General features: G+C 40.1%; 1 protein-coding gene across 3 annotated transcripts; it reads left to right on the plus strand.

Moving 5' to 3' along the window:
- Positions 1–273: 273 nt before the first annotated feature.
- On the plus strand, positions 274–220,784 carry pam (peptidylglycine alpha-amidating monooxygenase). 3 transcript variants are annotated; one of them, XM_052116273.1, is made up of 26 exons: positions 274–402; positions 24,598–24,939; positions 31,466–31,586; positions 35,806–35,863; positions 67,883–67,970; positions 80,507–80,598; positions 80,856–80,939; positions 82,654–82,702; positions 84,204–84,271; positions 93,601–93,681; positions 94,155–94,231; positions 102,010–102,113; positions 108,181–108,374; positions 126,911–126,973; positions 142,893–143,195; positions 148,131–148,260; positions 156,232–156,348; positions 156,667–156,739; positions 165,999–166,209; positions 166,443–166,646; positions 167,888–168,006; positions 170,576–170,675; positions 186,351–186,404; positions 186,913–187,197; positions 187,304–187,366; positions 219,959–220,784. In XM_052116273.1, exons 2-26 carry the CDS (start codon positions 24,848–24,850, stop codon positions 220,135–220,137), a joined length of 3,009 nt encoding a protein of 1,002 aa, XP_051972233.1. In that variant the 5' UTR covers positions 274–402; positions 24,598–24,847; the 3' UTR covers positions 220,138–220,784. The 3 variants fall into 3 exon arrangements, with proteins under 3 accessions (XP_051972233.1, XP_051972235.1, XP_051972234.1); XM_052116274.1 differs by lacking the exon at positions 274–402 and adding an exon at positions 6,464–6,584; XM_052116275.1 differs by lacking the exon at positions 142,893–143,195.
- The last annotated feature ends 52,244 nt before the right edge of the window (positions 220,785–273,028 follow it).

The raw sequence follows: 273,028 nt of genomic DNA on the forward strand, positions 1-273,028 counted from the left end.
TATATATATATAACATAATTATATATAACAATAAACTGATTATTACCTTGAGACTGTCTGCATCTCATGAACGTTCCTGGGAGTAAACCTGATGTGTCTTGCTATTGACTTTTATTGGGTGTTATAAATCTGTATTGAATAGAACAGTTTTTTTTTTTATTTCATGTCGGAAACATCTATATCTATCTGAGCCAATGTTTATCAGTGTATCGTGTTATTGAGTTATGTTTATGCCAATTATTTATAGTTAAAACCGTCTTATACAGTCAATCTCATTACAGTTTCTAGAATAGACTGGAACGTGCCTGCAGTCACATTGCAGTTTAACTCATGAGCTCATGTATCGATTACACTGGCCTGACTGAACACTCAACGTGAACAAAACAAGCGTCGCAATTTAAGGTAAATAGCCGTAATTTACTGAACGTAGTATATGAGTTTCGCTGTTCAGTCTAACTGAACACTGTCGGTGGAGTGTAAGAGTGTTTTAACTCCAAATATTTTCAGATTTTATACTGTGTCAGTAAAGTTCACTCAACTTTACGCTTGACGTCATGAGTTAGCGCATCAGGCTTTGTACACATACTGGAGATGTAATATTAAAAGCGTATTCATGTAAACAGTTTCGAATGCTTAATTTATATGAAACAAATATGAAAACTAACTTAATTCTAAAGCAAAATTTCAAAAAATTATAAAGCGAATTTAATGGTATTTAACGCGTAGGTGCGGCTAAGCTAACTGACAGCTGTTGCTGTTGTTTAAGGTTGAAGCTTCAAATACGCTTTTAAATGTAAGAAATGTGATTAATTTATAGTGAATAATGCAAATATAATCTGTATTTTTGCACGACGACTTTGACGTTGAAACGTCATTTAGGGCCTTGGTTGTTTCTTTATTTAAAGCCGTTTATAATTACGTAATGATTAGGCTATTCGTATTATTAATGTCAGAATGCAATTTACAGTGTTGTTTGTAGATTATAAAGTGTGAATGATCATTCTTGGGACGGCAGCTTTTTATAATTATTTTATGGCAACCGTATATAGTTAATCACAAGGAGTTTATCACATCTGTCTGTGTACAATTTTCAAATTAATTGAACTTTTAGATTACCAATTTTGGAAACGTTTATTTTATTAGTGTCTCTTATCCTTAATCTTTTATTTTCTTTTGTTCGCAGTATTCATAATTCATCATTACTTTTTAATAGGGCTGGGCGATATTGCAAAAAATATTATCACAATATTCTTTTTCATATCTATCGATGTTTATCACGATATTCAATCACATTTGCACATTGCACATTTTTTTTAATTACCAAAAAAAGAAGAGAAAACAAAATCCTAAACCGTCTTAATAGTCTTTACAAAACTGCATTGGGGGCCCAGACACAACCAATGCAGTGGTGTCTGAAGGATCTTTTATGAAATTATTACAATATTTTAGTTTATCAATTGAGTGCAGTTGGTTATGAATGTTATAAGATATTCTATTTATTTTGAATCATAATGAAGGTATATATATATATATATACACTCACCTAAAGGATTATTAGGAACACCATACTAATACTGTGTTTGACCCCCTTTCGCCTTCAGTACTGCCTTAATTCTACGTGGCATTGATTCAACAAGGTGCTGAAAGCATTCTTTAGAAATGTTGGCCCATATTGATAGGATAGCATCTTGCAGTTGATGGAGATTTGTGGGATGCACATCCAGGGCACGAAGCTCCCGTTCCACCACATCCCAAAGATGCTCTATTGGGTTGAGATCTAGTGACTGTGGGGGACATTTTAGTACAGTGAACTCATTGTCATGTTCAAGAAACCAATTTGAAATGATTCGAGCTTTGTGACATGGTGCATTATCCTGCTGGAAGTAGCCATCAGAGGATGGGTACATGGTGGCCATAAAGGGATGGACATGGTCAGAAACAATGCTCAGGTAGGCCGTGGCATTTAAACGATGCCCAATTGGCACTAAGGGGCCTAAAGTGTGCCAAGAAAACATCCCCCATACCATTACACCACCACCACCAGCCTGCACAGTGGTAACAAGGCATGATGAATCCATGTTCTCATTCTGTTTACGCCAAATTCTGACTCTACCATCTGAATGTCTCAACAGAAATCGAGACTCATCAGACCAGGCAACATTTTTCCAGTCTTCAACTGTCCAATTTTGGTGAGCTTTTTCAAATTGTAGCCTCTTTTTCCTATTTGTAGTGGAGATGAGTGGTACCCGGTGGGGTCTTCTGCTGTTGTAGCCCATCCGCCTCAAGGTTGTGCGTGTTGTGGCTTCACAAATGCTTTGCTGCATACCTCGGTTGTAACGAGTGGTTATTTCAGGCAAAGTTGCTCTTCTATCAGCTTGAATCAGTCGGCCCATTCTCCTCTGACCTCTAGCATCAACAAGGCATTTTTAGCCCACAGGACTGCCGCATACTGGATGTTTTTCCCTTTTCACACCATTCTTTGTAAACCCTAGAAATGGTTGTGCGTGAAAATCCCAGTAACTGAGCAGATTGTGAAATACTCAGACCGGCCCGCCTGGCACCAACAACCATGCCACGCTCAAAATTGCTTAAATCACCTTTCTTTCCCATTCTGACATTCAGTTTGGCGTTCGGGAGATTGTCTTGTCCATGTCCACACCCCTAAATGCATTGAAACAACTGCCATGTGATTGGTTGATTAGATAATTGCATTAATGAGAAATTGAACAGGTGTTCCTAATAATCCTTTAGGTGAGGGTGTGTATATATATATATATATATATATATATATATATATATATATATATATATATATATATTCAGATAATTAAAATGCATTACATTCTTGTGGCAGAAGTTAATCTTTGATAAGACAATACAAAAATGGCTTTAGAATACAATGTTTTGTTAATACCATATTATTGAACATAACCATATTATTGAACGTAACCATATTATTGAACATAAGCATAATCATTGGCATACAGTTCACAGCAATCCATTTCACAAGTGAATTTGTCAATCAGTAGGACCTGTCAATTTCAACAAGCGTCAGACATGCTTGAGTAGGGTCTCGGGTGTGTTGCGTCATAAACATAAATTGTTTAGTTTACTGTGTCAAGTTAAATATAGTTTAATACTTGGAACACATCTTGAGATCCCTTAGTTCGAATTTGCGTTCCATCAATTGTAACGCATGTTTGTGTTGTTCTGTCTGCTGGATGGTTGTTTTCTTCACTGTATAAACTGCGCGTTGCCACACAGCTGAAATTTAAATAACTGCACTCTGGAGTAAACAGGTGGTACTACAAGCTTGCATTTCTCAGGAATCTTCCTTATTAAAATCCGGGGGCATTGCGGTTAATTGCGTTAATTTTTTCAACGCATTATTTTTAATAAGATTAATTGCACTGAATTAACGTGTTAAATCGACAGCCCTAATACATATATATATATATATCGTGAAGGAGGGATCAAAACAAATGTATTCACACTCATGATGTATTTTTCCGGACAACTAAATACTCGTCCGGTAGAAAATGCACAGATGAAGTGTTGGTTCTTTGTCAGAGAGCTGTTTCTCTTCACAACCGTTGTAAATCCATCTTTCAAAATGCTGACAACACATTTTAATTGCACTTAATTTTTCCAGTTTCATTTGAATTTTTTGTTAAAATGAAAAAAAGTTCAAAGTTTGAAATCAAGGTGTTTTGCTTTACTGTGTAGGCTTAACTCTAACCCTGCTTAATGTAAATTACCCCATAGTACCACCAAGCGTCCAACCAGCAGTAATACCGGTGTTCATCAGTTTGAACGATCATATCGGATATTGGTAGCCACACAGGCTGACGATAGGACGATCTGACTATGGAGATGATCGCCCAACTCTATTCAGGACATTACTGATGTAAAAAAAACAGCACCATCACTATTAGAACATAAAGAGGTGTATGCCCAGATGTACAACTAAACAAGAGGATAAGTACATCATAGTCTCTAGTTTGAGAAAAAGATGCCTCAGATGTCTTCCGCTGACAGCTTAATTGAATTCTGTTTCATGTGCAACAGTAAAGATAAGACTCAGGGGTGCATGCCTTATTGGATGAATTGCAATGAAAAGGCCTCTTTTGAAACAGAAAATCAAAAAGAAAAGGTTTGAGTGGGCAACGAAACACAGACATTTGACAACAGATAATTAGAAAAGAGTGTTATGGATCTTAACCCCATTGAGCTTTTGTGGGAATAGCTAGACTGTAAGGTGCGTGAGAATTGCCCGACAAGACTTGCCACATCTATGGCAAGTGCTACAGGAAGCGTGCGGTGAAATATCAACTGAGTATCTGGACAAACTGAGAGTTAGAAAGCTAAGTATCTGCAAAGCTGTCATTGCTGCACCTGAAGAATTTTTTGGAGAAATCTTTGAAGTAGTTTAAATAAGTTAGTTCAAATTGTAATAGTCATTTTTCACTTTATTAATTTCCTGAATATACATTGTGATCAGTTGAATGCCACTTTGGTGAATAAAAGTACAAATTACTTTCCATAAGAGCAAAATCTGTTCATTATTCCAAACTTTTGGCCGCCAGTGTGTGTGTTTATATATAAATATATATATACAGTGCATCCGGAAATTATTCACAGCGCTTCACTTTTTCCACATTTTGTTGTTACAGCCTTATTCCAAAATGGATTACGTTAATTATTTTCCTCAAAATTCTTAAAAAAATATGCCACATTGACAGTGTGAAAGAAGTTTGTTTGAAATCTTTACAAAATTATTATAAAAAAAAAAAAAAAATAGATAAATAAATCACATGTACATAAGTATTCACAGCCTTTGCCATTGACACTCAAATATGAGCTCAGGTGCATCCTGTTTCCATTGATCATCCTTGAGATGTTTCTACAACTTGATTGGAGTCCACCTGAGGTAAATTCATTAGAATGGACATGATTTGGAAAGGCACACACATGTCTATATAATGTGAGAGCACAAACCAAGCCATAAAGTCCAATTAATTGACTGTAGACCTCCTAGACAGGATTGTATTGAGGCACAGATCTGGGGTAGGTTACAGAAACATTTCTGCAGCATTGAAGGTCCCAATGAGCACAGTGGCATCCATAAATGGAAGAAGTTTGGAACCACCAAGACTCTTCCTAGAGCTGGCTGCCCGGCCAAACTGAGTGATAGGGGGAGAATGGCCTTAGTCAGGGAGGTGACCAAGAACCTGATTTTCACTCTGACCGAGCTCCAGCATTTCTCTGTGGAGAGAGGAGAACCTTCCAGAACAACAACAATCTCTGCACTACTCCACCAATCAGGCCTGTATGGTAGAGTGGCGAGACGGAAGGCACTCCTCAATAAAAGGCACACGACAGCCCACCTGGAGTTTGCCAAATAGGCACATGAAGACTCTCAGACCATGAGAAACTAAATTCTCTGGTCTGATGAAACAAATATTGAACTCTTTGGCCTGAATGGCAAATGTCATGTCTGGAGGAAACCAGGCACCGCTCATCACCTGGCCAATACCATCCCTACAGTGAAGCATGGTGGTGGCAGCATCATGCTATGGGGGATGTTTTTCAGCGGCAGGAACTGGGAGACTAGTCAGGATCGAGGGAAAGATGAATGTATCAATGTACAGAGACATCCTTGATGAAAACCTGCTCCAGAGCACTCTGGACCTCAGACTGGGGTGAAGGTTCATCTTCCAACAGGACAAGTACCCTAAGCACACAGCCAATATAACAAAGGTGTGGCTACGGGACAACTCTGTGAATGTCCTTGAGTGGCCCAGCCAGAGCCCAGACTTGAACCTGATTGAACAGCTCTGGAGAGATCTGAAAATGGCTGTGCACCGACGCTCCCCATCCAACCTGATGGAGCTTGTGAAGTCCTGCAAAGAAGAATGGTAGTAACTGCCCAAAAATAGGTGTGCCAAGCATGTAGTATCATACACAAAAAGACTTGAGGCTGTAATTGGTGCCAAAGGTGCTTCAACAAAGTACTGAACAAAGGCAGTGCATACTTATGTACATGTGATTGTCGTTTTTTATTTTTAATACATTTGCAAAGATTTCAAACAAACTTCTTTCACATTGTCGTTATGGGGTATTGTTTGTAGAATTTTGAGGAAAATAATGAATTTAATCAATTTTGGAATAAGGCTGTAACATAACAAAATGTGGAAAAAGTGAAGCGCTTTGAATACTTTCCGGATGCACTGTATGTATATATATATATATATATATATATATATATATATATATATATATATATATCCAAAAGCACATTTCAGCTGCTTAACCATACTGATGCATCAATGTGCTGGGGAGAGAAATGAGAAAGGTTACTATGGTAACTGCTGATGACTGCCTGTGGGTGTGTGCAGCAGTTACCATAGTTACCATCTCCTCCTGTGTGTAATGCTGGGCTGCCCCTCACTCCCCCTCTGCCTCTCTCATGGTTTTTCTCTCTCAGTGAGTCACAGGCTGCAGTAAAGCAGCAGTCTTTCTGTATTCTTGGCATTATCTCTTGGTTTCTGCCTTTCTTCAGATCTCAGTGTGATGAGCATCAGGTATGGAATCATTTATCAATCCCAGGAATCTCTGCTTTTGGGAATTTCTAGGTTTTCTCCTTTCTGACTCTGTTGTTCTATTTTACCAGTGGCAGTTCAATGCAGAGAATTTAGGTATTTACACTAATGCTGTCTTTAGAGTGGGCTTTGTGAACAGAGCAGCTGTGTGGTTGTTAAAATTTTCATATAAAACCGTGTTAAATAAACAGAGCATTGGAAACCGTCAAGGTTTTATATTGTTTGCTTGTTTGAGCAGATTCAGTGCAATTGTGTTTTGAGAGATGATCAGAAGCTAAATAATTTTTGCAGATATTATTTATTTACAGCTATTTCAGATATTATATTATTCAAATTAGCAATTTTGTATGTTTTGGAGAGTGTGGCTGATCAATACCTATTTATTTTGTTATGATTCCCTGAATGGTCTCTCGTATGTGTGTCTCCCACCATCTGTGAGAGCGTTAGTGCATGCAAAGATAATGGATGTTTGAGATGGGTTTCTTTAAAACTGCTGGAAAGTGAGATGTTACGCTGGTTTAAAAATTGTGATTTGAGATGCAAGTTTTACATTATGACAGTGACATAAGTGCTAAGTCGTGCGTGTGAGAATATTCATGCTGATGACATGCTCATCTGGAGACCGCACAATAGATACAGTTTCTACCCCAGTACACTTTCAGGTTATATACATAGAGACATTGGTTTATACTCATACAGTGGATATTTTATATTAGATTTCAGCCTTCATATCTATTAACTTGACATAATTTCTGTAACACAGTAGTTCTCCACTGTGGGCCTCATATAAATTGTCTTACTTATAATGTTGTTTAGAAGAAAGCAAAGCAAAACATCCCATGCTATGATTATGAGACAATCATGTCATATATATTGCAGCATATATATACTGTAGAGTTACATGCATTAGTAATTGTTAGATGGACTATCTGACGCTGGAGTATGTATAAAGGACAGTGGCCAGTTCTCATCGTCAATGAGATGATTTTCCTACCCGTTGGACTGAAACATGAAATATGTATTGCACTGCATTTGCTAAATTTGACATAAATTTCTTGACTGGTGTGTGAGACTTGGCATGTTCAGAAAATGATAAATTTACCTCTCATGATGAAAGCAGTCCCTGTTTTTGTTTCTCTCCTTTTCAGGCAGTGCATGTGGGTGTTCAAGCAGAGCGTGTGAAAACTGGGACAGATAGTTTTTAAACTGCTGATCATTAATTATAAATCAGTAGTTTAAAGGAATAGTTCACCCAAAAATGAAAATTCTCTCATCATTTACTTTTTCTTCTGCTGAGTGTTGGGAGTAACACATCACATATAATCTAATTACATTTTGTGTTAAAGCAGTAATGTCACAGATTAGGTTTAACATGTATATTATCGGATTACAGTTGCTGACATGAATAAAGTCACGTTACTTTTAACACGTCACATTATATTTATTGTTAATACAATAATTAGGAATGCACCGATAACCGATCCATTTAAACGCTTCAGTATCGGTCCAACGAGCCCAATCCAAATCCGATATTGTGTGTTAGCTCCAAAAATGACAAAAAGAACCATTAAAACACCATTAAAGCAGTTCATATGACTCATACATTTTATTCAAAGCCACTTGAAGATGTGTGATAGCTCTGCGAATCACAAAAGGCTGTTTTTAATTAGTAAATGTATAGTATGTGCAGTGCCAGAGCATTATTGAATGCTGCCGTTTACACACACACACACACACACAAACTATATATTGCCTTCACGCGTTGTGCAACATTTAAGCGCTACTCACGAACAACATCTCAGATGTAGTTGCTCAATAGTTTGGTTCACTTATAATATGCATTTAGAACGGCACCGGAGCTGCATTTTACCAGAATTTGAATAAGAAGCGAATTAAACTACTGTGAACTTGCTTACAAATAGACACATACAGGACTTCCTGGAGAGTTTAGAATGTCAAAATAAAAGCGTGAGGGTTTAAATAAATATAAATACTTAAATGTATTACTGTTTTATTTAAAATTAAAAGTAAATAATAATATTAACAACAATTTATTATTATTATTATTATTGTCATAATTAATATTTGTTTACAATTTATAACAATATTTAAGTTGAATGTGTGAATGAAAAGTGGACTGATGTCTTACAACTAAATTGATCAAAAAAGAGATCTGAATCCTTAAAAGTCCAGATGTAAGTTTTCAGAAGATTTCTGGAATCGGATCGGAAAAGGAAAAAGTGGTATTGGTGCATCCCTAACAATAATGCAAGCAGAATGCATTTTAAAATGAATTACATTCTTACGTTAGTGCTTCCATTTGCGTTGCTCTGTCAGCTAATGAGCAAGCGCTCTAACACATTTAGGTGACGGCATGGCAGATGAGTGAACGGCGTGATACAGTGGACACAGCTGTCACATTTGTGATTGTTTCTTCAAATTGAAAATGAAAGCAAGCATAGAGTGAAGTGTTTTGAGTTTTCATGCATTCTTCATGCAATCATTCTCAGTGAGTACTGTGCCAGTGTGGGTTTAGCCCAGGCTGTAGGTGAGGATACGCGCAAGGCTGGGCCAGTGACAAATGCTCCTCAAATTGTTTATTTTTTATTGCTTTATGCCCCATCCTCACTCACCTCCCTCGTGTGGTCCCTCAGGACCTGCAGAAGGAGTACAGCGGGAGGCAAGGCCGAGGACACATGGCCAGAGCCAGAACAGGTCCACTCTGATTGACGGCTGGTCCACCCAATCAAAACTGCTGAAATAAGAAAAAACATTAATAAAAAAAAATGCATTTTGTTCCACTCAAAAGAGCTCATATGCAAGATAATCAATACATTTCTGTTATAAACAGAGGTGGGAGTAGCCAAAAACTGTACTCAAGTAAAAGTACTAGGGCTGCAACAACTAATTGAACAAATTGATAATTATCGATAATGAAAATCATCTACAACAAATTTAATTATCGATTAGTTGGATATAGGGCTGAAAAGAATAGTTGACACTGTCGACAATAAAACATTTTCTACAAAAATTTTCCGTTGTCGAATAGTCGTCTGATTTCATTCAACATAACATGAGATCTTTTGAAATGCTAATGATGATGCGGGAGAGCAGCTCTTCAGCTCGCACTTGATTGAGGTGTGGAAGAAAGAACAGATCGCAGTCCAGACACACTCCAAACTTTCCAAACAGATTAAGGTGATGTAGATCACGGAGTATTATAATACAAAAATGCAAAATAAGTAAATACAGAAGCAGTGGCTTCGTGAAATGAAGTACCTGGTGTTCCGCTTGAGCAAAAATGTCCTATCAGAGCATCTTAAAAGGAAACACTGCGTCATTATATACTGTACTTAATGCATAATTTATTAAAGTTAAAATGATAAGCAAGGGGGCTGTATAAATAAGCACAAACTCCGAAACTGGCATTTGTCTGTGCAGTCAGAGTATTGTGAAAAACTGCGTGAGAGAGTTTCAAACTTCTCCTGGATGATACACTGTCTTGCGCAGAGACGCTCATCGCTGGCGAATGCTTGCTGCTGCTAGATTTTGTTTATAGTGATTGCTCACGAATTATAATATAAGTGTCATGGTGTGTATCTTATGTTGAAGAAAATCGGCGAAACGCAACTGTATAAGGAAGAAAGAGTTTGTTTTTGTGAGTTAAAGATGGATCGAAATCAAGTGAACAAAAAGGTGAGAGGGTGCATTCTTAGCCCATTATATAATGGAAAAAAAATATATATATATTTTTTACTAATATAAATATCTAAAACTCCTTATGTACATTTACTTTAGCAGCTATACTGCAGAAATTGTTATCTGAGAATTTTGAATATAATATTTAATAAATTTAAATATTTAAATATTGAAAAATCCTTCAAACAAGATACATTTACCCGAGAAGCAACATATAAGTTAATTAGAGGAAAGGCTAGTCTTAAATAATAGTAATAATAACAAATTATAATATTTATGAAAAACAAATACTAGCTGATACACATCTTGAAAAATGCCACTGTTGCTATAAAATGAGGTCTAATAGATTCTACCTTTAGATTATTTGTTATGAAACTATAAAATTTTGTCAAAATATAAAAGTTACTTTTACTCCTGTAAAATCGTGAAACAATTTTGTAAAGGTGATGATGTGTAATGAAAACAAAATTAGTGCATAACACAGTGTTGCTCTTTTTCTCCTCAGTGCTGTTTGGCATGTCAGGGCTCCTACTGTTTGAGAGGTTTGACTTGACTTCCTCCATAATGCTTTAAACTAGAAAAGTCTCACCAAAATTGAAATTGGTTACATTAGTTTTGAGGTCTGTGCTCCGCAATATCGAGGGAAGCCCGGTTGTTGCACGCGTGTGCCAGAGAGCAGAGTATTTCGTAATCGTGAGCTGGGTACTTTACACTCCTGCGAAAGTGCATATAACTGCCTTTAGCTGATTGTGAGATTATCATTAAATCTGCCTCTGCAGTCCTAAATAGGCTATCACTTGGGCGGCCACCAAAATATCTTTATTGGGAGAACCATGGCATTATTCTTTCCCTGCTGGCCAGTACCCAGTCTTGAGAAACACTGCTCTAACTCACACACACACTCACTTAGGTCAGACCCCATAGCCTCACTTCTCTTTTACATTTTCTCCGCTCTCTCTCTTTCTCTCTGTCTGCGTCTGTGTGTGTGTGTGTGTGTGTGTGTGTGTGTGTGTGTGTGTGTGTGTGTGTGTGTAAAAGCAAATGTACATGGTATGATAACTCAATTTTCCGTGAAACCCTTTAGTAACAGCATGTAATGCAATGAGCAATGAGGCAACTTTTCAGCACAAGAGTGAATCTGTACTGCATTTACAGATTATGTACTGTAATTTCCGGACTATTGAGCGCACCTGAATATAAGCCGCACCCACTGATTTTTACAAAAAATATGATTTTGAACATAAATAAGCCGCACCTGTCTATAAGCCGCAGGTGCCTACCGGTACATTGAAACAAATGAACTTTACACAGGCTTTAACGAAACACGGTGTGGCAGCGGGGCCGTGGTCAAGCGCCCGGGTGCTTACACCTGAGTTAATTATGTCTTATCACCGGTGTCTAATTTCAGTAAGTATGGGGAGAGCGGCATAAAAAGGCAGCAGCCACAGAGCTGAGAGAGTGACACACGTCAGTCTAGTGTTGGCGCATAGAAGAATTGAGAAACTTTATAAAATTGATTAAACATTGCTGTGGCCATTAAAAGCCTTACCTGGAACGTCAAGTGCCCTGCTGAAAACTGTCACACTGGTGCCCGTGTGACAGTTTTCCCAAGAAGGACACGTGAAGCAGGGCACTTGAAATTAGACACCGGTGTTAGACATAATTTAAGCGCAGGTGTAAGCGCCCTTACAGCTTTTCTCTCCCGGACGGTAGCTTGACCACGCCCCGCTGCCACACACGGCTTGTAGTAAAACATTTGCAGTAAACAGTAGCCTACCAAGAAAGTCATTGGTCACTATCTTCCTCGTCCTGTGCAATGAAACCACTGAAGTCATCTCCTTCGATTGTCGGAGTTGAATAGCCTCAGAATAGCCTCAGCTTTAGTTTAGAGTCAATTCCTCACGCTGCTGTTTCCAGCGTCTTATCATCGACTCATTAAGACCAAGCTCCCGTGCAGCAGCTCTATTTCCTTCTCCAACAGCCAGATCAATCGCCTTCAACTTGAAAGCAGCATCATATGCGTTTCTCCATGTCTTTGCCATGGTGAGGGTGACAAAATTACTACCGTAATCAGAATGATGGGAAGTTTGAGCCTTCGATTTAATCTAAACAGTAGGCTAAACAAAAAAGTTGTTTGACCTTAACCCGTTCGGCAATTTCATTGGTCTAATGAAAGCTTCACGCCGCCAAAAAACTGAGCACGTCACAGAATGTTTTTTTTTTTTTATAAAATTTGAAAGCGGGAAAAATCCATATATTAGCCGCGTCATTGTATAAGCCGCGAGGTTCAAAGCGTGGGAAAAAAGTTGCGGCTTATAGTCCGGAAATTACGGTATGTGGAAATTGCATGTGGATCGTTGATAGTGATGTCTGATTTGTGAAAGAATAATTTCAGTTGAATCTTTTAAATTGGATTCCTTTGAATATTTCAAAAAGATCAAAAAGTGGCCTGAATGATTCATTTAACAAATCAGAAATCTGAATCAAAATCACAAGGATGCTTGTGTCGAACATCTTGTGTTGCATCGTCTCCACTGAGGAAGAGAAGAAAACGCTCATGGAAATTTTTATCTGTTTTTTGACTGAATTAATTTGAAGTGTTTTGGCTTAGAAACATTACGAACGTTGTGAAATTATGGTTAAGTTATATGCGATCCGTCTCCTGCCTTTCCAGGAGACCTCTTCATTTCAAGTTTCAAGTAAATCAATGCGGTTACTTTTTACATATAACCAAGGTATGCTGTGTATATAATGACCATGTGCTCATGAAAATGTCTAACAATAATATTTGCAAAACTCTTTTAAACTGAAACTGATAGTAACAGGATAATTATTTTTATTTATTTATCCCCTTTTCTCTCCAATTTGGAATTCCCAATTAGCTCTAGGTCCTCGTGGTGGCGTAGTGACTCACCTCAATCCGGGTGGTGGAGTACGACTCTTAGTTGCCTCCGTGTCTGAGACCGTCAATCCGTGCATCTTATCACCTGGCTTGTTGAGCACATTACTGCGGAGACATGGCGCATGTGGAGGCTTCACACTATTCTCTGCAGCATCCACGCACAACTCGCCACGCGTCCCACCGAGAGCGAGAACAACATTATAGTGACCACGAGGAGGTTACCCCATGTGACTCTACCCTCCCTAGCAACCGGAAACAATTTGGTTGCTTAGGAGGCCTGGCTGGTGTCACTCAGCATGGCCTGGATCCAGTGTCTTTACTCGCTGAGCTACCCAGGCCCCCTAACAGGATAATTATTGATTATTTTCTGAAGAAGGTACTTGACTAAGCAAATCTAGGGTGTTCTGGGTGGTTGCCAAGGTGTTCTCGGTGCTTTTTGCTAATGCGTTATTACTAGGGATGTAACAGTTCTCGGTTAAAAAAACTAACTGTACGGTTTGCCACCCACAATTCGGGAAGCATTGGCACAGCGGTTCACCAAGTTTAATGACGCATCTGGAGCACAAGGTTTTGTGAAGAAAATAAAGCATCAAATAGATATGCAAAGTTACAACCTGTGCTAATGCACCTGAGTGGATCTGTAAATGGATATGCTCCGCCTGTGTTTCACGTGGGTCAACTTGATGACATCTCTGTGTTGTGTAGTTGAAAATGGCAAGTGAAAAACGAGAAGTGAGAAAATGAGCCACTGGTAGGGAAGCCTCCTGCATTATTTAGGTCTCCTGTCTGGAATAATTTTCTTTTTGCAATCAATTACAACAGCGATGGTCAAAAAACGTTACCAAAACAGACACTGTTGCAGACATCACTCGACACGAGTGCTATATACTGGTAATTAAGGATGACACGGTTACCGTTTTCACAGTAAACCATGATAAAATTCCCCGATGGTTAGTATCACCGTGTCACATTTGATTATCATTAAAACCGTGCGCGATTATCATGATTTGTAAAACTTGCGGTAAATGCTGTCCACACACACCCAGCATGAGTCTGACGCATGGCCGCAGCGGCAGCATGCAACGTTGTTGTTGTTGTTTTTTTAGCGTGAAAGCATGGCGGAAGGCAATGACCGCACTTGGGAGAATTTCCAACCTTCCAAGACCAAATCAGAAGTGTGGTCATTTTTTGGATTTTATAAGAATGCTGAGGGGAAATTAGTAGAATATGGTAACCCAGTCTGCAGAGCTTGTCAGAGGAAAGTCGCTGCGAGTGCATCGTTTTGAGCAAAGACAAACGAACAAAAAAACAAGACAGTAACAAATAACAAAAAACGTGCAACATTTTATTGATGTACATTCATACCACTAATACACAGCTTTTTAAATAATTACGGAGACATGAAATTTTGATTTTAGATTAATGTTTTAAAATGTTACCTGTTCTTTAATTATTTAATTTACAGTCTACAAAACAATCGTCCAATACAAGTAGTACTCCAATTTCATTTTCAGTACAATCGAAACCATAACAGAGACGCATGGTGTCACCAGTTGTTTCAGGAGTTTCAGATGAGCGTCCAGAATCAAGATGATTACCGTGATAGTTTTGGTCACGATAATCGAGATATGAAATGTTCATACCATTACACCTCTACTGGTAATAGATTGACATATGATCATTTACGCTGAAAGACTAGCCCAGCTCAGCCTCAGATGAGCTGAAATGGCACACACTCCGTTTTTAAGCAAGCACTCAGTGCTGATTCGGACCGACATGAAACTAAAGCGATTGGGGTGTTCATTGCCAACGGTATGTTTCCCTACTCTGCTGATGAAGATATGTGATTTCCACATATGTTTAAAATGCTCAAGCCGCTTCACAACATCCCTCGTATCCATTTTAATAGCAGATTACCTTCTATAGTGATGTTTAGTACACCTTCCGAATATTGAATATATGTGCAGTCGAGTTTGAAATGCATTTTATGTCGATGCATGTAGTATAATAGTGAAGGTATTAAGTTAAAATGTTGATTTATTAATTAGAGAAAAGGTTTTTTTTGTTGAAGACCCAGTGTTAAAGACCAAAATTTACTATAGTAATATTGTAGTAACCATGAATGTTGTCACCATGGTTTTCTTTGCAGAAAGCATGGTTTTGTTACAATTAACCATGGTTTTACAACCGTAATACTGTAGTTTCCATATAGTAACCATGATTATACAATATATTGTAAACATGACAGTAACCATGTTGATTTTGTGGTTACTATGTTTTTATTACAGATACTATAGTTAAACTCTGGTTACTGTAAAACATAGAATTTATTCAGGGCAAAATTGTTGAAGTGTTTGTTACCAAATAGAGTATTCTTACTAGTAATATATATATTTTTTCTGTACATTGCAAATACCAAACCATACCAAAACCGTGATACAAACCAAACTCTGAACCGTTACACCCCTAGTGGATACTAGGGTGTTCTGTGTGGTTTCAAGTTGCTCTGCTCTGTGTTTTATTGCATTGCTACAATAGGCTATCTGTGTTTGGGTGGTTGCCAGGTTGTTGCCATGTTGTTCTCTGTGTTTGTAGCACATTGCTATGCAGTTGCTTGGGTGGGTGGTTGCTTACTGGCCCAAATGAAATTAAGTTCGTACTTAGGTGGTCAGAAGTCGTTATTACGATGTAACGTGCGTTCAAGTGATTTTAGTAGAAAAGAATAGGCCCGTTTTCCAATTTCCAATTTTTTCACTTTTTTTAAAAGATTCACCGTTTAATGTTTTTAATTGATGCTTTATCTGTCTTATTTGATCATTCTTGTGCCACCCGCAAAATATACGCCTACTGGTGGTGTATGTTGTTTTGTTGCTCAAACCTGATAAAATGGCTAAATGCATCTTATATTCTGGCAAGCTTTATTCTTCATCATTGGTACAAAAATGCCTACTAAACTATACAGTCAAAATCCACAAGTAAAAATATTTGTGTTTTGAATATGTGTTATATATTTGTTGATTCTTTCCATGATTCTTTAATTGACACGCCCCCAACTTGATGAGTACCAGATGAGTAGTACATTTTCTCACTGACTTAATTGGTCAGAGCAGTTCTTGAGTTAACAACTCCTAATATAAATTCAAGCAGGGCACTGCCACTCAACTAATTTGCCATGGTTATAATTAGCTGTGCCGTAATTGATGTGGTTTAATTATGCTTTTGATAATTAAAGGAATATTCCAGGTCCAATACAAGTTAAGGTCAATCTACAGCATTTGTGGCATAATATTAATTACCACAAAAATATATTTTGACATGTCCTTCCTTTTCTTTAAAAAAGCAAAAATCTGGGTTACAGTGAGGCACTTACAATGGAAGTGAATTTGGGCCAATTTCTTTTAATCTTAAATAGGGGAGAGCGGGGCACAAACTAACACTTTATGGTTTTCATTAGTTTAAGCAATATCACACAAGTGTGATATGGCCCTACATCAGCACTTCTGTGATTACCTACGGCAATCGGCCTGCGGCCAAATCATAGCAGTGCAGATTCAGGGCCATATAGCACGATTGTGAGTGTGATATTGATTATATACAACAGTTCAATGAACAACAGCAGGGGTAATTCTACCTATTTCGCAGTAGTGCGCAAGAGTCATTCACTATAGAAACCGTAATGTCCTCCATTTTAAACAGTGTATCCACTATTTTAAACAGTGTATCCACTCCATTGTGGAAAGTTCGATAAGAGGTAAGTGCCTTCAGTTTGTGTAATTAATCAGTCTGTTGTGTCTCTCACCTGTGATGAGCCGTAATGCTGAAGTTGTTCGTTTAAAGCCGTTTACAGAGAAGTAAGTTTGGAGCAGAAGAAATAGAAATAAACGTGTAAATTGTCAGCTTTAAGCTAAGCTAAAATGCTATTTCTAGGCATTTTACATGCACACGTTACCAGGCACGATCATGAATTTTTTTATCAAGAAAATTCACTTTAGATCATAATTTCTTTTTTCTAGTAAGAAAATCATATTCTTGATAATAATTAGAAAAAAAATAATTTATACCACAAATAAATAGAAAGTATCAACTTATTTCTGTTTGAGTGAAATACAACTTTGGTTACCTCTAAAACATTGTGGATGATTAGTGTTAATATTATTGTTAATATAAAGTAGAAACTTCCAGTTTCTCCTGTCGTGGAATATCACGATGAATCTCTCTAAGTTGTAAGAAAACTCTCAGAGTCTTGAGTTCCAGATGCCAAAGTTGTAGTTTATTGAACACCAACAAACATGAGACCGGCCAGCTGTCCGTTCTGACTGTCTTAGTCCAAAACCTCCTCTTCTATACAGTTTATTATCTGGCATTACCTCATTTCTGTGCCCCTTTGTTATTTTTGTAACCAATGGATACTATTTGCCACCATTATCTCACAGAGCCTTTTGATATCTTTTTACTGGTAGAAACTTGGCTTTAGTCTATCTTCAAGGTCCTTAGTCTCATTATTTTGTTACAGCTGGGTGCTCTTTGTGGCCTCTGCAGCATCAACACTTTCAGTAACCTCATATGCTCTCTCCTGGGTCACACAAAGGCCAGGAAACTCATATAAGTATTTTGATATATAAGAAACATACTAGAATATTGAAAAATATACTATACTCCCTGTCTGGATTTTTTTCTCTGCCATTTGTTTATCTTTCCTTCGGTCTCATATAGGGCTGGGATAAACGCTTATTTTTTAAACGATTAATCTTGCGATTATTTTTCCGATGCATCGATTAATCTAACGATTCATTTTTCCAGTCCGATTCGATTTCGATTCGATTATCTCCCCATTAATTGACTAATGGCAATTTATACATGTTGATTTACATATCTGCATGAAAAAAACATGAATTCCTTAACATTGCAATATATGTTTATTGCTCTTAAAATTCCAAAATAAAAGACTATACAAGTGCAAAGTAATGCATTCTTAGTCAGAGGTAGCATTCAATAAAACCTTGACACCTTGAAAACACATGGCCTATGTTTAGCTTACTGAAAAAAAGTGCATCTTGTAATTCTTCTTTCAGATTAAAATAACAACAACTTGATGTCTAGCATTCAATAAAAAAATTAAAAGGTCACTTGAGGGCTTTAAGCTAATACAGGGAGTGCTTTTCCAACAAAAAATAAATAAAAATGAACAGCGACAGTGGGAGCCAGCAGCCTGTCATGGCGTCCTTCCTGAACCAACAGAATTGAACATTTATGTTGAAAACACATAGGCCTAGCTTACTGAAAAAAGTGCATCTTTTAATTCTTCATTCACATAAAAATAACAACAACATAGTAATACACTCTGCCACTCACCTTTTTCATAAACTCAAAATTCTAAGATAAAATTCAAGTAAAAGTGTACAAGAGCAAAATAATGCATTCTGATGTCTAGCATTCAATAAAAAAATAAAAAGGTCACCCAGCCACCGTTTCTTAGAGCTATTGAAAGAATACAATAACTATTGTAAACTTGGGGGCTTTAAGCTAATACAGAGTTATTTTCCAACCCAAAATAAATAATAAAAATAAACATTGAGAATTCAACATTTATGTTGAACATAGGCCTAGCTTACTGAAAAAAAGCATCTTCATTCACATGCAAATAACAACTTACACTCTGACACTTTCCTTTCACCTTAAGAATACTGTGTGTGTGTGTGTGTGTGTGTGTGTGTGTGTGTGTGCGCCCGCCGGGTGGCGCCTCTTCAGGTGCTGGTGCATTGCCGTGGTGCTATAATGGAAGGCCATCTCCATTTTGCAAAGATGACATATCATGGAATTGTTTCCTTTTAAATTAAAGAATTCCCATACTTTAGAGGAACGAGTGCGTGCCGCCGTGCACTTCTGATAGTCTGAGGAGCCACTCGTGTTGCTACTACTCTCCGGCGCCGCCATCTTTATTTTGGGTCTGACGAATTGACGTGCATATTTTGCGTCAACGTATTTTTTGCGCGTTGTCCCAGCCCTAGTCTCATAGATTTGTTTTATGTTTCTTTTCACTGGCACTGAATGTGGATATGTTGTGATAATGCTGTCAGGCTAAACACATTGAAATGCACTCAATATCCCAGAATTCCCAGTATTTCAATCCTGATCAGTCACATCCATACATGTCTATTGACGTCTCCAAGAGAAGGCGCTTGTTTAAATGAATAATTCCTCCAAAATGGAAAAAAAATGTATGCTGTTCCAAACCTGTATCCAGAGTTAGTTTTTACAGTTATTTATGAGTCTTTTGACAAATATATCTTTAAAATGTTGTTAATATTTTGTCATATCATATTCATTCATTTTATTTCCTGGCATATAATTGTTATGATGTACAGTCACCTAGTTGTTATCGCCAGAATAAACCCTGACAGATTATCCCCCTGATGGGGTTTATTTTTAGATAACTGGTTTACTGTACATTATCCCGTTTATTACATGGCTACTAACCAAATAAATACATGGACATAAAACATAGTTTTGCATTGAAATTATGTAATTCTGAAATAAATCGCTGTTTACTTTGTAAAAATGTCCATCTGCCGCCTCATTATTCAGCCTGTTACAAGACTACTTGACAAATAAATGCACATGAAACATTTATTTGAGTTGAAATTATTGAATGAGTTTACTTGTAGAGATCGCACAGTGATCCGAGAAGCAGGAGAGACGGCTTGCAGAACCCGGCTGAGCATTCAGATATGTCTAAATCCCCTGATGCGGTTGATACAGTGCAATATCTGACTGATGGACATTTTAGTTGATGATAATGTGCAAAATGACAAAATTGTGTCAATTATACAGACCAGATTTTAATAAAATATTTAAACATTAAGAAAATGTATCAGGCATGTAAGCATACACACAAATAAAACTGTCCTTGTTGTGAAAACTGGAGCTCCTGTAATAATGGCATACAATGAATATACTGAAGCATTTGCTATTTTTCAAGTTACTGTATTTTGAATTATTTATGGTTTAGTAATCTATTAATTTCCCTTGATTTTGCACATTCTTAAAGAAACCGCTCATTCGCAATGCAAGTTACGTGGTCTGACTAGCATGTAACTTCGTTCAAGTTCACCTGTTCATTTGCTTCATTGTATGTGCAGATATAGTTTTAAAATTACCAACCTGGTCTCACAGAATGAACATTACTCAAATGTTACTCAAAATGTAAAATTTTGTAAACTGACTTTTTTGTGCAGCTTTCTACATTTTGCTTGGTTTTGGCACCCCTGCTGGACATTTCACTTGGAAACTGCAGCCAAACGTGAAGAAGCACGTAATTACAGTTTTGCTAAAAAGTTGCAGTGCTCATATAAATTTTATGAGATCAGTCGGAATATTACATATATTTATAGATATTGTAATTAATCTCATGTGGCTCATTTTGTTGGTATTCACACAGCTCAAGCGAGAAAACCCAACACACTGGATTAGAGAAATAAGTGTTTCTGGATGTTTCTTCTTCGGAAACAACTTAAAATACTCCATCATTTTGCGGCATACAGATAAGTGTAAGACATCATTAGAGACTATAAAGTGTCTACTTTTATTTGTGTACCCTCACAATACATTTACATTTATGCATTTGGCAGATGCTTTTATCCAAAGCGACTTACAGTGCACTTATTACAGGGACAATCCCCCCGGAGCAACCTAGAGTTAAGTGACTTGCTCAAGGACACAATGGTGGTGGCTGTGGGGCTCAAACCAGTGACCTTCTGATTAACTGATATGTGCTTTAGCCCACTACACCACCACCACTCCACAATAACAACAAAACCTTGTGCTTTTGTAAAATAAAGAAAATAAAAAGGGTGAGCTTACAGCAGTCTCTTATGTTCACAAGCATATTTCTGAAACACATCACAAAAATGAACTGAAACTCTGTGAATACTTCACACAAGAAACATGTCTAAAGACAGCTTAAAATGTCTACTTTTAAATAAAACAATTCAAATTTAAAACAAATATTCTCCTGCAATGTAATCTGTATGAAACAAAGCCATGTACAGTTTCTCCTGGCTCAGCTAATTATCCTTAATGTGATCACACCGACAGGCAGATGCCGATATTCATACGGTAATGTGCTGAGACGATCAGTGCAAATGGTATACACCCCCGACTGTGCCTTGAAACATCTAATTCATTCACTTTTCTGCGCTTTTGAAAGATCGCAAGATACACAGGCGAGGAAACTCCTGTGTAATGACGAAGAGTTTCCTCAGAAGAAGAGCAGGATTACGATGAACATTTGTATTTTGAAGAGAGATTTGATCCAGCCGAGGATACAATTTTGGACGAGTAAGTCATTTAGTTTTAATTAGTTGTCATGCTGTTTTATAAAAAATTTACATATTTTACTAGTGGGACTGTTTCCAGACTTGCCAGCCAGGATTCAGAGTATTGAAATTTGAAATATGTTCTAATATGCAAGTTTTAGTTACATTTAAATGCTGTTTCGGCTAAAGCAGGTATTTAAATTGTATGCTGTATGATATAAATATGATATGTATTATGATATAAAAAATAATATGAATGTGTAGATTATATTTTAACTAGTGTTTATGCTGCCTCATTATCATCAACAAAGCTTGTGCTTGCAAATATATATTCAGGTTAAATGAGTAAAATGCACTTTAAATATGCCCACTCTGCTAATTTCGGCAATTGTGAAATCTCATCAGGTTTTGAAGAAATATAAAATTGTGTATCCTCGGCATAGCAGTGGAAACTTATTTCATGATTCCTGATAATATCTCCCAGGGGAAGCATATACATGGAGAAAAGCAGAGGCCCTAAAACTGATCCCTGTGGCACTCCATATTTTACTTTTGTTTGGTTTGACAATTCCTCATTTACATATACAAAGTGGTAGCGGTCTGCTAAATATGACCTAACCCATGCTAATGCAACTCCACAGATGCCAACATAATTCTCTAGCCTATTCAAGAGAATGTCGTGATCTATCGTGTCGAATGCAGCACTAAGATCTAAAAGAGAAATGCAACCGCGATCAGTTGATAAGAGCCAGTAATTTGGAACTCTGATAAGTGCAGTCTCTGTACTGTGATGAGGCCTAAATCCTGACTGAAATTCTCTGTATATACTATTTCTCTGTAGAAATGAACATATTTGGGAGGATACTACCTTTTGTAGTATTTTTGACATAAAGGGAGATTTGAAATCAGTCTATAATTAGCCAGTTCTCCAGGATCAATTTGTGGCTTTTTAATAAGCGGTTTGATAACTGCCATTTTAAAGTTTCTTGGAACATGTCCTAAGCATAGCAAGGAGTTAATAATATTAAGAAGAGGTTCTGAGATTACAGGAGATACCTCTTTTAAGAGCTTATTTGGTATAGGATCTAACAAACAAGTTGTGGCTTTTGATGTTTCGACAAGTTTTGTTAGCTCTTCATGACTAACTCCAAGAGAGTTGAGAATATCAATAAATGCTAATCCCAATGTATCATTTTCATTATCTATGTGAATGTTGAAGTCACCAACAAGTAAAACTCTATCTACAGTAACTACAAGATCTGATCAAAAATGTGCAAATTCACCAAGGAAATCAGAATAAGGCCCAGGTGATCTATACATTGTAGCAAGGACAAAAGACGACAGATTTTTTATTTATATCTGACGGTGTCACATTAATCATTATTAGTTCAAAAGACTTACCTTTATATCCTGTCCTCTGAGTAACACCAAAAACTTCACTGTAAATTATAGCAACACCTCCTCCTCGACCCATCAGACGAGGCTCATGTTTATAACAATAACCTGGTTGAGTAGATTCATTTAAACTAATATATTCATCCAGTTTAAGCCAGGATTCAGTCAACCAGAGTGCATCCAATCTATGAAATGTAATCATTTCATTAACAATTAGTGCCTTGGTAGAAAGAGGTCTAATGATTAGTAGCTCTATTTTTATATGATGTGTATTTTTAATTTGTTTTCTTTGTTCAAGTTTGACCTTAATCAATTTTTTTCTAAATTATTTAGTGAGGGTATTGTGTTTGGTAGTTCGGGGAACAGACACAGTCTCTGAGATATCTAGGTTATACAGTCTCTATGTGTTGTAGTTTATGTGACCCGTGTGACGTCTCAAGACAGCTAGCAGACGTTCAGATTAACCAGTTTGTCTGCTTCCTGACCTGGGCCCCAGTTAGTCAATTACTATCATTATTAAGACTATGAGCCAAATTACTAGAGAGGAGAGTGGCACCTTCCCTGGAGGGATGGAGTCCATCTCTCTTTAGCAGGTCAGGTCTACCCCCAAAACTCTTCCAATTGTCTATAAATCCTATTTTATTCTTCAGACATTGTTTTTACTGTATTTTGGATCAAATAAATGCAGCCTTGTTGAGCAGAAGAGACTTCTTTTAAATGGTAGTGTAGGTCTAAAATTAAGTAAAGACTTTATGTAAAGAAAATGCATAGTCATTATTACTTTTAACTTGATTTTGATCATTAAGTCTTTGTCACATTCCTCATTGATAGGCCCAGGGGAGGGTCTTTGTCTCCTCAGGTGTGAAACACATCAATATTCATGCCTCCTCGCATATGACCTTTCTAACACTAAAAATGTTTTACAAAAGTTAAATTACTATATTGTTTTGTATGAATGAGTGATCAAGATAGTTTTCACATAATTTTGTTGCAAAATCTCTAGGCTACAAGATCCAGTTCTCAAAAGTCTTGTTGAGTATGTGTTATATGGCTTTATTTCAATGACTTAAAATTTTTGTTTTTTCAAAAACCACGCATAAATGTTATTTTCTCAATAATACAAACATGTACACACATTTTCAGTAAATAACAACTTAAATGTCGGTTTGGTCCTTACACAAATGAACTTTGAATATACAGTATAAAGGTTTGGAATGACCCATGGTAAAATAATGACAGAATTTTAATTTTGGAGTGAACTATTTCTTTAAAAGGACAGCCTATTTAAATGGAAAAGGCTTGCCGAGGTAATCAGTATAGTGCTGCCCCACTAAGCCAAGCAGAAGCCTCTATACTTCCTGTGCCTCTTAGGCAGCAAGCAGCCAGTGTTGTGAATGGAATATTGTTTGATTAGATTACCATACTCCTGCAAAGTCCTTTCTCCTCCTCTCTCCCCTCACGTTCATTCTCTCTTCAGAGACTCAGTGCATGCATATTTCATGAATGTTGCGAGGGGATTGACGAATTGATCTCTCTCATACTGACACAGATTATTCTGGAAGTGGGACCTGGTTTACGGCAGTTGAAGCGGAATTTTGTTTTTCTCTGTCTAATTATATATATATATATATATATATATATATATATATATATATATATTATTTTTTTTACCTCTCTTTTCCAGGTTGTGACAGAAGCCTGATTTGTGATATGCGACAGTCGACGAGAGGTGCAAGAAGCTTTTCTCTTCCTCCACATCCTTCGATTTATTCAGCACGACAACTGCAGTGACTTGAAAACTTTTGGAAGCGCTTTTGAACAGATCGAGTGAATGAGCACTTGAGAGGAGGAGGGAGATTAGGAGGAAAGAGAGAATCGAGGAGCAGAAGTACTAGAGCAGACTGCAGTCTCTGAGTGTTAAAGTGGTGTATGGCATGGACATGGGTGTGCTGGGGAGCAGTGTGCTAGTGTTGGCACTCTTCTGTCAAAGCCATAGTATCCCAAACCCTCTAGACAGGTCTAAGAGGTGAGTCTTTTCACTTTCTCAATGGACAGTAGGGCTGGGCAATATGAGGATATATATTGTGGCGATGATATAAAGTGTCAGTCAATATAGATTTTGCTTTATCGTGTATATCGCATTATGTAAATATCCATGTGAGAAAATTGAAACATGGTCAGGGTTTTTCCAGCATTGAAAATTTTTCTGCAGCCACCAAAGCAAATTTAATTACCTTATCTCACGTTTAGCGCTAAAAGGGCTAAATATTCTTCTCATCTGACATGCAAATGTTTCACGTAACTGTGACACACGCTGTCTCTGGAGACAGGAGAGCTCAGAGCGGGGTCACTCGTGCTACTAAATCATTTTTGACCGAGGAAAACCCAAATGGAGAACAAAATATCCACAGAAAAGGACAACCAACAAACAGGTCAAGAAAATGAAGAGGAGCTTGTTATTAAAATAGGTGCCACATCTGTGGTTCGCACAATGATAATCACTCGTAATACAAGCAATCTGTTTCACTGCCTCAAAATGAAGCACACAAATGAATATTAAGAAAGCCAAAAGATGAACTCCGCATTAGTTCTGTAATTGTATTTATTTATTTATTTATTTATTTATTTAAGCGGAAGTGATGTTTATTTGATAGATATGAAATATCTTCTCTCATCCAACACCTTAACAACACAGATCCACAGCACCACCAAGTGGACTCAGTTGTAACTGTGAGATTTGGCGAGAAATTCAGAGTCAAAACAGTGCAATTCTGTGCTGCTCACGGCAAGAAAATGCGGAAAGGAAAATTAGTTTGCGAAATTCGAGTGGTGTTTCTTCGGTCAATGGCTGATGTCATTAACGATAACTAGAGAGCAGTGATACAGGCTAATATAAATAAATACATACAAAATTTATAATCATTTAATTGTCTCCACAACAAATCATTGGAAATTAGCAAGAATTAAACAAATGCACTCCTGCTGCACTTCTTTGACACCATTTGCTCATTAACATTTGCTGCAATTAACTGCTTGGGAAAAGCTGTAAACAGGGAAATTCACTTAGTATGCAAAGATAAAATCATGATAATGATTAAATGTTTGATATAAAATTCATACTAACATGTCTGGGTGTACAAAATGTTCCAAACGTATCTTCTGGGATGTTTTTTTTTCTCTCTCTTGTAATTAAAATTTTTAATTGTTTCATAATGTAAACAAAGAAAAGCAAAACATACTTAAACAGAATCAACATTTAAAAACCACAATTACCCCTCCCTAGCTCCAATCCCGCCCGACCCTCTACAAACATCACTGTGGTCACATATGAGCATACCAAAAACCCCATTACCCAACAAAAAAATCTAAGTTACCCAGTCTTCTAAATTACATTTCCTCAAAAGCCACTACACTCCCTATCTCTGTGCACCACTACTGAAATGAGGGCACCCAAGCTAACCTCCGTCCCCTTAAAATAATTTGCCTGACGATCATTACACTGGTCAGAACCCAATTTTCTTATGTGTTTATTCCCCACATTGATGACCTCCCATCGCCCAAAACACAGAGTCTAGGGCAAAACTAAACCCGAGTGCCCAACACGCCACATACAAAACTCCTAACCTTCAACCAAAATTCCTGGATCTCAACACACCACCAAAAAACATGGGCTGTGTCTCCATACTCCGATTGCCATCACCAGCAGGTGAGCGCATCTTTAAGACCTAGCCTATACTATCTAGAGGGGGTCCAATGTAAAATCTTGAATTGCATAAGGACCCTTGCATCTCTAGATGCAGACTTGACATTTTTTAGAATCCTAGCCCACACTCCCTCCTCCAATATCAAATTTAAATCTTTTCTCCCATAATCACTTGAGAGATGTTGAAGCTCCATCCCACATACTCTGAATTATCAGGGAGTAATACACTGATGCCTCATGACCTTTTCCAAAAGCGGTAATCACCTATCCCAGAGTATCTGCCGCTTTAGGGGGGTGTGCGCTACTCCCAAAATATACAATACAAAGCAGGTGACACAGCTGTAAATACCTATTGAACTTAGATCTGGGAATCCCAATATGAAGAATCAGACTGATCTGGGCTTGTGTCATGGTTAGCGGAAGCTTTCCATACTTTAGTGATTCTGTATTAACTTCTAAACTTATAAAATTGGAGCCAATTCTGTAGCATAAGATCTAAAAAATTAATCGGCAAAACCATCTGGCCGTAATATCAATGGCTGAGGTAAATATATCACCACCAGCAGATTTCACTGAGGGAATGGTAGAAAAAGACTCTCCCTGCTTTGTCCCCCATCTCAAAATATGACTGTCATGCCCTGAATAGCCAAAAATCCACCCTCCGTGACAAAATAGTATTATATCTGTATTTCAATCGGGACAATTCTCTGAGGCCAGCAGAAGATATTCGGTGCTTCAGCTCTGCCTTGGCACTTTTAATATTCCCTTCCAACTCCATGATTTCCCCTGCTTTGGATTTTCTGGTGAATGAGGCATACTGTATGATTCGACCCCTAAGTACTGCCTGAAGTTCCTCCCAAGCCACACCCAAGAAGGATACCGAGGACCAGTTAATCTCCATATAGACATTGATTTCAGCCTTTAGCATTTGTCCAAATTCATTTTTGCCAAAGGGATACATTAAAGTGCTAGCTATATTTACAGTGCATCCGAAAAGTATTCACAACGCTTTCACATTTTGTTATGTTACAGCCTTATTCCAAAACTGTTTAAATTCATTATTTTCCTCAAAATTCTACAAACAATACCCCCATAATGACAATGTGAAAGAAGTTTGTTTGAAATCTTTGCAAATTTATTAAAAATAAAAAATAAAAAAAATGTACATAAGTATTCACAGCCTTTGCCATGACACTCAAAATTGAGCTCAGGTGCATCCTGTTTCCAGTGATCATCCTTGAGATGTTTCTACAACTTGATTGGATTCCACCTATGGTAAATTCAGTTGATTGGACATGATTTGGAAAGGCACACACCTGTCTATATAAGGTACCACAGTTAACAGTGCATGTGAGAGCACAAAACAAGCCATGAAGTCCAAGGAATTATCTGTATACCTCCGAGACAGGATTGTATCGAGGCACAGATCTGGGGAAGGATACAGAAACATTTCTGCAGCATTGAAGGTCCCAATGAGCTCAGTGGCCTCCATTATCTGTAAATGGAAGAAGTTTGGAACCATCAGGACTCTTCCTAGGGCATGCCGCCCGGCCAAACTGAGCAATTGGGGGAGAAGGGCCTTAGTCAGGGTGGTGACCAAGAACCTGGTGGTCACTCTGACAGAGCTCCAGCATTTCTCTGTGGAGAGAGGAGAACCTTCCAGAAGAACAACCATCTCTGCAGCACTCCACCAATCAGGCCTGTATGGTAGAGTGGCCAGACGGAAGCCACTCCTCAGTAAAAGGCACATGACAGCCACCTGGAGTTTTCCAAAAGGCACCTGAAGGACTCTCAGACCATGAGAAACTAAATTCTCTGGTCTGATGAAACAAATATTGTACTCTTTGGCCTGAATGGCACGCATCATGTTTGGAGGAAACCAGGCACCGCTCATCACCTGGCCAATCACCCTAGAGTCAAGCATGGTGGTGGCAGCATCAGGCAATCATTTGCTTGAGAGGTTCTGCAAAGAAAAATGGGAGAAACTGCCCAAAAATAGACGTGCCAAGCTTGTAGCATCATACTCAAAAAGACTTGAGGCTGTAATTGGTGCCAAAGGTGCTTCAACAAAGTATTGATCAAAGGCTGTGAATAGTTATGTACATGTGATTTTGTTTTGTTTTTTATTATTAATACATTTGCAAAGATTTCAAACAAACTTTAATCATGTTGTTATTATGGGGTATTGTTTGTAGAATTTTGAGGAAAATAATGAATTTAATCAATTTTGGAATAAGGCTGTAACATAACAAAATGTGGAAAAAGTGAAGCGCTGTGATTGCTTTCCGGATGCACTGTATCTTTTTATCCATATGTGGCAACACCTCTAAACTCACCAGGACATGATCTGATACTAAAATGTTTCCAATTGAGCAATCAATAACTGATGAAATGAGGGACTTGGAAATACAAAAAAATCTATTCTAGAGTCCCTACCAGATGGGTTCAAAAGTCTCCAAATATCTGTATGACCAAGGTTTTTACACATCCTGTGAAGCGTCAATGCTGCTCTAGGGGGCTTACACCCTTTTGCTTCACTATAATCAAGGACTGAGTCCATCAATAAATTATAATCTCCTCTCAATATTATATCATGATGGGTGCCAGCAGCTTGCAACATCCCTTCAAGATCTATAAAAAAAAGCCCTGATCATCAGTGTTAGGTGTGTAAATATTAGCCAAAATCAATTTGTCTGAAAAACAATTAGCCTGAATTTTTCTAAAACAACGATGACTCTTCTTAATTTATCTTTAATCTGTTTGAGACATTTGAATTGTAGATGTTTACTTCTCAATGTAATGACTCCCCTGCTCTTACTTGAGCCAGCACTAAAGAAAACATGTCCAACCCATATCTTCCCAATATTTTCAGCTTGCTGCGGGGAAATATGTGTTTCTTAAAGAAACACTATATCATATTGTTTACGTTTTAGGAAATAAATAACCTTCCTTCTTTTTATGGGGTGCCCCAACCCATTCACATTCCACGTGGAGAGAGACAATCCTCTCATATTCACTTTTGACATATTAAAAAAATGTATTGTGTAAAAAATAAAATTGTAAAAAATAAAATTGTAAAAAGCACATTACAACATTGGTGCAACAATCAACCCTTGAACTTTCCCAAGGAAACATGCACATTAACCCTGTGCTCGACAGCGACAACAGTCCCATGCATGCCTACAAGAGCCCCTGCAACAATTTGCCGTCGGATTGCTCAAGGCCGGTGTTTCTATACAAAATATTGTAAGACAGAGTTACACGACAGAAGATAATCTATATAACAAACTCCATCCAATAGGAGGCATAAGTACAAAGAACGTGCAGATACATCCACAAACTGTCCCGAAGGAGTATTATTCCAGAAAATAAACTCCAGCCGCTAGGTGGAACCAACACAAAAAGAAACAAAGAAGGCACCCAGTTTCCTCGGATGGTCAAGTGAATGTTTAGTGAGTCAGGTCCATCAGGCTGTATCAAACGCATCACACAATAACTTAGTCATTGACTTTATGAAGGACAATGCTTGCTGTGGGCATCTACATATTTTGCGGCCATCCTTAGGATCTGTTCTCAATTTTGTTGGGAACATCAGTGCAAAAGCCCCCTTCCGTTGATGTAAGAGTTTTTTGCATTCCTTGTATCTATCACGTTACTCTCGTCGAATTCACAAAGTCTGGAAACAAGTAAATGTGGTTCTTCCAAGAAATCCTTCCTTTATCTTTATCAGATGATCTCAGAAATTTGGCCAGAATTGATCAGGGCCTGTCTCCTTCCGTGGATCTCCGAGCTGGAACCCTGTGAGCTCGCTCGATTTCCAGTTTATGGGCTGTTATGTGGAGCAGACTCGGGAAGAGCCCGTCTAGGAATTTCACCATATCTCTGCCTTCTTCGTTCCAACAATTCCAACAATTCGGAGGAACAATTCTCCTTATCTTCCAACTTTTCCCAAACACACTCCAAGTCCGTCTTGGTCGTCCGTCTTGGTCGCTAGCAGATTAGCAGCCAATTCCCTCTCTGATGACTCCAGATAATCAATTTTTCTCGATGTTTCCCATTCTTGTAACCAACTCAGAGAATTTAGTCTCCATGGCAGTAATCGATTGACATATTACAGCAAGTACCTCCAAATCAGCAATGACCTTCACCAGCATTACCGACATGCTTGACAGTTGATTCTGAATCTCCTCTGCACTGTTCAAACTGAGTGCCCTGTCTGCGGCCCTATCAGGGGTGTCAGCTTGAGTACGTAAGTGTCTTAATGTCTCCAGAGCCCAAGGATTTTGAATTCTTTGACATATTGTCTTCATAGTAGAGGTATGGATCAGGGTGTATCGAATCTCACCATTTATGACATAAAAAGTATTAATAACTTGCAAAGTTCGCAGAGCTCACCCTTGACAAGTCCAACCCTCGCATGGCACCACGCAACTCCCTCTTCAGCTCCCAATGACAGCCCCTTTATAACCACTATCAATGAACTTTGAATTCAGTCCTCTGTCCAAACAGTTCATCACCTCACCTGGTGTGAGTTCTGTGGAGAGTCATGTCACTCACTATCCCGCAGTCTTCCCCACTCAGGTGTGGAGAATTTGTATTATATGTAAGAAAAGGGACATTATAACTGAAATATGCCCATTTGAGTTGATATAGAATTGAAATCGGAATCGAAAGCATGCAAATAGTAATCATATCAGGAAATATGTATTGACACTCAGCCCTAATCATTATTAAATACTGACATTATATCTGCCCTCATCCACCCTGCTCTCTAGACACCAGTAATGTCATCCACTCCTTATATCATTATCTTATGAGATCTATTTAAGCTTGTTTTTTCTGTTAACAGGTTTCAGGACAGTGCCTGGTCAGACCCAAATGACTGCTCCAGGATCAGACAGCCATTCGACTTGTCTAATCCTTTTAATTTCTCCCTGAATATCCACATGCCAGGAGTGATTCCAACAGAAGTAAGACCTCTTTACATATACAGTAAAAATATATATAAAAAAGACACTTTCTTGAAAAGCAGAGAAGGACCTCTTTACGTATACAGTAAAAATCTATTAAAAAAAGACACTTTCTTGGAAACATGCTAAAAACGTGCTAGCACATGCTATCATCACCTAGCGAAGTGGTGAGACTGTGTATAATTGATGTCTTTCAATTTGTTACTTGGCAAAAATGAATAAAAAACGAAATGGCTGAAAGGGGTGTATTTATGTAAATGTCCACATTGCCTCAATATATATGTGTCAATAAATCAAATGTCATTTTGACTGATGGTTTTTCAAACCTAACGTTCTTCAAGATGACATCACCCTGAAGTACTATGCAAAGAATGGCCCACATTTGCCTTTAGGGGGTGCTACAGGCCATGCCCAAATGCCCCATTTTTGGGTCAAAAATTTTCTAATTTGATACATTAATACTACAGGCCAATGGTAACCCCTAAACCAATAATGGCCAACATTTGCCCTTAGGGGGCGCTACAGGCCACGCCGAAAAGAGCCATTTTCTGGTCAAAAATGTTCTAATTGTGTGCATTGATACTACAGGCCAACAGGAAACCCCACACCAAGAATGGCCCACATTCGCCCTTAGGGGGCACTACAAGCCATGCCCAAATGTCCTATTTTCAAAGTGATGGCATTCCACCCCATTTATTCAATTCTTCTGAAACTTAATGTACATACCTCAATTCTCATTGGGAACAAAAAAGCCTCAAGGATCCATTCAGAATATAATTGACAATTGGGGATTGGCACTTCTGAGTCAGGTTAGTAAGCATAAGAATTACTCTGTTCACTGGCTAGCCTTGCCCTGGCAACCATTTAGAGCACCCTAGCAGCCATTTCTATTAATTTCAATTACAGTGTGATGTCTTTGTCCTAGAGACATGATAGTTGGTTTGTTTTAATTGGGTGAGCAATTGGTCTTCAAGTATCATCATGGGAACTACTTAGCCATGCCCTAGCAACCATTTAGAGCACCATAACAACCAAACACCATTGATTTCCATTCAGCATCACTAAGATGGGATCAAAAATTTGTATTTGACTTATTTCACTCAGGATAGCAAGGAGCCATGTTAAGTATCACCTTGGTAATTGCCTAGCAACCACATGGGCTTACCCTAGCAACTAAGTAACAAAACACATATCTCTACACCAGAAAATCGTAGAGACAGCCTGGTTGACTTATTTCATAATGCATTTTATACATGTCTATTACAAATATGTGGTCTTGTTTCATGAATACAGCACATACATTTTTCACCATCTAACTGGACAGAAGAAAAGTAAATGTTGCAACGTGCCCCATAGGGGGGACATGTTGTAACAGGTGAGGAGCATATTGTTACATGACATATGACAATGTAAAATCCCCCTCTAACAACTGTCGCTGATCTACCAGTATTTAAATAGAAGATAAGTTTAACCCTCTTGGGTCTGAGGGTGTTTTGGGCCCTGGAGAAGTTTTGACATGCCTTGACATTTGTGCTTTTTTCAGTTGCTTAAAAACATATCAATGGCTAATGTCTGATAATACTGTATTCAGCACAATCTGGGCTACAATAATATGTGAGCAACATGTTTGTGCATGTTTGTATTTTTGAGAAAAAAAAGTTTATGCATGGTTTTTGAAAAAGAAATTTTTTTAAGTCATTGAAATAAGGCCATATAACACATATTAAACATTTGTCCAGAAGACTTTTGATTACCGGATCTTGTAGCTCAGAGTTTTGCTACAAAATGATGTGAAAACCATCCTGATCACTCATTCATACAAAACAATATAGTGATTTTTCTTTTGTAAGACACTTTTAGTGTTAGAAAGGTCATATGCGAGGTGGCATGAATAATCATGAATATTGATGTGATTCATACCTGAGGAGACAAAGACCCCTCCCCTGGGCCTATCAATGAGGAATGTGACAGAAAGAAACAATTTAAAAGAATAGTTTTCTATTATATTACATATATTGTAAAATGCAATTTGTGAACAAAGCTGAATTTTCAGCATTATTACTGAAGTCTTCAGTGTCACATGATCCTTCAGAAATCATTATAATATGCAGATTTTCCAATATGGGCATATTTAAAGTGCATTTTACCAATTTACACCTGAACAGATATTTGCAAGCGCAAGCTTTGTTGATGATAATCCGAAATTGTATCCTCGTCTGGATCAAGTCACTCTTCAAAATGCAAACGTTCATCTGAGTTCCGCTCTTCTTCTGAGGAAAATGTTATATATTCGTCACTATTCAGGAGCTTCCTCACCTGTGTATCATGCCATCTTCCAAATGCGCAGAAAAGTGAATGATCTTGAAGTTTTTTAAGGCACATTACTGTATGAATAGCGCTCTCTGCCCATGGGTGTGATCACATTAGGGATAATTAGCTGAGCCAGGACAAATTGTACATTGCGTTGTTTCATACAGATTAAATTGCTGGAGAATATTTGTTTTACATTTGAATTGTTATATTTAAAAGTAGACATTTTAAGCTTTCTTTAGACATATGTTTCATGTTTGTGTGATAATTATTCGCGGAGTATCAGTTGTGACATTTTTCAGAAATATGCTAGCAGACAAGGAGATTGCTGAAAGCGCACCCTTTTTATTTTCTTTATTTTACAAAAGCACAAGGTTTTGTTGTTATTGTGAGTGTACACAAATAAATGTAGACCCTTTATAGTCTCTAATGGTGTAATGGTTTAATCCCTAAAATTTGTATTTTAAGCTGTTTCCGCTGTAATGATGAAAAAATCCAGCAGGAAGCACCGGCGTGTCCGTCGACCCCAGAGGGTTAAAGGGAAATTATGTAATTACATATCTGACTGCATAGAATTAAATAGTTTGTTCTAACAGATTTTGAGTTTGCCTCATTTTAAATAAACAATGAAAACCGAGATTAAATACTTTTTTGTGAGAATTTTGACATTTGCTTCTATAAAATTACATTTTGGTGCAATTTTTTGTCTACAGAGTGTTGATATGTCAACATGTAAACAAATTAAGTTTCATCTAACCAGTTTTTGTGGAAATGTTTGAACCATGTGTGCTACAACTAGCCCCACATTAGCTTGTGACCTGCTCTCCTCTACTCTTTGCAAACTTTCACACAACACATTTGCAACCAATAGGTTTGGATAAAAACAGACTTTTTATCATTTCTGGGACACCATCTCACTCATCCAAAACCACAAGAGTCTTATTGACTTGTGTCTGACATTCAAGTTTCTTAAAACGATATACTGCTGATCGCAGTAGGTTGCTGATGTTTGCATGTCATATGCTTGAGCTTTGCTGATTATATACACCATACAAAGAGTGCAAATATTTTTTTTAATGACCACAAAGAGTCAGAACATCAGTTTAATGTCTCATCCAAAGGACGGTGGCCTTTTTTACAGTACAGTGTCCCATCACTATACTGGGGTATTAGGACCCACAAAGACCACAGGATGAGTACCCCTTGCTGGCATCTCTAATACCTCTTCCAGTAGCAACCTAAGTTTTCCCCCATCGGTATTACACAAGGCAATGGGGGGTAGGAATAAGATGCAGGCATAAAGTGAAGCATGAACCCAGTCTGTGTTTTTATTGGAAATAGCGGTTAAAAGTGAAGAACACTTATTTTTTTAACCTCCCAACTCATGGTCTTAATTGAATGACAAAAACTTTGCTGTGGAAAAATATTCATACTGTATATATATTATGTTTATACTACATTTAATGGTCCTAATTTTGAATTTGGACGTGTTGCGGTAATGAGAAGTTAACCTGAAAATTCTATCCATAATCTAACAAAGCATGAAATCTGTTGTAATCTCTGTGCACAATGTGAATCATTTTTGTTAAAAATGTTTTAAATTGAATTTCAAAATGATTTTAAATAGAAATCAAGCTTAGTTTTGTGAGAATCAACCAATAACATAAAAAACAAGATATCAATTTATGATTTAATTCTGTTAATTGCTGTGGTATTGATGCGAGTTGAATTGGTCTATCATTGGCCCAGAACCACACACATCAAAGCCTAGGCTGATTCATAGTACAGTTTCCCAAAGTACTGTAACTATATTTAGATCTCGACCTTGTTTGCATTATCAGAGCAGCAATAAATGTTGTTGGAAAATGTATGGGAAAACTGCCTAATATATGTGTTTGTTTCTTAACAGTCTGACAGCTACTTCTGTATGGCTGTTCCTGTCCCCACATCACGGGAGGCCTATATAGGTGAGTAGACATACCAAATATAACAATAGAGAGTCTCATAAATAAATGTTAATAAATGTGAAAATTGTTTCTGGTTCTGGCAGACCTGAATAATCAATGCAGTATAACTATGAGTTAATGGATAAATTAGGTGTATGCCTGGCTGAATAGATTAATCTTTTGTCTAGAACTAAACTGAAAGAGTGTGTCTGAGTCCCCAAACACTGCTGGGAAAGCTATTCCATAGTTAATGATAGAAGGTCACTTAAGTATTGAGGAGTCAAATAAGAAAATAATTTTGCGATCATAGTGAGCGTGATGGATTATAGCATGATAGAAGGTCACTTAAGTATTGAGGAGCTAGACCATTCAAATCTTTAAGTAATGAGCATAATTTTTTAATTTATGTGAAACTTAACATGTAGGCAATGTACCGGCAATTAAAATGGGGCTGAAATGAACTTATTTCTTGGTTCTAGACAGCACTCTAAATCAACTGAAGCGTATTTATTGAACCTGCAGGACAATCCTCCCTGTAAATCATTACAATAATCTAGTCTTGAGGTCATGAACGCATGATTTAGCTTTTCGGAATCAGAAATATGCCAGAGCATATGTCGTAACTTAGCAATATTTAGTGAAAGAATGCTGTTCTACAGACATTGAAAGTGTGATTTTTCAAAATACAGATTGCTATCAAACATAACACCCAAGTACTTAATGGTAGAAGACGATGTAACAGTACATCCATCGAGAGTCAAATTATATTCTCATATCATATTTGTAGAGGTTTTTGTTACAATAATTTATACCTCTGCTTTGTCAGAATAGAGCAGGAAATGTCTAGCAATACAGATATCATTGATACACTCTGCTAACTTGGAAAATTGAGAAATTTCATCAGATCTCAAGGAAATATAAAGCAGAGTATCGTCGGCATAACAGTGAAAATGAATTCCATGGTTCCTGATAATGTCTCTGTGGCAGGGAGAAGGGAGGGGCCAGGCCATAAGGCTGCACACCTGGCCCCTAATCAGGCTAATCAAGCCCTCGAGAGGTGACTGGAGGCAGCAGTTAGAGAGAGAGAGAGAGTGAGAGTGTTACGGGCAGCTACCCTGCATGCTTTTATGTTTGAGCCTTTTTGTTTTATTGAAAGATTATTTATATTGTCAAGACGGTTCTCGCCTCCTCCTTTCCATTGAACTTTGTTACAGTCTGTCAGGAGAAAAGCAGGGGACCTAAGACTGAGCCATGTGGCTCTCCATATTTGACGACTTCTTGATCTGAAAACTCCTCATTTACACAAACAAAGTGGAAGTGGTCAGATAAATAGTACCTAAACCATGCTAATGCCTGTCCACAAATGCCAACATAATTCTCAAGCCTATCCAAGAGAATGTTGAGTACTAAGATCTGAAAGTTCTTGTAGAGATGCGGCCAGGATCATATGATAAGAGCAAGTCATTAGCAACTCTGATAAGTGCATTCTCTGTACTATAATGGGGCCTAAATCCTGACTGAAATTCTTCACAGATACCATTTCTCTGTTAAAAAGAACATAAGTGGGAGGACACTACCAAAAAAGTATTTATTTCAATTTCTGAAGTATTTTAGATATTACTGGGAGATTTTAGATTGGTCTATAATTAGCCAACTCTCGAGGATCAAGCTGTAGTTTCTTGATAAGCAATTTAATAACTGCCTGCTTGAAAGTTCTGGGTACATGTCCTAAATAATATAAGGAATTAGTTATTAATGATTTTGAGACACACATCTGAACGCAAGTGGAGAAATTATGCAACTGACTGTAACAAGCCAGAAGACTGTTTCTCATAGTATTCCCTATGCACAACTTCAGTCCTTCCCTATTATAGTTCAAGAAATCTAACAAAACTTATAAAAGCATCAAAACCAACTACATGTATGCTAGGCTACTGAAAGAGGTGTTTCCTGTAATCTCAGAATGTCTTCACAATATTAAATCCTCATTGCTGAATTCTCCATCATGTTGGTTGGTCAGGCAGATCTTTACACAAGTCACCCAGGCCATTGAAATACCATAATATTGAGATGCTAACAGCAGCTGTGACTGATTGATTATAGACATACTTTGTCAGGCTTAAGCAGTGGTAGATTTACTGCCCAGCCAACAGTCCTCCATCAACACTCACTGCAATATAAAATAGGCATTGTGTTCAGCTATATTGGAACAATCACACAAACCAATTTAAATCTGTTTGATATCCATCAGTGTTCAATGTTTCCTGTAACCTTCATGTATAGTACATCTTGTACTATTTTTGAACATAAAGGAATTATCAAGATGGGTTTTCTAGAAGCTATTTAAACAATTTATCCTTTGCTAAGTGGATGCACTTTAATCCATAGCATGCTCTTCTCATCATTTATTGTAATATTTTCTTAAAAAGAAAGAAAAACAGTGCATGTATCCTCTCTAGGTACCTCGTGTCACTATTACAAGTGACCCAGAAACAACGTTTACATTTTTTGGATCATTTAGATAAAATCCTGCTTAAAAATACTTAAACACACATTACTCCCATAGGCTCTCATTGTAAAAAGGCAAACGCTTGTCAGAGTAATGGTGACGGGGCAACAGTTGCCAATAAATGGTTGGTCAGAAACGCTTTTATGGTGGGGTTAAGCGAAGGGTCAATTGCGTGGTGGGAGGTATGGCGCATAAACTTTTGCAGATTATATTTTATTATTTGTCTTTGACCCTACTAGATCTATGCCTTGCCTCCACAGAATTATTAATTCCTTTTTTGAGTTTTCAGGATATAGAGTCAGTTGGTCTAGATCCGAGGCTTTGGCTCTGACAGTATGCTGCCCGATGATGGCTTTTCGATCGGGCGCTTTCCAGTGGCCCAGACAGGGCATTAAGTATTTGGGCATTTTTGGTTTGAGTTCATTTTGATCCCTTAATGGGGCGGTATTCGAGCGATGTGGACAGGTGGGCTTCACTACATTTATCTATGATTGGGAAAGTTAATGTTATTAAAATTAAACTACTTGCTACAGTCTCTCCCTGTCGATGTCCTGTTATTTCAAGCAATTTGATAGCATAGCGCAGTACTTCATTTGGAATGTTACATTCATAGATTATATAGCAATAAGTTACATAGGCCGATTGACAAAGGTGGGCCAGGCTTACCCAAGATTTTGTTTATTATTTTACATTCGGTCTCAGACATTTGACTCATTTGGCGGTATTCGAGCGATGTGGACAGGTGGGCTTCACTACATTTATCTATGATTGGGAAAGTTAATGTTATTAAAATTAAACTACTTGCTACAGTCTCTCCCTGTCGATGTCCTGTTATTTCAAGCAATTTGATAGCATAGCGCAGTACTTCATTTGGAATGTTACATTCATAGATTATATAGCAATAAGTTACATAGGCCGATTGACAAAGGTGGGCCAGGCTTACCCAAGATTTTGTTTATTATTTTACATTCGGTCTCAGACATTTGACTCATTTGTTGCTTCCACCTGAGAGAGCCCTTCCATGGTTCTGTATAGAACAGGAAGTTCTTGCCCCTATTTCGCCATTGCAAAGCCTTTCTATCAACGGAATCAGAATTAAAATTAAATCACACACTGTTATCTCACATTTTCACTCGGTAAGGACAAAATTGTCCAGGCGGAGGAAGGGCTGTAAATAAAATAATGTGATTCCAAATATTCGGTTATTTTTTTTATTAATTTTTTAATATATGTTATATGGAATCAATAAAATTGTTAATAAAAAAAGAAAAAGAAAAGTTAATCCCATTCTACCATATCAAATGCCTTTTCGGCGTCAAGTGAGATGGCAGCGATCGGAGTCTGATCATTTGCCGCTGACCACATTATATTGATGAAACGCCTAATGTTATCAGAAGAGCTGCATCCCCAAATAAACCCCACCTGATCTATATGTATAAGAGATGTCATAACTTTACTGTGGCAAGGAGGATGTAGCAGTTCGGGAGAGAGAGCTACAGGCAGCTTCCCAGTATGTGTTTGTGTGCAGAGGTGTAGTGGTAAAAAAAGAGGTGGGTAAACTATAAATTCTGGTGGACCACGACGTGGTCACCCGGTAAGGTGGGCCACTGCCTACCGGTGTATGTGTATCCTGATGACATCGCTATAGGCTATCATTTGATGGTACTACCAAGGGTATCACTGGTTGCTCCCTCATCATAGGTCACACAATCACTATTCAATTCATACATTAATCTAAGTTCTTGTTAAAGAGACCCAAGAAGGAATAATATGGTTGAAATCTATAAAGTTTACTAAATGACAAAACAGAGAGAACAAAAATATTTAAGAGAGATAGAGAGGGAGGCTTATATCCAGGGCTTCCAATGCAATGCTCTTGTACATAATGATTAGGGATTTGGGATTATTTTCATAGTAGATTAATCTGTTGAATATTTTCTCGATTAATCAATTAGTTGTTTGGTCTATAATATGTCAGAACAATGTGGATCAGTGTTTCCCAAAAGCCCAGGAGGATGACGTCCTCAAATGTCTCGTTTTGTCCACAACTCAAAGATATTCAGTTTACTGTCACAGAGGAGAGAACACACTAGAACATATTCACATTTAACAAGCTGGAATCAAAGAATTTTTGCCCGCCACAATATCAACGCTGACCGCCACACATTGATTTTCGATTTATTTTTTATTTTTTACTAAGCCTATTTAAAATCGTATTTGATTGCAGAGAGCCGTAGGCATTCAAGCAGCACTAGGCTACCTCTCGCTCGTCCTCTCTCTCTCTCTCTCTCTCTCTCTCTCTCACCCGTACCTCTCGCTCTCTCTCGTCATGGAACACCGCTGCATAAATATGTCCAACACAGCACTGTCAGTTATTACTTATTAGCCAGCATGCAAGGAGCCTAGCTAATAAGGAGAGCTAAGTTATTGTTAGAATACAGCTGGATTTTTGAGGTCAGCGCGCTGTATATATCTGGTAGTAGTCAATATCGATGCACGCGCATGGGAAACACTGGCGGCAGCGCATTATGAAAGACTTCGTCTTAGGTTTACAACCTATGAAACTAATAATGAACAATATGAAACTAAAACGAAATAAGCTTAATTTAAAATGGCTTAGGAACTATCTATTTAGAGGTGGATAAACCCACTTTGGAGGTGGGTAAACGCTATTTCCGAATTTTGGGAGGTGCGTAAACGGCGTTTACGTGCGTTTAGCCTCCACTACATCCCTGTTTGTGTGTCCTAGAAAAGTTATGGATCAGGGTGTGTCAAATCTCACGGTATATATAATTAAAAGTAGCAAAAGTAGCAAAGTGCGCAGAGCTCGCTGTTCACATGTCCGACCTTTGCATGGTGTAACGTAAATCCTATTCTGATGAAAAAAGAAGGTCATATACATCTTGGATGGCCTGATTGTGAGTAAATTATCAGCAAATATTCATTTTTAGGTGAATGATTCCTTTAATGGAGGAGGGGTAAATTCACACCAATAGAGTTGAAAGAGCGAGAGTCTTCTGAGCTATGGATCGTGCCTCATGTAAACATTACGCTAAAGAGTTTCTTTAAACAAAGCCAGGTATTTCTGTCAAATATAGCTATTCGTTAAAGGTTTCACTGGTGACTGAAATGTTAGTGTAGCCCCCCCCCATCTCCCCCAAATTGGGGTGTGTGACATACTTTGACTGTGCGGAGTGCTTGTACGCTGCTTGTAAATGCTCATTGCCAACCTGAATATGAAAAACGAATATTCTAATCAAGAGCGTTTTCTTACTCTTAATGATTTTTGTTTTATTAACAGCAATTATTAAATAATTGATAAATACCTATATATTTTTTTAAAGAATGTTGTTTCTAGAGTAGCAACAGTAATGTTTACAACAGCAATCAATACCCATCCCTAGATATTCATATAAAAAATGTAGACTTCTCAGCATTGGTAACATGTCCCACATTAACATAGCTACTCTTTGTCCCACATTTGGTTTGTTGGGATCTGGTCACCCCTAGTGTGTGTGTTTGTGTGTGTGGGGGGCACAGCTCCGAAACAGAGTAGAGAGGCTGCAGCAGCATGAATATAAATTACACCAAAACGTTAAAAAGAACCGATTGGCCAGGTGTTTCGACCGAACCATTTTCACAATAACAGCAGGGGGATGGGGTATCAGAATCAGATGACAAGTTGAAATGTGTTTTAATGATAAAAATGAATGTATCATGTAAATACATATGCATTCTATTTTCGGTGATATAAGTCATTAAGTAAATTGTTGTACTTGATCCCATTAAGGGTCAACTATAGACCTTTGCATGGCCCCCCTGACGGTGGGCCTGCCTTTAAAGTTGTTATGGTTTTCAGTGTGAAGCGTAATTAAAAAAAAAAAATAATCTCATACAATTGGTGGTGTAGTGAGCTAAAACACATAACTGTTAATCAGAAGGTCGCTGGTTTGATCCCCACAGCCACCACCATTGAGCAAGGCACATAACTCCAGGGATTGTCCCTGTAATAAGTGCACTGTAAGTCAAGCCATGATGAGTTCAAAACGGCAAGACACAGTGCAGCTGAATGAAACAGAATCGAGGTCTCTTTTTTAGCGATATAACTGACATTGCATCTTTAAAAGCAGTGAGAGTTGCATGATATCAGTCAAATCACTTCATCTAGTGCATGTTTATGTAGAAATATTTAAATCCATATAGGGACATGAATGTTTCCTGTGTAAGTCCTTTTTGGTTTAGATCTCCCATGACAGGCCTATCTCTCTCCTCTTCACCTATTTGACCAGTGGGCGGGCCCAAGTGTGCAATGAATGTCTTGATGTAGAGGCAGTCATATGCAGATTTATTAAGTCCTTGTGAAGTCACAAGTTCCACAAATTCCAAACTTGCCATTTTGGCTGCTTGGTTTAAATACATGCAATTTTTCTATTAAGGAGGATGTTTTCAGAAACTTAAAGAATGTTTTTGTCAGGTTTGGCGAGTAATGGAATACAAGTAACAGGATTACGTATTTAAAATACAAAATATAAGTAACTATTCCACAACAATTACAATTTAAATAATTGGTAATTAGAATACAGCTACATTCAAAAAGTATTTTGATTACTGAAGAGATTACTTTGCATTTTATTGTCATTTGTTTCAATTAATATTTAGTCCTTTCAGATGGAAACATTTATACATATAAATGATGCGATACAAACTGCAGTTGAACAGCAGTGAAACACTTTCTTATGAAGTTTTACATTCATACGAGCGGACAGATAAGTACGTTTGGAGCAGAAGAAATAGAAATAAACCTTGTGTAAATTGTCAGCTTTACGCTAAGCTAAAATGCTATTTCTAGCCATTTTAAATGCACGTTATGAGACATGATCATATTTTATCAAGATAATTCATGTTGGATCATAATAAAAAAAAATTCTGTTAAGTCTTTTGATATAAGGGCATAAATTGTATTCTTGATAATAATTTTTGCATTGTTTTCTTGTTGAAATATCTAAAAATCCTTAAAACAAGATCAATTTGGCAAACCAGCTAATTATTATTATTATCCCAGACCTGGGAAGGAAAAAGGGAATAATTGGACAGTGCCAACTCAAAGAAATGAATAAAACAAAAATAATCTTTCTAACCCATTTTCAACTAATCTAACTAATACCAAAAGGAAAATGTAGACGTTGTACACTTCTCTACCTTACCTATCAAAACAAAAATTACAACGAATGGCACATGCCCCCTAAACCTGGTGTGTTTAAACAAAAGATAAACCTAAATGTGTGCGATGTACGTCACGTGATATCTTACCTGTCCCTCTTTCCTTTCCATCTCAAAACACAGCGTTGCCGCTCTCAAAATATTCAAATAAGGAAAAATGGGACGGCAAAATAACGTGTTCTCACATGACTAATTAAGCATTAACAGAGCTTAATAAATTATCAACCAAAATTGAAATCGAGCAAAACCAAATCAAGCATAACAGAAAATACCAAACGCACAAGTTCCAAGTGCGTTCGTGTCCTTTTATAGTTCCCGGATTTCCGGTAGCCAAATGACTGGATCTCACTTTCAGACGTCAGCACGTCCTCTTCTCAGATGATTGACAGCAGAGACAAACCAGTCAGCACGTCACCTGCGAAGAAGAAAGTAAAAACGTACAGCGGCAGAAACAATACAAAAGAAACTACAAAGAACACCAAAGTCGCACATCTTGGGGTCACATAATATCGTAACAATAAGACAATATAAAAAGTGCCTTTAGAATACAATGTATTGTTTACTACCATATTATTGATCATAAGTCGGCATACAGTTCACAGCAATCCATTTCACAAGTAAATTTGTCAATCAGTTGGAGATTTATTGTGAGGGTTTGTTTAGGGCCCCGTCAATTTACACCTGCGTTAGACTTTTTTTTTTAGAAACAAGCCAGGGGTACACATAGTACACAATACTACAGATATATTTTACAATAATGCCAAGACGTTATATTCATTACATAGTGTAATGGTTTTCAATGCTTTGGAGTTGTTGGAGGTACAAAGAGTATTTAAATAATATTTCAGGTCTTTACAAAAAAGTGCAAATAGGGGCTTTATAGACATAAATTTACACTTATGTATTAAAAACTTGGCAAGAAAAATAAACAGATCAGAAAATATTAACTTCAGTTATCAAAACTGTGAAAACCAAATAAAACGTCTTTATAAAGCAAAGAAAAACTAGTTAAAATAGAGGTACGTACAAACAAACAAACTTTTCATCTACAGCATTACAGAAGGAGCAAAGTGGATCTATTTCAGGGAGCATGTATCTTAAATAAAGATTGACTGGGTATAAAAAGTGTAACAGTTTAAAGGACACCTCCTTAACCTCGTTGGTAATTATGAGGTAAAGACCGTACGACCTGCGTCAGACATGCTTGTGTCGCGTCTCGGGTGTGTTGCTTCATAAAAATTAAATGTTTAGGTCACTGTGTCAAGTCAAATATAGTTTAATACTCAAACTTTAACCACATCTTAAGATCCCTTAAAGATCGCATTTGCGCTCCATCAAGTGTTTTGAACGCAAGAAATTGTTTTCTTCACTCTATAAACTGTGTGTTGCTCACACAGCTGAAATTTCAATTACTGCCATCTGGAGTAAACAGTTGTTACTACAAGCTTGAATTTCTCAGTTAAGCATTGCGATTAAAGATTTTTTTAAAATCGACAGCTCTAGTTTTAACCTGTGTATTTTGTCTTTTTTATAGTCAAAACAAGTGAAAAAATCTACCAGTGCTGAAGAAGTAATCCAAAGTATTTAGAATACATTACTTACCTTGAGTAATCTAATGGAATATGTTACAAATTACATTTTACAGCATGTATTATGTAATCTGTTGTGGAATACATTTCAAAATAACACTCCCAACCCCGGTTTTTATAGCACAATGACCTCCTATATGTCAAAAGATCAAGGAAAATTTGATCCCTCAGTCATGACCCCTGTTACAAAGTTACAAAGATTTACATTCTGATCACTTTCTTTAATACATGTTGGTTTATCTTAAGAAAATATAGGCCTAACTTCCCCCAATTCCAAATTTAATCTCACAAAGTGGAGATGAGTTAGACGCATGAAACAGAAGAATCATGAATGGGCCACTTTGAAGTTAATGTTTTTAACACTTTTAAACCTCAGCAAAGTAAAAAAAGAGACCCTCTGTTTCTTTTCAGGAAAAAAGGGGCACTCTACATTTCGTTACACCACAAATGCTATTTCAGATTTAAATAATCAATTTGTTGCAGTGGACAACCGCTATAAAAAGTAACATGTTTTTGTTTTGTACTTTTTCTTTAATACAGTTTTATAAATCTCTGAACACCATGTTTTAAAGTTCAAATTGATAAACGGTTTACTGTTCTTAAGTTTGACAGTTTTCATGAGTTATCATCCTTAGTTTTATAATAGATTTGATTGTGAAATGGTAGGTGGAAGAGAAACGGGAATGTTTGATATGTAGATGTTTGAACCAATTGCTGAACTAGTTACTTGCTATATCAATCAAATATCAGAATCTCAGCTTGTGAGTAGTGACCATCTTTCTGAGATGCGGATCTCTGTGAACTAATGTGCTAATGAAGGGTCTGGTGTAAATCTCTCCAATGACTGCCGGTTGAGAGCAGATTGGAGCACATATATACCATATTGCCATATCACCCTGCAGCCTCCCTTCTGGTTGCCCACTAAAGCCAAGCAGGGTTGAGCCTGGCCAGTACCTAGATGGGAGACCTCCTGGGGAAAAACTAAGGTTGCTGCTGGAAGTGGTATTAGGGAGGCCAGCAAGGGGTGCTTATTTTGCGGTCTTTGTGGGTACTAATGCCCCAGTATAGTGACGGGGACACTATACTGTAAAAAGGCACCGTCTTTCGGATGAGATGTTAAACCGAGGTCCTGACTCTCTGTGGTCATTAAAATCTCAGGGCACTTACACTAACCCTGGTGTCCTGGCCAAAATTCCCCCATTGGCCCTTATCTATAATGGCCCCCTAATAATCACCCTGAATTGGCTACATCACTCTACTCGCCTCTCCACCAGTGGCTGGTGTGTGGTGGACATTCTGGCACACTATGGCTGCTGTCGCATGCTGTGAAGCGCTTTGAGTGCCTAGAAAAGAGTTATATAAATGTAAGGAATTATTATTATTATTATTATTATTATACATTCATACATACACAGCTGTGGCTAAGGTGGTAGAGTGGTTTGTCCACTATTCGCAGGGTAGGTGGCTCGATTCCCGGTCCACACGACTCCACATGCTGAAGTGTCCTTGGGCAAAACACTGAACCCCAAGTTGCTCCCAATGGCAGGCTAACGCCTTGCATGGCAGCTCTGCTGTCATTGGTGTGTGTGAATGGGTTAATGAGACGCAGTGTAAAGCGCTTTGAATACCGCTACGGTTAAAAAGGCACTATATAAGTGTAGACCATTTACCATTTAACATTCAAGCATCACCCAAGTGTCCACGACCTGATGGTGAATGGTCTTCTTGGGAATGTTTACAGCAAGGACAGAATTGTGTGGATACAAAACAACAATAAATTTGCCCTACATAATGCAATTTTAATATAGCCTTATACAGTTTTTAATGAACTTGGGGCCTCCCTTTGTAAAGCACACACTTTGAAAGTGAGACTAATTTTAATAAATGTGTTTCCAATCACCTTTGCAGTCCATCGTTTTTCATCAGTGTGAATTGTAGCCTACATATAATATTTTTAGTTTATTTCTTACAAGGTTTTAAATTAAATTGTGCTTCTGTGATATGATATAATGTAAGATGCACCACAAAAGATGTAACAGGCTACCTGTAACTGTATTGACCTCATGTAAAAAGTAGCGCACAGCCATCTTGAAAATGAACTTCTGGTCTATTCTGTTGATATCAAAGTGTAATTAACTAGTGAAGTGGATTTACAGGATGTAGAGTTGCCAAAAGTTATAATGAGTATTTTAAAGAGTTCAGGGGATGTCATAAAAACTGGAAGCAGACATTCGAGATTTTAAAACAAGAACGCTTCATTTATAAATACATCAGGTCCTACCTTCATGCTGTGGATCGTACTGATATGCCTCTGTGTTCATGAAGCTGTAAGAGACAACTCAAAGTCATTAAAAATATCTCTGTACGACACCTCTGACTCATGTCATTCACCCATCGTGTTATGGTTAATGAGAGCAGGTTTTAAACCAGGGGAGATTTTAAACAGGGAAAGGAGTGTGTTTCACTATATTCTTACACAAACACATACACACAACTATGTATGTGAAAGTGTACGTTTTATTCTATATTCCATTTACAACTATTTAAATCATATTTAAGCCTTAAAAATATGGGTGACAAATAAATTTTAAAAAGTACATGTTATTTCCATTAATGTTTATGAAATTGCATGTGAAATAATACGAGTTGTCACTGTTTTTCATGTCAGCTACACATTTTAACATATTATTAACAAGTTGAGGCTTAAAAAATAAGCAGACTTGCGTGTATAACAATTAAACGCTTGTATCGTGTAAAAGTGCAGTGTGTCATAGGTGTCTGAATGTGATCTGAATGTGTGCCAGGTCCAATTTACCTCCTTGAGTGTCGGAAAGTGACAGCAAAAATATCTCACACACATTTTCACATGGTAAAGGTGTAGTACAGACTCACACCATTAACTATTGCTGAGAAATACTTTCTACATTCTCACACGTAATCCATTTGATCGACACTTCTCAGTAGCTTCAGTGCAAACCATAAGGTAAGAGACAAAATACAGAAGCCCACAGCACTGAAAAGGGGCGAGGCTGAATAAGGTTGATACGCCACATGAAAATCACGAGACGCGTGTGTACAGTGCACCGTTGCGCTTCCATTATATGACATTACAGACAACTAGTTTTCCAGTGAGGTTCTGTTTTCATAGCACAGTTTGTCGAAAATGCAGTTGCAATTCCTGAAAATGTGCAGGTGTCAGTTTGGTTATGGAATGCAGTTGTCACTCTTGTAAATAACCTACTTGTGTGTGAAAGTAACTGTATTAGATACTCAAATACAGAACTGACAACCGTATTCTGCTGCTGTGTAAAAGTGCCATTGTAACCCTCCGATCCATTCAGAAAAGTGAATGAAATTCAGCTCTCAGCTATTCATTGCTTCAATGTATTCAGTAAGAGAAAAAGTTAAAATAAACACAATTAAAATAAAACAGACTGTAATTTGCAATATGCTCACAATTTAGATTAAACTGGCTGTGTATTTTCACCAATAAAATGTAGGATTTGATATTTAAAAAATTTGTTTAAGAATCTTGGCCACGTTCAACCACCAAAATAATGTAGGGAAATATAAGAAAGATAAATGACAAATGAATAGATAAAAAATCTGATAAAAGTGATCCACCATTAAATATGTAATACAACAGGCTTGTTGTATTTTCTTATAATTTATATGCAAGGAATTTAGCTCAAGAAGGTAATTATGCTTAATTCTGGTAATATTGGAAGAATGAATGTTTACATGTGATCAACCTGTGGCCAGTGCAGAGTTGGGACATCTGTGAGGGACGGTCATTTTCTTCCCAGCAAAGGTCCGGACAACAGCATGGTGTCGGTAGCTGTGAAATGACATAAGGAAATCATTATGAAATAGTTATTATAAATTTCCAAGTTGGCAGCAATAGTACTTTAAAAGAAAAAAAATCATGAAGTCAAAACAGTCTCTTCAAAATTTGGCAAGGATTAGGACATTGCAGCCTTAGAGACAAAGCCAAAGTAGTGGGTATAATTTCCTACCAAAAGATACAATATTTCAATTAGTTCATCAATCGAGTGCACTTTGATATGAATATTAAAAGATAAAATCGCTTTGTTTTGAAGCTGAATGACAACAGTCAAGTATATATGTTTGAATATATTTAGAAACCTAAGGGGCATAGGAGGCCTTGTGACTAAGGAAAGATACTGTATGGGGGTTCAGGGTTTCTCCTGAGAGAACCTTTGTAAAATATAAAAGTTTGAATGGACTGTTTTTATATTTTCCTTAAAGTGAAAATCTACCAACAACAAACAGTGTGCATCACAATAGTAAAGCTTAATATACTGTTAGCTAAAGTGAAGTAGGACTATAAATACCAAATAATGGAATTATTATACTAGTAGTAATTAAAACATTTTGGTTGTTTTTCCTTGCCATATATGCCATAAATGATGACATCTTTGATTAATTTTCACAAAAAGAATCTGTTTGTGAATTACTTGAAACATGCGTTTAACATTTTAGACGGGAAAAAAAACTATATTGTAAAGGCACTCTGGAAGTCACAAACCTGGTTTAGCTGAATGGTCAGATTCATTTCAGACACATGAAGTTGAATTCACTTTGCTTAACTTTATTCATTCTTGTTTTCTTCAGTGTGTTTTAGCGAAAGCTGCCAGTATCTATAGTGCTCCATATTTCTGCTACATCCTACTGCCGTTAAAATAACTCTGTCTGCAAATCTGCATGCATCGCCATGTCTAGGAAAGTATGAAAGGGTATGAATGAAACGCTTTAATAGAGAAAAATATTCACGGATACAAGGATACAGCTCTAAAAGATCTATCTACACTGCTCCGTTGTTTTGTCATGTTGATCATTTGAAGTGCAGAAACAGTGAGATAGGTCAGCCGATGTCATGATGTCTCGTGATCCGGATGGAACCAAGCTAATTGGTGACTGCTGCTTTAGAGTAATACTATTCTCATAGCCATTGAAAATAATATCACAAATATGTTAAAATATGGTTTGAGCATGTAGCGTTTAGATCTTAAAATTCATGTGACAATTTTGTCAAAATATACCACAGTCAACTTCTCTTTGAATACAAACTTTATTGACTAATCTACAACAAACTAACACACAGAGACAAAACATGAACACAGATTAATGAATGAGCTTTGACAGAGAATGAATCAATGAAATGATAAGTAATGGGAAAATTAACTTTTTGGAATCCTTACACCGTACATTCAGAACCCTCAATACTAATTTAGTATGCCATGACTTGAGATTGGGTCACTCAAATTATATTAAAGAAACACCAGCACTTTCAGTGGAAGTCTGCACTTGCGATACGTTGTTTGGCGTTGAAGTTCTTTACATCTTTTGGCTTGTCATGTGGAAGTATTGTTTAGTTCGATAATCTTGAAGTGAAGTGTCAATTATGCATGCTGTATTGATGATGGAAATACCCATGGAGCCTGGTGGCTGCAAAAGTGTGCAACTTGCGACTACATTATAGATATTTTGTTGACTGAACGAGGACATGTGAACTTGTTTGCTGGAACATGAGAAATAAATGATGTGGTCTGGCATAGACTTTTAATCCATTCGGGTTGCTTCAGCCCTGAAAGGCTCTAAAACAATCAGAAATGCTCAACCCTCTGTCCTCTCTCAAAGTTATTTATGGTTCTTTGTTCTGTTTCCCACTTGAAAAGGTACATGTTTTAATCATAAATTTCATAACAGAACTATAGCTGCAAATAATCCAGAAGTACTTAACACCATCATTCTGGAATTTAGGAGACAATAAATTACATAACAAATACTAGTACTTTCTTATTAAATTACCATTATAATTCAGTTATAATCCTTGATAAAGAGTCCAAATATTTTGTTTGTTTGTTTTAAACATGGTTAATACAAGAATAAAATCAACTTGTCAGATATGAAAGTGATTGCAAGTCATAACCCATTTTTTAAAGTTTACAATCAGGCTAAACTTTGTGAGTTTCCCACATTTTGGCCTGTTAGTACACATGGTTGTGTATTTGTGCTGTGTAAAATGATCATAACACAAGTCTTACGATTGTGTCTACGTTTGTCATATATGTATATGCATTGTAAAACATGAGAAAAATGTGTTTTATGCATTTGGAGAGAAAAAAAAAACATTAGTTTTGTGTCTGGCTAAAGAGTTTACAAAGGGATCATTCCAAAGAAGGTTTAAGTTTTTTAAAATTTTCACGCTTCTCTTGTCTAATACAGAGATTTTTAGCATGCGATGGTCATAACGGCTGACTGTCATTAGATTATTAGTACAGTATTAGATTATTTTAGAAATAAATTCCTAAAACTTCATGAAAAGTTTCTCACAATTAAAAGGCTGTAATAAGTTCCCAGTGGGTAGACAATTAAACAGATACAGTATTCAATTATTAAAAATGAATAAATAAAACATCAAAATTAATTTAAATTACATTTGCACATTTCAAGGATGTAGGCTTAGCTGCGCAAGATCCCTTTTGAATAAGGGTTGAGTTTAATATTTGTACACACAGTATAATGTTTGTTAGTGCTTGTTATTTGGAACAACACTTATATGGTTGGAGTGTTTTTCTAACAAAGAAAGAGATAACAGTCTAACCCTAATTCAACCCTAACCTCCCTGGGCATGGTCCTCTATGAGACAGGTTAATATTCCAGGTTCAATACAAGTTAAATTCATGACTCTCGACAGCATTTGTGGCATAATGTTGATTACCATAAAAATAAATGTCCTTCCTTTTCTTTAAAGAAAAAAAAAAGAGGTTATAATGAGGCGCTTACAATGGAATTGAATGTGTATACTTTTGAAAAAGTAAGTATTTTAACATAAAAAAATTGGCCCCGGGGCGCTCGCGAGCAAAGCATGCCGTAAGTCGCATTTTCGAGAGCTCCGGCAGAAATGTAATTATTTCATGCATAATTACTGTCATAACATATTCCATTGGCTGGCTGAGTTATTGGTACTGTTAACATTTCAACATGGACGTCGAGAGGTTTAATCATGGCAGCATAACTCCGAAAATTCAAGTACGATGGATCGGGTAATTCACGGCCTAGTGATTCGACTGGGAAGGAATCCGCTAACCAATCCAGTCAAAATCAACTCTCCCCTCAGTGAAGACATGATGAAATGGATAAGAGGCGCTAAAATCCGAAATCTTGGCCTCCGTGAGATCAGATATTGGCTCAATAATACGATCCGAAATGAGAGCGGTGCTAATGGAGGACTTTGACTTTCTTAAAAATTTGTTACAGAAAATAAGGTCCGAATAATAGCACATTAGCTATGCGCACCGAACTTGACAAAGTGAAGGTCAGTATCAGAGACATGGAGGAAGGGTTGTCGACATGGTCAGACGAAGTTGTAACGATGCGAACAAAGGTGACCAATCTAGAAAGTCAAGTAAAATATTTGGAAGAGAAGTGTGAAGATATGGAGGGAAGGATGAGGAGAAATAATGTGCGGATTGTGGGAGTTGCTGAAACACCGGGTTCGAGTAGCATGACAGCGGTCTCCAAATTACTCCGAGAGGTGCTTAAAATTGAAAGAGAGCTGCGAGTTGATCGCTCACATCGAAGTCTGGCACCAAGACAACCCAGGGGGAATCCGAGAGCTATCATTGTCCGCATGCATTATTATCAAGATCGGGAGGAGATCCTGAAGAAAGCGCAGTTGCTGGCACCACTACAGTTCAACGGCCAACCGATAACCATCTTCTCTGACTTCACAGCAAGTGTTGCAAAAGCAAGAGCGGCGTTCACAACAGAAGTGAAAAAGCAAACTCACAACCGTCCAAATGTCCGTTTTGGCTTAATTTATCCTGCCAAACTACGGATTACTTTTAATGGAAGTGAAAGAGAATTCATCGACCCATACAAAGCCATGGACTTTTGTAACAATTGTAACTAATTTGCAGAGTCATACAAGTGAGTAATAATTGTTTCATGGACTAGTGGTCTGCAATTGTGTGGATAAAAGATTCAGATACTAGAGGTGTGTAAATAAATGAATAACCATCTCTTGGACTAGATAAGTGACAAGCGAGTGAATAACTGACTCATTTACTATAGAATTGCAATTGTTTGAAGAACTAATGGACGAAAATTGTTAATATTATGGTCAGATATCACATTGGATGTTGGTTAAATCAGCTAAACCAAGGAAAATGTTAATGACCACGACTAAACAGTAAGGCTCTGCTTAAACTAAATTTTGTGAAATATATTGGAGAGGGGGTAGGTGGAGAGAGAGCTCTCCCTGCCATGGAAAGATTTTACCCCTACTGAATATGCTTCTGCTGGAGCTTAAGGGTACTTCGATCTAACCCTTTTGGTAGACTGGGCTAGTAACATTGGTAGTAGAAATATAACCATCAGGAGAGTAGCCTAGATACAGGCTCATTCAAGTCAGTGTTCAGACTTCTTTTTTTGTTAAGGGACATTCTTCCCCTCTTGTTAAATCCCATGTTCCCTCTGGGATTTGTTCATGTTTTGTTGTTTGGTAGCTTTTATGTGGCTCTAAAACTAATATCTGCAGTTAATTATTATTATTTTTTTCCTCCAAATTATGTGTTTTTGTATTGTTTTTTCTCAGTGGACATATGCGCAGGAACACATGCTGGTACCCTTCTTAGTCATCCCATGCTCCCAAACCCCTCTTTAATACCTTAAAGAAGACATTGGACTCACTTAATATAGTAAGTTATAATGTAAATGACCTCCAGAATCCTATTAAAAGAAAGAAGATTTTAAATCAAGTTAAACAACTTAAACAAGAAAAGGAGTCTGCACTTTAATTCATAGAAATGTTAACTTTACATCTACTGCAGTTCATAAAGTTACAGAAGGTAGATTTATCCTGGTAAATGGAGTTATTGATGGATTGGACGTTTCATTTATGAATGTTTATGCTCCAAATGAAGATGATCCAAAAAACATTTAAACTGTTTTTGGTGTTTTACTGCAATATAGTAAAGGGACCCTTTTGATGGGTGGAGATTTCAGTTGCATTATGTCACAGTATTTGGATAAGCAGCTGACTCCAAAATCCCCTCTCCCTAGAATGAGCAAGATGTTAGCAGGACAACTAAAGGAAATAGGTTTAGTGGATGTGTGGAGACAGAGATTCCCAAATAGGAGAGATTTTTACCTTTTTTTTCTGTTAGGCATTCATCATATTCGCTAATAGATTATTTATTCACCCCATATCAGAACTATACAGCGTAACAGATATCAAAATATTGCCAATAACACTTTCAGGCCATGCTCCTGTGATGCTGTCATGGGATCTAGGTCAAAAACCAATATCGAGGCAGTGAAGACTCAACACATCTTTGTTTAACGATAGCACATTTCTGATGAATTCCAGATCTACCTGGAAATCAATGCTACTCCTGAGATATCACCATTAATATTATGGGATTGTGCTAAATCTTTTCTGAGAGGGTGCATAATCGTATTTGCAAGTGCAAAAAAAAAAGGAACGAGAATATAGACAGCAACATTTAGAAAATACCATTATGAAATTAGAACAACAACAAAAAAAATTCCCAAATATAGCATTATTAAAGGAACTGACTGTGGTACGTAGAGAGCTATTGCTTTCTGGTAAGATTGAAGGGAGGCTGAGGTTTGCCAAGCAAAAATATTATGAATATGGTAACAGAGCGAGTAGATTATTAGCACTCTGTTTAAAAAAACAACAATCCACGAACATCGTACTAAAGCTCAAATCTAAGAATTAATCTACTCCCCTTACAAAACCCGACGAGATTTCTGAAATGTTTGCTGACTTTTATAAGTCCCTTTATAAAAATACTGATACATGCACAAATGATGAAGAATTAAAACGATTCATAGGAAATATACAATTACCCCAATTAACTGAATTTATGAGAGCTGAATTAGATAAACCCATCACAGAAGAAGAGATTTGGGAGGCTATTTCAAAACATAAAAATAACAAAAGCCCAGGTCCGGATGGCTAGTCAAATGAATTTTACTAAATATTTAGAGAAGTTATCTCCCCATTATTATTAAATTCATATCATGCGGCCCTGGAGTCATGTATCTTAATGAAGGCTGACAGAAGAGTGAGTCTTCCAAGTTTTAAGTATTATTACTGGGCAGCTCAGCTAAAGCAGTCGAAACATGGTTGAAGGATAACACTGATACACGCTGGCTAAACATAGAGAAAAGTCTCGGTCAGCAGCCCCTGACTGCACTTCTCTTTGCAAATACCCTTGGGGACAACATTGTAATAGGCAAATGGACTAAAATTACTTTAAAAATATGGAAGATGGTACAATCATCACTGAAACTTACTCATTCCATTTCCCCTTTATCCAGAATAATTACAATAAACACATTTTTACCTTTAGAATTAGGCATGAGTTTTAAAAAATGGGTATATCACGGACTACATTTTGTACATCAGCTCGTTAGTAAAGCCCATTTTAAGTCATTCGAACAACAGCAAAGTGAATTTAAGTTATCGAAAACAGATTTTTTTCAGGAACTTACAAATAAGAGACTTCCTTACAAAACATAAAGAGTGGGAGCGGATTGTTAATCCAAATGAAATAGAGAACTTACTGATGAATATACAAATGGGTAATACAGATATTAAGTTAATTTCCAAATTATACCAGAGACTGCTGACATTACACTCAAGCAACTCCTTTGCATATAATGAAAGATGGAAGTTAGAAAAAAGGAGATTTCTCAGGAGGATTGGGCAGATATATGTTTCGAGGCTAATAGGGTGACTAACTCAAACACGTGGAGAGAATTTAAATGGAAAATTATTACGGTGGATCCAAAAAGTACGTGAAATGTATGTAATGGAACAAATAACTTACTCCCTTAGACTTTAGATGAATATCTTTGGGGTCAGATGGAGCCCAATCTCAAAATTACTACATAACAATGAATAACAAACCAAGTAGGAAAGGGTGCACGGTACATGACAATCATAAAAATATCTATAATTTTTTGAGTTAGTGGTTCACTTCGGTGCCTGATTTATGGACTTTGCTTAAAATGTCCTGTATTTGCCCTCCTGTTAACTATTCTGGATGTTTATCTGTTAAAATATACTGTTATTAATGAAGAATAAGTAAAAATAAGGACTTCCCTTATAAGTGCCTCACTGGAACACTAGAACTGCTTTTTTTTTTTTTTTAAAGAAAAGGTGGGACAAGTCAAAATGTATTTTTGTGGTAATTAACATTATGCCACAAATGCTGTCGATTGAGCTTAACTTGTATTGAACCCGGAATATTCTTTGAAGTGATTTTTTTCTAAACAATTGAATACTGTACTCATACAATTTGACACACTGTAAAAATCTCACCTGTAGTAAGTCAGTGTATTCACTGAGAACTTAATACACCCCTTTTTTTTTTTTTTAAATAATCAAATACTGTACTCGTATAATTTTATTTAAGCACTATTCGGACATATGTCTGTAAACTCTGTAGAAATTACCATCACGACAACTGTAAAAATCACAGAGATGGGTGTGTCTACATGCTGCTGTAACGCAATAACTGACATATTAGAAAATTGTTCAGCAGGAATGCAGGAAATATTAAACATGAGCACATACTGCACCTGTGATTATTAGAAGAAACTGATTGGAATATCTGGCTAAATACAACAGAATTGGTGACATTAGCAAGCATGCAATCATATATTACATTCTTGAATTAAAAATATGGACTCATTTCAGATTATATAATTTAATGTTCTGAAACGTGGGGCTCAACACAATTTCTGCTGCTCTTTTATGTGGGTAAATAAACACAACAGCAATGCAATGCAATGAAAAACATGCAATGATCCAAATGCAACAGCCAGCGGTATCTGAAGATATGAAGTGCTTCTTACAATTTCTGCCATCTTCTCTTGACCAATATCCACTTCAGAAACAGACTCAAGGGCTGGAAAGGGCAGATTTACAAGCTTTTTACCAACATGACAATTCGTACTGGATTAATATTACCTGGTTTTATTTTTACAGGCTATTTTATAGTAGGTAAAACACGCTGTAATTTTTATTGGCGCAGGAGCACGCACTCCATAAAAAGTCTTGGAAAACTACTGATATGACCGATTCACTCAGGATTAAAATGACTGAGAAGCTCTGATAATTATTACAAGGGCTGGTTATTGATACAGACTTCCCAATTCAATATGATTCCAATTCACAAGATTTTGATTCGAATTAGATTCAATATCGATTCATATGGGTTTATTTCAGTTTTAATGTCCCTTATGCTTACGTATAAAAACAATTATCGCAGCTAATGCTGTTAATTATATAGGGGACCTTGTAACTAGGTACATTAGGAAAATATATATTTTACAAATTCTTTATTTTTCATCATTTTGGTCACATTTTGGCTTTTTAAAAAAGATCAAATTAATGTATTCAATCAATAAATAAGATGTTTCTAATATTATTTTTGTTACATATTTATTGTAAAATTGCATAATTTGTACTATTGACAGGTATTTACATTGATTTGTTGAACAAGTGCTAAATCCGGTACTGTTTATTTAACAAAAACAGCATTTCTGTAAACAGCGCCTTTAAATGAGTGCATGTTAACTAGAGAGGACTCTAATGGCTTTACCTCATCTTTGCGATGCATAATTAGAATTCAATGTTTTTTTGTTGGTTTTTAAATCAACAACTGACTGACTCACTGCTGAACAATTCACGACAGAACTACACAATTACTGGTGAGTGAAATGTGAACATTTACCAGCCAGTTGCCAAATATATTCACTTAAGTCACATAACGTGAAATTTGATTGCAAATGCAAGTAATTCTCTCATTGTAGAAGAGGGTTGCGCTATTGTTCAAATGAAGACGATTAATCGTAATATTATTTCTACTCACCCCTAATTATTACATAATTAGGGGTGAGTAGATCTTTAATGTAAAAATCTCACCTATAGTAAGTAAGTATTCACTGGGAACTTACTACAACCTTTGTAAATAAATATATATAAATAAATAAATATAAACATTTTGTTGAATTTTAGTGATTTGTTTTTCTAAAATAATTGAATACTGTACTCATAATTGGACTCACTGTAAAAAACCTCACATGTAATAAGTTAATCTATCGACAACTTTTGTAATGTGAAAATAGTATGTAGCATATACGTGACTTTCTAAAATATTTGAATACTGTACTCATTTAATTTACTGTAAACATCTTGCATGTACTAAGCCAGTATAGCCACTTGGGGCGTACTACAACCTTTGGAATATATATGTATATATATATTTTTTCTAAATGAATTGAATACTGTACTCATAGAAGTTGATGTACTGTAAAAATCTCACCTGTTGTAAGTCAGTCTATCCACTGTTAACGTACTACAGAATTTAGAATGTGAAAAATTATATTTTGGTAAATTGTGGATTTATTTCAAAATAATTGAATCCTGTATTTCTATATTTGGCCTAGTGGTCGACCGATGTATCGCAGAGGCTGATAAATCAGCAGATATTCTGACTTTTATGAATTATTGTCATCAGCTGATAAATTTACCCTTTGGCCGATTTGTTTCTTGAGGGCTTTGAGAATCGGTCTGCATTTCAGAGCCGTGGCAGATGCGTTTGAGATCAGTGTTAAAGTGCTCGCCTGTTTCATTCTCTCTCCCTCTCTCCTCAACTTGTTTAATGATAAAAAGGAAAATATCAATCAAACTAATATCATATACCATATGCAGATGTTTAATTCGCAAACCTCACGAAAATACAGTGTTTCTCCTGTCGATCTATCTAATATATTCCTCTGAAGCACGTAATCTGTCAGCCAGAATCAAAACTTCAGGATCAAAAGTTCCTTTTCACAAATCATGTTCAAACAACACAACAATCCATGCTGGCAATCCAGGATGTTTAAACTGTCATGAGATTGAGCTTGTGCTGGATCTGCAGCAGCACGTGAGTGCGAACAAAGTCTTTCTAGCAAGTCAGTCCACTGTCGGCCATGTTTGGAATGCTCTCGGGAGACTATTTCCAGTCATGAAAGTGCAGCACCTATCTACTAGAATGGAGAAAGAAAATCTCCAAAACGGTTGGTCATGATTACAATCAATGAACATATTTCAAATCAGCAGTAAAATCTGACAACACGGGTATCATAAAGGTTGTGTCTTTGCCTCAGATTACACTAAAAAAGCAATTTTCCTAGATTTTATAGCTAATTTGGTAGCTTATTCCATTGTGAAAAAGGCTTCACTAGTTGAGGAAGTTCAACCTGCCACAGGCGCTGTTGATACAGTTCTACTCAGCAGTCATGGAGTCTGTCCTCTGCACTTCAATAACTGTCTGGTTTGGTGCAGCTATGAAATCAGACATCAGAAGACTATAGAGGACAGTTTGGACTGCTGAGAGGATTATTGGTTGTCCCCTGCCCCCCTTCAAGAACTATATACTTCCAGAGTGAGGAAAAAGGCTGTAAAAATCACTCTAGACCCCACTCACCCTGCCCACTACCTTTTTGAACTGTTGCCTTCTGGCGGACGCTTCAGAGCTCTGAGCACCAGAACCGTCAGGCACAGGAACAGTTTTTTCCCTCAGGCTATCCATCTCATAAAAAGTTAAAGCCGCCTCATTGAGCAATAATTATGTGCAATACACAGTTTATTCTATTTATATTATCCAACATATCCTCTTCTGCCATTACATACAAAGAAAAAAAATATATATATATATATATATATATCATACTGTATTTTTGTTCTTTATATAACAGATTTTTATTAGATTTGTACTACGTATGTGTATGTGTGTGTATGTACGTATATGTATAATAATTTTTTTATTATTATCTATGTCCTGCTGCTCTTTTTGTATTGTTTTTTTGTATTGTTGTGCTCTGGAACCTCCTTTCACCAAGACAAATTCCTTGTATGTGTAAGCATACTTGGCAATAAAGCTGATTCTGATTCTAATGTGCATGCGTGTTCTAGAGTTGTTTGACAGGCGATGTCTGTATTTAAAAGGTGATTGGCTCTTTTACCAGTAAGGTGGGACTTCCTATGTACATCCATGGACCGTTGGCTGCAGTTGGGCATTCTAATTTGTCCCATTTATTTGAATAGAATTGGCCCGTCTCTGCTAAATATTCGCTGGTGCAACTTCAAGGTAAAAGCGCTTCACGTGTGCTATGAGTAAGTGTCATATTTACTATGTACTGTATGTACAGTTGGTTTGAATCAGTATTTTTTACTAACGATTACTAACGTGGACATGCCATCTATGGTTGCTGGACTACTGCGTGTATGGTTATGTCCTTCCTAATATATTAACAATTTCTTGTTCAAAAAAATGAATACAATTTGATGACTGAACAGAAATCAGAAGAAACTGCTATCTACCATTTAAAATGTAATATAATTATATAAATATAATACAATATATAATACAATATATAATAAATATAATACAATATAAATATAATAAATATAGTTTGTAATTTACTATATTTTATATATATATATATATATATATATATATATATATATATATATATATATATATATATATATATATATATGCATGCATTTTTTCGTCTGCCCTGCTCTCTGGAGATCAGCCATTAAAAAAAACCTGTATCGGTCGACCACTAATTTGGACATTATGAAATAATTTGAAATGTAGCAAATCAGTGTATTCACTGGGAATTTACTACAACCTTTGGAATGTTAAAATGACCTTTTCTGGTGAATTCTAGAGATATTTTTTGGTCACACTTTTCAATAAGGTTGCATTTGTTAACATTAGTTAATGCATTAGTTAACATGTACAATGAACAACACAGCATTTAGTAATCTAGGTTAATGTTAATTTATACATATACAAAAAATTTTTTTTAATGTTAGTAATATATGTTAAATTAAGGGGAACAACTACATTACCCACAATGCTGAAGAGCATTACCACGGGATCGGGGGCCGGTTGCACCATCTATACACAAGTTACAACTTAGCCTAGTTGTGGGGTAAATGGGCACTAAGTCCAAATTTGTGCACTTCTAAATATTTGAGGGTTGCACCATTAAACTTAGGTAGGACATAACCTTGCGTATAAACTAAATATTTACGGAAGCCTCCGACCAGGAGTAATGGTTGGAATAAAAAAGCAGACCGATAATTAAGACTTCAATGAGCTCATCTTTTGCGTGGTAGGCTCCAATCCTTATGATGTTGACATTATAAGCGGCTCTTCAGCATGAAACCGTTGTAAAGGTGCGATTTTCAGGGTGTGTCACCCAGTGTCATGATTCAACACATTCAAAATATGTATACAGGATATTAAAATGAATAAATGTCTATTTTTCCAGCCTGTTGTATTAGTATTTATTTATCCACCCCTTATTTATTTTAGATACAGTTCCAATATATTGTTATTTACACAGGGCAAATATACCCAGTGGCGGGTTTATGATTTCTGAGGCCTCAAGCATCCGAGCCGGGCCCACATTTAAAAAATGTTTGCTTAAATTTCATAAAATGTATTTTAAATCGTAATTTTTAATTCATCATATCAACCATTGCAGCAAAGTACATTCAAAATGATCTTGAAATCTTGTTAAAGATAATTTATGCATGCTTTCCAGTTTTTCCACAATACATTAAAAACAAAAAACACTATTTACCTACATATATTTTTTAAAAACAATTTTGTTTTATGTTTGTCTGTGTGTGTGTGTGCGTGCGTGCGTGCGTGCAAAACCTACTACTTCACCCAGTAACATTTTGGAATTCAGTTGTTATTTATTAATATTTTAACCCAACAATTACTTATTGTTGTCCAGTTTGTCATTATAATATGATACAGTATTATTATTACTTTGAGGATTTGTTGTATACAAAATTTATATATTCCTGTCTTATTTTCATTCACCTATATTCTGATGCTGAGGCTGTATTTTATGTCAGCATTGTAGGCAACGTTCGTATTGTAACAATAAACATACAAAGCACAGCAGCCCCTCAGCACACTAGAACAGAAGGGAAAAAACCATTGCCGTTTATAAAGCGCTGAATCTTTGTTTGTTGCAGAACAATCTGGAATAATGTTAGACATAGTAACAGTCCCCTCTTTGCAACCTGAACTTGTTCGGAACATTAAATCGTTGTGACACCTGCGCTGAAAAAACCCCAACAATTTAGACAGTGCAACGATTGAAACAGAACACAGGTGTCTCAGCATGCATTTTTTGAAACCTGAAGTTCTTATTAACTTGACACAGTGTCTAAAAATGTGCTAGTCCTCCATGAGACACTGAAGAAACAGCGAGACACAGTGCAGCATGTATGGACTTTCATCCAGCCTGTTTACACAGGAAAACAAACAGAGCAGGTGCAGGCAAAAACACCTTTGGTGTGAACGGCCCCTAACTCATCCATTCATCCGTATCTGTGAGTGAGAGCGCATGTGTGTAATATGTTCGAATGGCCTATATACAGTGGATATAAAAATTCTACACACCCCTGTTAAAATGCCAGGTTCTTGTGATGTAAAAGAAAGAAAAATCATGTCAGAACTTGTTCCACCTTTTAATATGACCTATAACGTGAACAATTCAATTGAAAAACAAACTGAAATTTTTGAGGGGGGAAAATAAAAAAACACAATAACCTGGTTGCATAAGTGTGCACACCCTTAAACTAATACTTTGTTGAAGCACCTTTTGATTTTATTACAGCACTCAGTCTTTTTGGGTAGGAGTCTATTAGCATGGCACATCTTTGCAAAAACGCTCCAAATCAAGCCAACTGTCATATCTCTAGGACATTCTGATCCAAAGATATCACTCTCAGCCTTTTTGAATGGAAATCAATGGGGTTTGGTTGCTTGGGTGCTCTAAATGGATGCTAGGGCATGGCTAAATAGTTTCCATGATGATACTCGAAGAATGATTGCTCACCCAAGTAAAACAAGCCAATTGTCATTTCTCTAAGACATTCTGATCCAAAGATATCACTCTCAGCCTTTTTTAATGGAAATCAATGCGGTTTGGTTGCTTGGGTGCTCTAAATGGTTGCTAGGGCATGGCTAAGTAGTTTCCATGATGATACCTGAAGTCTAATTGCTCACCCAAGTAAAACAAGCCAACTGTCATTTATATAGTATATTTGGATCCAAAGATATCACTCTCAGCCAGTTTGAATGGAAGTAAAGGGGGTTTGCTTGCTAGGGAACTCTAAGTGGTTGCAAGGGCGTGGCTAAGTAGTTTTTCAAGTGGATACATGAAGACTGATTGCTCACCCAACTGTCATGTCTGTAGTTCATTCTGTTCCATAGATATCCCTCTCAGCCATTTTTAATGGAAGTCAATAGGGCTGGTTACTAGGGTGCTCTAAATGGTTGCCTGGTTGTGGCTAGCTAGTGACCAGAGTGATTCTTATTGGCTGATTACTAACCTGACTCAAAAGATCCAATTGTCAAGTGTCTACAAAATTCTGTTCTGAAGATACCATTCTGAACCATTTTGAATGGAAGTCTAAGGGGTGGCTGCTAGGGTGTTGTAAATGGTTGCTAGGGTGTGGCTACGCCCGAGTGAAATGAGCCTGCCCCTATGTCTCTATGACATTCTGATTGGGAGATATGATCCCACAAAATTAATTGTCTTGTCATAGTAGGAAACAATTGTTTTCATGTGCAAGAGCCTTGCCATAGTATCCTATGGGGCATTTTTGGGCTGGTTTTAAGGCAGCATTTTACAGTTTTCGGACGCAGCCATATAGAAGTGACACGAGACAGAAACTAATATACCATAAAATTGGGATATTGGAAAAATAAACACAATGTAATTCCAGACATATGTAAACATATCTGTGTATGAATATCTCAAGTTTCGTACTGGCCGGCCATTCAGGTTTGATGTTATTAGCTGCTTAAATTTCATTAGCTGCTGCTGGCAATATTTTTAAAGATATGCATCTGTGCTCATAGACCTTGATGGCACCTTCAACAAAGTAGGTGTAAGTATGAGTGTGTTTGGGCCGCACCTACATACTGTTAGCCATTCAAAACAGACTGAATGCCATAAGTGTATTTTTTTATGAAATTAATATACTATATTTATTTTGCATAATGTTTATTTAAAAAATATTAAGAAAATACATTCAATATTATTTTTTTAAATCAATACTGTATTTAGGTTAAAAATAGAGCAAAGGCATTTAAAATCCAATGAAGGAAAGCAGATTAGTGCCATCTGGTGGAAAGAAATGAATAAAATCATATGTAATACTATGGTGTGGCCACTAGATGCCTGTAAAGCTCTATATAAATAATAACAGATTTGTGCAAACCTTGCTTATTAAAGTGTTTTCAGGCATAGTTATTTACTTTTATTAGGTTGGATACCTTTAGACATTATTAAACTACTTTTTGTTAAAGATTTTTCTTTGGTTGTTAAAATGTTGTTTTTAAACATAACTTTTTGGATTATGATTACAGTTAAGCATGAACACAGTCTTGATGTTTTAAACCCCTTCATTGCTGCATTCTTTTTATCTGCAGTTTGTAAATGCTTTGTATTAGGGCTGCGACTAACGATTATTTTTATATTCGATTAATCAAACGATTTTTAGAATGATTATTCTACTATTCGACGATTATTGGAAAGATTAATCATTAGCTCTATTCAGGTTGTGGCCTGATTTAAAAGGCTGGATTAAACGTGCTTACTAACAATAAAGAGGACAAAATCATCTTTTAAAAATACCTCTAAAAGACATTCACTGAATTATCAGGAAAAACATACTTTTTATTAAGTTTAATTCTGTAAAGAAATTCACTGCAAAAAATCCTATTGTTATCAAGTGTTTTTCTATTGTTTTCCATTTAAAATGGTCTAAAAACAAAATACATTTACTTAAGAAGCAACATATAAGATATTTAGACTTGCTTTAAGAGAATGTCTCTTAAATATAAGTATACTTTGTATATAAGTGTATTTTTTCACTTGGTTATAATTCTGCAAGTGCAGTAAAGACAAAATATACTTATATTCAAGATCTATTCTCTAATAGCAAGTATAATATCTTATATGCTGCTTCTCAGGTGAATGCATCTTTTTTAAGGGATTTTTAGATATTAAAAAATATTAGCATTTTTAATATTACATTCAACATTCTCAAAAAAAACCATTTCTTCTGCAGTATAACTGATAAAGAAAATGTACGTCATGCGCTCGAGGGACGAATGTCCCCGCGACAGAGTGCACCTCAGCCGGGTGCAGTTTCAATCTCTCTCCCTTAGATCAGGACATTTGTGCTATATTATTTGAACTTTAATAAAGCTATAACACATTAAAATAACTGCATTTAAGATGTAACACCTGTGTGTTTCCTTTAAAGAGCTCCGGCTCCGCTTATTCCACAACAAGTGTGCTTCTGAATTTACTTATTTATTTATTTTTTGTATAATTCCCTCATACTTTGGGATCTACATCACCTGAAGCTGTTTAGAAAGTTTAGAGTGCATCTGGGCTGTAAGCTGTGTAATTCTTCCTCTCCTCAGTCTTGCACGAACTGCAGTGCTGCTCTCGTGTGCCATCATTACAGTTTAATGTGATTCCATGTTACGGTAAATGAGATAAAACGACTAATTTTTGTCAACAATTTTTTATTGTCGATGTCGTCGATAATGTCGACTTATCGTTTCAGCCCTACTTTCCAATTCATTAGTTATGGTTGTCATTTTTATTAACTTTTTAACTGTTATAAAGCCACAAAGCACCCAATCTCCAAAAAGGTTTTAGAAGTTTGAATATTTATTTTAGAAATTATAGGCTTTTGGATACACTTGGTCAAACCCACATGATAAATGCAATCCCTAAATAAATAAAGTTCAGCTTTTCTTTGATAATTATTGACCTAGGGAGTCCTAGATGTAGTTCACAATAATAAACAATAATTTACAACCCATTTATACAGCCATGTTGTTTGTCAATACATTATACAATGTTTTTTTTATTTGTCCAACTGATATTTTAGGATATGTTGTTCTTTGGCCCCTACAAGATGCATACCAATTTTTTAACTTTTTTTTGCTGTACACCCCTAATAATCAGCACTAGATTACAATTTGGAACTAATCTACCCAACACTGCAAAATACATACTCCTCTCCATCCTTATGTAGGCCTACCACGTGCAAGTGAGTGATTATTATGAGTGTCATTTACACACCCTTTATACAGCCATTTTGCTGAAATTTGATTGGCTGCTGGCGGCTATGTTTTTTTATTTTATTTGTCCAACTGATATTTTAGGATATGTTATTCTTTGGCCCCTACAAGATGCATACCAATTTTTTTACTTCATTGATCATACGGTTGTGGAGTTATGAGTTTTGTTTTAGTTGTAGCGCCCACTATTGGCTAAATTATTCATGACTTTGCGTGCATACTCATAATGTCTTGTTGTCTATGTGTATCAAGCCTTTTTGTTTGGTAGATTTGGTCAAAACGTACAAAACGCCTGACCAATTCGTTGGCTTATATCTTCGTAACACTTTGATGAATCAAAATTATTTTGATAACTTATTGTCAGGAGGGTCCATTGAAGACAAACACAGATTTTCATGTGAATTGGACATACGGCCTGAGGAGTTTGAAAAAGTAGTTTTTTTTATTTATGCAAATTAGCGCAACAATTTTCATGACTGAAATTAAATCGTATATATACGTTTTGTTCATCTTGAGCCAAGGAATCCAACTATGTAAGACACTTCAGTGTGCGACAAAAGGTGTTGGTAAAACGTAAAAATTATCGCTAAAGGCCGACCGGGCCCAAATCTTCGGTGAAGTGCATCTTCGGCGTTTAGATCCCTAATAATGATTATTATTATGCTATTATTATGAAAAGGCATATACAAGGCATATTTTATTAATAGAAACTATAAATGTATAAATATCCGTTTCTATCCGAATACAGAGACAGATACTGATAATTTTGTCAAATGAACAGATGCTATTGCAGATAAGAGCTTTGCTCTACACCCCTAATAATCAGCACTAGATTACAATTTGGAAGTAATCTACCCAACACTGCAAAATACATACTCCTCTCCATCCTTATGTACCAAGTGAGTGATTATTATGAGTGTCAATGATGTACGTACCCTGTTGAAGAACAATTGTTGAATTATCATTTAATGTTTTAATGTTATAAAATAACATAAATAGGTGTGTGTATGTTAGGTGTTATATAAAGTGTTATATACCAAATGTGAAGCAGCTGTTTTTTTATATTTTAGTTTTTTTCACTGATGTCAGACACATGTTTTGGTTTGCTACATTTAATTCCAAATACAAAAAGAAAAGAATCTAATGAGATTAAGTAGCCTTTTCTTCTGTAAAGCATTTAATGCACTGGATTATTAACAAATAGACATTATTACATGATTCTGAAATAAGTATTTTTTTGTTGGGGGGTAGAATTGCTAGCAAAAATTTACTGTTACTGTGAAACAAAATTATTCATACCTTAATGTTGTTCATAGTGCGCACCTGCTCCACTTTTCTATCTGTGCTGCAATGATGTGACAGTGAATTGTCGAGAAAATTTGTCTCACTATACTTATCTGTGTAATTTTGGTTTTAACAATTTATACTAATGTTTAAAACTTTTTCTCTCTCTTCTCAGTGGATTTTGTGCCCCATGCCAGTATGGACACTGCCCACCACATGGTCTTATATGGCTGCAGAACCCCTTATGTCATCAAAGGATACTGGTGAGTCTAGGGATGGACAATATCGGTAGCTGATATATTATTGGCTGAGAACCACATTTTTTTTATTTATTGATAATTTTGCATGTAATTTGTTTTGGTTTATTTGCTTGCAGCTGAGAATCTTGCTGCTTCTCTACTCTCAGACAGGCACTCTCAAGCAGAAGTGCGCACACACTAGTGGTGGGAATTTTAATTTAATGAATCAAGTCATTTTTGAATCTGGTCACCAAAAAGATTAATTCAGATACATTCATTGATTCATTAATTGACCATTTCTGCAAACTACGCCTTATGCGCCAGTTGATGATGACAAATAACCGTCTTTTATGTTTTTAACAAGCACGTTGAACTAAAAGTTAATTACACATTCACAACCAGAACTAGTCTACTTATCCTTTATTAAAATTATTAGCATGTCCTCTGAGTCACGTGATGCCATGCGAGGATCAGATGTGTGAACAGCGAACTCTGTGCACTTTGCTAGTTTTAACACTTTTAATTATATAAACCGGTGAGATTCGATACACTGTTCCAAAACTGTCAAATAATTGAATATCCTCAGACTCTGGAGACATTAAAAGACACTTATGTGCTCAAGCTGACACACCAGAGACGTCTGCGAGTCAGGGAGCTGATTTGGTCTTTGACGAATGCGAATTCGACAAGAGGGAAAAGTAATATATATATCTATATATATATATATATATATAAATATATATATATTTCCGGCCTAATTGAGAATAGATGCTAAGGATGGCCATAAAACAAACACATGTCCACAGCAGGCTATGTCCTTCAATGGAGTGAGTAAGTAATATTGTGGTACTCACATTGCAGCCAAGTGGACCAGCTCACTGAACATTCACGTGACTGTTTGAGGAAACTGAGCGTTTTTTTTTTTTTGTGCTGGTTTCACCTAGCGGCTGGAGTTTGTTTTGCAAAGTGGCACACTTTTGGGACAGTTTTGTGGATGAATCTACATGCTTTTTGAATTTATTCTGCCTGTTGTCTGGAGTTTGTTTAATAGATTATCTTTTGCTGTGTAATTCTGTTCACAAAATGTGCATAGAAGCACCATACTTGAGCAATCTGATGAGCGGTCTTCCTAGGCATACATGGACTGTTTGAGTTTGGAGGGATGGATACCAGTTGGCTCTATCGTGCAAGGGGTTAATGCACATGCTTTTCTTTTTTCTGTTTTTTTTTTGTTTCTGGGGGAAGTTCAGGTTTTAATGTTCACACCAATGTTGGATTTTGGTCTTTATACTCTTGTTTTTGACACACAATACATTTTTTCTTATATTTCAAAATGTAAAATGTTAATATGAGTGGATTATCTATATCCACATTGAATATGAATGCGTTGGGTCAGTTCATAAAAAGAAGGAAGGTTATTTCTCATCTTAAGCGTCAAGAAGCTTCAAGAAACGAACCTTTCACCACAGGAAGAAGGAAATTTTGGAAAGATATGGGGTGGGCATTTTTTTTTTTTGTGCTCACTCGAGTAAGCGCAGGGGAGTCTTTACACTGATAAGTAAGCATCTACAATTCAAATGTCTCAAACAGAGTTAAGATAAATAAGGAAGATTCATTATTGTTTTAGCTGAAATTCAGGGGCAAAGTCTTGATTTGGCTAATATTTATGCACCTAACGTTGATGATCAGGGCTTTATTATTGATCTTTAAGGGATGTTGCAAGCCATTGGCACCACTCATGATATAATATTGAGATGAGACTTTAATCTTTTGATGGACTGATTCATTGATCATAGTGAAGCAAATGTGTGCAAGCCCCCTAGTGCAACATTGATGCTTCACAGGATGTGTGAAAATATTGGTCTTAATGATATTTGGAGACTTTTGAACCCATCTGGTAGGGACTATAATTTCTTTCTAATTGGTCCTTAAGATTTACACTAGAATATTTTATTTTTATATTAAGTCCCTCATTTCATTTGTTGTTGATTGCTCAAATGGAAACATTTTAGTCTCCGATCACGCCCTGGTGTGTTTAGAGGTGTTGCCACGTACAGAGAAAAATAAATCATATAGTTGGCATTTTAATGTATCCCTTTTGTCTCTGTTGGGGCGTATGCTGAGACTATGTATACTTTTGGATTGCCCTTGATATTATGCTCCGATTTGACCGTGATTGAGGTGGTTAACTGAGCAATCTTGCTGTTGTACAAAATGGTTACTCCATGTTAGATGGATGATGAGTCTGAGTGTGCCAGAGTCCAATTGCTGCGTTGTTTATGTTGACTATAGCCCATCGTATCGGATGTTTTATGCCGGTGCTCTTGGATTGCTATGATGTCGATGTCGTATTTCTTGCAGTCGGCTATAATACAATCGATTTTGTGCGTGATGGTTCGCCTGTTTCGGTGCTGATGGTATCGTTCAGTGTTCTCACATTGTAGGTGGCCACAGAGAAGTGCTTGTTTTTTGTCTTTGTTTTTCCAATCTATGCATATTTTTCAGTGGCTGGCAGATTGGTTGAATAGCCACCGCGGACCTTGATAACCTGGGCGACGGCCGAGCCAGTATGTTTAGAATTTAGTTGTGTTTTCATATTGTTCATACTACGTAGATTTTCCTTATTCCAGGTAAGACCATGATGGGATACGAGCCCTCATGCATGGTCTCCTTGTACTTGCCTAGCCCAACCCTCAAAAAGCTTTTCTAGGGTTAAACCCTGTACTTGCCTTAATGAGGTTTAGGTATTACCGCTGCGTCCCAGTAGTACTCATGATAGTTTCTCTAGCTATCAGTCCCCATAACCATATTGATCAGAGATCTTCTGGTAGGGCTACCCAACTAGACCCTATCGGATCAGTTTAACGTCATAATCATTAGACAATAATTGCCTAATAATTGTGCGCACTTATATATTCCACTGAGAAGGACAAAACTTGTTTTTTCTTTGTTAAATATTTAGGTTTGAGGTTCAATAACATTTTGGATTGAATGAGAGCATTGTGTTTGTTCAACAATAAAATTAATCCTTAGGAATACAATTTGCCTAATAATTGGGCATACAGTGTCAAATTTACTGAAACAAAAAAAACAGGGTAAGGTTGACTAAATATGATAGAAACTAACAAGGACATTTGACACAGGACTAAGACTAAATTAAAAAATAGCTGACAAAATTAACACTATTTTAAATCTGTGTGTGCGTTCTTATTGTTTTTTGAAAGTATACTTTTTATGGTTTTCTTTTTTATGTTCAAAATAATTATTACCACTGTAAAAATGCATGTTTGTGTTGTCGGGGGGAGGGGTATAATTATTAGCATGGCTACAATTCTACTTGACTCGACTTCTACGAGTCAATCGTTTTCCAAAAAATGGCAGCAAATCTTGTCTATTATTTTGTCCCAAGTTTAATTTTCTTTGGTATATCTGTCATTGCAATTGAGGTTGCATATTCTGTTATTGCCTCCTGGCTCACTGGCCAGAAACCCAGAATGTTGATTATTATTCTGTTATTGCCTCTTTCTTGTGGCGTGAGACCAGAATGGAGAAGTGTTATGGGACTTCTCTGAGCTTGCATTTCCATTGCAGTTTAGTGCCTCTCTACATGGGTGGGAATATAGTTATAGTCGCGCCTCCTCTACTGCCGTGACATCATTTTAAACACAACACAAACTGACCAAAACAATAACATGACCGCTAGCTGTTAGCTACTAGCTCATTGTGCTGCATAAAGCAGTTGTTGCATGGTGATTTTACACAAGTAAAATTACAGTTAAATTGGCCTGGTTGTTTTAGAAGCAAAGCTTCCAGTAGCTGGTCAACTAAATAAAGCGAAGCTTAGAGTATAGAGTTAAACATAACATCCTCCATCGTGGATCATCATGGATCAACGCCAGTCCAGGGCACTCTCCATCCCATTTGGTCGAACCACTTCCACTTTTCCTTGATGGTTCTGTAGTCACTATTAAGTGTTTTTAACTTTTCCCTACACTGTTTGTAGGTCCGCTGAGACACTTCCTGAGAGACTTTTTCATTTCGCTCATCGCTAACGAGTGGACCGTCTGCACCTCGTTTATTGAACATGACATGGTTTTGCGCACAGCCATTTATTTTTCACAATTTGAAAGGCACGTGAACAAATGATACTTTTATCGCTGTTGCTAACTTTAAAACTTGCGGGTTGATGTCACGTGTCGGAAATCCAGTGATGCGGGTAGTGACGATTCTTCCTGACCAATCAGTGATCAGCATGATTTTGATGTCACATTTAGTATCGCTCGGATCCCTTGGAACCTCGACCGTCAGGTACAAGGTACTATCCACAGTGGAAAACCCCCAAAAAACGAGCAGATTTGAGTCGAGTTGTACCGTGCAGTGGAAAAGCCCCATTATAGGTGTTAAGATCAGAGGTGCAATACAAAGTGTGGCCCATCCTTCCTTCTCTGTATGGAGCATTTGCACATTTTAAAGTACATAGTTAGAGTACAGAGTTCTATCATGCATTGTTCCCTTTCCAAGCATCTTCATAAATACTCTTGGCATTTTTCTGAAGTTATAGATAACAAACATGATAAAGAAAGATTAATATATATATATATATATATATATATATATATATATATATATATATATATATATATATATACATATATTAACATATATACCTTTTAATAGTTCGATTTCTGTGAACTATTATTTTAATGAAATAATTGCAATTTACATAACCAGTTCTGTGAACAAACATGGAGTGGATGTGTTGCAGCTGGTGACCATGTTAGGAGTACAAGTCTGTACATTTCGGTTTTTCTTTGTGGCTTCTTTGTTAAGCTTTTTCCACATGGCAAGTTAATGCTGCTTCAAGAGGTTTGAAGAATTTGTATGTAATATTAGTATTTGGTCCTTCTCACCTCTAGTCTTACCAGTCTTACTTACCAGTGAGGTTCACTACGCAGGTTTGCACTCGAGCAGTAATTTCTGATTACCTTGTGAGCCTAACATGCATACGATCAAAGCTTTTGATTGGCTAAGTGGTAAAGACAAACATGCCCCTCGGGCAATCATTGAACACTCATTGGACATGCGCATGACATTCTCCAAATCTCTCTTGGTTATCATGAAGGACGATGGGCTAGCCCCATGTATAGCAAATGGGAATGATTAAATGGCTTTAACACATAAAGTAGAACTTAATAATGATTTTAATTAATTTATCAAAATAATATATAAACTGTTGTCTATTATAATTTATATAAAACTAGTTTAATATGTAGAAATTATATTATTCCTTAAAATAATTATATGATTATGCCACTCATTTTGCACAATAGTGCTACATCAGATGGGGCTCAGCCCTACCTGCCCCTAATGTAGAGATGCCACTGCTCGTCACGTTTAGTCAGTCAGGAGATCCTCGTTCACCAATGAAATGACTGAGTGATTAATTTATTTATTTTGCAAACAAGTATACCAGTAAATTCAGTGCATTCATGAACGAGAACTCATCTCTTTCTCTCAAAAATGACCTGCTCGACTAGTTTACTGAAGGGCTGTATTCGTTCAGCAGGTGAAACCAAATGATATGCTTCTTCAAAGTCGGCACTCGAAAGCTGTTGGCTCATGCTGTAGTCAGAATTTAAAGGCAAGAAAAGCAACCGGGGCAGGCTCGTGCTTCAAACTCCCTGTCCCAAATGGCACTCTACACCCTTGCAGTCCTCCTCCGTGTCAAGACTTTTATAACGTAAGCTAGTGCAGACCGATGGGTCGCTAATCAGTTGGCTAGTCACTGTATGTCCTAAAATCACGGGTGTTTGTGGATTCCTTGTGTCATGAGGATTTCAACTATATTAGTTTTTCTCATATCGGCCATGCTGCAATGTTGAATTCTATTAAAAAGTTATATATTTAAATGCATTGTCGAATTTAAGAGGTCATGACATATTCTTTAATTTATAATTTCATTATCTTCCCTGAGGTTCACTTAAAATGTCAGTTTTTGCACATAAACATCAAAAAGTCATAATTTAATAATATATAATAATTTCTCACCCTGTCTCTGGCTCTCTGTCTGACACACTCAGTTTTAAGCTTTCTGGGCCTTTAAGACTTAAATGTAAACACCCACTGTTCTGATTGGATAATATCATGCAGCCCCTCAAATACAGCTATATTTGAAACCCAATCGGAAGTAATTTAACAATCTTCACAATTTATAATTTATAAAACTACATTTCAGGGTTAACAACGTACACCCAACACATTTCATCTGAATGTTTCAAAATCAAAATCACTCAAGAAGAGCAACTTTCAAACAGTCATGACATTTGAAACATTCTTGAATTAAACTGTTTACTCATGGGTCTGGTAGTGTTTAACTGCCTCATCTTTCAGTAACAGTTCCTTTGCAAAACTTGAATCATATTGTGACTGGTTCACAAACAATCCTCGCTGTTATGAGGTGAAAACATACAATCCATGCTGAAATGTTCTGAAAACACAAACATAATATAATCCATGGTGATGCCTGGTGTGTCAACAGGCCAAAGCAGAGATGCTGGTCTTCAATGGTGCGACATCTCACACACCTTCTGTGTTTGATTACACACTGACGTAACTTGTTTCTCCCAGTCCATGGCAGTAGCAGAATGAGACACATTTTTAAAAGCTGCGCTTGTACCACTCTTAAAATGCATTGCACATCGCTGGAAACGCATCAAAACAATCAAAGACGTCCATATAGTGCATGTTTACAAAAGTATTGGGTCCGATACCACTCTTATGTACCGGTATTCGTAAAAATGCTCTGATAGAAAAAACGGATACATCTGATGTACGAATGTCATTACTTAAACATTCAGCCTACAAATAAAAATCACATTATGTCCTAGTGAGATTATTTAACTGCAAAAGCTGCAATTTAATGAGATAAATATATAGTTTGCATGTAATTCAAATGTGAGCATATGTGAATGTGTGGAGACAGTGTTGTGCTGACACCAGCTGCTCATACCTTTTAATGCTGCTCCTGCTTGTCGCATACAGGGGAAAAACATTTCATGAGCATTGCGCATATCTGTAGCAGATGACCGTAAACAGAGTGCAAATCCACGTTGTAGCACGAGGCACATTCAGAGCATATACTTATTTAATTAAACAGCAGCCTTTTGCTGTTTAATAATTACTTTGAGTCATATAGTAACCGACTTTTCCAGAATGGGAAGCTGCCGACGTCAGAGCTCCTTGGTCAAAACAACACAAACACTTCAAAATAAAAGCTCTGTCCAAATAAAAGCCAAACTTATTGGAAAAAAGTATGACAGAAATATATCACTTCTGTAAAGTTATGTAATATTCACTGTAATACTGCTACTAGAAGTAACAATAATAATAACTAGATAGGTACATTTCCTGAAGAAAATGTGAGTGGTGCTTGCCATGGCAAAACTCGTCAAATAACATTTTCTAACTTGTTGCTAAGCACTAAAATATTGGTCATAGAATTTTTCATGTGTTAGCACTTCACTAGAGGATTCTAGCATGTGTTAGCATGATGTTAGCACAGTTTTAGCATGTCTTAGCACTTCGCTAGGCGATGTTAGCATGTGCTAGCATGATGCTAACACGTTTTTAGCATGTTTTAGCACTTCGCTAGGCGATGCTAGCATGTGTTAGCATGATGGTAGCACATTTTTAACATGTTTTAGCACTTACCTATGCGATGCTAGCATGTGTTAACACATTTTTAGCATGTTTTAACACTTCGCTAGGCGATGCTAGCATGTGTTAACATGATGCAAGCACATTTTTAGCATGTTTTAACACTTCGTTAGGCGATGCTAGCATGTGTTAGCATGATGCTAGCATGTTTTTAGCATGTTTTTGCACTTCCCTAGGCGATGCTAACATGTGTTAGCATGATGTTAGCACGTTTTAGCATGTTTTAGCACTTCGCTAGGTGATGCTAGCATGTGTTAGCATGATGCTAGCACGTTTTTAGCATGTTTTAGGGTGTGGCTATGAAGATTTTAGGTCATTTCTTATTGGCTGCTTGATAATATAAATCCTCTGAGGGAGAGAGAGAGAGAGGGAGAGATGCAGGGTTGACAGGCCCTTTTTGTCTGTGTGTGTGAAAATGTCAGTTGGGATTTGAATTTCTGATCATTCCGCAATGTTAAGTCAATGGGACTTTTTTGGCCACTTTTTTGTCCGCTGTGCGAACATCGTACACCTGATCGCTTAGAAAAGATATAGCACACCTCTCCTCAATGAGCCGCACGATTTTGCCTTTGGCAAGCACCACTAATAATAGTAATAAATCAGCAGTAATTGCATTAGACTTAAGCAGTAACTTACATCTGTGATGCTCTTTCATGTAGCACTATATTTGACAAAATAGAACTCCAAAGTTATATTTTGGATTGTGCTGTGAGGTTCTGTATATAAGCAATTAATTTGATAAAAAAATAATACAATATTATGTTGAAAATAAATGTTTATATTTTCAGTGAGCCGGCTGTTTCATGAGTGCATTAGATGATGTAATCAATTCATGTCCTGCAAAAATCATCATGTCATCCACAACTGTCCTGAGTGTTATTCCACAAAACAAACTCCAGCAGCTAGGCAGAACTTGCACAAAAAGAAACAAAAAAGGTGCCAAGCTTCCTCGGACGGTCAAGTGTATGTTCATCGAGACTGATCAAACTTGGAGGCACATGATAAACATATTATGACTTCCTCAGTCCATTGATTTTATGAAAAACATCGCTTGTTGTGGGCATGTTAATATTTTGCGGCCATCCTTAGTATCTATTCTCAATTTGGCTGGAACCTTCAGTGTAAAAGTGACTCTTCATCGATGCAAAAGCCTCTTGAAGGAGTGTTACTACACAAAACAAACCAACCGCTTGGCAGAACCAACACAAAAAGAAACAAAAATGGTGCCCAGCTTCCTCAGACAGTCAAATGTATGTACAGCGAGACATATGAAATCTGAAGACAACTGCATTAAAAGTTGACTCGCGTGGACTGTGAAACCGGCTCCTGTGTCCTTCCTACTCGAACTTTCTACACTGGTGCCGAAACCCGGTATAAGGAAGAAGACTGGTCGCCATGGACACCTTACCGCTGGACGAAGTCATCCGTGCCCTGGCCAGCATCCAGAAGACCCACCACCAAGCTCTCCTCGTGAAAGAACGGCGTCTCCAGGAGCTCCTCCAAGCCCAAGCTGAGGATCGGCAGGCCTTGTAGAGATGGTTAGCTCCAGGTGGTTCCTCCACCACGGCCCCGGAAGCAGCGATGAAGCCACAGCTGCTGCTCCCAAAGTTTCTTTGAGCAGTTGGCCACAGCCTGCTGGCCGCGTGCCCAACACCTGCTGAAGCTGCTTTCCAGGGAGGCCCTGCTCGCGGTATAGCAACTTCCAGCTGAGGACCGCCTGGACTAAATCTAGCTGAAGACAAAGTCACTGGTCTCTTTCCCCTGTTCTGTCACTCTGGTGGCCTTTTATAGCCCGTCTCCATCATCTTTGAAGGAGACATAAGTGTTTAGTATTAACAATCACCAGATGATGGCCCTTACCGCTTCCGCTCTCCCTATTGACACACGACCACGTCCCGCTCAACACTACTAAGCCACTTCCACTAGGCTACGAGAGAGCAGCACTGTTGCAAAATAATCACGTTCAGTGTTTGAACCACTGATATACTGTATATACACTCACCTAAAGGATTATTAGGAACACCATACTAATACTGTTTTTGACCCCCTTTCGCCTTCAGAACTGCCTTAATTCTAAGTGGCATTGATTCAACAGGGTGCTGAAAGCATTCTTTAGAAATGTTAGCCCATATTAATAGGATAGCATCTTGCAGTTGATGGAGAATTGTGGGATGCACATCCAGGGCACGAAGCTCCCGTTCAACCAGATCTGGTGACTGTGGGGGCCATTTTAGTACAGTGAACTCATTGTCATGTTCAAGAAACCAATTTGAAATGATTCAAGCTTTGTGACATGGTGCATTATCCTGCTGGAAGTAGCCATCAGAGGATGGGTACATGGTGGCCATAAAGGGATGGACATGGTCAGAAACAATGCTCAGGTAGGCCGTGGCATTTAAACGATGCCCAATTGGCACTAAGGGGCCTAAAGTGTGCCAAGAAAACATCCCCCACACCATTACACCACCACCAGCAGCCTGCACAGTGGTAACAAGGCATGATGGATCCATGTTCTCATTCTGTTTACACCAAATTCTGACTCTACCATCTGAATGTCTCAACAGAAATCGAGACTCATCAGACCAGGCAACATTTTTCCAGTCTTCAACTGTCCAATTTTGGTGAGCTCTTGCAAACTGTAGCCTCTTTTTCCTATTTGTAGTGGAGATGAGTGGTACCCGGTGGGGTCTTCTGCTGTTGTAGCCCATCCGTAGGTTGTGCGTGTTGTGGCTTCACAAATGCTTTGCTGCATACCTCGGTTGTAACGAGTGGTTATTTCAGGCAAAGTTGCTCTTCTATCAGCTTGAATCAGTCGGCCCATTCTCCTCTGACCTCTAGCATCAACAAGGCATTTTCGCCCACAGGACTGCCGCATACTGGATGTTTTTCCCTTTTCACACCATTCTTTGTAAGCCCTAGAAATGGTTGTGCGTGAAAATCCCAGTAACTGAGCAGATTGTGAAATACTCAGACCGGCCCGTCTGGCACCAACAACCATGCCACGCTCAAAATTGCTTAAATCACCTTTCTTTCCCATTCTGACATTCAGTTTGGAGTTCAGGAGATTGTCTTGACCAGGACCACACCCCTAAATGCATTGAAGCAACTGCCATGTGATTGGTTGATTAGATAATTGCATTAATGAGAAATTGAACAGGTGTTCCTAATAATCCTTTAGGTGAGTGTATGTACACTACCGAAACACTGGAAACACTTGACTGAAATGTTTCTCATGATCTTAAAAATCTTTTGATCTGAAGGCGTATTCTTAAATATTTGAAATTAATTTTGTAGACAAAAAAATTATTGTGCCACCATATTAATCTATTTCATTATAAAACGAAACTTTTATTTAAAAAAAAAAAAAAAACTTTTTGAAATTGATGACTTGGAACAAATATTAAAGAAAAGCAGTCAATAAATGCCCAAATAGATGGGAACTCCTTCAATACTATTTAAAAAGCATCCCAGGGTGATAACTCAAGAAGTTGGTTGAGAAAATGTCAAGAGTACACGTCTGCAAATTCTATGCAAAGGGTAACTACATTGATTTATTTTGTATTTTGTTTAGCCACAACATAATTCCCATTTATGTTGTTCCATAGTTTTGTTGACTTTACTATTATTCTAAAATGTGAAAAAATTTAAATAAAGAATGAGTGTTTCAAAACTTTTGACCGGTAGTGTAACCGATAGGACTGGATTGCTGACGCAATGGTAAACTGCCAGCAGGAGGTGAAGCCACTGGAAGTGTTCAAGCAGCCATCTTTGTATGCCCAAACTGTCAGAACATCAATGACTGACAGCCCCCGTTTCACCATCTCTGACCTCCGAGTATGACAGTTGCATTTCGGCCTCTAGTGACAATCATGTTTAATGTTTAATTTGCTGTTTAAATGTTTAAATCGATGTCAGAGCATTCACCTGTTCAGCTTATCAATGCAGCACAACAATCACCAAAGGAAGTGGCAAAACTGTCCACAAGTTTTAATTTAAGTAGGAAAAGCTGTAATAATTGCTTGTTTTGGGGTGACAAAACGTCCTTTCGCCTTTAAGGAGGGTCCTTAAAAAAGTAAAACTGGGATTTTTAATTCACCAAAACTGCCTGTTATTTGCTTGTTTTCATATTGAATCGCTCTCGGTAGTCATACATGGATAGTTGTCATACATATTCATTTGCCATTTAAACCTAGCGTATCAGTTTAATTTTAACCAGTTTCGCTTGTCTTCCTGCAATTATCATGTGCATTTGCTTGCATGTGATAGAGGGACAGAAGGCACGCTCTTATTCAAGTGATCATGAGAAAAAGGCACTTTTTGATGAAAACATAAAATAAGTAACTTAACTCTGAATAAACACACAATAAATATGTCTGTTTGTATCTTACCTCAGTTTCAGTGATCTTTTTTATTTCAGCTAAACTGTTCGCCACTGAAGTGGTGGTATAGATACACATAATAACTCGCTCAAGCTTTTAAGAAACAGGAAAAGTTCCAGACTTTAAATAAATAAATAAATCTACATACGTGGGATGTTTGCATTGTAGGGCTGTATAGACAAATTTCAGATATAAAATAGGGGATTGAATGACTAATGTTTACTCGTTGAATTTAGATGATTTTCTATGAAATCAATGGGCACAATGGAATGTTTGTGCATTGCAATATGGCGGCGCAGTGGCTTCGCTGTTTTGACATCATCAGCGATCCAGTTATATATTATAAATCAGTGATTTGAGCTTTGAAGTCAAAAGAAAAGGCAGTCCATTTCAAACAGGTGTGTTACTTATGATACTCATTTCTGATTTAGTTTTGTTTGTTTGTTTATTTGTTGAATCTCTCAGGAATTGTGGGACAGAGCTGGGGACCTGTCATGATCAGGCCAAGATCATGTACGCCTGGGCCAGGAATGCTCCTCCTACAAAACTACCCAAAGGTGCATATCTTCCCCCAAATCATCTTTCTTTGTCTCTCTCTCTCTCTCTCTTTCTCTCTTTCATCGCACTCTCACTTTTTCATTCAGTCTATCTTTAATTGCTTAAAGCTTACAGCTATATCATTAACATTTTTAGTTTAACCTGTGATGTTATATTCAGTAAAGAATAAATCTCTCATCATCTGCAAAATAAGAGTATCAAAATGTTTCCAGTTCTCTCTGTTTTCTGGTAAACACTATTTTCAACCCTTTTTCAGATGTTGGCTTTAAAGTTGGAGGTGACACCAAAATTACGTACTTTGTGCTCCAAATTCACTATGGTGATGTCAGTAATTTTAAAGGTAAGCACCAATATACGCAACAGGACAGCAGATTTAGAACTAAAGTAACAGTGCTATAATTTCTTAATAATTTTTTATTTAAATTTCTTTGTATTTACAGGGTTCCCATTGTCAAATTTGAAAATATCAGGCAATTAAAACATTTCTGGAAAACTCATGGACATTTCTATAGTGAAAATGTCTTTGAGAATGTTGTTGTATTTCTTATGAATTGTGAAATATGACATATGAAATCTTTTGAAATATGACATATGGAGGTACAATATAGCTGCAGATATCTCTAGATAACTTTTTCAATAATGTTTTATTGTGTAGAATGAATACACTTGACTGCCTCATATAAAGAGTTAATTAATGTAAATGATCATTCTTGAAGCTGTATCAGTCTATTGATGTGAGCTCAAAGTGTATTGTTGTAATATCCCCATCATCATTCCTTCCATTTACTCAGGGCCTACCATGCTCGCTTAAATGCCGTTCTGGGGCAAAACTGTGTACTCACTAATTATTGGCCCACCCAATCTTTCTAAGTAGGTTTTGTGCCTTTAAAATGTTTAAATGTTATTTACCACCTTTTGGGGTTGTCAATCGTATTTTTTGTGACAAAATGATCACACAGAAATTTGGTATGTTGTTACCAAGAGTTCCGGTACCCTAGGATTGGCCACATTATGCCGACTCACTGACAAGCACCGTCTCCTATCAGGATTGCATCTGCTCCAGTGTGTTTACCTTCCCCTATGGTGCAACCAGAAATGTATCTAAGCAGTGTGGAACATCTGGGTTCAGACACCACTCTGAAACCAGGAAGTAATCGCGTTCGCATAATCAGTGACAAATGTGATTCGGAGGTTAAATTTTTTCCTCAAATATAATTTAATATAAAACAATTTTACTCCACTGATGGTTAGGTTTTGGTTTGTAGTTTGGGGTACAGTTTATGAGATATGCATTCCTCTTCACTGAATTATAGCCTGTACAACTGAAAACAACTCTCTTCACAACTCGCTTTTGGCACCCCTTTGTGGACAATTCACCCAGTAAATGGAACACACTTGTGCCAGTACGCCCAAAAACACTTACTGCTTTGGCCACTGGGGGCAAAGTTTGCACTTCAGAAAGTACAGACCAATTAAAGCTAAATAACAGCAGCGACAAGTTATTTATGAGAGAAGGGCCACTTCTATTAAAATGAATGAGAGAAATTGGAACAGCCAACCAAGGAGCTCTAGTGCCCAACGGTCAATGGATGTAGAAAGGTAGTCCCACCTTACAGGTAAAAGAGCCAATCACCTTTTAGATACAGGCTTCGCCCATCAGTCAACTCCAAAATGGCATGTGCATTAGCTATACAAGCCGGGAAAATTGTACTTTATTAACCTAATGTGAGGTAAAGAAGCACCATTTATGAGACCAGTGCTGTCAGATTTTACTGCTGATTTGAAATATGTAGATTAATAGTAAGCTTGGCAAGTAGTTTTTGAGATTTCAGTGTTCCCACAATCAAGTAGGTAGAAGCTGCACTGTCATGACTGGAAATAGCCTTCTGGGAGCATTCCAAAGATGGCCAACAGTGGACAGATTTGCTAGAAAGACTTTGATAACAGTCAACTTACTATTTCTGATTTCACTTTGAGATCAGTGTGGGCTGTAAAAAGAATGTTCATGAGTGTTTGGTGTCTTGACTAATGTGTTTGTCTTGTGTTGGTTGTAGATCATCATAGAGATTGCTCAGGACTCTCTTTAAGAATGACTTCCAAACCGTAAGTTTTTCCCTTCTGATCTGAAATGGTCTGTTACTTACTTGTAAAAATATTTCAATAAAAATGTAAGTAATAGATTACACAAAAAATTCATGTTTTTCTGGCATCTCATCTGATTTGCGGTTGAGGAAGATTTTTAGTTAATAATTTTGTGAGTAACATATCAGTGTGCTCCTCACACAAAGTGCACAGTTCACGTTTACTACTTTTATGATTATGCTTATATGGAAAACTTATATTTCAAATTTGGAAAAGAGCAGGTCAGACATTTTGCTTCTCAGTTAATTACACAGGCTTAAAATGACATGAGGGTTAGTAAATTATGACAAAATATATATTTTTTTTACTATTCATGTGAACCACTTGAATGTGTCAGCAAATAGTTTAATTGTATTTATATTTGGCCAGCTGTTTCATTCTCCAATCAACTCAGTGATGTTGAGCATTAGTGTCGATTAGAGCTGTCAGATAGAGTCTGTGTTAATTATAACTTACCAATGGGGGCTGGTGCTGCAACATTACCACTGGAGAGCTGTGTTAAATGAACTCTGACTGCCAAATCAGAGCAGGTATCTTTAAACTTTAAACTGAATGACTCAGCAGCTCAATGATTCACACCGCTGGAGCTCCAGGAATTAGGATACAGACTGCAGCAGTCACACCCTAGTGCCACACATGTGTGTTATTATTAATAATGATCATTATTAAGGGGTTGGGAAAATAATATTCAAAGGGATTTTTACCTTTATGAGAGCATTTTTTTCTCTCTCTAACCATATTAACTCTACTGTCATCCTTTTATGACTCCTTGTATGTCCTTTTATATTTTAACACATATGTTGTGCCATATTATGTACAACAAAGCCTAAAATAGAATACAGTTTATTACAATTTAGAAATAGAGGAATTCATTATGGGAGAATTTTTTACATTTCTGGGGAATGTTTGTCACTCTTTCATCAAGCATAACCCTGATATGATTCTCAATAGATAATTTTTTTTTAATGATGTCTCATTTCTACCTCATGTAGCTGAGAATATCTAAAATGTTCTTCTTCTTTTTTTATCAATGGGGTTTTTAATACAGCTCCTGAAGGAGTAAATTTGGCATCTTCTCTCTTCTGACTGCTGTAATCCACCACTATTTATTATTTTTCCCTCTTGTGGAAAGTCATGTAAAAAGTGGATTTTATTTTATTTTGCTGCTGGATCAAATGGATATAAAAAAATTAGATTAGCTATGATCTCTCATTCACCGCTATAGAAGTTCATCCTGCAATGGTTTACTTCCATGTTCCGAAACTCGGACATGTGAAAAGGGTAGCACAGTCTCTTGTACCTTATTACTTAAATACTTCTATCAATTTTATGAAAACAATGGCCTATCAAAATTATGAATGTGTGATGTAATGTGTAAGAAGTATGAATTAAGGCATGGTGTTTTATTCATTTTAAACAATTAACTAATTTTTTAGAGTTGGATATTGTGTCTTCTCTGCAGACAGCCCTTCATTGCTGGCATGTATCTTATGATGTCTGTGGACACTGTCATCCCTCCAGGAAAGAAAGGTACAACAATCACCATTACATCTCAACAGTTTCAACCAGCATCCAAAATTAACTTCTTGCTAAACTTGCCGAAGGGTGAATAGAGAAAAAGGACCTTCCATACTGGCCAAAGAATGCAGAATAAGCACAAGGTGCACAGAACTGCTTTTTAACCCTGTGGTCGAAGTGGGTAATCAGGAGAATTCTCTCTGGGCTGTTTAGAAATTGGGCTGACAGGGACTCATTTTGGTTATTAACCCTCTGGGGTCTGAGGGTGTTTTGGGCCCTGGAGAAGTTTTGACATGCCTTGACATTTGTGCTTTTTTCAGTTGCTTAAAAACACATTAATAGCTAAAGTCTGATAACACTGTATTCAGCACAAACTGGGCTACAATAATATGTGAGCAACATGTGTGTACATGTTTGTATTTTTGAGAAAATAACGTTTATGCATGGTTTTTGAAAAAACTTAATTTTTAAGTCATTGAAATAAGGCCATATAACACATACTAAAGATTTATCCACAAGACTTTTGAAAACTGGATCTTGTAGCCTAGAGTTTTTGCTACAGAATTATGTGAAAACCATCCTGATCGTTCATTCATACAAAACAATAGAGTAATTTAACTTTTGTAAGGCACTTCTAGTGTTGGAAAGGTCATATGCGAGGAGGCGTGAACTATAATGAATATTGATTGTAATTCACACCTGAGGAGACCCCTCCCCTGGGCCTATCAATGAGGAATGTGACAGAAAGAGAACGAATGTGAGGAGACTTAATGATCAAAATCAAGTTTTAAGTTAAAAGAAGTAATCTGACTGAACATTTTCTTTACATAAAGACTTAATTTTAGACCTACTCTACTATTTAAAAGAAAACTCTTCTGCTCACCAAGGCTGCATTTATTTCATCCAAAAAAACTGTAAAACGGTGATATTTTTAACTATTTTTACAATTTAAAAGAACAGTTTTCTATTTGAATATATTGTAAAATGCAATTTGTGATCAAAGCTGAATTTTCAGCATCCTTACTGCAGTCTTCAGTGTCACATGATCCTTCAGAAATCATTATAATATGCAGATTTTCTAATATGGGCATATTTTAAAGTGCATTTTACTCATTTACACATTAACCCATATTTGCAAGCACAAGCTTTGTTGATGATAATGAGGCAGTATAAACACTAGTTAAAATATAATCTAAACATTCATATTATTTTTATATTACTTATCATATTTATATCATACAGCATACAATTTAAATACCTGCTTTAGCCGAAACAGCATTTAAATGTAACTAAATCTTGCCTATTAGGACATATTTCAAATTTCAATACTCTGAATCCTGGTTGGCAAGTCTGGAAACAGTCCCACTAGTAAAATATGTACATGTTTATATAAAATAGCATGTCAACTAATTAAAACTAAATGACTTACTCATCCGAAATTGTATCCTCAGCTGGATCAAGTCTCTCCTCAAAATACAAACAGTCCTTGGAGTCCCGCTCTTCTTCTGAGGAAAATTGTAATTCTTCATCACTATCCAGGAGTTTTCTCACTTGTGTATTGTGCTGTCTTTCAAACATGCAGAAAAGTGAATGATTTTGTTTTTAAGGCACAGTCGGGGGCATTACATTTTATGCTTTCTTTAGACATATGTTTCATGTCTCTCTGCTTATACATCCAAAAGCTTCCCTGCTTTGTCCCCCAACTCAAAATATGACTGTCTTGCCCTAAATAACCAAAACTCCACTTTCCGCAACAAAATAGTATTATGTCTGTATTTCAATTGGGTCAATTCTCAGAGGCCATCAGATGACCTTCGTCGCTTCAGCTCTGTCTCTGTACTTTTAATATTCTCTTCCAACTCCTCGAGTTCTCATGCTTTGGATTTTTTGATGAATGAGACATTTTGTATGATCCGACCCCTAAGAACTGCCTTAAGTGCCTACCAAGCCATGCCCACAGAGGATACTGAGGACCAGTTGGTCTCCATATAAACATTGGTGGCGGTTATTGTGGGCGGCTGTGGCTCAGGTGGTAGAGTGGGTCGGCTGCTAATCGCAGGGTTGGTGGTTCGATTCCTGGCCCACACGACTCCACATGCCGAAGTGTCCTTGGGCAAGACACTGAACTCCAAGTTGCTCCCAGTGGCAGTCTAGCGCCTTTGGCCATTGCAGCTCTGCAGCCATTGGTGTGTGTGTGTGAGTGAATGGGTGATTGGGACACAGTGTAAAGCGCTTTGGTAACCTCTAAGGTTAGAAAAAGCACTATATAAGTGCAGACCATTTACCCTTTACCATTGATTTCAGCCTTTAACATTTGTTGGAAATCAGGATTTTGCAAAAGGGATACATTAACCCTCTGGGGTCGGCAAACGCGCCGGCGCGTTTTGCTGGATATTTTCGTCATTACAGCAGAAACAACTTAAAATACTCCGTCATTTTTGGGTATACAGATAAGTGTAAGACATCATTAGAGACTATAAAGGGTCTACTTTTATTTGTGTACACTCACAATAACAACAAAATCGTGTGCTTTTGTAAAATAAAGAAAATTAAAAGGGTGAGCTTTCAGCAGTCTCTTGTCTCCACGAGCATATTTCAGAAACACGTCACAAAAATGAACTGAAACTCTGCTAATTATTTTCACTCAAATATGAAACATATGTCTAAAGAAAGCTTAAAATGTCTACTTTTAAATAAAACTATTCCAATTTAAAACAAATATTCTCCTGCAATGCAATCTGTTTGAAACAAAGCGATGTACAGTTTTTACCGGTCCATCTCATTATCTGTAATGTGATCCCACCCACCAGCAGAGCGCCATTCATACGCTAATGTGCCGAGACGATCAATGCAAATGTACACGCCCCTACTCTGAGGTAAACACTTTTCATTCATTTTTCTGTGCGTTTGCAATGACACGGCCAGAAAGCTCCAGGATATTATGGAAGATTTAACATTTTCCTCAGAAGAAGAGCAGGACTCGTAGAGCAGCAACGTTTGTATTTTGAAGAGAGACTTGATCCAGCTGAGGTTACAATTTCAGATGAGTAAGACATTTAGTTTTCATTAGTTGACATGCTATATTATATATACATGTACATGTAAATTGTATGCTGTATGATATAAATATGATGTGTAATATGATATAAAAATAATATGAATGTTTAGATTATATTTTATCTAGTGTTTAAAATGCCTCATTATCATCAACAAAGCTACTTGCAAATATGTGTTCAGGTTAAATTAGTAAAATACACTTTAAATATTCCCATATTAGAAAATCAGAATGATTATAAATCAACTTTGATCACAAATTGCATTTTACAATATATTTAAATAGAAAACTGTTCTTTTAAATTGTAAAAAGAGTTCAGAATAGCAATATTGTTTCAGTATTTTGCATCAAATAAATCCAGTCTTTGTGAGCAGAAGAGACTTCTGTTAACGGTAGTGTAGGTGTAAAATTAAGTAAAGTTTTATGTAAAGAAAATATATAGTCAGTTACTTCTTTTAACTTAAAACTTGATTTTGATCATTAAGTCTCCTCACATTAATTCTCTCTCTGTCACATTCCTCATTGATAGGCCCAGAGGAGTGGTCTTTGTGTCACATCAATGTGAATCTCATCAATATTCATGATAGTTCACGCCTCCACGCATATTGCCATTCAACACTAAAATTGTCACACAAAAGTTAAATTACTATATTGTTTTGTATGAATGAGTGATCAGGATGATTTTCACATCATTTTGTAGCAAAAACTCTAGGCTACAAGATCCAGTTCTCAAAGTATTTGAGAAATGTCTAGTATGTGTTATATGGCCTTATTTCAGTGACTTAAAATTTTTGTTTTTTCAAAAACCACACATAAACATTATTTTCTCAAAAATACAAACATGTACACACATGTTGCTCACATATTATTGTAGCCCAGTTTGTGCTGAATACAGTGTTATCAGACTTTAGCCATTAATATGTTTTTAAGCAACTGAAAAAAGCACAAATGTCAAGGCATGTCAAAACTTCTCCAGGGCCCAAAACACCCTCAGACCCCAGAGGGTTAAAGCACCAACCATATGATTTTTTTTTTCTCAATATGTGGCAACATCTCTAAACTCACGAGGGCATGATCTGAGACTAAAATGTTTCCAATTAAGCAATCGACAACAGATGAAATGAGGGAAAAAAAATATTCTAGAATAAATCTTATGGACTGATGAAAAAAAATGCATAGTCCCTACCAGAACGGGTTTTAAAGTCTCCAAATATCCATAAGACCAAGATTTTTACATATCCTGAGAATTGTCAATGGTTCAAGGTCTATAAAAAAGCCCTGATCATCAGCGTTAAGTGCGTAAATATTAGCCAAAATTAGTGCTGAACGATTAATCATATTGCAATCACGATGTCAGCCTGTGCGATTATATGACGGCAAAATGCTGCGATTATATTAAATTAATAAGTGCACGTGTGGACGTGACAGCCCATTCTCTCTGAGAGCTGTTTGTCCATTTTCTACACCGCTAATAAAAAGATGACCAGTCAGTCTCAGTTTAGGGAGTGGCACGTGTGGTCATGTCATGTGAGTTTCCGGTGTGCAGCATGGAAATCAGGTGAAGATGGACGCTGAGCGGACCGACACTGAACTGGTGGCCAGAAAAAATAACACAGTCATAGCTTGGCAATATATCTTTATTTCATCCTTAATAAAAGTGCATATAATACGGGAGCGTGCGATGTAAATAAACACAAACTCCAAAACTGTCATTCTCGGTGCGGTCAGAGCCGCTTCAACCAGTCGTGGAAGAGACACAATCTGAGCGGGAGTCGAGACCGGGAGGGATATAAAGTTCTGCCGGGTGATGCGCACTCTAACACAATGCCGCTCATCTCACCCCCGCTGTCTGCAGCTTGCAACGTGAAGAATTGTGGTGGTAGCTTCATGCTGTGGGGATGTTTTTCAGCGGCAGGAACTGGGAGTCAAGTCAAGTCAAGTCAATTTTATTTGTATAGCGCCTTTCACAACACACATCGTTTCAAAGCAGCTTTACAGAATATCAGCATTAACAGATGATAAAACTGTAATGTCTATAAAGTCGATTAATCATCATTGTGTAATTTAGATAAAATACGATTTTTAATAGTGTTTAAAAATAATTAAATGATAATTGTATTAATAACCCAAGTGAGCAAGCTGTAGGCGACTGTGGCAAGGAACACAAAACTCCATAAGATGTAGATTAATGGAGAAAAATAACCTTGGGAGAAACCAGACTCTTTGTGGGGGCCAGTTCCCCTGGCTAACATTATGAATGTAATATAAATATTAATTAGGGAGACTAGTCAGGATCAAGGAAAGATGAATGCAGCAATGTACAGAAACATCCTTGATGAAAACCTGTTCCAGAGCACTCTGGACCTCATACTGGGGCGAAGGTTCATCTTCCAACAGGACAGCAACCCTAAGCACACAGCCAAGATAACAAAGGAGTGGCTACGGGACAACTCTGTGAATGTCCTAGAGTGGCCCAGCCAGAGCCCAGACTTGAACCCGATTGAACATCTCTGGAGAGATCTGAAAATGTCATTGAGAGGTCCTGCAAAGAAGAAATAGATGTGCCAAGATTGTAGCATCATACTCAAAAATACCTGAGGCTGTAATTGGTGCCAAAAGTTTTGAGCAAAGGCTGTGAATACTTATGTACATGTGATTTACTTTCGTTTTTTATTTTTAATAAATTTGCAAAGATTTCAAACAAAATTCTTTCACATTGTTATTATGGGGTATTGTTTGTAGAATTTTGAGGAAAATAATGAATTAAATCCATTTGGAATAAGGCTATAACATAACAAAATGTGGAAAAAGTGAAGCGCTGTGAATACTTTCCAGATGCACTGTATGTGTCAAAACTATTATGGTAAAGACAACATTCCTCATTAGTGCAACAAACAAAACCCAAACTTTCTTCAGAACAGAAAAAAGAAAAATGTGCGCATTAACGGCAATGACGACTGTGTCCATCCCTCTAAACTCAGACAGTCCATGTACGCATACGAGAGCCCCTGCCACAACTTTGACATCGGATTGGTCAAGCCCAGAGCTTCTATACAAAAAGTTGTAATACAGAATTACACAATAGAAAATAATCTATAAAACAAGCTCCAGCCCATAAGCGGAATAAACAAAAAAAAACAGCGTAGATTCATCCAATTAATTGTCTCAAATGTGTGCCTCCACAAAACAAACTCCAGCCGCAGCGGAACCAGCAGAAAGAGAAAAAAAGAGGGCCATTCAGTTCTTCAGGCAGACAAAATTGATCATTGTCCTGCAAGAAATTATGCACAAAACCAACTTCAGCCAACAGGAGGCATAAGCACCCAAAACGAGCAGATTCATCCATAAGCTGTCCCAAAGAAATTATATTAAACAAAACAAACTCCAGGCGCTTGGTGGAACCAGCACAAAAAGAAACGAAATAGACTTCCTGTATCCTTGGACAGTCAAGTGTATTTTCAGAGACACAGGTCCACAAGGTGGTAAGATGAAAATCACCAAATGGCTTACTCACTCCAATGTCTTTTATGAAAGGCAATGCTTGCTGTGGGCATGTAAACATTTTACAGCCGTCCTTAGTATCTATTCTCAGTTTGGATGGAAACATTAGTGCAAAAGCAACCTTTCATTGATATAAGAGATTCTTGCATTCCTTGAATTGATCACGTTTCTCTCTTGTCGAATTCACAAAGTCTGGGAACAAGAAAATACTGTTTTTTCCAAGAGAGAACGCCTCGCGTAACACAAAATCTTTATAGGATAATCTCAAGAATCTGGCCAGAATTGATTGGGGCCTGTCTCCCTCCACGGAGCTCTGAGCCGGTACCCTGTGAGCTCGCTCGATTTCCAGCTTATTGCCTGTTATGTCAAGCAGATTCTGGAGGAGCCCGTCTAAGAATTTCACCATATCTCTGCCCTCTTCATGCTCAGGAATTCCAACAATTCAGACGTTGTTTCGCCGGCTACGATTTTCAAGGTCTTTCAATTTTCCCCAAATGCATTCCAAGACTGCCTTGGTCGCTAGCGGGTCAGCAGCTAATTCCCTCTCTGATGACTCCAGATAATAGATCTGTCTCTCGACATCTTACAGTTTTGTAACCAACTCAGAGAATTTAGTCTCTATGGAAGTGATTGTTCAACATATTACAGCAAGATCCTCCAAGTCTGCAACAAACTTCGTCTGCATTGCCAAGATTTCTTTCAGTTCACCGTCCGAATTGAGTCCGGGGCTTTCGGCCTGCTGTTGAGGGGAATCAGCTTGAGCATGTAAGTGTCTTTTACATCTCCAAAGCCCGAAAATGTTGTATTCTTTGACATATTGTCTTCTTCTAACTGTTAAGAGTCAGGGTGCATCCAATCTCACCAGTTTATGACACAAATATTATTAAAACTAGTAATACAAGTATTTTATCTCCTGGTGCAAATCCCTGTTGCCGAGCTACCCTGTTATACAGCCGGGTGAGAGCAAAACTCCACACGCTGGGGTGACTATCACAGGAGAATTTAAAATAGTCTCAAGAACGTCTATCATGGCTGTATAACGGGGAGATCGGCTACGGGAATTTGTACCAGGAGATAACATTTTTGTATTACTGAGCTCTAAATTACTCGCAAATTTTGAAGTCACACGGCAAGTTGGTGAAGTTGATTATGAGCTAGTGCGTTCAGATAGAGGCGGGGCTTGTCAAATTTACCACCTCAACTTACTAAAACCATGGAGAGAGGTGGTCCCATATCCTTGTCAACAGTAGTTCTGGAGAGGGAGGAACTCGGCCCGGAGGTGAGTTTAAAAGTCAATCAGTTCACCCTGGTCCCTTGCTGAGACCACCTTTCGCCATCACAATGTACAGCGTTTTCCAGGTTGCGAAATAATTTCTCTGACATGTTCTCAAACTCTCCCCATCTCATAAAACACCACATCGAGACAACCCCATGGGTAGTGGTACATAGTCGTCCCTGCCGCTTTCCCAAACACAAGAAACAAGTAGTGCGGGAAGAATTAAAGTCAATGCTCAATATGGGCGTAATGGAAGAATCCCACAGCAATTGGGCCAGCCCAGTGGTTCTGGTGCCTAAGCTGGTGCGATGGCTCGGTCTTGTTCTGTGTGGATTATAGAAAGGTCAACACGGTGTCAAAATCTGATGCTTATCCAATTCCTCGTACAACTTTGACAAACTGCTTGATCGGTTGGGCTCAGCTCGCTTTTATTCGATACTTGCTGTGACAAAGGCATATTGGCAGATTCCCTTAATGCTGATGTCACATGAAAAAACGGCCTTCTCCACACCGTTTGGATTACACCAATTTGTGACCCTTCCATTCTCTCTCCCTTTTACAGACTGATGCATCAGACAGAGGGCTGGGTGCTGTTCTGTCCCAAGTGGTGGAGGGGAGGAGCACCCGGTGCTGTACATTAGTCGGATGCTCTCTATGAGAGAGACGAAGTACAGCACCATAGAGAAAGGAGTATCTGGCCATCATGTGGGTGGTCCTCATTCTCCACTACTATTTGTTGGGATGAGCATTCACCCTCTGTTTGGACCACACCCCGCTCCATTGGCTCCACCGCATGAAGGATGTCAATGCCTGGATCACACGTTGGTATCTGGCACTCGAATCATTTAAGTTTGAGGTGGTCCCCAGACCGGAGGCACAGATGACTGTTGTGGACTTCCTCTCCAGAAAAAAAAGGGGGGCAGTCCAGAAGGTTCCCCGGCCTGATTCGGGCAGTGGGGGTATGTGGAGTTGAGGGCGTGGTGAAGCGCCCATCTGGGGAGAGGGAAAGCGGTAAAGACATCCAACTGAGATGAATTGTGACTAATTGCCATTTCCATGTTCACATGGGGAGATACGAGACGATCCAGTCCACCAAAAGGGAGAGAGAGCCTGGCTGAGAAGCTGTTTGTGTTTGAATTGAAGCTACACCATTGCTCTTTAAGCGAATGTGTTTATTTTCTGACATTGCTGAGTTGAAATTGCCATGTCCCGCATCCTCATTTTTGTCCCAAATACGAAAATCTGTTACACTGTGTTGTTTATGTCATGCACTTAACCTAAAGAGACAATAACCATATTAGCATATTTTAAAGTAACCGTAAAATTTTTGAGACTTATAAATATATTAAGAGATTCTTAAGTAATGTACATAAATTAAATACGTAAAAAATGTACAGATCTGGGGGTTGGCACGTACGCTCACCAGTTGTCAGTTGAAACTGCACCTGTGATTATAAAAAATATTGTGATATAGTTCCTTACATTTTTGTTTTTGTGGTTTCTTCACAGTTACTAATGCAGACATTGCTTGCACATACTCATCATCCCCGATGTACCCTTTTGCCTTTAGGACACACACACATCGCCTTGGTGAGTAAATGCATTATTAATTGCTTATGTTAAAGCTGAAGTATGTAACTTCTGTGATCAGATAAGTTCTCTTATCCAACCTTAATATACAGAGACAGTTATAAGTAAGCAATTCATACGTTCATTTTCTTGATAACAGTGAGCACTTTGTCTCTGTGGCACAATGAAAATCCTCTGTTTGTTTTGAGCAACCCGCTAAGACCAACAACAACATTGACTCAACCAGTGGCATGGGTTTGGGGGTGGGGCTATCTCTTTGTTTGCCCAACACCAGATGGGGTCATGTTCAAAAAGGTGTTTTGAAAACAAAGTTCATTTTTGCAATTCCATTTGGTGGCGCTAGTGGTGCAGAAATTACATCAGCTTTAAATGAGCATGTCTATTGAGCTATTCTTGGAAAATGCTCTTACGCTTTTGTAAAGTGATATAGCGTTTATAAAAAATATTATCTGATCATGTTGTCTATGCTTCAGGTAAGGTTGTTAGTGGGTACAGGGTTCGAAATGGACAGTGGACACAGATTGGACGACAGTCTCCACAGCTACCACAGGTACATCTTTAAATGCATCTCCTCTTCTTGGTCAAACATGATGGGAGAATGTTTTGCATCCAGAGAAGAACTGCTATTCATTTTAATTAATCATTCGTAATTGGAGCTCATGTGATTTATAAATACTGTATGTATGGTGTGTGATGCTGTTTTCAAGGGTGACTGATTTGTACTGATTGACTGTCCAGAATGTTAATTCAGCAAGAAAACTGATCTAATTTTCAAATTAGTTTGACATTTATTTTTACTGCCAGTACATTTTGTTTGTGATCTGATTTTCAAAAGCTATGGCCAGTTGTGCACCACCAGTAACATTAGGGTGTCCAACAGTAGAAACACTTACTATGATCAACAATACAGCCAATTGGTGATCTCCAAGTGTGAACACCTCATAATGGAGGGATGTAGTCGTGCAGAAGTTTGACAGTTCTTTTACTGAAAAACATGTAGGGCCCTTTTTTCATAGTGCTACGTCTTAAGGGCAGTGTAATGCGATATTACAACCTACACTGACCATAACTTTCAGTTATTTGCCTTCCCTATGTGCTCTGAAAACACAGCAATCACCTAACACCTTTCACTCGCAATTGCCAGTCATTAATATATAAAAGGCCCTCTTTGCAGGACAACCTTCAGTCATCACAACCAGCCGAATTTCAACTTTACATTTCTGTCAAAAATGTACATGTCTGCTGAATTGAGATATGTGGCTTTTTGTGGACGTTAACCTCTTCCCAATCCTGTAAAATAAAACGCCTAATCAAGGCATACCCAAAGTAAATTTAAAGCTGTTCTTGAACCGTTTGGAGTACATGCATGGAATGTACTCCAAGAATTACTGTAAGTGCTACTGATTTTGAGTAATAGAAGTTTGAATACAATAAAATAGAAGTTTGTTTTTCCGCCTGAAATTTTTTTTTTGCATACAGATGCCTGCAGATGACTATAACTTGTAGCTATTAGCTTGAGAACACAATGGGATCACAGCATGAAGCCTTACCTAGTCCAAGTTCAAACGTTATAACAATACCATAAAAAATGAATATTTTACACGTTTTTCTAAGGGTACACCCAGGCGTTTTACAAAAGTGCCTTTTGGATACTCCAAAAGGACCCTTTGGTAACCTAGGACAAAAAGGCTCCTACTTTTGAACGCTTCAACGTACAGTCATAATTTTGGGCTCTAATGAAAGATGACACTTAGAGCTATCATATTCCATATCCAGATCCACTATTAGTTTTGCTGACACAGAGTAACTGATGCATAAACACATTAGAGTGCCTTTTCCTTCTTGAAACTAAATGTTGTTCATATAAAAGAGTCAAAACTAGTGCTATGGTGGACAATTTGTTTATATAAAAAATACACAACAAACTATTTACATGAATTTTTACACAAAGTATTTACAAACCATTATAAAATTGTACATGTTTCTAGCAACATGCCAGTCATTGTAGCAGTCACATTTGGGTACAAAGCACAAAGGCACATCACAGGAAGAGTACTTCACTGGTGTCTTTGCATGACACTGCCTGCACTTCAGACGACCAGCGGTGCAAGATTTGGTGATGTGCAACGGCCTGTGATGTGCTCTTACGTGGAGCAGGAGATACGGGTCTGGCTGTGGAGTGAGACCCCAACTCTGCCAGCTCCTCAGCAAGGGTCTCTCTGAAAGCCCTCCTCTCTTGATGAGGTGCTGTCCTGCTGCTCCACTTTATGTGGCCCGCATCCGGCTCCCAATCACTATCTGATTCAGTGAGAATAAATAAATGTAATTTACAAGGCTAGACACAACTTTTCCATCTTTTCTGTATTCTATATATATATATATATATATATATATATATATATATATATATATATATATAGAATACAGAAAATATATATATTTTCTGTATAGTTTTTCTTTTCGACTGTGTAAATATGTGTTATTGTATGTATATTTACTGTAAATACTGTATACTTTGCCAATGTACTATGGAACAAATAGATGGGCCTACACTTCCCCATGAATTCAGCATTGTAACAAATAGATGGGCCTACCCTCCCCCACCTCCCCGCATTGTAACAAATAGACTCTCAAACACAACATATATTCTTATTTTCAACTTATATTTATTGATTTATTTATATATATATATATTTCACGTCCATTATATATATATATATATATATATATATATATAAATACATATTTACAGTAAATATACAAAACATCTATATAGCATGTCAATAGATCTGAAACAAACAATGAACTAAAACCTCACACACGCACAAACAAATACAAAAAACACGCACAAACGGTTCAAACACTCACTGAGGAAACACACGACAAAGGGTAATTACAAAATGTGTATTCATTATTCAAACTAAAGCTTATTTATGCGGAATATACAGTAATATATGTTATAAAACACAAGAAAACACTTACTTGTCCAGAGCAATGTCTCATCTCTCCATAAACATTTCCTCTGCCTCCGAATTATCCGTATTGTTTTCAGAAATTTCATCTCCAAACTCTTAATTTAACCTTCTTATATCACATCCTGGGGTGAAAATCCTGTTTTTCGCATCCGTTTCACCATATTTAAATCGCCAAATGTGTAAACAGTTCCAAAACAGCTCTCCAATACTTTTACGTACAGACGCACAAAACACTGGGTAATGGCAAGGCAATTTTGCGCACACACATTACAGAACCATGCTCTAATCGTCCCACTAAAGCTATCACTGTTTTCAGAATTTCATTGGCTATACGATGCGTCAGTCATTTCCACTCTTCGATGTAATTGGTTTGATCAGTAAACAAAGGAAAGTGGGTATGCCCTTACATTCGACACAGACTGTGGTTGGGTATTGAAGGCTTTGGACAGGACATGGAAGCTCCTATTGGGTCAAATGAGGTGTCAATCGAAAGGTCAGAAAGGTCAGCTTCCATTTTGATACCGGATATAGGAAATGTTTATATCTGAACTGAAGTTATTACCGATAATATGTGAAAGATTAGGTACAGCTGCCAGGTGCTTTGAAATGATGCAACAAGAGTCTGTGGATATTTATTGATGTAATAATGTGATTTGGACTAAACATTTTACTTGATTTGATCGTTTGGACATTTGACAATGAAACAACACCGTTTTTGTCGGGAATTTATGGATCAGTGGAATACTATGAGGCTTCATAGGTGAGTTGCCTAAATTTTGTTATTGGTTGTTTATATGTTGGTGGTCTGACAAAGATATAGATCGTACCTGCTGTTGTGATTGTATCTTAAAATGGTTTATATCAATAGAAAATCAAGAAATGTAGCTTTCCAAAGATATGTGGCATGTGTACCAATGTAACACACAGCTGTTTTGTTACTTTTATTTTGTACATTTAAGGGCCCGTCCGCGGGCTGTCTCAGTCCATAAAGTTAACAGTTTTATGTTACTCGGGTTGATTTTTTGAAGTAGGAGTTTCCAGATTTGACTCAGATAAATGTTGGGTTTGTAATTAGCTGTTTGCTTTAGGGTAGAAAATGATGCACTGTGCTTTCAGCTACAGAGTCATTTTGCTTGGCCCTATCATGATCAATAAATCTATTTATCATTAATTTGTCTTTCCAATAGCATCTCATTTTAAAATGCATTTTGTTTTATTTAATTCAGTCTACAAAACATTTTTACCATCAAGCCATGCAGCTGGTTAATACACGTTACAGACAGAAACTCCTCTCAGATTTATCTGACATGCAGTTTAATCCCATCCATTAAAGGTCACAGCCTCCCCTAAACTCACATTTATGAACAGTCCACAAATAGAGGTACTTATTTAATAAAGGACATTAAAATTTACTGATTTACTGTCGGTTGCAGATTTGAGGAGTTCTGCTGGAGACCAGGCTGCTGTGTTGAATTACTAATCATTATGTTCTTGTAAAGGGGTTAAGGGAAAGGAGGAAGCAAGAACTGGCTTATCAATATAAATCATATTTAATTAAATAAAAAGACTCACACAAACACATACAGGGAAACTGCCCGTAAACGTGCTCTCTCTCTGTCACACTACCATCCGCAGTTGGCTCTTATCCCTCTCGGAGGCTTGATTAGCCTGATTAGGGGCCAGGTGTGTAGAATCACGACCTGGCTCCGCCCTCCGCCCTGTCACATTCCTCATTGTTCTCTCAGGCCGGGGATCCCCGTCATGACGTATACCCCCCCCTTTCCCTGGGGGAGGGCATGCCTTACCGTGTCTGCTGGCAGGTCATCCCCACCTTCTTGAATCTGGGAGGGGACAGGGGGAGGGAAATAATAATGATTAAAATAGGGGGTGCTCCCAGTAACAGTGCAGTACCCCCAACAAAAAACACTGTAAAATTTAAACAGAGGGAAAAGGCCTATGCGGAGCGGTAATGGGAGGGAGAGAGGAGAAAGAAAGAAAAAAAACACTTACATGCCTGTTCTCCGATACGCCGTAGCTTGGTCCTCGGTCACTCCTCCACCCTCTAACGGACGACAGCCGCACCTCCCCGGTTAGATCAGAGTCAGTCTTCCGGCCCCTGGCAGACGGAATGCCCTGCCGCATTCTCGGGGAACAGAAGTTGTCTTGGCAGTGGTTCTCCCGCTCCAGGCAGACAGCCGGGAGCCCCTCCCCACTCGCGGTTGGCGGTCATCTCTTAACCCCACCGTGTTTAGTGGCTGGTAGGGGTCTCCCCCACCCCTGGCAGCGGCCCTGACTGCTCCAAGCGGTCGGCTTGGAGCCCCTTCTCCCCTCGCGGTCGGCGGCCATTGGGGTGGATGGTAGCGGCAAGAGCTCCACTACGGCATATCCCTCCTCCTTCCCGGGTTTCGGTATCAGTGTAAAGGGATTAATGGAAAGTAGGAGGCGAGAACTGGCTTGACAATATAAATAATATTTAATGACAAACTTAACCCAAAACACACAAATACACACATATGTTTTCGTGGCCACTTTTGGCTATGCCCAATGATCATGCGCTGTGTCCAATAGAGTTTTCACAAGAATGCTAATTTGAATTTTCTTGCCAGCGTAACACACAGGTTGGTGGGATTGCTTGCACTATCTATGGGTGCATTGTATGTTATTGAAGTGGCACAATTTGCTAATTTCCTGTGAAATATTAAACATGTCTATTCTCAGGGCAAAGTCTAAACTCCTGCATTTGCAGTTTGGGGATTCCACCAGCTGAGGATATCAAAGAGCTATTGATCACTTTTAATACTAGCCAGAATTTGTGTCAGTATATCAATATGATTAATAACAGTAATACGTTTATTTTGTATAGCGCCTTTCCGAAGCTCAAGGATGTTTTAGAGAAATTAAACATTAAACAATAAACAGAGAAACATATACAGGAGACTGTATATATAAAAAATACATTACCAAACCATAAACAATGGGAGAGCAGCAAAGCAAAGAGCTGTGTCCTAGAACACTGTCAAGACTGTATTGCTTACCGCTCATTTACACTACTAAATCCTTGAATGAAATAGGCTGTCTTCAATTATTTCGACAATGCTTGACAGGGAATGGAGCATATTATAGGATGCAAATGGTGCAATAACCAGAGAAGAACCTCAGAATTAAATTGTACCTCACACAGTGCATCAGCTGTTTGCGCACATAATTTTTATTGATGGTCTCAGACGCAGAGGCAACTGAGATTCATCCTCCGCCACCCTGGTTGAGGCGGGTCACCACGAGGACTTGGAGCGCATTAGGAATTGGACATTCTAAATTGGGGAGAAAAAGGGGAGAAAATCAAGAGAAAAAAATCTTCATGGCCACGCCCACTAACTTTGTGATAACATATTGCATAGTGCTGCATTTAAGACGTAGTGCTCTTAAAATAGGGCTCTTCATATTAATTGAGAGACTACATTTTATTTTACACAAGTATTTAATTTTTTGAAATGTCATGCCGCAGATCCAGAAATAGTCACCTGTTACAGGACCTAAGATATACACATTGTGTTATGCATATGCATTAAAACAAAAATATTTTATGTTGATAAAAAAACATCCATGTACATGTTAAGCATCATCTACTCGTTTATTATTAGTTCATGGATGTGTTTGTATTTGTTGTTATGTACAGTGAGGAAAATAATTATTTGAACACCCTGCTATTTTGCAAGTTCTCCCACTTGGAAATCATGGAGGGGTCTGAAATTGTCATCGTAGGTGCATGTCCACTGTGAGAGACATAATCTAAAAAAAAAATCCAGAAATCACAATGTATGATTTTTTAACTATTTATTTGTATGATACAGCTGCAAATAAGTATTTGAACACCTGTCTATCAGCTAGAATTCTGACCCTCAAAGACCTGTTAGTCTGCCTTTAAAATGTCCACCTCCACTGCATTTATTATCCTAAATTAGATGCACCTGTTTGAGGTCGTTAGCTGCATAAAGACACCTGTCCACCCCATACAATCAGTAAGAATCCAACTACTAACATGGCCAAGACCAAAGAGCTGTCCAAAGACACTAGAGACAAAATTGTACACTTCCATAAGGCTGGAAAGGGCTACGGGGAAATTGCCAAGCAGCTTGGTGAAAAAAGGTCCACTGTTGGAGCAATCATTAGAAAATGGAAGAAGCTAAACTTGACTCCCTCGGACTGGGGCTCCATGCAAGATCTCACCTCGTGGGGTCTCAATGATCCTAAGAAAGGTGAGAAATCAGCCCAGAACTACACGGGAGGAGCTGGTCAATGACCTGAAAAGAGCTGGGACCACCGTTTCCAAGGTTACTGTTGGTAATACACTAAGACGTCATGGTTTGAAATCATGCATGGCACGGAAGGTTCCCCTGCTTAAACCAGCACATGTCAAGGCCCGTCTTAAGTTTGCCAATGACCATTTGGATGATCCAGAGGAGTCATGGGAGAAAGTCATGTGGTCAGATGAGACAAAAATAGCACTTTTTGGTCATAATTCCACTAACCGTGTTTGGAGGATGAAGAATGACGAGTACCAGCCCAAGAACACCATCCCTACTGTGAAGCATGGGGGTGGTAGCATCATGCTTTGGGGGTGTTTTTCTGCACATGGGACAGGGCGACTGCACTGTATTAAGGAGAGGATGACCGGGGCCATGTATTGCGAGATTTTGGGGAACAACCTCCTTCCCTCAGTTAGAGCATTGAAGATGGGTCGAGGCTGGGTCTTCCAACATGACAATGACCCGAAGCACACAGCCAGGATAACCAAGGAGTGGCTCTGTAAGAAGCATATCAAGGTTCTGGCGTGGCCTAGCCAGTCTCCAGACCTAAACCCAATAGAGAATCTTTGGAGGGAGCTCAAACTCCGTGTTTCTCAGCGACAGCCCAGAAACCTGACTGATCTAGAGAAGATCTGTGTGGAGGAGTGGGCCAAAATCCCTCCTGCAGTGTGTGCAAACCTGGTGAAAAACTACAGGAAACGTTTGACCTCTGTAATTGCAAACAAAGGCTACTGTACCAAATATTAACATTGATTTTCTCAGGTGTTCAAATACTTATTTGCAGCTGTATCATATAAATAAATAGTTAAAAAATCATATATTGTGATTTCTGGATTTTTTTTTTTAGATTATGTCTCTCACAATGGACATGCACCTACGATGACAATTTCAGACCCCTCCATGATTTCTAAGTGGGAGAACTTGCAAAATAGCAGGGTGTTCAAATACTTATTATCCTCACTGTATCTGCAGACATTTTCATATTTTTTGTCTCTTCCATGCTGATTAGAAATGACGGTAAATAAAATTACTTTCCTTGATTGCAGGCTTTTTATCCAGCTTCCAACACCATTGACATTAAAAATGGAGACATACTGGCTGCTCGTTGTGTGTTCACAGGAGAAGGAAGAACCATTAAGACTCGAATCGGGTAAGTTCACAATCTTGCCGATAATTATAAAATTTTCCATTTAGTTAGACTCCCACTGTTTCATAATGCAGCTTATTAACACATTGTTTCATAATGCAGCTTATTAACATTTTGTTTTTGTTTTATTTGTCCCCCTTGTTTGTTACTGAGGTAGTAAGTGTGTTGTATAAGCGATTCTGGTTTATGCATGCTGTTGATTTTTTCAGAATTTCTCTTTTGCGCTTTTTGCACACTGTTGTAGTTCTCTTCTGAAATTCACATCCACAAAGTGTGTGACAAACGGCTGTTATGCCTCTCCTTGAGACTGTTTGTGTGGTGTTTGAAAAATTGTTGATTATACACATCACTGGCCTGCTCTTCGCTTTCTCTGTGTTTCATCATATCTCATTTCAGCTTGACTGCGTGGGCATATTTGTGCACCTGCCTTGTCATTTCTGTTACCATGGTGATAGGGAAAGCACTCAATAATGCATTGACACATCTTTCAGGAAGCGGCCTCTCCCACACAAACACTTGATAGAGACGTGATATTAGAACGCAGCTTTGGAAATGAAGTCAGAGACATATAGACAATAAAATTAAAAATTAAAAACACCACAGAGCACATAGTGTGGTTTTTAAGTAGTTGTTGCTACTTTGTATTTTGGAGTTAGATTAGTATAATGTCTGGCTTTCCTCAGCAAGAACTGCACAGCAAGAGACCATCTGACTGACATGTAAATTGACCGACCTCAGTTTGATTTTATACGTGATGTTGAGGAGCAAGTAATTATTTAAGTTGCTATTCTAAGAACAAAACGTGTTTGTTTGATACTAATCAAAACTCAAAAAAATGTACTAGTCAGTTGAATCACTTTCATACACAGACCTGGACGAGCTCACAGATACTGTGACATCATATATCAGTTTCATGTGAGGATATGTGCATTCCTACTTAGACATTTTTATCATTCAATAATGATAAGCCATGGTTTACAGGAAAACTCAGACAGCTTTGTCATATCAAAGAGGATGCTTACAGAAGTGGGGATAAAATATTGTAAAACCAGGCCAAGAACACATTGACTAAGGAAATCAGAGTGGCTAAAATAAGCTACTCTGAAAAGCTGAAAAAACTGTTTTCACCCAGTGACCTGCATCTGTGTGGAAAGGCCAAAAAAGCATTACTAAGCTTATGATACCTCCCCCTTGCTCTGTAGAGAGTCAACTAATGGCTGATGAACTGAATGTGTTTTACTGCAGGTTTGAAAAGCCCAGTCTCACACCCTTCCCCTGCTCTTCACTTCACACACACACACACACACACACACACACACACACACACACCCTTCCTGGAACCCCCTCCTGCTACTCAATCTGCACTTATGATCTGTGAGAAGGATGTGTGCTGAGTCTTTCAGAAACAATAGACTAGGAAATCTTCTGGCCCAGATGGTGTTTCACCTGCCTGTCTGAAAGTCTGCTCTGACCAACTGGCCCCCAACTTCACACATATCTTCAGTAGATCACTGGAGCAGTGTGAAGTTCCCTGCTGCTTTAAATACTTCACCATCATTCCAGTCCCCAAAAATGCCAAAATCACAGGACTAAATGTCTACAGACCTGCCGCTCTCACGTCTGTGGTCATGAAGACCCTCACTTTTAGCACTAGCACTCCTCAGGGAGTTCTCTCTCCACTGCTCTTCTGTACACAAATGACTGCATTGCAAAAGACCCCATTGTTAAGCTCCTGAAGTTTGCAGATGACACAACGGTCATCCGTGACGGTGACATAGACTCCATTGTGAAGAAGACTCAGCAGAGGTTGTACTTCCTTCGGCAGCTGAGGCAGCTCAACCTGCCACAGGAGCTACTGACACAGTTCTGCTCGGCCGTCATTGAGACTTTCCTGTGTACATCTATAACTATCTGGTTTGGTTCAGCCACCAAATCAGACAGAGTGAAACTACAATGGACAGACAGGACTGCTGAGAGGATTATTAGTGCCTCCCTGTGAGGAAAGGACAGGTGCAGGTAGAATCACTCTGGACTCTACACACCTTGCCCACTCCCGCTTTGAACTGTTGCCCTCTGACCGGCGCTACAGAGCACTGAGTACCAGGACATCCAGACACAAGAACAGTTTCTACCCTCAAGCCATTTTCCACATGAACAGTTAAACTGCCTCAGAACTCTCCCATTGTGCAGTAATGTAAATAAATATCTCATGAATATACACTGGATATAAAAGTCTACACACCCCTCTTAAAATGCCAGGTTCTTGTGATGCAAAAGAATGAGACAAAGATAAATCATGTCAGAACGTTTTACACCTTTAATGTGACCTATAACATGAACAATTCAATTGAAAAACAAACTGAAATCTTTGAGGGGGAAAAATAAAAAATAAAAAAACCTCACAATAACCTGGTTGCATAAGAGTGCACACCCTTAAACTAATACTTTGTTGAAGCACCTTTTGATTTTATTACAGCACTCAGTCTTTTTGGGTTGGAGTCTATTAGCATGGCACATCTTGACGTGGCAATATTTGCCCACTCTTCTTTGCAAAAGCGCTCCAAATCTGTCAGATTGGGAGGACATCTCCTGTGCACAGCCCTCTTCAGATCACCCCACAGATGTTCAATTGGATTCAGGTCTGGGCTCTGGCTGGGCCATTCCAAAACATTAATCTTCTTCTGGTGAAGCCATGCTTTTGTGGATTTGGATGTGTGCTTTGGGTCATTGTCGTGCTGAAATGTGAACTTCATCTTCAGCTTTCTAATGGACGCCTGAAGGTTTTGTGCCAAAATTGTCTGGTATTTAAAACTGTTCATAATTCCCTCCACCCTGACTAAGGCCTCGGTTCCAGCTGAAGAAAAACAGCCCCAAAGCATGATGCTGCCACGACCATGCTTCACTGTGGGTATAGTGTTCTTTGGGTGATGTGCAGTGTTGTTTTTGCACCAAACATACCTTTTGGTATTATGGCCAAAAAGTTCAACCTTGGTTTCATCAGACCATAACACATTTTCCCACGTGCTTTTGGGAGACTTGATGTTTGTTTTTGCAAAAATATCCTGGGAGAGAAAGCGCACAGTTTTACCTCGACCGAGGGAAAGGGCGCTAGGTGCAAACAATCCACCCTGTCAGTTCATCAGCGTGTTACCGAGTTCTACCGGCTCAGACCTGAGAAAACACAGGACAATACTGACTCAACCCTGAGATTGTAAAATTTCGCAAAGGTATTAGGTGTTGCCCAACCCGCTGCTCTACATATGTCTGGCAGAGAGGTGCCCCTGGCCAGTGCCCACGAGGACACAACACTCCTTGTTGAGTGTGCTCGGACCCGCAAGGGGGGGGGGCACAGCCTGGGTGTGATAGGCCAATGAAATGGCGTCCACCACCCATTGGGAAAGCCTCTGTTTGGAGACAGCGTTCCCTTTACGCTGTCCACCAAAGCAGACAAAGAGCTGCTCAGAATGTCTAAAGCTCTGCATGCGGTCCAAGTAGATACGCAAAGCACGTACTACACACAGCAATGAAGGGGCTGGGTCTGCCTCCTCCCGGGGCAGCGCTTGCAGGGTCTCTACCTGGTCTCTGAAGGGTGTGGTAGGAACCTTGGGCACGTAGCCCGGTCGCGGTCTAAGACACATGCGTGTCTGCCGGACCGAACTCCAGGCAAGTGTCGCTAACAGAGAACGCTTGCAGGTCCCCGACCCTCTTGATGGAGGCGAGCGTGATCAGCAGGGCAGTCTTTAGAGAGAGGGTCCTGAGTCCAACTGATTCTAGCGGCTCGAAGGGGGGTCTCTGAAGGCCTGTGAGGCACTGAGAGATCCCAGGAGGGGAACAGGCTTGGCCGGGAGGGATTTTAAGAGGCACCTCTTAGGAACCTGATGATTAAGTTGTGCTTACCCAAAGACTTGCCGTCTACTGTGTCGTGGTGGGCCACAATAGCAGCAACATACACCTTCAAGGTGGACGGGGACAGCCTCCCCTCCAACCTCTCCTGCAGGAATAGGAGCACTGACCTAACTGGACACCTCTGTGGGTCTTCAGCCTGGGAAGAACACCAATTCGCGAACAAGCACCACTTCCAGGCGCATGGTCCCTTTAAAACATTTCCAGAGGCTCCTGGGGAAAAGTTTTAAAGGGACCATGTGCCTGGCCTGAAGGTGGCGAGGCAGTTCAGCACTGACTGTGCCCGCTCGTTGGTGAGACTTGCTAACATTAAGACTGAGTCTAAATCCATGCCGAGACAAGAGATATTCTGTTCCGGGGTGAGTTTGCTCTTTTCTCACTTGACCTGAAGCCCCAAGCGGCTGAGGTGCCTGAGCACCTGGTCTCTGTGAGTGCATAGTAACTCTCGGGAGTGGGCCAGTAAGAGCCAGTCATCAAGGTAATTGAGTATGTGGATGCCAGCTTCTCAGAGTGGGGCAAGAGCTGCCTCTGCAACTTTCGTGAAGACGCGAGGTGACAGAGACATGCCGAAGGGGAGGACTTTGTACTGATATGCCTGGCCGTCGAACGCGAACCTTAGGAAGGGTCTGTGTCGAGGCAGAATTGAGATGTGAAAGTACGCGTCCTTCAGGTCTACCGCTGCGAACCAATCTAAATGCCAGACGCAAGTTAAGATGTGTTTTTTGCGTGAGCATTTTGAAAGGGAGTTTGTATAAGGCCCGGTTGTAAATACATGTTGCTCACATATTATTGTAGTCCAGTTTGTGCTGAATACAGTGTTATCAGACTTAAGCCATTAATATGTTTTTAAGCATCTGAAAAAAGCACAAATGTCAAGGCATGTCAAAACTTCTCCAGGGCCCACAACACCCTCAGACCCCAGAGGGTTAACATGAGTTTAAATGTGATTGGTTAATTCTGAACACAGCCACATCCCCAGTTTAAGAGGGTGTGCACACTTATGCAACCAGATTATTGTAAGGTTTTTCATTTTCTCCACACGAAGATTTCAGTTTGTTTTCAATTGAATTGTTCACATTATAGGTCACATTTAAAGTGGAAAAAGTTCTGACATGATTTATCTTTGTCTCATTCAAAAAACCTGGCATTTTAACATGGGTGTGTAGACTTTTTATATCCACTGTATTTAAATCCACTCAGATTTTATTAAATAACTGTACACACCCCTACCTTGAACATGTACATATGCCATTCTATGATATATGTCTTATTATTTGTGTCAATTTATACTCTTACCTTATTTTATATTGTCCTGTGTGCACTTGTTTCTCCTATCATTAATCATTAATATCCTTGTGTATGTGAGAACACTTGGCAATAAAGCTAATTCTGATTCTTCTGATTATAATTAGTCCGATTTTTTTCAGATATCTATCTTTTTCTTCCTTTCGTTATTTATTAAATATATGTTTTTGTGAGGAGGGGGCAAGTTTTGTCATTATTAGCAACATTCACTCTGATAAATTGATCACCTGTAACCATGGTTACACCCAGTACTCCTCAAACCATCAGATTAATTTGGGCAGAAGTGCAGAGCCAAAGCCCGACTGACTTGAGGGCCAAAAGTTACATAGTGTAAATTGAAATAAATTGTCATTGTAATTTTTATTATGAGCATTTACATTTTCTGTTCATGCAAATAAGCCCACTTTCATATTTTAAAGAGCCAGTTTAGGTGACTAGATTGTGGTGGTTGAGTAATGCTATCGGTGGGATCAGTTTATTCTCAGTGAATTCCCCCCCTGAATAACTTTCAAAGAGTCAGTGGCACAAACTTTACTACATTTAAAAAATGTTATACAAATTTTTTTTCAAATTCGGCAAGTAGTTGTTCCTCATTAAAGAATCCTGGGAAATTAAACTTTGTCAATAAACTTAAAATCAACTGTTACCCAGCTGACTGATATCAAATCCTAACTCCCTGAAATTGTGTAAAGCCAGCCAAGTTTGCCATTTGAAAATCTCTTGCCATTTTTGTGTGCAGTGTGGTGGTCTGTGGGTGTGCCATCTGAGGCTGAGACTAGTTCTGCTCTTAGTTGGTTGTTCTTGCAGTCACAGCTTTATTTTGTGGAAATAATTTGTTCATTATTTGTTTCCTCCCTCACAGTGGCACCTCAGATGACGAGATGTGTAACTTCTACATCATGTACTACATGGACAGCACACATGCTGAGCCTTACATGGACTGCATGGATCACGGCAGTAGTAAGCTGTTCCAAAACATCCCTACTGAGGCCAACGTTCCCATCCCGATCAGTCCAGACCACATGTCTATGATGCACATGCCTGCTGCTCATAAAGGTACCAACAAATATTTGTATTAGATTAAAATCGTGTATCCTAGTGTAAGTAATTTAGTATCACAGTAGTGCTATCACAATATAGTTATTTTGCTGAAAGTTCAGTAAAAAAAAAATACAAAATAATAATAAATGTTTTTATATGACAACCATTAAGTGATGCCTATTTTTGAATAGTCCATTAAATGAAATATATTTAAAATAGAAAGTGTAACCTATTTTATTAAATTTTTTTCTGAAGTTTAACTTGAGTTTAAAATAAGAGACTCAAAACAGTAAAAGTATATTATTAAATGGATAGTACTGACTGTAAATTCTGATAAGCTGCGTTCAAAATCATTAAAGTAGTCATGTCATGAGGAATCATATTTTGAGGTTGGGCAGGCTGGGGTGGGGTGTGCTTGTAGGGGGGAAAATGTATTATACCTTAATCCCCTGTACATGTATAAAACAACATTTGCTGCTTTAATATTTGCTGATATAATGCCATTTTTTGAAGACAGCCAAAGATTTACCAAATTTTTGTAAATATTTGGAAATTATATGAACAAAAATGCTTGTAAAATGAGTCTGTACACACTAACATTCCTGTTTTACCCACAAAGTTTAAGCCATGTTGCCAGGCTGTTCTTTAGAATGATTAATGAGGTCAAATGATTAAGTAAAAGAATGACAATTCAAGATTTTAGGTTAGAATTTAAGCAGTAAAGTCAGCATTTGCAGGTATTGTATACGGTCAACATAAAAAAAAAGATGCATGCATAGCAATTATACAAAATCAGAAAACGCTGTTTCAAAAAGAGTTAGATGGAGAATGGCATGTCATACCACAGGACATGCCAACTTCCCAAAAGTATTTTGTGTCAGCTACCCCATAAAATGATCAAGTCAGCTCGAAAATAAATCAATCAATCATATTATTATAGCATTATTCTGTATACTGTATGTTGTTTTAGAAATGAAAATCCAACAAATACCAAATAAGATCGATCTTTAACCAGTTGGGCTCAGGTGCATTGAATAGGCCAGAAAATTTGGAGATACAGACCAGGTTTCTTGATGATAATGTGGGAAATTGTGCCATTTAATGTAAATTTAATCTACACTTTTTTTCTTATTTTGAAGAAAACAAATACCAGCACACATTAAGCAGAACTAAAGCAGGAACTGTCAGGTCCAAATAAGTGAAACTAATGCTGAAACTCATGAAACATTTATCTCAGAAGTGAGTTATACACTGTAGGTTTGTTATTCGTTGACATTTGGTTTCTCCTAACAATTTTGCAAAGATTTCATTAGGACAATTAGTTTAAAGAATATATGACTATTATCATGCCGGCTAAACCGTTTGACTAAAACAAGACAATGCTTGCTGTAGCTGGAGCTGGATGTGTGTGTGTTTGAGAGAGAGAGAGAGAGAGAGAGCGTGTGCATTCACCTGTTGCCACACCCAAGCAGAGATGCTGTCAGCTTTCTGAAGGTCAGATTTCTCCATGTTAAAATATCTGTCCAAGCGGAGGTATTCCTCTCTATTTTGCGGTAGCTGATGTGCAAGAGTCATTCCCTATAGAAACTGCGATGTCCTCCTCCATTTTATACAGTATGTACATTCAGGTCCATAAATATTGGGACATTGACACAATTCTAATCTTTTTGGCTCTATACACCACCACAATGGATTTGAAATTAAACGAACAAGATGTGCTTTAACTGCAGATTTTCAGCTTTAATTTGAGTGTATTTACATCCAAATCAGGTGAACGGTGTAGGAATTACAACAGTTTGTATATTTGCCTCCCACTTTTTAAGGGACCAATTGTGTCGATGTCCCAATATTTATGGACCTGACTGTATCCAATGTGGAAACTCTGGTAAGAGGTTAGCACCTTGAGTTCTGTAATTAATCAGTCTGTGGTGTCTCTCAGTTGTGATGTGCCTTAATGCTGAAGTTGTTTGTTTAAAGCTGTTTAAAGCTATTTCCTAGCTTTAGTTATGTAGTAGTAATACAAGTGATCATGGAGCGCTGTTCTATGTAAACAATTAATAAAAAAATTTACTTCACGTCATTTTTGTGATCTTTTGCCACCACCTGCTGGCTAACATATGTAATGTAAAAAAAAAATTATGTAAAAAGAGACACATAGCCTACATTAGCTCTTAACACATATGCACTGCTCTTACACTTTAGTTTAGGACGACGAACACAAGTGGAGTGATACACACATTGAAGCGTCCAAGTGCTGATGGTGTCAAACCATCAGTGCTCATGGAACATCTCTCGCCCAATCAGATTCGAGGACCGGAACTAACTGTTGTATATTATAACATAATTACTGTCATGATCAGCAAGGCAATCATGTATTAAAAGTAACCTTCATTAACCTGACATTGTTTGCCCTGTAATCCTGAAAAACAATAGGTGATAGCTGTTTATCCTTGGCCTGTACTGTTAACTGCTTGTGTGTGTTGGTTCTGTTCACTGCCGAACCAACTGGTTGATGGAGGCTTCTGATGGGTCTTAAAGGTGTAAGTAAACCGCATCCCATCCTATGTGTAAACAGACATGGAAGATGTGAGCTGTCACAGCTGTAAAGACCAGCATCTCTCCTTTACCCTCTGTTGAAGCACCCCAACATTAGGAAAGAGGGCTGAACAGTTCCTGATTGCGTCAGTGCAGGATTATGTGTGTGTGACATTGTATTTTATATTGTGTGTTATGCACATTTAAGCATGGATTTTATGTCTTCGGCTCATTTTAGCATGTTTGTGTTTTTGGCTCATATCAGCGTGTATTGTTTGTGAAATCACAATATGATTTAAGCTTTGCAACGGAACAGATATTAAAAGATCGGGCTGTTAAAAACACTATTGACCCCTGATCACAAAATCCGTAAGTATCTAGTTTAATTAATTAAAAGAATAGTTCACCCAAAAATGAAAATTCTCTCATCATTTACTCTCACTCATGCCATTCCAGAATTTTATGACTTACTTTCTTCTGCAGAACACAAAAATAGTTTGAATAATATCAGCTCTGTTGGTCCATACAATGCAAAATAATGGTGACCAAAATTTTGAAGCTCCAGAAAGCACAAATGCCAGCATAGAAGTAATCCATATGACTCAAGTGGTTAAATCCATGTCTTCAATAGTGGCACAATCACTTGGGGTGAGAAATAGGTCAATATAAAAGTACTTTTTCCAGTGTAAATCTTCACTTCGGGCGAGCTCTCCTATGCACATTTATGAGAGGACCGAGAGCACAGCTCTGTTTGTTTACAACAGAACAGTGTACACAAGATTTATTGGTTTTGCTTTAGATCTTATTTTGTTTGGGTGTGTATGCGTGTTTATCCTGGATGCTGGAACCGATAGAAAGTGAAATGATCCCCACGGCATCATCGCAGGAGGAACCTCAGACTTTTCACAGATTCATACGAAACGATCTTGAGTGACTGAAGAAGCTATGGCTGCTGTTTTCACCAGTCTATTTCAGAGTTACTGGGGAAACACACAACAATATTATCAGCTATGCCTATTCTGTTTCTACAAGGAACTAAGGTATATGAGGAGATATAAATGTAGAAATTCATCTGATATTTTACGGTTGTCAAGCTAAGATACTGTCAAGATTAGATTTACATCAGTTGTAGAACTACCTCAATCTCATAAAATTATTTTGTTAATACATTCCATGTCATAGTACACTAAGCTTTTCTCTTATTACAATATACATTGATACATAGTAAAGTCTAGGAGTAGCTGTGAAATTCTTCTACATAACAGTCTATGCAACACATTTAAGCATGTTATTGTAGAGGCAGTTTGTTTAACCTTTGTTCTCTTACGAGAGTTTCTCTCGTATTGCGTAAGCTAGCTTACGCTACGGGAAAGATTCATCTTTTCTGAGATATTGAAGCCAAAAAATTATCCTTAATTTTGTATCATTTGTCAACGCTGTACAGCAACTGCAGACCTTGAGCGGGCTAGCTAGCGAGCTCATTGGTTTCTCTGCGGCAACTGCTGCAGCCTATAGACAAACTTGGGCGAACTCGCGTCCAATGAGAGGCGTCCGCGCGCTTACTGCATCAAAGCCCGCCAAAATGGGCGTGGCTAGAGTGCATATAAGCGTAGTTCGTACGCTGGAACCCTGATTTTCATCTCTTCGCATCTCTGAACTGGAAGCCGCGTCGCCGTTCGAGGGGCATCTAGCAAGCTTGGACAGCGCTCGAAAAAGCCGGCCGTCTCCGCCACCTTCAGCCATCCTGCGAGCTACGCCATCCGGCGACGTATCATTTTTAAGAGCAAGCTAGTTCTTAACGAACTTCACAAAAGAGTAACGAGCGTCTTTTTTAACTCTTTCCCCGCCAGCGTTTTTAAAAAAAAGTTGCCAGCCACCGCCAGGGTTTTTGATGATTTTCGCTAAATTTTAATGGCCCGCAGAATATTTTCTTCCATGAATATATGAAGATGCTATATATCACAATAAAGATCTGAGCCTCTGCTTTTAGGCAAAAAAAAAAACGATTTTTTTTTTTATCTTCATTTGTTCTTTTTTTATTGCGACTTGAACAGAGGTCGGTTTTGTCAAAAAACAACATTTCAGACAAAAAGCTGATAAAAAGGCATGTTTATGTCTGATATTTTGAGCTTCTCAATACTCCATTTCTTCATGTTTGAGACTATCGCAGTCTGTTTCTTTGATCAAAGAGTTGCGTACTCTTTCAAAACATGCGGAGGGGTCTTCCTTACCGTATAACACCTAAAACACGGAAACCCGGAAAATTCCGTGTTTGGCGGGAAGCGTTTTTTCATAAAACACGGAAAATTCCGTGTTTGGCGGGGAAAGAGTTAAGATGCCTCGCACCACTTGCGCTTCATGCCGTGCCCCTCTCAGCGCCGGTATACCGCCACATCATCTGCGCTCTGTGCCTGAGACTGGGGCATACAGAGCTCGCCCTCGCTGAAGGCGGATGCGACGTCTGCGAGGAGCTTCCGATGTCGACCCTGCGGGCTTGACTCGAAGCGCTCAGAACCGAAGCCGCCGCGCCGCCTTCCGTTCCGCAGCATCGCTCTCACCCTCCCCGCCCCCCCGGGATGCGCAGTTGCCGCCCAGCGGCCGCACTGCTGCCATCTCGGAGGACGAGGCGGAGGATAAGGGCTGTTCCATCATGGCTTCGGACAGCGAGGAGTGGTCAGGCTCCCACGCCGCCTCCTCGGCCCAGGAATCCAGCAGGACCCGCGCCGGAGTCGAAGGGGAACTAACACGCCTCCTCACACAGGCCGTTGACCGCCTCGGGCTCGAGTGGTCACCGCCCCCTGAGCAGGCTCCCAACAGACTCGACGGCTGCTTTCTTCAGAGCCGTCGCCGCGCAACACCCGCGGCCCAGGCCGCTCCCTTCCTGCTGGAATTCCACACTCAAGGGCTACTCCTCCATCCCCCCGGTCGAGGATTCGGTAGCAGCACACCTTTGCCCGCCCTCCGCGAGATGGTGGTCTAAGCCAGTGCTCCCGTCTAAGGCCTGCAGAGCGACTTCCGCCTATGTTGGCCGCGCCTATTCCGCCGCCGGCCAAGCCGCATCTGCTCTGCACTCCATGGCCGTCTTACAGATCCTCCAAGCGGACCTTCTTCGGGAGTGGGATGAGAAAGGCACGCACCCAGAGGCTGTTACAGATCTAAGAATTATGATTTCATCTTTGTGGGGGTCTCTTAAAAAAAAAAAAAAGTAGCCTATAAGCAGGCGTGGTGTGTGTGATAAATAATTGCTTAACACTGCACTTGATTCTTTTGATTTCAATGTTTATTAATACAGGAGTAGAGAAACGAGTAGACTGTCCTCTGATGATGTTTTTTGTTTTTTTTAAATAAACCCGAATTTTGCCAAAGTTGTACCTGATGTTGGTAGCAGTCTTTTTATTTTTGGTGGCATGGTTGCTGGTTCTGAACTTTACACTATTTCTAAAATATTCTAACTGATCCCCCAGCGTGAGTTATTCTAGGTGACCGTTATTTAGAACCTGTCACTTTAATGTTTCCATGGTGACGCATCATTGCTTGTCAGGTTACACAGCGCAACCACAACACAGAGCTGAATGAATGATGATCTGCTTTTATGTCATTTTTCCTTTTTTATACAAAATATTCACAAATGTATTAGCTATAACATGAAACACTGATATTCCGATTGTCAAATATGTGCAAGTGGATGTGTTTTGTTGTTTAAACGCCTTTATAACGATCGCGTTAAGTTAGTTGAGCTGTATGTGCGATGGAAGCGCCATGTTATTTTACAACACGTCAATTCCTCAACTTCTCACGAAATACATGAAAGTAAGTGGCCGGTGAACTGGAGAAGAATAGAGTAAAATGTAAAGCTACTTACGCAATGTGTATCTGATATGAAAACGTGTCTTATTGTAACGTAACGTTAATGGAAAGGATTATTATTGCCACTTCCCTAGACATCAGTGTGTATTTTACAAACTCAAAATATTTTTTTGCTAGTACTTATGTGTATTTAAATGTCTGAAACCTAAAATAAACATTATGTGGTTGAAAACACAGAACAGTTGATCTGTCTATGGTTGTGATACATGACAGCAGCACTGAGCTGTCTGTCTCTGGCTCAGCGCCAGCCAAAGCGCGAAAGCACGTTTGAATTTAGCAGTTGATCACGTGATGCACTGACCGTTCTAATCACACCGGTGTTGATCGATCATACATGCAAAAGGGTTAACATAAACATTGAAGGAATATATTGAAGGAAAAAATGCTTTATTTGTAATTTAAAATAATGGTGCTGTTGATTTTTAGAGACCCCCACAGGTGTATGATTTTACTGCTTTCATGGGAGCTCATCCTCTCTCTATGGGAGCTCAGCTCCCACTGGCTCCCACGTAATTCGAACCATGTCTAAGAAAAAAAAAGCTGCACCAAAGCTGCAGCCCAAGCTCTAGGGAAGTGCATGGCCTTGCTGACTGTGACCGAGAGACATCTGTGGCTAACGCTAGCCGACATGGGAGAAGCAGAGCGCTCCACGTTCCTCAACGCACCGCTCTCTCCGACCGGTCTCTTCAGCTCCGCGGTGAGTGGCATTGTTGACCGCTTTTCAGAAGTCCAGAAAGCTACCCAAGCCATGAACCACTTCCTGCCGCGTCGCGCTAGCTCCTCTGCAGGCCGCCCACGTGACCAGTCTCCTGCACGAGCCTCTTCACAGCGCCCAGCTCAACAAAGTCAGACTTCTCAGCGTCGACAGGGCGGCCGCCCTCGATCGCGCTCAGACCGCAGCCCCCCCTGCGGGCCTCGGTCTAAGGTTGCGCTGAAACCTGAGCAACCGAAGTCCTCCTAGCCTTGTTGAAATAACGAAGGCTCAGTCCCGCCACGGCCGGACCACCGTCAAAGCTTCGCCCCCTGTCAGTCCCCCTCTCTCAGGCTACTACAGTGGTGGATTCAGCAGCCAACAAGCCGGTGATACTGCCCGCTTGCCTGCACTCAAACACCGTTTTCACGGCGACCCAAAGAAATCTTGTAAAGAGCAAACATGCCTTATGTGTAGAAAATGTGACCACAATCCAGTGTTCACCCCTACACACAAGCATTACACTTCCCGTGTTCCTATCACAGCCCACTCACATAAAGCGGACACAGCCCGCTCGAGTGTTAGAGTCAATAAACGCGCCCACGAATCCGCGCGCACGCCCCTTCTCTGGCCGCTCTGTCGCACAACCAGCCTTATGTGTAGAAAATGTGCCCACAATCCAGTGTTCACCTCTACACACAAGCATTACACTTCCCGTGTCCTGATCAGAGCCCACTCACATAAAGCGGACACAACCCGCTCGAGTGTTAGAGTCAATAAACGCGCTCACCGAATACGTCGCGGCGCCCATTCTCTGCCCGCTCTGTCACACGGCCAGCAAACACTTCTCTGTATGTAAGTCCCGTGCCCGTGACTATGCTTGCGCATCACTTAACAGATGTGACTCTTTCCCCATTCACCTCAATCGGGAATTCACTCACAGAACAGCCTGTCCCTGCTGTCTGCAAGCAGTCATGCATAAGCACAGTAAGCGCTCACACATTCTGTTCAGCGGCTGTGTAGCGGCAATCAGGGCGATTTGGCCATTCACCCTCTAGCGTTACGCTTCAAAGCGTGGGAAGCTATCCCAGGGATATCCAAATGGGTGTTAAGCACAATAAAACAGGGCTATTTGCTACAGTTCGATCGCCGCCCTCCCCACTTCAGAGCGTGGCTCGAAACTATTGTGAACACGGAAGCAGCCTGCATGCTTCGTTCAGAAATAGCAAACCTTCTGTGCAAAAGGGCCATAGAGAAAGTGCCGCCTTCGCTGAGCGAGTCGGGGTTTTACAGCCGTAATTTTCTTGTTCCCAAGAAAGACGGCGGCCTCAGACCAATATTAGATCTCAAGGGGTTTGAACAAGGTGCTTGCAAAAAGACCGTTCAAAATGCTTACATCATCAGGAAACTCCTCGCGCATACTCGCCAGGGGGACTGGTTTATCTCTCTCGATCTGAAAGATGGCTACTTTCAGATTCAGATAAATCCCCGTCACAGGCCATTCTTGAGATTCGCCTTCGACGGCCAGGTTTATCAATACACCGTCCTTCCGTTCGGCCTGTCTTTAGCACCCCGTACTTTCACGAAGTGCATGGATGCGCTCGCACCCCTGCGGAGTCAGGGCTTTTGAACTATTTGGAGGACTGGCTGATTATGGCACAGTCACATACGGAGCTTGTCTCACAGAACACTTCTCCTCAGCCATCTGAACAGTTTGGGTCTTGCAGTCAATTGGACCAAGAGCTCACTACAGCCCAGTCAGGCAATTTCCTTCCTTGGAATAGAACTAGACTCCGTGGCAATGACGGCACGCTTATCTACACAGCGCGTGCGCCGTGTTCAGCGACTAGCCGCGTCCTTTCAGATGAACAGCCTCACGCCTCTGAAAACATTTCAGAGAGTGCTAGGTTACATGGCCTCAGCCGCAGCAGTACTTCAGCTGGGTTTACTGCGCATGCGCCCGCTTCAGCATTGGCTAAACACCCGGCGTCTCGCCGGGCTTGGGCCACAGGCCGCCAGCCGATCAAGGTGACTCAGACCTGTATTTCAGCTCTGCAGCCCTGGACAGTGGCCGAATGTTATCAGCGGGAGTGGCGATGGGAGCTGTATCTCGCCGAAAAGTCATCTCAACAGGCGGCGTCCAACACGGGTTGGGGCGCGGTCTGCGAGGGCTCTCTGGTTTTTGGCCTATGGTCAGTTCAGGAAAAGCTCCTTCACATAAAATGTCTGGAAATGATAGCGGTCGAGTGCGCGCGTGCGCTTTCTCCCGGTCATTCAGGGTCACCACGTCCTGGTCCGTTCGGACAACAGATCTGTGGTATCCTACCTAAACCGTCAGGGCGGTGTCAGATCCAGGAACCTCTTCCATCTGACGAAACGCATACTGAGTTGGTCCCAGTGCCACCTGCGCTCGCTGAGGGCGACGCGCGTGCCAGGCCACCTGAGCGATGGCCCAGACAGACTGTCCAGAGACAATATTCCTCCAGGGGAATGGTCCCTGCACGCTCAAACAGTCCAGAAGTTATGGCGCATATTCGGCAGAGCAGAGATAGACCTCTTGCATCAGAAGAGAACTCTCACTGCCCAATATTTTTCTCGAGCGAGGACAGCTGGCCCAGGACTGGCCCAACCGCCCGCTTTACGCCTTCCCTCCCGTCTCGCTATTGCCACAGGTAATGCAGAGGATCAGGGAAACGCGTCACTCGGTGCTCCTCATAGCCCCGCGTTGGGAGAATCAGACATGGTTCCCGGAGCTTACGCAGCTGTCACTGACAGCACCATGGCCCATCCCAGTGAGAGCAGATCTCCTCTCTTAAGCTCGCGGCACGATCTGGCATCCCCACCCAGAGCGCTGCACGCGTGGGTGATCAACGACTACCCGTCGCTCTGCCAGAAGGGGTAATAAACACCATCATACACGCTAGAGCCCCTTCCACGAGAAGACTCTATGCGTCAAAATGGTCTGTGTTTTCAAAATAGTGCACCGACAGAGACCTGGATCCACGGACATGTGGGGTGTCGTCACTGCTCGTGTTTTTACAAGAGCTGCTGGATAAGGGCAGATCCCCATCCAAGCTCAAAGTGTATGTGGCGGCCGTCGCGGCGTTCGCTGAACCCCTGCACGGCCAGTCACTGGGAAAAAATGAGCTGGTCATCCGCTTCCTCAAGGGAGCTAGAAGGATGAACCCCCCGCGCCCCCCATCGGTTCCTATCTGGGATCTTTCTATAGTTCTCGAAACTATGAAAGCCCCCCCTTTCGAACCGCTTCAATCCGTGGATTTGAAATACCTTTCACTCAAAACCGTTTTTCTGACTGCCCTGTCATCAGTCAAATGTGTGGGAGACCTTCACGCGCTGTCTGTCAGCGCTGCGTGTATGGAGTTTGGACCAAGTGACTCCAAGGTCATTTTAAAGCCTAGACACGGCTATGTTCCCAAGGTGATCGGTACTCCTTTCAGAGCACAGGTCATTTCCCTATCGGCGCTGCCAGCATCCGATAGCGAACGTGACGCCAATCTCCTTTGCCCAGTCAGAGCACTGAGATTGTATACTCCTTGCTCCGCCTCTTTCAGATGCTCTGAGCAGCTTTTCGTTTCGTTCGGAGGGCGCACCAAAGGTCTCGCCGCCTCGAAACAGACACTGTCTAGATGAATAGTGGACGCTATTGCTGCCGCATACGCGTCAAAAGACCTGCCATGCCCGTTGGGCATTAGGGCTCACTCCAATAGAGGCATGGCCTCATCGTGGGCATGGTCCAGCGGGATTTCCATTCACGACATATGTGTGGCAGCGGGCTGGGCTTCCCCCTCCACCTTTGTCAGATTTTACAATCTGGAAGTGCCCGCCCTGCAGGCAAAACTACTAGCGGTTTAATATGCTACAGCTCCCCTGGTGAGCTGCACTGATGGGACTCATTCCACACAGACCGGCACCGCCGCTCTGTCGTTCCCTTCCCACTATGTGCTTATGTATTACACACACACTGGCCCGCACTCTTGCCGGCCAAATATTATTTCCCCACTCACAAGGGCTCCCCCGGGTCCCCCCACCCCTGGGGCTCATGCAGTGGATGCTTGGCACGCACGGCGTTGACAATAGGTTCCCGTAGCGTAAGCTAGCTTACGCAATACGAGAGAACCTCTCGTAAGAGAACGAATCGGTTACCTAACGTAACCTCGGTTCTCTCTAGATGAGGGAACGAGTGTTGCGTAGCCGGCGATGCTTCGCGCCCACGGCGACTTTCGCTTCATTCAATGAAAACCAGGGTTCCAGCCTCACGAACTACGCTTATATGCAATCTAGCCACGCCCATTTTGGCGGGCTTTGATGCAATAAGCGTGGACGCCTCTCATTGGACGCTAAGTTCAGCCCAAGTTCGATCTATAGGCTGCAGCAGTTGCCGCAGAGCAACCAATGAGCTCGCTAGCTAGCCCGCTCAAGGTCTGCAGTTGCTGCACTGCGTTGACAAATGATACAAAATTAAGGATAATTTTTTGGCTTCAATATCTCAGAAAAGATGAATCTTTCCCGTAGCGTAAGCTAGCTTATGCAATACTCGTTCCCTCATCTAGAGAGAACCGAGGTTACGTTAGGTAACCGATTCGTTTTATATTTTATTGAGTCTGTGCCAGGACAAACGAATCAGAAAAGTTAAGGAGGTTTGAACACTATTTGTAATACAAAATTTGTACTGTGTGTGTGTGTGTGTGTATATATATGTGTGTGTGTATATATATATATATATATATATATATATATATATATATATATATATATATATATATATATATATATATATATATTATTCCCAATGTGCTCTAAGTCCTAGTGGTGGCGTAGTGACTCACCTCAATCCGGGAGGCAGAGGATGAATCTCAGCTGCCTCCGCATCTAAAACCATCAACCCGCACATCTTATCACGTGGCTTGATGAGCATGTTACCATGGAGATATAGGCTTCATGCCATACACCGTGACATCCATGCACAACTCACAATGCACCCCATAGAGAGCGAACCACATTATAGCTATCACAACGAGGTTACCCCAGGTTGCTTAGGAGACCTGGCTGGAGGTCTCAGCACACATTGGGATTCGAACTCCAGGGGTGGTAGCCTGTTCTTTACCATTGAGCTACCCAGACCTCATATATATGTGTGTGTGTGTGTATATATATATAATTTATTTATGCAAACAGTTATTCCATCAACGTGCGCTACCCCGGCGGCTTTTGCAGTTGCGCACTGTTTCACGTTGACTGCGCTTTGATGCGACCTACAATATGGAACAGCCTTTCTGTGGCCCCCACTCAAGTCCAGCCAGGCAACGTTTTGGGTAGCTTTCCACAAGCTTCTTACAATGAGTTGCTGGATGTGGCAGGGCGGAGGGCGGGGCCGGGTCATGATCCTACGCACCCGGTGCAGTATTAGGCTAATCAAGCCTCTGAGGTTTGATTAGCCTAATACGGGACCGGGTGCGTAGGATCACGACCCGGCCCCGCCCTCCGCCCTGCCACACTGGAATTTTGGACCATTCCTCCAGACAGAATTGGTGTAACTGAGTCAGGTTTGTAGGCCTCTGTAACACGGTTAAGGATGGGCAAGGAGGAGGCGAGAACCGGCTTGTCAATATAAATAATATTTTAAATAATAATATAAAATCTCAAACCAAAAGCACAAACATAAACACACACATGACGGACATGCCCGTAATTCTCTCTCTCTCGAACCGTCTTCACTGGCCGCCTTTATCCCTCGCGCGCCCCATCAGGCCGATTGGGGACTGGCGTGCGACATTCTAGCCCGGCCCCGCCCCCCTCCGCTCCACACTCCTCTCGGCGTTACCTCAGGCCGGGGTGCCACCGGCATGACCTACACCCCCCCCCCCCTCTCTTTCCCTGGGGAGGGGTGTGCTTTGCGCCCCGTCAGATCATCCCCGCCTTACTCGACGTGGGAGGAGACAGGAGGTGAAAACAACAACAACAAAAAATAGGCAAGGGAAAAGGCCAACACGGTGCGAGAGAGAGAGAGAGAGAGAAGAAGCTCACTCACCGGTTCTTTGATGTACCATCGCGTGGTCCTCGAACACTATGCCACACTCTCCGGCGGACGAAAGCCGCTCCTCTCCGGGTGAACCGGAGTCAAATCTCCGACCCCCAGAGGACAGGACGCCCTCCGCTTTTCTGGTGGCATCTGGGGACATTCCTCCGCCCCTGGCAGCGGACCTACCGCTCCAGGCGATCGGGGAGTTACTTCCCTCCTCCCCTCGTGGACTGCGGTCTAACCTTGACCCCTCCGTGTTTCTGGGGGATGGCAGGGCACTCCTCCGCCCCTGGCAGCGGCTCTTTCGCTCCAGGAGGTCGGGGAATCCAGTCCCCACTCGCCCCGTGGACGACGGCCGTTCCCCGCGTCTGGGCGGTCGGGCTACTCCGTCACCCGGCAGATGGTAGCGGCGCTCCCCTGAGTGGACGGTAGTGTCGAGGAATCTGCGACGGGCATCCCTCCTCCTTCTGGGTTTTCGGCACCAATGTAACAAACTTAAGGCCTGGAGGGTAAGGAGAACACAGGAAACTGGTTTCTTCGTTTCCCAGGTGCAGCCTTTAATTAATGATCTCCAGCTCAACAACTGATCTCTGACTCTCTCATATCATGCCAACACTAGACTGGCGCTTGTTTGTCTTCTCTCTAACTGGAGGTTCTGTGGCCAACTTTATGCCGCTCTCCCCATGCTCACTGAAATTAGAGACAGATGTTAGACATAATTTAGCTCAGGTGCAAGCGTGCTTACCGCTTTCTCTTCCTGACGGGCACTTGACCACGCCCCCGCTGCCACAGCCTCCTTGCTCACACTCGCTTTTTCAGTTCTGCCCACACATTTTCTATCGGATTGAGGTCAGGGCTTTTTGATGGGCACTCCAATAACTTGCTCCAGGAGGTCGGGGAATCCAGTTCATATAAAAATCTGATGCAGGTGTACATTGACGGGTTCTTAAACAAGCCCTCATAATAAATCTCCAACTGATTGACAAATTCACTTGTGAAATGGATTGCCGTGAACTGTATGCCAATGATTGACTTATGATCAATAATATGGTAGTAAACAATACATTGTATTCTAAAGCCGCTTTTCTATAGTCTTATCAATGATGAACTCTTCTGCTACAAGAATGTAATGCATTTAAATTATCTGAATATTTTTTTATTTTATATATATATATATATATATCATTATATATTGAATTACCATGTAATTAATTCGATTAAAAATGGAACATATTGCTGGTCAGGGGGGTTGTATAGTTTTGATTGCAACAGTATATATAGCTATGAAGATGTGAAGTTGAATCCCTTCTCAAGTGCTCTAATGTGTGCGCCGTCTACTCCCGCCAAACTCCCACAACAATATAAATGAGGTATAAACATATTCATTTAATAAGAATTTTCTTTAATATAATGATTGTGTCATGGCAAATGTCTGTGGTCATTGCAGGTTCATTCACGCAGTGTTAATGACATGCAGGGACAGAGAGGATGAGTTGCAAGTTGATAAAATGCAAGAAACAGAATCTCAAAGTTTTCTTTAATTTGAAATAAACGCTTCGATTTAATCAGAGAGCCTTTAATGTGTGAAAGTAAGAATTTAAGGCAGAAATATTTTACTACTGCATAATATAATATAATAGCGATACAGGTTATCTGGGTTACAAATAAAAAGACTAAATCTGAAAAATAAGACAATGTAGTTATTTAGAAACATTTTGATAGATAAAATATTATTTTAACGATTTTAAAATGTATACTTTTATATATTATATTATATTTGATTGTCATTCATATGTTTTTGAAGCCTGAAAGGGAAATGATATACCCTTATTTTATTATGACCCAGGCTACATTTTTATAAATGACTTTGTTGTGTGGATGAAGCACTTCACGCCTCCCTCGGGCTCTCCACCTCCCTCAGTGTTCTGCTCCTCTTCTCCCGACTTGTAATTCACCACACCTGCACACCTCATCAAGGACTGCTTAAATATGTCACTTTCATGTCAGTTCACTGTCAAGCCTTACTTAGGACTATTGTTTGTCTGTGCTGCCCATACAGTGTTTTCGCTCCTCCTTCCAAATTAATCAAAGCCCGAAGGTTTACCTTATTGTATATTTACCTGGATACTCATCTTTGTTGTTCCCTCGTAACCCAGAGAAGTCTACTTACTGTAACTTGCCTGCTTACCGTCCTGTGTATATCCTCCAGTGTACCGATTGCCTTTGTCATTCCATCTGTGTCTTCATCTCACCGTGTATAACCTGTTTCTTTTCATTAAACTCTCTCGCACATGGTTTCACAACAAGGCTTGTGTGGATTGAGTCTGTAACCGCACACATAGTGACAGTTTGTATGACAATTAATCATTTTTGTGAAAGAACAGACAATTAATCGTCATAGCCCTAAAACTGAAAATTAATTGTCATAATCGCAATTACTTGTTTGACAATTATTTGGCAGCCAATTTTCATAATCGTGACAGCCTTAAATTTCATTATAGTTCCAACCTTGTGATTTTTTTTTTTATTTTTTCTTTTTTTTCTTTTTATTAAAAATGTGAATTCTCAAGACAAAAATTATCGTAAAACATTTATGAAATTTGAAACCGTGACAACAGCTTGTATCGTTATTTAAAATGCAATTTCATGACATGACAAATTGACAGAATGTCACATTTTTACATTTTTAAAAAGCTAAAATCTGATTAAAATAAGGTGAAATATAACAATAAAATGTACATTATATATTGTGTGAAGACACCTTTCTCGGTTTGCTTGATATCTTTTTCAGTTTCATTACGCTTTCATGTCATCAAAAGACTGGCTTAGTTAAAACTAAATTGTTTTAGCCAATGGTGATTCTTCAATACGAACGCAGAGAGTTGAGGAAACATGCATAACCTTACTATCCCAAAGACAATAGCCTCTTTCACACATACAACCTTTTCCAGAATATTTACTGAATCTTTCAGGTTAGAGGTCATGTGTGAACACAACCTTTTTGAAGAAAAAAAATGGTAAATATTGTTCTGGAAATTTCCCTTAATGGGAAGTATCTATACCTATACATTTCCATATTGATGGTATGTGTGAACAGCACATGTGGTACTTTTACCAGTAAAGGCAATCCAATGATTTTCCTGTAATTTACCTGGTTACATGTGTGAATGGGATTAATATTATAAGCAATCAAAAGGACATGACTTAAGGCCAAATTATACTTGGGCTGTCCACATTGCGGATTGCTGCCCACTCAGTGTGCATGACACAAATTTCGTCATGACGTGGGTAAGTAAATAATGATTGAATTAAAATGTTTGGGTGAACTAACCCTTTAAAGGAATATTCCTGGTAGTTAATAGAAGTTAAGCTCAATTGACAGCATTTGTGGCAGAATATTGATTACCACAAGAATTAATTTTGACTTCTATTCTCTTTTTCAATAATATAACTTTATTAACATTTACTAACATTTTCTGTTTAAAGATATAGACAATTTTACAACTTCATTGCCATAACGATGTAATGTCAACAAACCCTAAAACGACTGTACAAATGACAATTTAAGCAACTTTACAGCACAAATAATGCAGAAGATTAAACAGAAGAAATAATGCAATCGCTTTTATAAAATTATAAGCTTAACAATTCTGCCTTTAAATCCTCCAAAAATGTACCACATTCACTTCCATTGTAAGTGCTTCACTGCAACCTCAAATATTTTTTAAGAAAAGGAGGGAGTCAAAATAAAATGTTGTGGTAATTTACATTTACGCATTTGGCAGACGTTTTATCCAAAGCGACTTACAGTGCACTTATTACAGGGACAATCCCCCCGGAGCAACCTGGAGTTAAGTGCCTTGCTCAAGGACACAATGATGGTGGCCGTGGGGATCGAACCAGTGACCTTCTGATTAACAGTTATGTGCTTTAGCCCACTACGCCACCACCACTGGTAATCAACATTATGCCACACAAATGCTGTCGATTGAGCTTAACTTGCATTGAGCCTGGAATATTTAAGTCTCCTGTACTCTCTGTCTCCCTGAGGCATCTGGCTGTGCTGAGTTCCTGGTCTGGATACTCCAGTTCAGACAAAACTGTTTCTCCTCTTCTGACATCTTTCTATAAAATGGTTCTTACTCTTCTTTTTTGGGTTGTTGGTGGATATCGCTCTTTAAAATTGTAATACCTGTTTCGGTTTGTGTACAGCATTCCCATCCTCTGTTGTAAACAGAGTGGCACTTCTGGTTGTATAGTTCACGTGTTCTCGCATAAACATGCCAACATGCTTACGTCAAATGAGAGGCCATGGAAACTCGGAAATGAACATTTATTGTGAAAAATGTTGTATTTGTAAATATTGATTTGTTTCTCACCCAAAGGGATTGAATCACTGTAGTCTTTTATGCTGACTTTTTTTGCTTTTTGGAGCTTCAAAGCTTTGGTCATGATTCATCTGCATTGTATGGACCTACTGAGCTGAGATATTCTTCTAAAAATCTTCATATGTGTTCTGCAGAAGAAAGTAAGTCATACACATCTGGGATGTCATGAGGATGAGTAAATGATGAGAGAATTTCTATTTTCATGTGAACTATTCTATCTGCTTAACTGTTTGATATTTATAGTCCATGGTGCTGCTGGGCTTGAGTAAACATAATTATATAAGTCTATTCAGATGCAATGTGTTGGATGTATGCTATGTGTAAACACTGAAGTACAGTTTTTGTTGTTGTGCAGTTGGTTCATTCTCTTCCAATTGATTTTTAAATATTCAGCTCTGGAAAAAATTAAGAGACCACTGTAAAATGTGTAGTTTCTCTGGATTTACTATTTATAAGTATATGTTTGAGTAAAATTAAAAAAATGTGTTTTATTCTATAAACTACTGACAACATTTCTCCCAAATTCCAAATAAAAATACCTCAGGAAAAAATACAAAAAACTATGCCATGACCCCTTTAATACTAAAGCCACACACCTGTGACAGCACTTCAGTTGAATGGTATATTGATGTGGCAGTGCTCAGCAAACTTAAACAACTAAATTCCACTTTGTTACACCCCTTTATAGCAAGTTCTTCCTCGTCATGACTTGTCTGGGACATGTCTCTCTTATGTTTTTATTATTCTCAAGTGTAAATAACAAAAAGCAATCCTTCCCACTAATTGCAGTGCAAATATATATTTACAGGTTGACTAATCCTGTAAATATCAAAAGCTATGTACCGTCATACTGCCTAGCCCTATGCATAGCATATAAAATACTCATAAATCACTGGAAGAATTACAGGAGTGCATGTGGTTTTGCTCTTGAATGAGTTGCTGCTTTCTCTAACCCCTTTAAAACTTGCCTTCTCTTATTTCACCAAGTACAATGAATATCATTTGATTGTGTCTTCATCTTATTCTACAGATGTTGTGAAAGATTTGGAGCTGCAGCAGCCTAAGAGAGAAGAGGAAGAGGTTCTGGACCAGGGTAAGATTTTTTTTAAATAATGGAAATATTACAGAGCTGATTGGGACTGAGAGAAAGTTCTGAAACGCATCATCATCACACACACAAATGACAGACGTAGTGGCTGAATGAAACATGCATGATGGATTTGTAGTACAAATACAAAACTGTTGCACTGCAGGAAAGATATTGCCGAAAAATGACAAATGTACTGACGTACAAGGAGTTTTAAGTGGCAAGAATCATCTTGTCATACAGTGCAGGGTTGATGTGTGAAACTTGGTGCCATGGTTACCTCTCACAACTTTCATCTAGATCCTGAAATTCTCTTTAGAAAATAATTGTTAAAGCTAGAACATTAATAAACATGTTTGCAGTAACCATTAAACCTGAGGTCACCAGAAAGTTCACCGGCTGACTTTACTCGCATGTTGTACATTATTCAAGGACCCGAAAGCAGTTGTGGAACACAGATGATCACTTCGGGCTCATTTCACTCGAACACCCAAGTCCCCCCCCCACCCCCACCCCCCGGTCAGACAATCGCTTCACACTCATACCACGCCCTGGTTGTGGTGATTTTCATTCAATTCAGTGACTCAATCTTTTGATTCCATTCATTAAAAACATTGGTTCATTGACCATTTTTTCAAGTTACGCCTTTGTGTCTGTAGATGCAACCAAATGACCATCTTTTAAGAAATTGCATCGAATCAAAAGCAGTCATTTACCACCAGAACAGGTCTAATTATCCTTTATTAAAATGTGTATGTTTACAAGTTTAGAGACTTCAGCACTGCAGAGTGTATAAGCATCATAAGCATTTTCCCACAAATGTCATCAAAGCATATCTGTCATATTCTTAACTGCTGACTTTTTATCAAGCTATACAAAAAACAACCCTAAAAATTAAAAGAGTTAAAAATAATTATGAAGGTTTTTGAAGTACAGATATTTTCAGAGACGGGAAAAGAAATATTCTGAGCATTACTGTGTACAGTGTCTTTAAAATTCAGTGGAATAGCAGTTTTTAAAGCTTTAATTCAGCCTGAGCTGATCTGAGAAAGCAATAGACCTTATTCACAGCATTGCCATCTTCAAATTTGGATGGGAATGACAACGATGAGGCTGTGAGGGACAGACTTACAGTCTCTTCAATTGGCTGTACTGTAGTTTAAATCATGAATTTGGATCATTCCGTTGACAACGAAACATTGAAAATATATTTTTCCTAGAACATTCTGCAGACCAAAAATCCCAGACAATATGAAATGTGAAAAATCTGATGAAATCGGTGCTTTAGACAACTTTATAGCATTCGTGCCATTAAAGAAATGGTAAGACTATCCTTCACAGCCTCATTTTCATTGCCATTAAAAATCAAAGATGGCACTACTGTGAATGTTCTTTGGCTGGGAAACACTCCAAGCGCATTTCAGCATTTCTGCTCACGCGGAGGTCTGTAGACATTAACCACAGATCAACTTGTATGGCAAATGACAGAAGGATGAAGGAGACTAGTAAAGGTTGTCAGCACCAGCGCTTTGAAATAAACAATTACAAACTTCAAACACTGCAATGTATTACTCCATTTTTATTAAAGGTTTGTTTGAATCTCTATTTTGTGCTATTGCTTCATTGATAAATATGTGGCTATATGTATAGCTAATGATTTATGCTATAACATTTGAGATGAAAATGTCAAGCAATTTTTGGTTTTGATTGTTTAATTAGTCTACAAAGGGAATCAAATCAACTCAAACACTCAAGTTTCCATTCATTCATGTGCCATCTGCAGCGAAAGCCATTCACACAACTGCCCAAAGTAACATAATATGTTACTTTGGGCAGTATTATGCCTCTCTTATCATCATTCTTTTGTCTGTTTTTCCCATTTACACTCTTTTATACACCCACTTTGTAGTAGTATCATCATAAATTATAATAACGGGGTCTATTTGGTGCATATTATGACCACGTGTTGTTTGCTCAATATCTCCATGAATTCAGAATGTAAACATGACAAATAAAATATTTTCTACTGCATATATATTACTTTAAATCATCATAGAGTGGTTTAAACAGCTCCTTTTCCTGACCTCATGTGAATTCAACTCATAAAATGAGACACAAAGTAATTGATAACACTTTTTATTATCACATTAGTTAATGTTTTACATGTCGTCTTGAGCGTCTTCATATTTACACTGGTGGTCAAACGTTTAGAATAATGTTCAGATTTTGCTGTTTCGGAAGAAAATTGGTAATTTAATTCACCAAAGTGGCATTCAGCTGATCACAAAGTATAGTCAGGACAATACTGATGTAAAAAACAGCACCATCAATACTTGAAAAAAGTCATTTTTGATCAAATCTAGACAGGCCCCATTTTCAGCAGCCATCACTCCAACACCTTATCTTTGGGTAATCATGTTAAATTGCTAATTTGGTTCTAGAAAATCCCTTGCCATTATATCAAACACTGCTGAAAGCTATTTGGTTCGTTACATTTTGTATTTTGTGCACAAATAAACAATAAAAAAAATGGAATAACACAAGTAATGAAGAGCAGAACTGATTAGCTGCACTGCGTTTATAGAACATTTTTATGAGGTGTGATAACTGTAAGACATTTGGCATACACACTGAGATACTAATTTATAAATATCAAAATAAATATGTATATTAAAGATTAATCTCTCTCACTATTATCACTCGCTTGACGTGCCAGTGATTGCCCCAATGCTGAGTTGCAAGCTTGAGCATGCTGGCACGAAGGTGAAGCCCCTTCAACAGTGACTGAATTCAGTGAGCATTTTACTGTGATGTGTTTTAGGCATTGTATTGAGAGAGATAGCACAGTTGTAATAAACATAACACATTTTGGAGAATAGATTATATAAATTAGTTTTTTGTTAATTGAGACAAATTCATCGGAACAATTTAACAGCAGTGAACTGTTTATTCTGTCTCATGGCACTGAGGAAGAATCGACAACAGTGTAGGTTGACCAATGAGAATAAAGGGGTGTTTCAGGGCCACCCACATGTTCTAATTAATTTTTCACCTTTTTTAGTTTCTTTTTAGATGCAAAATCAAATTATCAAAACGCACAGTGTCTCTTAGCCATTTTTCCAATGTACTATTTTTAACTTCAGCATAAAACCAAAACCACAAAAAGCAAGTCGTTATTTGTTTATTAATATTAGTTTTGTAAATTATTCATGAAATAACAAGTCCTTTTTTGTTTTTCTGATTGTGGATCATTGAATATGAAAAGAACGCGTGATACACAGATTAAACTTCGTCGTGTGTCTAAAAGTTGAAAGCATTTAAACTTTTGGCATCCTTTGACCAATGGTAATCTCGGAAAGATTTTGCTGGCAAAACATGGCCGACAAACTTATATGCGGTGTATTCATTCCCTGTCATATTTTATCGTTCTCTGTCTTGCTAAAAAGAAGAGCCTGCAGAAGAGTTTCAATGTTTACTGGTACAATATATATTTTAAATAGCCATCCTCTATCCGTGACCACTTCTTCCCTTATATTAATATTTTTGTGGCAGTGCTTTGATCTGCGTGCTGTCAGTGTAGTAAAACCCTCTTGGAAAACTTGCATATTTAATTATCCCCATTAAAGCACCACTACAGCCATACACATTCAAACTATTTGATTAGTTGGTGTTAAGGAACCCATTACTAGACTTCCATGTGACATATGTCCCTGATCAGATGCATTTCTTAAGCACAGCCCTTGAACTGGGTAACTAACTGTTATTCAACAAATAAATAGGCTAAATAACTATAACCTCTAATCGCTCAAAACTATCCAAGTAAGAAAAGTAGGAAATAAGAAAGGCTTCAAATTGTTCATCTGATGTAGAATGGTTTGCTTGGGCTAAATAGAGCTATATATTAAACATCAGCAATTATGTTCTGATTGGTTGAGATTGTTTGGTTTTTGAAGCAGCATTTTCGCTTTTAATGTGGACAGAGAGTTTAATTCTCTTTGGGAAATTTTCAGCTCATACCAGGTTAAGATATGGTGTGATTTAAGCCGAAGGTATATTTTAGCAGCTGTGTTATTGTTTATTGTGAATCAGGACAGAAGCCACCCTGCATTCCCTCTGCTGGATTTGAACAGGCTATAATATAAGCTGTTCAGTCTCTGACAAATCGCAAAGATCATCTACACCTAATCTACTTTTCTGCACTGCTCATACAGAGCATCCGGCTTAAAACACTTTGATAGAGACCAGTCAGACCATTTTAATCGAATCAGCCTCCCTAAACTGTCAAGCAATCTATATACTTCTATTATGGCTGTGAATCAATTAAAAATGTATCGCACTGTTGTCTATGATAAATGGTACATGATACATTACAACAAACAGTAGAAAATCATAAATATGTTTACTTTATATTTAGCAATAAATTGGTTAGTCATCATTTATTTTAATTAAAGATGTACATAAATGTTTGTTGTTTTTTTGTGTATATAGTTAATTAGACACATTTTTACAATCTTTGATACAAGTATCTTCTGCTGTTTTCCAGTGGACTTTTTTGAGTAAAAGGATCAAATATGCAGATTCAATTCATATAAACTTTCTAGGCAACAGAATCTTAAGTGTACATTGCCAATGCATTATTCAATGCTATACATACAGATGTAAAACATATTAAATGCTAAAGTTTAATTTGTTGAATAGTAAAATCTTAAAATTATTATTTTCTCTTGCTTATGTTTAGTCTCAACAAGTATACTTGGCTGCAGCTTCCTGAACGTCCAGTGCTGTTTTCCAAAACGTAGATCGTAGAAACCATCTTAAGATTTATTGATCTTAGTTTTGCGGCCCATTTCCCAAAGCCATCGTAACTTAAGTAGTTCTTCAAAATGCTTTGTAGATTTACGAGTGGTCTAGAGTAATCATACAGCGCTACCAGCATATTAAGGACATAGACTTATGAGGACTTCCGCCGGAAAGCTGAAGTGCATGGCTGCATGAACGATCAGTCTTGGTCGGTCTGAGTTATTTCCCCAATTTAAATATAGCTAACTTCCAAATGTTACTCTAATTAATGGTGGAAGGGGAAAAAAACAGGAAGAGCAAGGGAAAACTAACAGGGAAAGTGGAGAAGAGCGACAAAATAACAATTGAGGGGGCCACGATCGTGGAATATGAGAGAACAGAGTGTAATGGCGGACAGGGACAGAAAGCAAAGGTAGTAGCGGAAGAAATGGATGTTAACATCGCCGCCATCCGTGCAGACATAAAAATGATGGCCACAGAGACGAAGTCTGAGCTGGGCAATTTTCATGACAAAATCAGAGATGACTTGAAAAAAGATTTATCTGATACAAGAGAAGAAATACGGCGGAAGCTAAGCGAGTTAGTAACTGATTTAAAAACTGCAACGGATCTAGTGAGTGAGGCTGCGGCCCAGTTGACCGAAGTTGAAGAGTGGACCACGGACTTTAGAGAAGCGCTGAGTCAGTCTTTACAAGCCCAGAAAAACTTACAGATGAAGCTAACGGATCTGGAAGCACGCTCCAGGCGCAACAACATTCATATCTATGGCATTCCGGAGGGAACTGAGGGAAACAACATTCACCAATTTATTGACAATTTTATCAGAAAAGGGCTGGAACCCCTCGCTGAAACCGAACTCGGAATACAGCGGTGCCACTGAGCGCTCTGTCCCAAACCACCTAACGAGGCGCAACCTAGGTCAGTGATTGGGAACTTCCAGGAGTTTAAAACAAAAGAGATGGTCCTGCACTCTGCATGGAAGAAAAAAGAGATCTACCACAGCAGCAGGAGGCTCTATTTCGACCAAGATTATCCAGCAGAAACATTAGCAAAAAGGAAGGCATATACGCAGATTAGGAGGATTCTCCGGGAAAGAGGAATACGATTTCAAACCCCACCACCTGCGAAGCTACGAATCTTTTTCGATAGTGGGCCGATGACTTATGGATCCGCAACAGAGGATTTGAAGAAGAGGGGACTCCCTGTTGAATGGGAGAAGACTGCTCAGTCTGGGATACCCGAAAAAGCTAAGAGAGTCATGTGGCAGCGATTAGAGAGCACCTTAAACCGAAGCGTATCAAGGAGAAACTGCGGGGTATTCATCGGCCAAGATAGATCTAGAAGCAACGGTAGTGGGAGGTAACGGACTGTTGAATGATCTTACAATATAAGAAAAAGGAATCAGGTAAGCAGGACGATTGACCAGTTATGGTCACTTAGTAATGATATTTGTATTAAGGAATAATGTAAACGGCGTCAACGTATGGCCGTAAAGACTGCTTCTGTTGCCTTTAGTTGATATCACTCACCTCAATAAGATTGAGTTTTCTATGCATGTGTGTGTATGTATATGTGTATGTATGTATGTATGTGTGTGTGTGTGTGTGTGTATTCATGTGCTTTTGATTTTATTTTGACCTTTTTCTGAATGTAACCCAGGATAACCAGCTCATGTTTGTATTGGACTCAATCTCCAATTTATAATTGAATAGGTTTGCCAATAGCATTAAGAGAGAACGTAATTGACCGACAAATACGGCCAAGAGATTTTTTTATTTTATTTTGATTCTTTGAAGTGCATACAGTATACTCCTGAAGCAAGGGTACTACAGGTTGCACTGAAGGGGGCATTGGTGGATAGCTAGACTACCCCCCTCCACATTAAGAAGTGGTTTACTATTTCAAAATGGAGGTCTACCTGTTTTTTTTTTTACTTATTGGTTTAAGTTCTGATTTTGGTTCATAGTTCAAATACAGTTAAAGTTTGGTCACCGATAACATGTTATTTTACATATAGTGTTAATTGTGGGATTAAATGCAATGTCAGGATTATAGGGTGATCACCCTTAATGTAAACAGTTTACACAATCCAATTAAGAGGAGTAAGGCTATTGCATAGATGAAAAATGAGAAGTTACACATAGTATTCTGGCAGGAGACCCACCTTAATCGTGCAGAACATGAGAAGTTAAAAATTTTTACTCATCCTATAAGAAAGGGAGAAGGAGAGGGGTAGCAATTCTAATTCCTAATTATGCAAATTTTCAAATGGTTTCTGAAGTTAGTGATAGATATGTTTTTGTTAAGGGATATCTTGACCCGAGGGAAGATATGCTGGTCAATGTGTATATACCCCCAGGCCCGGACAACTCCTGTATCAGTGAAATCTTCCAAATAGCTTCTGAAGCCTCTGGAGTTCTAATATGTGGAGGAGACTGGAATATCCAGATGCAACCCAAACTCGACGACTCTAATACACTAAAAAGGCTAACTACTAAAGCCAGGATAATTAAAGAAATGTTTATGGAGTTGGGAATGTTTGATTGCTGGAGGTTTCTCCATCCAGCAGACAAACAATTCACATTCTACTCAGCAAGTAAAGGAGTGTATTCAAGAATTGACTATTTTTTTTATTTGTAATTCAGATAGGCACAGACTTATAGACTGCAAGATAGGGATCAGAGATATCTCTGATCACTCAGCTGTTTACTTAACTTTACATCTAGAAAATAAAAACAAGAATAAGCTTTGGCGACTCAATACAAGTATTTTGAACGATAGTACATGCGAGGAATATGTGCAGAGAGAATTTTGAGAGTATATGGATAACAATGATAATGGGGAGGTATCGGCAAGCATTTGTGGGATGCTGCAAAATCGGTGATTAGAGGAAAGCTTATAGCCCTCACGTTGCATAGGAAAAAGGAAAGATGTAAAAAGCTGCTCGATTTACAGGAAAAAATTGTTTTAGAGAGAGAACACATTGAAAAGGAGGAACCTCGTATATTAAATCAAATAAGCAACATCAAAAAGGAAATAAATAAACCGTATGAGGAAGAAATAGAGAAAAAAAATGAATTTGCTAGGCAGAGATATTATGAAAATGGCCCAAGGACCTTGAAGCTCTTGGCATGGAGGTTAAGGAAGCAGCAGGCAGAGAGAAATTAGTATATTAATATACACTCACCTAAAGGATTATTAGGAACACCATACTAATACTGTGTTTGACCCCCTTTCGCCTTCAGAACTGCCTTAATTCTACGTGGCATTGATTCAACAAGGTGCTGAAAGCATTCTTTAGAAATGTTGGCCCATATTGATAGGATAGCATCTTGCAGTTGATGGAGATTTGTGGGATGCACATCCAGGGCACGCAGCTCCGTTCCACCACATCCCAAAGATGCTCTATTGGGTTGAGATCTGGTGACTGTGGGGGCCATTTTAGTACAGTGAACTCATTGTCATGTTCAAGAAACCAATTTGAAATGATTCGAGCTTTGTGACATGTTGCATTATCCTGCTGGAAGTAGCCATCAGAGGATGGGTACATGGTGGCCATAAAGGGATGGACATGGTCAGAAACAATGCTCAGGTAGGCCGTGGCATTTAAACGATGCCCAGTTGGCACTAAGGGGCCTAAAGTGTGCCAAGAAAACATCCCCCACACCATTACACCACCAGCCTGCACACAAGGCATGATGGATCCATGTTCTCATTCTGTTTACGCCAAATTCTGACTCTACCATCTGAATGTCTCAACAGAAATCGAGACTCATCAGACCAGGCAACATTTTTCCAGTCTTCAACTGTCCAATTTTGGTGAGCTCTTGCAAATTGTAGCCTCTTTTTCCTATTTGTAGTGGAGATGAGTGGTACCCGGTGGGGTCTTCTGCTGTTGTAGCCCATCCGTCTCAAGGTTGTGCGTGTTGTGGCTTCACAAATGCTTTGCTGCATACCTCGGTTGTAGCAGTGGTTATTTCAGGCAAAGTTGCTCTTCTATCAGCATGAATCAGTCGGCCCATTCTCCTCTGACCTCTAGCATCAACAAGGCATTTTCAGCCCACAGGACTGCCGCATACTGGATGTTTTTCCTTTTCACACCATTCTTTGTAAACCCTAGAAATGGTTGCGTGTGAAAATCCCAGTAACTGAGCAGATTGTGAAATACTCAGACCGGCCCGTCTGGCACCAACAACCATGCCACGCTCAAAATTGCTTAAATCACCTTTCTTTCCCATTCTGACATTCAGTTTGGAGTTCAGGAGATTGTCTTGACCAGGACCACACCCCTAAATGTATTGAAGCAACTGCCATGTGATTGGTTGATTAGATAATTGCATTAATGAGAAATTGAACAGGTGTTCCTAATAATCCTTTAGGTGAGTGTATGTGAAATTAGGGATCCCAAAACTAAAAATATCAGCCACAAGCTAGAAGATTTTCATAATATTTTTGAGAATTATTATAAAGACTTGTATTAGGAACCCAGTTCAACCAGCTCACAGGAAATAAATACATTTCTAAATTCACTGGATCTACCCTCCATAGGTGAAGAACAGAATAAAGCCTTATTGGCAGAGATTACAAAGGAGGAAATAGGGAAAGCAATCTGTAGATTAAAGGCTAACAAAGCACCGGGAACAGATGGCTTCCTGGCTGAGTGGTATAAGGCCTTTAAAGACCTTCTAGTTCCCATACTTTTTGATTATTTTAATGATATACTTAGAGGGGAGCCACCTAGAACATGGAGGGAGGCAATAATTTCGATTATCCCTGAAGAGGGCAAGGATAGAAAGGAATGTAGTGCATTCTGGCCAATCTCGGTTTTGAACATGGACTATAAATTATATGCATCAATACTAGCTAGAAGATTGGAACGCATTATACCAGAACTGGTGGATACAGATCAAACAGACTTCGTACGTAACAGACAGACACAAGATAATATAAGGCGGGTGCTGCACGTGATTGATCATGTGACTAAGGGGAATACCAAAGCTATAGTAATCAGTTTGGACACGGAAGTCTTTTGACTCAGTCCGTTGGAAGTATCTGTATTTGACGCTGAGAAGATTTGGCTTTAAAGATGAGTCTATTAGATGCATTAAAACCCTATATAACTTACCAAACACTAGAATAAAGATCAATGGACATCTTTCTCAGAGTTTTAACCTGGAGAGAGGCTGCCGATAAGGCTGCCCCCTCAGCCCAACTCTTTTCTCTCTATTTATTGAGCCCATAGCACAGTTTATTAGGGACGATAAGGGGATAAAAGGCATAATAGCTGGAGGCATGCGGATGATGTGCTGCTGTTTGTTACGACACCAGAGGTTCCCTAGGTTGATGTCCATCCTTAAAAAATGTGGAACCTATTCTGGATATAAATTAAATGTGCAAAAAACGCAAATTCTAAGCTATAACTATACCCCCCAGAAAACATGCTTAATAGATTTGTATTCAAATGGAACTCTTCAGATATTAAGTATCTGGGGATCCACATAACTAAAGATATTTCCAAAATATATGACTGTAATTATGGGCCTATAAATAAGAGCATTAAATCAGACATAGACAGGTGGTCCCAACTGCCCCTAGGGATGCATAATAGGATAGATTCAATTAAAATGAATGTGCTTCCCCGACTTTTATACCTCTTTCAATCCTTACCTGTTGAGGTGCCGCTTAAACAATTTAATGAGTGGGATAAGTGGATTTCAAGATTCATGGGGGGTGGAGAAGGCCAAGAATCCAATTCAAAACACTCCAACTGTCCAAAGGAACATCTGATTACTATATGGCGGCTCAACTAAGGCCATTAGCGTGCTGCTGTAACCCAGAATATATAGCAAAGTGGAAGGACTTGGAGGTCTCCCTGTTAGATATCTCACTACAATCAGTATTGGGCAGCAAACTTTTGTATGAGCAGCACTCTAATAATTTAAATCAATGGACTAAAGTCTCCCTTAGAATCTGGTTTAAGGAGTGTAAATCACCATTACTTGAAAGACAAACTAGACTATTGAGGTGGGTCGCTTTTGACCCCGACTTTAAGCTGGCAAAGATTGATGGGAGGTTTCAGCACTGGTGGAGGATTGGCATCACCTCCTTTTGTTCAATCTCATCAAGGGGAGAATTAGATAGCTTTCAGAAACTTTCCGAAATATATAGTCTTGAATTGATATTCTTTTTTTTTGGAGGTATTTACAAACCAGGACTTATTATAATAATGAGATAAGACATACAGGGAATTGTGATACCAATTTAATTGATATATTTATTGACATGTACAAAAACAAGGATAGTAAGGACATAGACTTATATAGACTTATGCAGGACAAGCGCAAAATACAAGTAAAAAAATGTAAATGCCTATAGCTACACTTTATGCTGAGTCTTTAAAGCTAATAGTAATTATAACTACATTTATAAAATGGTAAATAAAAACTGATTAATAGATTAATTAGTAATTCAAATAAAGTTATTTGTGTGGGCTAGTTGGTAACAGCAAAGTGGTAGCATTTTAGCTCTATTGACTCCCCTTGTTGTGCCCCCTGCCACACATGCAGCATTGCTGTCACCGTTTTCACTTTTGGGAGTAAAGAGCAGACCTCCGGTTGATTTTGAATGTCCCTAAAGCACAGCTTCCCCACGTCTCCTTATTTTGTGCTCCGCAATAATGTGAACCTCAAAATATTAAATGAATGCTTGTCATTGGCAGGATCATACACAGGGCCTCCATTGTCTTCACTGGTCTTGGAAGCTTTCATATCGACCCACAGAGTAATTTGTGAAAAGGAAATATTACAATTGCACACCTGATGAATGAAGCAATGACTGTGTAAGGTAATTGGTTGTTAAAAAAAACGTAAAAAAAATAAAACTATCTTGGGGCATGATGCTGACGCTGACTACCACTCCTGGAGTTCTCGAGTTCGAATACCAGGGCATGCTGAGTGACTCGAGCTAGGTCTCCTAAGGAACCAAGTTGGCCCAGTTGCTAGGGAGGGTAGAGTCACATTGGGTATTCACTCATGGACATTATAATGTGGTTTGTGCATGGTGAATTGTGCTTGGATGCTGCAGTGGATGGCGTGAAGCCTCCACACATGCTATGTCTCTGCAGTAACGTGCTCAATAAGCCACATGAGAAGGGTTGACGGTCTCAGACACGGAGGAAACTGAGATTTGTCGTCCTCCACTCGGAGTGAGGCGAGTCTTTACACCACCAGGAGGACACCAGGGTAATGGGCAGGGGGGCTGCAACCAACCTGTTCTTACTCCTCCTTTGTTTACGGGTCATAAGAGGACTGGGGATTGGGCTTGTTGTGGGTGGGAAGATGGTAATGCATACCAGGGGAATTTCCTCCGGGAATGGGAGTGCACTCGAAGTCCCAAAAGCCCAAATGCCACAGCTTTTCCATCTCCCCCCGACTGAGAGACTGATTGAGACAGATGTTAAATACCTCTTTAAGATCAGTCTCCTCATAAGAGACATCACAGCTCATCCACAGCTGTCAAAAAATCACAGGCAAAATTCTTCACATTAGTTCCCCTCTGACGGATATTGCAGAGGTGGACGAGCTGGATCATGCGCAGACGGACGGAAAATGCCATGGGGGAGTTGGAAAAAGGAAGATGCCTATTGTGCCTCTGCTGGGTCCAGTAGTGGCTGGAATGTTCTGTCATGGAATGGGGTGTTTTAATGAAGGACACAAGTGCAGATGGCATCAAAGAGCTTTTATTTTAAATAGAAAACAAACATAACACAAACTATCTCAAGGGAGAAAAGAACACAAACAAAACCAACTGAAATAAATACACGAAGAACTGAACTGACTGGAAATGAAACCAACCAATGGATGAAACATTCCAGCCCAGGACAGCAAACATGAGGAGCTAATAAAGGGAGAGAAATCAAACAGGTTAACGAGGGACAAGTGAAACCAATAACCTAATAATGAAAGGACAAGGAGGCGGGTGTGATGTTAGACTGAGAGACACGTGGCAATACAGAAACTAAACAAAGCCACGTGCTCTCACAGACAGTACACCCGAATGACAAGAGCACATATCACCAGAGACAAAGGCAACATATGCTCATGCCAAATTTCAAAATGGGACATTTGTGCGTGGGCTCTGCCACAAATAAGCAGGCACCAAGACCAAAGCTGCCGAACCACAGCACAACATAGCAACAACTCACGACCAGGATGCGTTTCACAAAGTGGGCGCAATGCGAAGCATGCACTAGGTCGTGAGAGACAAACCCAAAACAATTGACACTTATGTTGATTGTGTTTTGTTGTCTTTGTGGATGAGCTTTGACAATTTTATTTAGTGTCTTGTCTAGTGTACGTGAGAGTGCATAGCTCATCCTTTTGGCACTGTTATGCATTCTCTTGTCTTGTTGGTTATTGGCAAGAATGCTCTGCTATTATGTCAATCTTGCAGCATGCACTCGTCCCAATAACCAACAAGACAAGAGAATGCATGACAGTGCCAAAAGGACGAGCCATGCACATTCATGCTGAGAGCATTTTTGGGAAACGCACACACACAAAAAGAAGCAAACGTTCGTAACTTTGCACGTAAAAAATGCTCTTAAGAGGCCCTAAGATCCATCATTATCAGGAAATGCAGCCAAGGTACGTACAGTACCTCCCCTCCTGTGTTTATTATTCCTGGGACATGCGTCATGTGTAATCAATGACCAGCACAAATGTACATTGTACAAAGGTGCCTGGGTTTGTTCTGACAGGCAGCAGATGCCCTAACCCCGCCCCCACCCTAAGCGGAGCCTTTAAGGCCTGAGTAGCCTTTTTTTAAGTACAAAAAACAGATACTACATTAATTACTTAATGTATAATTACTCTTGTTAATTATACAGTCTTGTACCTTTGCCCATTTTTCTGATTTTCACATGGCTTTTTGCTTTAAATCTGATGTTGTAATGTTGTGATTAATCTCAGAGCTGGTTGTGTGCTGCAATACTTATTGAAGAGCTTACTGAAATGCCTATGGAGAAAATTTATGGAAATATACTTCTGGAAAAATACAGCTGCTGAAAAAGCGTACAGTAACTGTCTATAGAGTTTGGTGTATAATGGCAGTTAGGACCAGTTTAGGTCATATGCATATCTGTCTCTCAGCAAGCAGCAGTAACCTAAACTTGATTTATCTCTGTCCTCTCCAGTATAACCAGACAGCTTGATAAATCACTTGCTGTATTTATCTTGGCTGTTATTAGGATGCCGATCCAGGTACATGTGGATATTAAGTTTCCTGGCAGATTCTGATTGATGAGAACTTCCCTTCATTGAGGTAGTCAGGACACAGATCTAGTCTGATGCATTTGTGAGGTTCTCTTGTTGTCCTTTGAAAATCAGATGTTTATAACACAAATAAACTAGCTGAGCATTCACATCTTTTTAAGGCTGTTATATACTTGGTTTGATTGCTTGGACTCAGAGACTGACATTACTGTTTAGTCTGTTGATGATGTTGTTACAAATTCTTTTATAAAACTGACTGTAAATTGTTACTTAATACACTAAAATAAATAATTTTCATTAAAACGTGCAATAAGTAATCAAATTGTGTAATCTTAAATGTAATCTAAAAATGACATTGCTGAACACAATTTTAGTTAATTTGTGATCGGTACCAGATTACATTTCAGAAGTAATCTACCCAACACTGATTATATGCTATAAAAAAAACAGAGTATGCAAAGATACAAATGATACATAACATTTTACTTGCACTGCTTAGGTCTGATTACTTGATTGAACTGCAAACCATACCGCATTAACACACAGTTCACATTAACCGTACACCAGACCACCTTTTCAAGTGGAATCAGGAGTGTTTTGCTGGTGTGCACACAGCAAAATGGATTTGGATGTGCACCTAAAATCACCCAAACCTCCCAAATTTACGGTGGATTTGAATGAACACACTGAGATGCTGTTAGATGCACTACAAATGGGCTGAAGGTTGTCATGTAGGTGATGCAGGATTTGTTCTATAATGGGGACTATCCTTTTCCTGCTGAATGAACAGCCAGATCCCTTGACATGAGAAAACAAGAAACATACCTCACTGTGTAAAAGAAAGCCCATCTGTAACGTGATCATGTTCTTTCTGGAATTACTTTCACATCCTCCTTTAGCAAATATAAGGCTGATTAGCTCTCCCTTGCTTGCTTAAGCAATATGCCAGGCTTTTAACTTTTTTGTTTATCTGTGGTTTGCTGACAATTACCACTGATATTTTCAACTCATCCCTCTGTTGGAATAAATGGTGTTTAAGGTAAAGCACTTAAAATGGAAGCCTGCCAGGCATGTGGGCTTTAAAAGCATAAATGTGAAGATTGATGTACTTAAACAATTACATTGTTAAAACACAATACTTCTGTTAAAAGTGTTTTTTTTTCGTGATGCTTAGAGAGGCTACAAATCCCATGGGGGTGGGGGGGGGATGTGCATTACATCACTGTAATGCACATCCTGAAGTTGCTGATTGCTTTCTCAACATTCATCATTTAGTTGCATTAATGACTTTCTACATTTAATTTATTCAATTTTACATTGTTATGCTGCATTACGTTGAGTTACTGTACGTTGCATTGTGTTGAGTTGTGTTGTGTTGTGTTACATTAGTTTTCAAAACATCAACTTTCAAAACACAAGACGATGTAAAACAAAAATAGATCACATAAAACTACATCAACAACACTACATTTCTTGAAGCTTAATTTCAACATTCATCATTGCGAAATTTCTCTGTGTAGTGTTTGCTTTACATAAACAGTGTTGTACAGATGTATTCATGTCTCTATCCGAATACCAAGAAAAGGTAACCCAGTTTATTATTAAGCTGGTCATGAAATTAGTTGAAAGATTTGATTTAACTTTGCAGAGACAGGGTTGGTGGGTTCTGATCTCATTTTATCACTCCTGTGTCAGTTTCATTAACCCCGTACCTTTGAGTGTACAATACACAGAATAAAACACCACTTGTATGTCCTCCGTTCCTTCACTCCAATGATTTTCTGTCTTTTCTGGTCACACCACCCATCCTCTACTGTCTTTCCACTTTTTCCCCTGTGTTTATCCCTGTGCAGGTAACTTCTATTCCCTCCTCTCTAAACTGCTGGGGGAGAGAGAGGACATTGTCCGTGTGCATAAGTATAACCCAGAGGACGCGGCCCATGCTCAGGCGCATCTGATGGCAGAAATTGATAGCATTATGCAAAAGAAAGACCTGGGCTGGCTGCGGTTAGGCTACAAAACGAAAGAGGATGCAGTTCTGGTGAGGGACAGAGTGCACAAGTTTCACCAGTTAGAATCCACTGTCAGTCCCTCCAGGAGCAGGATTGTACCCGCCAGACAGCTTGCCACAGGGGCGGCTCAGGGGGACAAACAAGGTGGGTTTCGGCCTAGTTTTTTTAACCCAACAAAAAGCAATGGAAAAAATGTGTAAAGCATCTCTCTTGTCCCTTTTCCACCGACATGGTGCTGGAGACCAATATGGAACCATTCTACTCTTGTCCATTAATATTAGTTGTATTCAACAAAGGCCTAGACACTTTTCTTCATTCAAATTCATTTTACTTGCATATATCATGTGTCATTGCTATGATTTTTAATAGTTATAATTTTTGACCATTAAAAATGATGGGGCGGCTGTAGCTCAGGTGGCCACTAATCGCAGGGTTGGTGGTTCAATTCCTGGCCCTGACTCCACATGCCGAAGTGTCCTTGGGCAAGACACTGAACCCCAAGTTGCTTCCAATAGCAGGCTAACGCCTTGCATGGCAGCTCTGTCATTGGTGTGTGAGTGTGTGTGAATGGGTGAATGTGTTACAGTGTAAAGCACTTTGAAAACCGCTAAGGTTAGAAAAGCACTATGTAAGTGCAGACCATTACCATTACTGCAAATGCAGATTGTGATTGAATCCAATAACTTTGAATGTTAACATCTGCGAAAAAAAACTCATAAGAAGTGTGTTTGTAAGCAGGTTATGCATTAACATAGAAAGAGGTTTACAGATCACTGGCTGAGCACTGGATCTGGCATGAGAACCAGCACCATTTTGGTGGAAAAGTGGTATCTGACGGTTTTCACGGCCTATTAAAATTGATTGTGTGTACAGTGAGCTTTTATTTTGAGTTGCTCAGTACACACATATAACAATGTCAGCTGAGAAATTATTTGTTCTCTTGCCCACAATATCCATTTCCTTTTTTTCTTAAGAAGCCCATTTCCGTCCATCACACTGCTGTCATTATGCTTTGTGTTGTGCAGAGTGTTTGCTCACTGGATAATATGATAGTGTTTTATGGTGATAGTTCATTAGCTGCAGAGGAGAGAGTTATCTGAAACATGACAATTGCCATTGCCAAATCTAGAATAGATTTTTGGATGCTTTGCTATCATCTAATTATAATTAATAATTTCCCAGTGGAATTATCAACTGGGAGTGTACATAATTTACTAATAAATCTTAAAATTTAAGTATACAATACATTACAAAATACCCAAATACATTAAGTATTTGGGTATTTTATTCCCTGCAAATTTGTGTGATTTAATTAGAGTTAATTTTGAACCTTTAATAAAAAGGTTTTAGAGCGATGTGGGGAGATGGCCTTCTTTACATTTATCTACGATTGGGAAGGTTAATGTTATTAAAATGAATTGTATTCCAAAATTAACTATCTGCTACAATCTCTCCCTGTACGTAGATGTCCCCCACTCTTATTTCAAGCAATTTCATAGCATAGCGAAGTCCTTCATTTGGCATGGTAAACATCCCAGATTACAATTCAGTAAATTGCATAGGCCGATTGACAAAGGTGGGCTAGGCCTACCCAAAATTTTGTTTTATTAATATGCATTCGGTCTCAGACATTTGGCTCATTGGTTGTTTCCACCTGAGAGTGCCCCTCCCTGGTTTTGTATTGAACAGGAAGTTCTTGCTCCTATTTCGCCATTCCTAAGTCTTTCTATCAAACTAATCGGAGAAGTTAAGTTACACCCTTTTATCTCGCATTTGCATTTGGTATGGACAAAAGTGTCCAGAGTGTTTAACATTTATTTAAATGTTGCCTCGCATATGGCTGAACCCAAAATTCCATATTATTAAGTCCCCATTCTGCTGGTCAGAGTGGATTGTGAGGAATATGAGAGTGGAGTGTTGAGATCCTTTGAAAATTGGTTCAACATTTTGGGATTCCCAGATGTCAGTTCTTTAGGTATTTACAGCTGTGCCACCTGCTCTGTACTATTTTTGGGAGTAGCATACACCCCCCTAAAGCAGCAGATACTCTGGGAGTGGTGATGAGGCATCAGTGTTTTACTCCCTGCTAATTTTGTGTCTGGGGGATGGGGCTTTAACTCCTATCAAGAGATTATGGGAGAAAAATTTAAACTTAGTATTAGAGGAGGGAGTGTGGACTAGGATTCTATGAAACATCAAGTCTACATCTAGAGATGCAAGGATGTGTCTTATGCAATTTAAGATTTTACATTGATTCTATTGGACCCCCTCTAGATTGTATAGTCTTGGTCTGAAAGACACACCCACCTGCTGGCTATGACAATCAGAAGATGGAGACACAACCCTTGCTTTTTGGTATTGTGTTATGATCCAATCATTTTGGTTGAAGGTTCAGAGTTTAATGTGTGATGTATTGGGCCCTCAAATTTTATTTTGCCCTAGACTCTGTATTTTAGGCGATGGGGCAGTCATTAATATAGGGGATTAACACATAAAAAATTGGGTTCTATCCAGTGTTATGATCGGTAGACAGATTGTTCTACGAGGATGGAAGTCGGCTGGAGCACCCTCATTTCAAGAGTGGTGCACAGAAATGGGGAGGGTGGCAGCATTTGAGGAAATGTCATGTAGAATGCTGGGGAACTTGGATTAATTTGTGAATGGGACAGCAATTTTACCTTCTTGGAGGGCTCTCAGGGAGGGGCAGTGAAGTGAGAAGTATAGTTTTAAATGTGTGTGAATATTATTATTTATTTGTTTTATTTGCATTTTTATTTATATATTTTTCTTTTTTTCTTTCATTCTTTCTTTTTTCTGTATACTCATGTGTGACCACAGGGATATTTTTTGAGGGTCAGGGTGCGGTTGGGGATTGGGAGGGGGAGGGGTAATAGTGGGGGTTAAATGCTGATTCTGTGAATATGTTTTTCTTATCTTTGTCAATTGTATGAATCAATAATCAGAAAAAGTTACGACTTTGTGCCAGCAGATGGTGCCAACTTGTCTTTACAGTAATTGCAATGAACCAATAGCATGATTCATTCATGACCAGAATGAGTCTAGTTATCCTATATTAAAGTTTGAGTGGTGTACAATTCTACCAAGAGACTTCAACACTGAAAAGTGTTTAAGCATGGGGAGGGTGGTAGCATTTGAGGAAATGTCATGTAGAATGCTGGGGAACTTGGATTAATTTGCGTTTCCCCACAAATATAATATTGTGAACTGCTGAGTACAACATTTTTTATCAAGGTATACCAAAAAAGACAACAATACTGTCCTAAAAAAATTATTATGAACTTCAGTAATGTCCATAATTATTTTTTTTGTGTGGTCATCACTCTCTTTTATTCATAATTAATTAATCTGGCTCCTTTTCCTGTTGTATGAGATTGATGAACTGAACGAACGACATGCAGCTCCTCCTCACATTCAGCCAGTCAGAAGTTCATTCACGAACAACATGACCAATGATATGCTCCTTCATAGATAGCAGTCGAACACTATTGACTCTCGCTATTTACTCGTGCTATTGTGGCGGAGCAGAACTGCGCCCTGCCCCTTTAAGGATACACCACCACTAACTAAAATGGCTGCTTGTTAGATTGCCAGGTGACAACAATAAAGGAAACAGTGAAGAACAGGAGAGCAGACGGTTATTATCGGAGACAAGAGAGTCAATATTCAATTGAATTAAACTTATCGAAGTAGGTCACGAAGTAGGCCTATAGACAAAAAAACAATTTTTATTAAACAGTCTGCACATTGTATGTGTGCAGCTCTGTTCTCTGTAGTGTATAACACATACTCAAAGATGAGGCTAATAAGTGAGTGTGTTATATTTACAGCACTCTAAATTCACTCATTGCTCGGCTGCGAAAAGTACTTATTACATTCTACTGTAACCACATAACACTTGTTTTTTTGTGGAAAGAAGAGTCAATGAGAGCATTTCTCTGCAGTAAAAGGCCATTGAAGGAAGACATTTGTTTGTAGCCGATGTGTCGGTGTTCTGTCAAAATAAAAGCTTCTGCCATAATAAATACTTAAGGTTTTAACCGACTGCATAGATGTGCCACATGCAAGTTTAAATTAGTCCATATTCTACTTTAGTATACTAAATATATTTCGTTTTATAATAATAATATACAAAATATATTTCCATAATAATTTCTTAATAATAAAGTGGGCTGAAACCCAAAATATTTTTAAACTTACACAGTGAACTGTTAAAATGTGAAGGTGATGTGAATCTGTTTTTCCCTCACTATGTTTTACTGTATTTATTTATTTAGTCAGGTTCTTTTTATAAAGACTCAAATTTTAACATCCTTTCTTGAACAGTATTTCTATTGTTAGTAGAGCATGTTTGCCCTTGACTTAAACACACCATTTTTTTATGTTAAAAATATTGCAGTTAAAATCACACAAAACATCACAATATTTTGTAAAATTATTTATATTTAATTTAAAATTCATTTTAATAAAATGTTTTGACCAAAATGTTACATGCATATTTAATTCAGTGAGAGGCGTTCAGTTATAAATATGGTTATTTCGCTTTTTTAATCTAATTTTGTAAAAAAAAATGTCTTTACGGTCAGCAGACTGTTCAAACAATGGAGAGTGAAGAGCGTGATGTTCAAAATCTTTAAAAACCATGACATATCGAATACTACACATGCTCCAACAGGTTAAACTGTGGTGCTGAAACAGTATTATACGTCACAGATCATTTAAGTATTCCAAGCATACAGAAAATTCACATAATGTGCCCAACATACACACTGTTACACTTTGTTTCTAAACTATTAGGTAGTATGTCATTGTAATTATTCCCTTTCTTTCTTTGAAGAAGAGATGTGAGATTTAACTGTTGTGATTTGTTGATTATCCATATAAAGCATTTATTAGTGGTTATTAGAGCTTTAAAACCTTCATTTCATCTCAGAACATCATCATTTCCACCACAACACTCACATCTAGCAGAATCAAACTCCAGCAATCAGACTTCTGCTTGTGACGTTTAGTTGAGAGGGTGTGCAGCCATATGTGTTTATAAATTACTTTTGTGCACAGGGTCTCATCTGGTGGAGGTGTCAGACTGGCCTGAGGTGGAACTGCAGCTGGGGCAGGTGTCTGGTCTAGCTTTGGACTCTGATAATAACCTGGTCATTTTCCACAGAGGAGATCACAGATGGGGAATCAAGTATGTACAGAAGTATAAACTTTGTTTTAAATGCATGAAGATTTTAATCAAGGAATGATAAGAACACTGACCTTTCGCTCATGAAGCTCTCATTATCAAACTCTAAACTCATCTAATAATTACTTCTTTGAAGAAAATGCCACATTTGGATTTTGTGGCATATACTATGGAAGTACATTAATAACAATTGTCTTTGATACAAAAAAGCATGCGGAATTGCACTAATTGAACAATAAACACATTGCAATAACAGTGCTTGCATTTTGGGGGGCTGCAATTTAATATGGATGTGTATTTAAGCTGTGAATATTTACATTGGAAATATTTCGCCCAAAATGTTATCATTAAAAATTCAATAAGAAATATTCAGCTTTCAATTTTTTTAACATATTATATATATATATATTTTATTTTTTTATTTTTTTATTTAATATTATTATTTATCATTTTATTTATTATTTATTACACAAACAGTTATGACATAGGAAGCCAAACAGCAGCATCAATCCTTCCATCCATTTATTTACTGGCTTATCCTATGTAGGGTGGCAGGGGTGAACTAAGGAGCATGAAAAAGTGTGCTTTTTTTTCCCTTTCAATCTTCCATGCTCAATGTCTTTTACAAGAAGATTTGTGTATTATGACAGGGTATCTGGATCATATTCTGTATTAATGTGGGAACAATAATTGATTCTTAAAATAAGTCTCAAATCAGTGCATTAAAATGTATTTGTCAAATCAATGCGTCAATGTACTTTTGCAGCCCTAGTCCTCACCCAATTAACCACCATCATAATCTGTGGGTGCTTCTCATTTCTTAATTGTGCATCCTCATTTCCTTGCTCCTCCGTCCTAAAGCCAGTGACCTAGAAACCTATCCAAGTTCATATCAATTACCATTATCAATTCACTAAATGCACCGTGAGGACCGTGGACAGAGGATGCTTGAGCGAGGAACAACAGGTGAATCCTATGCAGTAGTTTTTTTGTCGAAACACTTGACACATACATTGCCCTGCCCCTTCACATATGGCATCTGTTATAATACATTTTTTATGTGATGTCCAGAGTAGAGAAGGTGGAAAGGAGCATTTGATGGTTGACCGTGTCAAAGGCTGTAGATCAGAAGTCAGAAGTCATTAAAACTCATTTTTTTAACCACTCCACAGATTTCACATTAGCAAACTATAGTTTTGGCAAGTAATTTAGGACATCTACTTGGTGCATGACACAAGTCATTTTTCCAACAATTGTTTACAGACAGATTGTTTCACTTTTAATTGACTATCACAATTCCAGTGGGTCAGAAGTATACATTCACTAAGTTAACTGTGCCTTTAAGCAGCTTGTAAAATTCCAGCAAATTATGTCAAGCCTTTAGGCAATTAGCCAATTAGCTTCTGATAGGCTAATTGGAGTCAATTGGAGGTGTACATGTGGATGTATTTTAAGGCCTACCTTCAAAATCAGTGCCTCTTTGCTTGACATCATGGGAAAATCAAAAGAAATCAGCCAAGACCAAGGTACCACGTTCATCTGTACAAACAATAGTATGCAAGTATAAACACCATGGGACCACACAGCCATCATACCACTCAGGAAGGAGACGCATTCTGTCTCCTAGAGATGAACGTATTTTAGTGCAAAAAGTACAAATCAATCCCAGAATAACTGCAAACTTATGGAGATGCTGGAGGAAACCAATAGACAAGTATCTAAATCCATAGTATAACGAGTCCTATATCAACATAACCTGAAAGGCTGCTCAGCAAGGAAGTAGCCACTGCTCCAAAACCACCATAAAAAGCCAGACTACAGTTTGCAAGTGCACATGGGGACAAAGAAATTTCCTCTAGTCTGATTAAACAAAAATGTAACTTTTTGGCCATAATGACCATCATTATGTTTGGAGGAAAAAAGGTGAGGCTTGCAAACTGAAGAACATCATCCCAACTGTGAAGCGGGGGCGCAGCATCAGGTTGTGGGGGTGCTTTGCTGCAGGAGGGATTGGTACACTTCACAAAATCGATGGCATCATGAGGAAGGAAAATATATATTGATTTAAATATAAATATATTGAAGTAACATCTCAAGACATCAGCCAGGAAGTTAAAGCTTGGTCGCAAATGGGCCTTCCAAATTGACAGTGACCACAAGCATACCTCCAAAGTTGTGGCAAAATGGTTTAAGGACAATCTATTGGATTGAGCCCTGACCTCAATCCAATAGAAAATTTGTGGGCAGAACTGAAAAAGCATGTGTGCGCAAGGTGGCCTTCAAACCTGAATCAGTTACACCAGTTTTGTCTGGAGGAATGGGCCAAAATTCCAGAAATATATTGTGAGAAGCTAGTGTAAGGCTATCCAAAATGATAATCCTGAAACTCAGTTATGGTAAGGGGCCTTACAATTCCAACACATGCGGTTGACCAATCACAACAGATTGGGCCAGTTGACCTTTTACAGCAGACTGGGCTTTTCGGAAAGGGGGCTTTAAAGAAACAGGAGCTAAATCGGAGCGTTTCAGACAGAAGGTGAAAAGAGTTGCTGCAGCAATGTTCAGTATGAATAAAGCATGTAAACCTATTCTAGTAGACCTCCAAAATAAACTTATGAACCTGTAAATTAGCATAATATGTTTCATGTTTTGAATAATATTTTTTACTTAATGTATTTTATTTTGAAATAGGTTTACTTCCTTGTTTGGTTATGTGTCTTTGTCATGCGATTTCCTGTTTCCCCCATGTGATCCTGTCTTTTATAATCATATGACCATCTTGTTTCACATGTTTTGTTCTTATTGGTTCTTGGTTTATTAGTCTTGTCTTTCCATTGCTTCATGTTTATTAGTCTTGTTCTTGTTTATCAATTCAGTCTTGTCATTTTTTTGTTATCTTGTTAACCCTAGTCTGTGTGTTTAAGCCCTCATGTTTGCCTTTGTCCTTGGTCAAGTATTGTGTTGGTGTAACGTCTTGTCTGTCTTCATGCTATTAGTCAAGTCTTGTCAAGTTTGTCAAGTCATTGCTTAAGTTTATTCAGGTCAAGTTTAGTTCGTGTCTATATGTCTCTTTGTTTTGATACTTTCACGTTTGGATTTCACCTTGTAAATAAAACTGCACTTGGGTTCTTACATCATCATCGTCCTCATCCGTTTCTGTGTTCAGCCTGTCTTGCCTGCTCTGTAATGTTACAGAATACTTGACCCCTACATGAACCCATCAGTTGCACTCCTGCATCTCTGCCAGGGGAATTGTTCCCTAGAGGATTTTGTGGTGGACTTTTGTGATTTGGCCAATGAGGTAAACTTTTTATAATTTTTTTTATCCCCTTTTCTCCCCATATGGAATGCCCAATTCCCACTACTTAGGTCCTCGTGGTGGCGCAGTTACTCACCTCAATCTGGGTGGCGAAGGACATGTCCCAGTTTCCTCCGCTTCTGAGACTTTCAATCCACGCATCTTATCACTTGGCTCGCTGTGCGCAACACCGTGGAGAATCCCAGCATGTGGAGGCTCATGCTACTCTCCGCGATCCACGCACAACTTACCATGCACCTCATTTAGAGTGAGAACCCCTAATTGTGACCACGAGGAGGTTACCCCATGTGACTCTACTCTCCCTAGCAAACGGGCCAATTTGGTTGCTTAGAAGACCTGGCTGGAGTCACTCAGCACACCCTGGATTCGAACTCTTGACTCCAGGTAGTCAGCGTCAATACTCGCTGAGCTACCCAGCCCCCAACGAGGTAAATTTTAATGATGTTGCTTTGAAGGACATTTTCTGTTTTGGACTAAAAGAGCCTATCAAGTCTTGTTTGCCTCAAGGCCAAATCACATGGACTTTGGCAGAATTGATGGACTATGGCCTGGTGCTTAGTGGTTCATGTTTCACTTTGGGAGTGGCGGATGAGGGACTCAGCACTCACTCAATGGCGCTGGCTCTTTGACCATGGCAGGCTTGGGTGATGGCTCATAGCAGGCGTGGGTGCTGGCTATTGGAAGCCAAGCACCATGCCAAGCGGAGAGCCTACCATGCCTAGTCGACTAGCCTCACCTTGCCATGTCACCACATTGGCCCTGACTTAAGTCGGCACGCCTATCTTGTCATGCCAAATTCCCATAACCCCTGAGCCTGCCACGGTGTCATAAACCGGTGAGATTATCATCCTTAACTGTTCTAGGAAGACAATATATCAAAGAATTCAAAATCTTCTGGCTCTGGAGACATTAAAAGACACTTACATGCTCAAGCTGAAGCCCCTGACAAGGCCGCAGACCAGGGAGCCAATTTGGCTAGAGAAGTGAGGTAAATTCGCTGAGAATTGTTGAACTTGTCGCCAATGCTGACGAAGGACATTGCTGAACTGCCATGGAGACAAAATTCACTGAGTTGGTTACAAGAATGTGGGATGTCGAGAAACAGATTGATTATCTGGAGTCATCGGAGAGGCAAATAGCTGCTAATCCGCTAGTGACCAAGGTGGATTTGGAGCGCGTCTGGGAAAAGTTGGTGGATATGGAAAATCGTAGTCAGCGGAATAATGTCCGGATTGTTGGAATTCCTGAGGCCAAAGAAGGTCTGGATATGGTGAAATTCCTAAACTGGCTCCTTCCGAGTCTGCGCGACATAACAGGCCATTAGCTGGAAATAGAGTGAGCTCACAGGGTTTCGGCTCGGCGACCCGCTGAGGGAGACTGGTGCTAATCAATTCTGGCCAAATTTCTGAGATCATCCGATAAAGATATTGTTACACGAGGCGAGGAGTAAAGGAAGGAACCACAGCATTTTCTTGTTCCCAGAGTTTGCGTTATGTGGATGAATTTACACGTTCTTTGTGGTTATTCTGCCTATTGGCTGGAGGTTGCTTTAAAGATTATCATCTGTTGTGTAATTCTGTCTTACAAAGTTTTAATAGAAAGACCGGCAAAGTTGTCGCAGGGGCTCTAGTAGGCATATATGGACCATTTGAGTTTAGAGGGATGGACATCAGTGTGCGCTGTCGTGCGTGGGGTTAATGTGTACGTTTTTGCAGATGTTTTTCTTTTTTCTGTTTGTTTGGTTCGGGGGGAAGTTTGGGGTTTGATTGTTGCACTAATGTTAGAATGTGGTCTTTATCATTTTATTTTTGACACACAATCTATTTTTTCTAATAAGTCAAAATGTCAAATGTTCATATGAGTGGACTATCTTTCTCCACATGGAATGTGAATGGGCTGGGGAACCCCATAAATAGAATCGTTTTTTCTCTTCTTAAACATAAGAAATATGATGGTGTTTCTTCAAGAAAAGGATCTTCCCCACAGGAAGCAAAAAAATTTGGGAAGATTTGGGATGTTTTCTTTAGTGCTGGCTCAAGTAAGTGCAGCGGAGTTATTACACTGATAAGTAAACATCTACAAATCAAATATCTCAAACAATGAGGTAAACTTTAAACTAAACAGAGGTAAACAGATTTAAGATAAATTAGGCATTTTAGTAGATATTCAGGGGCAAAGTCTTATTTTGTTGATGATCAGGGCTTTTTTATAGATCTTGAAGTGATGTTGCTAATCACGGGCACCCCTCATGATATAATATTGGGAGGAGACTTTAATCTTTTGATGGACTCAATCCTTTATCATAGTGAAGCAAAAGCATGTAAGCTGTGTGTAAAATCTTGGTTTTACAGATATTTGGAGACTTTTGAACCCATCTGGTAGGGACTATACATTCTTTTCATCAGTCCATAAGATTTATTCTAGAATAGATTTTTTTATTATATTGAAGTCCCTCATTTCATCTGTTGTTGATTGCTCAATTGGAAACATCTTTGTCTCAGATCATGCCCTGCTGAGTTTAGAGATGTTACCACAAACATCGTCATTACAGCAGAAACAACATACAATTCTCCGTCATGGGGCATACATATAAGTGTAAGACATCATTAGAGACTATAAAGGGTTTACTTTTATTTGTGTACTCTCACAATAACAACAACACCTTGTGCTTTTGTAAAATAAATAAAATAAAAAGGATGTGCTCTATAAATAAAGGTTGACTTGACTTGGCAGTGTCATTTATTAGCCAGTCACATTTTCATCCCCACTCACTCCATCCTGATATCAGTTACAGTACAGCCTCATTATTAACACTCAACCACAATGGCCATTAGTTGCCTAAAGCTTAGTTGCAGTGTTCTTGGGCTCTTTTTAATGGAGCTGCAGTCAGTGATGCAAGAGAATATAATAACCAATCCATTAATTCTGAGCACAAAACTCATCTTATTTGGGAGTTGGGAAGAAATTCAACACAATTAGACAGAGATGAGGTGTCCACAGTGGTCTGACACAATAGAGTTTAGGTTTATTTCTTTATTTTGATTTTATGTAATTGTGATTGTCTGTGTTTGTGGCTGGGCTAGCTTTTGGGTTTGTTTGTTATTTAGAAGTGCTTACATTGGGAGGTTCACAGTGAGGCCATGGCTGATGGATGGTGTGTGTTAGCTTTAGATTACAAATGTTACATTGCTGTCATGCTGTTATTTACATAGATTTAGATATTTTTTTATTTTTTTTCATTTTCTAATTTGTAAAATCTAATTATGATTACAGAAATAGTTCCCTCAAAAAGGAAAATTCTATAATTTTTTACTTGATGATAGAAATACTTGCCTCATGTTTTTCCTTTAAACACAGGAGATGTGTAGTCAAATGTTCATGCTGCTCTTTTCCATACAACAGAAATGCTGTTGAGCTTCATTCACACATTCGCTTTCCACAAAGCTTCATTCCCTCAGATGTAGCTTTCAAATCTCATTGTGCTTGTCTTCAAATAAAAAATGGTGCCTTAGATGCGCCACGCCAGTTTGACACTAAATGCTACTGGTTGTCACGTGTGTCACAAATTTTAATTGGTGTGAATGTTCATTCTGTTCCTCACACAAAAGCTATCATATGATTTCAGAAGACTTTGTACAAAGAGTACAATTTTTATGGATTACTTTTATGTTTTTTTGTTGTACAGCAGTGGTCCCCAAGCAGGGGCCCTTAGTGAGCTCTGTAGTTTGGGACACAGTTTATCAAAAACAATTAAGACATGCAAAAGCTCAAGCAACAGTTGTTAACAGGGTGTAGAATTGCTGCTTTTTTTGTTTAGAACTGGCCAGTTCTCACACAATTACAAAAGATGAAAATGCTTTGGTAACATTGCTTAATAAACTAAGTCCAGAAAATATGATGACCGTTACCTTAATTACGGCTTTGTTTTATTTTCCAATCAAGTACTTTCCAACGAGTGTATAAGGCCATCAAAGTTGATCAGACATTTAAAATCAAATCAAATACAAATACAAGCACAACTCATTGTTTGAGCAAAAAGCAATGTATATCAATAGTGCTTCAAAAGAAATGGAACCTTGTCAGCATCACGTTTTGGATACAGCTGTACACATCATGAACTTCGTCAATGCCAGTGCTATGAGCTCCTTGATATTTACAGCCTTCTGCTAAGAGGTGGGTGCTAAAAAACCCTCCTTGCTGATGCAAACTGGGGTGAGGTGACTGTCAAGGGAAGGGGCACAGCTGACACATCAGAGGTGCATGGCTTCCTAGCGGACAAGTGACACATGGCTTGCTCTCTCAGCTACCTTGCAGATATTTTCATAGAGATGAACGAGATAAACAGAGTGATGAATGAATGAATGTTCATTCATGTATATAGCGCTTTTCGATACTACACTCAAAGCGCTTTACATAGTGAACAGGGGACTCTTTTTAAATGTTTTTATTATATGGAAATGAGCACAATATCTCCTTTTGTGTTCCACAGAACAAAGAAAATCATTATGATAAATAAATGATGACAGAATAAAATGTTGTGTGAACTATTCAACTATTCTGGTTAAGTATTCATTCTAATCCTTTTAAAGTGTTACACGCTGTGCTCTTCTAGAAAGATTATGATTTCTCTCTCTCTCTCTCTCTCAAACACACAGCTCCTTTAACAATAACAACATCTACCAGCAGAAGTCTCTGGGCCCCATCCAGCAGTCGACCATCGTGGTGGTGGATCCAGTTGTAGGACGAGTGCTTAAAGCTTCAGGAAGAAACATGTAAGTCCAGGAGATTCCCTCATTAAAGTGTATATATTCTGCAAGTGATAGACATGACAGTGAGAAACTAGAGTACTCCCAATATAATCTATGAATTCACAATTAAAAACATGTGAAACGCACAAAAAACTTGGACATTGACAGTGTAATCAGTGATATTTTCTGCTTGCAGTGTAGATCGATTCATTTATTTTAATAGAAGTTTTGGCATGTTGCATTGTGATACTGGCATATAGTGTTGACAGTAATGCTGTTTGTTGTTTGTTTCTATTTTTTATTGATTGCACTCGTTGTTAATGAAATGTTTTTTTCGAACAGGTTCTATTTGCCGCATGGAATGACTACTGACAAGGACAATAATTACTGGGTGACGGATGTAGCTCTTCATCAGGTGAAGATGCCCAAGTTAACAACAGAAACTTCCACAAACAATTATTTAGTAGATCTTATTGTACAGTAGGGTTGTCACAATACCATAATCATATCTACCGATACTATACCAGCTAAAGTATCATGATACCAAGTAGTACCACGATACCACACGATAGTGTGTTAATTCTTAACATATTGTAGTTTGTCATAGCAAAGGTGGTTCTTAGAAATTAGCCATTCCACTTGTTGCTCCGGAAGTGGTGAAAATAACTGATGGATGAACTGGAAGAAGGCTCTAATGGACTAACTTGTTATCCAATACATTCTTAGTTGGATGTAAAAAAATAAGTAAATAATAATAATAACTTATAGCTGCATTAAAACAGCAGGTTCAACCGGCAATGGCTTTAAACTTTTATTTCATTATTTCTGTCATTATTTGAATGTTGGTAACATAAAAATAAGCATAATGTAACGTTGAAAATACTTTTATGAGTAGCTTTTTTCATTATTTTAACCGCTTCAGCCCCTCTCTCCTGGTAAACGGCAGTGCGAGTGCAAGTTACACACACACCGGTTTGATCGCACGCCTCAGGGACGTGATCATACTGATCTGATCATAAGGGCAAAGTTGCTGCCACCATTCATTTGTAATTGGAAAAAATTAAATGAGTGCAACATTACATTTTTCTGAGAAATGGTTAATCTGTAAATGTTAAGATAAAGCATTTAGGCTAATGAAGTGGCACCAGTTCTGCAAAAGCAATACAATGTCTCCGAAGGTGTTTAATAAGGTTGCTGGTGTTTCCCCCTTTGGCTTGAAATCTCTGTAGACATTTTGAAGATGGGTTTCCTGGTCTCTTCAGGCAAAACCCAAAATAATTCAAAATCTCACTATTTGAATTGTGTTTTTTATAAAGCTTCTCACTCTCCAAAGTTATATTTAATTCCATATTATCCATTAGAGACACGACCAGCAAATTAACACGCTGAGATTCAGACGTGTGTTTGAAGCATGTTTCATGTTTTCCACCACACATTAAAAATAAACAATACCATAAACTGTAAGGGAAATTTTAAACTCTTAAATGGCACTGTGTGAAGTGGACGCTACTTGAAAAAACTACATTTTTGATGTTATTGCAGATATAGGTCTGATTCAAATAAAGGTTTTAGCGAAAATAATATTTACTATCTCACATACAATATAATTTTACAGTGCTACCATATTGACCGTTTAAAAAGATACTGTGGCACGACAATTATTTTGAAGCTTTAGATACTACTGTAGCACTGGTATACCGTGCAACCCTATTGTACAGATAAAGGTGAAGTGTGTTTTTTTGGGGGGGTGGAAATTGAAGTACTTTTTCATGTCACAGTTTATTGTGCCGTCAGGGTTGGCAAGGAACATAATACATGTAATGGGATTACATATTTAAAATACAAAATATAAGTAACTGTATTCCACTACAGTTACAATTTATATAATTGGTATTCAGAATACAGATACATTCAAAAAGTATTTTGATTACTGAAGATATTACTTTGCATTTTATTGTCATTTGTTTAATTGAATATTTAGTCCTTTCTGATGGAAACATTTATACATATAAATGATGTGATCCAAAGTGCATTTGAACAGCAGTGATGCACTTTCTTATGAAGTTTTACATTCATACGAGCGGACAGAGAAGTAAGTTTGAAGTAAGTGTGGAGCAGAAGAAATAGAAATAAACCTTGTGTAAATTTTCAGCTTTATTCTAAGCTACAATGCTATTTGTAGACATTTTACATGCACGTTACCAGGCACGATCATATTTGTTGATCAAGGAAATTCACGTTGGATCATAATTTCTATTTTTCTAATAAGACTTTTGATATTAGTGCAAAAATCATATTCTTGATGATCATTTTTTTATTGTTTTCCTGTAAAAATATCTAAAAATCCTTAAAACAAGATCAGTTAGATTCATCTTGTTTTAGAAACAACACTGCATAAGATATTTAGGTTTTTCAGAAAATGTATTTTGTCTTACTGTACAGAGCTTTTATAGTCAAAACAAGTGAAATAATCTACCACTGCTGAAGAAGTAATCCAAAGTATTTAGAATACTTTACTGACCTTGAGTAATCTAATGGAATACATTACAAATTACATTTTACAGCATGTATTCTGTAATATGTAGTGGAATACATGTCAGAAGTAACCCTCCCAACCCTGTGTGCCGTCAACTTTATCCTCCCTAGGCCCAAGCATGACTGCTGTGTGCATTTTCCCAAAAAACAAATATGTAGAAAAAATAGCTTTCCTAAAAATGTATGTCTACATATGTGGACAGCAGGACAAAGGTGTGACATTTTAAATAATGTTTTTCAATTTTTTTGCATTAAATGGTTTATTTCTAGGAGTGTTGGTTATTCATGTTTTTGAGACATTACAGATGAAAAGCTGAATCAATCCTTCTTATTCAAAGTAATGGCCAGCATCTTCAAATCACTGCCAACCATGTTCAAATAAAGTAGTAAAGCATTATATATTCTGAATCTATGTACTTCTTATTACCATTGTCCAAATATTATCTGCAGCCTGAAACTGAACTTTTGGTCGGATTGTAGGAGTGAATGCACTTAGCTGCATAGAAAGCTGTAGGAAGTCACTTTGCTCCTTTGCTCCCTATTTAGTGAATGACTTAACCTCCAGAGTTCTGTCTGTCTGCACTGGTCTCAGAACAGCCTGAAATGCACCTTATTTTCATCCTAACTCCATATAAAGCCTCTGAAAGCAAGATTTTTCAGCTTTTGGATGAACCTATTGATTCTCAATGAGAAAATGCACTGTAAATATAGGAGTGCGTTTACTTGTGTCAATTAATAGAACTTTATAACTTTATTGTACAGTGATAACAAAATGTATATTAAAATTAAGCGAAATTACCCACAGACAGGGTTAAGAGGGTTAATTTTTAAATGTATTCCACTACAGATTACAGAATACATGCTGTAAAATGTAATTTGTAGCATATTCTGTTAGATTACTCAAGGTCAGTAACATATTCTAAGTACTTTGGATTACTTCTTCAGCACTGGTAGATTTTTTCACTTGTTTTGACTATAAAAACTCAGTACAGTAAGACAAAATACTCAGTACAGTAAGACAAAATACACAGGTTAAAAATACATTCTCTGAAAAACCTAAATATCTTATGCAGTGTTGTTTCTAAAACTAGATCAATCAAATTGATCTTGTTTTAAGGATTTTTTTATATTTTTACAGGAAAACAATACAAAAATGATTATCAAGAATATGATTTTTGCCCTAATATCAAAAGTCTTACTAGAAAAAAGAATGTGAATTTCCTTGATAATATTTTTTTTTATCGTGCCTGGTAACATGTGCATATAAAATAGCTAGAAATAACATTTTAGCTTAGCGTAAAGCTAACAATTTACACAAGGTATATTTCTATTTCTTATACTTCAAACGTACTGCTCTGTCTGCTCAAATGAATGTAAAACTTCATAAGAAAGTGTTTCACTGCTGTTCAAATGCACTATGGATCACATCATTTATATGTATGAATGTTTCCATCTGAAAGGACTAAATATTATAATAATAATAATAATAATAATAATAAATATAGCTGCAAGCAGCGATGGTGGGCCCAAGCCGGTGGCACCGCCACCCCCGTGCCTTTAGGGTCGCTGTGCACGATAGGCAATAACGTAACCTCGCTTTGACTGTCGAGATGATGTGTGCTGTAGAGCTTGCATCAGTGTGGGCTCTGCAAAAGTGCGCATCGAGGGCACATATCAACCACAAAGTATGCAAGAATATGTAACGAGGCACACGTGCCAGGTCTTGTGTGTCACACTTGTATAAGGTTCAATATAATTCGATATGGGCCAACTGATCAGAAGATAAGGAGCGGCTACTGGAGAGAGGGAAACAATACAGCAGGTAGGTGAAAACCAAGAGCTTTTTTTTTACAGGTTGGAATCTTGTATTCGTTGAAGAAATTCTTAATTGTAATTTGTCTGGAGCATGTAAATCTCAATACTGTAATTTGACAACATACAATGTATGATAATGCTTACAATCAAATCTCTTTTTTGAAATTCCAGGAAGTTGGACTCATCAACTCAAACAAATCAACTCAATTGACAACAGTTGTCATATACTTTGTATGAAAATGAAATAATAAAATGAAACTTGGAAAACTCAGACTCAGTTTGGTTATGACCCAATAACATTTTTAGAAACAATAAACAATGTTCTCAAAACAACATATTGCAACTTAATAACTCAAATCACTCTTTCAATTTAAAATGTAACAGTCTTTTCAGCCAAATGAATCAAATGTTCAAAATCCACTGAATTGATTCAGTTAGTGTCAGTTCAGAGTCAAATGACTCGGATCAAAAGAGTTTTTGACTCTTTAGAATCGTTCAGTTCAGAATCGATGTCTCTCCGTTCAAAGCTCGAGGAAAAATATGCAAAAACAAAGTCTCGGTCCAATTTGTCCGAAAAAGAAAAGGTTTCTCATACCAGTTTCGATGAGTTCAAGATCAAAGTTCAATCAAATGGTCTCCGTGGGTGGCTCGCCTTTTACATACGCTCATATGCGTTGCACGTATCCAGGATGTTGATCACAATTTCTCGGAAGAAACACACATACAACAAAAAAAAAACAGCCTTGCAAAAACAAAAGGCAGAAAAATAATTAATCTTCCATTCAAACACTTTCATCAACAAATATCATGTATACACTTCAAACAACGTATTAACTCAATATCTTGACACTTACACACAACATTGTCACTTTTCATCGACTCGTTTGCATCTTCACATGTGATTAGCTTTAGCCCAACGTGCAAATTAACACTAGCTCACACACTATGCACAAGCGGCCTATATGAACTCTAATGTCACACTACTGATTTGCCGCTGCGTCTGCAACAGTTTCTTGTAAAATGTCAAGTCAATAAACAAAAAAACAACTCACCAAGGCAAGAATTTCACATCTTATTTTGCAAGAAGATAATTTGCGGTGCTTTTTGGCGCTCCGTGTATCTACATCGGTTTTTATTCTCGACTTCGGCGTCAGCTCTTCAAAGTTATCACTTTCACTCAAATGTAATCTTTTGATTGCATTCAAGTTTCTTTTCCTCAATATCTACTTTTTAATGATGAGTATCTGCTTCGTCTGACTCGCTCGCTCTCTCCCAATGTTTTTTTGACAGCAGCAGTGTGGCCCGCGCAGTCTCAGTGCGCTGCTACCATTGGCTCCTTGGAGTGTCAGTCAATGCAGCACGATCCATAATTGGATGAAACACTTTCTCCTCTAAAGCACTCGTTGTTCTCTCTTATTCGCTTTTTCTTAATTTTCCCATCTTTTTACACATCTCTCAACTCTTCTACTGGTAGCCTGGATCATCTGGGTTACAAATATCTCAGCTCTGTTGGTCCTTTCAATGTAAGTAAATGAGAAGTGGTGAGAAACAGATCAATAATTAAGTCATTTTTTACTATAAATCTCTACTTTCACTTTCACAAGCGCTCTTCTCTCTTAAGAGTTCTTTTTCAGTTGTTTTTTTTGTTTTTTTTGTGATTTACATAAGCATATCACCCCTCCTGAGCAGGGTGGACAATTTATAGTAAAAAATATAAAAATACTATATATACTACATACAATATATACTATTTATCTTTTTCACACCCACACCTATAATATCCCTTCTGAAAGTATGGATTAAACCACTGGAGTGTTATGAGTTACTGTTATGTTGCATTAATGTGATTTTTGGAGCTTCAAAGTTCCAACAGAGAAATTCCCTCCCCCTCCCCTCCCCACACACACACACACACAAAAAATGGCAGGGCCATTCTGTCTGTCAGAGAGAGAGACACAGAGAGAAAAAACACAGAACGGTCACTCTGTCTGTCAGAGAGAGAAAAATTCCAAGAAATCCACATTCAAACCACAATATCTGACATTCTGTTGGTCGGAGCTAATGACTGTAAATTAGAAAGTTGTTCGGCTTGACGAGAACAATATACACGCCGAGTTTTGTAACAGTAGATAGAACTAACTAAGTTATAACACACTTCATGTGTCCTTTTTTAGTCATAAATCAATTTCCTCGCCACGGCCAAACCATTCGAGATATCAAAAATCCGTCCGGAATGTAGCATCCTCAATGTCTTGACTTCATGCCGACCGAGTTTGGTGGCGATTGGATTCATTCTCTAGGAGGAATATATATAATTCCAGAGCACGTGTTTCCAAACAACCCATAATAGCCGACTTCCTGTTGGGCTGGCGTAAAACTTAGAGCACGAAAGTTGTTCGGCCCGATGAGATCTACAAGTGTACCGAGTTTCATATTATTACATGCAAGCATGTTTGATATATGGACAAGTGTTCGAATCCCATTCCAGGGGGCGCTGTCGAGCCCCCCTGCCACGCCCGCGTACCATCTTCGGACCGGCACTGATGGCCGCGGGTTCTGACCTGTGTGCAAAGTTTCAAGAGTTTTCGAGCACGTTAAGGGCCCCAAAACCTTGAAAAACTAAAATAAAAGCATTTTCACTCATCAGCAAAATCAGCACCCTCCCCACAGACACAGAGAGACGTAGGGTCAGTAAGAGAGGGAGAGAAAATTCTCTAAAACATCCACTTTCAAACCAAAATATCTGACTTTCTGTTGGTCTGAGCTAATGACTGTAAATTAGAAAGTTGTCCGGCTCGATGAGAACAATACAATTACTGAGATTTGTGACTGTGGGTCAAAGTGTATAGCAACCCCCCCACTTTTGTCAAAAGGTGGCGCTACTGAGCCCCTGCACCATGCCCGTTTCTGAAACTTTGCACATGTCTACTGGCTAATAAATGTGATGTGTCTGTCGAGTTTCATGCAATTGCAAGTATGTTAAGAGTCTCAAAAGCATCAAAAAAAATATTCAAGTTTGAAGCGTTGCCGCGGCGACAGTATCAAAGATATCAATAATCCTTTCACATGTCTACATCTGCCGTGTGTTTACATTATACACCTAAAGTTTTATGTAAATCCGGTAAAAATAAGAGGGTGATTTCAAAGCATTTTGAAAGTGACACACTTCATTTTGCCAGTTGGTGGCGCTATAACTTTGATTCACAATACTCACATCCATGCGATCGGCCTCTTACAGCGAACACACTGGCTGAAGTTTCATCGAGATCAATTAATGTATGCAGAAGTTATAACACACTTCCTGTTTCTCTTTTCGCGCCATCATTTCGTTTCCTCGCCATGGCCAAACCGTTCGAGATATCAAAAATCCGCTGTCAATTTTCATCCTCAATGTCTTGACTTCATGCTGACCGAGTTTCGTGGCGATTGGTGGAATTCTCTAGCAGGAGTATTTCACATTCCATTGCATGCGTTTTCCAAAAAACCCTAAATAGACGATTTCCTGTTGGGCTGAGGTAAAAAGTAAAAGTATGAAGGATATATGAAACGATGAGATCTATATGTGTACCAAGTTTCATATTATTACATGCAAGCGTGTTTGATTTATGGACCGAGTTTTCGGACCCTGTTCCAGGGGGTGCTGTCGAGCCCCCCTGCCACACCCGGGTACCAGCTTCAGCCCGGCCCTAATGGCCGCGGGTTCTGACCCGTGTGCAAAGTTTCAAGAGTTTTTGAGCACATTAATAGCCCCAAAAGTGCCCCAACAGTCGTAAAAAAAATAATAATATTAATCCTAACGAAAACAATAGGGCCTTGCCTTTTCAAGGCTTGGGCCCTAATAATAATTCTAACGAAAACAATAGGGCCTTGCCTTTTCAAGGCTTGGGCCCTAATAAAGGTTTATTCGGTGACTAAACATAAAACAGAATGTATATACAACAAATTCGTTACAAACAAAGAAGGTAACCGAACAGGTGTAGGCTGAAGCCATGGCTTATTACGCCTACCCTATTTACAAAACAACAACTACCCATCAAATTTTGAACATAAACAATATACATGTATAAACATATGTCTACATACACACATTCCTATATACACATCCTGCATATATACTCATATACATACATATATACATACATACATTCAAACCTCTGCACTTTATTCAAATATTCAATGAAACAGATGAAAATAAAATGCAAAGTAATCTCTTTAGTATTCTACTGTATTCTAAATACCAGTTATATAAATTGTAACTGTAGTGGAATAAAGTTACTTATATTTTATATTTTAAATATGTAATACTGTTACATGTATTTCGTAACTCCCTAACCCTGCCCACAGATGAGTTAAATGTGTTTATTTTTATTTATTTTTTACTTTTGAGGGACTAATGTCCCAAAATCCACTTGTGAAGATTATTTTTATATGTGAATTTTTTATGATTTATAATTTTTTAAAGTGGCATATCAAACAAAAACTAGAAATGCTACTCTTTACACCAAAACAGCTTTCAATGACAGTTTCTTACCAGAGGCACAGTTTGCTCTGCGCCCATTGAAGCGCTTCACGGAAATCAATGGCATATTGTTGTCACGTGAGAAGTTTAACCCATAAATGACAGTCTAGAGTGTTGCCTCTAATGTCTGTTTGTTTAACCAATGGATGGGGTGTGTTCTGGAAACTTCTTTCCAGAAGAAAAAAGTTATTCGGTGTCTGTACTGGTGCAGATATTACACACTTGTGTTTATGTTAATCTAAAAAGTTCCCACAGTCATGGAAAACCTGGAAATATCAGAGAATAAAAAAAACTTTAAATTAACAAAATATTATTAGTTATAAGTCAGGGAAAGTGCTAGAAATTTCTTTATTAAATGTACATTTTAAAGTCATTAAATGCTCTAAATGATAATGAGCTACATATTGCTCTTTGTGAGTACTTGTGAAGAGTGAAACTTGCTTGCTCTCTGAATGTCAAATTTTACTAGCTTATAACTGTTTCCTGTAAGACAAGTCTTCCTGAAGGGCGGAGAAAGCTGAATCATTCGTTGTCCTGCATTCCAATCTCAGGATGTCTTGGAGTCATGTACAATAAAAAGTATAATTGTTTACATTTATTAATTCCAAGGATTGGCAATGAAAACCTACACTAGAATTACATTTAAAATCTCTATAAAATGATTTGTAAAAATCCTTATGCAGTTATCACAATTGTCTGGAAAAGTAATGGAATAGTCATTAGTCAAAAAGAATTGGAAAAAATGAATCATTCATAGTATAATTTTCATGAGGTGTGACTTGTAGCACTCCATCTCCATATGCAGGTTTTCAAGCTGAGCAGCAATGGTAAAGATCAGCAGCTTCTGGTTCTGGGAGAGGCTTTTAAACCAGGAAGTGACAAAAACCATTTCTGCCAACCAACAGATGTGGCTGTGGACCCCACCACTGGAAACATCTACATCTCAGATGGCTACTGCAATTCCAGGATCCTCAAATTCTCACCAGAGGGCAAATATATTGCACACTGGGGGGCAGGTACACACACCTATATCTATGTCTTATTCAGACACAAGAATCTGTTGTGAATAATTTCAGATTCATTTCAATGATAGAAATACTATTATATTGCTGTGTTATATGATACAGTCCAATGCAATAAAATGCCATTTGGTTGATGTTGATGTTTTTGTAATTGAAAATTGCATCATCATTATGTTCAGGATATATATAAATATATATATTTATTTCTTTTATTTTTTATGGAAAAGGCTCCTCGGACAGGAGGCGGCGTGTCTCATTCCGAATTCCGCACAGCCTGACCTTCCTACCGGATAAACAGGAGCTGTGTGTGGCCGACCGGGAGAATGGACGGATTCAGTGCTTTATGACCGAGACGGGCGAGTTTGTGAAGGAGATAAAAAAAGAGGAGTTTGGAGGAGAAGTGTTTGCCATTGCATACAGTCCTTTCCAAGGTGTGCATCAGAGAACATGATAATCTAAAAACTGATATACTGTAGATGAAAGTTGGAACTTGATAGATGCTAATACAGATCCATTTTAAAAGTTCATTTACTGTCATTTCCAAACCCATACCCTTTTTCTTCTGTGGAACAGGAAAGGAGACATTTTTAAGAATGTCCAAGTTTCTTTTTTCCATACTATGAAAGCATAGAGTCTTGATGCATCATAACTTTTTGTCCAAATGTTTGTCTGTTTTTCACACAAAGCTATTGTATGATGTCATAAGACTTGGAATATGATAAAAGGTTTAATTTCTATGTTAATCAGTGTTTTTGTTCTAACCAGCTGTGACAAGCGATATGCTGTAGATCACTTGTTTTACATTTTCGGCATCGCGCCGGGCAACCCCGTAATCTGAATTTGCACCAATTCAAAATCATTCTCATAGCGGTATGTTTAAGCCAGCATCTCATGAGCCGGATTAAATCTACTAGATTTTGGCCAAGAATGTTACACCTACCGAATGTTTTCGCTGAGGTCTTCAGGCGGAGGTCTGTTACAAACTCTAGTCCAGAATGGAGAAGAGGTGACAGTTTCAAATAAATGAGGCTGGGCATAGAAATGCATATATTATCTGACTACAAACTCATCTGACATATTTAGTCTGTCCTCTGGTTTGTGTGCAGATCTATTGTGTTCTTTTGTTAGTATTGATGTGGCAGATCTGTTTTTATATAAACAAAATGAGTTTTCACTTGAACACCCATCTCGCGAGTGATACTGCTCCCGTGCAGTCTCATGAACATGCAGAGGAGAGCAACGGTTGTTCAACAGTTTCATTAAATAAAACATTAGATTTTTATTTGTTTCTTACCAAACCTTTTATATGCTTTCAGAACAATCACGAGTCTCATGCAATAATTTATTAGACTTCTAAATTCTTCTTTTGTATTGTTTTTTAGCTTGAAGAGGTATTTACCATAAACTGTCATTGAATGACATCACTAAGTCATATGGGGTTATAACAACACAGGGGTGTGTAAACAATGACTGAATTTTTTTTTTTCTGTGAGCTATCCCTTTAAATTTACTGAGCTCTCATCGCTTAACAGTGTGAATTTATGTGGCCCTTAATTTCTGTAGGATTAGATGTCCAAAAGTATATGGGCCCTTTGATGACTGATGCAAAACGTAAATCAATATTAATGTGGACTGCACGGCTGCAGAACCTCATGCTTATGTGTTATTTCAGGTGGTCTTATCTACGCAGTGAATGGAGAGCCTCCATATAGGCAGGCTGCCCCCCTCAGAGGGTTTGTGCTCAATTATTCAACCAAGGAAGTCCTGGATACATTCAGTCCAGAAACACAGGTGCTGATCACATTACACACACATTTACACACTTTTGCTTAACACAACACTCACTCAGAACATGATAACAGGTTACTCCTGTTATAGCCAGGCCCAGACAGAGTTTTATTACATATTCTGTTCTGAATTTAGAGAAAAACTTAAATTCTGCAGAATAGATTGAAACATTGTAAATTACATAATCAAGGCATAAAACAAAGACTTAAGGGTGGAGGATGTGTGAAACTTTGTGAATGATATACTAAGCTTTTTTGTGGAGTTGTGCATGCATGAATTGTGTGTAAATACAGGCATAAATATAGCACATCATTTTGTATTAGCTGTTGTTCGTACAGTGTTAAATATACTTTTAGATGACAAGATTATCCCTGGCACCCTATTGCTCATAGGTCAGTTGCTCTAATGTGATGCTCAAAGTTCAAACTATTGTAGCTGACCATTTGCCACTAATAGAGGGACTGATCTTGTGCATATCTAGATACATTAAGTTGTGCAAAACATTATTGAAATTATTCAGAGAAAAAAATAACATCATAACATCATTCACCCAATCCTACTGTTGCACTAAATGTCTTTTTTCTTTCTTAAAAAAATATCAATAATGTTTTTTACTTCTGTCTCCCACCTTCCATCCTACTTGTGCTTCTCTGAGCAAATTTGAAACATTGAAACTTCTCATGTTATTGCCTCCTTAGGACGAATTACTTTTGCTATATTTTAGATTTGTGAGTCACTTTGGATAAAAATGTCTGTTAAATTAATAAATGTAATATGTAATGATTAAACGTAAGAGCTCAGAGCTCTATCAACATCATGGGGAAAACACGCAACACCCTACATGTTCTTTAACCATATCAAATTTGTATATAATTTGCAAATATTGTTTGTGCACCATGCTTGTGAATTTGTGGACAAAAGCACACCTCAAACAATTAGATTAAACTAAACACTACTGATGTATAACTTTGAAATGCTATGTCTACATCAGAGGACTGGACAAATTCAAACATCGATAACAAATAGTCTAAAAATTGTCTTCTAAATATAATATATTCACACCATCTATTTCTGCCTTCTTTGACAAAACATACCTATCATTTTAATTGTGTTTAATGACCCTGTAAGTGCCCATTTATTTCACTCATTAAACAGGCAATTACAAAGTAAAAATCATAAATCTCATATTTTGATTCATGCATTTTAGCAACATTATATCAAAATGGTATAGATTATCCTTATAAAATGCAAACGTCAAATAAACAAGTTAGGTCAGAGCAAGTAATCCAGAAGTAATTAGATTGGATTATCCAAAAAATATCCTCCAAGAGATTGTTACTGACAGCAATTTTAAATCATGTCATTTGTAATCAGTACCAGATTATAATTCATAAGTAATCTTCCCGCTCTGGCATCAATTCACAGGTTTAAATCAGCATGAGCCTAAGGCTTGAGTTAGGCCTGAACTGACATCCCTCTAATAGAGAATGATTATGTGGCTATATAGTGATAGTCAATGATAACATTTGAAATCCTGAAAACTGATCATTTATTATAGTTTATTTTTATGGTCAAAGATCCTTCATTTTTGGTAGTTTGACTGAGGCATGAATTCAAACAAATCTGTGGTGAGAAAATGCTTTTATTTTAGCTTGCTGTACAGAGCAAGTGTAAAACTTGAGTATTATATTTGAGTCTAAATGAATATATAAACCAACCCCACTATCTTATCTAACAGTTTGTCATTTAATGCTCTTATCTTGTCCCTTGTCTCTAATCTAGTAATCATCAGACATCTTGTGTGGAAATTGAAGGGGTGGAAATGTTAAAATATTTTGTTCATATTCATGTGAAATCTCTGATCAAGCCACTATCGAAGGTCAGGCTTCCTAAGTTCCAGTCAGGCTTCCTAAGCAACCAATTGGCCCGGTTGCTAGGGTGGGTAGAGTCACATCGGGTTAACCTCCTCAAAGTCGCTATAATGTGGTTCTCGCTCTCGGTGGGGCACGTTGTGAGTTGTGCGTGGGTACCGCGGAGAATAGCGTGAAGCCACCACACACGCTGCGTCTCCGCGGTAAGGCTCTCAACAAGCCACGTGATAAGATGAGCGGATTGATGGTCTTAGACATGGAGGCAACTGAGGTTCGTCCTTCGCCACCTGGATTGAGTCACTACGCCACCACGAGGACCTAGAGCGAATTGGGAAAATATAAAAAAAATTATAAATGCCCATATTCTGTGGTGATTTGATAAAGAGTGCTAATGCTGAGATACGACCCACCTCTCACACCTGTCTTTCAAGGATATTTTCATCCCTGTAAGCAAAAAGCTAGAGTTCTATATTTGTTTTTTCCATCTGGTCTTTCTTACGTTTATTAATTTAGCAGATGCATTATCCAAAGCGGCAAAATACAAATAAAGGAGCAATCAGTATTAGTAATATTCTGTATTGCTGCATTACAAAGTACTGCAATGACATCTTGTTTTAAATCGGTTTAATATTGCACATACTTTTACATGATCATGTTGGGATCTGTTGTCTCACATCTTTTTTTCTCTGTTTTTCCTTCAGGAATTTAAAATGCCACATGACATAGTCGTTACATCAGATGGGAGTGTCTTTGTTGGAGACGCAGCCTCAGATTCTGTGATGAAGTTTGTTCCGTCTGAGAGTAAGTTATGATTTGTTTGACTAAATATATATTGAAATCTATTTTGATCAGTACAACTGCACAGACATCGCAGGGTTTTTCCTGGATCAGAAATGACCTTCGACAGTGGCTGACATACACCGTCATCCACATGCGTGAAGATTTGTTTTACATAATTGCAATAAATATTTAAGTCAAGTCATTTTTATATTTTTATTGCACTTTTCACAACACACATTGTTTCAAAGCAGCTTTACAGAAAATTATGCTGTTCCAGAAAATTATGTTTTAAAGTCCTCATTGTGCAGTTTAAATGAATAACACGATTGAAAATCATGTTTCAATCTGCCAGCATCCCCAGTGGGAGTGGGAGTGGGACATTGGGCTGGACCGAAGCTGGATCTGGCAGGCTCTGGGTAACCTTGGGATATGTATCCCGAGGTTGAGAGTGGGAAACAAAAAGAATAATAATATAGCTGCAAGTCGCAACTACGGGGCCAAGCACATCAACGACATACAGGAAATATGATTGGACATCACTGATTATGATTTTAGGAAACATGCATAAAAGACACAACAATTATATTTATTCTAACTTTTGACCATTAGGTGGCACTGTCACCAAATGTATATGATGCTGTCAGGGTGTAGGTTAAATTACAACAAAGTTTAATGCCAATAGAATTTGATATGAGAATGTTCCAACAATCATATTGTGCTTTTATGGAAGCGGCATAAAAAGGAAGTAAATTTCCCATTTATTTCCAGGTTTAATTGAGATATGTAACAAATATTTTATTGATAATTGCCTTAAAAACATAGCAATATCTGATTATAAAATCAACCCCCCTGCCGAGAGTCTGTGAATATTTTTACTTTATTGATTTTGATTTAACCCTCTGGGGTCTGAGGGTGTCTTGGGCCCTGGAGAAGTTTTGACATGTCTTGACATTTGTGCTTTTTTCAGTTACTTAAAAACATATTAATGGCTAAAGTCTGATTATATGAATGAATGAAAAAAAGTGTGATAACTCTTTGCATGCGCTGCACACCTCTGAACAAACAGTGAATCAGACATGGTCTTTGACAGCTTTTCTTTTGTCTGTTCTTAAAAATCTATTATATTATTATAACTAGTATTTAATATATAACTTCCCAGATCCATGGTTTTGCCTTTTCCCGATATTGTCAATCATCATCTGTCAATGAGTGTTGCAAATCGGCATCTGAATATTTGTAAGATATTGTCGATATCCGTGTAGAGGTTCCTATAATATGGAAGGAAGCGGGAAGCAGGGTGGCAGTCCAGGTAAGTTAACCTTTAATTGTTTTTCAGCTTTACAACAAGTATTGGCTTTTCAGCTTCACAATAAGTATCGCAGGTCTCTAAGGTTTTGAACACAGCTTCACACTAACGATCAGCAGCTTCACACAGACATTTGTAAATAGCTTTTGAGCCTCCACTTCGGGTGTGTGTGTCTCGGACGCTCTCTCCCCCACTGGCATTCTTGGCGGCCTTTTGAAGCCCATCTCCATCACTGTAACGAGACATGTGTTACATATCATTAATCACCAGGTGATTACCCTTACTGCTTCCTCTCTCCCCAGTGACAGACACATGATCATGTCCCGCTCCACATACCCCCACTGTCCGACTCAGGCCCGGGCAACGTCTGGTCTGCTAACCCCGCCCCAACCCCCCCACCCCAATCCTGGAGAGGTAATCAGACACAACCATCTGCGGCCCCAGCCTATGGACCACCTTGAATTTGAAGGGCTGAGGTGCCAGGTACCAACGAGTGATCTGCACGTTGATATCCTTCATGTGGTGGAGCAACTAAAGCGGGGCGTGATCCAAGTGGAGAATGAAGTACCGTATTTTCACCTGCCCAATTGCACACTTTTTCGGGTTTGTCGTGAGTTCCACCCGACACACGGAAAACTCTTTTTTTTTCTTTAACTTTCTTTAATTGAAGGGGGGGGTGACACTATTTAGCAGGGCTGGATTGGGACAAATAATTCAGCCCTGGAACTATTCAGCCCCTCCGGCCCACACCAGATGTGAATTTAAGATTATTAACAACAACAAAATCTGTAAACTGTAATCTACTGTAAGCTTTGACAGTTGGATTTCTTAAGTGACATTTTTTCTTTCATCAGGATCTTAATTATTTAATTAACTTTTTCCATTAAAGTTCATTAAAACATATTGAACATATTTACAGAAGAAAAACGAATTGCTTCATCTTTCAATCATGGGCGTCCAGGCTTTAAAGCTCATGTTAAATTCTCCTTTAATTAAAAAATTGTACTTGCCCTTGATAAATGATAATTTACCACAGTTATTGTTATTGCATAGTCTCCAGAATTTAACTGTGGTATTCGTAAGAACATGATCAAAGGTAAAACCGTGCTTCTCATTACTACACATAAATATTGTTTCTAAAAAACAAACTATGGAATTAAAAATTATGAAAAACATGATCCATGTAGAGACTATAAAAAAATGGCATAAAAATTACATATTCACCTAATGTACAATATTTAGTATAATTATAATTAAAAGTACATATTTCAAATACATATTTCTACAGTTATTATTACTAACTGCAATGCAATAAGAATGATGATGTGTGGATTGAAAAGAATGTAATTACCATTGTGAATGACACCATATTTTCCTGTTTACCTCATCATTGTTGTTTAATGTTGGGGCAGTTTAATCTGGTTTCAACAAGCTTTGCATGAGCCTTTAAGGTTTTCATATTTCGTGCTGTGTAAACACACGGGACTGCATGTTGCGAGTGCAGTTTCATCAGTACTGTGCGGGAGGGCCGGTCCTGCTCTACTCTGGTGCTGCCTTTGGCCAGTGGATGCGTTAGGTGGGAGGGCCGATCCTGTTCGTCTCTCATGCTGCATTCAATAGAGGAGTTGCGCGTGAGGGCCGGTCCCACTGTGCTCCCACGCTGCATGGTTTAATCGGGTAGTGGTGTTTCATCATACTTTTGGAGAATTTGTTGGTTTCCATGCACAGCAGTAAATGGCAGCGCTTAATAAATAAGAGTGGGGCAACTGACCGGCCCACCAGGAAAATGCCTGGTGCGCTAGAGTGCTAGAGAAGACTGTATCCATATTCCATTTATTTTATTTTATCCATTTATCCATAAATTCTTCTGAACTTTATAACATAGAATAAAAGTGAAGCTATATTTAGTGTTCGAAGGAACAGTTTACCCTCAAACAATAGCGTGTTTTTGATTGAGTGACCTTATCATACAAGAGACAAGGTAATGATGCTCTGAGATGGCATCGCTCTGTGGCAGAATTGCTATGTTATCAACAGCAATTCCATAATACAATATAAAATCTAGCATATAATTATGGCAATGAGTTGGTCCTGTTACATTTTGTCTGACCCCAACAGAGTTGAGAATGTCTAATACCAATGTATCATTTTCATTATCTCTGTGAATGTTAAAGTCACCAACAATTAAATCTCTATCCACAGTAACTACTAGACCTGACAGTAAATCTGCAAATTCTCAAAGGAAGTCTGAGTGTCACGATCCCTGGTTGTCTGTTCCGTGTCACCGTCACCATGTTCCATTGTGTCATTGCTCGCACCTGTTTATCGTTTGTAATCATCCTGCCCTTGTGTGTATATAAACCCTGCCTGTTCCTCCATTACCTTGTCGTTCGTTGAATGTTGTTGATGTTCGCTCCCATGCCTGTATTCCCGTGTTCCCAGTTCCTGTGTTTTCGTGTTTTGTTTTCATTTTGCCCATCGCGGTAGTTTCATTTGTTATGTCTGTTTATTTCTTGTGTCAATAAACCCGCGTTTGGATCCTCATCACTTGTCTGCCTCCGTCCGCATTCTTAACAGAATGAACGACCCAACATGGATCCAGCGGTTCTACAGGCCAACTGTAGTCTGCTCAGCTTGATGCAGGGAAACCGGCCGGTTGAAGAGCACATCCGCGATTTTCTCGCGATTGCGGGTGCCACCAACTTCCCTGACTCCTCCCTGGTGGTGTTTTTCCGGGCGAACCTGAACGGTGCGCTCAAGGAGCGGTTGCCACTGGTGACGCGCGGTTGGACGCTCCACGATTTCGTTGAGGAGACTCTGCTGGCCTGCGGTTCATTGTTCACTGTGGGCGTCGTCGAGGAGGACCCCGTAGCTCCTCCCACAGTAACTCTCCATTTGCCCGTGGTTCGTTCCTTCATGCCTGCCTTGGTCAAGGAGCCAATGCTGCCAGCTTCGTCCGCCCGGAGGAGAAGGAGAAGAAAGGCTTCCGCTCCCCAGTTCACGCCTGCCCCGGTCAGCGAGCCAGTGCCTACGCCTGCCCCGGTCAGCGAGCCTGCGCCTGCCACGGTCAGCGAGTCAGCGCCTGCAGCCCCTACCATCAGTGAGCCAGCGCCTGCAGCCCCTACCGTCAGGAAGCCAGCGCCTGCAGCCCCTACCGTCAGTGAGCCAGGGCCTGTAGCCTCAGACGTCCCTGAGCCAGCGCCTGTAGCCTCAGACGTCCCTGAGCCAGGGCCTGTAGCCTCAGACGTCCCTGAGCCAGCGCCTGTAGCCTCAGACGTCCCTGAGCCAGCGCCTGTAGCCTCGACCGTCCCTGAGCCAGCGCCAGTAGCCAGGACCGTCCAAGAGCCAGCGTCTCTCGAGCCTTCTAGGGCTTCTCCTCCCGAGCCTCCTAGGGCTCCGCCTCTCAAGTCTCTCGAGCCTCCCAGGGCTCTGCCTCTCAAGTCTCTCGAGCCTCCCAGGGCTCCGCCTTTCAAGTCTCTCGAGCCTCCCAGGGCTCCGCCTCCCAAGTCTCTCGAGCCTTCCAGGGCTTCTCCTCTCAAGCCTCCCAGGGCTCCGCCTCTCAAGTCTCTCGTGCCTCCCAGGGCTCCGTCTCTCGAGCCTCCCAGGGCTCCGTCTCTCGAGCCTCCCGGGGCTCCGCCTCTCGAGCCTCCTAGGGCTCCGCCTCTCAAGTCTCTCGAGCCTCCCAGGGCTCCGCCTCTCGAGCCTCCCAGAGCTCCGCCTCTCGAGTCTCCCAGGGCTCCGGCTCTCGAGCCTCCCCAGGCTCCGCCTCTCGAGCCTCCTAGGGCTCCGCCTCTCGAGCCACCCAGGGCTCCACCTCTCAAGTCTCTCGAGCCTCCCAGGGCTCCGCCTCTCAAGTCTCTCGAGCCTCCCAGGGCTCCTCCTCTCGAGCCTCCCAGGGCTTCAGCCTCAGAGCCTCCTAGGGCTCCGCCTCCCGAGCATCCTGAGCCTCCCGAGCCTCCTACGGCTCCGCCTCCCGAACCTCCTACGGCTCTTCTCCCAGAGACTCCAGAGCCTCCCACGGCTCCGCCTCCCGAGCCTCCTACGGCTCTTCTCCCAGAGACTCCAGAGCCTCCCACGGCTCCGCCTTCCCAGCCTCCCACGGTTCGGCCTCCTGAACCTGTCCTTGCCCTGTGGCCAGCTCCCAGGCCTCCTGAACCTGTCCCTGTCCTTTGGCCGCCTCCCAGGCCCCCTGAACCTGTCCCTGTCCTGTGGCCAGCTCCCAGGCCTCCTGAACCTGTCCCTGTCCTTTGGCCGCCTCCCAGGCCCCCTGAACCTGCCCCTGTCCTGTGGCCAGCTCCCAGGCCACCTGACCCAGTCCCTGTCTTGTGCTCCCCTTGGACTGTCTGTCTGCCCCTTGTGCTCCCTTGGACTGCCCGTCTGCCCTCTGTGCCCCCTTGGTCTGCCTGTCTGCCCCCTTGTCCCCCCTTGGATTGTCTGGTGTCCCCGTGTGCTCTTCGTGGTCTGCCAGTCCCCCCCTCATTCCTTGGACGATTCTGTTTTGTATGTTTTGTTTTATTTAGGATCGTCTGGAATCCGATCCTTTGAGGGGGGGTTATGTCACGATCCCTGGTTGTCTGTTCCGCGTGTTCTGTGTCACCGTCACCATGTTCCATTGTGTCATTGTTCGCACCTGTTTATCGTTTGTAATCATCCTGCCCTTGTGTGTATATAAACCCTGCCTGTTCCTCCATTACCTTGTCGTTCGTTGAATGTTGTTGATGTTCGCTCCCATGCCTGTATTCCCGTGTTCCCAGTTCCTGTGTTTTCGTGTTTTGTTTTCATTTTGCCCATCGCGGTAGTTTCATTTGTTATGTCTGTTTATTTCCTGTGTCAATAAACCCGCGTTTGGATCCTCATCCCTTGTCTGCCTCCGTCCGCATTCTTAACACTGAGTAGGGCCCTGGGGGTCGGTATACAGCAGCAGGAGTAAAAGATGATAGATATGTTTTATTATTATATTGATAGGGTTGCTCCACTACCAAATGTTTTGCTTCGGTATGATACCTACCCAGGAACCTCAGTACTAAATAGATACTTTGGCAACAAATAAATAGCCTCAGATTACTGATGAAATCCCACAGAAATGTACTTGATTAAAAGAATTGCATAAAGTCTTATAGTTGCAAATTCTGCAGTTTCCATTTAACTTTTTCTGGATTTCATGTTTTTAGTAAGTGTGATAATCAAAACAGTGTTTAATCAAAGGAATACATAAAGCTTTAATCAAATAAAATATTTTTTTAAAAAATCAACAAAAAAAAAAAGAGTTTAACAGTATAAATGAAAACATTAATGGAAATAATGTGATTACCTGTGATACAAGGTTTCTACTGCTGAATCACAGCCTGATATTCAGTACACTTGTTTTTGTGAGATTGCTTACATGTAATAATTATCATAAATAATAATAAAATCAGTTATTGTTAAATTATTGTTATTAGTATTATTGCTATTTGAATATTAAATACAACAGTAATATTCTTCTGTCGTAATGTCTTCAATTTCACGCATCCAGTGAAACAGAGCTTTTATTTTGTCAGAACCGTTATTTTGACTGATGTTTGAGTTCCTCCTGTGTGGTAGTTTTTAATAAGGTCCACATTATAAATTAGGGATGGGCATCTGGCGGCCCGCGGGCCGTCTGTATTATTGAATACGGCCTGTCGGACAAGACTGAGGATTGTTTTTATTTCTTTGAAAAAGGGATTATGTAAAGATTGCATTCGGTTTATGATGTTATTACAACAATTGACCAGAAGAGGTCGCTTGTTATTAGACCTGCTGATCACGCTAGGATTCTAGCATGCAACATCTTACACTTGCTCATCATTTATAAGGTAAATTGAGCAAAATTTTACCTCAGCTTGACAGCGACATAGTGCACGCAATTGTTAATGTACACAGGTGGAACACTGTCATTAAAATTTTCAATTTGATTCGCAAACCATTGATCAAGTGATCAAAGAGGCGTAGAGTATGATAGATACATAGCCCTGAGCTGCTCTCCTCACAGATGTAAAGGGTAAATAATGGTAAAAGTCATCAAATGTTTTTACAAAATCTGTGACAGTTTTTTAACTAATACCTATAAGATGATTTATTAGGTGGGGATGAAAATATTGTCTGTTCATTTGTGTGTTTGTCTGTTGCAAATGTGGACAATGCCAATTAGATACATTTTCTTGAAGTACATTGCTTGTCGATTGAACATGAATTTGTACATGTGAACGGCATGTTTTAGTAAAAACACAAGTTACAAAATAATAATTTTAGTTTTTATAAATATTGTTAAATATTAATTTTAATATAGGTAACAAAATCTTTAAAAGAGCATTGCATTAGTTGTGCATTTATTACCAACAATCAGGGACGTATTATCGACTGGGCCAATGGGGCCAGTGCCCAGGGTCCCTTGACTATCAGGGGGGTCTTGCCTGCCTGGGGGGCCCCTGGGCTTTGAGGTTGCACTATCTAGTTTGGTGATCCCCGCGTTCGATAAGCCTTTTGGGAATGAACAACGAACACCCATGTAAAACATGTCAAAGATTTGCAGACAGACAGTCAATTGAAGAAATGAGCTGTTCCTTCACAAAAGGAGAATATTCAGCATACTGAAGCATCTCCTCAATAGACATCAAATTCCAAAATAATGGCCTCTTGTCTCCTCGCCAGTGTACCACCCATAGAATGTCTATGGGACCACTGCATCATGCATCATTTTAGGCTAAGCTTGTAGGCTACAAGGGTCGTGTTAGTGTTCACAGCTGTTTGAAATATGACAGAGACTAGAGCGGCACCCTCGTTTATTCTTAAGCATGAAAACTGCATTTTATTTAATTACATTAGATCTTTCAGCTGGGTTATTACTTCAGAGGGATGTTTTTAAACTCTAGACTGCCGCCACCTTGGATAATACGGTTCTAGTCCAGGCTCAGACTACCCAAGCATGCTACATAATACACTCAATTTAGAAATAGACAGGAAAATTGTATTGATGACAATTGTTTAAAACATTGAGTGCAACACACAGAATAAGGGGTTCAACAAAGAATAGAGCCATCCTCAGTAAATACCAGTAGTTCATTAAAGCAATACCACACTCTTTTGGTGTAAAAATGTATCACCTCCAAAAATGGGGGCAAAGGGTTAAACACCATACTCAAAACTACCCCCCTGCTAACACCCTCAAACAAACCTTAGAGCACCCTCAATTGCAGACCAGGGCAAACTACTGCCCAGGGGTCGATTTAACATTTATATTAGAGCTTTCATTTATCTGGCTTTGAGAACTATCCACAAGCTTTTAATATGCTCAGGGATGCCTGATAATAGATGCAACACCCCAGTCAGAGATTTATATGTGCACAATGTACCAAAATAACTGTACACACCTGCTCAATTGAATATGTAAGACTAATTTACTGTAAATTGGCAAGCAGGTTTCCTTGAATCCCAGCAAACACAAAAAATGCTGCATCAATGTATGTCCTAATCTGCCGGTGCAGCATTTTGCTGTCATTTTCAGCGACGGATCATGTGAAAAAATATATTTTTAGTAGTGGAAATGTGAACTCCCCAAGCACTAGCCTGTTGAAACCAAGGACTTCCACTGAGCAAAGATACATCCAAAACACGTCTTTTGGACATCTTTGCTGCATGTTAAAAAGACGTCCCTTGAGGATCCAGAAGGAAAGTTTTTATGACATCTTTTTATGACATCCTATGAACGTCCAATATTGACATCCACATGACCGCTTTACAAGGTTAAAGATTAGTTCAAATGGGGTCATTGTGGACATCTTTTCAACATCTTAGAACGTCAACTGCAGACTCATTTTAGACATAATTTATACTGCTTCTTGATCAAATAAACAGTCTTACACTGCATTCAATTAAAACTCACTTTAATTCAAATTTCCATTTGTAGTTGCAAAGCAACTGTACACTCTTCCAAAAATCAGGAAAAGTTAAACTGCAGTGGACAACAATTAAACCAATAACTTTAAACCAAAACAACAAATAACTGTCACATTTTTAAAGAAAAAATAAATTGAGTGTCTAAACTTCAGAAAACTCGACATTTCTCTGCAATAAATGACTTATTTGAAACAAAACTCAAAGTAAACACAGTTTAACATGTTATTACATAGAAAAAAGTGTATTTTAAAATGATTTACACACCTGAATAATCACAGAGATTTATGAATTTTCTCAGGCCTCGTCGTCATCAGCATCTGAGGGGAGAGCTGAGTGTATAGTTGTCCATAGACAGCTATAATACGGCAAGATTGGACAAAACACACAACTGCAGTAAAAGTTTATCACATTTGCTCATTATTATTTCAGACGGCATTGTAGAGTTTCCTGTTGCAGCATATCAAGAACAATTGACAAAGCATCAAATAATTCACAATAACAGAAATATGAATTTTATGCTGTACTACACCGCAACTGACATTTAAACTTCTGAATTGAATATATATGTTGATTTTCTGCACCTGTCCTGCACGTCCACACACGTCCAAAAAAATTCCTAGCCAGATGTTTAAATGTTGAACATCATATTTATGTCCAAGAGGGGTCGTAGTCAGACGTCCAGATACTGAACCTGATTTGCACGATTTGCAGACATACAGATATGGTCTTGGACCAACTGATGCAATATAGACATGATCTACACATCTGGTTGACGTCTCATGTTTGCTAGGCTAGGTTGAAAGTTGTACCCGTTAATCAACCGCTGTGCTACGTGTGGCTTTAAAGTGCATTCACATTGACAAGACCTCACAAATCTTCTTTAGAATGTCTGCTATCAACATGCAAGCAGTGACACAGATGAGAAGGATGTAGCCTACATTTGAAGCTGAATAAAACAGGTTAGCCTACTCCACTGAAATAACTTTCTGCACTAAACGTCATGTTTGTGGATTTTATATTAAATTCAAGTATAACCTGCAGAAACGGTGCGCTAATTTTCCGCACTTTCTTTTTAATCTTGTGCATTTTGTGTGCTTGATGCATGCAGTCATGATATCACACAGCCTGTCTTCGAAATCTGAATCTGTCAAATGACGGACAGCATTTGTAATAATTTTCCATATATATATATAGGTCATAAAGTCGTGTCGTGTACCACTGCATCTGTACGATTATCATATAAACAGAGGTGTGCAGGGGCTCACAACCTCCCGAGTGTCAGAACTCACACCGTGTATGCCCACCCTAAGATTGAGAACCAGTTCCTCCTATTATTCCCCTCTCCTGCTAACTCAATTTATATTGTTAAAACTGTAAGTACCTGCACACACACATGCTTACATCAGTACAAAATAAATAAATAAATCTTTAAAACTTCCCACTTCTGCAGGTAGGAGGGGGATCTCCCCTCCTCTCGGGTCTCATCGCCGTCAATGCCAAGTTCAGCTGTCGAAATCCGGGTCTAGTAAATCCAATACAACACATAAACCTCCCTGCCCCTTTGGGATGTAACATGGACAGTGTGAGAAATGTTGCTCCTATACAACATATCCCCGTCCCTACAATAACTGATATTCCCCCTCCCATTGACTGTCTCCGAGCTTTCCTGCCGGCAGCCCTACACAGCTGCGTATGGCACCCACCCTGCCCATGAGCTCCTTTCCCACACGTATTACACAGTCTATAAAGACCCATACTGCCACTATCCTCATGCCCCACCCCGTCAAGCAGGGCTTCACAAAGGGAAGTCCATTACAGTATGGTACCGAAATTAGCAACAAGATGATATTTTAAAATAATCTTTTTCTTATTAAAATAAAAACAAATGAAACATTTTTAATAATCTCACAATAATAATAATGTCAATGTGAGATTTCCTTGTTAATCACAGAAGCATTAATGAAAATTAGTCGGAGCCACGGATGTGCCTTAAAAGCACACACTACAGCAGATTGGGGTGAATTCCAATCAAAAGTTGTCATCCCTTTGGCCTACTCACTCCGAAACCTTTGAAGTAGGTTCTCTGAAATTAACTCATGGCATTACTGCTGTCAGACCCGCCTCATCAAGTCTAGACACTGGGTAGCTAGGCGGGGCACGCGATTGGAAGATGGTGGCAGACTTAGAACAGAGGCTCTGCTTCCCAACTAAGATTGCATCAACCAACCTCAGACCAGACCTTGTGCTATGGTCAGCCTCACTCCATCTCGTGTACATCATCGAGCTTACAGTGCCCTGGGAGGATGCATTGTACGAAGCCTTCAAGCTTAAGAAACTGAGGTACGCTGAGCTTGTAGGCGATGCACAATATCGCGGCTGGAAAGCAAAGGTCCGGCCAGTTGAAGTAGGCTGCAGAGGGTTTGTGGCCACATCAATGTCAAGGCTACTCCGAGAGTTGGGATTACAAGGGAAGGCCCACCGGCAAGCAGTCAAAGAACACTCCAGAACTGCAGAAAAGGGTAGTCAGTGGCTTTGGATGAAGAGAAAGGACTCCACCTGGGCCCTCAAGTGAGTAGATGGCATTGAGGTAGTGAGCCCAGGACACTGGGATTCACTGCTGAACCCTCTGGAGGTGTCGTGGGCCTATCAGCAAAACATTGAGGAAAGAGGGTGCCCACTTGATAACACAGAAGATGCCATCACTCACTTGACCAAGCTTAGGCAGCATGTCTCACGTGTGCAATTAGGGCTACTGACAACTAGGGAATGTGAACTTGTGACAGCATGGAAAGACAGCTGGCAGGAGGGAACAGACCCCACCGGGGCTTCCATGGGCTAGCTACCCATAGCAGCGGGATCCAGCACAAGGTACTTGGGCGGGTCAGAAGATGACTCATCGGCAGACAACCCGGCAACTGACACAGGAACGGGACAGACTACGAGCCGAATGATCAGCATACCTGAGGCTGCAACAGCTGCAGCAGGACACAAGCTACAGAGTTGCATATGTGGCTGGGAAAATGTTACTTCCACCACAGGCCTGAAAATACATTAGGCCAGGAAAGGGTGCCTGAAGAATTTCTTCAGGCACCCTTTATAAGAAGCAGTCTGCAGAACATTAACAACCCTGTCCAAAAAGAGGAAGAGCCAGGCACAGGAGAACAACCTTAAACCAGCCCATTGTGACTTGCTGAGAAAAAGATCCAGGGGTGAAAAATGTTGCTCAAGTGGCCAAAGTCCTGTGAAAAGGCAATGTGGGAGGAGGTCAACACTGACCTCTGCAACACCTTAGAGACATTCAAAGGCACCACCATGTAGAAGCTGGAGAGAATGGGGGAAGTAATCTACAGCTATGGAGCAGAAGGGTTTGGAGTGGTAGAAAGGAGGAAAACTGCACCAACGATCCCCATTAAGTCCAGCAGGCAGAAGGAAATAGATAGTATCATCAGAGAGAGGAGGCAGCTGAAGAAGCAATGGAGGAAGGCCACAGAGGAGGATAAGGAAGGCATAAACTTTTGCAAGCAGACATCCAGAGCAGGTTTGTGACACTGATGAGTGCTGAGAACCTGGTAAAGAAGAGCAGAAAGGAGCGGCCAAGAACAAGCTTCTACAAAGATCACTTCAAATTTGTGAAGGGTCTCTTCACAAAGGAGAAAAGTGGAAGTCTCTCAGTGTCAAAGGCAGACCTGGAAAAACAACTGAAAAGGTCCTTCACAGGCACGACCAACGGCACGAAGAGATTACCCTCCCAACTGATAGGCCACCAATTCATCTACCATAACACCAACTAGATTTCAGCCCACTTAGATGGAGTGAACTGAGGAAAACTGTGCATAGAACAAGGGCCTCATCAGTCCCAGGTCCCAATTGAGTCCCTTACAGTCTACAACAATTCACCAATTCCTCTGAAGGCTTATGAAGGTACTATGGCTCAAGCAGAAGATACCATCCTGGTGGAGAGCTGGAGGAATCCTGATCCTAAAGGAAAAAGACTCATCAGAAATCAGCCAATTTCACCAGATCAGCCTCCTAAATGTAGAGGGCAAAATCTTCTTTAGCATGGTGGCTCACAGGCTGTCGGAATACCTGCAAAAAAAACAATTTGATTGATACATTGATTCAGAAGGCAGGGAAATCAGGCTTCTCCGGTTGTTTGGAACATGCTAGCACCATTTGGCATCAGATCCAGGTCACCAAGAAGGAGGGAACTGACCTTCATGTAGTGTTCCTGGACCTCACCAACGCCTTTGGCTCAGTACCTCATAACCTCCTCTGGACAGCTTTAGACTTCTTCAGGGTCCCAGTAGCCCTCACAAGCCTCATCAAGGCCTACTTCCAGGACATCCAGATATGCTCGACTACATTAGACTATACCACAGCGTTGCAACATCTGTAAGTGGGAATCATAGCTGGCTGTACCATTTCTCCTCTGGCCTTCACCATGTCTATGGAAGTGATCATTAGAGCATCTTGATGGGTGGTGGGAGGACAGAGCTTTTGACCTGGCCTGAGGCTGCCACCTGTCAGATACATGGACGATCTCACGACACTCACCTCAACCAAAGATTGTACGGTATGGCTGTTGAGAAAGCTTCAAAAGAACATTGAGCTGGCTCGGATGAAGATCAAGCCAAGCAAGTCCAGAAGCATCTCCATTGACAAGGGGAGGCTATCAGACCAGCGATTTTTCATTGGTGATGAAATTATTCCAATGGTCTCTGAGAAGCCTGTGAAGAACCTAGGTCGGTGGTACAGTGCATCCCTCAAAGACACAGAGTAAGTAGATCATCTCAGAAAGGATGTCGTCAGTGGCCTGAAGAGCATTGGCAGAACCACACTCCCTGGCAAGCTGAAGCTCAGGTGTATGCAATTTGGGCTCCTTCCATGCCTCATGTGGCCACTAACCCTATATGAAGCTCCAATCTTGAAAGTGGAAAAGCTGGAGAGAGTTTTGGCTTGGTCTTCCTAGGTGCCTCAGCAGCTTAGGGCTCTATGGCAAGGGAGTCCTAGAGCTACCCATTGTCTCTCAGATGAGTACCAAAGTAAGACTGAAGATGATGCTATCCTGGCTACCGGAAGGAAACTGACCCCAGCAGAAGCATCTGAGCAGGCAAAGGCAGCGCTCAAGCACAGAGACATCGTGAGCTGAGTGCAGCAAGGGAGGGGTGGTCTTGGCCTTGGGACCAGCACAACAACCTGGAACAAGGCAACTCTGTCTCAGAGACACAGGCTCATGGTGCAGGAGATACGTCAGCAGGAGGAGGCAGCAAAGTGCGTTAAGGCCATCGCTCAGGCAAGGCAAGGGCAATGGACGAGATTGGAGGGAGTGGAGAATAGAAAGATCTCCTGGAAAGAGCTGTGGGAAATGGAGACATTCAGAACGAGCTTCATCAAGGCTGCCTATGATGTCCTGGCATCTCCCAAGAATCATAGCTAGTGGTACAGAGAAGACCCCAGATGCTCCTTCTGCTCGAGTCCAGCAAAACTAAAGCCCATCTTGGTGGGCTGAAAGACCAGCCTCACTCAAGGCCGATACACTTAGCGGCACCACCAGGTGCTACGATGACTTGCAGCAGTGCTGGACGGTTGGCGGATGAGCGTCAATGCCCTTCTTCCCCCTTCATCCTACTGGCCGGCAATAGCATTTGTCCAGGAAGGTGAGGGTTAAGCCAGACCCACCTCATCGAGACCAGACACCGGGTGGCTAGGCGGGACACACGATTGGAAGATGGTGGCAGACTTTGGCCAGAGGCTCTACTTCTCAACTTTGATCACATCAACCAACCTCAGACCAAACCTTGTGCTGTGGTCGGCCTCACTCCATCTCGTGTACATCATCGAGCTTACAGTGCCCTGGGAGGATGCAGTGGATGAAGCCTACAAGCACAAGAAACTGAGATACCCTGAGCTTGCAGCCGATTCGCAAGATCGTGGCTGCAAAGTAAAGGTCCGGTCGGTTGAAGTAGGCTGCAGAGGATTTGTGGCCACATCAATGTCAAGGCTACTCCGAGAGTTGGGAGTATGAGGTAAAGTCCACCGGCAATGAGTCAAAGAACTCTCCAGAACTGCAGAAAAGTGTAGTGAGTGACTTTGGATGAAGAGCAAAAATGTACCCTTGTTGTTTTTTTGATGCCATTTATAACCTTGGAAGGAATGCATGTTCATGTCTAATAGTGTGTTTATCGTTCTTGGCTCTTCTATGTGATCTGTCAATATTCAAGTCTTATAAAGAGACATACTAAAAATATGACCGATACAGCCTTGATACTGTATATGACCCTTAATTTTGAACTCTATTCCATACAGAGTATGATTTCTCTTCACACTATTTTAGCTGAAATGCTTAATTTCTCTGTTTCACAGTTTTGATTGTTACATATTAGTTATGTTTTTTAAAAAGATGGTTTATTGCAAGCCTGCAGTTTCATCTTATGCTAAATAAATTAGAGCCTGAAGGATTTTTCTCATTTCAGAGGCAGAACACCGCTCTGTTAAAAAGGGTGGAATCCAGGTTCAAGAAATTGAAGGTAAGAAATTATAATTTACGACACAGCAAGCTTCATTAGCCCCACAGTATTAACATCAATCTCTGGTGATCTGATCAGAAGTAGACCGTGATAAATACAGCTGTAAACTGAATCCAAAATGTTTTGTGTGGCCACATCACATTTGTAGTGTAAACACTAATGCATCACAACAACATCAAAAGATGTAAATTATTATGCCAAAGCATGTTTTAAACTTTGCTGTCTATGTGTGACTTTAAAAGAAAACAGTTTAAAAAAGTATGCCAGTATGCAGTATCATGCAGAAACACACTCATGTATTAAAAATGTATGTAGTCACTGAAGAGTGAAGAGCCAACCTGAGGAACAACACATCTGTCTTGGTCGTTATAGTATCCATTCAACTAAAGGAACAGTTCCAGCATTATATTCTGCACTTACAATACAATTTCCTTATGGCAATTCAGAATCAATTATATAATTTAACATTATAATAAGTATAACCTATTTTCTCCCTTCTGTTATTTAGAAACAGAAACATTTGTGCAGGCCAATTTGAAGCCGTTTCCAGTTCAGTCTCCAGTGCAGTTTCCAGTTCAGTCATCAGAAGCCGCAGTACAGGTCCAAGAGCCGCCACAGATACAAAAGCAGCTGCTAGCAGCACCCAAAGACAAAGAGAAACTTCAGACTGCAGCCAATCAGAGTGCTCAGGGCATGTCCACCACTGTCATCACCACTCTGCTGCTCATTCCATTGGTTGTTGTCATCGCCATTGGCGTCTTCATCCGCTGGAAAAAGGGCCGGATGTACAGAGGTAATGCTGGAGTTGACAGTAATTTTTTGTCTAGTGTATTTATGTTAATATTATTTATTATTGTATGTGGGGATTGTTTTTGGTTGATTTACTTTTTTTTTTTAAGATGATTGTGAGGTGAAGCTGGAACCATCAGGATCAACAGGAGGAATATTAGGTAAACTCAGAGGTAAGAGATATATACAGGTATGTAGATATTTCCTTTGGATCAAAATTTTGTCTTTTATTAGGACCCACAGACTGTAAGTGCGGAGGCCTTATTGTTTTCCTATGGATTACTGTTAACATTCTTCTTTTCAAGGTTTCAGGGGCTTTTGGGTCCCTTAACATGCTCAAAAACTCCTGAAAATGTGCACACACATCAGAATCGTCGGCCATTAGAGCCTGGGAATTGTTCACATGCTCTCGGACAGCCCCTTGAATCTTTTAGTTTTGGACGGCTCTCTAGCACATGCCTTTTCACCTACAGTCACCAAACTTTGTACACTGCCAACTGGCAGCAGAAATGGTGGCTCTTACAACAGTCTTTGAAAAAATCAATTTACATTTACGCAAATCGCTTACATTTTTTATGCATTGTTTTACTAAAGCCGCCTGGAGGAAATGGGCCCACGGTGCTTGGGCCCATTGATTACTGCTTGCAGCTATTTATATTATTGTTGTTATAATTAGTAGTAGTAGTATGGTGTCTTCAATGTTGCTACCAAAGCCATGCCCCATTTCCTATCAAAGAAATTCCGAACCCCCAGACTTCTGCTTGACTCCTCCTCGAAAGCAGCCACTCGCCACATCTCCGCACTCCACTCCGGAAATGAAGGCGCTCCCATCTAACTTCCATCCCCTTCAAATAATTTGCCTGCCAATCATAATACTGGTCAGAACCCAATTTGTGTGTTTATCTCTCAAATTGATGACCGCCCCATCACCCAAAATACAGAGTCTGGGGCAAAATTACATTTAAGTGCCCAAAACGTCACACATACAATTTGAATCTTCAACCAAAATTAAAGTATCTTGACACACCCCCAAAAAACATGGGTTGTGTCTCTATCTTCTGGGTTGTGTCTCTATCGCCAGCAGGTGGGGTGTGTCTTTAAGACCAAGCCTATACAATCTAGAGGGGGTCCAATAGAATCGATGTAAAATCTTGAATTGCATAAGGCGCACCCTTGCATCTCTAGATGCAGACTTTGTTTTTTAGCCCACACTCCCTCCTCCAATACCAAGTTTAAATCTTTCTTCCATAATCTCTTGACAGAAGTTAAAGCTCTGACCCTCAGGCTCTGAATTAATAGGGAGTAATACACTGATACCTCATAACCTTTTCCAAAAGCAGTAATCACCTCTCCCAGAGTATCTGCTGCTTTAGGGATGTGTGCGCTACTCCCAAAAACAATACAGAGCAGGTGGCGCAGCTGTAAATACCTATAGAACTGAGATCTGGGAATCCCAAAATGTTGAACCAAATTTTGAAAAGATCTCAACACTCCACTCCTTTATAGGTCACATAGTGTAGTAACCCCCCTCACAATCCACTCTGACCAGCAGAAAGGGGACTTATTAATACATAATTTAGGGTTCAGCCATATGCTTGAGGCAACATTTAAATAAATGTCCAAATTAAACCCTCTGGACACTTTTGTCCATACCACGTGCAACGGGGTGTAACTTCTCAGATTAGTTTGATAGAAAGGCTTTGCAATGGCGAAATAGGGGCAAAAAAATCCTGTTCAATACAAAACCAGCAAGGGTTTCTCTCAGTTGGAAGCAACAAATGACCCAAATGTCTGAGACCGAATGTATAGTAATAAAACAAAATCCTGGGTAGGCCTATCCCATCTTTGTCAATTGGCCTATGTAATTTATTAAAATGTAATCTAGGACACTTACCATTCCAAATGAAGGACTTTGTTATGCTATCAAATTGCTTGAAATAAGAGAAGGGAACATCTACAGGGAGAGATTGTAGCAGATAGTTAATTTTGGAATACAATTCATTTTAATAACATTAACCTTCCCAATCATAGATAAATGTAATGAAGCCCACCTGCCCACATCGCTCAAACCTTTTTATTAAGGGGTCAAAATTAACTCTAAATCAGACAAATTTGCAGGGAATATAATGCACAAATTCTTAATGTCCTGTTTGGGCCACTGGAAGGCGCCCGGCTGGAAAGCATTTACTGGGCAGTATGCTGTCAGAGCCAAAGCTTCAGGTTTAGACTAATTGACTCTGTATCCTGAGAATTTAGAAAAGGAATTAATAATTCTATAGGGGCAAGGCATAGATTTAAAAGGGTCGGAGACAAATAATAAAATATCATCAGCGTAAAGCAAAAGCTTATGCGCCACACCTCCTGCCACCACCCCTTGAAAAATCATCTTCAAGTCAAGTCAAGTCAATTTTATTTGTATAGCGCCTTTCACAACACACATCGTTTCAAAGCAGCTTTACAGAATATCAGCATTAACAGACGATAAAACTGTAATGTCTATAAAGTCGATTAATCATCATTGTGTAATTTCGATAAAATACGATTTTTAATAGTGTTTAAAAATAATTAAATGATAATTGGATTAATAACCCCAGTGAGCAAGCTGTAGGCGACTGTGGCAAGGAACACAAAACTCCATAAGATGTTGATTAATGGAGAAAAATAACCTTGGGAGAAACCAGACTCACTGTGGGGGCCAGTTCCCCTCTGGCTAACATTATGAATGTAATGTAAATATTAATTATGTATAGGTAAAATCATGGTTTAAAATTATTAAACTAAGTGTTAAGGGTCAGTGATTAAACATCTATTGTGTTTGAACTGTAAGATTAATGACCAAAGTCTTTGAAGTCCATCTTGATTAATTGCAGAAGTTCACATAGATGCAATTGTCCTTGTTAATTGGCTGATGAAGGCTTTTGTTGGCAATAGTTTGTCTATGCATTCCATTTCAAGGTCGTAGTCCATCTATAGACCGAGGTGATGCAGGTTGGAGTTGGCATCATTTCATCCTCTGAAGTCCGTCATAATAGATTGAAGTGATGTTTGGCTGGCACCGGCTGCATTTAGTCATCATCATTCTGCGACATGTAGCAGTGGAGTCCAACATGAAGCAGGAATGGTGCTGGATCCAGCCGGTTCTGGTGACCTCAGGATAGGAGTCCCGAGGTTGAGACAGGGAAACAAATAAAAAGATGTAAGCGTAGATGCCATTTAATTTATTGCAGAGTAAGAGATCATGCTCAATGTTTCTGGTTTCTGGTTCCGGCAGACCCAACTAAAGCAGCCTAATTGTGGGTTGGAGGATAAATTAGGTGTATGCCTGGCTAAATAGATGAGTCTTTAGTCTAGACTTAAACTGAGAGAGTGTGTCTGCATCTCGAACAGTGTTTGGGAGACTATTCCATAGTTTAGGAGCCAAATATGAAAAGGATATTCCTCCTTTAGTGGATTTTGATTTTCTAGGATCTATTAATAGGCCAGAATTTTGGGATCTTAATGAACGTGTTGGAATATAGCATGGTAGAAGATCACTTAATTACTGCGGAGCTAGACCATTCAGAGCTTTGTACGTAGTTAACAGAATTTTTAAATCAATACGGAATTTAACAGGTAGCCAATGTAACGATGATAAAATGGGGCTAATATGATCATATTTCTTGGTTCTCGTCAGCACTCTGGCTGCTGCATTTTGAACCAATTGAAGTTTATTTATTGATCTTGCTGGACATCCTCCCAGTAATGCATTACAATAATCTAGTCTTGAGGTCATGAACGCATGAATTAGTTTTTCGGCATCAGCAACCGAGAGCATATGCCTTAATTTAGCAATATTTCTTAGGTGGAAGTATGCTGTTCTACAAACATTTGTAATTTGATTTTCAAAGGACAGATTGGTATCAAATATAACACCTAAGTTCTTCGCTGTTGAAGATGATGTAACAGTACATCCATCTAGAGTCAAATTATATTTTAGTGGCTCATTTTTAGAGTTTTTTGGTCCAATAATTAGAACCTCTGTTTTGTCAGAATTGAGTAGAAGGAACTTTCTGGCCATACAATCATTTATTTCATTAATACACTCTGCTAATTTTGAGAATTGTGAAATCTCATCAGGTTTTGAAGAAATATAAAGTTGTGTATCGTCAGCATAGCAGTGGAAACGTATTCCACGATTCCTGATAATATCTCCCAGGGGAAGCATATACATGGAGAAAAGCAGAGGCCCTAAAACTGATCCCTGTGGCACTCCATATTTTACTTTTGTTTGGTTTGACAATTCCTCATTTACATAGACAATGTGGTAGCGGTCTGCTAAATATGACCTAAACCATGCTAATGCCACTCCACAAATTCCAACATAATTCTCTAGCCTATTCAAGAGAATGTCGTGATCTATCGTGTCGAATGCAGCACTAAGATCTAAAAGCACTAGAAGAGAAATGCAGCCGCGATCAGATGATAAGAGCAAGTCATTTGTAACTCTGATAAGTGCAGTCTCTGTACTGTGATGAGGCCTAAATCCTGATTGAAATTCTTCATATATACTATTTCTCTGTAGAAATGTACATATTTTGGGAGGATACTACCTATTTTTGACATAAATGGGAGATTTGAAATCGGTCTATAATTAGCAAGTTCTCCAGGATTAAGTTGTGGCTTCTTAATTAGCGGTTTGATAATTGCCATTTTAAAGTTTCTTGGGACATGTCCTAACCATAGCGAGGAGTTAATGATATTAAGAAGAGGTTCTGATATTACAGGAGATACCTCTTTTAAGAGATTAGTTTGTATAGGATCTAACAAACAAGTTGTGGCTTTTGATGTTTTGATAAGTTTTGTTAGCTCTTCATGACCTATGATAGCGAAGGATTGAAGTTGCACATGAGGGAAATTATTCGACACTGTTTTGTGGGGTGCTATGACAGATGATTGCATAATTCCAATTTTATTTCTGATTATTTCAATTTTCTCTGTAAAGAAATTCATGAAGTCATTACTCTTGAGCTGTGACGTAATATCTGGTTCGGTTGAGGCTTTATTCCTAACCAATTTAGCCACAGAACTGAATAAACATCTAGGATTGTTGTGGTTATTTTCTATGAGTTTACTAAAATATGCTGACCTGGCAGCTTTGATTGCTTGTTTGTAGCTACAGACACTATCCTTCCATGCACCCTGAAATACTTCTAATTTTGTATTTTTCCACATGCGCTCCATTTTCCGAGCTGCTCTCTTGATCTACAGGTGAAACTCGAAAAATTAGAGTATCGTGCAAAAGTTCATTAATTTCAGTAATTCAACTTAAAAGGTGAAACTAATATATTATGTAGACTCATTACAAGCAAAGTAAGATATTTCAAGCCTTTATTTGATATAATTTTGATGATTATGGCTTACAGCTTATGAAAACCCCAAATTCAGAATCTCAGAAAATTAGAATATTGTGAAAAGGTTCAGTATTGTAGGCTCAAAGTGTCACACTCTAATCAGCTAAACACCTGCAAAGGGTTCCTGAGCCTTTAAATGGTCTCTCAGTCTGGTTCAGTTGAATTCACAATTATGGGGAAGACTGCTGACCTGACAATTGTGCAGAAAACCATCATTGACACCCTCCACAAGGAGGGAAAGCCTCAAAAGGTAATTGCAAAAGAAGTTGGATGTTCTCAAAGTGCTGTATCAAAGCACATTAATAGAAAGTTAAGTGGAAGGGAAAAGTGTGGAAGAAAAAGGTGCACAAGCAGCAGGGATGACCGTAGCCTGGAGAGGATTGTCAGGAAAAGGCCATTCAAATGTGTGGGGGAGCTTCACAAGGAGTGGACTGAGGCTGGAGTTACTGCATCAAGAGCCACCACACACAGACGGGTCCTGGACATGGGCTTCAAATGTCAAACGTCTTACCTGGGCTAAAGAAAAAAAGAACTGGTCTGTTGCTCAGTGGTCCAAAGTCCTCTTTTCTGATGAGAGCAAATTTTGCATCTCATTTGGAAACCAAGGTCCCAGAGTCTGGAGGAAGAATGGAGAGGCACACAATCCAAGATGCTTGAAGTCCAGTGTGAAGTTTCCACAGTCTGTGTTGGTTTGGGGAGCCATGTCATCGGCTGGTGTTGGTCCACTGTGCTTAATTAAGTCCAGAGTCAACGCAGCCGTCTACCGGGACATTTTAGAGCACTTCATGCTTCCTTCAGCAGACAAGCTTTATGGAGATGCTGACTTAATTTTCCAGCAGGACTTGGCACCTGCCCACACTGCCAAAAGTACCAAAACCTGGTTCAATGACCATGGTATTACTGTGCTTGATTGGCCAGCAAACTCGCTTGACCTGAACCCCATAGAGAATCTATGGGGCATTGCTAAGAGAAAGATGAGAGACATGAGACCAAACAATGCAGAAGAGCTGAAGGCCGCTATTGAAGCATCTTGGTCTTCCATAACACCTCAGCAGTGCCACAGGCTGATAGCATCCATGCCACGCCGCATTGAGGCAGTAATTAATGCAAAAGGGGCCCAAACCAAGTACTGAGTACATATGCATGATTATACATTTCAGAGGGCCGTCATTTCTGTATTTAAAATCCTTTTTTTTTATTGATTTCATGTAATATTCTAATTTTCTGAGATTCTGAATTTGGGGTTTTCATAAGCTGTAAGCCATAATCATCAAAATTATATCAAATAAAGGCTTGAAATATCTTACTTTGCTTGTAATGAGTCTATATAATATATTAGTTTCACCTTTTAAGTTGAATTACTGAAATTAATGAACTTTTGCACGATATTCTAATTTTTCGAGTTTCACCTGTATCTTCCCTTCTTATCGAAGCTGCTAATGGTTCCAGGGCAAGACAGAACAATACTGAGGAAAGAGAGCAACCTTGCCAGATGCCCATATCCAGAGTAAAATAATCTGAAATTAATAAAACATTTTGTACCGCCACTACCGGGTGTATTCCCCAACCCATATATTTCCAAAATCTTCAAATAATCCCACTCTGCCAAATCAAATGCTTTTTCGGCATCAAGTGAGATGACAGTGACCAGAGTCTGATCACTCGCCACTAACCACATCATTTTGATGAAACGCCTAATGTTATTAGAAGATCTGCGGCCCCGAATAAACCTCACCCGATCTATATGTGTAAGAGAGATCATAACTGAATCGGTTAGCCAGAATTTTTTACGTCTAGCTGGATCAGGGAAATTGGACAGTAAATTTTACACTCGCTTGGATCTTTGTTTAAGAATCAGACTAATCCGGGCTTGTGTCATGGTTGGCAGAAGCTTTCCATTCTTTTATGATTCCGTATAAACTTTTGAAAAAAGTGGATCTAAAAAATTCCGTGCCAAAGCCAACTGGCCCCTGTAGGCAAGGCCTTAATTACCTTGCCAAGCTCCTCCAAGTTTATATAGAATCCAGAGGATTATTTTGCTCCGTCATCAGTTTAGAGAGTTTTAATGGTTCCACAAAGTTTTTAATATCTTCATCAGTAGACGAAGATGTGGAACTGTAAAGATCAAGATAGAATTCTTTAAAAGCATTAATTAATATTAATATCAATGGCCAAGGTAAAGATGACATTTGGCGCTTCAGCTCTGCCTCAGCACATTTAATATTCCCTTCCAAATCAATGAGGAATGTGACAGAAAGAGAATGAATGTGAGGAGACTAATGATCGAAATCAATTTTAAGTTAAAAGAAGTAATGTGATTATACATTTTCTTTACATAATGACTGTACTTAATTTTAGACCTACACTACCTTTTAAAAGAAGTCTCTTCTGCTCACCAAGGCTGCATTTGTTTGATCCAAAATACAATAAAACCAGTGATATTCTGAACTCTTTTTACAATTTAAAAGAACAGTTTTCTATTTGAATATATTGTAAAATGCAATTTGTGATCAAAGCTGAATTTTCCGTATCATTACTGCAGTCTTCAGTGTCACATGACCTTCAGAAATCATTATAATATGGTGATTTTCTAATATGGGCATATTTAAAGTGCATTTTACTCATTTAACCTGAACAAATATTTGCAAGCACAAGTGTTGTTGATGATAATGAGGCTATATAAACACTAGTTAAAACATAATCTAAACATTCATATTATTTTTATATCATATTACATATTATTTTTATATATCATATTACATATCATATTTATATCATACAGCATACAATTTAATGCCTGCTTTTGCCTAAACAGCATTTATATGTAAATAAAACTTGCCTTTTAGGACATATTTCAAATTTCAATACTCTGAATCCTGGCTGGAAACAGTCCCACTAGTAAAATATGTACGTACATGTTTATATAAAATAGCATGTCAACTAATGCAAGTAAAACTAAATTACTTACTCATCTGAAATTGTGTCCTCGGCTGGATCAAGTCTCTCTTCAAAATGCAAACATTCATCTGAGTCCCGCTCTTCTGAAGAAGAAAATTGTAACTCTATCCAGGAGTTTCCTCGCCTGTGTATCGTGCCATCTTCCAAATGAGCAGAAAAGTGGATGAACTTTGTTTTAAGGCACAGTCGGGGGCGTTTACCATTTGCATTGATCGCCTCAGCACATTCCCATATCAAGTCAAGTCAAGTCAAGTCAAGTGGTTTTTATTGTCGTTTCAACCATATACAGTTAGTACAGTACACAGCAAAACGAGACAACGTTCCTCCAGGACCATGGTGCTACATAAAAACAACAAAGGACCAACACAGAACCACATGAGACAACACAACGAAATAAAATACCTATATAAACTACCTATATATACCTATATAAAGTGCACGTGCAAACATGTGCAAAAAGTACAGGACAGTACAACAAATTACTGACAATGAACAGGACAATAGACAGTGCAGCGCCGACCAGTACTCAGTAGTGCAAAAAGATGACAGTTTCTAAAATGTAAACATAACATACTATGAGATAATGTTCTATGCACATAGCAGTTATTGAGGTAGCAGACAGTTATAAAGTGACAGTAATTAAAGTGCAACTCAGGACACGTGTGTGTCAAACCAGTCTCTGAGTATTGTGGAGTCTGATGGCTTGGGGGAAGAAGCTGTTACACAGTCTGGCCGTGAGGGCCCGAATGCTTCGGTACCTCTTGCCAGACGGGAGGAGGGTAAAGAGTTTGTGTGAGGGGTGTGTGGGGTCATCCACAATGCTGGTTGCTTTGCGGATACAGTGTTTTTTGTAAATGTCTTTGATGGAGGGAAGAGAGACCCCAATGATCTTCTCAGCTGTCCTCACTAAGGGCTTTGCGGTCCGAAACGGTGCAAGTCCCAAACCAGGCAGTGATGCAGCTGCTCAGGATGCTCTCAATAGTCCCTCTATAGAATGTAGTGAGGATGGGGGTTGGGAGATGTGCTTTCCTCAGCCTTCGAAGAAAGTAGAGACGCTGTGAATAGCGCCCTCTGCCCGTGGGTGTGATCACATTAGGGATAATTAGCTGAGCCAGGAGAAATTGTACATCTCTTTGTTTCATACAGATTACATTGCAGGAGAATATTTATTTTAAATTTGAATTATTTTATTTAAAAGTAGACATTTTAAGCTTTCTTTAGACATGTTTCATGTTTGTGTGATAAGTATTCGCGGAGTTTCAGTTGGGGACATGTAAATACTTTGTGGCCATCCTTTGCGGACATCCATCTATTCTCAACTTGGCTTGGAACATCAGTGCATAAGCAAACCTTCCGTTAATGTAAGAGTTTCTTGAATTCCTTGAATCAATCACATTTCTCTTGTCGAATTCGCAATGTCTGGGAACAAGAAAATGTTGTGGTTCTTCCAAGAAAGCCTTCCTTTTCGATTTCCATCTTATGGCCTGTTATGTGGAGCAGACTTGGAAAGAGCTCATCCAGAAATCAACCATATTCTGATGCTCTGCACGCTCTGGAATTCCAACAATTCAGATGTTATCCCACTTATTACGATTCTCCATATCTTCCAACATTTCCCAAATGCATACCATGTCTGCCTTGGACGCTAGCAGATAAACTGCTAATCCCTCTCCGATGACTCCAGATTATCAATCTGTTTCTCAGCATCCGCCACTCTTGTAACCATCTCTGTGAATTTCATCTACATGGCAGTGATCGATTTACGTATTACAGCAAGCTTCTCCAAGTCAGCAACGACCCTCATCAGCACTGCCAACACGATCATCAATTGTTGCCAAATTTCCTTCACCGCACAAATCAATTCCCGGGCTTGCAACCTGCTGCTTGGGGGCTTCAGCTTGAGCACATAAGTGTCTCCCAATATCTCTAGAGACCAAGATTCTTTGACATATTGTCTTCCTAGAACAATTAAGAATCAGGTTGTATTGAGTCTCACCAGTTTATGACACTAAATTAAACACTAGTAAAGTGCGCAGAGCTTGCCGTTCACACGTCCAAACCTCGCACGTGTCACGTGACCACCAAAGTTGTTTCTCAAATTATTACTAATAATTTAATAGATACAAGTTAAGAACAATTGACAGCATTTGTAGTATATTATTGATTACCACAAAAATTTATTTCGACTTGTCCCTCCTTTAAAAAAAAATTAAAAAAAACACAAATCTAGGTTACAGTGAGGTGATGGTGACACTACAGTACTTTATTCAGCGGTGATTTTGATATACAGTAATAAAAGTGACAATATGTATTATATTGTTACTGATATTTTAAAATGAGTATTTGCTGAATATAAGCCACTTGTGTTTAGTTAAAATTTTGTACATTATTTTATTGAAAAACCAACTCAAAATCCATGTATCAAATTTGATACAACAGGCTTTTTGAGGTATATCTCTCAATCTCTTCATTCATGCCCACTACAAAAAAAATAGTAAATATATAATATATATATAATTTTATAAGATATATTTAAAATCAAGTCATTTTTAGTTGTATAGTGCTTTTCACAACACACATAATTTCAGAGAAAAGTCATGTAATGTCATGTTTGTTTTTATTATTATTAATATTTTTTCTCCCCAATTTGGAATGCCCAATTCCCAATGCACTCTAAGTCCTCGTGGTGGCATAGTGACCCGCCTCAATCCAGGTGGCAGAGGATGAATCTCAGTTGCCTCCATGTCTGAGACCATCAACCTGTGCATCTAATCACGTGGCTTGTTGAGCGTGTTACCGCGGAGACATAGCGCATGTGGAGGCTTCACGGCATCCACCGCGGCATCCATGCACAACTCACCACACGCCCCACCGAGAGCGAACCACATTATAGCGACCACGAGGAGTTTACCCCTTGTGACTCTAACCTCCCTATAAACCAGGCCAATTTGGTTGCTTAGGAGACCTGGCTGGAGTCACTCAGCATGCCCTGGGTTTCAAACTCGGGAACTCCAGGGGTGGTAGTCAGCGTCTTTACGCGCTGAGCTACCCAGGCCCCTAAAGTCATGCCTTAATAGAAAATTAAACCATAATATCTATAAAGTCATCATTGTGTAGTGTGATTAAAATATGATTGTAAATTGTGTATAAAAACAGTCCATCCTGGATTAACTGTAGAAGTTCACATAAGATACACTGTCCTTTGTTAGTTGACTGATGAAGGCTTTTGTTGATAATTAATTGATAGTTTATGTATTCCATTTTAAGAGTGTCGTCATTAGACCAAAGTGATGCAGGCAGAGATCAGTGAGGTGCATCGCAGTGCAACCGGCAGGTCATTTCAGTGAGGTCCATATTAAGTTCAAGGTTCAGGCAGTGGCACAAGTATCCAATGTCTTACAGCTGGAGTTGGCTTCAGTTCATCCTCTGAAGTCGTAGTAGGCTGAAGTGATGTCTGGCTGGCAAAGGCTGTAGTTAGTCATCATCACTCAACAACACATAGCAGTGGAGTCTGGCACCAAGCAGGAACGGAGCTGGATCCGGCCGGGATATGAATCCTATGGATACAAATAGAATAATATTTGCGTAGATGCCATTCAATTTATAGCAGGGTTATAGATTATGAGAAGTGTTTCCTGTTCCAGCCGACCTAACTAAAGCAGCCTAATTATGAGTTGATGGATAAATTAGGTGTATGCCTGGCTGAATAGATGAGTCTTTAGTCTAGACTTAGTTGAGAGAGTGTGTCTGAGTGCTGAACAGTGTTTGGAAAACTTCCATCATTTAGGAGCCAAATAGGAAAAGGATCTGCCTTCTTTTGTGGATTTTGATATTCTAGGAACTATTAACAGGCCAGACTTTTGCGATCGTAATGAACGTGATAGAATATAGCATGGTAGAAGGTCACTTAAGTACTGCGGAGCTAGACTATTCAAAGCTTTGTATGTAGTTAACAGAATTTAAAATTTAGCAGGTAGCCAATATAATGATGATAAAATGGGGCTAATGTGATCAAATTTCTTGGTTCTAGTGTTTATTCAATCAGGGGTTAATGTCTTATTGGCAATGTCCTGCACGGTACATTCTCTCTGAAAATTTTTCACATGTCATTTAAACTTTCCTCGGAACTAATTCATTCTCTTTAAACTTCACTGCGGCTTCTGCGTCACGCACACTGCAAGGCGGAGGCTCCTGATTTTTCTGTCAAACCAGGACTTCATTCAAGTAACACAAGTTTATTTTTTCATCAAGACAAATTAAATGGTTGGATATAAAACGGGTTTGCTGACAAGTTAAAAATCGCTATTGATAACAGGCAATTCCAGCATTACTGACGTGATATTTGCAGTGAAATTGTGAAATTTATCTTCACATATAAAGTGCTCATTGCAGTATGTTGAACCATTTGTATGTATAATCATAAAACCCTGCAGATACAGTGCAGACATTAGAACATGATCTGTCAAGAACAAGTTTTATTTGCCCATTGAGATTGGGAATTTAACATATAATAATAAATTTTTATTCACTGTCACATTCATACAGTTTGACATTACTGTTGAAAAACCAGCATGACAATTGTAAAAGCAGCACTTACAGTATATGTTGAGTGAAAACATTGACATCTGAGACATTGGTATGATATCCGTTAATGTAGCATTATGGATTGAATTAGCATTTAAATCGCGTAATGCCCTTGCATGATTAGTAATCAATTATTTCTAAACCACATTTAAAAAAGTCTGCATTGACTGTTTCAGTCAGTGAAGCACGAGCTAGTGATGCACAAGCTAGTGGCGCCATCTAGCGACTGTGGGAAAACACTGAGTGATGCATATTATGAGAATTCATTAGTTACATTTTACAATCAAAATCGTGAAGCTTGTCAAAATGGTCCCTTCTCAAATGTTGGTTATAGATTTCATAACTTCTGCACTCTTTTGGGATGGTTTTGTGCTGATTAGTAATATCTTCAATATGTGTTTGTCAAGAATTAATGGTAAGTTAATTCATCAGTTAATTCATTTTAGGTTTATGAATTAGGTATCATGAACTAACAATGCATATCTTTTTTACAGAATGTATTAATCCTTGTTAATGTTGTTTAATAAATATACACTTGATCAAGTTAGTTCCTACATTAACTAATGTTTTTTTGTAATATATGTTGAAACTAACATTAACCAAGATTTAAAAAATGCACATTAAACTATTTATTTATTTAAATAAATCAAAATCCATTTGAATAATTAGCATTATTCAATGCTAACATTGACAATGCTAACATAACAAATGCAAGCATTTGATTTGGCAGAGTGGGATTATTTGAAGATTTTGGAAATATATGGGTTGGGGAATACACCCGGTAGGGGCGGTACAACATTTTTTATTAATTTCAGATTATTTTACTCTGGATATGGGCACCTGGCAAGGTTGCTCTCTTTCCTCAGTATTGTTCTGTCTTTCCCTGGAACCATTAGCAGCTTCGATAAGAAGCAAAGATGATTTTTCAAGGGGTGGTGGCAGGAGGTGTGGCGCTTAAGCTTTTGCTTTACGCTGATGATATTTTATTATTTGTCTCCGACCCTTTTAAATCTATGCCTTGCCCCCATAGAATTATTAATTCCTTTTCTAAATTCTCAGGATACAGAGTCAATTAGTCTAAATCTGAAGCTTTGGCTCTGAGAGCGTAAATGCCCAGTAAAGGTTTTCCAGCCGGGAGCCTTCCAGTGGCCCAAACAGGGCATTAAGAATTTTTGCATTATATTCCCTGCAAATTTGTCTGATTTAGAGCTAATTTTGACCCCTTAATAAAAAGGTTTGAGCGATGTGGGCAGGTGGGCTTCATTACATTTATCTACGATTGGGAAGGTTAATGTTAATCAAAATTTAATATGCTACAATTTCTCCCTGTAGATGTTCCCTTCTCTTATTTCAAGCAATTTGATAGCATAACAAAGTCCTTCATTTGGAATGGTAAGTGTCCTAGATTACATTTTAATAAATTACATAGGCCAATTGACAAAGATGGGATAGGCCTACCCAGGATTTTGTTTTATTACTATACATTTGGTCTCAGACATTTGGGTCATTGGTTGCTTCCAACTGAGAGAAACCCTTGCTGGTTTTGTACTGAACAGGAATTTTTTGCCCCTATTTCGCCATATGAATTTGGTATGGTTGCTGCTCTCATTATGTTAGACAACGTTCACTTGGATGTATTTGACTCTGCCCAACAGGAAGTCAGCCATGTTGGATGGAATGTGAGATTTTCACATTTTCTCATAGTGTTTTGAGGGGCTTCGATGGCTGATATTCAGCATATAGACGTGCCTCATCGGTTCCACAGTGCTCCCTAGTTTGTAAATGCTTATTACATGCTTCACAACTATTGAGACTTGGCACCCCCGTCAAAGTTTGGCAAGATTTTATAATTCTTTTGTCATTTGTATTGGGTGTGGCCAGTTGACTCAATAGCACCCCCTAACATTTCAAATGAGTTTATCGCTGTGGTTGCCACAGAGTTTGTTTGATATTCACAAGCATTTGTGAGGATATTATTCTCACCATGACAGACATATCTCCCATTTGCTTGTTTTAGCTTCGGCCAACAGGAAGTCGGCCATTTTGGTTTGTTTGTAAAATGCATGCTCTGGAATTTGATATACTCCTCCTAGGAGATTTATGTGACAGGCACCAAATGTGGCTAAATTGCGAACTGATTTTTGATACATCGAACGGTGTTGCCATGGTGAAACAATACATTTATGGTGAAAAATGATAAACAGGAAGTGCTCATATTTCCGGCATGCATTGTGTGATTTAGATCAAAATTGAGAATTATATTTGGTATTGGGGTCTGATCATATGTGACTATTGTGGAGTATAGTGGTCATAGTGCCACCAACTGGCAGCAGGATGTGTGGCACTTTTTACAGACTTTGGAATCGCACTTTCATTTTTACCTTAATTGCTTCAAACTTGTTTAAAAATAATGTCAGGACAATGCTGATGTAAAATTGGTAAGGATTTATTGATATATTTTATAATGTTGCCATGGCAACACATTGAATGTTATCATTCCTTATATATTAGGTGCTTGAAATGCAGAAATCTGCATGACATTTGGCACACACATCAGAGTTGTTATCCATTAGGCTGGGCAAAGGCTCATATGGGGGGGAAATTTTAACAAGGACAATTGCATCTATGTGAACTTCTGCAATTTATCAAGATGGACTTCAAAGACTTTGGTCATTAATCTTACAGTTCAAACACAATCGATGTTTAATCACTGACACCTTAACACTTAATTTAATAATTTTAAACCATGATTTTACCTATACATAATTAATATTTACATTACATTCATAATGTTAGCCAGAGGGGAACTGGCCCCCACAGTGAGTCTGGTTTCTCCCAAGGTTATTTTTCTCCATTAATCTACATCTTATGGAGTTTTGTGTTCCTTGCCACAGTCGCCTACAGCTTGCTCACTGGGGTTATTAATACAATTATCATTTAATTATTTTTAAACACTATTAAAATCATATTTAATCTAAATTACACAATGATGATTAATCGACTTTATAGACATTACAGTTTTTATCGTCTGTTAATGCTGATATTCTGTAAAGCTGCTTTGAAACGATGTGTGTTGTGAAAGGCGCTATACAAATAAAATTGACTTGACTTGAGTTGACTTGACTTGACATGGGGGGCTCTGGTTTGCCCCCTTTAAAATGTGAATTGTTTCATTTTTCAGCTACAGTCTCTAAACTCAGTACATATATAGATCTCATCAAGCCGGACAACTTCGTGCTGACATTCTTAAGCTCAGCCAAACAGGAAGTATATCACTTGGTCATGCTTGGTCTGATCAGCTTCAGATTGAGAATGGTTACCAATGGGCCATTTCTGATTACAGGAATATGGCAATTACGAGGCAGACGCTGTATTCAGTTACACAATTTTATATGCTATAGAAACATGGTTATGCTTGTGAAAATGTACTATGAATTGCTTCATGTGTACTGAAATATACTGGCATAATTTATAGTAGTAGATGTAATTTTCTTGTACACATGATCAATCAATTTTCCATTTTCAGTGGTAGGTTCTTTGACATACTTAACATAGCCTAGGTTTGCCATCAATGTAGACATTGTGTGTGTTTTCAATTCATCATGGTTCCAATCACCAATTAATGTATTGCAGAGTTTGGTAATATGTTTATGAAACAAAGATAAGCGATATTGTGGAGGACTGTAAATAACAACTATGATTATATCAAGTTTGTTGAGTTGACATATTATGTATGCACTTTGTTAACATTGGGAATGTCCAAAATATTGTAATCATTATTGGTTCTACAGTATATGCCATCACTACCATGTTTTGGTGTCGAATTGAGTTTAACAGAGGGTTGTCTGTACTGTAAGCAAAACAATGTGGAGCACTGTGAAAGTGGTAGCCTTCAATGCAAGTGGATTCACTTTGTTATGATGTTTGCAGGCAGCCATGTCTCTGTTACAGCTATACAGCTATAATTATAGGATTGGATTGAAGCATTAATTCTAGCAAATGCCAGTGAACATTCATTAGGAAAATTGAAAAAACAAATGTTGGTGTTATGTGGTGAAATATTATATAGTTTAAACTGTGGCATTGTGTTGGTACATTCTTGGATGTTGTTTTTGCAATTGTTTTATCAGCAAAATCTTGAATGATCAATCCACTTATAGTCTTGACTCGACTTAAAGCAACATATGCCTGTCCAGCTGCAAAAAACGTTTTTAGTGATATGACTGCTTCATTGACAGCTAATCCTTGCACTTTGTGTACAGTCAGTGGTGGATTTAGGCTCGCCCAGGGTGTCACAAGGCGGCGGCACTACAGATACAGTTTATTGTGCTACTGCAATCCCAATAAATAATTACCAGAAGGAAAAAGAAGTGGTACATAATACTGGACTTTTAATTATCAAGAAGCCCCAAATACACATGGGACTCTTATTTTGAAATGTCTTCCCTCCCAGTTGTGAGCTCACAGCTGATTCGCAGAGAAAGTGAATCAAATTACAAATTGTTTCAAATTACTAACCTGAGCTCCTGAGTTCAAACTCTCAGTTATTTTCGGGTGATTCATGAAAAAGATCTGGTTGAAAAGAGTCATTTGGTCACGACTCTCTTGCGCTGGGTTTGTTATTGCGTGAGGTGCAGCAACCTTGCACAACAGAAAAGGTGAAAAGAGGCACGAGACACACTGGCATATAGATGTATTCAATAACTCACAAGATGATATCTGACGAAATCGCATATGAGCACACACAACCTGACCAATGGCAACTAGAATTTAAATGATTGTCACAATCAATTAATTTTGGTCACATTTGCAACCATTTTAGTCGCAGTCTGGAGCCATGACGTGCCAACTTTAATGTGAACTGCTGCTTACATAACCCACCCTTGCTGTTAACTCGCTGTGGCAGCGGGGGCGTGGTCAAGCGCCCGTCCGGGAGAGAAAAGCGGTAAGGACGCTTACACCTGAGCTAAATTATGTCTAACACCTGTCTCTAATTTCAGTGAGTACGAGGAGAGCGGCATAAAAAGGCAGCGAGAGGGCCCCACGAGGAGAGAGATGACAAGCGAACTCAGTGTTTGGCATTGTATTGTATTGTATGTGTGATAGTTGTACGAAGCAAAAGGGAATTAAAAACCTTACCTTGTGGTGAAGACCTGTTTCCTGTCCTCCTCCTTTGGGAAGTATTACACTGGTGCCGAAACCCGGGAGATTTAAAAGGAAACATGGAAAGTTGTCGCCCCATAGAGTCCTCCCAGCTGGCAGAAGTCCTCCAGTCCCTCGCGACGCTGCATCAAGGCCACCAACAATCCCTGCTTGAGCTCCGGCAAGACCAAGATCGCCGGTTTTTCGAAATCATGCGGGCTCAGGCAGAGGACCGGCTCGCCATCTGGAGCCTCCTCAGCCAGGAGGATGCATCAGCCACAACCGCGACCCCGGACACCCGCGCTACGCTGCCCCCCCCCATGCTACAGAAGATGGGGGCAGCAGATGATCCTGAGGCCTTCCTCGATTTGTTTGAGCACTCAGCAGAAATCTGGGGCTGGCCCCGCGAACAGTGGGCAGCCCGCCTGATTCCCCTCCTGTCCGGGGAAGCTCAACTTGCAGCACAGCAGCTGCCGGCGACGAACCTCCTGGCCTACACCGATCTGAAGAGGTCTATTCTGCATCGGGTCGGTCGGAGCCCGGAAGAGAATCGCCAGCTCTTCCGGGGCATGAAACTAGGAATGTCCGATCGCCCGTTCGCGTTCGCTCAATGGCTCCGGGACGCCTGTCGGAGGTGGCTGCTCGCGGGAGACCGCAACGTCGAGGGAGTAATCGACCAGGTGGTACTGGAACAGTTCGTTCAACGGCTGCCTCGGAAGACGGCGGGGTGGGTCCAGTGCCATCACCCGGCTCGCTGGAGGAAGCTGTTCGGTTGGCGGAGGACCACTTGGCGGCGATCCCGAGGGCGGACGAGCCCTCTTCTTCTTCGTCTCTCTCTCTTTCCCCTTCCCTTGTGTCTGCCCCTGCCCTCGCCCCCTCCCCTATGTTCTCTCCTTCTGTTCTCTCCCCAGGGCCCGTTCCTGCCCCGCGCAGGCGTGGAGGGTTCCAGAGACCAGCTTCCCGGCCTTGGGAGAATGTACCCTCCCATTTCCCGTCATTCAGCCGCTCTCCTCCTCAGGTGGGGGCGCCCGCCAGCACAAGTGCGGCCGCAACGCCTGGGCCGGCCTGTTGGAGGTGCGGAGACCCGGACCACTTCCGGGATCAGTGTCCGCTGATGGAGGTGGGGACGGTGGTGCGGGTCTCCGATGTCCCGCAGGCTGCCCCCTATCGGGCTGGAGCATACCGGATTCCGGTAAGGATCAGGGGGGGTATTTACCAAGCTTTGCTGGATACCGGCTGCAATCAGACCACCATCCACCAACGCTTGGTTCAACCCGGGGCTTTGGGTTTAGTTATACTGGTGAGGGTGAGGTGTGTGCATGGGGATGTTCACAAGTATCCCATGGTGACTTTGGCGATTAAATTCAGGGAAAAAAACATAGTGTGGAGGCAGCGGTTAGTCCCCGCCTCACCCATCCGCTAATCTTGGGTACTGATTGTCCGAATTTTAAAGATATTTTAGAGGGTATTTGTGCGGATGGGTCCTGCATAAAGAAGTGTGCGGTGTGCGATGCTTTGGCGGGGGAGGCGGAGCCGGGACAGTCCTCGGCTGCTCGGAATGACGAGGGAAGGGGCGAGGTGGCCGCCCCTCCTCTCAGGGAATTCCCTGAGGGGGACTTCCCTCTAGAGCAGTCACGGGACGAAACCCTTAAACATGCTCTTGACCAAGTGAGAGTAATTGATGGTCAACAGCTCCGGCCGGGCATCGCCATTGCATACCCATACTTTGCCATGATTAGAGATCGGTTATATAGAGTGACGCAGGACGCTCAAACAAAGGAGGAAGTAACACAATTATTGATTCCACGGAGCCGCCGGGAAATGGTTTTCCAGTCGGCTCACTATAATCCTATGGCCGGTCACCTAGGGGAACGGAAAACACTTCTCCGTCTAATAGCCCGTTTCTATTAGCCGGGCATTGGCGGTGACGTCTGCAGGTAGTGTGCGGCGTGCCGTGAATGTCAGCTGGTAAACCCACCGGCCACCCCAAAAGTGCCATTGCGCCCTCTACCATTAATCGAGGTCCCCTTCGAAAGAATTGGGATGGACCTCGTCGGGCCATTAGAACGGTCAGCACGCGGACATCGCTTCGTGTTAGTCCTAGTGGATTACGCGACGCGATATCCGGAAGCAGTGCCTCTGAGCAACATCTCCGCACGTAGTGTTGCAGGGGTACTCTTCAAGATAATCTCCCGGGTTGGGATTCCGAAAGAAATCCTCACCGATCAAGGCACGACTTTTATGTCACGAACACTTCGCGAACTTTACGAGCTCTTGGGCATTAAATTGATTCGCACTAGCGTTTACCATCCGCAAACGGATGGCCTAGTGGAACGATTTAATAAAACGCTCAAGAACATGATTCGTAAATTCGTACACGATGACGCTAGAAATTGGGAAAAGTGGCTAGACCCCCTGTTGTTTGCAGTACGAGAGGTCCCACAAGCCTCCACAGGGTTTTCCCGTTTGAGCTGCTGTACGGGCGACGCCCCGCGGTGTCCTTGACGTCATCCGCGAAGCTTGGGAGGAGGGACCTTCTAATAGCAAAAATGAAATTCAGTTCGTTCTCGATCTTAGAGCAAAACTCCACACACTGGGGCTGACTAACACAGGAGAATTTGCTCCAAGCTCAAGAACGCCAACGCCGGCTGTATGACAGGGGTGCTCGGCTACGGGAATTTGCACCGGAGATAAGGTACTCGTATTACTCCCAACATCGAGCTCTAAATTACTCGCCAAGTGGCAAGGACCCTTTGAGGTCACACGACGAGTAGGGGATCTCGATTATGAAGTTAAACGTACCGATAGAGGGGGCGCACGTCAAATTTATCACCTCAACCTCCTGAAATTGTGGAGGGAGGAGGCGGCCTCTGTGACGTTGGCCACGGTAGTTCCGGAGAGGGCGGAGTTCGGACCGGAGGTAAACAAAAACTACAACCTTAACACTCCGCTTACTTGTGGAGACCACCTGTCACCGCGTCATTACAAAAGGAATTTGCGGATGTGTTCTCCCCTCTACCGGGCCGTACAGACATCATACAGCACCACATCGAGACCGAGCCGGGCACGGTGGTGCGTTGCCGCCACTATCGCTTACCCGAACATAAAAAGAAAACAGTACGGGAGGAATTAGATGCGATGCTTGATATGGGCGTAATAGAGGAATCCCACAGTGATTGGTCCAGCCCGGTTGTTCTTGTTCCCAAGAGTGATGGGTCTGTTCGATTCTGTGTGGATTACAGAAAAGTCAACGCGGTGTCTAAATTTGATGCGTACCCAATGCCCCGTGTTGATGAACTGCTCGATCGGTTAGGTACTGCTCGATTTTATTCGACCTTGGATTTAACAAAGGGTTATTGGCAGATCCCCTTGACACCAATGTCCCGTGAGAAAACAGCCTTCACTACGCCGTTTGGATTACACCAATTTGTGACGCTTCCTTTCGGTTTGTTTGGGGCTCCGGCCACGTTTCAGCGCCTCATGGATCGGATCCTCAGACCACACACCGCGGCACATGCAACATCTGAGGGCCGTCCTGAGATCGCTGCGGCGGGCGGGGCTCACAGCAAACCCTAAGAAGTGCGCGATTGGGCGTGTGGAGGTACGGTATCTGGGGTTCCACTTGGGTCATGGCCAGGTGCGTCCCCAAATTGATAAGACCGCGGCGATTGCGACTTGCCCTAGACCTAAGACCAAAAAGGGGGTGAGGCAGTTCCTGGGGCTGGCTGGCTATTATAGAAGGTTTGTGCCTAATTATTCGGACGTCACCATCCCACTGACTGACCTCACTAAAAAGGGGGCTCCAGATCCGGTCCAGTGGTCGGAGCAGTGCCAACAGGCGTTTATGCAGATTAAAGCCGCACTTTGTGGGGGGCCGCTTCTTCATGCACCTGACTTCTCTCTCCCTTTTTTATTACAGACGGACGCTTCAGACAGAGGGCTGGGGGCCGTACTCTCGCAGGTGGTGGAGGCGGAGGAGCGCCCGGTGCTGTACATTAGCCGTAAGCTCTCCTTAAGGGAGACTAAGTACAGCACCGTGGAGAAGGAGTGTTTGGCCATCAAGTGGGCGGTCCTCACCCTCCGTTACTACCTGCTGGGGCGGGCCTTCACCCTCTGCTCAGATCACACCCCGCTGCAGTGGCTCCATCGCATGAAAGATACTAACGCCCGGATCACCCGTTGGTATCTAGCTCTCCAGCCCTTTAAATTCAAGGTGGTCCACAGACCGGGGGTGCAGATGGCTGTCGCCGACTTCCTCTCCAGAAATGGGGGGGAGTGGTAGGCAGGCCGGATGACGCCCCGGCCTGAGTCGGGCGGTGGGGGTATGTGGCAGCGGGGGCATGGTCAAGCGCCCGTCCGGGAGAGAAAAGCGGTAAGGGCGCTTACACCTGAGCTAAATTATGTCTAACACCTGTCTCTAATTTCAGTGAGTACGAGGAGAGCGGCATAAAAAGGCAGCGAGAGGGCCCCACGAGGAGAGAGATGACAAGCGAACTCAGTGTTTGGCATTGTATTGTATTGTATGTGTGATAGTTGTACGAAGCAAAAGGGAATTAAAAACCTTACCTTGTGGTGAAGACCTGTTTCCTGTCCTCCTCCTTTGGGAAGTATTACACTCGCTCTTCCTCAAAAGAAATTGGAGTGGAGTTCATGATGTTTCTAGGTGGTGGTGTATGCTTTCAAGTGGTATTCCCAACTTTATCATCACTAAAATGAACAAATACTTCAGTCACAATTGTGTTGTTTGTATTAAGGGCCTTGTCTGTTACAGTTCAACACCATTACATTGGAGCAAAATGGAGCATTTTACAAATACAGTGGTTTCCTCTCACAGGTGGCAAATGGAAAAAATCTCCCACAGCAATTATACTAACTTAACCAAATGTGGAGTAAACACCTGTCTGCTTTATTTGTCTAAGCCTACCATGGACATAGGCAGTAGGCTGAGATTTACCATAGACATTTCATCTATAATCAGTATATGCAAGTCACTAAATACCACACGCATTGTATTTACTTTCTCTTCTCCTAAAGGTGTGTAATGCGACTTTACATAATCTGGTCACTTCATAGTGAATAGCTCTAATTAAATGTGACTGTACTGTTCCTGCACCTCCAGTAACAAATACATGGAAAGGCTCTGGCTTTTTCCCTCTATTTTTCTCTAAGCACCACTGTCTTACTTGATAGAAATATCTTTTTGTTTGGAGTTCAGAGACCTAAGTAGATTGAGAGCATCTGAGCTACACAAGACATTCAAACTAGATTCAAATCGATTGCTTCATTCATTTTGAAGGGATAGATCACAAATTATATCAACATGCTCATCAAATCAATGAAATCAAATCATTTTATTGTCACACAAACATATGCACAAGCGCAGCAGTGGGTGAAAGTCTTGTGTGCAGTTCCGAGCAACATAGCAGTCATGACAGTGACAAGACATATACCAATTTACAAAAAACATCAGATTTACACAACACAATTTACATATCTAATGTACACACAATTACACAACACAATAATAATAATATACAATGTACAGTAAACAATACACTTAATATAGAATACACATACAATAAAAAAAAGTATATATAAAGTGTATAAATAATATACAGTTGGTTGTATTGTAAAGAGAATATAATTTATGACAGTCCAGTGTAAGATTATTAAAGTGCAGTGCTGATGTATATTGATCGTGAGAGATCAAGTGTTCAAAAGTCTGATTGCTGGGGGGAAGAAGCTGCCATGTAGTCGGCTGGTGCATGTCCTGATGCTGTGATACCGCCTGCCTGATGGTAGCAGTGAGAACAGACCATGACTCTGGTGGCTGGAGTCTCTGATGCTCCTCCGAGCTTTTTTCACACACTGCCTGTTATGTATGTCCTGGAGGGAGGGAAGCTCATCGCCGATGATGTTTCTGGTAGTTCGCACCACGCGTTGCAGATCTTTGCGATTGTGGGCGGTGCTATTGCCGTACCAGGCAGTGATGCAGCTAGTCAGGATGCTCTCTACAGTGCTGGTGTAGAACCATGTGAGGATGTCGTGGTTCATTCCAAACTTCCTCAGCCGTCTCAGGAAGAAGAGGCGCTGGTGAGCCTTCTTCACAACGGCCTCAGTGTGGACGGACCATGTGAGTTCCTCAGTGATGTGGACACCGAGGAACTTGAAGCTGCTGACTCTCTCCACTGGTGCTCTCTGTCTTTCCTCCTGAAGTCCACTACAAGCTCCTTGATCTTACTGATGTTGAGGGAGAGGTTGTGCTCCTGACACCAGCGTGTCAGTGTGTGCACCTCCTCTCTGTAGGCTGTTTCATCATTGTCAGTGACGTCAAGCTTGGAGGGCACTATGGTGTTGAATGCTGAGCTGTAGTCTACAAACAGCATTCTCACATACAGTGCATCAGGAATGTATTCACAGCGCTTCACTTTTTCCACATTTTGTTATGTTAGAGCCTTATTCCAAAATTGATTAAATTCATTATTTTCCTAAAATTTTTACAAACAATACCCCATAATGACAATGTGAAAGTAGTTTGTTTGTAATCTTTGCAAATTTATAAAAAATAGAAAATAAAAAAATCACATGTACATAAGTATTCACGGCCTTTGCCATGACACTCAAAATTGAGCTCAGGTGCATCCTGTTTCCACTGATCATCCTTGAAATGTTTCTACAACTTGATTGGAGTCCACCTTTGGTAAATTCAGTTGATTGGACATGATTTGGAAAGGCACACACCTGTCTATATATGGTCCCACAGTTAACAGTGCATGTCAGAGCACAAACCAAGCCATGAAGTCTAAAGAATTGTCTGTAGGCACAGATCTGGGGAAGGGTACAGAAACATTTCTGCAGCATTGAAGGTCCCAATGAGCACAGGGGCCTCCATCATCTGTAAATGGAAAAAGTTTGGAACCACCAGGACTCTACCTAGAGCTGGCCGCCCGCCAAACTGAGCGATCGTGGGAGAAGGGCCTTAGTCAGGGAGGTGACCAAGAACCCCATGGTCACTCTGACAGAGCTCCAGCGTTTCTCTGTGGAGAGAGGAGAACCTTCCAGAAGAAAAACCATCTCTGCAGCACTCCACCAATCAGGCCTGTATGGTAGAGTGGCCAGACGGAAGCCACTCCTCAGTAAAAGGCACATGACAGCCAGCCTGGTGTTTGCCAAAATGCACCTGAAGGACTCTCAGACCATGAGAAACTAAATCTTTGTCTTGAATAGCAAGCATCATGTCTGGAGGAAACCTGGCACCGCTCATCTCCTGGCTAATACCATCCCTACAGTGAAGCATCGTGGTGGCATCATCATGCTGTGGGGATTTTTTTCAGCGGCAGGAACTGGGAGACTAGTCATGATCCAGGGAAAGATGAATGCAGCAATGTACAAAGACATCCTTGATGAAAACCTGCTCCAGAGCGCTCTGGACCTAGCCTGGAGTGGCCCAGCCAGAGCCCAGACTTGAACCCGATTGAACATCTCTGGAGTGATCTGAAAATGGCTGTGTACCGACCCTCCCCATCCAACCTGATTGAGCTTGAGAGGTCCTTTTTTTTATTATTTATTTGTTCTGCACGGATATCACAAGGATACAGTACAAGGAGGGGAACGAAACCCACTTGGGTTTATACAGAGTTCCACTCCACTTACATGAATAAACAACAAAACAAAAAAACAAAATAAATGCACACAGACAAATAAGTTGAACAATAAAAGAGGGGAAAAACATATTTTCAAAAACCTAATTATCCTTTTAACTTAAAATTTACAGATGTCAAAGGGTGATGTTAAAGAAGAATGGGAGAAACTGCCCAAAAATAGGTGTGCCAAGCTTGTAGCATCAAACATAAAAAGACTTGAGGCTGTAATTGGTGCCAAAGGTGCTTCAACAAAGTATTGAGCAAAGGGTGTGTATACTTATGTACATGTGATTTTTTTTTTTTTTTTACATTTTTTTTTTTTAATTATTATTATTAATAAATTTGCAAAGATTTCAAACTAACTTCTTTCACATTGTCATTATGGGGTATTATTTGTACAATTTTGAGGAAAATAATGAATTTAATCACTTTTGGAATAAGGCTCTAACATAACAAAATGTGGAAAAAGTGAAGCGCTGTGAATACTTTCCAGATGCACTGTATGTTTCCTTTTTTCCCAGGTGGGAGAGAGCAGTATGTTGTGTATATGCAATGGCATCATCAGTGGAGTGGTTGTTGCAGTATGCAAACTGCAATGGGTCCAGTGAGGTGGGCAGTACAGAGCAGATGTAATCTCTGATTAGCCTCTCAAAGCATTTGCTGATGATGGGGGTCAGATCAACAGGACACCAGTCATTTAAACAAGTGATTTTTGATTGCTTTGTTACGGACACAATGGTGGACATGTAGTTACCACATGAAGCATGTGGTAACTACAGACAAGGAGAGGGACAGGTTAAAAATGTCCGTAAAAACACCAGCCATTTGGTTCGCGAACGCTCTGATGACGTGGCCCGGAATGCCATCTGGACCCGCGGCTTTACTGATGTTCACCTGTTGGAAGGATCGGGTTACATCTGCAACAGAGACGGAGAGTGAACCAACCTCTGTAGCATTGGCCGCGAGTGCACTCTCCGCTAGGGCGGTGTTATTTCCCTCGAAACGAGCATAAAAGGTATTTATCTCATCCGGGAGAGAGGCAGTTTTTATTAACTTTTTAATCCATGATGATGTTAATTCCCTGCCACATGCTTCTAGATTTAGTGGTGTTGAACTGTCCTTCAATCTTGTGCCTGTACTGGCATTTTGCTTCACTGATAGTTTTGCGGAGGGCATAACTGGCTTGTTTATGCTCCTCCGCATTCCCGGAATTAAAAGTGGAGGTCCACTAATTAAGTGCCACGTGAACATTGCTATTAACCCATGGTTTCTGGTTGGGGTAGATCCGTATTGTTTTGGTCAGAACAACGTCCTCTACGCACATTCTGATGAAACACGTTACACTATCAGTGTAACGTGTTTCGATCTCCCAGTCCACGGGATCAAAACAGTCTTGTAGCACAGTCTGATTGGTCCGACCAGCACTGGATCATTCTGAGGGTGGGTGCTTCCGGTTTCAGTTTCTGCCTGTAAGCGGGCTGAAGCAGAATGTAAGAGTGGTCTGATTTGCCAAATGGTGGTTGGGGGAGGGATTTGTAGCCATCCCGGAAAGGACAATAGCAATGGTCCAAAACCCGGTCCCCTCTTGTGTTGAAGCTGATATGTTGGTGGTATTTGGGTGCGATTGTTTTCAGATTGGCTTGGTTAAAGTCCCCGGTCACAATGAACATGGCCTCAGGGTGCGCGGTTTCCTGCTCACTTATACTCCCATACATTCCTTGAGTGCCGAGTCTGTGTCTGCTTATGCTGGGATGTACACTGCAGTGATAATGACCGCTGTGAATTCCCTCGGTAGCCAGAATGGTCGACACAGATGCATGAGAAATTCAAAATCAATTTCATTGATAAAATGTACGTTCCTCTGATCACACCAGGATTTGTTGATCATAAAACATACACCACCACCTATGCTTTTACCTGAGAGGTCTTTCGCTCTGTCCCCTCGGTGCACGGAGAACCCTGTGGGTTCGATGGCTGAGTCTGGAATCTCCGCAGACATCCAAGTTTCTGTATGGCAGATAATGCAGCAGTCTCTCATTGGAAAGATATCCGCGCTCGCAGAGCTTGTTGTCCAGAGACTGAAAATTTGCCAGTATAATACTGGGTAGCAGGGGTCGATATGCGTGACATCTTACTCTGATGAGAACTCCGGCTCTTTTTCCCCTATTCCTTCTGCGTTTCTGCGGCCAGGCAGCCAAAATAAAGGGCTCCGATGGCTTGTTTGTAAACAGTGGGTCGGCATTGAGGATTTGATGTCCGGTTTTCAGTGTGCAATTGTAGAACCAATGTCCAACAGCGTTTGTCTGTCATACACAATAAGGCAGACAACATCCAAGACAAAAAAAAAACTAAAAACTGTAAACAAAACAAACAAAAAACTGCAATGTTGTGTCAGAGCTCGCAACACAGCAGCCATACTAGGAGCCATCTTGAGTCAAGTTCTTTTGATGAATCTCTAATTTCTTGTTGACATTCCAAGCATTCTGACTCCTGCTCAGAAGGAACCCTGGCACTTTTAACAGACTTTGTAATATCCCTCTTATGTTTACCTGAATTGCTTCCGATTTTTATTTTAATGTCAAAACAGTGCAGATTTAAAATTCTGAAGGGGTTCTTGATATCTTAAATTGTGTTGCCATACATGTCACTATTCCTTTCTATGCATATTCACATGTTTTTGAGGTACTTGGCATGCTTGAATTTTCATGATATTTTGAACAATCTTCAGAGTTGTCAGCCATTGGGCCTGGGAAAATGTTAACACATGGGCATGGCTGGGGAGCTCTGTAGCACCCAAGTTTTGTAAAAAAAAAAAAAAGTGATGGGGTCAGTTTATTTTATGGTCACCAAACTTGCTACATATATTGTTCTCATCAAGCCAGACAACTTTTAAAATTACAGGTATTAGCTCTGCCCAACAGGAAGTAAGCCATTTTGGATTGAATATGCTTTTTTTTTTTTTTTTTTTTTTTTATTGGAGTCCCTGAACTTTTGAATACTTCTCCTAGGGGATTCATGTGACTGTCACCAAATTTAGGCAACCTTACGCCAAGACATTGAAGATGCTAAATGGAATTTTGATGTATCAAACTGTGTTGCCATGGCAAGGCAATAAATTAATGGAAAAAGTGGGAAACAAAATTTCTGCATGCATTGTGTGATTTAAATCATATTGGTGCTGTCTGTTTGTTCATGGGGGCTGATCCCATGGATGTGGCTATTGTGGGTCATGGTCTTAGCTCCACCAACTGGCAGCAGGAAGTGTGGCAGTTACAACAGGCTTTGAAAAAAATCCTCTTATATTTATCCGAATTATAATAATTCTAATAATCTCAAGACTTGGCTTATGTAATTTTGTGAAAGAATTCTTGATATCTTAAATGGTGTTGCCATGGTAATGCTTCACATTTTATTATTCTTTTATTTGTAAATTTGAGTGTTTTGAGGCTATAAATGTGCTTAAAATTTCATGAAATTCGGCACACACATCAGAGATGTTGGCCATTAGGCGAAGGTTAAAGATAAGACATGCGTGGAGGGTGAGGCTCAGTAGCACCCCCTTTTGACTAAAGTGGTTGGGTCTACAGTCACCAAACTCAATACATATATAGTTCTCATTAAGCTGGACAACTTTGCATATAACAGTCATTAGCTAAAAGTTGAACGGATTTTTGGCATATCAAACAGTGTAGCTATGGCGAGGCAATATATTTATGCAAAAAAAAGAGAAATAGGAAGTCTTATATCTTCTGTGTACATTGACAGATTTAGATCAATCTTGAGCGGTATGTTTGGTCATGTCAGCTAATTGCATCGATGTGGCTAATGTGGGTCGTAGTGCCACCAACTGACAACAGGAAGTGTGACACTTTGTATGACTTTGAAATAGTCCTCTTATATTTTCTCTCAAATGCATGCACCCACCATGCTTTTTTTCCCTAGAGCCACCAGGTGGCAATGGCAGTGTAGTGCTTGGGCCCGTCATCGCTGCTTGCAGATATATTTAGGGTCCAAGCACTGAAAGTGCGGAGCCCTATTGTTCTTCTAAGGATTATTATTTATTTTATTTTTTTTATTCTTTTCAAGGTTTTCGGTACTTTTGGGGTACATAACATGTGTGAAAACTCTTGAAAGTTTGCACACACATCAGATGCTTTGTTTTCCGAAAGCCACTGACTGGAAATGGACACATGGTGCTTGGGCCCATCATCACTGCTTGAAGCAATATTGTTATAATTATGATGTTTTTATGAACTCTAAAGATCGTGGAAAGATAGCGCTATGTAGTGCATCTATTTGAATAAGCATGACTGGTCACCACATTATTAAGCTTCAAAACAACATTTATTGTTTGAATTTGGTGAAAACATTTACATGGTTTACAAGCTAAAAATAAAAATATAATTAAACACAAAAGAGTCTTTTAAAATTACTTTTCTGTGTAAACAGCCCACTGTGACTTCAGACTCAACATTAAAAAACCCAGTAAATGTATCTTACCTTTTAGGATTTAAGACAACTGTGAGGTTATCCTAACTTGAAAATGTTATTTACGATGATATTTAAGAATATTTTTGTTTGAGAATTTGAATGCTTCTTAAGTGTTTTTCTTAAGAACAATCTTAAGAGAAAAGATAAGAACTTTAAAACTTTATTCGTAATACAAAATATTCTTGACTTTTGTTTAGAAATTTCTTTTGAACGTTTCGTGAATCCAGCCCCTGGAGTTGATGCTCTCAGAGGATGCTGTCAATCCACTTGTTTCAATGGGCATAGACGATTAGTCGACGTTATCGACAATGTCGACAATAAAAAAACTGTTGACAAACCTTTTTGTTGTCGATTAGTCTTTGGATCTTATTTAACGTAACATGAGATCACATAAAAATCTAATGATAATGCGTGCGAGGAACACTGTAGCTCACGCCTGACTGAGGAGAGGAAGAATTACACAGCTCAGAGTCCAGATGCAGATGTAGATTGCAAAGTTTGAGGTAATTATAATACAAAAATCAAAGTAAGTAAATACAGAAGAACTCTCATTGTGGAATAAGCTGAGCCGGAGCTCTTTTAAGGAAAACCCCGGTGTTACATCTTAAATGCAGTTATATTTAATGCTTTAGTAAAGTTTAAATTATATGGAAGCAAGTCATGCAAATAACTACAAACTCCGAAACTGGCATTTCTCTGTGCGGTCAGTGCCTCTTCTATGAGTTGTGCAAAGTGTCCCGATCTAAGGGGGAGAGATTGAAACTCTACCCAGCTGAGGCACACTCTGTTGTGGAGATGCTGGTCCTTTGAGCGTGCACGTTTAATGCAGCTAGATTATAACTTGATGGCTCGCAACTTATTGAATCTTAATATATGAGTCACTGTGTATTTTTATTGTGAAGAAAATTGACAATATGCAGCTTTATTAATAAGAGAGAGTTTGTTTTTTAGTGAGTTTAAGATGGATTGAAGTGAACAGAAAGATGAGAGAGGTAGTCTTCACCCCATTATACACTGCAACAATATAAGTTTTTTATTGTTTTCCAATATAAATATCTAAAACACCTTTAAAACACATTTTCTTTAGCAGCTATACTACAGAAGAAACAATTGTTATCTGAGAATAATATTAAAACATTTTAAAATTTTAAATATCTAAAAATCCTTTAAAAAAGATGCATTCACCTGAGAAGCAGCATATAAGATATTTATACTTGCTTTTAGAGAATAGATCTTGAATATAAGTATATTTTGTCTTTACTGCAATCGCAGAATTATAACCAAGTGAAAAAATATACTTGTATACAAAATACACTTATATTTAAGATATCTTCTCTTAAAGCAAGTCTAAATATCTTATATGATGCTTCTTAAGTAAATGTATTGTTTTAACGATTTTTAGACCATTTTAAATGGAAAACAAGGCTAAAACATTTGATAAAAATAGGATTTTTTTGCAGTGAATTTCTTTACTGAATTAAACTTAATAAAAATTATTCTTCCCCTTTAGTTCAGTGAATGTTATTTAGAAGTATTTTTATTTATTTTCTCACCCTTTTTCTTCCTAATTTGGAATGCACAATTCCCAATGTGCCGTAAATCCTTGTGGTGGCATAGTGACTCGCCTCAATCTGAGTGGCGGAGGACGAATCTCAGTTGCCTCCACCTCTGAGACATCAATCCGTACATCTTAACACGTGTCTTGTTGAGCATGTTACTGCAGAGACATAGCGTGTGTGGAGGCTTCACACTATTCTCTGTGGTATCCATGCATAACTCACCACGTGCCCCACCGAAAGCGAGAACCATATTTATAGCGACCACGAGGAGGTTACCCCATGTGACTCTACCCTCCCTAGCAACCAGGCCAATTTGGTTGCTTAGGAGACCTGGCTGGAGTCACTCAGCATGCCCTGGATTCAAACTCACAACTCAGTCATCGTCAAGGCCCCCATTTAGAGGTATTTTTAAAAGATAATTTAGTCCTCTATTGTTAGTAAGCATGTTTAATACAACCTTTCAGGGCACAAGCTCAATAATCTGTTAATAATAGTTAGATGAATCGATTATCAAAATAATCATTAGTTGCAGCCCTTATGGTGTGTCTCAAGGATGTAGAGGATAAATGAAAGGGTTTGCTAAAATAAATCTCTGTAACTGCAATCAAACATTGACAACATTTCAACTTTTGTTGAACTGTCTCTGATGAATGCATTTGTACCCCAATGAGAATTTCAGAGTGCTGGGTCCAGTTGTGCTTTTGTAAATACAATTAGCTGTGTTACCACTTGATTTTAAACTGACACTGCTCTTTTCTACACCCTCAAAAAAGGATCTATTGCTATCAGTCAGATGCTCCATCAGAGCTGTTTCTAGTAAGTGCTTTTAAACTAATGCCTACTGTAGCACCCAATGGCCAACGCTGAGAATGCAGAATTTTGTTTTGCTTTATGAATTGTGTTCTGACACAATTCAGAATGCAATGGTGCATGAAATCAATCTTACATAGATTGAAGTGTTTGAATTCATGTTCTTGTACTGTCTTTTATACACTTAGGTAAAGCTGCAGGAACCTTAAACCTGGGCAACTTCTTTGCCACCCACAAAGGCTACACACGTCATGGCTTTGACAGGCTCAGCACTGAAGGAAGTGACCTGGAGAAAGATGACGAGGATGGTACCGACTCTGAGAATGAAGAGTACTCGGCTCCACCTCCTCCCTTGTCTTCATCCTAATGAGCATCCCGCTTTAAACGTTGACCAGTCTTTCTGCTCGCGCTATCAGGATGTATTTTAATCATGTATGTAATTGTTTGTATCAGCTGCCGATACATTTTATTGTTTGTGCAAAATGTTCTCCCCTAGAACAATGATTGCCTCTTTAATTAATGATTTTTAGGAGCCACATATAGAGAAACAAAGCACTGGTCATTCTGAGGATTAAGACATTTGATTACTTTTAACAGGAGGTTAGTTGTATATTATTTATTTAATGTTAATAATGAACAGCTAGTCAATTTCTTCTGAGAATTTATCAACCTGTTAACATTTTATTAAATATATAATTGATAAAGGCATTTGTTTCATAACTTTTACTGTATGTTTGTGCCTTTTCGACTTTGTATTTCACCTTCTGCAGCACCTATATATTACTATAAATGTGCCACATATTTAAGAGCTGCTACTGTCACTTGTGATTTGATATCTGTTTTGCTGCATTTGATGAAAAGAGAAAAAAAAATACATATTTAAAGCTGTATTTACTAGATTTTCGAAGCTAATGTGAAATGTGTCTGATATTTGTTGTGACATACTGAGGTTTTATTGCAAGAAAACTATTTTCAGTCACAATTTTATTTGTGTAATAAAGTGTCTGCAAAGCATCACCTCTTTTGGACAGTAGTTTTTCAACAGAATGAAATGGATTTTGGTAAATTACCATTGTGCACTGCATTTTGGTGTTATCAAGTGAGGACCTCAGTGTTAAAAATAACTATATAGTCACAAGTTGGGTTTGAAATTAACTTTCTGCCTCACCGGCCACATGCAGTTTTCTCATTTTCACTAGCCAAAATCCCCCACCTCGCAAAAAGTGATAATGGTAACTGGAGACTGCAATTGCTTGCATTTGTTTGGACATTTTATTTAAACAAGAATGATGTGAGTTCAGCAGGACATAGGCCTAATGGTTTAAGTACCCTATAGAGGAGTAGGATTAAAGCCTAATAAAAATAAAGTCTAATAGATGTGCGATGAGAGTTGTCACTCGTGGGGACTTTAAGACGGTCACTTATCACACCCGCAACATTATTAGGACGTTTTGCACAATGTGTGGACTTTTTAGACCATCCCTTACCTGCATTATGCAACATGTACACTGCCTGACCAAAAAAAGTTGCAGTTTGGATTTAAATGATGGTTATGAACTGGGGTTGCTTCAACTGGTCAGGTCTAGGCTCAGCAGCATTATGCGGAATTAAAATGAAGTCAGCTGAGTACCTTAATTTAATGAATGACCAGGTTATACCATCAATGGATTTTTTTTTCTCCTGATGGCTCGGGCATTTTCCAGGATGATAATGCCAAGTTTCCTTGGGCTCAAATTTTGAAAGAGTGGTTAAGGGAGCACGAGGAATAATTTTCACACATGAATTGGCTACCACAGAATCCCGATCACATTGAAAGTCTTTATGTATTTATGTACGCTACCGCGGTGGTGCTGTCTGATCTGATCAAGACGTGTTTGCCCTGAACCAGCAGGAGTTGGTGATGTGGTACCAGGAAGTTGGTAAGCAGTTGACGTGCCAGCGCAGCAGGGCCCCTTTCCAACAGCCTGCGGCTGCGGCACGGTGCCCCAACCCAATTTGGAGGCATCGGTCGTGACCAGGACACGTCGGGTCACCTGCTGCAAGGGGACTCCTGCCCGCAGAAAGCAGAGGTCTGTCCAGGGTTTGAAAGTTTGGCGGCAGGCAGCGGTGACCATCACTCGGTGCGTGCCGTGGCGCCATGCTCGTCTTGGGACTCCAGTCTGGAGCCAATGCTGAAGCGGTCTCATATGCATCAACCCCAGTGGCGCGGCCGTCGCGGAGGACGCCATATGCCCCAGGAGCCTCTGGAAAAGTTTTAAAGGGACCGCATTGCCTGGTCTGAAGGTGGTGAGGCATTCCAGCACTGACTGCGCGCGCTCGTTGGTGAGGCGCGCTGACATTGAGACTGAGTCTAACTCCATGCCGAGAAAAGAGATGCTGTGAACCAGGGCGAGCTTGCTCTTTTCCCAGTTTACCTAAGTGGCTGAGGTGCCTGAGCACCTGGTCCCTGTGGGTGCATAGTAACTCTCGGGAGTGGGCCAAGATGAGCCAGTCATCGAGGTAGTTGAGTTTGTGGATGCCGGCTTTTCAGAGCGGGGCAAGGGCTGCCTCTGCGACCTTCGTAAAGATGCGAGGGGACAGGGACATGCCGAAGGGGAGGACCTTGTACTGATCCGCCTGGCTGTCGAACGAGAACTATAGAAAGGGTCGATATCGAGGCAATATTGAGACGTGGAAGTACGCGTCCTTCAGGTCTACCGCTGCGAACCAGTCTAGATGCCGGATGTAAGTTAAGATGTGTTTTTGCGTGAGCATTTTGAAACGGGAGTTTGTGCAAAGCCCGGTTTAAAACTCGCAAGTCCAAAATCGGTTGTAAGCCGCCGCCTTTCTTGGGTATGATGAAGTAAGGGCTGTAGAAACCCTTCTTCATCTCGTTTGGAGGGACAGGTTCTATCACGTCTTTGAGTAAGAGGGTCGCTATTTCCGTGCGCAGGGATTTGGCATGTTCGCCGTGTACTGTGGTAAAGCAGACACCCCGAAGGGGGGCCTGGCAAACTGAATTGCGTAACCAAGTCGGATGGTCCGTGACGTTTTGGGAAGTGAAAGCCACGCATCCAAGCTCTGTGCTAGGGGCACTAACGGGACGATTATTTTTTACATGCCCTGTGGGGCGGAGCAGGTATAATGCGCCGGGAGGCAAAGGTGCGTCCCGAGGCTCTGGTGCTGAGAAAAAACTCGAAGCACTTACCTTGCTCCGCACACCCGGCAGGGGGCGGGTTAGTGACTGAGGAGGAGGTCCGGTGGAGGAGTCAGAACCGGCCAGCCGGGGAACAGTCATGGGGCTGAAGGCGGGGGGGTCCGCGTCCAGCATGCCGGGACTGTTGAGGTGTGGCGGCAGAGTGCCGTGAGAACGGCATTTGCGGGCCAGGTGACCTAGAGACAAAGGAAATAGCTCTTTTATTGAGAATGTGGGTTTGGGGGTGCGGCAAATTAAATAAATTCAAACAAGGATTCTCCTCCCAGCCCTCCACCAGGGGACGGAGTGGTCTGCTTACCAGCTCCGGAGCGAACATCTTGGTCTCTGGGTTGATCGTCTCAGGAGCGCCTGGGAGCCTTCCGGGTCCTCGAGGGGGTCTGTGAGACGGGGGGGCATACGCTTCCTGTGGGGTGCTCAAGCTGGGCCCGGGTTAAGGCAGAGCTGAGCGTTTCTTAGCTGCAGGATGCCCTTGGCGAGCAGACGGGGATTGGCCCATGGCGGCAGGTTTGCGGCGGGGCAGGATGTGTGAAATGTCCTCCGTCTGCTTTTTCACCAGTCCTCGACGGTGTCGCTGAAGAGGACGATCTAGGAGACAGGTGCGTCGAGGAAGCGTGTCTCGACCAAGTTCAGCCACAGATGACATTCCTGAACTGCAAGTGTGGCCGTCGCCTGCCCGAGTGACTGCGCTGTGACCTTCGTGGCCCTGAGGGTGAGGTCGGTTGCTGAGCGCAGTTCCTGCAGAACGTCGGGATCAGGACTACCCACATGCAGATCTTTGAGTGCCTTGGCCTGGTGGACTTGCAGGAGGGCCATGGCATGCAGGGCATAAGCGTCCTGTCTGGTGGCGCTGTAGGCTTTGGCGGCCAATGATGATGTCGTCCTACAGGCCTTGGAGGGGAGCACAGGGCGACCCCGCCAGGTGGTGGCGTTCTCGGGGCATAGGTGGATCGCAACTGCCCTATCCACCTGGGGAATCGGCGTGTACCTGTGGGCCGCTCCGCAGTCGAGGGTAGTGAGAGCGGATAAGCGAGGGGCTTTGTGACAAGTGGAGAGGGGTGCTCTCCATGCAGTTGTCAGCTCATCATGCACCTCCGGGAAGAAAGGAACTGGGGGGGTGTGGCTGTGAGCGGCACGCAGACCCAAGGAACCAATCATCCAGCCGCGACAGCTGTGGGGAGGGTTCCAGTCCAGCCCCACGCTGGCGGCGGCCCGGGAAAGCATGTCGGACATCTGGGCATCAGCCTCAGCCTGGGCGTGCTGGCCCGAAGGCGGCAGCCCAGACGAGTCATCCGCGTCAGATGCTGGACCGCTCTCCAATGCAGCGGCGAGCTCATCCAGCTCGGGGGGGCTCCAGAGGCTAGGCAGGCTGGCTGTGAGGCGAGCCACTGTTGCCTCGAGCCCGGATGGAAGTCAACAAGCGTGCCGGGGGGCGGGTGCTTCGCGGGGGTGTACCCGGTGAAACCGAGCCTGCTGCCATCCCCAGTCATCCTCAATCCTGTGGGAAGGAGCGACGCGGGGGCGGCTGGAGTGCCGTTCCTTCAGTTGAAGGAAAGCCGCGACCACAATGTTGCCATGGTCATGTTCTCACAGTGAGAACATGAACCATCCACAAACGCTGCCTTGGTGTGATTGCAGCCCAGACATACGAGACAGCGCCTGTGGCCATCTTAAGTGGAGAGCACTCTACCGCATCCAGGAACTACACAGGGACATAAAGGCATCTTTATATAGACGTGTCCTAAAAAGGACATTCAGCGCCGCTGTGTATTGCTCTTTTGGAGGAAAATACTCTTTTAGAGAAAATCACTCTTTTATAAACTCTTTTTAGTTTGCGCTGTTGAAGTGCCCAGGGGCAAACTGCACTGCCGTGCAGAGAAGGAGAAAGCCGCTGAAGTTTGCCGTAGATCCAACAGCAGATCACCAGAGGTAAGAGGAACAGGTGTGTGTGACTCGCAGCTCGCTGCAAACATGACCATCGGCTTCGAAGAAAATTTCTGAATGAAACAGACGTATTTCCCTTCCTTTATACCCGTATGTCCGGGGTCGAGACATGCAAATTCTGTCTGCCAACTTCTCATTGGCCTTTTTTCATAGATCAGAGGTATATTCGGTGCTCAAGAGAGACCCCTAGTGTCGCTTCTTCGACACAATGTTGAAGTGAGTGACTGACAGGGAACTTTAACATAAAGTGTGTTTAACATTTGAATCATATATTATACATTACATTTCAAATATAGCACAAAGAATCATACATTTTTCTGGTCAAAGTCTTTTCACAAGAGATTCCACACGATAATGACTTCTTACAGGCACTCGGAGGCCTGGGGTGGGAGGGGCTTCAGATTACGCACATTCCCCCTGTTCTCAGCTTGATAAGACCAGAGGGGGGGTCTTGTGTTTCCTGGCCTTTTATGGTTTGCTTTCATTGAAATACATGTTGAAAACCAAACGTGTGAAAAAAGGAAGAGAAAAATGTTTATTGTGTTATACCCCTCTTTTTTCTTCAAAGCAAAATGTTATTTATCTTTTAAAACATTCTTCTTTGTTTTTTTCTGGTATATATTTCTGCTGAAATAATTGTTACATCCCTCCCCGTCTAGGGTTGGAAGGGGGTGACAAGGTAATAATGGGAATGGAGAAATAAATAAAAAAAAATCTAACTGGCAGCTAGGGTTGCAACGGTATGAGATTTTCACGGTATGATAACCGTATCACGGTATCCCGTATTACACAATTACTATTATTAGTGAAAACAGAAGGGTTATTTTATTTATTTATTTATAACACTTTTATTATAATTGAAACTTGAAACCATTTATTTTATTGAAGTATGTGTAAAAAAAAAAAGTCTCCCTTTTGAAAATAAATAGAAAAAATAAGAAAAGAATTATAATAATGTTTTTTCTGACTCCTCCACCGGACCTCCTCCTCAGTCACTAACCCGCCCCCTGCCGGGTGTGCGGAGCAAGGTAAGTGCTTCGAGTTTTTTCTCAGCAACCAGAGCCTCGGGACGCACCTTTGCCTCCCGGCGCATTATACCTGCTCCGCCCCACAGGGCATGTCAAAATCCGTACCCACTGTACATATTTATACACATATTACACAGAAGGAAAGGCTCCTCATTACCATGGTTAGGTCAGTGTGCTAGTCTTAAATAATAGTAATAATAATAAATTAATGTATTTATTAAAAATATATACTATCTAAAAGTAAAACTGCCACTGTTGATTTAAAATGAGGTCTAATAGATTCTACCTTTAGATTATTTCATATGAAACTATAACATTTTGTCAAAATATTAGTTAATTTTACTCATGTAAAATCCTGAAACAAATTTGTAAAGGTGGAGTAATTTTTTATTTATTTGGCACATAGCACAGTGTTGCTCTTTTCCTCGGTGCTGTTTGGCATGACAGGGCAGCTACTGTTTGAGAGGTTCGAATTGACAATCTCCGTAACACTTTAAACTAGAAAAGTCTCACTAGAATTAAAATTGGTCTCAGTTTTGATGTCTGCACTCCGCAATATCGAGGGAAGCTTAGTTGTTGAACGCGCGCCAGAGAGAAGAGCAGATCATGATCGTGAGCTCGTTACACTCGCGAAAGTGCAGATGAGAAGTCTTTAGCTGTTTGCGAGATTATCATTAAATCTGCCTCGGCAGGTAAATACTCGATCATTTGGGCGGCCGCCGAAATATCTTCAATGGGAGAAGTTACCATTGCATTGTTATTTCCCTGCTGTCCGTGACCCAGTCCGAATAGACCAGTTGAGAAACACTGCTTTAACTCACACACACACACACACACACACTCATGTCAGATCCCCTCGCCTCGCTTCTCTCTGACATCTGCTACATGTGTGTGTAGCGCAAGTTGACGAGTCTGACGGACAGTCGAGAAGGAGATGCGCACGCGCATGAGAGGATCTCCGTCCAGTTGCATTTTTTTCTCAATACCGTAGATAAGAAAATGTACATGGTATGAAAACCATCCATTTTCAAACCATGGTATACCGTGAAACCGGTATACCGCTGCAACCCTACAGGCAGCTAAAGAGTGTCCTCTCCTGTCCCAGCTCTCACAAAAATCACTCCAATCTTAAATCATTCAAAGAATCACATAGTTTTTCACAAGATCACACATGAAAAAGGGAAGCTTCAAGAGGGGACCAGACCAAAACAACAAACATGCATTTCTTCTGACTTTTTTTTTTATAAGAGTACTTTCTAGCCTTCACAATTAAAATTTAAAATCAACAACAAAACTCTTCCCGAGCTCTAAACCAAAAACAGGAGAAAACATGATAAATAACAAAAATGGCTTCCTCCTCCCTACAGCTTCCAAAAAGAACCAAAAATAAACAATGAATGTAGGATTCTCTAGGAGTATCAATATATAACAAATAACAGAAAGTTAACACTAACCACTGTTACTTCAATAAGCTACAGGTTGTACAATAACAGATGGTAAGAAAAACACTTAACATGACACAACAACACAATTGCTAATTGTCTGGGGCAGGAGAAAACCATCTCAGCAGCCTGGACACCAAAAAGGCCTCCATCAAGTGAGTTCACTCTCCAGCTTTATCTTCAAGCTCTCCATCCAGCAACCAATCAGAACAAGGCAGCAATCAAAAGGTAACCATTGTTGGCTGGTGTCCATTAACCTTTCCAATGAGGAGAGAGAGTGAGAAAGAGAGAGCAAAACCCCACAAAACACTACCACAATACAGACAACACCAAATAACGTGACGTGTTGGCTGTGAATGTTTCATATAGTGTAAATTTACCGTAAAGGTAAAAGACAAAAAATTATTATTTTTGTCCATCAAGTGCTCATGTAATGTTGTGAACCATGAAGGTAGAGATTTGTGGCTAAAGAAGTATTACAATCTGTAATACAGGCAACAATTAAATATAAGTACTTAAAAGAACAGAAAGATTTTTGAAATCACTTGCAAAATCAATAGTTCAATTTCAAAGGTTTTTTATAGTATACAGTACACAGTTATCATAAAATCCCATGTAAATTCAAGTGTGAACATTACAAAGAAATGGGGTTCTAGCATACTGGAAAACAATAAAATGACTTGTGTTATGCACACATAAGACATTCTAACTCTAATTATTACCCTGAAACTACATTCATGGTACTGTTGAGTCAGTGGAGTGTTACAAACAAATGCAAAGGCTGAGTTTACTTTGACACCCATATTTCTGGTATTAATTTACTCATTCCTGGATCAAACCCCACACTCAGAAACTTGTACATGTTAAACAAAAATGTGTACTGTTGTGATGCCAACTGATCTTAAATCTTAATACTGATTTGTATTTCAAGAAAACAACTAATTGTCTACCAATAACTGATTAAGTAACACATTTACAGGACTGCATTTATTCTGAATTGATCTGAACTTGAGAAGTTGCATGAATTTGCATGTCCCGCCCCCGGACATACGGGAACAAAGGGAGGGAAATTAGTCTGTCCATTTAGATTTTTCCTTTGGAGCCAAGCGGTTGTGTGATCAGTGAGCTGCATTCACAGACTGTTCACTTAATCTTTTCAAGAGCGTATGTTGTTGGATCTACGCTGCATATCAGCAGCTTTCTTCTTCTCTGTACAGCAGTGCAGCTTTGCCCCTGGGCATGTCGACAGCACTTGTAAAAGAGAATATTTTCAACTAAAAGTTTATTTCTCTAAAAGAGCAATACACAGCGGCGTTGAACATCCTTTTCAGGACGCATCTTTATAAAGATGCCCTTCAGCCCTTGTGTAGTTCCTGGATGCAGTCGAGTTCTCTCCGCTCCTGATGGTCACAGACGCTGCCTCGTGTGTCTGGGTCGCGATCACACCGAGGCAGCATTTTTGGAAGGTTCGTGTTCTCACTGCGAGAACCTTACCATGATAACGTTGTGGTCGCGGCTTTCCTTCCTAAAAAGGAACGCCACTCCAGCCGCCCACCGTGTCGCTCCTTCTTCCCATGGGATTGAGGACGACCCGGCTGGCGATGGAGGTGTTTTGGGGATGGCAGAAGTCTCGGTTTCGCCGGGTACATCCACACAAACCACCTGCCCCCCGACATGCTCGTTGACTTCCGCCCGGGCTCTGGTTGGGCAACACCCAATACCATTACAAGATTTTACAATCTCAGGGTTGAGTCAGTTTCATCCTGTGTTCTCTCAGGTCCGAGCCAGTAGAACTCTGTAATGTGGAAACAACTGACCGAGTTTACCACTTGCCTCTAGCGCCTTTCCCTTCCACTAACTCGGCTCCCTGGATGATGACTCCTTAGCCCTCTTGTCCGTGAATTCAGTGGAGGAATTCCCCGACCAGACCCACTACAGGTACTGAAACTACTCGAAGTGAGCGACAGACGGGGAACTGCTAGGTCACTATTGTAACCTCCGTTCCCTGATGGAGGGGAACGAGATGTTGTGTCCTCCCAACCACGACGCTGAACCGAGCCACTCTTATGGCCGAACCTCGGCTCCTCAGGGCAAAAACCTGAATGGACAGACTCATTTCCCTCCCTTTATACCCGTATGTCCGGGGGAGGGACATGCAAATTCTATCTGCCAATTTCTCATTGGCCTTTTCTCAAGTTCAGAGATGCACGAGGCTCTCAAGAGAGACCCCTAGTGTTGCTCCTTTGACACAACGTCTCGTTCCCCCATCAGGGAACAGAGGTTACAATGGTAACCTAGACCTTACTCTCATTTGTAAATAGTTGTTCATATAAATGTTGTGAATTTTCTAGTTTTCAAAGCTGTCAAAAGTGTCATTATAATATACAAATCACAGCTATTAGTCTTTCTATACATGCACATTCACTTTGAGGTACGTCGACTGAACCACAAAAAATGTTTCTCCAAACCTGGAATAAAAGAAATTGCAAGAGTACCAGATTTATTTATTTAATAGCCAACAAACATCCAGGTCAGTTTTGTAATACAATTCTGGGGTTAAATGGTATGTGACTACAAAATGTTGCATATGAATAAAAATGGTAAAATAACGAAACTTCATGGTTGAGGGGGTTTTTTTTCTATCATGAATTTATCTGTTATTTTGCTATCGTGTGGACATAATATCTCTTCTTTTACATTTGTCATCAGTGTTTACACACAAATCTGGACACAGGCCCTACAATTCAGAATGAAAAGACAGAAAGCTTAGTCAGATGTTTTATCACTTTGATTTACTCTATAAACACAGCTTGATGTTATTTTTTATTTTCAGAAAGTTCACTTTCACAAAGTTCTTCAGTCACTTTTACACATCTAAATCTCAAGGATGAGTGAAATACATGCAGCTACAAATAGTGTGTCAGTACAGTGTTTGTTTGTTTGTTTGTTTGTTTGTGCATGTGTGTAGTTAGTAAAGTGTTTGTATGGTGTGATAATCCGATACTACCATTACACAAAACAGGACGCTTTTAACAAATACTTGTAAAACAACACTTCTTATGGGTCTTCAGGGAAAAAAACTTTAGTTGATTACATCAAACATGAGATGTTTACACAGTCTAGTTGTCAAAACTGTTAACACAGGCCATTCGACCTACAGGTATGAGGCGGGGTCAGTTAGCACTGGGTGCGACATGGGAACATCAATGGGACCCTCTCTGGCAGGTATTCCCCCTCGGACCTTCAATTCCCTGTCATGCTTGTATGCTCCGACCGAACTCTGGAGTGAGTTTGCCGGTCCATCTTACGCCTGACCCGCGATCTCGTTAGGGGCTTGTGTCGAAGATGAGTTATCGATCGTGGCATCGGAAAGCGGGCTCGTCATGTCTGATGCTGAGGACTCGGCTGGACTCCCACCCTCGTGTGCGGTAGCTCAGTCACAGGCTAACACGGAGCTGGTGGCCATGCTTGGCCGGGCAGCCGCGAGTGTCGGCTGGAGGGGAACCTTCCGCTACCCCCCCCATACCCTTGCGGCTCTATGATTGATTCCTGGGGCCAGAGCGCTGCTCACAGGCACGCTCCATCCCCGTTCCTTTCTTCCCGGAGGTGCATGAAGAGTTCATGCGTTTGTGGCAGACACCTTTCTCTGTCCGCACATGGTCCGTGAGCTCATCCGCTCTCGCTACCCTCGATGGCGGGGCGGCAAGGGGCTATACGGTGATTCCCCAAGTGGACCAAGCTGTTGCTGCGCACCTGCCAATTGGCAGAGTCACCCGAAGCTCCCGTCCAGAGCCTGTCGGCTGAGGTCGTCACTGCTAAAAGACTAAAGCCTATAGCGCTGCTTGGCACGCCGCTTCCGTCTTGCATGCCATAGTGCTCCTGCAGGTGCACCAAGCCAAGGAACTAAGAGAACTACACAAGGGTAATCCTGACCCAGGACTAATACAGGAGCTGCGCCCGGTGACCGACTTCGCACTCCGAGTGACAAAGGTCACGGCACGTGCTCTCGGGCAGACGATGTCCACTCTGTTGGTCTAGGAACACCACCTTTGGCTCAACCTAGTCGAGTCGCAAGAGGCCAACAAGGTTTGTTTCCTTGACGCCCCCATCTCCCGGGTTGGGCTGTTTGGCGACACCGTTGGAGACTTTGCCAAAAATTGTTTGTTAAACCATTTATTCATCATTTTAAAGTGAACATCTGAATGAGTTCGGTTCAGTCAATATGAACTGTTTTAGAAACACACTTTCACCGCTTTGTTAAAGGTAAAAATTTAAGAATTTATTAGAGCTACAGCTAAAATGAAATACTGTATTGTGTTAAGTAAAAATAACCCTGTTTGTTAAACTAATGCCAAACATTATGTTTGTTAACCATGTATTCATCATTTAAAAGTGACTTTGTTGGGCTTCAAATGTGTTTCTAAATCAACTGTTTTAGAAACACATATTCACCACATTGTTAAAAAAAAGGCTTATACAAAGCATTATTTTGACACCTCAGTTTTGTCACAAAGCATTGTAACCCATTAAAGACATCATTTAAACACATTTTAAATGTAATACACATTTTTATGTTACAATAATAATAATAAAAAATAAAATGACCCCACACATTATTTATCATGTTTTTGAAAAACATTCTTAATTAATTATTTAATCAATCACTGTGGTTTTTTGCCCCCCATGGGTGCACCGTACCCCCAACCCCTTCGAAAAGTCATAGCACAGGTGTTGTCAATAGGCCGGTCGATTTGACACTTCATTCGTGGGTCTACGACAAATGGTGCGGGACAAGTTAGGTGCCAACATATTTACGGAATAATAATAATAACTAGATGGGGACATTTCCTGAAGAAAATGTGAGTGGTGCTTGCCGTGGCAAAAGTCGTCAAACAGCATGTTGTAACTTGAAAAGAGCTAAAATTATGGTCATGAATAAATCAACCCAGAAGTCTGTATGATTTTCTGGTGCAGAAATATGTGATTTGTTACTCGGTTGCTAGGGTAAGTCCATGTGGTTGCTATGCAGTTACCAAGGTAATACAATACATGGCTCCTTTCCATCCTGAGTGAAATAAGTCAACCCGGAAGTCTCTACGTTTTTGTGATGCAGAGATATGTTATTTGTTAGTCGGTTGCTAGGGTAACCCCATCTGGTTGCTAGGCAGTTACCATAGTGATACTTATGAAGTCTCCTTGCCATCCTGATTGAAATAAGTCAACCCGGAACTCTCTACGTTATTGTGATTAAGAGATATGTGATTTGCTAGTCGGTTGCTAGGGTAACCCCATCTGGTTGCTAGGCAGTTACCATAGTGATACTAATGAAGTCTCCTTGCCATCCTGATTGAAATAAGTCAACCCGGAAGTCTCTACGTTTTTGTGATGCAGAGATATGTGATTTGTTACTCGGTTGCTAGGGTAACCCCATATGGTTGCTAGGCAGTTACCATAGTGATACTAATGAAGTCTCCTTGCCATCCTGAGTGAAATAAGTCAACCCGGAAGTCACTACTGTTTTCTGGTGCAGAGATATGTGATTTGTTACTCGGTTGCTAGGGTAACCCCATCTGGTTGCTAGGCAGTTACCATATTGATACTAATGAAGTGTCCTTGCCATCCTGGTTGAAATAAATCAACCCGGAAGTCTGTACTCTTTTCTGGTGCCGAGATATGTGATTTGTTTCTCGGTTGCTAGGGTAACCCCATCTGGTTGCTAGGCAGTTACCATAGTGATAGTAATCAAGTGTCCTTGCGATCCTGAGTGAAATAAATCAACCCGGAAGTCAGTACTGTTTTCTGGTGCAGAGATATGTGATTTGTTACTCGGTTGCTAGGGTAACCCCATCTGGTTGCTAGGCAGCTACCATAGTGATAGTAATCAAGTGTCCTTGCCATCCTGATTGAAATAAGTCAACCCAGAAGTATCTACGTTTTTCTGATGCAGAGATATGTGATTTGTTACTCGGTTGCTAGGGTAACCCCATGTGGTTGCTAGGCAGTTACCATATTGATACTAATGAAGTGTCCTTGCCATCCTGGTTGAAATAAATCAACCTGGAAGTCTGTAGTCTTTTCTGGTGCCGAGATATGTGATTTGTTTCTCGGTTGCTAGGGTAACCCCATCTGGTTGCTAGGCAGTTACCATAGTGATAGTAATCAAGTGTCCTTGCCATCCTGAGTGAAATAAATCAACCCGGAAGTCAGTACTATTTTCTGGTGCAGAGATATGTGATTTGTTACTCGGTTGCTAGGGTAACCCCATCTGGTTGCTAGGCAGTAATCATAGTGATAGTAATCAAGTGTCCTTGCCATCCTGATTGAAATAAGTCAACCCGGAAGTCTCTACGTTTTTCTGATGCAGAGATATGTGATTTGTTACTCGGTTGCTAGGGTAACCCCATCTGGTTGCTAGGCAGTTACCTTAGTGATACTAATGAAGTCTCCTTGCCATCCTGATTGAAATAAATCAACCTGGAAGTCTGTACTCTTTTCTGGTGCCGAGATATGTGATTTGTTTCTCGGTTGCTAGGGTAACCCCATCTGGTTGCTAGGCAGTTACCATAGTGATAGTAATCAAGTGTCCTTGCCATCCTGAGTGAAATAAATCAACCCGGAAGTCAGTACTATTTTCTGGTGCAGAGATATGTGATTTGTTACTCGGTTGCTAGGGTAACCCCATGTGGTTGCTAGGCAGTAATCATAGTGATAGTAATCAAGTGTCCTTGCCATCCTGATTGAAATAAGTCAACCCGGAAGTCTCTACGCTTTTCTGATGCAGAGATATGTGATTTGTTACTCGGTTGCTAGGGTAACCCCATCTGGTTGCTAGGCAGTTACCTTAGTGATACTAATGAAGTCTCCTTGCCATCCTGATTGAAATAAATCAACCCAGAAGTTTCTCTGATTTTCTGGTGCAGAGATATAGTTACTGCTAAATGGTTGCTAGGGTACTCTGTTTAGTTGCTAGGGAGTGGCTTGGCAGCTGCCAATCATTAATCTCCAAAGGCTGCTTGTCAGTATGAATGATATAAACCAACTCCCATGCCTCTGTGACATTCAGAATGGAAGATATCCTCTATGGATTTTGGTTGCTAAGGTGCTCGACAATGGTTGCTAGGGAGGGGCTAGGAAGTGTTGAGGTGATTCATGATTGGCTGTTTGCTGCCCCGAGTGAAACGAGACCACCCTTGTGTTTCTATGACACTTCTATCCGGAGATATCCCTTTGATGTCTTTCATTAGAAGTCTATGGGACTTGTTGCTAAGGTGCTCTAAATTGTTGCTAGGGCGTGGCTTGATAGATGCAAAATGATCCTGAGATACTGATTGGTCGTCTGAGTAAAATGAGCCCGCCCCATTGTCTCTATGACACTGTGATCCAGAGCTATGTTGAATACAAATCCCAATGCCATTTCATTTCATGGGCCGTCCTACACCATTGTAAGTCAATTGGGGCATTTTTGGGCAGCTCCTGTCCCCCAGGGGTGCAACTTTTACCCCATTTTGAGGTATGCTCTTACAGAGCCTGCCAGCCTCTTCAAATATGGCAAATCACTACGTTTCTCGCGAAATCCTCGCTCGGAGCTGTGACGCGTCAAAGTTTGTCGCAATGTTAAGTCTATGGGATTTTTCGGCCGCTTTTTTGCCCCTGGGGCAATTACCGTACCCCGATCGACTTATAAAAGTCATAGCACACGTGTCCTCAATAGGCCGTTCGTTTTGACACCTCATTCGTGGGTCTACGCCAAACGGTGCGGGACGAGTTAGGTGCCGAAGTTTTGTACGGAGATAGAATAATAATAAAAAAAAGAAAAATAAAAAAAAGTATGTGAGATTACAATAGTGATGCTTTGCAAGCACCACTAATAAATAGATAGGTACATTTCCTGAAGAAAATGTGAGTGGTGCTTGCCGTGGCAAAACTCATCAAACAGCATGTTGTAACTTGAAAAGAACAAAAATTATGGTCATAAATAAATCAACCCAGAAGTCTGTATGATTTTCTGGTGCAGAAATATGTGATTTGTTACTCGGTTGCTAGGGTAAGCCCATGCGGTTGCTATGCAGTTACCAAGGTAATACAATACATGGCTTCTTTCCATCCTGAGTGAAATAAGTCAACCCGGAAGTCTGTAGTGTGTTCTGGTGCAGAGATATGTGATTTGTTGCTCGGTTGCTAGGGTAACCCCATCTGGTTGCTAGGCAGTTACCATAGTGATACTAATGAAGTCTCCTTGCCATCCTGGTTGAAATAAATCAACCCAGTAGTCTGTACGATTTTCTGGTGCAGAAATATGTGATTTGTTACTCGGTTGCTAAGGGTACTCTGTTTAGTTGCTAGGGAGTGGCTTGGCAGCTGCCAATCATGAATCTCCAAAGGCTGCTTGTCAGTATGAATGACATAAACCAACTCCCATGCCTCTGTGACATTCAGAATGGAAGATATCCCTCTATGGATTTTGGTTGCTAAGGTGCTCGACAATGGTTGCTAGGGAGGGGCTAGGAAGTGTTGAGGTGATTCATGATTGGCTGTTTGCTGCTCCGAGTCAAACGAGACCACCCTTGTGTTTCTATGACACTTCTATCCGGAGATATCCCTTTGATGTCTTTCATTAGAAGTCTATGGGACTTGTTGCTAAGGTGCTTTAAATTGTTGCTAGGGCGTGGCTTGATAGCTTCACAATGATCCTGAGAGACTGATTGGTCGTCTGAGTAAAATGAGCCCGCCCCCTTGTCTCTATGACACTGTGATCCAGAGCTATGTTCAATCCAAAATCCCTATGCAATTTCATTTCATGGGCCGTCCTACACCATTGTAAGTCAATGGGGGCAATTTTGGGCAGCTCTTGCCCCCCAAGGGTGCAGCTTTTACCACATATTGAGGTATGCTCTTACAGAGCCTGCCAGCCTCTTCAAATGTGGTAAATCACATGTTTCTGCGAAATCCTCGCTCGGAGCTGTGACGCGTCAAAGTTTGTCGCAATGTTAAGTCTATGGGATTTTCCGGCCGCTTTTTTGCCCCTGGGGCAAACACCGTACCCCCGATCGCTTATAAAAGTCATAGCACACGTGTCCTCAATAGGCCGTTCGATTTGACACCTCATTCGTGGGTCTACGCCAAACGGTGCGGGACGAGTTAGGTGCCGAAGTTTTGTACGGAGATATAATAATAAGAAGAAAAATAAGTATGTGAGATTACAATAGTGATGCTTTGCAAGCACCACTAACTAGACAGGTACATTTTCTGAAGAAAATGTGAGTGGTGCTTGCCGTGGCAAAACTCGTCAAATAGCATGTTGTAACTTGAAAAGAACTAAAATTATGGTCATAAATAAATCAACCTAAAAGTCTGTACGATTTTCTGGTGCAGAAATATGTGATTTGTTACTCGGTTGCTAGGGTAAGCCTGTGTGGTTGCTATGCAGTTACCAAGGTAATACAATACATTTCTCCTTTCCACCCCGAGTGAAATAAGTCAACCCGGAAGTCTGTAGTGTTTTCTGGTGCAGAGATATGTGATTTGTTACTCGGTTGCTAGGGTAACCCCATCTGGTTGCTAGGCAGTTACCATAGTGATACTAATGAAGTGTCCTTGCCATCCTGGTTGAAATAAATCAACCCAGAAGTCTCTCTGATTTTCTGGTGCAGAGATATAGTTATTGCTAAACGGTTGCTAGGGTACTCAGTTTAATTGCTAGGGAGTGGCTTGGCAGCTGCCAATCATGAATCTCCAAAGGCTGCTTGTCAGTATGAATGATATAAACCAACTCCCATGCCTCTGTGACATTCAGAATGGAAGATATCCCTCTATGGATTTTGGTTGCTAAGGTGCTCAACAATGGTTGGTAGGGAGGGGCTAGGAAGTGTTGAGGTGATTGATGATTGGCTGTTTGCTTCCCCGAGTCAAACGAGACCACCCTTGTGTTTCTATGACACTTTTATCCGGAGATATCCTTTGATGTCTTTCATTAGAAGTCTTTGGGAGTTGTTGCTAAGGTGCTTTAAATTGTTGCTAGGGCATGGCTTGATAGCTTCACAATGATCCTGAGAGACTGATTGGTCGTCTGAGTAAAATGATCCCGGCCCCTTGTCTCTACGACACTGTGATCCGGAGCTATGTTCAATATAAAATCCCTATTTCATGGTCCGTCCTACACCATTGTAAGTCAATGGGGGCAACTTTGGGCTGCTCCTGCCCCCCAGGGGTGCAACTTTTACCCCATATTGAGGTATGCTCTTACAGAGCCTGCCAGCCTCTTCAAATGTGGCAAATCACACGTTTCTGCGAAATCCTCGCTCGGAGCTGTGACGCGTCAAAGTTTGACGCAATGTTAAGTCTATGGGATTTTTCGGCCGCTTTTTTGCCCCTGGGGCTTTTTTGCCCCAATGGGGCAAAGTTGCCCCCATTGACTTACACCATTGTAAGTCAATGGGGGCAACTTTGGGCAGCTCCTGCCCCCCAGGGGTGCAACATTTACCCCATATTGAGGTATGCTCTTACAGAGCCTGCCAGCCTCTTCAAATGTGGCAAATCACACGTTTCTGCGAAATCCTCGCTCGGAGCTGTGACGCGTCAAAGTTTGACGCAATGTTAAGTCTATGGGATTTTTCGGCGCTTTTTTGCCCCTGGGGCAAACACCGTACCTCGATACGCTTATAAAAGTCATAGCACACGTGTCCTCAATAGGCCGTTCGATTTGACACCTCATTCGTGGGTCTACGCCAAACGGTGCGGGACGAGTTAGGTGCCGAAGTTTTGTACGGAGATATAATAATAAGAAGAAAAATAAGTATGTGAGATTACAATAGTGATGCTTTGCAAGCACCACTAACTAGATAGGTACATTTCCTGAAGAAAATGTGAGTGGTGCTTGCCGTGGCAAAACTCATCAAACAGCATGTTGTAACTTGAAAAGAACAAAAATTATGTTCATAAATAAATCAATCCAGAAGTCTGTACGATTTTCTGGTGCAGAAATATGTGATTTGTTACTCGGTTGCTAGGGTAAGCCCATGCGGTTTCTATGCAGTTACCAAGGTAATACAATACATGGCTTCTTTCCATCCTGAGTGAAATAAGTCAACCCGGAAGTCTGTAGTGTGTTCTGGTGCAGAGATATGTGATTTGTTGCTCGGTTGCTAGGGTAACCCCATCTGGTTGCTAGGCAGTTACCATAGTGATACTAATGAAGTCTCCTTGCCATCCTGGTTGAAATAAATCAACCCAGTAGTCTGTACGATTTTCTGGTGCAGAAATATGTGATTTGTTACTCGGTTGCTAGGGTACTCTGTTTAGTTGCTAGGGAGTGGCTTGGCAGCTGCCAATCATGAAACTTCAAAGGCTGCTTGTCAGTATGAGTGATATAAACCAACTCCCATGCCTCTGTGACATTCAGAATCGAAGATATGCCTCTATGGATTTTGGTTGCTAAGGTGCTCGACAATGGTTGCTAGGGAGGGGCTAGGAAGTGTTGAGGTGATTCATGATTGGCTGTTTGCTGCCCGAGTCAAGCGAGACCACCCTTGTGTTTCTATGACGCTTCTATCCGGAGATATCCCTTTGATGTCTTTCATTAGAAGTCTATGGGACTTGTTGCTAAGGTGCTTTAAATTGTTGTTAGGGCGTGGCTTGATAGCTTCACAATGATCCGAGAGACTGATTGGTTGTCAGAGTAAAATGAGCCCACCCCTTGTCTCTACGACACTGTGATCCAGAGCTATGTTCAATACAAAATCCCTATTTCATGGTCCGTCCTACACCATTGTAAGTCAATGGGGGCAACTTTGGGCTGCTCCTGCCCCCAGGGGTGCAACTTTTACCCCATATTGAGGCATGCTCTTACAGAGCCTGCCAGCCTCTTCAAATGTAGCAAATCACACGTTTCTGCGAAATCCTAAGCTCGGAGCTGTGATGCGTCAAAGTTTCTCGCAATGTTAAGTCTATGGGATTTTTCGGCCGCTTTTTTGCCCCTGGGGCAAATACCGTACCCCGATAAGCTACAAAAGTCATAGCACACGTGTCCTCAATAGGCCGTTCGATTTGATACCTCATTCGTGGGTCTACGCCAAACGGTGCGGGACGAGTTAGGTGCCGAACTTTTGTACGGAGATATAAAAATAGAAACTAGATGGGGACATTTCCTGAAGAAAATGTGAGTGGTGCTTGCCGTGGCAAAACTCGTCAAACAGCATGTTGTAACTTGAAAAGAGCAAAAATTATGGTCATGAATAAATCAACCCAGAAGTCTGTATGATTTTCTGGTGCAGAAATATGTGATTTGTTACTCGGTTGCTAGGGTAAGCCCATGTGGTTGCTATGCAGTTACCAAGGTAATACAATACATGGCTCCTTTCCATCCTGAGTGAAATAAGTCAACCCGGAAGTCTCTACGTTTTTGTGATGCAGAGATATGTTATTTGTTAGTCGGTTGCTAGGGTAACCCCATCTGGTTGCTAGGCAGTTACCATAGTGATACTTATGAAGTCTCCTTGCCATCCTGATTGAAATAAGTCAACCCGGAACTCTCTACGTTATTGTGATTAAGAGATATGTGATTTGCTAGTCGGTTGCTAGGGTAACCCCATCTGGTTGCTAGGCAGTTACCATAGTGATACTAATGAAGTCTCCTTGCCATCCTGATTGAAATAAGTCAACCCGGAAGTCTCTACGTTTTTGTGATGCAGAGATATGTGATTTGTTACTCGGTTGCTAGGGTAACCCCATATGGTTGCTAGGCAGTTACCATAGTGATACTAATGAAGTCTCCTTGCCATCCTGAGTGAAATAAGTCAACCCGGAAGTCACTACTGTTTTCTGGTGCAGAGATATGTGATTTGTTACTCGGTTGCTAGGGTAACCCCATCTGGTTGCTAGGCAGTTACCATATTGATACTAATGAAGTGTCCTTGCCATCCTGGTTGAAATAAATCAACCCGGAAGTCTGTACTCTTTTCTGGTGCCGAGATATGTGATTTGTTTCTCGGTTGCTAGGGTAACCCCATCTGGTTGCTAGGCAGTTACCATAGTGATAGTAATCAAGTGTCCTTGCGATCCTGAGTGAAATAAATCAACCCGGAAGTCAGTACTGTTTTCTGGTGCAGAGATATGTGATTTGTTACTCGGTTGCTAGGGTAACCCCATCTGGTTGCTAGGCAGTTACCATAGTGATAGTAATCAAGTGTCCTTGCCATCCTGATTGAAATAAGTCAACCCAGAAGTATCTACGTTTTTCTGATGCAGAGATATGTGATTTGTTACTCGGTTGCTAGGGTAACCCCATGTGGTTGCTAGGCAGTTACCATATTGATACTAATGAAGTGTCCTTGCCATCCTGGTTGAAATAAATCAACCTGGAAGTCTGTAGTCTTTTCTGGTGCCGAGATATGTGATTTGTTTCTCGGTTGCTAGGGTAACCCCATCTGGTTGCTAGGCAGTTACCATAGTGATAGTAATCAAGTGTCCTTGCCATCCTGAGTGAAATAAATCAACCCGGAAGTCAGTACTATTTTCTGGTGCAGAGATATGTGATTTGTTACTCGGTTGCTAGGGTAACCCCATCTGGTTGCTAGGCAGTAATCATAGTGATAGTAATCAAGTGTCCTTGCCATCCTGATTGAAATAAGTCAACCCGGAAGTCTCTACGTTTTCTGATGCAGAGATATGTGATTTGTTACTCGGTTGCTAGGGTAACCCCATCTGGTTGCTAGGCAGTTACCTTAGTGATACTAATGAAGTCTCCTTGCCATCCTGATTGAAATAAATCAACCTGGAAGTCTGTACTCTTTTCTGGTGCCGAGATATGTGATTTGTTTCTCGGTTGCTAGGGTAACCCCATCTGGTTGCTAGGCAGTTACCATAGTGATAGTAATCAAGTGTCCTTGCCATCCTGAGTGAAATAAATCAACCCGGAAGTCAGTACTATTTTCTGGTGCAGAGATATGTGATTTGTTACTTTCGGTTGCTAGGGTAACCCCATGTGGTTGCTAGGCAGTAATCATAGTGATAGTAATCAAGTGTCCTTGCCATCCTGATTGAAATAAGTCAACCCGGAAGTCTCTACGTTTTTCTGATGCAGAGATATGTGATTTGTTACTCGGTTGCTAGGGTAACCCCATCTGGTTGCTAGGCAGTTACCTTAGTGATACTAATGAAGTCTCCTTGCCATCCTGATTGAAATAAATCAACCCAGAAGTTTCTCTGATTTTCTGGTGCAGAGATATAGTTACTGCTAAATGGTTGCTAGGGTACTCTGTTTAGTTGCTAGGAGTGGCTGCAGCTGCCAATCATTAATCTCAAAGGCTGCTTGTCAGTGAATGATATAACCAACTCCCATGCCTCTGTGACATTCAGAATGGAAGATATCCTCTATGGATTTTGGTTGCTAAGGTGCTCGACAATGGTTGCTAGGGAGGTAAATCCTGGAGTCATACTTTTCTGGTGCGAGATATGTGATTTTCGGTTGCTAGGGTAACCCCATCTGGTTGCTAGGCAGTTACCATAGTGATAGTAATCAAAGTGTCCTTGCCATCCTGATTGAAATAAGTCAACCCGGAAGTCTCTACGTTTTTCTGATGCAGAGATATGTGATTTGTTACTCGGTTGCTAGGGTAACCCCATCTGGTTGCTAGGCAGTTACCATAGTGATACTAATCGAAGTGTCCTTGCCATCCTGAGTTGAAATAAATCAACCTGGAAGTCTGTACTGTTTTCTGGTGCAGAGATATGTGATTTGTTACTTTCGGTTGCTAGGGTAACCCCATCTGGTTGCTAGGCAGTTACCATAGTGATACTAATCAAGTGTCCTTGCCATCCTGATTGAAATAAGTCAACCCGGAAGTCTGTACTCTTTTCTGATGCAGAGATATGTGATTTGTTACTTCGGTTGCTAGGGTAACCCCATCTGGTTGCTAGGCAGTTACCATAGTGATACTAATCAAGTCTCCTTGCCATCCTGATTGAAATAAGTCAACCCGGAAGTCTCTACGTTTTTCTGATGCAGAGATATGTGATTTGTTACTTTCGGTTGCTAGGGTAACCCCATCTGGTTGCTAGGCAGTTACCATAGTGATACTAATCAAGTCTCCTTGCCATCCTGATTGAAATAAATCAACCCGGAAGTCTGTACTCTTTTCTGGTGCGAGATATGTGATTTGTTTCTCGGTTGCTAGGGTAACCCCATCTGGTTGCTAGGCAGTTACCATAGTGATAGTAATCAAGTGTCCTTGCCATCCTGATTGAAATAAATCAACCCGGAAGTCTGTACTCTTTTCTGGTGCGAGATATGTGATTTGTTTCTCGGTTGCTAGGGTAACCCCATCTGGTTGCTAGGCAGTTAACATAGTGATACTTATCAAGTGTCCTTGCCATCCTGATTGAAATAAGTCAACCCGGAAGTCTCTATGTTTTTGTGATGCAGAGATATGTGATTTGTTACTTTCGGTTGCTAGGGTAAGCCCATCTGGTTGCTAGGCAGATACCATAGTGATACTAATCAAGTGTCCTTGCCATCCTGATTGAAATAAGTCAACCCGGAAGTCTCTACGTTTTTCTGATGCAGAGATATGTGATTTGTTACTTTCGGTTGCTAGGGTAAGCTCATCTGGTTGCTAGGCAGTTACCATAGTGATACTAATGAAGTGTCCTTGCCATCCTGATTGAAATAAGTCAACCCGGAAGTCTCTATGTTTTTGTGATGCAGAGATATGTGATTTGTTACTCGGTTGCTAGGGTAAGCCCATCTGGTTGCTAGGCAGTTACCATAGTGATACTAATGAAGTGTCCTTTCCATCCTGATTGAAATAAGTCAACCAGGAAGTCTCTACGTTTTTCTGATGCAGAGATATGTGATTTGTTACTTTCGGTTGCTAGGGTAACCCCATCTGGTTGCTAGGCAGTTACCATAGTGATACTAATCAAGTCTCCTTGCCATCCTGATTGAAATAAATCAACCCAGAAGTCTCTCTGATTTTGTGGTGCAGAGATATAGTTACTGCTAAGCGGTTGCTAGGGTACTCTGTTTAGTTGCTAGGGAGTGGCTTGGCAGCTGCCAATCATGAATCTCAAAGGCTGCTTGTCAGTATGAATGATATAAACCAACTCCCATGCCTCTGTGACATTCAGAATGGAAGATATCCCTCTATGGATTTTGGTTGTTAAGGTGCTTTCGACAATGGTTGCTAGGGAGGGGCTAGGAAGTGTTGATTTGATGCATGATTGGCTGTTTGCTGTCCGAGTCAAGCAGAGACCACCCTTGTGTTTCTATGACACTTCTATCCGGAGATATCCCTTTGATCTGTTTCAATAGAAGTCTATGGGACTTGTTGCTAAGGTGCTCTTAATGGTTGCTAGGGCGTGGCTTGATAGCTTCACAATGATCCTGAGAGACTGATTGGTGCGTCTGAGTAAAATGAGCCCACCCCTGGTCTCTATGACACTGTGATCCAGAGCTATGTTCAATACAAATCCCTATGCCTTTTCATTTCATGGGCCGTCCTACACCATTATAAGTCAATTGGGGCATTTTTGGGCAGCTCCTGCCCCCAGGGGTGCAACTTTTACCCCATATTGAGGTATGCTCTTACAGAGCCTGCCAGCCTCTTCAAATGTGGCAAATCACGCGTTTCTGTGAAATCCTAGCTTCGGAGCTGTGGCCTCAAAGTTTGTCACAATGTTAAGTCTATGGGATTTTTAGGCGCTTTTTTGCCCCTGGGGCAAATACCGTACCCGATAAACATAAAAGTCATAGCACCGTGTCCTCAATAGGCCGTTCGATTTGACACCTCATTTGTGGGTCTCGCTAAGCGGTCTTGGGGACGAGTTAGGTGCGAAGTTTTGTGCTAGGAGATAGAATAATAATAAAAGAGAAGAAAAATAAAAATAATAAAATAAGTATGTGAGATTACAATAGTGATGCTTTGCAAGCACCACTAATAAAAACTAGATAGGTACATTTCCTGAAGAAAATGTGAGTGGTGCTTGCCGTGGCAAAACTAGATCAAATAGCCTGCTTGAAAAGAACAGAAATTGTGGTCATAAATAAATCAACCCAGAAGTCTGTATAATGTTCTGGTGCAGAAATACAGTGAGGAAAATAAGTATTTGAACACCCTGCTATTTTGCAAGTTCTCCCACTTAGAAATCATGGAGGGTCTGAAATTGTCATCGTAGGTGCATGTCCACTGTGAGAGACATAATCTAAAAAAAAATCCAGAAATCACAATGTATGATTTTTTAACTATTTATTTGTATGATACAGCTGCAAATAAGTATTTGAACACCTGAGAAAATCAATGTTAATATTTGGTACAGTAGCCTTTGTTTGCAATTACAGAGGTCAAGCGTTTCCTGTAGTTTTTCACCAGGTTTGCACACACTGCAGGAGGGATTTTGGCCCACTCCTCCACACAGATCTTCTCTAGATCAGTCAGGTTTCTGGGCTGTCGGCTGAGAAACACGGAGTTTGAGCTCCCTCCAAAGATTCTCTATTGGGTTTAGGTCTGGAGACTGGCTAGGCCACGCCAGAACCTTGATATGCTTCTTACAGAGCCACTCCTTGGTTATCCTGGCTGTGTGCTTGGTCATTGTCATGTTGGAAGACCCAGCCTCGACCCATCTTCAATGCTCTAACTGAGGGAAGGAGGTTGTTCCCCAAAATCTGCATAATACATGGCCCGGTCATCCTCTCCTTAATACAGTGCAGTAAGCCCTGTCCCATGTGCAGAAAAACACCCCCAAAGCATGATGCTACCACCCCCATGCTTCACAGTAGGGATGGTGTTCTTGGGATGGTACTCATCATTCTTCTTCCTCCAAACACGGTTAGTGGAATTATGACCAAAAAGTTCTATTTTGGTCTCATCTGACCACATGACTTTCTCCCATGACTCCTCTGGATCATCCAAATGGTCATTGGCAAACTTAAGGCGGGCCTTGACATGTGCTGGTTTAAGCAGGGGAACCTTCCGTGCCATGCATGATTTCAAACCATGGCGTCTTAGTGTATTACCAACAGTAACCTTGGAAGCGGTGGTCCCAGCTCTTTTCAGGTCATTGACCAGCTCCTCCCGTGTAGTTCTGGGCTGATTTCTCACCTTTCTTAGGATCATTGAGACCCCACGAGGTGAGATCTTGCATGGAGCCCCAGTCCGAGGGAGATTGACAGTCATGTTTAGCTTCTTCCATTTTCTAATGATTGCTCCAACAGTGGACCTTTTTCACCAAGCTGCTTGGCAATTTCCCGTAGCCCTTTCCAGCCTTGTGGAGGTGTACAATTTTGTCTCTAGTGTCTTTGGACAGCTCTTTGGTCTTGGCCATGTTAGTAGTTGGATTCTTACTGATTGTATGGGGTGGACAGGTGTCTTTATGCAGCTAACGACCTCAAACAGGTGCATCTAATTTAGGATAATAAATGGAGTGGAGGTGGACATTTTAAAGGCAGACTAACAGGTCTTTGAGGGTCAGAATTCTAGCTGATAGACAGGTGTTCAAATACTTATTTGCAGCTGTATCATACAAATAAATAGTTAAAAAATCATACATTGTGATTTCTGGATTTTTTTTTTTAGATTATGTCTCTCACAGTGGACATGCACCTACGATGACAATTTCAGACCCCTCCATGATTTCCAAGTGGGAGAACTTGCAAAATAGCAGGGTGTTCAAATACTTATTTTCCTCACTGTATGTGATTTGTTAGTAGGTTGCTAGGGTAACCCCATGTGGTTGCTAGGCAGTTACCATAGTGATACTAATCAAGTGTCCTTGCCATCCTGATTGAAATAAGTCAACCCGGAAGTCTCTATGTTTTTGTGATGCAGAGATATGTGATTTGTTACTCGGTTGCTAGGGTAAGCCCATCTGGTTGCTAGGCAGTTACCATAGTGATACTAATGAAGTGTCCTTGCCATCCTGATTGAAATAAGTCAACCCGGAAGTCTCTACGTTTTTCTGATGCAGAGATATGTGATTTGTTACTTTCGGTTGCTAGGGTAACCCCATCTGGTTGCTAGGCAGTTACCATAGTGATACTTATCAAGTCTCCTTGCCATCCTGATTGAAATAAATCAACCCAGAAGTCTCTCTGATTTTCTGGTGCAGAGATATAGTTACTGCTAAGCGGTTGCTAGGGTACTCTGTGTAGTTGCTAGGGAGTGGCTTGGCAGCTGCCAATCATGAATCTCCAAAGGCTGCTTGTCAGTATGAATGATATAAACCAACTCCCATGCCTCTGTGACATTCAGAATGGAAGATATCCCTCTATGGATTTTGGTTGTTAAGGTGCTTCGACAATGGTTGCTAGGGAGGGGCTAGGAAGTGTTGATGTGATGCATGATTGGCTGTTTGCTGTCCGAGTCAAGCGAGACCACCCTTGTGTTTCTATGACACTTCTATCGGAGATATCCCTTTGATCTGTTTCAATAGAAGTCTATGGGACTTGTTGCTAAGGTGCTCTTAATGGTTGCTAGGGCGTGGCTTGATAGCTTCACAATGATCCAGAGAGACTGATTGGTTGTCTGAGTAAAATGAGCCCACCCCTCGTCTCTATGACACTGTGATCCAGAGCTATGTTCAATACAAATCCCTATGCCTTTTCATTTCATGGGCAGTCCTACACCATTATAAGTCAATTGGGGCATTTTTGGGCAGCTCCTGCCCCCAGGAGTGCAACTTTTACCCCATATTGAGGTATGCTCTTACAGAGCCTGCCAGCCTCTTCAAATGTGGCAAATCACTGCGTTTCTCTGAAATCCTAAGCTTGGAGCTGTGGCCGTCAAAGTTTGTCTCAATGTTAAGTCTATGGGATTTTTAGGCGCTTTTTTGCCCCTGGGGCAAATACCGTACCCGATAAACATAAAAGTCATAGCACACGTGTCCTCAATAGGCCGTTCGATTTGACACCTCATTAGTGGGTCTCGCCAAGCGGTCTTGGGGCGAGTTAGGTGCCGAAGTTTTGTTAAGAGATATAATAAAAATAAAAATAAAAAGTATAACTAGATAGGTACATTTCCTGAAGAAAATGTGAGTGGTGCTTGCACGTGGCAAAACTAGATCAAACAGCATGTTGTAACTGGAAAAGAACAAAAATTATGGTCATAAATAAATCAACCCAGAAGTCTGTACGATTTTCTGGTGCAGAAATATGTGATTTGTTACTTCGGTTGCTAGGGTAAGCCCATGTGGTTGCTATGCAGTTACCAAGGTAATACAATACATGGCTCCTTTCCATCCTGAGTGAAATAAGTCAACCCGGAAGTCTGTAGTGTTTTCTGGTGCAGAGATATGTGATTTGTTACTTTCGGTTGCTAGGGTAACCCCATCTGGTTGCTAGGCAGTTACCATAGTGATACTAATCAAGTGTCCTTGCCATCCTGATTGAAATAAGTCAACCCGGAAGTCTCTACGTTTTCTGATGCAGAGATATGTGATTTGTTACTTTCGGTTGCTAGGGTAACCCCATCTGGTTGCTAGGCAGTTACCATAGTGATATTAATGAAGTGTCCTTGCCATCCTGATTGAAATAAGTCAACCCAGAAGTATCTACGTTTTCTGATGCAGAGATATGTGATTTGTTACTCGGTTGCTAGGGTAACCCCATCTGGTTGCTAGGCAGTTACCATAGTGATACTAATGAAGTGTCCTTGCCATCCTGGTTGAAATAAATCAACCTGGAAGTCTGTACTCTTTTCTGGTGCAGAGATATGTGATTTGTTTCTCGGTTGCTAGGGTAACCCCATCTGGTTGCTAGGCAGTTACCATAGTGATAGTAATGAAGTGTCCTTGCCATCCTGAGTGAAATAAATCAACCCGGAAGTCAGTACTATTTTCTGGTGCAGAGATATGTGATTTGTTACTCGGTTGCTAGGGTAACCCCATCTGGTTGCTAGGCAGTAATCATAGTGATACTAATCAAGTGTCCTTGCCATCCTGATTGAAATAAGTCAACCCGGAAGTCTCTACGTTTTTCTGATGCAGAGATATGTGATTTGTTACTCGGTTGCTAGGGTAAGCTCATGTGGTTGCTAGGCAGTTACCATAGTGATACTAATGAAGTGTCCTTGCCATCCTGATTGAAATAAGTCAACCCGGAAGTCTCTACGTTTTTCTGATGCAGAGATATGTGATTTGTTACTTTCGGTTGCTAGGGTAACCCCATCTGGTTGCTAGGCAGTTACCATAGTGATACTTATCAAGTGTCCTTGCCATCCTGATTGAAATAAGTCAACCCGGAAGTCTCTATGTTTTTGTGATGCAGAGATATGTGATTTGTTACTCGGTTGCTAGGGTAAGCCCATCTGGTTGCTAGGCAGTTACCATAGTGATACTAATCAAGTGTCCTTGCCATCCTGATTGAAATAAGTCAACCCGGAAGTCTCTACGTTTTCTGATGCAGAGATATGTGATTTGTTACTTTCGGTTGCTAGGGTAACCCCATCTGGTTGCTAGGCAGTTAACATAGTGATACTTATCAAGTCTCCTTGCCATCCTGATTGAAATAAATCAACCCAGAAGTCTCTCTGATTTTCTGGTGCAGAGATATAGTTACTGCTAAGCGGTTGCTAGGGTACTCTGTGTAGTTGCTAGGGAGTGGCTTGGCAGCTGCCAATCATGAATCTCCAAAGGCTGCTTGTCAGTATGAATGATATAAACCAACTCCCATGCCTCTGTGACATTCAGAATGGAAGATATCCCTCTATGGATTTTGGTTGTTAAGGTGCTCGACAATGGTTGCTAGGGAGGGGCTAGGAAGTGTTGAAGTGATGCATGATTGGCTGTTTGCTGTCCCGAGTCAAGCGAGACCACCCTTGTGTTTCTATGACACTTCTATCCGGAGATATCCCTTTGATCTTTTTCAATAGAAGTCTATGGGACTTGTTGCTAAGGTGCTCTTAATGGTTGCTAGGGCGTGGCTTGATAGCTTCACAATGATCCAGAGAGACTGATTGGTTGTCTGAGTAAAATGAGCCCACCCCTCGTCTCTATGACACTGTGATCCAGAGCTATGTTCAATACAAATCCCTATGCCTTTTCATTTCATGGGCCGTCCTACACCATTATAAGTCAATTGGGGCATTTTTGGGCAGCTCCTGCCCCCAGGGTGCAACTTTTACCCCATATTGAGGTATGCTCTTACAGAGCCTGCCAGCCTCTTCAAATGTGGCAAATCACTGCGTTTCTCTGAAATCCTAAGCTTGGAGCTGTGGCGTCAAAGTTTGTCTCAATGTTAAGTCTATGGGATTTTTAGGCAGCTTTTTTGCCCCTGGGGCAAATACCGTACCCGATAAACATAAAAGTCATAGCACACGTGTCCTCAATAGGCCGTTCGATTTGACACCTCATTAGGTGGGTCTCACTAAGCGGTCTTGGGGACGAGTTAGGTGCGAAGTTTTGTTAAGAGATATAAAAATAAAAATAAAAATAAAAATAAAAACTAGATAGGTACATTTCCTGAAGAAAATGTGAGTGGTGCTTGCCGTGGCAAAACTTCAGTGAAATAGCATGCTTGAAAAGAACAAAAATTATGGTCATAAATAAATCAACCCAGAAGTCTCTACGTTTTTCTGATGCAGAGATATGTGATTTGTTACTTTCGGTTGCTAGGGTAAACCCATCTGGTTGCTAGGCAGTTACCATAGTGATAGTAATGAAGTCTCCTTGCCATCCTTATTGAAATAAGTCAACCCGGAAGTCTGTACTATTTTCTGGTGCAGAGATATGTGATTTGTTACTCGGTTGCTAGGGTAACCCCATGTGGTTGCTAGGCAGTTACCATAGTGATACTTATCAAGTCTCCTTGCTATCAGAGTAAAATCAGTCAACCAGGAAGTCTCTACGATGTTCTGATCCAGAGATATGTGATTTGTTATTTGGTTGCTAGGGTAACCCCTCCTTGTTGCTAGGAAGTTACCATAGTGATACTTATGAAGTGTCCTTGCCATCCTGAGTGAAATAAACCAACCCAGAAGTCTCTACGTTTTCTGATGCAGAGATATGTGATTTGTTAATTGGTTGCTAGGGTAACCCCATCTGGTTGCTAGGCAGTTACCATATTGATACTAATGAAGTGTCCTTGCCATCCTGGTTGAAATAAATCAACCCGGAAGTCTGTACTCTTTTCTGGTGCGAGATCTGTGATTTGTTTCTCGGTTGCTAGGGTAACCCCATCTGGTTGCTAGGCAGTTACCATAGTGATAGTAATCAAGTGTCCTTGCGATCCTGAGTGAAATAAATCAACCCGGAAGTCAGTACTATTTTCTGGTGCAGAGATATGTGATTTGTTACTGCGGTTGCTAGGGTAACCCCATCTGGTTGCTAGGCAGTTACCATAGTGATAGTAATCAAGTGTCCTTGCCATCCTGATTGAAATAAGTCAACCCAGAAGTATGTACGTTTTTCTGATGCAGAGATATGTGATTTGTTACTCGGTTGCTAGGGTAACCCCATGTGGTTGCTAGGCAGTTACCATATTGATACTAATGAAGTGTCCTTGCCATCCTGGTTGAAATAAATCAACCTGGAAGTCTGTACTCTTTTCTGGTGCCGAGATATGTGATGTGTTTCTCGGTTGCTAGGGTAACCCCATCTGGTTGCTAGGCAGTTACCATAGTGATAGTAATCAAGTGTCCTTGCCATCCTGAGTGAAATAAATCAACCCGGAAGTCAGTACTATTTTGTGGTGCAGAGATATGTGATTTGTTACTTCGGTTGCTAGGGTAACCCCATCTGGTTGCTAGGCAGTAATCATAGTGATAGTAATCAAGTGTCCTTGCCATCCTGATTGAAATAAGTCAACCCGGAAGTCTCTACGTTTTCTGATGCAGAGATATGTGATTTGTTATTTGGTTGCTAGGGTAACCCCATCTGGTTGCTAGGCAGTTACCATAGTGATAGTAATCAAGTGTCCTTGCCATCCTGATTGAAATAAGTCAACCCAGAAGTATCTACGTTTTCTGATGCAGAGATATGTGATTTGTTACTCGGTTGCTAGGGTAACCCCATGTGGTTGCTAGGCAGTTACCATATTGATACTAATGAAGTGTCCTTGCCATCCTGGTTGAAATAAATCAACCTGGAAGTCTGTACTCTTTTCTGGTGCCGAGATATGTGATGTGTTTCTCGGTTGCTAGGAGTAACCCCATCTGGTTGCTAGGCAGTTACCATAGTGATAGTAATCAAGTGTCCTTGCCATCCTGAGTGAAATAAATCAACCCGGAAGTCAGTACTATTTTCTGGTGCAGAGATATGTGATTTGTTACTCGGTTGCTAGGGTAACCCCATGTGGTTGCTAGGCAGTAATCATAGTGATAGTAATCAAGTGTCCTTGCCATCCTGATTGAAATAAGTCAACCCGGAAGTCTCTACGTTTTTCTGATGCAGAGATATGTGATTTGTTACTTTCGGTTGCTAGGGTAACCCCATCTGGTTGCTAGGCAGTTACCATAGTGATAGTAATGAAGTGTCCTTGCCATCCTGAGTGAAATAAATCAACCCGGAAGTCAGTACTATTTTCTGGTGCAGAGATATGTGATTTGTTACTCGGTTGCTAGGGTAACCCCATCTGGTTGCTAGGCAGTAATCATAGTGATAGTAATCAAGTGTCCTTGCCATCCTGATTGAAATAAGTCAACCCGGAAGTCTCTACGTTTTCTGATGCAGAGATATGTGATTTGTTACTTCGGTTGCTAGGGTAACCCCATCTGGTTGCTAGGCAGTTACCTTAGTGATACTAATGAAGTGTCCTTGCCATCCTGATTGAAATAAATCAACCCAGAAGTTTCTCTGATTTTCTGGTGCAGAGATATAGTTACTGCTAAAGGGTTGCTAGGGTACTCTGTTTAGTTGCTAGGGAGTGGCTTGGCAGCTGCCAATCATTAATCTCCAACGGCTGCTTGTCAGTATGAATGATATAAACCAACTCCCATGCCTCTGTGACATTCAGAATGGAAGATATCCTCTATGGATTTTGGTTGCTAAGGTGCTTCGACAATGGTTGCTAGGGAGGGGCTAGGAAGTGTTGAGGTGATTCATGATTGGCTGTTTGCTGCCCCGAGTGAAGCGAGACCACCCTTGTGTTTCTATGAAACTTCTATCCGGAGATATCCCTTTGATGTCTTTCATTAGAAGTGTATGGGACTTGTTGCTAAGGTGCTCTAAATTGTTGCTAGGGCGTGGCTTGATAGATTCAAAATGATCCTGAGATACTGATTGGTCGTCTGAGTAAAATGAGCCCGCCCCATTGTCTCTATGACACTGTGATCCAGAGCTATGTTGAATACAAATCCCAATGCCATTTCATTTCATGGGCCGTCCTACACCATTGTAAGTCAATTGGGGCATTTTTGGGCAGCTCCTGCCCCCAGGGGTGCAACTTTTACCCCATTTTGAGGTATGCTCTTACAGAGCCTGCCAGCCTCTTCAAATGTGGCAAATCACACGTTTCTCGCGAAATCCTCGCTCGGAGCTGTGGCGCGTCAAAGTTTGTCGCAATGTTAAGTCTATGGGATTTTTAGGCGCTTTTTTGCCCCTGGGGCAATTACCGTACCCGATCAGCTTATAAAAGTCATAGCACACGTGTCCTCAATAGGCCGTTCGATTTGACACCTCATTACGTGGGTCTACGCCAAGCGGTCGTGGGACGAGTTAGGTGCCGAAGTTTTGTCACGGAGATAGAATAATAAAAAGTATAAAAATAAAAATAAGTATGTGAGATTACAATAGTGATGCTTTGCAAGCACCACTAATAAAAAGTATAATAATAAGTATGTGAGATTACAATAGTGATGCTTTGCAAGCACCACTAATAAGTATGTGAGATTACAATAGTGATGCTTTGCAAGCACCACTAATAATAAGTATGTGAGATTACAATAGTGATGCTTTGCAAGCACCACTAATAATAAGTATGTGAGATTACAATAGTGATGCTTTGCAAGCACCACTAATAAGTATGGCGAATAACAATAGTGATGCCTTGCCTTTGGCAAGCACCACTAAAAAGAAGAAGAAAAAATACTAGATAGGTACATTTCCTGAAGAAAATCTGAGTGGTGCTTGCCATGCCAAAAGTTCTCACCATGATGTCCCACCAACTTTCCAAAGTTGAATGAGGCCACCCCATGACGGTAGAATGTTCTTATGCAGAGATATTCGATTTGTTGCTTGGTTGCTAGGGTAACCCCACCTGGGTTCTAGGCAGTTAACAGGGTGATACTTATCAAGGCTATTTTCCATCCTGAGTGAAATAAGTCAACCAGGAAGTCTCTATGATTTTCTGGTGCAGATAAATATGATTTGTTACTTGGTTGCTAGGCTAACCCAAACTTGTTGCTGGGCAGTTACCAGAGTTATACTTTTCAAGGTTCCTTGGCATGCTGAGTGAAATAAGCCAACCTGGAAGTCTCTACAATTTTCTAGTGCAGAGATATATGATTTGTTACTTGGTTGCAAGGGTAACTCCATCTGGTTACTAAGCAATATCCAGGGTGATATTTATCAAGGCTACTTTCCATCCTGAGTGAAATAAGTCAACCCGGAAGTCTCTACGACGTTCTGGTGCAGAGATATGTGTTTTGTTACTTGGTCACTAGGGTAACTCCATCTGGTTGTTAGACAATAACCAGGGTGATACTTATCAAGAATACTTTCCATCCTGAGTGAAATCCGTCAACCCGGAAGTCTCTACGATTTTCTGGTGCAGAGATATGCGATTTGATGCTTGGTTGCTAGGGTAACCCCACCTGGTTGATAGGCAGTTACCAGGGTGATACTTTTCAAGGCTCCTTGGCATCCTGAGTGAAATAAGTCAACCCAAAAGTCTCTATGAATTTCTGGTGCAGAGATATGTGATTTGTTACTTAGTTGCTAGGGTAACCCTATTTGGTTGCTAGGAAGTTACCAGGGTGATGCTTATCAAGGCTACTTTCCATCCTGAGTGAAAAAGTCAATCTGGAAGTCTCTATGATTTTCTGGTGCAGAGATATGTGATTTGATTTTTATTGATCCAAGATGGCGGTGCGGTAGCACGCACCGGTCACTCCGGATCCAAAATGGTGCTATTTTTGTCACTTAGCCCGACTTCTACGGCACAAGGACATCATGTCTGGCAATGGTAGACACGAACACCGATACTGCATGATGATCTGCAGGATTTGCTACGCAAACTCTGCTTGCTGCAGAGACCAGGCCTCCAGTCCTCGGCGTCACCTGATGCCGGTGCCCAGGGGAGGGGACGTTGTAAGCGGAGTGCAAGGAAGCGAAAGCTCATCAAGAGGGCGGGGGTCCATGCTAGGCTAAAAACAAACCCTAGCCGGCAGGCTCTCCCGTCTATCCTGCTCTCAAATGTTTGCTCCCTGGACAATGAACTGGACTACATCCGACTCCAGCAGACTACGCAGCGTGAACTTAGAGACTGCTGCGTCTTTGTTTTCATGGAGACATGGCTCAGTAACAGAGTTCCGGATGCCGCCATTCAGCTAGTTGGCACAAAGCCTTGTTTTGTGCCAACAGAAATGCAGCTCTGTGCGATAAGACTTGTCTTGTCGAAGTATAGAAAAAATATGTATGTGAGATTACAATAGTGTTTCTTTGCAAGCACCACTAATAAGTATGTGGGATTACAATAGTGTTGCTTTGCAAGCACCACTAATATGTATGTGAGATTACAATAGTGTTTCTTTGCAAGCACCACTAATACTAATAAGTATGTCAGATTACAATAGTGTTGATTTGCATACACCACTAATAAGTATGGGAGATTACAACAGAGTTGCTTGGCAAGCACCACTAATAATAATAATAATCCTTAGAAGAACAATAGGGCTTCGCACTTTCAGTGCTTGGGCCCTAATAATAATAATAAATATAGTTGCAAGCAGCGATGATGTGTCCAAGCACCATGGGTCCATTAACACTCGGATGGACACAGCAACAACTCAACATTAATGTAAACTTGGACCCTAACCATACAATGTGTAATAGATATATTCCACCATTCTAGTTTGACTACAACTTCATGTAATTTAATCCACTGCCATGAAAACATTATTAAAGTGACATTTCCTTTCACCAGTTGGCACTACAGTTTAGGATGAGCTCCCACCCCTGACGGTTTATAAAGCTGCATATCTCAGCAAATACAACCTGAGTAAAAACAGCATGAAAAAGTAAATTTCTCGCGACATCATATTGGAGATTGACTGCACAGCCTGACACACGCTACATAGGTCAATACCGAATGGAAAATGCGAAAACTCTCTCATTACAATGACTGCAGGTTTACACTGTTTGAGATCTGCATTTCGACGCAAGCTCAATGATGTTCTGCACTCTTACGAATCCTTAGAAGAACAATAGGGCTCTGCACTTTCAGTGCTTATGCCCTAATAATAATCCTTAGAAGAATAATAGGGCTCTGCACTTTCAGTGCTTGGGTACAAATAATACAAATAATAATAATCCTTAGAAGAACAATAGGGCTCCGCACTTTCAGTTCTTGGATCCTATAATAGTAATCCTTAGAATAACAATAGGGCTCGGCACTTTCAGTGCTTAGGCCCTAATAATAATCCTTAGAAGAATAATAGGGCTCCGCACTTTCAGTGCTTGGGTACAAATAATACAAATAATAATAATCCTTAGAAGAACAATAGGGCTCTGCACTTTCATGCTTGGTTCCTATAATAATAATAATCCTTAGATGAAAAATAGGGCTCTGCACTTTCAGTGCTTGGTTTCTATAATAATAATAGTGCTCCGCACTTTCAGTGCTTGGTTCCTATAATAATAATAGTGCTCCGCACTTTCAGTGCTTGGTTCCTATAATAATAATAGTGCTCCGCACTTTCAGTGCTTGGTTCCTATAATAATAATCCTTAGAAAAACAATAGCGCTACGCACTTTCAGTAATTGGGCCCTAATAATAATAATCCTCAGAAGAACAATAGGGCTCCGCACTTTCAGTGCTTGTGTCCTATAAAAATAATCCTTAGAAGAACAATAATGCTCCGCACTTTCAGTACTTGGTTCCTATAATAATAATCCTTAGAAAAACAATAGCGCTACGCAGTTTCAGTAATTGGGCCCTAATAATAATAATCCTCAGAAGAACAATAGGGCTCTGCACTTTCAGTGCTTAGGCCCTAATAATAATCCTTACAAGAACAATAGGGCTCTGTACTTTCAGTGCTTGGGCCCAAATAATACAAATAATAATAATCCTTAGAAGAACAATAGAGCTCGGCACTTTCAGTGCTTGGGCCCAAATAATAATCCTTAGAAAACAATAGTGCTCCGCACTTTCAGTGCTTGGGCCCTAATAATAAAATCCTTAGAAGAACTATAGGGCTCCACACTTTCAGTGCTTGGGCCCTAATAATCCGTAGAAGAACTTTAGGGCTCCACACTTTCAGTGCTTAGGCCCTAATAATCCGTAGAAGAACTTTAGGGCTCCACACTTTCAGTGCTTACTCCCTAATAATCCATAGAAGATCTATAGGGCTCCACACTTTCAGTGCTTGGGCCCTAATAATCCTTAGAAGAACAATAGTGCTCCACACTTTCTGTCCTTGGGCCCTAATAAAAGAAAAATAATAATAATCCTTAGAAGAACAAAAGGGCTCCACACTTTCAATGCTTAGGCCCTAATAAAAGAATAATAATAATCCTTAGCAGAACAATATTGCTCCACACTTTCAGTGCTTGGGCCCTAAGAAAAGAATAATAATAATCCTTAGAAGAACAATAGGGCTCCGCACTGTCAGTGCTTGGGCCCTAATAAAAGAATAATAATAATAATAATCCTTAGAAGAACAATAGGGTTCAGCACTTTCAGTGTTTGGGCCCTAATAATAATTTTTAGAAGAACAAAAGGGCTCGGCACTTACATTACTTGGGCCAAAATAATACAAATAATAATAATCCTTAGCAGAACAATAGAGCTCGGCACTTTCAGTGCTTGGTTCACAATAAAAATAATAATAATAATTCTTAGATGAAAAATAGGGCTCGGCACTTTCAGTCCTTGGGCCCTAATAATAATCCTTAGAAAACAATAGTGCTCCGCACTTTCAGTGCTTGGGCCCTAATAATAATTTTTAGAAGAACAAAAGGGCTCGGCACTTATATTACTTGGGCCAAAATAATACAAATAATAATAATCCTTAGCAGAACAATAGAGCTCGGCACTTTCAGTGCTTGGTTCACAATAAAAATAATAATAATAATTCTTAGATGAAAAATAGGGCTCGGCACTTTCATTGCTTGGCTCCTATAATAATAATCCTTAGAAGAACAATAGTGCTCCACACTTTCATTGCTTGGTTCCTATAATAATAATCCTTAGAAGAACAATAGGGCTCCACACTTTTAGTGTTTGGGGCCCAAATAATACAAATAATAATAATTCTTAGATGAAAAATAGGGCTCGGCACTTTCATTGCTTAGTTCCAAACAAAAATAATAATTGGTTCCTATAATAATAATCCTTAGAAAAACAATAGCGCTACGCACTTTCAGTAATTGGGCCCTAATAATAATAATCCAGTCCTTTTTCAGTCCTTAGATGAAAAATAGGGCTCGGCACTTTCATTGCTTGGTTCCAAATAAAAATAATAATAATAGTCCTTAGATGAAAAATAGGGCTCGGCACTTTCATTGCTTGGTTCCAAATAAAAATAATAATAATAGTCCTTAAATGAAAAATAGGGCTCGGCACTTTCAGTGCTTGGGCCCAAATAATACAAATAATAATAATCCTTAGAAGAACAATAGGGCTCTACTTTTTCAGTGGTTGGGCCCTAATAATAATAATAATAATAATAAATAATCCTTATAAGAACAATAGGCTCTGCACTTTCAGTGCTTGGGCCCTAATAATAAAATAATAATAATCATAATCCTTAGAAGAACAATAGGGCTCCGCATTTTCAGTGCTTGGGCCCTAATAATAATAATCCTTAGAAGAACAATAGGGCTCCGCACTTTCAATGCTTGGGCCCTAATAATAATAATAATCCTTAGAAGAACAATAGGGCTCTGCATTTTCAGTGCTTGGGCCCTAATAATAAAATCCTTAGAAGAACAATAGGGCTCTGCATTTTCAGTGCTTGGGCCCTAATAATAAAATCCTTAGAAGAACTATAGGGCTCCACACTTTCAGTGCTTGGGCCCTAATAATCCGTAGAAGAACTTTAGGGCTCCACACTTTCAGTGCTTAGGCCCTAATAATCCGTAGAAGAACTTTAGGCCTCCACACTTTCAGTGCTTACTCCCTAATAATCTATAGAAGATCTATAGGGCTCCACACTTTCAGTGCTTGGGCCCTAATAATCCTTAGAAGAACAATAGTGCTCCACACTTTCGGTCCTTGGGCCCTAATAAAACAAAAATAATAATAATAATCCTTAGAAGAACAAAAGGGCTCCACACTTTCAATGCTTAGGCCCTAATAAAAGAATAATAATAATCCTTAGAAGAACAATATTGCTCCACACTTTCAGTGCTTGGGCCCTAAGAAAAGAATAATAATAATCCTTAGAAGAACAATAGGGCTCCGCACTGTCAGTGCTTGGGCCCTAATAAAAGAATAATAATAATCCTTAGAAGAGCAATAGGGTTCAGCACTTTCAGTGTTTGGGCCCTAATAATAATATTAATAATAATCCTTTGATGAACAATAGGGCAACGCACTTTTAGTGCTTGTGCCCTAATAATAATAATAAATAATAATCCTTAGAAGAAAAATAGGGCTCTAATTTTTCAGTGGTTGGGAAATAATAATAATAATAATAATAATAATAATAATAAATAATAATCCTTAGAAGAACAATAGGGCTCTACTTTTTCAGTGGTTGGGCCCTAATAATAATAATAAATAATAATCCTTAGAAGAACTATAGGGTTCCGCACTTTCTGTGCTTGGGTCCTAATAATAATAATCCTTAGAAGAACAATAGGGCTCCGCACTTTCAGTGCTTAGGCCCTAATATTCTGTAGAACAACTATAGGGTTCCGCACTTTCTGTGCTTTGGCCCTAGTAATAAAAATAATCCTTAGAAGAACAATAGGGCTCTGCACTTTCAGTGCTTAGGCCCTAATAATCCTTAGAAGAACTATAGGGTTCTGCACTTTCAGTGCTTGGGTCCTAATAATAATAATCCTTAGAAGAACAAAAGGGCTCCGCACTTGCAGTGCTTAGGCCCTAATATTCCGTAGAACAACTATAGAGCTCCACACTTTCAGTGCTTGGGCCCTAATAATCCTTAGAGGAACAATAGTGCTCCACACTTTCAGTGCTTGTGCCCTATAATAATAAACCTTAGTAGAACAAAAGGGCTCTGCACTTTCAGTGCTTGGGCTCTAATAAAAGAATAATAATAATAATCCTTAGAAGAAAAATAGGGTTCTGCACTTTCTGTGCTTGGGCCCTAGAAATAATAATAATAATAATAATCCTTAGAAGAACAAAAGGGCTCCGCACTTTCAGTGCTTGGGCCCTAATAAAAGAATAATAATAATACAACTATGTGGCAGCGGGGGCGTGGTCAAGCGCCCGTCCGGGAGAGAAAAGCGGTAAGGGCGCTTACACCTGAGCTAAATTATGTCTAACACCTGTGTCTAATTGCAGTAGCATGAGGAGAGCGGCATAAATAGCAGCAGCAAGAGAGCCTCGAGAGAGAGGACCTGACACCACGAGCAAGAAATGTGTGATGTCATTTGTTATAATGGTTAACTCATATTAAAAAGGAAAAATTTTACCTTTGATGCCGTTTCCTGTCCCTTCCTTACTGGAAAGTTCCACATTGGTGCCGAAACCCGGGAATAATAGGAAAAAGGAATTTTTTCCAAGCTATGGAGAAGAGTCGCCCCATAGAGTCCTCCCAGCTAGTGGAAGTCCTCCAGTCCCTCACCACACTCCATCAGAGCCACCAAAAAACCCTGCTTGAGCTCCGGCAGGACCAGGATTGTCGGTTCTTCGAGATCATGCGGGCTCAAGCAGAGGACCGGCTCGCCATCCGGAGCCTCCTCAGCCAGGAGGCCACTCCAGCCGCTGCCGCGACCCCGGACACCCGCGGCACACTGTCCCCGCCCGCGTTACAGAAGATGGGGCCGGCAGATGATCCAGAGGCGTTCCTTGATTTGTTCGAACGTACGGCGGAAATTTGGGGTTGGCCGCAAGACCAGTGAGCAGCCCGCCTAGTCCCTCTCTTGTCAGGGGAAGCACAACTCACGGCGCAACAACTGCCGGCAACAAGCCTCCTGGCCTATGCAGACCTGAGGAAAGCCATCCTGCAACGGGTTGGTCGGAGCCCGGAAGAAAATCGCCAGATCTTCCGGGCCATGAAACTGGATAAGTCCGACCGCCCGTTTGCGTTCGCCCAGCGGCTCCATGATGCCTGTCGGAGGTGGCTGCTTGCGGGGGACCGCAACGTCGAGGGACTTGTCGATCAGGTGGTACTGGAGCAGTTTGTTCAGCGCTTGCCCAGGAGAATGGCGGAGTGGGTCCAGTGCCACCGCCCGGCGTCGCTGGAGGAGGCCGTTCGTCTTGCGGAGGACCACATGGCGGCGATTCCGAGAGCGGATGAGCTCTCTCTCTCTCTCTCTCTCTCTCTCTCTCTCCCCTTCCCCTGTGTCTTCCCCTGTTTTTTCCCCCTCCCCTGTGCCTTCTCGCTCTGCTCTCTCCCCAGGGCCCGTTCCTGCCCCGCGCAGGCGTGGAGGATTCCCAAGATCAACTTCCCAGCCGTGGGAGAACCCGCCTACCCCTTCTCCATCCTTCAGCCGCTCTCCTCCTCAGGTGGGGGCGCCCGCCAGCACGGGTGCGGCCGTGGCACCTGGGCCGGCCTGCTGGAGGTGCGGAGACCCGGACCACTTCCGGGATCAGTGTCCGCTGATGGAGGTGGGGACGGTGGTGCGGGTCTCCGATGTCCCGCAGGCTGCCCCCGATCGGGCTGGAGCATACCGGATTCCGGTAAGGATCCAGGGGGGTACATACCAAGCATTGTTGGATACAGGCTGTAACCAGACCACCATCCACCAACGCTTGGTTCAACCCGGGGCTTTGGGCTCAGCTAAACGGGTGAGGATGAGGTGTCAAAATTCCGGGGAGAAAAACATAGTGTGGAGGCAGCGGTTAGTTCCCGCCTCACCCATCCGCTAGTCTTGGGTACTGATTGGCCGAATTTTAGAAATTTATTAGAGGGAGTTTGTGCGGATGGGTCCTGCATGAAAGTGAAGAGATGTGTGATGTGTGACGCTTTGGCGGGGGAGGCGGAGCCGGGGCCGTCCTCGGCTGCTCCGAATGATGAGGGAAGGGGCGAGGCTGTCACCCCTCCTCTCAGGGAATTCCCGGAGGGGGACTTCCCCTTGGAGCAGTCGCGGGATGAAACCCTTAAGCACGCTTTTGACCAAGTGAGAGTAATCGATGGTCAACAACTCCGGACGGGCGTTGCCGTTTCATATCCATATTTTTCAGTTATTAAAGATCGGTTGTACAGAGTGACGCAGGATGCTCAAACAAAGGAGGAGGTGAAACAATTGTTGATTCCTCGGAGCCCCCGGGAAATGGTTTTCCAGGCGGCTCACTATAATCCTATGGCCGGTCACCTAGGGGAAAGGAAGACAATTCTCCGTCTAATAGCCCGCTTCTATTGGCCGGGCATTGGCGGCGACGTCCGCAGGTGGTGTGCGGCGTACCGCGAATGTCAGCTGGTAAACCCACCGGCCACCACAAAAGCACCTTTGCGCCCCCTTCCATTGATCGAGGGTCCCTTCGAGAGAATTGGAATGGACCTAGTCGGGCCATTAGAAGGGACAGCACGTGGACATCGCTTTGTGTTAGTCCTGGTGGATTACGCAATGCGATATCCGGAAGCAGTGCCTTTGAGCAACATCTCAGCACGTAGTGTTGCCGGGGCACTCTTCAAGATAATCTCCCGGGTGGGGGTTCCGAAAGAAATTCTCACCGACCAAGGCACTACTTTTATGTCACGAACACTTCGCGAACTTTACGAACTCTTGGGCATTAAGTCAATTCGCACTAGCGTGTACCATCCTCAGACAGATGGACTGGTGGAACGATTTAATAAAACGCTCAAAAATATGATTCGTAAATTCGTACACGAAGACGCTGGAATTGAGATAAGTGGCTGGACCCCCTGTTATTCGCAGTACGAGAGGTCCCACAAGCCTCCACAGGGTTTTCCCCATTTGAGCTGCTGTACGGGCGACGCCCACGCGGGGTCCTCAACGTCATCCTTGAAGCTTGGGAGGAGGGACCTTCTAGTAGTAAAAATGAAATTCAATACGTTCTTGATCTTCGAGCAAAGCTCCACACACTGGGGCAATTAACACATTTGCTCCAGGCTCAAGAACGCCAATGCCGGCTGTATGACAGGGTTGCTCAGCTACGGGAATTTGCACCGGGAGATAAAGTCCTTGTATTACTCCCAACATCGAGCTCGAAATTACTCGCCAAGTGGCAAGGACCCTTTGAGGTCACACAACGAGTAGGGGATCTCGATTATGAAGTTAAACGTACCGATAGAGGGGGCGCGCATCAAACATATCACCTCAACCTCCTGAAATTGTGGAGAGAAGAGGCGGCCTCTGTGACGTTGGCAACGGTAGTTCCGGAGAGGGCGGAGCTCGGACCGGAGGTAAACAAAGCCTGCAATCCTAACACCCCGGTTCCTTGTGGAGACCACCTCTCGCCGCGCCAGCTCGCAGAGGTTTCCGAACTACAAAAGAGACGTGTTTTCTCCTCTACCGGGCCGCACAAACGTCATACAACACCACATCGAGACCGAGCCGGGTGTGGTGGTACGTTGCCGCCCCTATCGCTTGCCCGAACATAAAAAGAAAGTAGTTCGGGAAGAATTGGACGCAATGCTTGAGATGGGAGTAATAGAAGAATCCCACAGCCCGGTCCAGGATTCTTGGTCCAGCCCGGTTGTCCTTGTTCCCAAGAGCGACGGGTCTGTACGTTTCTGTGTGGATTATAGAAAAGTCAACGCGGTGTCTAAATTTGACGCATACCCAATGCCCCATGTTGATGAACTGCTCGATCGGTTAGGTACTGTTCAGTTTTAGTCGACCTTGGATCTAACGAAGGGTTATTGGCAGATCCCCTTGACACCAATATCCCGTGAAAAAACGGCCTTCACCACGCCGTTTGGATTACACCAATTCGTGACGCTTCCTTTCGGTTTGTTCGGGGCACCAGCCACGTTTCAGCGTCTCATGGATAGGATCCTCAGACCTCACACTGCTTACGCCGCTGCCTACCTAGACGATATCATCATTTATAGCAATGATTGGCAGCGGCACATGCAACATCTGAGGGCCGTCCTGAGATCGCTACGGCGGGCGGGGCTCACGGCATACCCGAAAAAGTGCGCGGTTAGGCGTGTGGAGGTACGGTATCTGGGGTTCCACTTGGGTCATGGCCAGGTGCGTCCCCAAATTGACAAGACCGCGGCGATTGTGACTTTCCCTAGACCCAAGACCAAAAAGGGGGTGAGGCATTTCCTGGGGCTGGCTGGCTATTACAGAAGATTTGTGCCTAATTATTCGGATGTCACCAGCCCGCTGACTGACCTCACTAAAAAGGGGGCTCCAGATCCGGTCCAATGGTCGGAGCAGTGCCAACAGGCGTTTACACAGATTAAAGCTGCACTTTGTGGGGGGCCGCTTTTACATGCACCTGACTTCTCTCTCCCTTTTGTTTTGCAGACGGACGCTTCAGACAGAGGGCTGGGGGCCGTACTCTCGCAGGTGGTGGAGGGAGAGGAACGCCCGGTGCTGTACATTAGCCGAAAGCTCTCCTTGAGGGAGACTAAGTACAGCACCATAGAGAAGGAGTGTCTGGCCATCAAGTGGGTGGTCCTCACCCTCCGATACTACCTGCTGGGGCAGGCCTTCATACTCTGCTTGGATCATGCCCCACTGCAGTGGCTCCACCGCATGAAAGATACTAACGCCCGGATCACCCGTTGGTATCTGGCCCTCCATCCTTTTATGTTCAAGGTGGTCCACAGACCGGGGGTGCAGATGGCTGCCGCTGACTTCCTCTCCAGAAATGGGGTGGGGAGTGGTAGGCAGGCCAGATGATGCCCCGGCCTGAGTCGGGCAGTGGGGGTATGTGGCAGCGGGGGCTTTCAGTGCTTGGGCCCTAATAAAAGAATAATAATAATAATAAAAATAATAATAATTCTTACTTTCTTACTTTCAGTGCTTAGGCCCTAATAATCCTTAAAAGAACAATATGGCTCTGGACTTTCAGTGCTTGGGCCCTATAATAATAAACCTTAGTAGAACAAAAGGGCTCTGCACTTTTAGTGCTTGGGCCCTAATAAAAGAATAATAATAATAATCCTTAGAAGAAAAATAGGGTTCTGCACTTTCTGTGCTTGGGCCCTAGTAATAATAATAATAATAAAGAAAATAATCCTTAGAAGAAAAATAGGGTTCCGTACTTTCAGTGCTTAGGCCCTAATAATCCTCAGAAGAACTATAGGGTTCCGCACTTTCAGTGCTTGGGTCCTAATAATCCTCAGAAGAACTATAGGGTTCCGCACTTTCAGTGCTTGAGTCCTAATAATAATCTTAGAAGAACAAAAGGGCTCTGCACTTTCAGTGCTTAGGCCCTAATATTCCGTAGAACAACTATAGGGCTTCACACTTTCAGTGCTTGGGCCCTAATAATAATCCTTAGAGGAAAAATAGTGCTCCACACTTTCAGTGCTTGTGCCCTAATAATAATAATTCTTAGAGGAACAATAGTGCTCCACACTTTCAGTGCTTGTGCTCTATAATAATAAACCTTAGTAGAACAAAAGGGCTCTGCACTTTCAATGCTTGGGCCCTAATAAAAGAATAATAATAATAATCCTTAGAAGAAAAATAGGGTTCCGCACTTTCAGTGCTTAGGCCCTAATAATCCTCAGAAGAACTATAGGGTTCCGCACTTTCAGTGCTTGGGTCCTAATAATAATCTTAGAAGAACAAAAGGGCTCCGCACTTTCTGTGCTTAGGCTCTAATATTCCGTAGAACAACTATAGGGCTCCACACTTTCAGTGCTTGGGCCCTAATAATATCATCCTTAGAGGAACAATAGTGCTCCACACTTTCAGTGCTTGTGCCCTATAATAATAAACCTTAGTAGAACAAAAGGGCTCTGCACTTTCAATGCTTGGGCCCTAATAAAATAATAATAATAATAATAATAATCCTTAGAAGAAAAATAGGGTTCCGCACTTTCTGTGCTTGGGCCCTAGTAGTAATAATAATAATAATAATAATAATCCTTAGAAGAACAAAAGGGCTCCGCACTTTCTGTGCTTGGGCCCTAGTAATAATAATAATAATAATAATAATCCTTAGAAGAACAAAAGGGCTCCGCACTTTCAGTGCTTGTGCCCTATAATAATAAACCTTAGTAGAACAAAAGGGCTCTGCACTTTCAATGCTTGGGCCCTAATAAAATAATAATAATAATAATAATAATCCTTAGAAGAAAAATAGGGTTCCGCACTTTCTGTGCTTGGGCCCTAGTAATAATAATAATAATAATAATAATAATCCTTAGAAGAACAAAGGGCTCGACTTTCTGGGCCCTAGTAATAATAATAATAATAATAATAATCCTTAGAAGAACAAAAGGGCTCCGACTTTCAGTGCTTGGGCCCTAGTAATAATAATAATAATAATAATAATCCTTAGAAGAACAAAAGGGCTCCGCACTTTCAGTGCTTGGGCCCTAATAAATGAATAATAATAATACAACTAATAATAATCCTTAGAGGAACAATAGTGCTCCACAGTTTCATTGCTTGTGCCCTAATAATAATAATCCTTAGAAGAACAATAGGGCTCCGCACTTTCAGTGCTTAGGCCCTAATGTTCCGTAGAAGAACTATAGGGCTCCACACATTCCGTGCTTGGGCCCTAATAATCCTTAGAAGAACAATAGTGCTCCACACTTTCAGTGCTTGTGTCCTATAATAATAATCCTTAGTAGAAATAAAGGGCTCCGCACTGTCAGTGCTTGGGCCCTAATAAAAGAATAATAATAATAAAAATAATAATAATCCTTAGAAGAACAATAGGGCTCCGCACTTTCAGTGCTTAGGCCCTAATAATCCTTAAAAGAACAATAGGGCTCTGCACTTTCAGTGCTTGGGCCCTAATAATAAACGCCTAGAAGAAAAATAGGGTCCTCGCACCATCGTTGCTCGGGCCCTAATAATAATAAATGCCTAGAAGAACAATAGGGTCCTCGCACCATTGCTGCTCATGCCCTAATAATCCTTAGAACAACAGTAAGGCTCCGCACTTTCAGTTATTGGGCCATAATATAATAATCCTTTGAAGAACAATATGGCTCAGCACTTTCAGTGCTTTGGGCCTAATCATCCTTAGAAGAACAATAGGGCTCCACACTTTCAATGATTGGGCCCTAATAATAATCCTTAGAAGAGCATTAGGGCTCTGCACTTTCAGTGCTTAGGCCCTAATAATAAACACATAGAAGAACAATAGGGTCCTCGCACCATCGGTGCTCGGGCCCTAATAATAATAATAAACACCTAGAAGAATAATAGGGTCCTCGCACTATTGGTGCTCGGGACTAATAATAATAAACACCTAGAAGAACAATAGGATGCTTGCACCGTCGCTGCTCGTGCACCACAAAATCCTTAGAAAAACAATAGGGCTCTGCACTTTCAGTGCATGGGCCTTAATAATAATAATAATATATAATAATCCTTAGAAGAACACTAGTTACAATCCTTACAATCCTTACAATAGCAAATAGCAATTGGATGAGATGTACTTAAATAAAGCAAATGGAGCTTATGTTTGATCAAGAGCAAGGTGGATTGAAAAAGGTTACTTTTTTGGCCTTGAAAAACAAAGACAGTCAAATACAAAAAATGTACCTAATGAATAATGATATTATAATAGAAGTTTAAAAAATGGTTCAGGGTGAATTTTGGCTTTTCTATGAAAATCTTTGTAAATCAAAATACAAAGAATCCGATTGAGAGTCTCTGTTTGTAAATCATTCAAAAACTGAATGAGGATGATAAATAATTACTTGAAGAGGATTTAAAAATAACAGAAATAGATACTGCATTAAAACAAATGAAAAGTGGCAAATCACCAGGAGTTGATGGTTTATCAACAGAATTTTATTTAATACTTTTGGAAAGTTATTAGGAAGCTTCTATATATTACACTTTTGGAATGCAGTCAGAATGGGTGTTTATCCCCAACCATGAAAACAGGTTTTATAACCTTTCTACCTAAACCTAAGAAACAACTGTCAACACTAGATAATTGGAGACCAATAACTTTATTATGTAATGATTATAAATTACTTGCCTTTGTATTTGTAGAAGACGTCGAGTCCTGAACTTCCTTGAACCTCACATGACATGGATCAGGGACGAATCAGAGCGAAGTCTGAGCAGTCAGCAGAGCAGAAGATGAAGCACGTGCAGGCAGAAGAGAGAAGAGAGCGTGTTCTTCCTGTTTAGAAACATCTGAACTGAAATTGGCCGCATCCCCAAAGGTGTCCTGCGCCAATCAGAAGTGACTTTTCAGAGTCACATGGTCAACTGGACTGTCTTTTCCGACAGTTGATTTATGGTCCTTTGTTTCAGATTCTTACAAATATCCCACTCAAAAATAGTGCATATTTAATCATGAACTTTCATATCTTGAGAATGGTACAAGAGACATGATATTCATTGTCATCAGCTTTCTCTGCATACGCCAGCGAACCCTTACATACTAAACATGACATTTATTTCATGGATATTATACGTGTATTTATACATGGATATAAAACATGAAAATCCCTGGTTACAAATCATACTGGTTAATTCCTTGGTTATACCACATGGATAAAACATAACACACATTTTAAAGAGGTACATCCGGCTATAATCATTAATTTGTCAGTAATACAAGTTACCACAGTTCAAAGAACATTTTATAATTACCTAGCAAGACTAGGTATTGTATAAATCGTGGATTTAAAAGCATTCTTTACATTTTAGAAGGCTAAATTGGTAAAGTACTGTGACTTTGTGTAAACTGTTCCTGGATTAAGATGAAATGTCTATGATTGTCTTTTGGAAACGTTTCAAGGAAAAGTCTGCTTTAACTCTGGGTGGAAGTTCAGGAGGTCGTGCGGAGGGGCCTTTCTGACCCATGACCCTTTTGCTTTAAATTAGGTTGTTTAGAGTGTCTTGACCATTTTATTGTGCAAAGACAGGCCTTCAGTAGGAATTTGAGGCTTGGTCCGTTACTTTATCATGCTGAGGAATTCCAGGATTAAAAGGGTAAATCCTAGATTAAAATCATGTTGTTTCAATTGTTCTGCATATATAATACTACAGATATCCCTTTCGATTGAAGAATTAGTTTTTTTTAACAATGTGTTTATTGAGTTTCTTTTAACCAAAACATACATAAATGTAGACAAACCCTGATAAATAATAGATTTGAAAACCAAGCCGCCGACATCACATCAGCAGACTAGAAATAAAATTACATTTAAATTATAAATAAAATTAAGTATACAATATACAAATGTATATAAACCAAAAATCTTAAAAATAGAACAAAAACACAAATTATATAGAGTAAATACAGACAGAATTACCTTTCGTCTTGGTCTGATTCCCTTTTATAGAATTTATCTGGAGCCTATATCCAATCACACAATGTCATTGTCCCCTACTAATATCCCTCTCCCGCATAAAAATTACTAAATTACTCAGGATTCCCTTCATTTGCCAGTATATCGTCCACATTATTTTGTTCAATAAAGTCCAAGAATGGTCCCCAAACCTGTTTGAAAGTGTCTTGTCTATCTTTAACCATATATGTTATTCTTACCATTGTTAGACCAGAAGACATTTCTCTAAGCCACCGACCAATACTAGGCCTATTCACATCTTTCCAAGTGAGAGAAATCAACCGTTTGGCTTGTAGTATGCACATATCCAAAGGTATAGCCCCAGCATGAATACTTTGGGATGGAGAGGCAGGTTAACCGACACTATTTGAAATATAATTTGTGCTACCTCTTTCCAGAAGTCTTTAATTTTATTACATTCCCACAAACTAGATCTGGGTTTACCCTATTAAACTTATGTAACTTTGCTGGGGTAATATATGTTCGCATTAAACAGTTATATTGTAGTAGCTTAAACCTGGTGTTCACAGTCTGTGTCTGAGCCTTAATATAAACACTGCTCCACTCCTCCAGTGTTATATCCTTTTGAATATCTTCTTTATACAAGTTTAATTTGTGCTCAGAGGATTCGGTTGAGTTAGATATTAGCATAGCATATTAGACTGAGATTCTACCCTTGCTATTGCAATTGGTTGAAAAGATCTTTTCTAACTCTGACATAGGGGGTTCTGTAATTTTTTGATTCTGGGCAGCCATTATATAGCTCCTTATTTGTAAGTATTTAAAAAAGTGTTTTTTAGGAACATTGTGTTTTACCGTGAGTTCTTCAAATGACATAATACTTTTATCCTTATACAGGTCTAGAATTTTCCTCAAACCACTGTTTGCCCATAGTCGGAAGCCCATATCAGCTCTCCCAGGGACAAACTTCTGGTTTCCCCATATAGGGCTGAAGGCTGACAAAGTGTTTGTTTCACCCAGAAATTTCCGCACTTCATACCATACTTTTATTGTATTTAAAAGAAAAGGGTTCTTTGTTTGTTTTCTTAGTTTCTAGATATCCGCTGAATAGAAATACAGATTATGGGGTAACTTGGGAATTACTGAGGCCATCTCAATTTCCATCCACGCAGGGATAGTGTCTAAGGAAAAATAGTACATTGCAGTACGAAGCTGAGCTGCCCAGTAGTACCACTGAATATTAGGCATTTTGAGCCCCCACCCCCTGTCGTATGGTAAGAAAAACAAAGACAGGCGAATCCTGGGACGTCTGTTATTCCAGATAAATTCTGAAAACATACTTTTTAGTTTTGAGAAAAGAGATGGTGGTGGTGGTAACGTAATGTTCTGAAATAGATACAAAAGTTTTGGGTAAATATTCATTTTAAGGACGTTAAACCATCCAATTAAGGATATAGGTAAGGATGACCACCTAGCTAGCGATTTAGTTATTGAGTCTACAATGGGGTCGTAGTTAGCTGGAACTATCTTGTCTATCTCTGGCACAATGCGAATGCCAAGATATGTAAAACACTCAGATATATTGAAGGAGGCAATCAGAGGTGTAGGTTTAGATTGAAGACATTTGAAGTGGAAGCAAACGTCTGCAATCGCTGGAAAACCAGCAGAAGAAGACAAACACAAACAATAACAAGACAACACCTCCATCAAGGCTAAAGCACTGGTGCAGAATAACTAATTATTCAGTAAGCATTCTAGCATTGAGGATTCTTGGGAAGTTTTGATACTCATGGACTCTTTTACGACTGTTCGTGTTTTAGAGTCATCCTTAATTATCTTAAGTGGTTCAGAAACCTGTAAAGGGTCATTTGGTTTTTATTGGGGCGAATCATTGTGAAAACGAGCGATCGTTTGTAAAATTAAAATGATTAGAGTTGGTTCCGTTAGGTGAATTCCTTCCGCCTTGTTTCTGTCGCGCTTCAGAACCAAAGGTGAAGGAGTACCCATTTAAAACCAGGAGGATTGAGTTTCGTTTGATACTCTTCACTTGGGAAGTACCGAAGGCTAAGTCATAACATGAAGGCTTGCGTTCATTTGGAAATTGATCTGCATGGTTCAATTGTGTAGTGTAATGCGTTAAGTTCCTTCAATTTAATTGGGACGGTTTCTTTGTCCACGATATCATGGCATATCACGGATAAATGTCTTATTCGCGCGAGGCTTTCTGAATGCTCTATTAATTCATGGTGGCTTGTGAACGAAAAGCATAAGGAGTCAATCCTGATATAATGCCCTTGACTATCTTGCTAGCTAAATGGAATTTGCTTCAGCATTTTGCCTATTTGAGTGTGTTTCTTATCAAAATGTGTGGGTAACATAACCAGTGTTGAGGTGTTAGTGTGACCTCGTATGGACTTAGTGTAGCTAGGGTTTCTGAGTACCTTAAATAATGTTGGGTGCCTTGTCTAGGAGGAAACTAGTTGGTTATTTCCCTATAGTGTTTGTATGCGTTAAGGGACTGTTGTAAACTGTGTCAGACTGTTTCCAACTCCCCCCTTTTCTGGTCTAGGAGTTTGTTTCTGTCGACTTGGTTTCGGTGGACCCATTTGGAGATTGGCGCTTTGTGTCTTGTCTAATCTGGATCCTCTAGGTGACTGTGGGTGCCTGTATTCCTGTCGTTGAATGTGACAGGAGTGATAAGAAATGTATTTATGGTCGGCCTTGTGTGGATTCTGCTTGAAGTATGCTGTGATTAGCTTCAGCAGTTCTGGTGAGTTTTCAGCAGGTGGCTCATCTGGTTTGTGAGCAGGCTTTGTTCGGTGTTCATGTGCAGGCTCAGTTCTGTGTCTTTCTGCATGGTGTTGCAATGGCTTTCATCATCGGTTGCCTTTACATGTCCATCTGGGTTCCCATGTTGTCCTTTCTTTTGGACTGCTTGAGGGACGTGGTCTGTTCCACGTTTTCTCCCAGTGGTTGGACATGCGTATGGCTCTTGAACGCCATGTGATTTACTTTGCTCTTTGCTGAAGAAACTGGCTTTGCTGTGATGCCACATGTTTTCTGATGCCAGCCCTTGAGAGGTAAGGCTTGAGACTGACGATGCCTTGTGGGCATTTCTTGAGGCCATTCTTTGTTTAACATAAGCCTTGTGCGCTAAGTCACACAGTTGTTGAGCTGTCATCATGGGAGGACAGGCTGTGACTCCTAGATGATATCTCACCGTGGGATGCAGGTTTTGGAGGAAAGTTCTTCTTCCTTATCAGGTTTGTTCTGAGTAGGATTGTTGATGCTTGGTCTGTTAATTTATGATGTTGAAGAATTCCAGGATTAAAAAGGTTGGGTTTTTCATAGATTCAAATCATGTCGTTTATATTCTTCTGCATGTATAATACAACAGCGAGAACCACATAATAGCAATCACAAGGAGGTTACCCCATGTGACTCTACCCTCCAATCCGCCAATTTGGTTGCTTAGGAGACCTGGCTGGAGTCACTCAGCATGCCCTGGATTCAAACTTGGATCTCCAGGTGTGGTAGTCAGCGTCTTTACTCACTGAGCTACCCAGGCCCCGATGGGTTAATTTTTAATCAGTATGGGCTGAATAAAAGGTGCAGTCAGTAACTTTTTGTTCATGTCATCTTGGACATACAGTGACACCTATTTCATTCAAAATCAATAGTTTTTAGTTACCAATGCCATTGTAGAAATTCACTATTCACAGCCAGTCATGATTAATTTAACCCATGAGTGTAAGTGTCCAACAACAGGGCAGTTACTGTGATTAAGCGAGTAGTAGTCAGCTGGTCATGTGATTCTACTGTATAATGGCAGCCACCACAAGGGTGCCCCTGCCCTTGTAGAATAAAACAGCTTTTATAAGGTTACTGATATGACTACAGTACTCATCTCATGTGAATGGTCATGATTTTATACATACGTTTCAAAATTACAATTCATTGTTTAGTAGTAAAACGTTTTATAATGGGG

This window comes from Xyrauchen texanus, chromosome 43 (assembly GCF_025860055.1).
Source record: "Xyrauchen texanus isolate HMW12.3.18 chromosome 43, RBS_HiC_50CHRs, whole genome shotgun sequence".
NCBI lineage: Eukaryota > Metazoa > Chordata > Actinopteri > Cypriniformes > Catostomidae > Xyrauchen > Xyrauchen texanus.

What these genes read in the sequence shown, in the direction of transcription:
- pam (XM_052116273.1), top strand. Translation starts at nt 24,848, where the DNA reads ATGGACATGGGTGTGCTGGGGAGCAGTGTGCTAGTGTTGGCACTCTTC. An exon ending in ACCATTAAGACTCGAATCGG is followed by an intron (nt 102,114 to 108,180) that starts GTAAGTTCACAA and finishes CCTCCCTCACAG; the next exon opens with TGGCACCTCAGATGACGAGA. An exon ending in GGCTCAGGGGGACAAACAAG is followed by an intron (nt 143,196 to 148,130) that starts GTGGGTTTCGGC and finishes TTTTGTGCACAG; the next exon opens with GGTCTCATCTGGTGGAGGTG.